Source organism: Manis javanica, chromosome 13 (genome assembly GCF_040802235.1).
Source record: "Manis javanica isolate MJ-LG chromosome 13, MJ_LKY, whole genome shotgun sequence".
Taxonomy (NCBI): domain Eukaryota; kingdom Metazoa; phylum Chordata; class Mammalia; order Pholidota; family Manidae; genus Manis; species Manis javanica.
This window is the reverse complement of record NC_133168.1, coordinates 51,577,649-51,866,006: the sequence shown is the minus strand read 5'-3', so window position 1 is coordinate 51,866,006 and position 288,358 is coordinate 51,577,649. Positions and strand designations below refer to the sequence as shown.

Here is a 288,358-nt window from a genome sequence, read left to right as displayed (position 1 = left end):
CTTGTTATTTGCACTGAAGCTGACATTTCTGTTCATCCATGGATGCCTCCATGCCTTTAGCTATTTGTTCTTACCCCTTCTATCTTGAACAATCCACTGTAATATGCCTTCTTCAAATGCAACCATTCTCTTGTAAGGAGACTTTATTCTTCAACTAGAGCATCATATGTCTGCCAAGTTACTGAATTCTTGGGAACAAAGGAGGGTCTGGGAAATATCAATATTTAGTAGAGTTTTTATTGGAAGGGATGGGAACAATAGTAGGCCTATACTTGGTATAGACTATTTGAATATGCCTTTGTTTAGGAAAACAGATGTGCAGCCAATTTCCTGGCTCCTGGTGACACGTGACAGTGAAGTACTGAAACCCTAAGTGCAACTCAGTGAGCCCAGAATATGATTCTGTCTCCATATCCTTCCTTACATTAAAATTTTATATTATAGTTATTATTTAATATATTTCATATTACTATTGCTTCATGGATTCAAAGGTAGTTCTTTTTTTTAAACTCAAAAATAGGTTCATATCATAAAATTTCATTGTTAACCAGCAGCAGAAAAGGATACAGAAATTCAAATGGTGATAAGCGTCTTTAACAACACCTATGCTGCTAAAGTACAAAATAGTATGTATTACATTATTTAATAGTTTGAAACAAATGTTTAATTACTTACATTCTTTCTAAAAACCTGTTGAATTAGAAAAAAGGGGAGCTAGGTGAAGGCTTTGTAAATACATCTGAGTAAAAGAAACAAAAAACATTCTTTTAAAAGATTTTCAGAGTTACCACAAGGTGGTGTGAAGATTCTAATCTAGCTTGGTTTTTCTGTAGCAAGGAGAGACCAAGGGAGTTAAAAAGGGACAGGGCGCCTCTCTCAGAGGCAGTAAAGCAGAGACACGGAGCAGTCAGCGTGGGAATGGGGGGAGATATTTGTACATTGAAAAATCTGGGACTTGCTGTATTATTTCACTCAGAGGCTGAGTTCCTCCCTATCCTCAAGACAGCAATGTTTGAACTCACATCTTCTAGTCCTTAACTGATATGAATCCCACTTTTTCTTTTTAAACTTAAAGATGATTTTTATCTTTAGAAGTAAGCACACAATACATATATGCTCGGGTATACAATTTCTCTTCCTTAGCTATAACACGTTTTTGAGTTAAGAGTCCATGGAAATTTTCCTAGGCCGTGAACTTCCTTAGGTACTGTAACCTATAACCAGTGATTCAAACAGCTGAGTTGTTGTTGCTTAAGTATTATACATTTTAATCCAGATTGCTGCCTTCGTAACTTGAGAGAATTCGAAGAGTATGAAAAAGAGTAGTTCTATCAAAGAGATATTCCCTAGGCTTCAGCTTGATGTAGCTGGAAGAGCACCCTTGTAAGTGTTTCAATATTTTCCATCTGGGCTGTCAACAGGCGTCGCCAGAGCAGAGCAACACTAGAGGAAATTAACTCAGAAAATCCCCCGCAAGGCACTGATCTTCCTCTTCCCAGAGAAAGGTCTGGGCATGAGAGGGAAGTCCTGCTGTTACTGAGAGTCACATTCTTTGGGGTGGGTTGGTTTTTCTACTGATTTGCAAAGCTGAGATTCAAGCAGTCCAAAAAGTCCTGGTAAACATCACTTACTCCCAGGGCAAGTTTTCCTCTGCAAGGCTACCATTCATCAGGGACGTGCTTCAAGAAATAATTTTTGTATAATCTTTGAGTGAAAGAGCTGTCTAAAAAATAAATGTGTGTCTCTTCTCAGTTCAAAACCAGTTTTTGATTGGTCTTAAGTGCTGGTGCTTTAGGTCACGGCAAGTAATACTATGACCCTTGCCCTCTACAAAGCTCTCTTCCGTGACTGCGATTGTCGGTTCAACAAGATAAGCACCAAAAGAAAAATAGATCAAAGTTCCTCTGATATTTTAAAAAGAGGGTCAGTGACATTTCAAAAAGGTCTTTTCCAGAAACAGAATTACAGATGGACCGTGGATAGTGACCACCTATAGTGATTCAGTGTACCACTGAGGGTCCACAATTCCAGGTTTGCAATAACAGCAGTTAACAAAAGCTAACGATCACTGAGTGTTTAGGATGTGCCAGGCATGGCGCCGTGGACTCTACATACTTAATCTTCACAATAGTCCTGTGAGTGAGGTACTATTATTATCTCTTGGCCAGAAAGGTTAAACAACATACCTGAAGTCAGCAGAGCTGCTGAATGTTTGCAAAAGGATTTGCAAGTAGCCAGACCAGCTTAAAGAACCCCAGTCTCTTAACCACTACACAATACAAACTCTGGAATGCTGCATATAAAAACATACATGTAAGTATAAAATAAATTACCTCATTGCTTCAGCATCCAGTCTATGAAGGAACTCATCTATTTGGCAACCTTATAAATTTGAAAACACAAATGCAATCCTGGATTTAAAAAGACAAAGCATCTGTGAGCCACTAAAAAGTACACATCAAATCAAGGCACAGATACAACATTCTTGGGAGGACACAGCTGTCTCTCATTTCAACTGTATTGATTGTTACTGCACATACTTACGCAGCTACGACTGATCACACAACTTTCTGTTGTTTTAGTAAATATAAATGTTCTCCATATCCAAAGCAATTCAGCTCAGCAGTCTCTGACATCTATGCTTACAGAGGGAGTGAGTATACAGAAAAAGATGGGAAAATGCTAAAAGGAAAAATAACCGATCTTCTAAGTTTATATAGGGTCATTTAGTGTGAAAGACCAAATCTTTGTCAATTTAATAAGCCTCAGAACCATCATAGCCTTGCGGCAGAGCTCACTGGGAAATGGTCATGCTGGTGACACTGAGGAAGAAAATCTCAAATATGAGATTATTGGTTCAGGAAGAAGAAAATATAAAATTCTATTTGGAAAGATTTTTATTCAAGTTAATTCCTTTTGAAATTGACATAGAGTACTTCAGGGAATAAACACCCTATTAGAACCAAAACTCATCTCTCCAGGGCAGCATTTGCCAAGAGGGCTATGTGGTTGCAATTGATTTATTTGTCACTTTTTTAAGAGACCGTGACTTTCTGAAATGATGGTCCTGAGCACCACGGCCCTGCACAGGTAGAGCTGGTACCAGCCAGGCACACGCTGCCATGTCAGAGGGTGTGCCTGCCAGAAAGAAGGGACCTTTCAGAGCGAGTCCAGCTGACAAGACCCAGTCAGGAATGAGAGCTGATGGGAGCTGGTGTTTCCATCTACAGAACCTCAAAATAGCCTGTTTTTACCATAATAGATGTTTAAAAATAAATACAATTCACATATTAACAAACAAAGATGCACAAATCATATTTTTGGTTAAGAGCTCAGGGTCCAGATCTGTCTTGCCATCACTTGATGAAGTTTATTGAAATGCTAACTGTTTTTTTTAATTAGGGTATCACTGATTTACAATCTTATGAAGGTTTCACATGAGCAACATTGTGGTTACTACATTCACCCATATATGAAGTCTCCCCACACCCCATTGCAGTCACTGTCCATCAGCATACTAAGATGCTATAGAGTCACTACTGTCTTCTCTGTGCTATACTGCCTTACCCATGACCCCCCTACATTATATGTGTTAATTATAATGCTTCTTAATCCCCTTCTTCCTCCCTTCCCACCCACTGTCCCCAACCACTTCCCTTTGGTAGCCACTAGTCCCTTCTTGGAGTCTGTGAGTCTGCTGCTGTTTTGTTCCTTCAGTTTTGCTTTGTTGTTATACTCCACAAATGAGGGAAATTATTTGGTACTTGACTTTCTCTGCCTGGCTTATTTCACTGAGCATAATACCCTTTAGCTCCATCCATGTTATTGCAAATGGTAGAATTTGTTGTCCTTTTATGGCTGAATAATATTCCACTACATATATGTACCACGTCTTCTTTATTGATTCATCTACTGATGGCCAGTTAGGTAGCTTCCATATCTTGGCTATTGTAAGTAGTGCTGCGACAAACATAGTGGTATTGATTCATCTACTGATGGATACTTAGGTAGCTTCCATATCTTGGCTATTGTAAATAGTGCTGTGATAAACATAGTGGTGAATATGTCTTTTTGAATCTGGGATCTTGTTTTCTTTGGGTAAGTTCCTAGGAGTGGAATTCCTGGGTCAAATGGTATTTCTTATTTTTAGTTTTTTGAGGAACCTCCATACTGTTTTCCACAATGGTTGAACTAATTTACATTCCCACCAGCAGTGTAGGAGGGTTCCCCTTTCTCTGCATCCTGACCAGTATTTGCTGTTCCTTGTGTTTTGGATGGTGGCCATCCTAACTGGTGTGAGGTGATACCTCATTGTGAAAATGCTAACTGTTTTAACAATGAACTAGATGTTCCTGCCTGAGAAACAAAAATACATAAATACCTTTCCCTTCATCATGTTAAAAACAGTCCTCCTAGCCTAGAACTGATGACTTTAATAGTGTGTCTACTGTTGCATAGAAAGCAAAAATGTGAAAGATACCCCCTTAGCATTTTGCTTTGTCTCACTTATTTACTCTGAACCCTCAGCTCTGGAAAATGAGCATTTCTTTATAAATAGTATCAACTGCATCAAAATATCAGTCAAAATCTGTTTTCTTCTGCTTTTTTTTTTCCTACCATAACTACCTAGCTTTAAAAAAAACAAACAAAAGAAAAACACCAGTTAAATGATTTCACCCTGGGAGCTTACGTGGTAAAACAAAAATTAGAAGGAAACTTTTTATTAATACATTTGTTTTTATAAGACAGCCAGGAAACATTGCTGTTAAACTCAATATTAAGCCTAGAATATATAGGAGGCCTTTCTTTTCTGGAGAGACAAACATGACAACAAATGCTGAGGACCTACTACAGATCCCACTGTCTGTGGATCCCTCTACCCTGCAGAGAGAATGCACCATTGAGGTGAAGAAGAAAGGTGTAGGTTCCCATAGGACTCAGAGTCTAATGGGGAGAGGGACATATATAAAACTGCCTAACAAACAACACAGGATGTACAACTCGAGTACACTAGCTCCAAGAAGGAAGGAGAGCAGGTGTGCTGGGGAAGCTCAAGTCCCTCTCTGGACTGGGAGTGGGGAGGGCAGGGAGAGAGGGGAGCAGTAAGAGCGGGTATAGAAATTAAGATTTCCAGCTCTGGAATCAGCCAACAGACCTGGACTGCAAACCTAGCCTCCTACTTAATAGTTAGTGAGCCTTGGGCAAATTGTCTGTCTTCTCTGTGCCTTTTCTGTGAAGTTGGAGAACTGAGATGACCTTCCTCCTTGGGTTGCTTTGAAGATGAAATGAAATCATGTGTGGAAAATTTTAGCTCAGTGTCAGCATATGATTGCCTTTAGAAAGTGTTAGTGAAAAGCAAAGAAAGAAAGAAAGAGGGCTCTTTCTATACAGGAAGAGACACGAGTTTGACTGAAGGATGGCCAGGTGGACAAAGGTGAAGACATTTCTGACAGAGGGAGCATGATGTCGGAAAGTACATGGGGCAGAACTGTTCAGGAAGAAAACCAAGTGTACGGACCATCTGGATTATAAAATACACAGGTGAGGAGTAATAGAGGTGAAGGAGTTACTACTACTAGTGGAAGGAAAGTTTGCTGTCTGGCCACCTGTACTCACAATTAACAGGGGAAAATAACAAGTAAAAGAGAGTGATTTACATGCTTGATAATGTGCCTGAGGGTCTAGCATTGTCTGGGCATAAAATAGATGAAGATATTAAATGTGGACTAACTTTATTCAAACGTAGCAGCTATAACATCAGGTTACCACTCAGGCCACATCTTATCCCCCTATCACCAGCATTTGATGTGAATGATCACTCTTTTTACACTTTCTTCACTTGGGTTCCAGAATCCACATGTTCTTGGTTTTCTTCCTCCTGCACTGTTAGCTGTGTCTGATTCCCTTTATATTCAACATGCCAGGGGCAAAACATTACTGGCAGTTAACCCTTTGAGAAGAATCTACCATATAGAACCCATGGAATTTGGACACTTTCTCCTCTTCTCTGCAGAACCCCTGTAATGAACTGCCGACACACAGCTTTCTCTAGTCCCCTTAGCTACTCTGCCATCCCTCCTACCGTCCACTCATTGCCTGTCTTTCTTGCCTCTTGTCCTCTATGCCCTGGACCATTATCTTCTTTCAATATCAGCTGCAGTCTTCTGAATGCCCAGCCTAGTCATATAAGATGTAATTTCATGAAAGCAAATGGATGAGAGGATGAAGACGTCCCATGGAGAATAGATGCAGAATGACTTCCCACGGTGTACGCGTCTTATGCTGGATGGAGGAGCGTGAGAAACTAGCGGGGGCTGTAGCAGGAAGCTAACCTCAGCAATCTGCCACAGTTCTGGCTGGTCTTCCTCTCCCACAGTGAAGTCGCTTCCTAGGATATCAGATTTATAAATTTATGTTTTTTTAAGCCACCCAGTCTGTGGTATGTTGTGATAGCAGCCTGGACTTCCATCTTCCATGTACATCACTCCAACGTTTGCGTCTGTCTCTTGTCTCTTCGACTTTGACCCTCTTGCCCTCTCTTATAAGGATTCTTGTGAGTACTCTGGGTCTGCCAGGATAATCTTCCCACCTCAAGATCCTTAGCTTAATTATATTTACCAAGTCCTTCTGTTCTGTATAAGGTAACATACTCACAAGTTATGGGGATTGGAACATAGACATCTTTAGGTGGGACATTATTTTATATACTACAGTGTCTTAGAGTGAAACAATTTAGCACTCAGTAGATCCATACTATCTAATTGAAACCACAGGAAGCTTCAGTTTTCCATAAACAACCTTTCACTGAGCAGCAACTATGTGCCAAGCTATGATTTGTTTGGAATTTAAAACAATAGCAACAATAAAACAATAATAATAACAAACTCCACAGCTATCCATATGTGAAATATTTTTATGTGCCAAGCAGTTGAGATAAATCATCTCTAAAGTTCACAAAAATCCTGAAATATTTTATCTCCATTTTAAAGTTGCAGAAACCAAGACTCAAAATGACTAAAACTGCAAGGACTGGAATTTGAACATAGGTATTCTTCAAAATGTATGCCTTTCCAACTAAAATACACTATACCTATCCCCATTTTTTCCCTCAGGATACCTGAGGGCTTTTCCTGTTAGTGGCAAAAAAGAACTACTTTTATTCATTCATTCAGCTACTGACTATGTATGGAGAGGTGGTTTCAATATGTCTTATGCTACCCTCAGGAAATTTATAATCTAGTCTAGACTGGATGTGAATTTTATTATATTAACATAACTCTTGTCTTCTTCCCCTCTCCTCAATTTACTAGAAGATGAAAACACAAATATTTCTTTTCTTTTCTTGGAAGATATGAATATTAAAGTCTTTCTGTCCTAAGGGAAAGGAGAACAAGGTTTCTAATTGCTATTGAGTCAGGCTCTGAGTGTACTATGACATAAAATCTATTGTTCAAATAAGATTTGAGGCCAGAGGCAGTGGTTTGGAAAAGAATGAGATAAGGAGGAATTTCCTTCTGAACTAGAAAGAGCTGTCCCTGGACAGATGAGATGGGCATAGTTCAGCAAGATGTGTCTGTGCTACAACAGTAGAATCCCACTGTAATGGAATTTTCTTCTGATCTAGCAGATGGAGATTCTGTAAGGGAATTCCCTTGATTTGTAGACAATAAAGACATGCATTATTCCTTGAGCCTAAGATTTATAACTGATAAATTTAAAGAAATTATTTTTTACTTGATGTTTGAAATTTTAGAAGGAAGTTGAAAGAGGTAATGCACCAAACTATGATTTCACTTCCATTGGAATTTTATTTGCATGTTCTAAAAAATTGTGCCTAAAGGTTTGTATTATAAGAATTGAGAGACAAATTGTTTTCCAGTCAACCAAGTTCACTGGAGTGTTATTTGTTTCTCATGCCTAATGCACGTCATTGAAAGAGTTGTAGGAGAAGAGAGCCAAAAGCATGAAAAAGGACCGACTGGCACAGTGGGTGGGAATTTGGGCATAATAGCCATTATGTGTTAAATTATGTCTTCTCAAAATTCTTATGTTCCCTCACTACCCCAGAATTTGACCTTATTTGGAGATAGAGTCTTTACAGAGATTAAATTAAAATGAAGTCGTGAGGATGGGTCCTGATTCAGCATGACTGATGTCCTCATAAAGCAGAGAACATCTGGAGACAGGTACACACAGGGAGAACACCCTGTGAATGTCAAGGCAGAGACGGAGGCTATGTGCCTACAAGCCACCAGACGAGGGGAGACACATAGAAGAGATTCTTCCTCACGGTCCTTGAAAGGAATCAGCCCAACTGTCTTAATTTTGGACCTCTAGCCTCCAAAACTGTGAGACAATAAATTTCTGTTTAAGTCATTCTTTTTGTGATACTTTCTACAGTTGAACTCTTTAAGGAAGAAGTGTTTGATTTAACAAAATCCTAATAAATCTCCATAACTCTGCTCCAAATCATCCTAATCAGGTATCTAGAAACTCTTTCCTCCTTTCCTATCAAATTTTATGATTATTATCCCACCCTCTGGCAAAGCTCTAACCTTTGAATTTTCAGAGCTAAGTCAATGGTGGTATGCAAAGCAACTGATTGTTCTCTGTGTAATACCAAAATCACTTTATAATGCTGTAATGGTTTTAGTGACATAAGCCTTATGGCCTGTGCAAACTATAGCAACTGCAAAATTTTAACATGTAATAGATTGTATCTTTACAAAGGCCATCGGTAAAACAAATACTAATTGGGCTGTTAAAATTCAGAGCAACTAAAATTTTATACTAATCTGTATATTAGTGTTGTGAAGTCACAATTTTCTTCACAAAGCAATTGAACAGCCAAAGCTGTTAATAACCTTAAGAAAGAAAATATAGATTCAAGAGACTCATTTTATTGGTGTGAGGGGATTATGTTCATTTAAGAATAAAATATTAATGACACATACATAAGGTTTTCTAAATCTTGCTTGTAGAAACTGCTGAGCCATTCTGTTTAATTTCTGAAGATAATTTGACTTTTTGGATGGAACCCAATATGTATGATATGGAGGATGTAAACTTCTTAAATGCAAGACTTAAACTTAAAATAAATTTTCTCATTTATATAACACAACCAAACTGAAGATAAGGTGTAGGAAAAATACAAAGATGTGGCACTTCCTAGTTTAAAAATTTATGGTATATTGGAAGAGATAAACAAATGTAACTAAAGGATTACAGTTTAGAGAACTCAGTGCTGTGGTGGGGCTCGCATAGATGAATGAGGGGCTCCCAAACTGCAGTTCAGTCCACAATAAATTCAGTGGAGTGGTCTTTCTTTTAGCTTGGTGGAGGCCTTGTGAATGATAACAGTCTTTTGACAACTGTTCCTATCCTTGGTCTGGAAAAAACTGAGAAGGATCTACAGTTGTCATAGAGCATGTTGAAGACTGAGTTAGGTATTTCCTGCTAATTCTGCTCTTGCAATGGTCGCTCTCAGTTTCACTGATTCTTCTTAGAAGGCCCCCAAGGAGAGCTATATCAATATATTCAAACTGGATATTGGTTCAAACTTGGTGACAGTTCTGAATTTTTTCCAGAAAGGACTATAGTGATTGAGGAGATTCATCACTAAAATATTCAGAAGAGAACTCTAAACTTGTGTCAACTTAAAGGTTAACTACTGTCATATGTGAGTTGATGTTTCTACCTTGTAATGCTGAAGAGTCATTTCAGCTGTGATACATCCATGAAAACAAACCCTCTCCTACAGTTCCTACTGCAGTCCCTTCACCTACTTGCTCATACCACAGAACTGGAAGGCATTCTAGTTTCTTCTTTTGTTTGGGTGTTTTCTGCTGTGAGGCAGTTTTCTGTGGGCATCTTCTATTTCTGCAAGTCTTGCAAGCAAGGCCCTGAGTGCCCATTGTTCCAGACTGTCTTTGCAAGGGTGTTTACACATCGAAGAGCCTTGGAAGATAGAAGTAGTGTCTCTCTCTGGAGCAAAGTGCAGATTTGCTTACAGTCTTGGAAGATACAGATATTGTCCCCTTACCTATAGGGTGAGCATGCTTAATTCTCATGAGAGAACTTTGGGTTCCCTACACTGGGGGTTCTTTTTCCATAACACAACCTATTATGTGTGTAGGTGTCACCTGGCCCTTCTTTGTGTCGCCCTGTGGACCTGGGGGCTAAGGGAACTGGTACAAAAATGCAGATAGTCTGGCTACTGCTTTGCTGTGGACAACCAACTCTCCTTTGTCTCTGATCCAGAAGACTAGTGTCTGCTTTCATCATCCATTTTACTATGACAGATTACATTGTTAGCTTGCAAGTGGGGTAAAAATCTCTGACCTTTCACAATTCTTGACATTTCTCTCACTCATATACCCAACCCTTCTCCCAAATTGGGCTCTGAACTTTATTATAGAGTAAATTTCTTCTTTTTCTTTGAAACCCAATTTCAAAGCTACTTAATAGTTTTCTTGAGTAGACTTGCCCCTCTCTTCTTCCTCCTCATTCCTCAATACTATTGCCAAAATGATCTTCCTGAAATAATAAATGTAGATCATTCTCCTGATAAAATCTTGCAGGGGTTTCCCCAGGAGGGTTATGATATCAGGATAATTACAAATTCCATGGAGTGGCATCAAAGTTTTTATGAGCCATTCCCTTACCTAATCCTTCCTCTGTAACTCCTGAGGTCCCCAGAGTGCATGCTATACTCCAAACTGAACGAATTATGGACTCTTCAAATTCCTAATGCTCTTCCATATTCATGCCTTGGTACATACTAGAACAAACTACCACACTCCCTACCCCATCCTGGCCTGGTAAATCTTGTTCATCAGTCAAGAGTCATCTAAAGGTCTCTTCTATAAAGTGTTCCCTGACACCCCACTTGCCAGTACAATGTAGGTATATACCTCTTGCTTATGGCATCTTAAGCACATCTCAAAAATTTTATTTATAGCATTGTCAAAATTGCTGGTTTGTTCACCTACATTATCTGATAAGGAAGAAAGCCATGTCTTGTATCCCCTGTGTATCACACAGTTCCAAGAAAATGTAGCTGCTCATTAATCTTTTGTTAATACATGATTGAGTTTACAATTCATGAGTGAAGCAGAATGTAGACTTGTTCTGCAGAGGCACATACCTTACTTATTAATATGAGAGTTATTGATGAAGTTGTCTTTGGTACATGCAGACTGTAGTTTGAACTTTTCACTGTTTATCATAATTACTGACACTATCTTTACAAGAGTTATAAATATCATCAATGAATTGGCCATTCAATAATTTCTTGGCCTCTGTTGACACAGCTGGTCTCGGTCTATGTTGTTAACTTTATGCCAGTCAGTTTGAAAACATTCAAAACAGTGATTGCAACAACTCTACATGAATGAATCCAAGTCTAATAGTAAAAACAGGATCTTCCTGGGTTGCACTGTGGGAAACCTGAGAAGTGCCTCTGGGAAATGTACGATAAAAACACCCAGATTCTGCTCCTGTTTTAGCTCAGAGGATGCCACCCATCAGAAAGAAGGAGCACTCTGTTCTTCCCACTGGATTTAAACACATCCCTTGGCTTCCTCCTCAAACTTGACCCTACATTTCCAATAAAGGCAAGTTAAATGAAGCAGGAGCTATCTTATTTGGGATGGGACTGCCAAGTACGGAAAGACAAGAATGAGACACCAGGGAAAATTCTGACTTCAGAGCCCAGTGGAACAATCTGTGACCTTCTTTTACCTGTCTCCTGTGTATATTTTCATAGCCTCTTGGATTCAGTTCACTGGCAGCCTTGGGAATGAATGCCCACGAGGAAGATGTGCTTGGGTGAAGAACTCTGAAAAGTGAAATGCCCTGAGCTCACTGTTTTAACCTACGAGGCAACTTCACTCACTTCCAAAGGCAGAATCATCTCAGACATCAGCCCACAGGCATGCACTGCAAAGGTACCCTCCAAACTTGGGCACCAGGAGGAACCTGTGATTAGCCAGTGTCACCTCATCAAAGTACCAATGAAAGGGGCTGGCAGGAGTCACTCAAAGGAGGACCATCCAAGTGAGATTCCTACCTCAAACTGAAAGCCCATTCGCTGGACAAGGGTGAATGAGGGGACAGATATTCCCCCTCTGAGACAGCTTTGAAGTCATCCCCTCAGTAAACAAGCCTCTCCTCTGAGCTGTGCACACACTGGGCTACTGTGCTACCACCCACACTTCTACCTCTACCACCCAGAAGAAACCCCGGAGGGAATGACTCCCTCATACAGAGGATGAAGGGGAGGACAGTGGGGATGACGTCCTGGTGTTAGGCACCGGGGACTGTGGTGCTGACTTCCCACTGCCACAGAGAGCTGGTGTTGGAAGGGTCTGAACCAAGGTTGAACCGGCATAAAGTTTTTTTTTAAAGGAAATATTTATGACAGGAAATCAGGTTAGACATTCCTGAAGCTAGCAAGAGCTTATGAACATACTGTCCTATCCTCCCTGGACATGTAAATGCAGTTAATTTTTTGAAGGAAGACTCCTCAAATACCTCATTCCTTTACATTTAACCTGAGCCACTGGAGGAATGCAAACATTGATTTGGAGCCCAGCCTCTGGCAATGGGTTACCATATGTGGGCCACACAAGGAATTCCTCCTCGCCACCAGAATTTATACTGCAGAGTGAGCTATGAATAGAAAGTTTGTGCTTGGTTATGAATATGGATAAAATACATCACTCATAGCCAGAGAATGACAAGCGAAATTGAAAACACATATTTTGGATCACATAATATTTTCAAAAACATATTTAAAAGAAAATAAACACAGATTGTGTGTGTTCATTTACCACTTGAAGTACCTTTGGGAAAAAGAGACATCAACAACTTTTTGTTCCAAACCATTCACTTTTCCTTGTGCTTTTTAGCATAGAGCTGGACCCTCTGGGAAGAAATAGGGGTCTTATAGAGTGCATGGTAAGAGTTCTACTGTCAGGCATTATATCCCCTTCCTGTAGAAGACAAGGAGTTGAGTCTTTGAGTATGTCCAGAAAGGTCTGTGTGGCTTGGGGAGATGTGTTCAGCTCCTTCCTATTAGTATTAGTTTACTCTCCTTCAGACTCGGAAGGATTTTGCTGGCTTCTGCATTTTGTGCTACATCTTTTTCCTTGCTATTTATTCATGAACATTAAGACCATATTTATGTTGTTAAGCATCCAGGTGAAAACTGAAAATTTGCCATTTCATGTCACCCTTAGAGGTCTGGCCTCTAGCAAAATTAAGAAAGAAGAAAAAGTGGTTTGTATATCTACCTCACTTTGACAATTACACTCCATTATAGCAAGCCTTTCCTCCTTCTAGCTACCCAGTGTCTTGATGTTATCTTTTTATGTGCAAAGAATCACACATTTACATACCACCCAAACATAAGCTCTCTGGATTGCATAACTTCCCCTTCTCTCATGTATCCTCCTTCTCTCCAACTAAATTTACCTGCTCTCTCACTATTTACAGTAGCCAAGATATGGAAGCAACCTAAGTGTCTATCAGTAGATGAATGGATAAAGAAGATGTGGTACATATACACAATGGAATATTATTCAGCCATAAGAAAGAAACAAATTCTACCACTTGCAACAACATAGATGGAACTAGAGGGTATTATGCTCAGTGAAATAAGTCAGACAGAGAAAGACAAATACCAAATGATTTCCCTCATTTGTGGAGCATAACAATGAAGCAAAACTGAAGGACCAACATAGCAGCAGACTCAGAGTCCAAGAAGGGGCTAGTGGTTACCAAAGGGGAGGGGTGTGGGAGAGCGGGTGGGGAGGGAGGGAGAAGGGGATTGTGGGGTACCTTGTGACATCATCCGATACAAAAAACCCTGCCTAAATAGTAATGTGTTGTGCCAATTTTATTATTGCTCAGGAATTTTAAAGAAGACCATCAATTATTATCATCTGAGTATGCAAGGTCATAGTGTGAGACATAGATTAGTGGTGTGAGTAGGAAGGTTTAGGGTGTTCCTAGTACTCTAGTTCACATGAGACCCAGCCATGTTTCATTTTCTGTATTTTATTTTCATGATGCTCTGCCCCACGCTGGAGCTTTCTTCACAAGCAAGACAACATTGACGAGAAAAATGAGAGTCTCCTGGATGTTGCCTTCACCCTGGGAAGGAGTCTGCCTTATCATGGCAACCGCTGGCTCTGCTGCAACAGAAAGTGTCAAGGATTCTCTCAGAGTTCTTAGACTAACTGAGTAGGTGGCAACTCCTGAGTGAAAGGAGTCTGTTCCTTTGTTGATGAAAAGCTGAAGTTAGTTTATGACTCATGGCCATAAACCATGACATGCTATCTCTGTATCATTTATTTTCCCTTCTATAAAGGTAAACCCCACATTTTATAATAGCAATTGTTGATTAGAAATTAGCTATGTATAACAATTAGATGTTCCCTTATTAACTTGTAACAACTTCATCTGCATCAGATAGCCTCCAGAATGCAGAGATACTATTTTTTTAAACTTGCTTTGTGTAGTATTTTACCTTATGGTTATTCTTACGAATGTTGAATAAAAGTAATTTTAAGGTAGTAATGCCATTGCTAATGTTGATGTGTATGATAATGATGTTGGTAAGCTTTACATTTAAGGCATGTCACATATGATCAGTAACTGATACACTATTATGTTATTTTCTGTCTCCCCTTCTAGAAAGTAAGATCCTTGGGGACAGAAACATTTTTGTTACTGCAATATCTCATAAGCCCAGAACAGTGTCTTTTTTCTTCTTTTAAATTTATTAGCAGCTTTATGGAGGAATCTAGATACAGAGAACTGTAAATAATAAATATAAGCAATTGACGAGATTGGGTATATGCAAACACCTGGGATACCATCACCATAATCAGGGGAATAGACATATCCAGCACCTCCCACAGTCTCCTTGCACCCCTTTGTTTTTGTGTTTTTTGTTTTCTTTTGTTTTTGTGTTAAAAACACTTAACCCAAGATCTACCCTCTTACATTTTGAAGTGCACACACTCTATTGTTAACTCTCAGCACCAGGTTGTGCAGTGGCTGTCAAGAACTCACTCATCTAGCGTACCGGAAACTTTACACCCATTGAACAACTCCCCATTTCCCCCACCTGCAAGCCTGGGTGTCCTTCATGCAGCAGACACTTCATAAATATTTGTTGAATGAATGAATGCTTAAAGATAAAAAAAATACTTGAAGAGGAAGCAATTTCCTCTTTTATATCCAAAGTTTCATGTTTGGTCTACTGCAAACAAAGTGCTTTTTTCTATGCTGTGCCAGACCTACTTTTTCTTGACATTAGTCTGTGACTCCTGTTACCCCAGACTTTAATGAATGCTTGACTGACTTGGTGCGATATTATTTTTTTTTATAATGTGGTTTTTTTGGAAGGTGTGCACCTGATAATATTTCTTATCCTTGACACTGATGTGGTAACTAAAAAAATACACTCCAAATATATGCTCTTGTTGCTAAGTAATTTGCCAGTGTTTGAATAGGAAGCAAAGAAGGATGTTTTTGTAGTATTTAGAAGTAGAGACAGCAAAATAAACTGTCCATTTTCCCCTCTCAGATCTGCCTTGTTCTTTTATATATAAATATTGTGTGTGTATATGTGCATATATATACATATATATACACTATATGTATATTTGTGTGTGCATAAATAGATAATTGAAAAAAAACTGTGGTATTTACCTCAGTTTAAGAAGGTTAACATTTCCACAAAACTTTTAGGAAAATTAATTATGGAAGAAATGTCTTCCAAATTGCTTCAAGGTTACTTGGAAAGTTCCTCTATATGAAAAATGGCTTAAATACTGAATTCAGGTCAATTTTCTATGAGTTTTATTTATACAGGAGAGAAAAACCAGGCTAGTGGTGATTTATAAAAAGATTTTTCATTCTGTTTTATTGTTGTTTTTACCTGAGGAAACATTTCTTGAGAACCACTCCAATTTCCAAAAGTGAGTAGACTTCACTTCTTTTGCAGCAATTCCAGAAAAGACATTAAGAGTAGATACATTTAGGATTTTTTACAATAGATCAATCTTATTGAATGTCATTGGTTCCTTACACTGTTTGGAAAAGCATTTGAGAGCAAGAGAAGCATTATTGTTTGTAACCAGGAAAAGAAGACTCATAAGCAAGTGAAAATTGTTTAAACTGTTACTTGTTTGTGCAACTAATGCACAGATGTTATGTGTCTCCTGCAAACATAACAATTCTGTAGTGTGCATTTTATCCTCTTTGGAGCTGTGAATATGTAGTCAACTGATGGCCCCCTCGCTGCTGCCTTTTGGCTTCACAGGATATAATTACTTCATGAACTGTGACAAATTCTTATTAAAAGTTATGTTTACTCTTTATAGATAAAAAATAAGATGTTCTCAAAAATTAAGGAAGCCAAACATCCAGTTTGAAATGTACATTATTCAAGAGACATAAGGTGCACTACTCTGCCATTGGATCCCTCTTATTTCATGCAATTGTTAGCATATGGAAAAAATGGCTGCCCAACAGATCACTTGTCATCATTTAGGTCTGTTTATGAATAAATTCATGATATTTTTCACGTTATTTTTCTTTTATTTTCTCTATTTTCTTTTCACGTATATTGTGGCCTATATTTGTACATGAATCCGATAATGACACTATCATTAAGAAATTATACATAGAAAGTTGTAAACGAATTCAACCTTTTACAAATTTTCAAGAGAATAATAAAGTCATCTTTTCTGGACTAAAATACAACAGAACCAAGCCTTCCTGTATAATCAGCAGACCGTAACTTCACAGTGGCAAGAACAATGGAAATCTTGCTTATCATGGAATACCAAGGGCCTAGCACGGCCCCTGGCATGCAAAACTTGTACAACAAATACTTGTCGACTCACCAAAACAGGAGGGATCTGTTACTGACGGAAAGAGCAGTGCAAGGATGTATCTTCAGCCAAGGGGAATGTCAGAAACCAGCCACATTAACTAGAGGTTCCCTTGACCAAAATGATCAAGAACACATATGTAATTCAGAGAAGTAAACACGTTCAAAAACTTTAGTAGGTATTTCTATGTCCAACACCATTTGAAGAATTTTACAAGTCAGAACTCAGGGGTTTGAATAAATGCGGAGGCCCAATAGCTCTTTCCAGTTTTTCAAATGTGCAAAACATTTTTTTCCTCTGTAGCTTCCAGGGCAAACCCGAAAAATCAGCATCATTTTAGGTACTGTTTTGATGGCCTTACTCTTAAGGAACAGGCAAAGGAGTGCCCACAAGCATGACGATAACAACAACAAAAGCCAGATACACAAACGGGGGCTTCAGACACGAAAGGCCCAGAGTTTATGGAAACCAGTCCAAAGTGGAAGTTTTTGGGCCACCAACTTCTAATCATAATTGGTAATTGGTAGGGATCTGTTTATTTTTATTTTTATTTTTATTTTTTTAACAATTAAAACATTGTCATATAATAAAAATCAGGTGTAGGATAAAAATGAAAGACAAACTTCTGAGATAGGCAGGGGCTGGAGTGACTGTTCGGACATCCTGAGAAGGTTAGGCTTCAACTTTAGGACAGTGGTGATCTCTGGGGTGGAAATGATAGATGTGTTTTGAGGCATCTGAGAAGAGACACAGGGAGAACACTCACAGGATTCCCCTCCTTCAGCTCAAAGACACACCATTTCCCAGGGCCTCAGAAGACCTCCGAAAGCCCATACAGGTACTAGCTCACCTCACTCCATCAACCGGAAGTAACTGCTGACCTGTGCTTGTGTCTGTTGTTATGTGAATCTGGGCAGGGGCATGTGAAGGCCCCAGGGAATGTAGCATGTGGAAACAATACAACCTGACTGTAGAGGTTGGTCATAAAAAAGCTATGGTGTCTGCTTGGCTTTTTCCCCCAGGACACTTGTCCTGAGAGCCCAGTTTTCATTCATGAAATAGCCAGGCCACATGGAGAGGCCTTGCATTGATGTTCTGGTTGACAGCTTCAGCTAAGCTACATTGGTCAGCATCAGCAGCGAGCACCTGGCATGAGTGAAAGAGGCTACAAATAATTCCACTCATAGTGTTTGGTCTTCTAGCCGTGGTTCCCAACATCATAGAATGAACACAAGCTCACCCAGAAAACTGTGAGAGGTAATAAATGATTATTGTTGTTTTAAGTCACATGTTTTGGGGTAATTTTCCACACACCACTGGAGAATGAATGCACCAGTATTCTATAGATTTGGTCTTTAGATCAGACAGATCCTCATAGATGCACACTCTTAGATTCTGTTCAACTCATATGCAAGATAAGTTAGAGGTTTCTTCTGAACCCTGAAACCATAGTTCACTCTTGAAAACACATTTGTTTTAATGACAAAAATCAATGAAAATGATTATTCATGTGTTTAAGTCAACATACATTTCAGAAAAATGTGTGTGTATAGATTTAGAAATAGATTTATATATGTGTGTGTATACTACAAATGGATATGTATTTATATTTATGTAGCTATACATTATATACATATATATATAAACATATTTGCTCTGGTTCAGACATAAATTATATGTCTTTTCATTTCATAAAAAGTGATAAATGAAATCTGCCTTTGAGGAAACTACTAATAGGATATATTAATACTAGTTTGAAAATTTGGGAGCTGAGCAGGGAGTGTGCCAACTTGTGACTCAGTGTGCACGGTATTTTATACTTTCATACAATGGGATGGCCAGTGTTTTCCCTTACACACTATGCCTTTTTGCTGAACAATCTTCAGTCAAGACCTTCTGTTCTATGAATTTGATTTTACTGCTAGGCTGAAGACCACACTAATGGAGTAAAACGAAAGATTTCCCTTTGTGACCATAGTCAAACTCCAATTCCATCTCTTGCATAAGATTTCCCCAATTACCCTTCATTTCCCTTCTCACCCAGATTCCCTGTTGCTAGCTTCCATGCTGTTTAGCACTCTATTAAATATCATTCTGGTCTCAGAATGGATACACTGCCTTGCCTTCACCTCTGCCAGCTTTCTGGGGGCAAGAACTGCCTCTTACTTCTTTCATATTTTTCAAGATACCAAGTTTAGGGCTTAGAACATATCAAACAGGCCATGAGAAAAATATTTACTTTTGACTTATTCATTTGAAAACATGATTAAATAAAAATGGAATGAAATGATTATAATAAAGAACTTATATTGCTGATTTTTAAAAATGCATTTTGCTTCCTCCAAATTTAAAGTATTTTCTCACTGGTCCCACAATATGTACACATCAGAATGAATTTCTGATTATAATTTTTAACAGGTTACTTGAGTCTATTGCTCTTTAAAAGAAATGTTTTCAAAAGAATGGGGGAATGGTAAGCAAATCTTTGAAAATATTCCAAAAATTTTGAATATTATCAAAATAGTAAGCATTTTGTTTAGTGGTTACAAATCATTGGTCCACAAGAAGGTATGTTTTATATGGAAAGAGGGGTTGGGGAAAGATCTCTAAGATCTTTTCCAGCTTTTAACATTCTGATACCTCTTATTGAATGGCAAGGGCAAATCTCAGATCTGCTAGTGAGTACCTTTAAGTTAAATATATTTGCATGTACATGTAAGTCTACAAAAAGCCTATGCTCAATAGCAAGGTGGCAGTTTAAATGCCAACCTTGCCAGCTTTACTGAACCAGTCCACAGGAGCACAGGCAGAGGAAGGCTCCAGTATGTCTTCATTTTTCACTGATGAAGGGCTGTCTGAAAAGTGGTGTTTACAAAAACATTCCTTTGCTGATTGTCTGCATCCCCTGCAGGGTTCAAGTGAGGGGTCTAAGAATTTGGGGAGGGCGAAGGCAGGGATGGGTGAATGAATCCTTTCTCACCATTCTAGAGGTCATCCTCAATAAGGCTACTCTTATGTGGGAGGTGGAAAGGAATCTGATGGTGCCTGTTTGTTTTGGCAGCCTGTGCCCTGAAGATGCACACATCCAGAGAATGACAGAGAGCCATTTTTCCAGGCCAAGGCTAACTTGTATTTCCATAACACCGAGGGAGCTGCAAATGCAAGCCACACAGGCCTGTCCCCAACCTATGAATAAACATCCCTCTGCTTCCAGAGATATCGTCCCGAAATTACCTTTCATCCATTGAAGATACATTTTAAAAATTAAGGAAATAAAAGGCTGAAGAGGTCTATTTTGTATCCAAATTATCAAGATTATGAAGGAGATAAAGACTTTCTTTGACATTATTTTCAGCAAGACATCCACAAGAGCAGAGGCAGCAAGGGACAACTCACATGAGAAAGCTCTAGTCTCTTCAAGAGATTCCTTGTGATCCTCAGGATGTTGATTCACTGCTGTTCTTGAGGCTCATGAACTTATTATTCTGAGAACCTGGATGAAAATGGCTCTCAAAATTAGTGCTTTACCGAACAAGGCGTATAAATATGCTTTGTTGACATAAGTCTCATGGTTTAAAATTCTGCACAAATCTGTTCAAACCCCCAGTTTTTGAGAATATAAGGTATCAGAATAGTTTAAATCTGGAAGAACATGAAGCAAAGAAGTTGAGAGTCTCTATGTTAAAGTGTTTAAAAGTCTTTTATCCAGAATATATAGCCGTCTACAAGCCATAAACACCTTAGCTCATGAGACAGCTACTCTGGAATATCATATGAACAATCTTGTATTAATTTCTTCCACCTATTTCTTTGTCTCTTTTTCATAGAATACTCTGAGTTTTCTTCTATATTACTATGACTACTTGATTTTGAATGCACATTGCATATGTAATCATTATTTTACTTTATTACTGAAATATATACATTATTAGTGGTTTACTAATGGACACTTGTAGCATTTTACTAACAAAAAATCTGTTCAGACTCCGGTGGTCTCGAATTAGTAAGTGGGTATGTCTCTTTGAGAAGGGCTTTTCTAGCCCTTCACAAAGACCTATACTAGCACAAGAAAAACATTTTTTTTCCAAATAGGGTACATAAAGTGTTTTCCATTATAATTATCTCTGTGGTTAGTATAAAGAGACTTTTGTTGTGATTTTTCTGGTGATCTGCTCTACAACTTTATATGCAAATAAATGACATACACATTTTGCATCTCTAAGAAGAATTTTGGTATAGGATATTATTTTCCTGGGGAGATAAAAAATATTTCAGTTCTACGAGGAATCTATAGGCTTGTCTTTACCTGATCAGTGACTTGAGTAATTAAAAAAACCTGTATGAGAACAATGTTGTTACCAATGTCCAATTTAGGAAGAATATCTTTCCCAGATGAGCATTTTTCCTTCAGGGAATAGTTTAGTGTCCCCTGGCTTTTGTGTCTCATACTAATTCATCATTAATTATTTTAAAAATGACTCACAGTCACTGCAAGCATTATTGTTCAATAATATGTTTTGCTTTCTACCTAACAAATACAAATTTATCACAAGATGCTTTCTCAAAAAATAGACCCCTGGTTCCAAAAGTTGAAAAGAATATTGCAGCAACTTTAATTGATGCTCTAACTTCTTTAAGTTTTTGATAGAATGCTATGCAGAGTCTGTATTTAGCTCATATGGTACATACTAATTCAGTTTTGGTTAAGCAAAGAAATATTACCTTAAGGGAATTATGTTTTTTTTGATGTATATTTTAAAGGACCATTTAAATGACTTATAAAAACTTTTCAATGATTTAAATTTTTTACTTTAATAAAGTAACTTTTTAGGATATTAAGTAGCTGAAGAATCCACCTAGGAAACTGAATTCTGGAATGCAGCAATGAGAAAAGACAGACAAGAGCCCGGCCCTCATGGAGTTTCCATTCCAGCAGGGGAAGGCAATAGCGCATTGAAATCATGAAAACTGTCATCCTGAGATTTAGTGTAACTATACTTACTTTTTCTCAAGGGTAACGAAGCATAGGAGAGGTATGATTTTAAATTACTTACAATTCTTTTTAGTCACTCCCAAATAACTTAGACAAAAAAAGTTTTTTTTCCAGTTGAAGATAAGAAATGAAAGAAAATTGTAACAATTGTCTTCCTATAATCTTTGACTCAATTCTTTGGCCCCACCACTACCCTGTTCTTTACCCTTGTTTGCCCTTTTATCAATTTCTAATCTTCACTGAAGATTCTCTGTTTTGATTGACTTAAATGCAGAATTACATTAAATTTTCAAGCAATTTATTACTTATTCCTTTTAAATTAAATTCCAATTTATTAGGTATTCCTGTTAAACCATTTTGACCTCTCTACGAACCAATTATTTACTTGCTCCTCCATCAGTCTGCCTTGATCAGAACACATTAATCTGGTTAGGAGTGTATATACCTTTGTTCACCTGAACTTGGAGGCATCGTGGTAAGTCTGTTCCTCAACAAACTTGAGCCATTGATTGCTACCCCATGTTTTGTCAGGAGTGAAAGACTATAGCTGAAGAGTTGGCTGACTATTAACAGTCCCAAACTTTGTTAGAGAAGTCAGTATTCAAACCAAATTGGGCCCCTCAGTATCACGGAACTGCATCTGGGAATCTCTCTTCTGTATGTGGAGTTAAGTTTGGTGTGTCATCACTCCAGCTGCTGAAAAGATAGGCTCCATGCTATGCAAAGGCTCCACTTGCTCATTTGTCCCCAGGGTTGGCCATAGGTTTAGATGGTTGTCTGATGTTCCCTCTTACTAGTTCTAGAATAAGTTATCCAGCACATTTATTCCCTCAGGCCTTAGAATAATCTAACTTTTATGCAAAAGCCAGAGAACTCTTATTGCCTTCCTGGGTGTACAGTTCCCTGCAGGAGGACCAGGGCCTAGCTGTCTGCCCTAAGGGATAATGCAGTTTAAAGGAGTGTTGAGGAGGCCATAAATATTCTAGAGCTATGGGGATCCTTTCATAACTATGGCAGGCTTTCCAAATATCCTCTGTGATCTGGAAAGTCTGGGGTCCATCACATATCCCCAGGTCTAGGAGATGACTGAAGACTCAGCCTTCTGTCTACGTGTTAATTTAGTGGCTAACAAAATGAGTTAGTCATGGGTTCATATCAAAGCTCTGGCACTAAATAGCTGTGTAAACTTCAGCAAGATATTTGCCCCTTCAGACCTCTTACCCATACAATGTTTGCATGGTTATGATGGACATTTGTAGGATAATGAATAAATGAAAGAAATGCTTAGCTCAGTATTCAGTAAGAGTTGGCTATTACAAATAGTGTTAGGTGCAATTTTATTCCATGCCAGCCTTTCAACTTCACAGTGAATTTTATCTAAAGCCACGTATTTCAAATTATTCATGATATAATTGATAGTAAAAATAAATAATTCACATCAGTAAAGTACAATGGAACATACTGAAAAATATACTATACAACACTGCCTTTAGTAAATGATACTGCATTGTACATTTAAAAATGTGCTAAGATTAAATCTCATGTTAAATGTTCTTCCTACAACAAAAAGAGAAAAAGATAAGAAAAAATAAAAAACACATTTGGTTCCTAGGAAAACAAAATAAGTATGAATATTCTTTCATGAAAATTCATTTCAGATCATGTATATGGGATGTGGTGTAAGATGTATTTCTTAAGGGGAGTCGCCCTCCAAAAGGCAAAATTAATTTTAGTCTGATAGACATGAACCTCTGTTTTGGTGGAAAGGGGGAAGTTCATTATACAAAATACCAAATGGCCTAGCAGTTTTCATTTTGCTATTGCTGAATGAAATTTGCCAGTAATTTAGTGATTTAAAAATGGAAGAAGCAATATGTAGGAATTAAATTGGGTGATTTAGCTTTATATGAGCTAATGGCTTCACAAGATTGGCCCAGGGTCTTCGAGTCATTGTGCAAAATCAAGTATTTTGTGCCAAATGTGTCTTTTCCAAGAAGAGAGCATTAAGAACATAAATCACACTGCATTGTTGATTCAATGAAGCTGTAGGCTGCCTTGTTGAAATGTGTGCTGATATACAGCTGGTGAAGAAAACACATTTTAAAAAGTAAACAAGAATAAACTGATTCCCTTCCTCTTCCGCATCTTCATCCTTAAGAATGTGCCGTGTATAATATAATAGTACTGCTTTTTAAAATTGGCTTCAACTGATTTGTGTTAACTGCATCAAACAGAGGAAGGGGATTCCTAATGACGTGGTTAAACCCAATTGCATAAACAGTTTTGGTACCTAACGAAAACAGTCCAAGAATATAGGGGCCTGATTCTTTCACCTTTCCCAGCTCCAGGGAATTAAAGTCTCACATAACATGGGCTTTGCTCAGTTTTCCACTCCAACAGAAGTTTTCTTTGTAAGACTCCTGCGAAGTAGCATACCAATGGGGCTAAAGGAATGACTTTTTAAAAATCTGTTCTGTTTTTTTCTCAGATTTTTCAAATATATTAACTTTGGTTTCAGCTCATCTTTCCCACAGAAAAAGTGGAGGGGTGGAGGGCGTGCTTGTTTTCATCTGGCCTGGCCTGTGATGTTTTCCTTCAGTACAGAGAAGTTAAGAGGGCATGTGTCTGGGTCACAAAGACAGATCTCAGCTGTGTTTTTCAATGTGCAGGTAGGTGGTCTCAGTCTTCTTGGCAGAACAGTAGTCATATAATAAAATGACTCCAGGGGCAAATTACCTTTGTCAACCTGCCATAGAAGACAGTAGTCCCTCCTCTCCTAATGTGAAAGGGTTGTTCTCTTCAATGTTGCAGACCTTCAGAAAAATCTCAAACCCTGCAGAGGAAAGAATTCCAAATGAGTCTCTCCTTGATGGAAAAATAAAAGCAACAAATGAAAAAACTCTTTAAGACATGTGCAGACCACATCAGTGATACATTAATTGCATCAGAGCTGCAGAAATATCATGTGAACAAGAATAAGAACCACATCAGTGACCTGTAGCTATGGCGTACTGTCTGTTGAGAGAATCACATGACAGCCACATAAAGTATATATAAAACATTAGAACTGCACAAGCTTGGTCATATTATGCAACTGATAAGGAGTAAAATTCTGCCAATCATCCTATTCATAGGAATGAAACCATGACAACCTTGTGATCAATTAAATTAGATATACTATACCCTTTTGCAGAAATCTTTTACATGCTCTATATCTTTAGAGATCTCTGATTATGCAAATTGTTGGTTTGGTGATGATACTTAGAAGCCTTAATTAGTTCTACATGGAATAACCAGTTTATTAGCATATTTATATGATAATGTTTCTTTCATCCTGTTTACTTCAACTCCATTTCCATGCTTTATATTAAATATGACAAAAAGAAGCAAGTTAGCCAGATACTGAAATCTTAGATGTTTAGGCATTGCATGCATAAATGCTCATTAAAGAACACAATAGAATTGAGTTGGAATCTGGGATGCAAATATAAAAAGAAATGGTCACTTCAAAGTCTAGGAGGGAAGACACATTGAAAGATGACACAAATACAAATAACATTTTTAAATGCTTATATAAAGAGATACCTAACTCATGTATTTCTTATGGAAGTTTCTGTAGCCTAATTAAAAGAAGCATTCAAGCAGAATAGAAGTTTCTGGGTTACATAGCTCCAAGAGTACAAAATTATCTACTGTTTTTAAGCATGAAGTCACTATTCAAATATAGTATCTTTATTGGACCTTACTATTATCTGTATCTTCACAGTCATATTTTCACTTGTACAACATATTGTGATTTTAATCATTTTATGACTAAACTTTGTCATAACAATTATTCAAATTTAAATACCAGCTGTCTTAAATACTGCTATTTGTGCTTACACGCTCCTTAAATGGCAATTCAGTTCCATAGTTCATGGCAGGATTAGAATGAAGTTAATGAAAAACAGCTTAGGAGTTTGGTCCCAGGCAATCTAATTAACTTTACTGTCTTCTAAGGCCACAGAAAGCAGCCTTGTTCCAGCAGCCCTCTCACAAATGTACACCCTTTGCCCTAGAGTAGATTGGGTAGGGAGTACAGAAAGAGTCCATCACCAATGTTGAGCACACCACTGGAATCCTAGGACCTAGAAACTGGGTTTTAAGTAAAAACATTTTCATTTTATTTCATTATCAACCACCTAAAGACTCAGAAACCCTAGACCAAAAACACAGAGGCAAGATATGCCTGCATAATTTACAACTGAAGACACAGCTTAAGATAACAGGCAAAAATGCAAGTACTAAGTGAATCTCTAAGAATCTTGGGATTTGGGGGTAAGATGGAGTTTTGCTCTGCTTACATGTTATATGTGATTGCTATTTTCACTGTCTAGTGCTTTATCTAGTATGTTTTTCAGAGGTTCCAGTGATAAACTTCACTTAATGGAGATCCCATGATCTGAGAGATCTCATCAATATAGGAAGTTCATCCGAGTGTGGTTCTCATGTTTTTAACCAGACATTTTTGAGGTCTTGATGGAGTCCAACTATTTCTACATGGACCACATAAATTTCATGGGAGTCATTCCATTTATTTTTATTCAGGGAGGAACCTGTCAGGAATTTCTTTTACCACAGAGCAGACACTTTTGTTATTATTATTTGTTCTCTGTAGAATACTGATGGAGCTTTTGATGTGTTAGAAATCCAACAGAGCTGAGAATTTAAAGGTCATGGAAGAAAATTTAAAGGTTTTATAAAAGAGAAAATAGTTTCTAGCTTGGCAGTTGACAAAATGAGAAGTGATAATTATGAGTCTGGGGCCACTGATTCATTGCTATTTACACAGGTACTTCATTCTAGCTCTATTGATTGGTAGGTTTGGTAAAAAATGAATCAATTCACTGAAAAATTATTCAGCTGGGGTTTAATCCATCAAAGATGAAACAGCCATTGATTGATGATTCTTTTTTCACTCTTCTATCATTTGTTTTAACATTTTGGAGATAAGAATTAACCTTGAGTGCTGAGGAAAAAACAAGTCTAATTGGAAAACATCCTATTGTATTTGACTATGTTATTGAACACAGAGGCTAAAATATAAAAATATTAGGGCAGGAAATAACATTGGTAGCTCTCTATATGGAAGCACTAGAATAATATAGAGGATGTTATATTACTCATATCATAATGGAAAAATAACAATGAGGAAAAGGAGAATTATTTTTAAAATTTATTTCATCATGATTTTCTCAGACCTCACATAACCTTTGCTCTTACCATATGAATCTCCTGACAGACCTGCAAATGTCCTGTTTATTTTGTTTATTTCTTAGGGTTTTTTATTATTCTTTTTTATTATCTGTCAAAAATGTTTCCCTTTTCCTCTCTGTTGATAAATACCTAACCCACTCTTCAAGCCCTCATCCTTCATACTACCTCCCCTGACTGTTCTCATGCATCCTGACCTCAGCCTTTCCTGTTATGAGCCAGAATTCCCCAAAATAGAATAATTCAAACATTCGTTTGTCTTAAAACTTCAAGTTTTAACTGCAAGTATTTTTGTAGACCAGGGCCTTTGTCATCGCACAATAAACTAGCTCATTACTAGGCATTCAAAAAACACTGAGATGATAAAAATGCAAGGGGAGATATAATAACAAGAAAAGACGAAGAGCAGAAAGGTGTCAGCCATGAATGAAGAAACTACACCTGTGAATCAAGCAGGAAAGTATGGTTTCAAAGGGGCAATAACACAGCATGTCCAGCAAACAAAAAACTGTGAGACATGCAAAGAAACTGGAAGATGCAACTGGAAATCTAAGAAAGCATCAGTCTACAAAAACGAGTCTATCACAGATACTGTCGGTGTCAGAATCATCAGACAAGGCTTTTAGAAAGGTAACCATGACAAATACGTTAAAGAGCTTTGTGTATAAACAACTTGTATGAATAATGAAACATTTCATCAGGAAAGTGGAAATGATAAGACAGAACTAAATGGAAATTATAGAACTGAAAATAAAATATGAAAAATGAATTCATTTGATGAGCATAAAAGTGAAAGGGTATCTCGCCCGCGACCCTCCTTACCCAGAACGACTCAGGAGACACGGGCCCACGCAAAAGACTTTATTATCTGAAAGAGAGTGGCTGCCCCAGAGGGAGGGGGGGTGGAGAAAGGGAGAGAGAGAGGGAGCAGCGGGACAGAGAGCAGAGAGCAGAGAGCAGAGAGAGACAGAGAGAGAGAGCAGCAGAGAGACACACAGAGAGACAGAGACAGAGAGAGAGGGCAGCAGCGTGGTGCCTTTTATTGTGGCGGAAGCTCAGCCGGTTGCTTTGGGGGAGGGTCGGGATGTAGAGATAAGGCGGAGTAAGCCCCAGGCAAGCCCAGGCATAATTCTCACCGGCCCATGTGCTTGGGACCATGGGGCAAATGGAGGATAGATTACTATATTCTTACAAACAGTAGACTGGATACTGCTGAAAAAGGATCAGTGAACTTGGACTTGCAGACTGATGAATAAAATTTATACATGCTGAAGCACAAAGCAAAATTTTAAAAAAAGGAAAGAAACAAAACCTAATCAGTGTCTGAGATCTGTAGTGCTTAACAGATTCAAGTTTAGTGAGCACCAAGCAAGCTAAATATAATGGAAACCAAAACTATGTACATTATAAGTCATTCTGCTGAATGCTAATGCTAAAACGATTTTGATAAGTCACATTCAAGGAAATACCAATAAGAATGAAGGCTTAATTTTCATTAGAAACAACAGGGGCCAGAATACAGAAAGACGACTTCAAAGGACTGAAAGGAGAAACAGATAGTACTATATTTAAGCTGACCAAAAAAAAAAAAAATCAAAACTGAGAGAATTCATTTTCCGCAAATCTGCACTGCAAGAAATGCTGAAAGTTCTTGAGGTGAACAGGAGAGACAGCCTGTGGAAATTTCAAATGACAGGAAAAGTAAGTTCCAGAAAGGATATCACCCAACACCAATCTCTGCCTTTAAGGTGGCTTTGAGACACCTTGAAAACCTCAAGGCACACAAAAAAGGACAGGCAGCCAAAACATCAAAAATGAAGGTCAAAAAGGTGGATGTGAAGAAGATGCAAGGAGAGAAATGACTGCAGAATTTGGCCAAAGCTGATAGAGTACACTTTTCCATGGTAAGTAGCACACAAGATAGTTTTCAAATGATAACCTCCTATTTACAGCTATGGGATTAGACTGCAGGGACTGCTAAGAAGAGTTTCCTTGGACTCCACTGGAGGCTAAGGTGTAAGAGCTGGGAAAGCTGAGATGAATGGGCCGTCACATAAATAAGCCACATTGATTATTTCGAACCCAGCCTCCCCATAAACCAATCTCAGCCTAGCAGACAGAATGATCCTTCAGTCTGATGGTTACCCAACTTCCACCTGTTTTTCCATACACTCATCTCAATATAGCTTCCAAAGAGGCCCTTTGAAAACTTAAATCAGATAGTGGTAATCCCATTAAAAATCCTGCCACTGATTTATCACCTCATTCAAACCCAAAGCCAAAGCCCAATGTGGGTAAAATTGTAGTATTTCCACAATCTCTCACTGGTGTTAGTGCATCTCCATATCAGTAGGTGTTTCCAAGGGGTGGAGGGAAGTACCATCTCCATATCAATAGGTGATTACAAGGTGGGTGGAGAGTGAACTTGCACCTGGACTGGAGAGGTTTGGTGGGGACTTCTGTGGCTTGGCCATGAGAGACACAGGCGGGTAGGAGTAGACTAGGGCTTGTAAGCAATAAAGAGGTTTCTCCCACTTTATCCCTCCCTTTGACTGATTTTGGCTTCAAAGGTTTATTTGCCCTGGGCTGGGAACGTATTATCCTCCCCCTCCCCACCCGGAATTACAAAGAGACACTGTATGCTGGCTGTCCCTTAAACACTCCAAGCACTCTCTTGCCTCAAGGAACTTGGTTCCAGCCGCTCTCTCTTACTGGAATTCTTTCTCCAGATAACAGTGCTGGTGACTTCCACAGTGTTGTCTTTTCTTAACTTCACCTTATCAATGAGGCCTTCTCTGACCAGTCTACTCCCCATGCATCCTGGAGCTCTATATTCCCTTTTCCTGCTTTTTTACTATGTAGCATTTCATACCATCTGATACAAATATATATTTAATTTATTTGTTTCTTTCCTGTCTCTCTTTATTACAATTATATTCCATGCTTACTCCTGTACCCTCAGTGCTTCGAATAGTACTTGGCACATAGTAGTTAACCCATAAATATTTATTGAATATATCAATAAAATAAGAGATTGTATAATTGTTGCATAGGGGAATGGACAGATTTGTGAGTGATTCAGCAGAAAAATATTCTGCTGGGGGAAAATGTTAAATAAAGTTTCTCCCCTGAAATGCTATAAAAACTTGTTCAGTCTCTAGTTTTCTGAGCCTCAAATTCTCTGTCTATAAATTGAAACTCATAAAATATGTGGGTCATGGAGATGTCGTGAAAACTGAGTAAAATAAAAGAGCACGAAATACCACATACAGTTCCTGGCATGTCTTCATGTAGGGAAGGGGGTTTTCAATGTACATTATTCCCTATACCACTTTTATGTCACCCAGGGAAGCCCTAAAATTGTCTTGAGAATCACACCTGGGATAATATTATTCTTCTAAGGGAGAAAAACAGCCCATCTTCCATAACCACCCACCAAACAAATAAAACAGTCATTAGTAAAAACAAAGTCTGCAGTTTCCTTTATGCTTACATTGTTTTGTTTTCTCATTTTGAAAAATCAGCTAATTTTATCAAAATTCTAAAAAAAAACATAAAATTATTTACATGTTGGCAACTTATGTGTAGATGTTTGCAATCCATTTCTACATATATGTAGCTATTCTCAGTTACGCATAGAGGTACTCATCCAAAAATCATTTGCTGAATTTCTTAAATGTGAAACACAAGTTGGTGACATCATTACCGAAGACTTTGTGAGATTTCACATTATTCTGAAAAGTGGTAATAACTGCAGAAAGAAAATGTAAATATTATGTCAACTATCCTAAGGGGTTTCTACAGGAATACTCAGATGGCAACACAGCATAGGTGAAGTGAGTTGGATTTTTAACATTCTTTCCCAGCCTCAATGAATTAATCCCTGATTCGGAAGATATGTGCTCTATTTACATGTACAGAAATATTTTTCATTCTTCAGGGTCCTCTGAACCCTGATATTTTCAGTCCCATGTTCTAGGGTTGGTCCTCAGAAGAGCTCTTTAACAAAATTATCATTTCTATGAAATATCAGAAATTCATTGTCACAAACTTTGGAGCAGATGTTAGTGGCTCTTCTCCAGCTCCATTAAGAATCCTAAACCAAGACAATGTTCAATACAGAAATATATGTATCTTTTCCCTCTTTTCTTACTTCACTGCTGAGAAGGAAACCAAGTTTCATGTGATTTTCCTTCTTTTCTGAGGATATGTTCTTTGATCAGTTTCTTTGAGTTTAGTAAGAACATCTCAATGGGTAGACTTGACAATGGGGTGCGAAGGAAGCCAGTGTGGGTCCCCAGCACATGGAGCATCTGGCCTGTCTGTGGACTTATTCTTGTTCCTCTGTCATAGTGCCTGCTGGCTGCCAGTTTGTTTGTCTGACATTCAAGTTCAGAAAGCCAATAGAAATGTTATATAGTTAGCACATAATGAACACACAGCAAACACAACCTTGAGAAAGGACTGCTGTTAATCTTCAGCATTAAAATTTTTTAAATTAATTTTATGCCTTACACAAGTCAGCTCTTGGCACTCTATCTCCTAATGGCCAAGGATTGACTGGACAGAGAACTGATCAGTGAAGCAAGGCAGGAGCAGGGAGATATGCTAAGTGAACTGTGCCAGGATTTTTCTTTGGTATAATTGTATTAAAAGAATTATTCGCCTGAAGCCTTAGAAAGCTCTTTTTCATTTCTTTTCCTTGTGTCTTCCCACATCAGCATTTTTCCTCCATATTTCTCCTGCTATCTGAGAGAATATTTTTTCTACTGGAAGAAAATGAGCAAATCTCTCCCAAATCAGTTCTCTTGGATCATTTTATTCCAGGTCCATTTTCTTTCCCTTGCAGAAAGTAGGAATATTGTATTTGACTGAGAGAGATACATATGGGAAAAAATCTGACCATTGTTGGTTGCTGTTATGTGGGAATGCTTATTTTTTTCTGTGTCACTTAGAGGGCAAATCAAATCTTCTAGGAAGTAGTATAACTCCTTTGGTTGTATTTAGTTATTTGAGACACAGAATTTATAAAGCATGCTGCCTCCTCTTCAAGGAAATTTTGCTTTCTCTGTGGTCAGAAGTTTGAATATTGAGGTCTCATTGGGAAATAAGTTCAATGTCAAACGAATGCCATAAGGACACTAGCAAGTAATTTCGGCTTTGCCACAAGCTCTGTGAATCTGAGCAATTTAGTTAAACTTTCTAGGCCTTGCCTTTAAAAAAAAGGATTTTGACTATGTCTAAATTCATGCTGAGATATAATTTATGTAATTTAGAATTCAGAGAGATAGGACAGTGTGGGAAAAGACAGCTTCAGTTTATTATGTGGTATTTTTGTAATGTATACTTTTCTAATTTGTGACATGTAACCTCTCAACTGAATCCCAATTTTTCCCATTGGGAAAAACTAGAATAATAATATTCATTTCAGAGGGGTTTCCCCTCCTATGTGCACTCTAAGATGATGTTTAAGTAATATAATATGCAACAGACAATCAAGGCCTAAAAGGCAAATAGAAAAATAAATTATGACATTAAAAAATGGCATATATTGCATTTTGTAGTAGATTTGGAAAAAATAAAAAAAAGAATTATGTCACATTGGTTCAGTGTTCTCAAACTGCCCTTTTCTTTTATAGGGGATTCTTGGTAAGGAATATATTGTAGAAAAACTGAGCCCTAACTGGGATGTCAGTAAACTGGAATTTCATTTCCTAAACAATACCACCAAGAAAGCAATGTGTGGGGGCAGCTGCTGCTGGCAGAATCTGTAATACCGTTTATCCCAGTGAGCCTTCTCAGGCTCAAGATGATAGGGAAACACTGAGGTAGGTCTTGTAAGACATAAACAACTGCCAAGAGTTAAGAAGGCTGGCCAAAGGCTTGAGACAGAGTCAAGCACCTGGGAATACTTCTGGCCTTTTTCTTGGTGATTCTTCAATCAGTCAGTTGCTGTGGAGATCCTTTCAGAGTTATGGCAGTTTCCAAAAATTCTCTGTGATGTTCCACTTTTCAGGTGACTCCAGGAACCCACCAAGTGATATAATAAGGTTATTTTACTGTGTGTGTGTGTATGTGTGTTTCACTCTCTCTGATTGCTCATCCATTTCATAAAAATTCCTGCCATTACATCTTTCGGGTCATTTGGCTCAACTTACCATCTTACATGACATCTGCATCTTGTAAAATTTTCCTAATTGTATATTTCCAGTTTAAATGTGTTCCTGACAGTTGAACTGTCACAAAATGAACTTGTTCCTGATAGCATTTGCCAATCCACAACTGTCTTATTTACAGGATACAAGGGGGTATTCTTCTTCATTTAGATGCACAGATCAGGAACCTTCACAATCTTAAACTGCTCCTTATCCATAAAAGATATGAGAAAAACACTGATCCAATATAAATCAACTTTTGATTGGTCAGAATCCAGAACTATGAAATTCAGTGAATATTTAAAAAAGAAATTCTCACTGCCCACATCTATTTCTTAATCTTCCATGTATTTTAAGAATTTAGGGAGTGGAATGATTTGTGCAAAGCGTGTTTCTCTGACACTTTGCTGAGATATATTTTGTGTGACTGCCTTTATTGGAAGCTGATTATCAAACAGGATAACAGACAAGGGGCTTCTTCCCAGTGAAGTAAGAAATCAATGCTTACTTGCACGTGAAATGCATTCATTAATTCAGGGGCCATGTTTGCTCATTGCCTACTATATTTACCGGCCACTGTTGCTTCTGGTGGTACAATGATGATCAGTCCAGACATGATCCTTGCTCTCACCAAACTCAAATGAGAATAAACAGACAATTTTAACACACTACATAAACTGCTGGGATGAGACAGTCCCTAGAAGGGATACCTAACCCAGGCTATGGGGTCAGAAAAGTTTCCCCTAAAGATGTGAAATCTATATTGAGACCTGGAAAGTGAATAAATGGAAACCAAGTGCTCTGGCTATCTACTTCTGCATAGCAACCAACCCCAAACTTAATGGCATAAAGCCACCATTTTATTGTATGTTACAGTAGTATGGGTTAGACTGGGAGATTCTTTTGCTCCATGTGGTATTCATACCGCTGTATGCTGTTCCAAGCCCGTCAACTGGCTCAAGGCTCACAAAGAATGTTCCAAGAGACTACGGTGGGAACCAGTAAGACCTTCTCCGGCCAAAGGTCATCACTTTTCAGCACCCGATCACTTCCACATGAGTCAGAGGGAAAGCCAGGTTGAAGGGGAAGAGACACACAAGGTCGTGAATAAAGGAGACAAGGTCTTTGGGGACTCATCTGTGGAGCCTAGCTACCTCAGCAGGAGGCAGGAAAAGGAGGGAAACTGACTGTTAGGCAAGGAGTCCATGGCTTTTTTGAGGAATTAGAGAGCTTAGCTGCTCTGCATTCTCTGGCAGGGAAATATGTGCTATTTGCTTCCTTTTCTCTTTATCCATTATGGGTCATATTTGTCCTTTAGGAGTTACTGTTAGTAAGATTTTTCTGATTATGCCTAACCATTTTTCTCCCAAGAAGACTCCGCAGCTTCCAATTTCTCAGAGGGAGGAAGAAACCACAGAAGTCATTGGCCATGATCTGTTCCCATCTGATCCCTCTGGCTCAGAAATCTTTTAACCATCCAAACACAGTATGATCAACCCAAGTTTAGCCTATAAAACAAACACTTCATTTTAAGATATGAAAGGACTGTATAGTCTGTATATGACACCGTTACCAACATAATGCGCTAACACTAACTGATCTCTATTAATCATTCCATACCGTTACCACTTCGTATCATCTGAACTCTTTTTCTTAATTTGAGGCAAGCCTCTAATCTTATCCATTTATTCTGTTGATTAATATCCTGTCTATTGCTCCTGGTGATCAGGGCCAAGGGAAAATTGGCCAAGATCTGAGGAGGCTAACAGGGAGATATTCTAAATATCATGATTTTTAAAAATAGGTCAAACCTAATCTGGAATAATTCATATGAGATCACCTATTTTTATGGCTAATGAAAGGGAAGAAATGCCTTCATTTCTAATATTTTTAACTTTTATTCTTGCTATAAAAATGCCCTTTGCCACAGATTTTAGGGCCTCGAGGCATGCAATTTCTAGGATGCAAAATAAAACTATATCCAGTTTTGATTGTGCCACAAATGGCCTAATCAAAAACAAAGACAGAATTTTTTTCCTGTTCTTGGTAGAACAGAGGTCTGTTCTGAGTTGCTTGCACATTAAATCCACACTTTATATAAGAAACTAACTTCTTGCCTGAAAGACAAAGCATTTGTCTGTTGGGTGATCTTTTACTAAACTTTTAAACAGAATGTAGGGTTTTAAGACCGAGAGGCCATCTTTACTCTCCCGTGCTTCTATTAGCCAGGGCAATATTCCTGGGACACTACATCTGAACATCAGTTTCTGTTCCTCTCTGTGAAGGAGAGCCTGCAATCCTTTCTAGGGAGGGCATCCTATTCGTCATAAGGCCTTCGGTGTGAGTCTAAGGAGCAGAAGGAGAGAAGGGCCATTGTAAGTTTCCCAGGGGAGAGACAGAAGGATATCTTTGGAACCCAGCCACCTAATGTTCAAGTTGAACTTCAGTGGATGCGATCTCCCTTTTCTTTCCATTTCTTCTAATCTTCAGCAACGTTTACTGCACTCAGAAGTGCCAGAGTTGAATGGATACTTTTTTAGAAATTAAGGATCTGGGTTTCATGGCTGGGTGCCATACTGCAGACCAGAGATGTATTGCATGAATGTAGGAGCCCAGGGATGGAGACGGCTTTGAATATGTGAGCCTTCCAGACATTTGCAGAAAACATGGGGGAGGAGCTTGTACTTCTAAAGGAATGAATTAATGTACAAGCCAATCTTACTAAGGTAAACTGACACCTTTGTTACATGAAAATGGAAATAATGATACAGACTATATGAAACCATTTAAGTGTGACATCCTACAAAAAAGAAAAGTATGTTGTTTTTAAAACACAATTTCAATAAATATGTAATATATCCTTTTCTCGAATCTCTTACCTTTAATAGGTTTACAAAAAAAAAAAAGATGAAAAAGGAAAGAAAAAAAGAAAGTCATTGTGAAGAAAAGCATGTTTTTACAAAGAAAATACTAGGTATGACAACAAAGAGACCCATCAGGAATTAGTCTCTTTATTGGGTGAGCAATATTTTAAATTTAATTAGATGCAAAATTCTTTCTGTTAGTTAAGAACAGCCCCAACCAATGTCAACAACCTTCAGTTAAGGTTATTGTTATATATATATATATATATATATATATATATATATATAATACATCCTTCAGTTAATGGATATTATTTTATAAGTAGGTGTGAAAACAAAATGGCTAATATAAATATAAAATCAAACCTTTTGATATATCTTTCTGTAACAATATAAGGTGCCTGGTCAAACTGTGAAGTTACACTTTATAGAAAGAAATCTTTTTTTTTTTTTTTTGGTAGCAGAGAAATAGTTTCATGGAGTTTTGGACATTATATTCACATTGTATATTTCAATGTATCTATTTTAAGACTATGTATCTTCCATCTGATTATTCATTTGTCAAGTTTGAAAGACATGATTAGAAAGTAACATAGTATCTTGGTTAGACTCATTTTTCACTATAGTTAGGAAAATAAAATATTTTGATTTTAGAATAATAGTATTAATACAATACACTGACCACTAGATGGAGACAAGCCCTCCTAGTTTCACCTTTGATAGTTTTTTTTTTTTTTTTTTAATTGTGAGAAGAAGCCTGCAACCAGAAGTTATGTTAACGTGGTGCTGGATGTTCAGAATCATAACAGACAGATATTTTTAGAAGGTGTCACTTACCTTCACCTCATAGGTCTCAGGAGCTGTTTAATCTGAAGAATGTGGCATGTGTTTACATAAAACTTTTCTATTATCATTGGGGGTAATTTTCAAACTAAATAATGATGACAATTATAAAGGCAAGTCTTTTTTTTGTTCCTATATAATTTATCAAAATCTTCAGAATTCACAGTGGTTTTTTTGGGGTTTTTTATTGGAGGCAGGGGTGGTTTGTAAAATTTTTTTGATCAAACATTAAAAAGAGTTGGCTATATCACTCTATCATTAGATATATGGTGTTCAAATTTCAAGCAAATTGTGTTGACATAATTATACAGCAAACATTTAGGAAAAACTAACATAAATTTCTACTCAGTAATATTTCATCATGTAACTCAAACAGATTTAAGAAAACTTGGATTCTAGGTGTTAGTTTATATATTAGCATTATTCTTTGCTCCCCAGTGATAAAAATTTGTGTGTTCTACTCAGTGGTCCCCTAACTCATTCACATGCTTTCATAAAACTCTCTCATATGAAGTGAGATTTCCAGTGTCTTGTAAAAAATGACATAAAATAAAAATTTAGGTTACTATGATATCACTTTTTAACTTTGAAGGTTATAGCCATATGATCCTCACCATCATCTTAAAAATGCATGATCAAACTTTTCATTTTAATGTTCCTTTTTTTCTCCTTAAACTCATGTTTTTCCCCCACAGAATATTATCCAAATACATTTTATACTTGAAAGTCTTATTAAGCACCTTATTGTATTTTTCTGGCATAAAAATATGTATCTCTGTCTTATATTTTATATGCATTTGTTTTTTGGGTTTTGTCTGCATTTCACCTACCAGAATGCAAACTCCATATGGATAGAAATTGCTTTTCTGTTTTGTCACTGATTTTTCTAGCTCTTGAGACAGGGCCTGATACAAAGTAGATGTTGACTAAATATTTTTTGAATGAATGAAAGTGAAATTTAAAAGATTTCAACTTTTCTATACCATAAGGCTCTATGCTTTAAATGTTTTGTTCAAGATTGAATTATCATGACAATTATTACTAAGAATTTTTTAAAAACACTATAAAATATATTAAAAGGGTGGTAATTATTAAAATATAAAGTAAAATGGTAGAAATGTAGTTCTCAATGACACAAATGGAGTTTTCCTTATTTTCATTAAGTCACATATCCCTAGGGGAATATTACCTAATGCTAAAAGAAGAGAGGGTTCAGTATCAATTCTGATTTTTAATTTTCATTTTTAATTTTCATAGATGTAAACACTAAAAAACTGAATCACAGCAATAAAAATGTGAAGGTGACTTTTATCACACTAACATTCACTTCCTTGAACCACTCTTTACTCAAGTGTCAAATACTCAAGTTATCTCTCATCAAAAGAATTTTAATGATCCATCATTAAATTAGTATTGATAGGTTCTTCTTCAGTTTTGCTGAAAACTGAGTATTAAAAGTGCCAGCCTGGCAATGTTATCTAGAGACACCATTGTTTCAAAGCCTTTTTGCATGACATCCTTGATGTATGTACCCCACTGGATGTGCGTTTTTTTAATTAAGTGAAAAGTGGGCAATCATAAACCAGAAGGGGGCAGTAGTGAGCAGACAGGAAGGTGTGTGCAGGTCCCACTTCTGTCACACACGCTTTCTTGGGTCCTCAGGAAAGGGTCCAAATGGATTTAAAGACCTAGAAGTGTACTGTCTTAAAAGCGTGACTTCTAGTATCAATTTTTTGTATACACCCAGGTTATTTAAGGGCCATAGTTCTAGGCTACCATTTAACTCTGTTGTGACAGCGTGACTCACACTACTCTGACCTGATGCAGCTCAAGCACGGTAATGTCTAACTGATAATAATGGAAACCACCAGCCTGAAATACCACACAATAATGATACACAGCAGTTCCTGCTGGGCCCATCAATGAACTGGCACATTAAACATTAAATAATGATGAACGGGGCTGGTCATCGGCCAGTTCAGAGACTGGGTTTGCCAACAGATATGTTAGTCATTTGAGCCAGAACAGGCTATCTGATTGTTTTAATTATTAAAACTATAATTTATTAAAAATCTCCATGATTGTGCAAGTCAATACATTATTTCTAGTTTTCATGACAATCTAACCTCATGAGATAGTTATTATCATCTCCATCTGCTAATGTAAAAAACAAGGATGAAAGCTGTTGATAACTTGCCTGAGGTCACATAGATAGTAGTTGTGGCACAACAGGCATATAAAGAACACATATAACAATGCATACTCCAAGTAATAACAACAACAACATTTACTGAGCAGTTACTGTTGTTAAACATATAACATTACAGCTGGTGAGCCTCAGGATGGTGTGGGTAAAACTGAAACATTTCCAGAATCTCTCGCCTGGTCTTAATGCTTCTGCATATCAGTAGGTGTTTCTAAGGGGTGGAGAAAAGTTATTCATCTCCATATCAATAGGTAATTACAAGGGGAAGCAAGGGCACATCTGGATCTGAGAGGTTGGGTGGGCTCCCTTTTTTGCAGTCGGTTTGTGAGAGACACAGGTGAGGAGAAGTAGATGACTGCTTGAAGTAATAAACTTCTGCAGAAGCAATAAAAGGGTTTCTCCCACTTTATTTCTCCCTTTGACTGATTTCAGTTTCAAAGGTATTTTGCCTTGGGCTGGGAAAGTATATTACAACTCCCCAGCCCCCCAAGTTACAGATGGAGTACCAAAAAACCATGTTCTTTAAATCATATCAGCAATAAGGACATAATACTCCATATCCTCTTGTTTAAAATCACACACCTTGAGAAACTTAGCTGCTTGAAATTATATCAAAACTATAAGATAAAAACAAGCCAATTTAACCTGGAACACATCAGAACACCAGGTATGTTAAAAGCAGTCCTGCTTGAACCTAGGAGCTAATCATAATTGTTACCATGTTTGATAGAATTCTTCAAAATCTTCTTTGTTTACCTCAAATTGTACATAAGATCTTTTCAGGTTTTGTTTGAAAAGGTTATGTTTTTGAACACAGATCTCCTTTGCTTGGCAAGTTTAATAAACTTGGCTTTGTATTTTAGATTCATATTACACTCTGAACCAAACATTGTCATGAGCATTTTAGATGTCTGCGCATTTAATCTTCATAACAACTGCATGAACCATTTTGATTTGCATCTTACAGTTGTGTAAATTGAGGCACAGAGCAGTTAATAAACTTATTTAAGGCCACACAGAGAACAGTAGAGTCAAAATTCAACCCAGGCAGCCTGAGTCCAGAGCCCACAGTCAATCACTGTCATATGGTATCCACAGTACAATCACTGTCATAAAAAAGAAAAAATGTTTAATTTATAACTCTACTAGAAAAAATGGAAAGGAAACATTTCAGTGAACAAAAACTATGAGGAATAACAGAAAGATGAAAAGTACATAAGAATGGAGCAGCATTAGCAGATAATGGGAGCAGAAGCTGGAAGGCGGTAAAAGGGGAGGAGACAGAAGCAAGGGTTAACTCTCCGGTAATTAATTGGATAGAGTAGCAAGAGCACCTAGGTCAAACTCCTGGTACATTACTTCTTGGCTAGTCAAGATGTCTATATCCTGAGGGCACCAGTATTTGTGAAGTGGGCTAGAGGAATGAAGGAGAACTCCAGGTGGTTGGCAAGACCTAGACAATGAGCTGTGTATTCACACCCAGAAGACCAACTGCTGTACTCAGTCCAGTGGCACATTCTGTCTCTTCCAGAACTTCTCTGCAAACAGACTGCTACACAAATTCCAGCAGCTCATTAAAACCCTTAGCCCCATCTGGGGTTGTGCAAACACATACAGTGGATAATGTAATCATAAATTATGGCTGGAAAATTGAGCACAATCAAGAATCACCAAACACTTAAGAATACAGTGAAAGGAGCCTACAAATTTGAGTAAATAAATATTTATACGTGGAAGCTCAAAATGTAACAAGTAAACATTTAATTCATAAAAAGTAATTAAACAGATCATGAACATGAAAAACTGATTATAGAAACTAAAATTTAAGGGGGTACTATAAAAGAAACAAAACTAGTCATGTGTTAATAATTATTAAAAATAATTTAATGAGATACAAGAGTTTCTTATATTTTCTTTTTTTAAATGTTTGAGATATTCCTGAAGAGAGTAAAACTCGTATCTTAAAAAAGGCTAAATAGAAAAATCAACACAATGAAAGATCAAGTCAAGAGATTCTTACAGAATATAACACAAAAGATAGACAATACAAATATGAAAGAAAAATTAAACAATGTGAGAAAAGGTAGATCTAGAAGTTGTGACATCATATAGAAGTTACAGAAGACTGAGGAGTCTTTACAGCATGCAAAGAAGTAAATACATGAAACTGGGCTGAAGAGACCAAGATAGATAATATTGTTAAAATCAACCACAAATGAAGACCCAACTTGAAAATTCCTGCACAGACAAAACCAATTACTTAAAAAACTTAATTTAGCCTGTTTTGTAAAACAAGTAAGGTTAACTTGATCAGGTCACTGCTTACTTATGCCTCAGAACATCATAAGCAAAACTTAAATTGTTTTCCTGAATTGATATGAGGTAGCCACCAACCAATTACCTTTCATTAAAAGAAAATTCTTAATATTGTAACCAATCACTGCAGAGAATAAACACTCACTATTTTTACACTATGTGATCTGCTGTATAACAATATACTGCTGAGCTTCATTCTATGTTTTAGTTTTGAGGGCTCCAGTTTGTCTTTTTGGTGTGTGCACAATAAACTTTACTAATTCATACTTAAGTGATTTGGTGGTTGTATCCGTATTTTTTAACGAATGTTGATGATAGATAGACAGATAGGTGATTGATAGCTTGCTCCATACAGGTAAGCTACCAGCAACACCAAAATGCCTTGTGTCGACATCACATGGTGAAATTTCTGAGTTCAAGTGGCAGAGGCAGCATTCAAAGGTGTGTCAGATTTCAGAAGTATTCTTCCCCTGCACCACAGAGAAAGCTGGGTTTGTGAATTTCTGTGTTAGTGTTTCTTCCTTGTAAGGCTATTGTAGGAATTTATACTGAAACATTGGTTCACAAGTTGGGGAAAGTGTCATAAAAAAATAAATAAAAGGGAATGTATAATGTTGGGGGGGGGGCATGGGGAGGGCTGTACAACACAGAGAAGACAAGTAGTGATTCTGTAACATCTTACTATGCCGATGGACAGTGACTGAAATGGGGATTGTGGGGGGGACTTGGTGAAGGGGGGAGCCTAGTAAACATAATGTTCTGCATGTAATTGTAGATTAATGATAGAAAAAAAACTAAATAAAAGGGATTAAAGTAATTTCAAGTTCAAGAACACTAAATACTAAAATTTCTATTGAAAGCAAAAACACTGCCCAGTTTTGAGCTTTTTGTATTGTTTTTAAATGCATTTTAAAATTAAAATATGCGCTGTTTTGGACATTTTTAATACAAATTTCTTTCCACACCCCCATTTCTCAGTTATGCTTATTCCTACTCTCTATATTTCTGTAGACTTCCTTTAGGTATATATAATCCACTGTTGTGTTTAAGTACATTGTTCCTAAAATAAGTTTCATGTCTTCATTCACATACATTTTGGTTTATAGATTTCTTTAGCTTAACTAGGTGGTGCATTCTTTTTTGTTAGAAGCCATGGCTTTTTCATTTTTTTATGGCACGTGTCCAAAGATAGTGCCTGATTATTTTTAACTGGCAATGGATTTGAGCTTTAGATTTTCTTTTCTCTGTCCTGTCATCCCATTCAAGTGGTTAATTATCAACAGATATGCACACAATATTGGAGAGGCATAACAGGAATCATTAGGACAAACATTTTATCATTTTGTATGAGTCATTGCCCAGCAAGTTCTTTGTCTTATATGTAAAGATTTTTGTATGTCAATTTTTCAGAAGACTGGAAATAAGTGATAATTTCCTTAACCTTTTGAATATTATTACTACTAATTTTATCACAAAGGTAAATATATGTGATTTAAAATTTGTATTATATTCTTAATTGTCTTTACAATGATGCTATCCTTAACCCCGGTGAAGGAAACTTAAAAAAAAAATGTCACCTGTCAAGCCAAAGCTTAGCATAAGATGCAATAGTGACAAGGTGAGAAGCAGAGAGGGAAAAAAAATCAAAACCCTTCCCTTAAAATGAGTTTGAATAAAAAGCTGCTAATGAGTGACTGACATTTAATGGGAAAGTTAGACTTTTAAATGCACTTTTGGAAAATAAGACTGCTTGGGAAATAAATGAGTATAGCTTTTAATTCAAATGGAAAAGCAGAAATAATAACTAAGAAAGAACATAAAGGATCAACAACTAAAATTTGGTTTTAAAGTGAACTAATAACATGGCAAATATTTTACATGACTGATAAAGTGAAATAAAATAAATAAAATAGTAACAGGATAGAACTACAGATCTAAAGCAAGTTTGAAAATCATTCTGAATGCTATTAACAATTTTTGTCCCATACACTTAAAGAATTAGATAAAATGCATAATTTATGAAAGAATTACTAGTAATTATGCTAAAAAATAGGAAAAAAACAATACTAAACCTTGGCACAATTAAGACTATTATTTCAGTGTTTTAGGGGTTTCCTACCCCTCTTTCCAAATAAAGGCTGGAGAGTTTTATGAGTGAGTTTTATAAAACCTTTAAAGAACAGATAAGCTCTACTACATGCAGATTGTAGATGGAATGAAAATTACCAACTGCTTCTGTTAGATTAACATATATTGATACAAAGCCAAACAATAACACAAGAAAGACAGACAAATTTATTGTGAATTTAGAGGTGAAAATTTAAATAAAGTACCAAGGAATTAAACATAACATTTATGAAGGACATCTCTTAGTTGGCTGAAAGAGGAAAATTACATAATCAAAACTGCTAAAAGAAAATTTAAGAGATTATCCTTATGACCTTAGGACAGAGAAAGATATCAGTATGGATTAATAAATTAGGGCATATTGGTTTTAAAAACTTCTATTCAGCCTGGAGAAGAGCACCCAGGAACAAAGTTTTGAAAAAATCTACAATTTGAAGCAGATATTTGTAACTCTGCTATCCAACATAGGATAATTATGCAGAAATAATGAATAACTCTTGCTGATATAGCAAACTGAGCAATGGATTAGAGCAGAAGTTGAAATCTAATAAACATTATAGAAAAGATGCTAGTAAAATGGGAAATTCAAATTTGAAAAACACACTTCAGATTAACAAAATTGTATCTACTGCTGGCAACATCTAGTGTTGGGTAAAATTTGGAGCCTAGTAGAAGTGTAAATTGCTACATCTATTGTCAAGAGTTGTTTGACAATATCAAATGAAGTTGAAAATGTAAGGAAACTGTTGCGTGTGCTCAAAGAGACATGTATGAAAATATTCATAGCATCTATGAGTAATACCAAAAATTGAAAACACTAGAGAAATAACCTGTGGTGTAATCTTGCAATAGATACAGTACACCATTGAAATGAAGGAGCAACAGTGCACATACCAACTTGATTAAACCTCAAGCGCAATATTAAATGAAGAAAGGACATTACTAAAAGATGCATACAGAATATTGCTTATGTAAAATCTGAAAACATGCCAAGAAACTCTGGATGTTGTGTTATAACAGTGTAAACATGCATGAAAACAACAACAAAATTCAGGCTGATAAATACCTCTGGGAAGACAGAGAGAGAGGAAGGAACTGCCATAAAATGTGAGGGAGTAGTCAGGGAAGGTCTACTGTATTTATAATCTGTTTCTTTAAAAAAAAAATTGAAAGTTGAAGCAACTGTTAGAACTTAGAGCTTGGTAGCTGGATCTTGGTTCTACACACTTGCTACGGTGGTACAGTCTAATTTTGTTATATATTTGAACTACTACATGATAAACAAAGTAAATGCATTAAAAATACAAGAGACCGGGAACCATTTTATCCACAAAAGGGCTTGGTTAAGGGCTGTATACAGGTTTAAAATATTTAGCTTCCTGCTCTAAAAATCTGAGACCCTCATTTTAAGGAAATCACAACCTTATCTTAACCTCAATATATTGGACAGAAGTTGAGGCCTATTTTCTTTGACTTTCTGAATTTTTCCAAATGAAATGTTTCAGCAGTAATGATTCAAGGGTCTATGGTAGCAGCCTTTAGACAATGTGAACATTAAGAGAAAGTCAAACTGAGAAGCCAGAAGAAAAGATGTCATAGGATTCAAATCAAAGTTTGGATATATATTAAAGAACTCACAAGCTATATACATTACATTTTGTGTGATTGGGGTGAAAAAGTTCGTATCACTTTTTATAGCAGTTTCTGGAAAATAATTTTAAAAAGACCTCTTTATAGTCTCTTTTGAGCATTTTGTTTTCTTCTTTTCTGGGCATGGGTAACAAATTAAAGAGCCTGTTTCCTCTCCACAGCTGTGCGTCATTGCCTTAGGGACTATTATGGAACAAATTCTAAAGGAGTTCAGTTCTGCTGTCCAGCAGAAGAAGCTCGTAACATAAACAAGCCTGTAACCTCCCCAAGGGTTGAGCAGATGTCTGTGATCATTCCTGCTGGCTTCCTGACTGTCCTGTGGGCTGACTAGTGTGCTTTCCCTGATAGCAGATCCCCGACCTATGAAGTAATGTTATCCTGAATATACTGGATGTGAAGACAGGCCTCAAGTAAAGTAATGAATTCGCTTCCCTATGTAGTTCTTCAGAGGTCATGGCTACAACACCTAGGAGCTATGGGAGATTGAGTTGTTCAAGCACTCTGATTTTAAGACTACAGATAATTGTTAATTTTTACTATTTTCATAAAAATGAGAAACTAAAACTAATGCCTTTTGGAAAATCAATATTTTCCAGTAGGAAAAAAAATACGTATTTTAAAGTTTTGAATTCTTAAAAAGCTAACAGAGGCATGTATTACCAAAGATCCATCCATGAAATGAGAATTTTATAAAGATTGTTTAAAGTTAACTGTGATAATGAAGCTGTTGTTTGCTTTGTTTATAATGTACTAAAGTGACTAGTTTGACTTCAAATACATGAATTAATTTTGTTGGCTTAACATCCTCACCTTATTAGAAAACAATTTACTTAACAACACTTCTTTGGAGAATTGAGCAAGTGAGATTTTGGGAAATGGGACAAGGTTAGGGGCAATATAATTTTCTAGAATATTAACATTTATCTCCTTAAAAGACAAAGGGAATTATATGGGCACTACAGTGATTCTGAGATGTTTCTATCTTGCTGAGAATAAACTTGATTGTGCACCAAAACAGTAAACCACAGTGACTCCTTCTAACCAGCTTCAAACAATAAAGGCATGTTAGTATACGATCATCTCAAACTGAGATCAATGATCTCATAGAGTTTTGGACTTTCAGAGCTGAAGAAGTTTTTAATATCAATAAGTAACTGTGGCTCAGGTAGGATAATGGATTTGGGCAGATCACAGATCATGGAGAGCTAAATGTAGATATAGATATAGATATGGGGTATCTGTATATATATATATATCCCATTATACTGGTATCGATAAAAATATATACTTAAAGCATACATATTTCAAAAAATTATTTTAGAACAATTTTTGGTTCACAGCAAAATTGAGAAAATGACACAGAGATTCCCATATATACTGTAACCCCACACATGCACAGCCTTCTCCATTATCAACATCCCCCACCAGAGTGATACATTTGTTGTAACTGACAGACCTACACCCATACATCATAATCATTCAAAGTCCATAGTTTATCTTAGAGTTCACTGTTGGTGTTGTACATTCAGTAGGTTTGGACTAATATGTAATGACAAGTATCTATCATTATGATATCATACAAAGTCGTTTTCACTGTCCTAAGACTCCATGTTGTGACTAATCATCTCTCCCAGCTCCTGGCAACCATGGATCCTTTTATTGTCTCCATAGTTTTGCCTTTTCCATATGCCAAATCATATAGTATGTAGGCTTTATATATTGGCTTCTTTCACTTAGTAATATGCATTTAACTTTCCTTCATGTCTTGTCATGGCTCAATAGCATGAAGTGCTGAAAGATACTACATTGTTGGGATGTTGTAGATGAGAACCATATTTTTGGTATGGAAATCTTCATATTTTTAGAAGTGTCTGTGCTCAGGAGATATTGGGGACTTGATTTTTTTTCCATTTCATGTTATTGTTTTAAAACAAGTTATTAAAGCTGAACTATAGAGGAATTACTGGTTAGTTGAGTCAACACTGTCATATGACATCCCAAGCTAAATTACTTGATATATATGAAGGAAGGGTTTTCTAATTAATGGCATCCTGACTTCAGCTTTGGTACTTTCCTTATATCTTGCCTGGCTTTGTAAACATTGTTACTTCCTACATTAAATATCTCATCCTACAAAAATATAGATCTAAATAGGCCTGGATACACATAATCTTTTTAGCTGTGTGTGGTTTTTGTGTGAGGATTTTTGTTTTTATTTTTGCGATTGTCTTAAGGCAGAAATCTGTCCCAAATTTAGATAGACTAATCATTTGAAGAATGGCCTTCTGCTTTCCAAAGATTTATTAAGCTTTGTAAAATTGCAATATCATTACCATTTCTGCTTTTTTCACTGTATAATCCATATTTTTCATATTAAATTTATAAAGTAGGAGGTTATGATGAACTATTAAAAAAGGAAAAAAAATCCAAAACCCAAGAATGTGATTATAACTTGGTCTAGCCATGAGAACTCATGCTTCCAACCCACACACAAGGCAAAATTTTATTAGTGTACAGTTTGTACTGTATGCTCTTACATTTCAGTCTGTCATGCCCTAAAAATGTGCTTTTTGACTTGAATAAGTAATAAAAGTCACCCAATGGCTAAGGCTGCCTTAAGTCCAATTTTCACTGTGTGGCTGTACAACTTTTGAGAATGTTTCATCAGTGCCAAACAAGGGCAGAAGTTTACCAATTATTACCGGTACTTGAGCAGGGTGTTTGGTATTTGCACTCTGTCTCCCCCTGAAAATTTCATCCTTTCATGGAGTGTCTATTTTTTATTTGACAAGACAAAGTAACAATTTTATTCTAGTCTACAGCACACCACTTTTTTTACATACATTTTAGTGGTTTTGACAGAGCTACTTTTGAGAAAAGTTTTAATGAACCCACAAAAAGTTAAATTAAAAATAAAATACACACAGTAAAGCAATGGGCATCTAGCTGTTCAGCATTGTGCATTTAGAGTTGATCTAGTTAATTTTATCACCGAGTAGCTCATCTACTTAAGAATTCACTGGTAGATAACAACTCTTCTGTTTTTTATGCCCATGTAATTCATGAAAATCAGTTCTAAACATACACAAACAAAATAAATTCTCTTTTAGAGCCACATCAGAACAAAAATTCAATTAGAAAGCCTAAATGTGTCATCAGACAATTGCCTTGATCAAGCTCATTACTAGAAAATACTTTCTTTCCATGTCTATTTTTAACATCCTAAAAATACTAATTCCTCTGAAAGAACTGAAGTATAATATCTTAGCATACGTAAAGAACAGGCAGGCTATAGGCCCTATATGCAACCGAGTAAACACCATCCAATCTTCAGGAGCTGCTGTGACACAGGGACTCCTAGCTGCAGGCTGTGAGCCTGGAATCTTCTTTTCCATGAATATTCTACTGTGCCAGGGCATAGCCAGCACATGCCAGTTGCTGAGTCAAGTCTGAGGCATACAGAGAAGGACATCTTTTCCAGTGCCAGTACCACGCAACCCCAACAAGAATGGAGCTGCCCTTTGGGCATCCAAACCTCTCAAGGTCATCCTCCTTCTCTACTTGGGATGGAAATAAATTTTGGAAAGCAGTTTGCCTGCTTTCAAGGATCTTTTTCCCCCAGCAAATAGATAGACTCTTTAAAAATAACATTACATTTCACTTCTTAAACACTCTCCTCTATTTATAAAATTCTAGGATTTGGAAATGAATTTAACTGGGGTTTTTCTAACTCCAGCAGTAGGCTTAAGAAAGAGTAAAAACGATCGCACATAAAGCTATGTATAATTGTGAACAAAAACTGAATGGATAATGATGACAAAGTTTATTAATGTATATTTACAAAGTTGATGGTGTTGATTAATTAACTACACAGTATTCAAAATTCAAAGAGAAGGTAATAAACTGTGACATAAATGCAAGTTATAGCAACTGGAAGGTTTTAGATTACTGTTAGCTTAATCAATGCCAGGTAGTCCTTGGTCAATAAGACTGATGTTCAGGAAAGAAAGGCATCAGAGTACTACTTCAGTAGTTGCACAGCCTGGACTAATAAGAATGTTGCCCAGTTTTAAGATAATTACCATCAATCTTTTAATGATCAGTGGCCACTGAAAATCTACAGTCCCCTGTAGTTCTTAACGCAGATGACCTTAGTTCTGCTAACTCTCCATCAGTAACTGACTGAGTCTCTGCATGCTTCTTCCCAAGAAAGAATCCAAATGGGTCATGAAAGACTAGCAAGGACAGAGAATTTCTAGTAGGTAGGGCTCTAGTATCGGGGCATGTCCTTGACCTCTGGAAAGCTCAGAGATAGCTGCTTTCAGGTCAGATCTCGGTGCTGAGTTGATTCAACTGGACCCAAGGAGAATGAGTCACTTGGGTCAGAGCCTGCTAGACTATGAGTAAGAAACCACTCATTGGGAGTATGCAGGCATGGCTGTGTCTCTGTGACTTTTTAAAATAATGGAGCATAACTGGTAGACTTCTTAGGAGCATGGAATGCCTGGTACAAGAGAAATATTTTATTATGTAGTTACCCATAAAGGCCATCACCATATATTTGTGGATAAAATACTTAGTGTCTAGTATAATAAATGTATATTACATATTATAATAATATATTACATATTATATATTACATATACATAATATAATAATATATTATATAGTATACATTACATATTTAATATAATTTTTATATGCATGTGATAAATATATAATAAATTTATATTTATCACATGCATATAAAAATTATATATCCATCCATTTAAGATTATGTAATAAGCATTTGCTATTCAGAACCAAAATTATCACTACTTCTCTCCTCAACAACTGGAACATAATAGATGATTCTTTACTCATTCAATGAGTACTTATTGAGTACTTGCTGCATGGCAGACAATGCTGGATATGGACGTAAAGCATAATATCTTGTGGTGGATGTAGAGGTGGAAATTGGCTAATCAAATCATATTATACAGGGTATGGCAGGGGAATTTAGGAATACCCTTGGCTCATGTAGGAGAGGCATTTAACTGGGCAATCTGGGAGGGCTGCCTGAAAAAAATAACCCATCAACCAAAGCACCTAAAATTAGAGTCTGAGGGACAAAAAAGTGCAGAATAATGTCCAAGTTCCCACCTTGAAGGACCAGATGATTGATGGTGCCATTCACTAGGAAGCAAAACAAAAACAAACAGACAGATGAGAGGAAAAACAAGATCGGAACAAAGATCATGCATTTAGTTTTGAGCCTGTTGAATATGACATACCAGGGAAATCTCCAGTGGAAAGGAACAGTAGGTAGATATACACTTCTGAATCTGAAGAGATAAATCTGTGTTGGAGAGGAAGCTCTGGGATTCATCAGATTATAAGAGATACTGGAAATCATGGGAGTGAATGAGATCACCCAAGGAGTGTGGGTAGAATGAGAAGAGATTCAAGAGGCTAAAGAATGTCCTTGTGCAAGGGTAACGAGAACGGAAACCCAAAGGGACAGAACAAGACTGGCCAGAGATGAGACGTCAGAAAACTAAGGGGCTGACATGGGCTGTTGAAGCCCTATTACAGTGATTTGAGAAGCGATTGGACAATGAGGAAGAGAGTCAATGTGTGTGGACACTTAATAAAAGTTGGCTGTCAGTGGAAGGAAAGAGACCGGGTAGTAACTAGGGAAGAGGATGGAGATTGAGAAAGGCTTTAAAAATAGAAGATATGAGAAAGGCCTTAAAAATGAAAGATGCGTGAAAATATTTAAAATGCTCAAGGGACGAAATCCAGCTGAGAGCAAGGAACTTTAGATACAGGAGAGGAGGTAAACAATCAATAGAGCAGAATCCTTGACAGCAAGGTGAGCTTAGAGGCCAGACAGCAAACTGAAGAATTAGCTTTAGAAGGAAGGAGAAGGCCTTTTTCCACAGTAAAAAAAAAAAAAAAAAAGATGGTAGGATGGTTTGTGAATGCAAGTATGCAAGTACATATGTAATTTTGATAGTGGGAGTTCTCATCTTACTAGCAATTTTGTTTTATGTCTATATTAGTTTTGTGTTTTTGTCTATATTTGTTTAAAAATCTATCTACAAAAAACATCTGTCGACAGCCGTGTCTCTATAAAATTGTTATTTATAAATCGTTTTACACCATTTTTATTTAGCATAATTCATGTAATTAGATGAATTTTCACTTTCTGTCTATAGCTTTTAGAATTTAGCATATTTAGAACATTGACTTGAAATATAAAGTATCCAGGTATACAAACACCTTAAATCACAGAGTTTCATTTTTATTTCTACCTTATGCAGTTTCTATCTGTATACTATACCATTAGTTTGACATTAGGACTTTCCTCTGATGGATGGGAAATAATTCTAAATTTTAAATTTTAGCTCTAGTTTTTAATTAGTTGGCAATCTATATATATATAGCTTAAGGAATGTAGCTTAAGTTTATTAATAGCTGAAGGAATAAAATCAGACGGGCAAAAGTGTTTACAAAAAAAGGTGTTTATTGCATCATTCATAAAAAATACATACAAAACTGGATACAATCTAAAATTCAGAGAATGGACAAATATATTATAACTAATAAAATACATACCCATTTATAATATTATTCACAAAGCATTTAAATAATATAAATAGATGTTTACATGACAGTGATTGATATGCAAAAACTATATCCAAAATTATAAATGTAGTATTTTATTTTGTTAATATAAACATGTATTGAAAAAATACAGAAGATTATTTGATAAAGTGATTGTTTTTTCTACTTAACTATGTTTTCTGATATAGAAATATAAGACATTCATAAGCAGAAAAAAATTATATTATATTTTGAGAAACATATTCTTAGATTGTTCAGTTATGAGGAACATATGTTTACAGTTCCTAATCCGTAAGCTTTTAGATGATATGATTATCTTGAAGTAAATCTATGGTTCCATCTGATATTTACCTAGATAACTTTTTCTTCTAAGTTTACCATTTCTCTTTTCCTCAGAGTTAAAACTTGTATGTAATAAAGGGAGGGTAAAGGCAAAAGCAATGAAAGGGGCAAATCCATTCAGTCTAAGCCTTGCTGCAGTTAACATGAATCATCCCTCTCTGCCTTTCCTCTAGGTCTGTCCAGCTGGAGCTCTCTACTTGGTCTGGGCCTTAAGTCAGAGGACGGTATGTACTCTACCTGTACTGGAGCATTTTATTATTTGTCAGAATTTTTCCTAGTGCTAGGTCATTTGGGGCAGGAAGTCACTGCCAATTAGAAAAGAGGCAGAAGGAAAAGCAAAAATAATGTGTCTTCTAAAAAGGACAGTATTGCAAGTTGCATACAACCAGGCTATTTCAACCAGCAAATGCTGGGTTTGGTGGTAGTAGTCACATATGCTCTGGAGTGTGTCGCTGAAGAGAGCCAGACATTACAGGAGCCACACGCAGACTGTACAATTAGGGCTAGGTGCAAGGGGCAGCTAATCCTGCAATAGCCACTGTTACATAATGCCCAGCTGCTCCCCAGGGACATGAGCAGTAACTGAATATTATAGCGGGAACTGTGAGTTTTGCCGCAGCCAAGGGTCACTTGTTTCCATTATAAACCTTGTTTTGTAGTTAGCTGGTTTATAACCCAGACTGTTTAATTCACATGATGCTGAAAACTGGCATTCAAATTAGAAAGCTGGAGGCACTTTTTTTTTTGGCAGTAATAAAATTTTGAGCTAGAAAGGACCAGAGAGACCATCTAGTCCAACTTTAAAGATCAGAAAATAGAGGCATGTGGAGGGAGTGAGATGTACGTGTCATACAGTTACCAAGAGGCAGGACCAGACACAGGACACAGACAGGCTTTTCTGCCTTGCCCATCAAAACAAAACCAAAAAAATACCCCAATAAACAAAACAAAACCAAAATAAATCTTTACTACCCTAGGTTAATAGAATGTCTTTTTAATGTAGAGTAGCCAGAGGAAACAGATGTTGACTGAGATTCACCAGGGATCCCTCTTGACATGCCGAAATGGCTAGCAAAGGGAACTAGCATGTTGAGCGGCAGTATAGGAAAGAACTCAGACCTGTTTTGTGACAACTTTGCATTTTTATATACCTTTTCCTCCAGTCTTATCAAGTGATATTCCATTGATTCATTCCATATCCCAAAAGAAATGATTGTTAAACCATTGGATAAATTAGGCACTAGTTCTACCTTCTCATGGCCATAAAATGAAGCTTGAATTGAATTGGAAAAGAAAGGATGAAGCCAGGATCATGTTTCTATAAAACCACAACTGGCTGAAAAGTGAGCTCACTCAGTCAGCTAAACAATCATTTTATCTCCATAATATCAAAAGAAAACTGTTGTGATGGGTTCTTTCTCTGATAAATTTTGGCAATTATTTTGTCAAGACTGGTGTCAGAAGATTTTACATAAATGGAGAAAATGACATTTTCTTGAACTATGTATACATTGGCAGGAGCTAGATATGCACATCCTGACTTCATGCTTAGCTGGATTTCCTGAAATCCAACCCAGAAGAATGTCTTAGGTCATAATACTATGGCTCAGTATTTAAACTCTATCATGGCAGTAGAGTGGGACTTTTATTTAAAAATCCGTGCCTTCAAATCAACTTTTGAATGTCAAAACCTATACCCATCATACCGTTAGTACACCCCACTCTCTCTACCTTCACATTTATACCCAATATTCCTGAAACTTTTTTTGAAGCATGTCATTTTTCTCTAGTAGATCCTAAGTTCCTTTTAATACAGGGACCATGCATTGTTTTCTATACTCACATTTCTTCTTCCAAATTTCATAACTGGCACTGAGCCATTGTGCTTTTCATCTGGCACATGAGCAATCAAAATTGTTACTATTTATGATGCTATTTACTTGGAGATAAACCTGTGCAGAGTATAGAATTCTTGTATTAACAGTTGTCATCTCCTCTAGAAGACAACAATGACAAATTAAGTTAAGCCCAATTTAAAAGAGAGGAAATAGGGACATGCCAAAGAGCCTTAGACTTTGACTTGTTTGCCAGAAGTCAGAAATGAGTTGGAAGTTGGAAGTTAGATTACCCAGAGTATAGTTTGATAAACTTAACCTAATCAAGAACCTTTGTCTCTTGTTCATTGTACATTTTTCAGTAATTTTTTGCTTTTCCACCTTTATTTCCCAAATTAAGATGCTGCATTGATGCATTTTGTTTGTACTTTCTGTCTGTGCTCATTATTATTTAACTTTGTGACATTGACAGCCTGAAATCCTATGAACTAGGAAAACCATTCTAAGGAAGTGAGTGGTAACTGGCAAAAGGAAAGCATAATATGGAGAGAATTAGTGGAAGGCTGTTGTAATAATTTGGCTAAGTTAGAGGATTCATTTGTTTTGCATTCTTGTCCAGTATATTGTAACATTATTGGAGATGACTTCATAGGTCAAGTGTCACTAAGAAACCTCACATTTTTATTTAGCATGAAGAGATCCAAACTTGCCAGAAAGTCAATATTTATCAGGGTCACTTCATTTAATATTTTTATTTTCCCCATAACCTAATCCCCATTTCTGGAGTTGACAACTTTAGCTAGTGGTTTAGGTATCCTCATTTTGTTGGAAATGGTGTATGCCACCAGCCTAACTTCTTGTTACTAAGAAGTGAGGCTAGGCTAATGGTGCTTTTTCACCAAAGAGCATGTCTCTGTGGTTTAGAAGCATGGGTATTAGTGGACTTCTTGGCATTGCTGTCAGCTTTCAGTGGTGTTTGCGGTCCTATTTTAGGCCTTTGGGGCCATTAGGTTGAGAATTTGTATCTTGTAGGAAGCACATGTCTTTATGAAAAACCCATGTGCAGACTCTGAGATTGCATAATAATAAACACATAAATGCTTTACAGGAAGTTGACATGCAAATGAAATTCTCTGTGCTATTTGGCTTCAAAATCACTAAAAGGAAAATATATTTGAGACAAAATGAAAACTATGCAGAATTCTTGTTGTAAATCTGAACTCAAGTCAACCCCCTGAAGAAACAGAAAAAACAGAACCATCTTCCTGAATAACCATTATTTGTCTCTTTTGAATACCCACCCAACATTGCTTTCCTATAAATCACACACGTATCAGAACATGCATGCAACTCTATGCTACCCACATTTCCAGCCTGTATGAAATCACTTGGAATTTCTAGGAACCTATGTGATTTCCACAATGCTGAGAAATAATTCCGTAATAAAATGTGTCTTCTGAAAGAGAAAGCAATTCAGTGGTATTACACAACATAACTGTTCAGTCAGATACACACCTATGGTATCCTCACATATTTACTTATTAGTTGAATATATTTGTCCCAGTTTCCTACCCTATATCAAAAGTCTTCCACTGTATGTTACAGTCTACTACCTATTACTAATGTAACCTTATATATGTGCAGTAGTGTAATACCCAAAACACTTACACTTCTATCATCTAATTTTTATCTCTTTGTCTTTTTGCTTCTCATTCTGGGAGATTTTCCTTGATATGACTAGATCTTTTAAGACTATTCTTTTATTTGAACTTTTTATGAATAATTTTATTTCCAGAATCACAGTTTTGAAATATTTTTTATTTCTAGAAGCACAGTTTTAAATTCCAGGAAACTTTCTGGTTCTCTGTTTTTTCCTTTTTCAAAGCAGTATATTTGTTTTATTGATATGATATTCTCTAGAATCTTTTTGAGGATGCTTGTTTTAAATTTTCTTCTTGTAAGAATTATATCTTTTCCCCAGAGTACTGGCTTCCTTCTTTATTCTTGTTCATTTTCCTCCAGACTTGATGAACTCTGTTTGTCTGTTTATATGTATGAATGCAAGACAAAGGGAGGGAAAAAGGAAGATAGGAAAATGGTATGTTAATTTCTCCACTGACTAAGTTAATTATTCTTCCTAGAATCTACATTGTGGTATTTTAATACCACAGTGTGTGGGAGAGGGAAAGTGGTGACTCAGATCTGTGAATGTAGTGTAGAGGTCAATTTGACCAACTAAATCTGAATACTTTGATTCAGCAGTTCTATTTCTAGAAATTTACACTAACAGAATAATCATGGTTAAATGAACAAAGAACTAGGCATAAGAATATTCATCAGAGTCACAAGATTGCAAGAATTAAAAATGCAATGTATGCAATGTCAGTATTAAAATTGTGCTGGATAAAGAGTTCTGTTGATTAAGATAATGGAAAATAATATACCCTAGAAGTTATCTCTTAAAGCACCAAGAAAAAAAGAAATGCTCACCATAATTAATGAAAAAAGAAAATGTCCAATCTAAACAATATGGTTGTATTTAGAAATATAATACAAAGGAAATATTTATGTGTGTGTGTGTGTGTGTGTGTACTAGAAGGAAATACACCAAAATATTAACCAAGGTTATCACTAATAAGAATATTGTTATTGTTGTGTCTTGTTTATTGTAATGATATTATTCCTCTTATTTATAATACATAACTTTTAAAATTTTTATTATATGTTTAATATGTATAATGTAAATAACATATGTAAATTCCAAAGCATAATAGTAAAATAAGTAACAATGAATCCATTCCCAGATTTATGAACTAAAGTATTACCAACAGCCTTGGAACTATCTAGGTATATTTGTGTATTTCTCTATATCTTATCTTCCTGTTCCCCCAAAATAACCACTTTTCTGAGTTTTGAGTCTATTCTCCATTTTTTTAAAGTTTTCCAAAATACCTTCCTTACCAGGGTATAGTTTAATTTTTCTTGTTTTTAAGTCTTCTAACACTGAATCACTTATGTAATGTTTTATCACTATTTTTCTAAATAGGTACTTCAAATTTTCATTGTTTTCACTCTTGTATAATATTTCATTGTGTCACTATATCTCTATTTATTTATAATATCGTCTGTTTATGGTCATTTAAGTTTTAAGTATTTTTTAATTAAATAAATAATACCATTAGAAAATTATTGTATCTGCCTCAAGATCCAGGGCATTCATGAAAAGATTTTTTTCTAGATAATAACGTGTGGAATAGCTGGGAATATTGACTTCTTCATAATAGGAAGTCTTTGAAGGTGGCAAAGTTTTAAATTTACTTAGGCCTTCTTTCATGTTTCCCCAAAATATTTAAAAGTCCTCTCCATGAAGTCCTGATACACTTTCATTAGGTATGGTTCTATGCATCTTATACTTTGTTTTGATATACCAAATGGCACCTATTTTTAAAATTACATTTTCTAGTGCTTTATTGCAACTAAATATGTATACAGCTTTCAATATATTAATTTTTTTCAATATTGTCTTATTCATTCTCTTGATTCTTTGGAGTTTTCCATCTGTGAATTATAAAGATTTTAGGTTCCCCCACTAAACTTTAGAACTTCTTTTTCTTTTTGGCTCACTGGACTGTCTGAGCCTTCTATGTTGAATAGGGGTGACCTGCTTATTTCTGATTTTTAGAGGAGCATTTTTAATATTTTGCTTCAAAAATAAATGTTTACTTTAGGTTTTCTGTTTATCTCTTTTATCAGGTTATGGAAATTCTCTTTTATTCCTAGTTTACTAAGGATTTTTCAGATCATAAATAACTGTTGAATTTTAGCAGTTGTTTTCTCTGTCTACTGAGATGAGAGATGACTATATAGTATATCTTTTTCTCTTAATATAGTGAATTACATTTATAGATTTTTCTAAGGCATTTAACAGTGTTGAATTTCTTGATCATAATATGATTACAGATTAAGATTCCCAAAGTATTCTTTTGTCAAAATATTGTGTGTATGTTCATGACCTCTAATAGTCCTTTTTTACATTTGCCTTTTGGGTGTGGTAGGCAGAATAATGGCCCCCCCAAAAGATGTCCACACCTGATCTCTGGAACCTGTAAACATTCTTTGTTACTTGGGAAGAGGGACTTTGCCAATGTGATTAATAGTAAGGATCTCGAGATGGGGGGTTTATCCTGGACTATCCAGGAGGACCCAATCTAATCAGTTCTTAAAAGCAGAGAACTTTGCCCACCTGTGGAGAACCAGAGAGAACTCAGCCTACCGTTCCTGGTTTGGAAGACGGAGGAGAGAAGCCATAAACTAAGAAATATAGGCAGCCTCTAAAAATGAAGTATCCCTAAGTCTTAGAAAGGGGCACAGATCCACCCACACCTTGCTCTTACTCTGGTGATCTGACCCCAGGACTCTAAGATAAATGTATGTTATCTCAACTACAAAACTTATAGTAATTCATTACAGCAGCAATAGAAAACTAATATATTTGGTATTGTTAAGATACTTGACTTATAAAATGTAATGGGGTTCTTTTCCCTGTATTTCTATTTTCTGGAAGAATCTGTACAAGGCTGGAATGATATTTTACAAGAAGCGTTAGTAAAATCTTTCCTTTAAAATTATGTGGGCATGCTACTGGCTCTGTAAAGGGCTTTTAAAAAAATACTGGCTCAACTTTAAACTGTCATAAGATTAGGAGGGGAGGAAGAGTTTTCCTCAACCCTCTTAGGGTTCCTGGCTGTGTCAGAAAATTTAACTGCCCAACGAGGATTAACAGGAGAAAAGCGTGGGTCTCTCACAGTTTGATACTTCTTGGGAACAGAGGCTGTCTTCCCACTGGGTTTCAGCCCGGGGAAGTTCACTATGGATTCGGTGAGACCAAGGAATGACAATGGAACGTTGTTGGGGTGAAAGGATTTTTTAGCTGGCTTGTTCTCCCAGCGATGTCAAGCACTAGAATTATGTCTGCAACCAAGAGTCTGTAAGTCTGTAATCCTCCTTCAACTCTGCCTCTGCCCAGAGCACTGGGCAGAGCTCTTTATTTAGTGACTCAGTCAATAATAGCTTATTGCCTACAGGTGTGGAAGCATCAGCCTAGCAGCAGGCCAGTTACATCATCAAGTAGTTTGGGTTCAGGTGAGGATCCTGGCCATAAGAACCTTCGCTTTATCCACAGAGGCACTGGCCTTTTTAAAATTCTGGACTTTTTCATGAAATTTTTATAGGTAACCCATTAACAACATGGGCCCACTTATATGTGGATTTTTTGCAATAAATATGTTGGAAATTTTTTTGGAGATTTACTACAATTTGAAGAAATATTTTCTTTCCTCCAGCTTATATTATAAGAATACAGTATACAATACATATAACACACAAAATATGTGTTCATCAACTGTTTAGGCTATTGTCAGGCTCTCAGTCAATAGTAGATTATTAGTAGTTAAGTTTTTGGGGAGTTGAATGTTATATGCAGATTTTCAACTACATGGGGGTCAGCACCCCTAACTTTGGCTTCGTTCAAGAGTCAGCTGTACAATAAATACCCTTGAATGATGGAGACAGTGTTTCCCCTGGGAACAAAAAGCAGGCATGCTTACTGTCCGCCGTAATAAAGATATTTCCCTCTGGAGTAAAGAGCAAACATGCTTTTGCTTGTTATAAAATACTGACTTTTTCTATGCTAAGGGCTCATCTCCTGAAATGCAAACCACTGCACATGTAGGCTTATTTACTATGCTGTGAGTAACACATTCTTTGTCTTTTACTTGTGAGTCCTCTGTTATCTCTCAGCATCCATAAGACTATGGCAGACTAACCTGTCAGCTTTCAGTTAGCTTGTTATCAGACCCTTCACAATTCTTCATAGTCTTGGTGACAAAGATGCGGTGCTGACTTATGGAACAGAAAGGACAAGGGTCCTACTGGCCAGGTCTGAGAATATGACAAAACTCACTCGGATCTGACAGCAAATGCTGGGCAAGGGGTAGGGGATGTAGTGAAGATTCCCTACAGTTCCTCAATGTTTAGACCAGTGAGAGGTAGGATTGAACCAAGCTGTCCCTTCAGTGCGCTAGGTATGCTCACTCTCCTCTGGGATGAGTGAATGTTACCATGACAGTGGGGACAGTAAGCCCTGCAGCCCCAGCCGAAAGATAAAGAGGCTGCAGTTAACGAACTAGAGTCCTCAAAGCTAAAATAACTGCTATTGGCAATGGGGATTTACCTTGTTATTCACCACAGAGCTTTGGGCAGACCAAAATCGTTAGAAATTCTTCTTGTTGAGAGGTATGCTAGCACCCTCTCCAGATGGGCTCAAATTGAATGCGATGCCTTGCTTATTGGCATGGAGCTACTATGTCCCTCAATGCCCTCAATTAGTCTTTTTCCCTCTACGCTCAACTCAACTGTTTTACAGAGAGGTCTCTCTGTCCCCCAAACAGACCAAAAGTCACACACACCAGCCACATTTTGTGGGGCAACTCTGTGGGATTCCTCTGCCCAGGTCACCATCTCACTGAGTCCTGGGGAAAGTGGGCACCCAGACTTGGTGAATGGAGTTTGGGTTCATAGGGAAGCTAATGTGACCTTGGCTGAGGGATTTGGGCCAGTTCAATGTGCTGTTATTGCTGCTTTTACAGCTGAGTGTACTTCCTCATCCCAGAGTGCCAAGGGGATTCTCCCAACCCCAGAAAGGCTGCATATAGAGAAGTGCCAACAGAAGGCACAACCCTAGTGATACCTTTGAACTCAAGGTTCATTGACAAGGTTCAGTCAACTGGGGTCTCTGGCAAAACAGGACAGGTTCTACCCCAAAGACACTCTGGGGTTTCCAACTCATTGCCTCTCTGGCATGGCTACCATGGTTTCTTTGAAACCAGTTAATAGCTTGCTCCTGGGTTCTTGGCAAAGCTAAGCACCTGATCCAGGAAGCCTTGTGACTTTCTGGAGTAGGTTGACTGGGACTCAATTATAAATGAGGAGGGAAAGTCTCAATAAGCCTACCTGTCAGGTAAAATGATATATTCAAAAGCACAGTCAGCCTGGCCTCAGCAGCACCTCAGCTTGACATGAGAGGTGGCAGCTGCCCTCTGGGGGCAACTGCATATCCCACTGTACTTCCTGAAGCAACACTATTGGTTCAAAGAGGTGCTCAATTTATAGAGGTTCTCCTAAGCACCTGTTGTGGTTCACTGATGGTGAACATCTATTCATATTATGTTTTGACCTCAGTAATTCAACTTCCAGTAATTTCAAATACAAGCCTATTGATTGGTCTGCACATAGTCATGTTTGCAAGGATGTTTACTGCAACATTATTTTTGATGGGAAATAACAAGGAGCTACTAAAAAGTCTCTCATTTAAGGACTGGACAGAGAAATTTGTTGTTCCAACCAAACCACACCAAATTATCTCAAAACATGACAAAACAAAAATAATGTTAACAATTTTTTGTTTTTATGGACACTATTTTCTCAGTGTTATATAAAAGGTGAATAAAAGCGTGTTTCATTACCTTTTGCATTTACTGACCAGCTGCATACAATCTAACAAATAATAGTATGCTTGTTTAGCAAAGGCAATTTTAAGGCAATCCCTCAAACTCCTAACTCTTTGGTCCCATACGAATATCATCCCTATGTTCCCCATACAAACTCTGGTTTCAAGATTTACTGTTATGGAAAAAGCCAAGAGCTTAAGAATGTAAAATGGATTATTTCCATGCAAAAATAGCATATATAAGGATGTCTGGATGGATGATGTGTGAAAGGAATCTTGGGAAAGATACTGGTGATAGGTTTGCCTCTGAGAAAAGAACACAGGAACCTCAAAAGTCTTTGGTGAAAATAAAACTTATTTTCATTGCTCTATATAAAGAATCAACCTTAAGAAGTATTATCCCTGGGTGGTAAAAATCCAAAGGACTATTTATTTGTTTACTGCTTCTTACTAATTTTATAGTATTTCTACAAAGAATTTGAATTTATTCTGAAGACAAAAAAATAAAAATCTAAAAATATCTTGAAAAGCATTATCCAGCAAGAAAAGAAAGGACATATCTATATTGTGGTAGCTGGGAGGGCAACAAAAATTGTTGTAATCTCTGTTGCTGAAAAGCAAAATGTAATCCTGGATGCTGACATTCGAATAAGGAAGAGGTAAATTGGACACACAACTAGAAAGGCAAATAAATAATTGGCAGAGAAAATAAATCTAGATACAAAATTACCAGGAGAAAATTTCTCAGAATACATAACCAAATGGAAATCCAAAGACATAAATTCAACAATATCTTGTTTTTATATATTTATTCTGATGTCTTAGAGACAAGGATATGACCAATCAGAGAAACAAACAGTATTGTAACAAGAAATTCTAGGTTGCATTCATTAGGCTTCAACAGCCGGGTTTCACCCAGCATCCTCTCTGGACCAGCCTTAGTGATTACCATACCACACAGACAGACACATCTCTCTGGGGTTTTGGCAGGAATTCTTTTATTCCCACAGCACTTTGAAGGATTTGAGATGGAGAACACTTTGCTATTGTCTTTACACATCTTCCAGACAGTGGAGAATGTGTTTGGGAGCAGCAGATTGAAGTTCATCTTCTGGGGGCCTGTGAAAATATCTTTTGCCTTTGTAGATTGGTTAACTAAAACAAAATACCTTTAGTCATTGACTGGTATTATATACTACCATACTCTTCCTATGTTAATAGTAACCCACATAAACCTATTTATAAAACTCCAAGAAGGTAAGGTAGATTCTTCATCTTTGAGGAAAACAGCATCTCTTAAGATAATTATTTTATTCCATCTTTGGGTTGTTGCTCATGGCAACACAGAGAATGCATTGGAGTGTCATAATAATCCTCCATTAAATTCCTAGTGTTTAAATTTTAATGCTATAATTCAAGAGCTGACAAAAGCCCATTGAGTGTGTCTCTAAGGAGGAAAACAGGCAGGCCCATTTTCTCAGGGGTGATGCTATAGCAACATGGAATGAATTTGGGGTCAGGGAACACGCAGTCTCCAAGGTTTGTTTGCATTTCCTGGCTAAAAGTAGAATCCAACATTATAAATTTTACCCAACTACGTAGTTATATTGAGCATCAGGAAGATAGCTCCCTTTGTACTGCTGTTTACACTGAAAACAGAGAGAAAGTAACAAAACCAGAACTGGAAGAAAGACATGTCGACAAATATATTAGGAAATGACTCTTTAAGTGACCGTGATAGAAACCCCACAGTCTCCGTTGGACACCCAACCCCTCTCCCTCAAAAACTGATGCTTTAGAACAGTGTGAGGTACAGTTCTCAACATGCCTTTTCAAAAGGAGACAAACACGGATCAGCAATCCCCGAATGTGACCCCTTACAGTCATGCAAGACATGGCAGAGTTCTGCTGATTATGTCTAGCTCTTTACAATGGTACTTTTGTTTTAGTAACAGGATTTTTTTTCTGCCAGAATAAACAAATACACCTGAATCACAAATGCCTATTGTACAGCACAAGGCAAAAAAAAAAAAAAAAAAAAAAAAAGTAAAAAACTCGGTACCTAATTCCCAGAAGTTTGTGCTGCCAACTTTTTCTTTCCCTAGGCATCTGTGTTTTTACTTTTGGTTTTAGTGTTGAACATTAGCATATTGAGTCAGTATTCAATAACAGAAAATACTACATTTGGGGTGTTTGTACAAAATAAGGTATATCTAGTTACAGTCTCTACTTATATGGCTCACAATGTACAAAAAGGAAGAATGTTAGGTTTTTCAAGTGGTAGGTCATAGATGAATAATCTGTAAATCATGTAGCCCAACAAAACTCAGAGCAGTTCCTTCTTTTCCATCCCTTTTTCAAACCCTCAGTGTCTCAGCACAATTAAAAATCCTTATTCTTCCAACATCTCATGACTTCTAGTACCTACCTTTTGCAATGCATCCAAATAGAATGGCAGTATTATAATCTTCCTAACACAATACTAAAATTTCTCCCTTATTTGAAAATCTTTGATGCCTAAAGAATAAAATTCATACTTCTAGAGTTTAATTCTGCTATTGGAAGTAAACCAAACTATATAGTTTACTGTTACATTTAACATATCTTGCTTATGCATTCCTCACAATATATTTAATGGATCTTGCCTAGAATGTTCCTATATTACTGTGTTCATCCTTCAAGCCTATTTAAATGTCACCTTTTCCAGGAAGTCTTTCAAGATCACTCTGTCTAAAAAAAATTTCCTTTTTTCCACCTGAGGTCACATGGCACAGGCAGAATTATCTTTGGGGATTTATTTAATTTCTTCTATTAAACTTTCTACTATACCCTAAGGACAGGGACTATATATTCCATTGTTTATTTTTTGCCCACGCTCAGAAAGAAATATTTTTTAAAGGAAATATTATCTAAGCTGTGTTGCTTACTTAGTTTTGCCTATTAGGTACACCAAGTATGATATTACCTATAAAAGGAAGCTATGGAATAAAAAATATTAATCAATGATACATTATGAGCAATTGTAAGTACCTCAAAATGAAAGAATGGTTTAGTATTAAGAGAAAAATAAAAGATAGATTAGGTTATTCTGTGTGAGTAAGCAATCCCAATATCTGAGTAGTTTATCATGGTAAAAATGAAGTCTTTCTCATGTGGCCCATCCAGTGAACACTGGCAAAAAGATTCTGCTCATCACAGTAATGAGGGATCCAGGCTGATGGATGCTCCTTCTTTATACACTTACATAATCACCGAGTCAGAAAAAGGGAACCTGGTAAGCCATACCACACTGGCTTTGAAAATTTCTTTCCAGAAGTGACACATCTCTTCTGCTCATACTTCATAAGCCAAAGCAAGTCACACGGCCAACCTGACTTTCAGGGGACAAAGAAGTATGATCCTACCTGTGTTCAGAAATGGAAAACTTTTGAAATGTTTAGAAAGTAGTAGTGGTGACTACTGGGCCATATTTCCCCAAGAATTGTAGGAAAACAAATAATAAATTTCAAAATTTACTTAAAAACAGCAAAATACTTAAAATTAGGAAACTCCCTAAGGTTGGTTGAAGATATCTTTCAATAAGCTTAGCAAATAGCTTTGCTATGGTGAAGTGTTAGATCTTTTTCCTTTAAGATTAGATTAAGGACAAAATGCTTATTATCATGAATACTGATCAGTACAAACTGCAAGACAATACCTAAAAAAGACAATGAAGTACAAGGTTTTGAAGAGAAGGAAAAAAAGCTGCCATTTCTAAAGGTAGGATGTGAATTCTTGATACTGCTTACCTCTTGATTTTTTTAACTTTCCTCAGAATTACTAATAATTATGAGTGAATTTGCTATAAAAACTGTATTAAAAATAAAAACAGAACATCAGTGGAATAATAGCAAATGAACTAAGATCTTGTACTTAGAGTCTCAGAGAGGAGGAGAGAGTATGGGGCAGAAAAATTATCTGAGGAAATACTGGTTAGCAAATTGCAAAACTTCATAAAAATACATCCCCCCATAATTACAGTTATCTAAGCAAACACCATTTTTTTTGAGAAAACCCCAGGTACATTATATTTAACTACAGAGAGCCAAAGTTAAACAGAACATTAAAAAAGCAAGAGAAAAATACCCATTAGATATAAGAAATCCACAATAAGGAGGTTGACTTCTCCTCAGACACAGTAAAAATCAAGAGACAGTGGGGCTTTTTAAAGAAAAATATAAAACCTGTCAACCTAAAAAAGTACTGGTCAGCAGATATGCACTACAAGAAATGCCAGAGGAAGTTCTCTTGGCTAAAAGTAAATGGTACCAGATGGAGATGTGATTATGCAAGGAAGAATGAAAAAGTATACATTGTGATAAACCTTATGAAAATAAACAAATAGACAAAAGAGATAAAATTTTGAGAAAAGCAGCAAACCAAACCAACACAAATGAAAGGAAAAATTTGAATAGTCCTATGAAGTAAATGAAATTCATAACTAAAAATGATAATTCAAAGGTACAAACTTTGTATAAAAAAAGTTAGTCCTGGGGATGTAAAGCACAGCATGGCTAGAGTTAATAATACTGTATTATATATTTGAAAGTTGCTGAGAATAGATCTTAGAACTTCTCATCACAGGAACCGTTTCTATGTGAGGCAATGGATGTTAACAAAACTTATTGTGGTGATCATTTCACAGTAGTTACATACATTGAATCATTATTGTTGTCCACCTGAAACTAATATACTGTTATATGTCAGTTATATATCAATGAACAAAAACCCTCCCTCAAGGAAAATGCTGTGCTCAGATGGTTTAACTGAAGAATTTTATCAAGCATTAAAGAAGAAATAATACCAGTTATACTTATTTTTTCTGAATTATTTTCCATTGGAGTTTTCACTTAAGGTACCACTCTGAGTTTATGTGGATAGAGATATTTAGATCTCAGGGTCTGGCCAATAAAAAATTTGACTATGATTTCAACTGGGTTATAATACTGTTAAGATTATCCATTGGTTGTCCAGTTAGTATTTGACATGCGCCTTTCACTTCAGCCAGTTTCTCCCCTACTGTAGGCTGACATGCAAGAGGAGAAATGAAAAACACAGAAAAGCCTGGCACTGCTAACAGACAAACAAATTAAAGCCAGACATTTCTTAAAAGTGATTATTATCAACATCAAGATAAACAGTGTGTTTGAAAGAACAAAGAGAAGGAGCACCTGCAACTCTGAGCCTAGATCAAGGTGAGTTTTGCATTTCATAAACAAACGCCTCAGGCCAAAAGTACTTGGTGGACTAAACCAATTGTAATTCCTTTCCATCTTTTTATCACAGGGTTCTTTCGCAGATAACAAGAAGAAAGGATAGCCTTTTACAGTGCTTTTCTTTCTAGTTCTAACAGTTGCTATTCTGGTTTCTAAGACAGAACTTTCCCAAACAGGACAGAGAACTGGCAAAAGTGAGGAAGGGAATGAAGAGTGTGTATCTGTGAACAGGCTTTTGAAGACAAGCTTGGAAGAAGGAAAGTTCTGTCCACTTTAAGCAAGATACTTTCACTAAATCTTTAAGTTCATGGATTGCAGTGGGGTATTAATATTACCGGTCAGGTTCCCCAGCAAGTTGACTCCATGATGGATTTTAGTACAAAGAAAGTCTGGGGAAATTGCTGTCAGGGCCAACACCTGTGCAGAATAGTAAGGAAGCAGCGTTTGGCCAAGTGAGATGTTGGGCTGCATGCAATGCAGTAACAATGACAAAGACAAGCCTGAGGGGACCCTGAGGCTGGAATGGCCCTTCAGATGTATCACAAGTTAGGGTAAGGGGACCAGGGCTTCATACCACACACCAACCGGTCATGGGATGCAATCTGCCCTCTGGAGGAGGAGTGACCTTGTGCAATGTGAGGAGAGCAAATGCCAGAGAGGACTGACTCTCTGAGAGCTACCAGGAACCAACACACTCAGGAGATGAGCTTATTAGTCCTTCCTTCCTGGAGGGGGAATCTGAGCAGCCCCTCACAGCACCCACTACAGTTCCCCCTGGCAGTCTTGAATCCCTTGCTTCATCTAAGACCCGGAAGTCATTCCTCCAGGACACTGGTGGGTCTCTTTCCAGAGTAAACTTATCAGAGAAAAGTTAATGGGGAAAACTGCAACTCTCACTGATGCTGGTGCATTTGAAGAAACGGCTGCAATAAGTCATTGTCTCTCCTCCACAATCTGCCCTAGATTCTCTTCTCCCAGAGCTGGCACCTAGGCTGGTCTTGGAGCAGATAATAAAAAAAGAAGAGAAATGAAGCAGCTGGGAAGAGACCCAAAGTCATCTGTCTGTCTAAATGCCTAGTTACAAAGTCCTTCTCAGACTGTGGCTACTGTATTTGTCCATTTACTATCAAAATTGGGCAAAGAAGATGAGATAACCAGGTGACAAACACTGCTCTCTGTACCCAGTGTGTGTCCTAATAATAGTCTTTGCCCTCATGGTCAGATGAAATGTGCTCTCCTTGCCCCCTGGCCCCTTGGCATGAAGAATGTGAAGTACAGAGGCAGAAATCATAGTTTATATTTCCCTGATGGATGTTTTCCACCTTAGGAACCAAGACCACTAAAAATAGAAGTCAGATTTTCAGAAGAAGAAAGTAGAAACACCCTGAGGATCATTCCTACTTTCATGCCTGGGAGTTCCTGGGCCATGTGTCCTAACTAATGGGGCACAGCACCAATGGCCATTGATTTGAGCATATGCTGCATGCTGGAAGATGACTCTCTACCTTTACATGGTACCAAATTTGAACTTATGCCTTACTGTGCCATCTGTATGCTACTCTATTGCTCTTTATGCCAGCAGTTTTTGGATGCTTGCGGTATGTGACAAGACCAGTGGATCACCTAATTGGGGCCCACAGTTGCACTTCCTTTGCTATAAAATGAGCCTTAGTCCAGGGTTTGTGAACAGTGGCATATTGACATTTTAGGCGAGATAATTCTGTTATGGAAAGCTGGTCTATACATTGTAGGATGTTAGTAGTAACCCTGGATTCTAGCCACTAGATGTCAGTAGCATCCTCCCAGTTATGGCAAACAAATGTGTCTCTCCAGACACTGCCCAAATCCCCTGGGGGGGAAAATTGCCCCTGGTTGAGAGCTATTGCCTTAGTCTGATGGAACGTTATATGGGACCCCATGCGGGTAGATTAAATTTTCTGCAATGCTATGGATAATGGCGCTTCTGAGGTTTCTCAGGAAAAGCAAATTGATAGATAGAATATGTATAGATTTAACAAGCAGTAATTCAAAGTGAATTGCTGTCTCTTCCAGGATGGAAGGAGTCCAATGTTTTCAGTGTGTCATTAGGTGGCTGTTGGCCTCCTGAAGGGATGATGCTGTATTTGAGGGTTAGAGTTGGTCTCTCTTGATGACTGTTGGTCATTCAGCAGTGGCAGAAATGGCCTTAGTAAATGGGAGTGTATGTGATTGGGTCCATGGACCAGCCCATTCCTGACATTACGGTCACTCTGTTCATTGTGCCCAGTGTTCAAACACTGAGGTCTCTGATGACAAAGAGATGGCTGACATGGACTGACTGACCTTTTGTCTGTTCTGAATACTTGGCTGTTTAATGCCTCTTCTAAGGTAGGTGCTCTCTGTTTGAAGTTAACATACAACACAAAGATCTTCACACTTTGTACCCACTCCCATTAGTCCATCCGCATACCACAACCATGACCCTCTAGTCCCTGATATTTCCATCTTTCTCCTTCCAAGCTATTTGCCACCCATGAATTTGCACATATTTTAATTTTTGTCATTCTCTCTCTACCAAAGTTGATCAGTTGTGCCCCCTGGAGCTCTGTTGGGAAGATTTCCCCCCACCACTGTCCTTCAAGGCCACTATGGAGAAGAGCTGCAGTGAAATCCCAATCCGTTTTTACCTACACACACATATTGAACTGACAGTGTATAAACCAGCTTTGCTCTTTTTCTTCTTTGTCCTTTGTCAGCTGTCAGAAGGCCTCCCCTATGCAGCCTAGGTAAATGCTGGTTAAGAGGTCTTGCTTGGTACAATTATGGTGGATGAAATGGAAGACTGGACCACACTGTGCTGCTCACCTAGGCCTTTTGGTGCTGCTCTGTGCCTAATCCTTGCATGTACCATTTTCATCTTAAGACTTGTAGATCTGATAAAATGTTTTATTTCATCAATTTGACTCATTTCTCCATCTCTAAAATTAGAGGCTTAATGAAATAAACTATACATCACTTCCAATTCCAGAATTTTATTGCAGGAAACATAATTTTATATAAAATATCAAAGAATGATAATAGACATTGTCTGTTACTGTATCCTTGTCTATGGCCATGGGTACACTACATGGTCTCATCTATGAATACCTCAGATGTTCTCTTTTATTACCATCCTGACCAATCAAATCCTTATTACTATAAAAAAACTATGTTTTCAAAACTAATGAAAATCCCTGTGCCCACAATCACAACATTGTTGCAGGTGTTCACCACTCAGTTTCTTGTGCCAACTTGAAAAATCATCTATATACCCAATTTATAGTAAATGTTATGTTTAGAATAGTAGAATACAGTATTTCCATTAGATAAATCCTAAAAATGGTTTTCTGTCTGAGCCCTCTGGCCACATACGGCCAAATTTGTCAGAGAAAATCTGTCTCAGGTACATTAGACCCAAATGGGACCCTTGTGGTCTTGAATATTTGGTCAGGCCTGAAAGAAAGAAGAAGATTCAAGAATGGATTCACTTACTCTGAAAAATCATTAAACAAAACTAAAAATCCATTCATGATAAAGAAAATCTCTCAACATAATAAAGGCCATATAAAACAAATTCACAGCTAACATCATACTCAATGGTGAAAAGCTGAAAGCTTTTCCTCTAAGATCAGGAACAAAACAAGGATGCACACTCTCACCACTTTTATTCAACACAGTAGTGGAAGTCTTAGCCACAGCAATCAGACAAAATAAAGAAGTAAAAGGCATCCAAATTGGCAAGGAAGAAGTTAAGCTGTCATTATTTGCAGATGACATGATACTATATATAGAAAACCCTAAGCACTCCAGACAAAAATTTTTTAGAACTAATAACTGGACTCCTCAAAGTTGCAGGATACAAAATCAAGATACAGGAATCTGTTGCATTCTTATATACTAACAACAAACTAGCAGAAAGAGAAATAAGGAAAACAATTCCATTTATAATTACATCAAAAAGAATAAAATACCTAGGAATAAATCTAACCAAGGAGGTGAAAGACCTATACTCTGAAAACTACAAGACACTAATGAAAGAAACTGAAGAAAACACAAATAAATGGAAATCTATCCCATGCTCATACATAGGAGGAATTAATATTGTCAAAATAGCCATCCTACCCAAAGCAATTTACAGATTCAGTGCAACCCCTATCAAATATCAATAACATTTTTCAATGAGTTTAGAGCAAATAATCCGAATCATTCATATGGAACAATAGCTAAAGCAATTTTGAGAAAGAACAAAGCAGGAGGTACTACACTCTCTGATTTCAAGCTATACTACAAAGCTACAGTAAGCAAAACAATATGGTAGAGGCACAAGAACAGACCTATAGATCAATGGAACAGCATAGAGACCCCAGATATAAACCCATGCATATATGGTCAATTAATACATGATAAGAAAGCTATGAATACACAATGGAGAAAAGACAGTCTCTTCAATAAATGGTGTTAGGAAAACTGGACAGCTACATGCAAGAGAGTGAAACTGGATTACTATCTAACTCCATACATGAAAGTAAACTCAAAATGGATTGAAGACCTAAATATAAAACATGAAACCATAAGACTCTCAGAAGAAAACATAGGCAAAAATCTCTTGAACGTAAGTAGGAGCAATTTTTTTCCAGATATGTCACCCCAGGCAAGGGAAACAAAATAAAAAATCGACAAGTGGGACTATATCAAACTAAAAAGCTTCTGTTCAGGAAAAGATACTATCAACAAAACAAAAAGGCAACCTACAGTATGGGAGGATATATTTGTAAATGATTTATCCAATAAGAGGTTAACACTCAAGATATATAAACAACTCATATGCCTCAACACCAGAAAAATAACCCAGTTAATAAATGGGCAGAAGACCTGAAGAGACATTTCTCTAAAGAAGAAATATGGATGGCCAACTGGCACATGAAAAGGTGCTCGATATCATCAGGGAAATGCAAATCACAAACACAGTGAGATATCACCTCACACCAGTTAGAATGGCTGATAGCCAAAAGACAAGAAATAACAAGTGTTGGAAAGGATGTGGAGAAAGGTAAATCCTCCTACACTGTTGGTGGGAATTTAAATTGGAGCAGTCACTATGGAAAGCAGTATGGAGGTGCCTCAAAAAACTAAAAATAGAAATATCATTTAGCCAAGAACTTCACTTCCAGGGATTTACCCAAAGAAAACAAAAACCCTAATTTAAAAAGATATGTGCACCCCTATGTTTATTGCCACATTATTTACAATAGTGAAGGTATGGAAGCAACCAAAGTATCCATCAGTAGATGAATGGCTAAAGAAGATGTGGTATGGAATATTATTCAGCCATTAAAAAGAAAGAAATCCTGCCATTTGCTACAACATGGATGGACCTAGAGGGTATTATGCTAAGTGAAATAAGCCAGGTGGAGAAAGACAAACACCATATGATTTCACTTATATTTGGAATATAAAAACAAAACAAAATGAACAAAACAGCTGTAGTCTCATAAACACTGAGAACTGACTGGTGGTTACCAAGGAGGAGGGGTTGGGGTGGGAGGATAAAGGGGGACAAAAATCTCAATCATAAATTGGTCAAGATGGAATTGCAGCATCGAGAATATAATCAATGGTTCTGGCATCTTTCTATGTGGAGAGATGGTAACTGCACTAGTTGGGGTGAGGATTTAATAATGTAATTGTTGAATCACTGTGCTGTATACTTGAAACTAATATAATATTGTATGTTGACTTCAATAAAAACAAAGATAAAAAGAATGATTTCACTAAACAATCAGTGAGATCCAACTAAGTCAGAGATACCTTGAGATGGAGAACTATGAGGCATCAGAATTGCTGCTTAATTTATTTGCAATGGGAAAACTATTTTGAAGCTAATTAAATGACCTATGAATAAATTAATATTATAATTAATCAGATTGACATTATTTAGGGCTCCCCAGAGACACAGAACCAATTACACATGTATATATACAAGCAGTTTTATTTTAAGGACTTGATTCATACAGTTATGGAGGCTGTCAAGTCCAAAGTCTTCAGGGTAGTCCAGCAGGCTGGGAGACTCAGAGAAGATCCAATGTTGTAGTTCAAGTTTGAAGGTCATCTGCTTCCCAAATTCTCTCTTGCTTAGGTAAAGTCACTCTTTTATGTTAGTCATGCCTTCAACTGATTAAATGAGGCCCACCCACATTATGAAGAGCCATCTGCTTTATTCAAAGTACACTGATTTAAATATTAATCTCATCTAAAGATACCCTCATATATTTGGGAACCATGGCCCAACCAAGCTGACACATAAAATTTACCATCACAGAAATTATTTAAAAAATGAGTTTTGGAAGTGTTTTCAAGAACAAATTTTGTCCAAGCCACAACATTATAGTTGGATACTGCAGTGTGTATCATTTATACAACTTTTGGAAGGTTGGCTAACATTTTGAAACCCTCAAGTGACAGCAAATGATTGAAGGGTTGCTTAAGTCCAATGATTTTTTACTGAATTTCCAGATCTTAAAAGATATAATTCCCATTGCTAAAAATATGCCCTGTGAATAATTTTTGTCTTGTATTTGATCATGTACAATAAGGTCAGTTGCCACTGATTTAGTGTACCCCTTCCCTTTTTCTAAGGTGAGAACACCGAGGCCCTGAGAAATCTAACATATTAGAGATTTGAATGTTAATCTTTGTAATACTAGTTTTTCTCTCCGAAGGATTAGTTAAATAAACAAGGTGAAAAATGAATCATGTTGTCCCTATTTAATTTATTTATTTAACCTAAGTATAGTGGGAACTTTTAATACCATTGCTAATGCAAGATGTATATTACATGTGGAAATTATTCAACGTCCAGTCCAACACCGACACATCCATTACTCATGTTCACCTGTTTCTGGTAATAGTACCTTTTCTTAGACATTTAGAAAATGAATAAGGTTTAGGTCTTAAGCTTTACTTGTCTGATATTTGATTAACTAAAGAAGAAAACCAGAGTGACAAAATGTACTTAGATACACTCTTAAATCCACTTAAACTTTCTGAAATCTTAAGCTGAGTGATACCTAAGTTTTACTCACACATTTTTGTCCTCATAATTGTGCTGCTAACAAATATTATTGTAAAAATTATTCTACAAGATTATTTTCCACAAAAATATACAATTCTTTCCATCATTTCCATAGTGGTAGTTTTACTTCAATGAGCATGATTTACCTACCATACTGCATTTATCTTTTAATTTACATTAAAAAATTATAGAAGTAGTATGTGTTTGTTCAAACAATATCAAATAACAGAGCAGCATAAGAAGTGAAAAAGGAAACAGCAATCCCCTCGGCCCTAAAATCAGGAATGAATATCGATCTGCCTCTTCTCTCATACTTTCTTTTATATACTATAAGCACTTACAACACTGTATTATTTTCTGACACAATACTGGAACTATACTACACATATTCCTTTGTAACCTGTTTTTCCTATTCAAAAAGATTATAAATGTCATAAATACTTATCCATATCCATACATTCATACAGTTTATTCTTCATAATGACTGTATAATCTGCCAGTGTGAATATAACATAATTTATCCAATCATTCCACTATTGATTACTTCTAGCTATTCATTATCATAAATGATGTTACTGTAAACAAATGTAAATACATATTTACATGTTTACACTTGTGTATTTACATGATTTTTCTTTAGATTAGAGAGGCACAACTGAGTCAAAAGGTATGAAAATTTCACATTTTGCCACTTATTATCAAATTTCTTTCCAAATAATCTGTAATGGTTAATACCCCTATCAATTTTGTATGAGTGCCCCTCTCAGACAATCTTGGAAATTATTAATCTTTTAGTGTAGTTAGAATATACAAAATATTGTTTCAAATTGAAATGTTAATGTTTGTTTTAATGTTGTATGACTCCACATTGTAATACTAATTATTTTTAAAATCCCAACTTTTTAAGAATTAATGGTAATCATTATTTCTGCTCTTTCATCACCCATGTTATTTTATTTCTATATAGGATCAATACATACTCATCCCATTCTATCAGACAATGCCTGTAGGACTCATAATTCCCAGTAATCAGGATTTATATGGCCTATCCTTACAACTGTCTTTTTGTAATTTGACTCTAGCATTACAATGCCAAGATAATAAACGGCTTTATCACTGGTAATCTCAGAATACACTAGAATTTTTCTTTTACAAAAAGCTCACCACATTACAAATGGTTTCTGCAAGAAACTACCAGAGATTATTCATTATGATTCCTGTCACATTACTTAATAGAGCATCATTTTATAGAATTGTAGCAACACTGCAAATACTTTCAAATATGGACAAAAAGATATGGATTCTAATATCCATAAGGGTATTTGCTACTGAAAAAAAATGACTTTCTCCTTGAAAAAATTCAACCAGAGAGATCGAGACAAATATCTTCCTAAAACAGCTAAGGCAGTTGGTCTGCCTTAAATGGCACAGACTGGAATTCCACAGACAAACCACTGTCAGAACTCACCACTGGATAATTTAAGCAGGTAGGCTGTTTCGTGAGACTTGCATATAGTGTGCACTATGTTGCAGGGGAATGTTTGTGGTCTCCTGTAGACTATTTTATAACATTTTCCAAAAAACTTCTAACAAATCATATCCACAGAAGATATTAGTTGAAGGTACCAGAAGGCACCAGTCTTTGGTTAGAGGGAAAAGAGCTTCTGGTGAAAGAGAGTAAGGAATAGAAAAACATGCAACTTCCAGTGGTTTAAAGGCATATTCTATAGTTCATAGTGAAAAATGTATTACGGCAGTTGAAAATCGAAATGAGGGTGCCCATTAGAGTTGAAAATACTGGAAATTTTTGTGGTTTTATTTACAAACTAAGTTGACTGAGTATGGGCATGTAAAAAGTTAAGTTGAGAGAATATGTTCTCAGTTGCTTGGTAAATAATTTCACATCAGGCATTTAATATGATTAATGCCCACCACAGCATGAGGATTTAAAGTAATAGCTAAAAGAAATGTTTCAATGCATGGAAGAACCTAACACCTAGAGAAACACAAAAGCAATGGTTCCTAATCCACCTTAGCTTTCATTGTTCTTTCAGTTCCACATATTGGTGCTTACTGTCCATGTGAGCAGAGTCCACACCTTAATCCCTGACCAATCCAGTCATTTTTGAGGTGATCAAGGCAAATGTATCGACCCAAAATATCACTTCAAAGTGAAATATGTCATTTGTGACATCTTGACAACACAAATACATTTCTAAATAGCTGTCCAGTTTGTGATGCAACATAAGGGGAATAGAAAAAAAGACATTTTCTATATCACCAGGATGAAGCATGAAATGAGATGCAGTCACAAGATACTAGTATTTTCTAGACCCTAAAGATTCCAGAATGAAGCACTTGTTAATAAATGGTAAAGAAAAGAATCAGAACTCAGATTCTACTTTAACACTCTGTCCCTTCAAAATAAATATATAATCCAATAAAAACCATAAAAATGCCCATATGCTTTAAGTTTTGAAGAGTGAAGTTCTTTTAAAAATCCCATACTCTCTAAACAAAAAGTTACTATTAAATTTGATGGTGCGTTTTTACCTGATTTATTTTTCTATTCTGGCTTTAAAAGAAATCATACTTGCCTTAATGCAGCATCATATAATTTTAGATCCTACTTTTCCACTTAATTTTATAATAAACACATACCATAGTTTCAAAACTTTTGTAAATATGCCTAGGTGGTGTTTCATGGAATTCAATGCTCCATAGTTTAGAAAATGGTTTCTATTTTTGGTCTAATTTCAGAAGGAAGTCTTCCAGCCTGAAGTATTTTGTACCAATGCCTGAAAATAAAATCATTTTGACTCACATCTCTTGTGACTTTAGGAGTGCAGTGTTCATTCTAGTTAAACCCAATCTCTCTCAAGAAGAATCTTGAGAAGAAATCCTCAGTGGCAAAGTGTGAACCAACTAAAGAAGTGCCAGCAATGGGGTAAAAGCTCCTCCTATGATGTTGCAATTCTCAGAGCCAAGGAATAAGTCTTGGATATTTTGGCATTGGTTTGTCCAAATATCAGATTTGAGGCAGTCTTCAGCTCCACATTTTTCCTGGATTAGCCAGTCTTTGACTCTTTATCCTTATATAGAAATGGCCGGACTGGTCATTTTTTAAAAAGAAGTGGAGGAAAGATTTTTTTCAGGCCAAATCAAATTTTGTTTCTGTTTCTCCCAAATTATTTTCAGATGCATGCAAAAGCAAACCACACAGAAGAGCTGCACACAGCAGTGAAGCTGGAATGCAAGTCTTCATCAGAAGGGAGGGCCCGAACACTGGGTAATTCAACCACAAAATATGTGAAGCACAAACAAGTGTAAACACACAGGTAGACAAAACACACACACAAGCATGCATGCACACACGCATGCCCTCGCACCCCACACCCCACAGGTCTGCCCTTTTCCCAAGAATTTTCAACAATATGCTTTATAAAAAAATAAAGATTATTAACATCCCAGTAAGAGCATGTAATGTCAAGTCACTTTCCATGTTTAAATACTTGCCTTTATGAATATTATTAATATTCTAAAAAACCAAAAAACCTAAAAATATAAAAAAACAAAAGTTACCATGGAGGTAACTTTTTAAATGATCAGGCCGTATACAGCTAATTAAAATTGAAAATAAATGTCTATGCATCAAATCTTCCTCTAGGGCCTAGCCCCAAAATCCTTCCTAAAATACAGGAATTTCCAGCATAAGTTGTCTTTTTTCCCTATATCATACAGGCTCATTTCAATAAAGGACAGAAAATTTCTGCCAACTATTGCAAAAGTAGGGGTAAAGACACTATCAGATTGTCTTTTTCTTGGGTACAAACAAGTCAAAGCTAGGCTTTTTAAGCATAGTGGTCTGACATCAAATTGTAGTCTCTCTGCCATTGCCATATAATTTAAAAAATTTCTAGTTATGCATAAATTACAGATATTTAGCAGTATTTTGACATTTATATTTTATTAGATAATAAAGAATTAAATGATTTAGGATTTCCTAGTATTGTTGTTAGATATCAATCTTTTGCTTCAGGGAGTCCAAATATAAATAGAGTAAAAAAAAGAAAAACAGCAAACCTAGATTCATTGAAATGAAACTGCATAACATCAGAGACAAAAAAGAAGATGTTAAAAGAGAGACAAGATAAAATACTTCAAACAAATGAAAATTAATCTGAAGCAGATTTCTCAATAACAACACTGGAAGCCAGAATAATATCTTCAAAGTTCAGAAAGAAAACAAATGTCAGCCTAGAATTTTATATTCAGTAAAACTATCTTTTGAAAATGAGGATGAAAGGAAGACATTTTTTTGTATCCCCAGGAAAAAACACTGGAAACACAGAATTCTAGAATTTGAGATATAACCCAAATTATAAAAATAACCTACACTCTGTTCTGCCTTATAATTTACAGCATACTTCCACATTTCTTTTTATCATTTAAGCCATATTAATGTGGGTACGCTATTGCCCCCCAAATAAGTTATGTTTTTCCAAAGTTAGAAAAACAAGTTCTATTAATTAATTGTTTAAAATGACAAAAATAGTATGTAATTAATCCAGTTAGTTGGAACACATTGAAAAGCATGTAGAGGGGAAGAAACCAAAATCATCTAATATCTTATTCCTCAAAGATAACCACTGCTAATATTTTGTTCCAAAATCTTTCAATTTTCCATGTGTATGTCTTTTTATAGTATACTTTCTCCCTTGAAAACAGATCATGAACATAAGCATAAGCATATTATCATGCCAATAATTTTTTCCTATTACAGTTCTTTTAATGGTTAGATAGCCTTTAATCATGTGAATTTTGCTTAATCATTAAATCATTTCCTACCTAGCTACTGTGATAGTTTGGATTACTATACAGCAAATATTTACTTCCTTCTCCCTACTGCACATGACTTTCTGAGTCTGTTAATGTCAAGCTTGGCTGTGGAACATATTTTGGCCAATGGGAGCTAATGAATTTTATGCAGAGTTGTTAACAGTGCTTGCCCAAATTAGTTTGTCTATAATGCTGTTCTGACTCATGATGGGCAACTGCTGTCCTTTCAGTTTGGTCCCCCCAAATAACCACACCTAGAACAAACCTGAACCCACACAGGACCTTTGAGCCAAGTAATGCCAGTGCAGAGCTGTACAATTAAGCCTAGTCTAAATGAGCCAATCTCAGTTGAGCTATAGACACATGAATATTAGAATAACTGCTGGCTCTTGCAGATAACTGAGCTTGGAGTTTTGTTTTTTTTTTTTTACATGCATTATTGTGGCAACAGCAAACAAATACAACTGGAATTGGACATTGAGGCTGTTTTTCTATTACAAGTTGTACATCACTGAGCATGTCACTACAGTTTTTTTTAAAGTATCATTCTCTTTTCACAGAGAAATCTGAGGTTTGGTTTATATTTGTCATCCAATGGTATGTAGCTATTAAGTAGTAAAACCATAATATGAATTTGGGTTTGTCTAATGTTGAAGCCCATGTTCTTTATAAGATTCTACATTGCCTGTCACTGAAATTTTTACTTCTTTGGGTAAACATGTATTAAGGGTGGTGTTCATAATGGCATAGAACAGCTTTGACTGGCAGTATAAATATTAACTGCTTCTTATCTCATTTTTCATTTAAAATTAAACATTGCACTGAATTCTCATTTCATGAAACACTAAATCTCTTTATTTATCATTTAAAGCAACCTTAGCTTGGTACAATGGTTTTTCCGAAAGCAGTCATTAAATCAGACAGTAACTCCTGAAGGAATGAGTGCCTTGTGTCATTTCTTGGTTCCCTTCCTTAAACAGGTATCTTGTTCATAACATCCTTCATTCATTCTTTCACAAACATACACAGTGAGATAATGCTTAAAAGTCTGTGGTAGCACTTTAGTACTCAGTACTTTTTATCAGGTGTCAGTGATGTTCGGATTATTCATGTGGGACAGGGTCATAAGGGAGTAATATATCGTGTGAACAGGCAGACATACAAATTAGTAGTTGCCCAAAGAACTCCATGTTCCACTTATGTTAGGAAAGTCAAACATGTTTGATGTTGAGATGGTCCATTTAGAACTAAGGACATGTCTACAAGTCAAAAGAACACCATTCATTTCTTCGTGTTCAGCAAATATCTAATTTGGTATCATGTAGCTCAAAAAGTGAAATGAATTTAGTGAAAATAATTTCAATCAGCCAAAAAAGCATCATCCTCATGAATCCTCTATACAGGAGATAGAAATCTCTTTGACTTGGAGGTGTTGGGATATTACTGCCAAAAGGAGGGATTACAACACTGGGGATCAGTTTGCAAATACAACCATTTCTGTAGACATCCTTACATTACCTCACTCTACATATATGCATGTAATATTCTGATTGATTGTGCTCAGTCACAAAAAGAGAGGTCAAGTTAACTAAACCAAGTGAAAAATACAGATCAGCTTTGTCTTTCACGAGTAACATTGCCTGCAGTAAAGCTAGACCACTTCCAATGTTTAACATATATTTAAATATCTTTGAGCATGTCCACAAATGATAAGGACACCAGACAGAATGGAATGTAGAATGAGAGAAGTGAAAACAAAGTCCTGGAAGCTAGCGAAGGATGGAGTCATTGCCTAGTTAGAGCTTTCAGAGAAACTCGCTATCGTTTAAGTTGTCTTAAAGGAGAAATACAGAGAGGTAGTGATCCTGGGTTGGGGCAGTAGTGGAAACAGAGAATAAAGGCATGATAGAAAGAAATAAGCCTAATTTAGATAACATCCAGAATCCTGAGAGAGTTACAAGTCAGTACAGGAAAGGTAGGTTGGGTGCCCATGATGGGTGATTTTATATGTATCTACACATCTGTATATGTATATGTATCTACTGAGCTGCAGCTGTATCTTTCCATATACAATGCTTAAAATATATAATCATGAAGGCTTATGCCTTCAGGAATAAAAATGCTCTGAACTTCTTTCTTTTTTTTTTTCTGAGCAAGGTTGTGCTCATGCCTCATGCATGCCTTACTAGGACAGGGCATTAATTGGCACCAGTGAAATGGGGCACTGGTGTCAGCATTCAGACTCCTCATACAAGCATTCTCAATTATAGTTCAGTTCAAGAGCATCTCCTGCCACATTACCTTTACTTGCTCTAGTGTATCAGGGACATGTGGGACCAGTTCAGGGTTTGCATACATATCCAACTCCTTCCCAGGAAAGCTCAGGCTGAAGGGTGTAGGCCTGGGTCATGACCAACTATTTCTAAGGCCCAAGGAACTGCTTAAAAAGGAGTTTACTCTCTAAGCATCGAAGCCCATGGATGTCTGTAGCATTTTCTTTTACCCAGGGATTCTCAGAGCTTCTTGCTCCACAAATTGTTTGTCCATAAAGTGATGTCATAATGAGTGCATTGATGAAGCACTGTCAGCTGATGCTCACAAAGACAGAACAAAAACACAGCACTCTCAACTGCTTCCCTGCATTCCCAGAATCATGTTGGAGAGTCTCTGCTAGCCAGATGTGAACTTAACCTACTGTAGTCAGCTAACTTCAGGATGACTCCACCCCCACATTGCTGACCATAATTATTTCCTGCTTTAACGATACTGCTCTCACTGTGTGTGAATCTTTCTTTGGCTTTCCTATATTGGCTACCATGTCAGGTTATGAAAGAGTTTTTCAAAGTATTAGAAGTATAAGATCCATATACATGTAAGATGTTCATTAGCAGCCCCAAAACCCTTGCTCCACTAACAATTATCTCGAGAAAGACTTATTTTTCAGTGCTTATAAAATGGCATTTAAGATCGCTGTTACAGACCAAAGAAGCTGGTTCCCATGGACAATCTAATTTAGCTAAAAACCACTCGACTAACCACATCCTACATCATTTAGCACATAAATGGAGGGCAAGTAAAGGCCTCTCACAATAATAAACACATAGTGCTCACCCACCCGGGTCTTCCCATCCCCACTTGAATGAAGACCTCCCCACTTCCTCTTTCTCCACTATCAAATGGTATTATTTGTATGTATGACAAGCAGAAGTTTCCCACTCAGCAGTCTTGGTGGCTCAAGTAGAATAAATTCTTTATCTTGCACAGAAATGTACATTAACTATGGTAAAACACCTTTTGACACTCTAGAGCTCTATCTAAAGATTTGTTGAACTTTCACTTTAGTGAAAGAATGTGGTGCGTCTTGTCATTACACATCTAGGTCAAAATGAAACATGATGTTGTCTACATTTGTGAAGGCCAGGGGCTACGTAAGCCATTTGGACTAAAACTGAATTCTTCTGTGTTGTTTCTTACTCCACGACTTCTCTTTTCAGTGACACATTAAGCAACAAATTTATGTACTCAATATTCTCTCATGGGCATATGTGGATTTTCATATCATCCACAGATTTTCTTTCATCAAGTACCCCAATGATTCGAATCTCCACAATTGCAGTTCCATCAGCAGCAGTAGCAGTCTCTCTGAGACCCTTGATTGTCAGAGGCTGTTGGTGATGAGCAATTTCTGAGCAGCTTCCTGCAACTCTATTCTTTCCTACAAAGCACATCAGAATACAAGAGCGAGATACTACCCACAAGAATAGACTTTAAAGCATTCTAATCTATGTCACAAAAATTAACATATCCACCAACTCAGTTCTCCACCACTTCTTTGCACCCAACTAATTTGTAGCAATTGATCTATACAACTTGGTGGCAGGACAGGAAGTTGAAAAGTGCTGCTCTAGAAGAGGACACCAACCTGTTCTTGGGCAACAGGTGTGGATTCTAGGGATGGTCGTGATGGGCTTGCAACTAGAATTCTGGTCACTGACAGGCTTGCAACTGGAATTCTGGTCACTGAGAGACCGTTGTGAAAATATTTGTCTCACTGCCACACTCCACTCAATCTCTACAGGAAACTCTCTACATGGGATGGAGAAGGAGAAGCTTGGGGATACAGGAGATATAATAGAATTCCACTCAGGTCTGCTAATGACATAAAATAGCTACAAGTTTATTAGAAACGGCAAAGATTGAGGGAAATTGGTAGTGATTCAGCTCAAAGTGAAAAGTGCCACACACAGCTTCTCAGCCAACTCCTCTTAAGCTTGGACATCGCAAAAGCCAGTGGAAAGCTGACAGGGTATGTTAGCTGTAGAAATAAATTTGTCATCAACCAGGAAGGTAAATGTTCGGTGGTCCCTGTGGACACACGAGCTCTGGGATTCCTAAGATTCTTTTGGCGTGAACATAATATTGGCTTGTGATATTTTGCCTGTGAGGATTTTTTCTTTTCTTTTTTTTTCTTGGCTTAAGCATGAAGAATGGTGAAGGTGGGAGGAAGAGGCAAAGGAGTGTGGGTAAAAAGAGGGAGAGCAGAGTGGGCTGACAGAGAGGAGGATGTCAGGGAAAAGGAACCTGGAATTAGGTTAGGGGAAAGAAGAGTTACCATTTATTGCAAATATTTCCTAAGCACTTGAATTGTATCCTTGTGATGAGTATCCATAATGTCTTCTGAAATACACGTTTGTTGTAGATGAGGAAACCCCGATAAGAGAACTATGTTGTCAAAGCCACCAAGCTTCTAAGCTGATAGACAAACCCTGGTTTCTCCTCTGGCAGAGCCCTGTGCTCCTGACAGATCCCCAGGCCCTCAGGTTCCTGGGCCTTTGGGAATGACCACGCTCTGCTTGAGGCTGGAGGGAGTGTTGGTGAGGGAGGCGGAGCTTGGCTCTGGGGAGCTCAGGGGTGAGACCCAGCGGAAAGCTGGGAACGACACCAGCCTGATATTTTGGGGGAAAGGAAGAGATGATGGTGGTTTGCAGTTCTCTGCATTTCCTCCCAGGTTGTCCTGAGGTTCACTAAGATGAGTAAGAAGACAAAGGTTGAGGAGGGCTCTATATGGGAAAAAAGATTTGCATTTGGCTGCCCTTGCCTAGGATGGCAGCCCTCAAGAACCCAAAGTGTTTTAATGTGGGAACCAAAGGGTTCAGAGTGCTCATGCTTTGAGAATTCTTGATTTAACTGCTCAGTCTCATTGTTCAGGTACTTTGAATGGGTCTGGTGAACATACATGTTTTCAATTGTATTCAGTCTGCAACTGGTTTGTAGTAACAGCACAACTGATGATCCCAGCAAGTAGGCACAACTCTTTAAAACTACTTATGTAGAGGATGTTACTTCTCTCTCTCCTCCCCTTTGTCCTTCTTTCTACCCATCTTGCTCCCTCTCTCCCTCCCTCCTCTTTTTATTCTCAAAGTATGAGAACTCTATCTTTCCCTCTTTTTCTTCTCTCTTTGTCCTCCTTTCTCTCTCTCAATAACTTCAGATCTAAAGATTCATTACATTTATGATTTTTGAGTGAACTAGTACCACTGTGGAATTAAATCATACAGACTGGCCTTTGCAAGCTACTTCTTTTTTATGGCTTCTGTAAAAAAGCTGATCAAAAGACTCTATGGACTCCAATGCATTGGACTCCAGTTCCAGGCATTTAATCACTTTAAGTATGAAGAAACTTCTCCACACCCTTTAATGACACCACAAAGGACACTTTCCGAGAAGTATTTACTCTGAGCAGCCCCAAGAACAGTTCTGCTACAACTGCATGATCAGTGAGGTCCTGAAATACATATAGTGTATTCAGTAATCTGGGAAATGGACCCCCTGAAAAAAATGAATGGATGGTATTTTTACTAATTGTTGAAACACCACAAATAGAGTCCCAGTTCTGTCTTACACTTAGAGCTACTAATAAATACTCCAGCAAACACTGTAGTACCCACAGAATTCTTTATATAGACACTTGATATAGACACTGCATAGATACACCCACTTACTTTCATTCTTAGACAATCAACGTAATCTAAACCTGTGCTTCCCAAGCCTTAATGCTCATGAGTCATCAGGTACTCTTGTTCAAGTGCAGATTTTGACCCAGTCAGTTCAAATGGAGGCTAAGATTATGCATTTCTAGCAAGCTCTCAGGAGAAGCTGCTTCTGCTCTGGGGCTCAGAGTTCTAGAGGATGGATGATGTGTGCTGCCAAGGTCACTCCTAGAATGCATGCTCATGGATTTTTAATGGTAGGCTCCTTCACAGTGGCCTTGTCCTGACATGTGAAGCAGGTGCTAGCAGCCTTTTAGGTTCGTTTAAAGTTTATAATTTCAATACTGTGCCTGGCAACCCAGATTTTTTGAGGAGATTAGTCTAGGGTGAAAAGTCAACTGGTTATTATCAGAGTTGCACATATTGTGCATTTTGTGGAGTCTATTTGAGGACTCTGACTACAAATAAGTTCTTAAAAATAATGTGCACAGTAGTGCATCCTGCTTGAATGAGAACACATTAAAAATGGCAGTCTGAAGATGTAATAATCTAGTCTTCATATCAATCTTTTCAAGACTCAAAACAAACATAAAAGAAAAGCCTTTTCCTGTCTTTAAGCCCACAAGTCTGATAAGCATCTGGGGCTATTAATACAATCTTCTTAAAACACATCCCATACCCCAAGATGCTTTCATGAAACCGTCCAAATAATTGCAACCATTTTCCTCCCAATGTCGTGCTGCTTAATATATACACACTCACACGCAGCCATGCACGCACACATCTGTACATCATCCAGAGGTATTTGTTAGGCAAACATCTCAATATCATCACTTTTCTTTATCTTGGAATCAGGCACACAACAGTTTTTAGACTTTTCAATAATATGCTGGAAGTGAGTTAAGCTTTTATATGATCTATGGATTCTGTTCTTCCAGAAACTGCCCATTTTACTCGAATATGATTCCAGTATGCCAAGAGAAAGTTGTTCCAACTAGAGTGTGCTGAAGGAATGAATGTGGCTTCCATGCAGGGCATATTTCAGGTTTTTTTTCCAAATAACATTCTTGTAGAGATTAGGGGATAATCTGGCTGCCAGACTCAGCCAATTAAAACAGTAATTGAAATGGTTGAAAATGTTTTCCTTGGCAAAATTTGGTTATTTTGCTTCATTTTGGGTTTTCTTGAATAACAAAAAAATAGGGTCAGTCTTAAGACTCTTAATTTATTTTCTTGGTTATCTTTTCTGATCAAATAAAAAAGGGCTGCTATGGGGCTTAAATGAAAAACTGAAAACTGTGGTATCAGGTGGTATGAAGGCAGGCATGAGGAGACATAAAATGCTTCTTAAGCTAACCCAAATAAATCACCTCTCAGCACAGAATATGTGAGAATTTCTGTTGTGGGAAGAAAGGGTAAAATGAGGTGGGGGATTCAAGAGGAAATAAAAAACAGAGGAAGCATTCTTGTATAAGATAGACTTAATTTTCCCCAGATTAATAGGTACTTAAAAAACTGAGACATAATTTTAAGACATCTGAAATGGAGAAGTAAAAAAATCAATGTGTGTGCCATAATTATTTTCTACTGAAATCAGTTTTGTGCCAGTAAATGCTTAATAATCAACTCTGGAGTGAAAGAGTATCTGATTTTTAGCATTTGCCAATTTCCATATCACAGCTAAATGTCTATCTGCCAATCTGACATTCCTTAATGTAGAGTTGGGAAGAGACATGACCTGTCAACTTTGGCAAGCCCCTGTGAGGTGCTCCAGTACATCACTGGACCGAGGTCACAGTTTCACAAAAGAAGACAGATACGAAAATGCAATCTAGATTAACATCAGGCAAAAATACTGATCTAGGAATCTAGCAGTCAAATATCACCTCACACATGAATTCACCTAACTCTTGTTAATTGAAATTGTAAAACCTGACAATACCCCAGTCACAGAATTAATTTTAAAAGAAAAACACTTTTGTATGTCAATCCATGATTCTTTCCTTTAAAGCCCTACTTTTAAGCTGAAATCCTCTGTGAACCTCCTTTAAAGAAGTCTGAAATTAGTCGCTAGACCCATTTTAGCATCCTGTTAGAATTAAGACAATTTCAAAGAACCATATTCTAATGGGTTTAATCCTACACATTAGAATCATATAGGGAGCTTTTATAAAGTACTAATTCCTTGATCCATCCAGGACCAACTAAATTAAAAGGCTTTAGGTGGGATTTAGCATTGTTACTTTTGAAAAGCTCCCCAAATGTTTTGCAACCAGGGTTGAAAATAACTACTCTCTATATATTTATTTGTCTCTATTTTCATAAGAGTGCTCTAAAAGATGTCTATATTCCATCTTATTAAATTATGAACTCTGGCTGAACCATACATATTAATTCTTTTTTTCTATCTTTATTCCTTCTCTCATCCCCATCTAATCAATTAAAAAATACTTTTGATTAAGTTTTGAATGGACTAGAAATATACCCTTCTATGGACTATAGATTGGGCTCACATTTATTCATGTTTCTTATTTTAGATTTCAAACCAAGCTCAGAAACTTTTGAGATGGATCACATTTACCAGCAGCATGAGATAATTTGTAATGATTTTCAATTATTTCAGGCAACACATGCAGAACAAATCTCCCTTTTACTTAGAAATGGAAACTAATTATAAATTCGATTTATTGAATGATTGACTCATGGCACTTATCTACATATATGCTGGTATGGATATTAGTATGCAAAGCAAAGAATAAATGTTCCCTACTTCTAAAAAATGTAAAAATATTAACAATATGGGTGAGACTTTCATTTTTCCTGGAAGGACAAACTATTTGATGCTATATCATAATTTTATGTGATGAATTCATTAGCACAATTCTTACTCTGAGAAAAAATATCAAAGTATCCACAGTGATCCTAGCCTATTTATCATCATTAGTGGCTGCACTGATCAAACTTCCATCTATGAATCTTGGAAAGACTTACTTCATGTGCAGAAATCTATGCCACCTCCAGGCATTGCAACAGAGCCAAAAACAGCAAGAAGCACAACAAATAGCAGCTGTGGCTCTTTGCATGTGTGGTACTGTTTAGGCTAATGCCCAGGATATCATACTATTTGTCCAAAGGGTACAGCTGCTCCAGCTGGCAGACTGTGGAAAGTGGCAAACACACAGAAGGCAGAACCTGGCACCAATTCTTACCTCTTCCCACACTCACTGAGTCCCTGCAGCACTGCTCCGGGCACTGTTCACAGAGAGCCAGGGCCAGCATTTGGGCAAGACATAATATAATTCTGCCGGAGAGTAGGTGTCACCACTTGGCCCTGTCACTGGTAGGACTTCCATGTAGGTACATCTAAGAGGAAATGTATTAGTTCACTACTGCTGCACACCAACCCCCGCCAAAACTCAGGGGCTCTAATTAGCAGTCATTTATTACTGCTTACCCCTGTGTGGGAAGGATGGGCTAAGGTGATCTAGGCGGAGCCTGGCTGCATGGCCCTTTTTCCTACAGCTATTCTGTGGGTTGACTGAGGCAGCTCTGGGCCCAGGCTGAAGGGACAGGAGCAACCTGGAAGGAAACTCTTCTCACAGCAAAGGCGGGAGTGTAAGGGTACAAGTGGAAGCACAGGGTCTTCAGTGCCTAAGCTTAGAACTGGCAAAATGTCACTTCTGCTCACCTGCTATTGACCAAAATAAGTCATATGGCCAAGTTCAAATTTAGGCAGGGAAGAACCAAATTCTGCACATGAAGAGACCATGGCAAAGGTGTAGATAGAGCAATGAAGAATTAAGTCCAACATAATGGTCCAATACATTAACCTGTCGATTTTTCTGGAAAAGAGTAGTGACAATGATACAATGATGGTGATGATGAAAATAACAGCTATCTTTTATTATGCATTGCAGTGGCCTGCGCATTGTTCCAAACTCTGTCTCATTAAATCTTCATAACAATTCTATGAAAGAAGTACTATCAAATTTTCATTTTACAGACAAGGTAACAATGGTAAGGAATGGATGTATAAGCAAATAATGAGTGATTATTAATTTAAAATAACAATGGTTGCTAATATTTTTAAACTGTTGTACAGGCCTATTATGTAGCTTATGTACAGTACTTTGGGATTTCCCATCTTGATATTTCCTGTCCTGACAGTAGATATAAACAGCATATACCATCATATTATCAATGAAGAGGGACAAGAATATGTTGTCTTCATCACTGGAGTTTACCTACAGAATGTAATATAGGTATATGGATAAAATGGGAGTTCCTGTGGCCAGGATTCTCACCTGGCCCTGGTTGACTAGCTCACTGCACACCTGTGAGCAATACATGGCTGTTGACTATATAAAAAGAGCTCTGCCCAGTGCTCTGTGCGAGACACGGTCGCAGGGCTGCAAGGCTGCAGGAGAGCAGAGCAGAGGCTGGAGTGGTGGCAGTGCTGAGGACAGAGGCCCAGAGGATGGCTGTGTGGGACAATTGTGCAGAGAGGCCCGGAGGACTGCTGTGCGGACAGAGGGGCCCAGAAGCAGAGACTGGCTTGCTGCACACAGACTCTCTCTGAGTGAACGGGATTCTAGTGACTGACCTGCCACCTGGAAATAAAGTTGGGTATAACCCTTTCACCCAAAGAACATTTTGCTGTCAATTTCTTTGGTCACACTGAATCCATAGCGAACTTGCCAGGGGCTGAAACCCATTGGCAAGACAAGGTAGAAGTTAGCAAATGACCCTACCCCCCCAAATAAACTAGCAAACACCCTCATCTCAAAAGCTAGAAAAGTTAGGATGGGCTTAAGAAGGATCAGGATGAAATTCTGATAAGGAATTCAATATGGTTTCCCTTTTCTTTCTACTTCTTTTAGGTTTGAGGCTTATGGACATCTATTTTTTGAGGGACCTTTAAGGGTTGATAACTGCAATCCTTTGCCCATTAACATCTCACAGCACAAAGGAAAAGATTAATTCCACAGAAAGGGGAGATGCAGCAGCCGTTATTGTTTCTCTAGCAGAGGTAAAGGTAGGACATGTGGGGACTGGAACCGACTGCATTCAAGGGTCTCACAGCAGTTCCTGGGAAATCTCTTGCAAATCACTTGCCCCAGTGCCGTCAGCTGCTGCAGAGAGCAAGGGCAACGGGATGGTTTCTTGCGATTCTTGCAACTTCCTGGTTGCCCCAGAGATAATAGAGGCTTGCTCTAGCCCTCAGGCCTCCAGTGGATCTTTTCAGTGCTTAATTCCCTACATTAAATCTTCTGGTTGAAATAACAACTTGACTAGTCTAGAGTTGACTGAGCCTGTCTATTCGAGGTGTTGAATGTTGAAAGCTTGTGAACATAGGTAAATCTAAACAATTATGGTAAATTTGCTCAAAAAAGAATGCTTGTGGTCAAAACATTCTCAGAAGGTAAAAATCTATAAACATGAAATAATATTTTAATAACAATAACTTATATTGTAAAGTACTGTTAACATAGATGAGGATAGTGTCTAGGCAAAAGTTGTGAAATAACAGAAGAAAAAGTATACTTTACCTTACAGTAATGAGAGTAGGTTATTTTTGAATTTATTTTCAAGATAAATTAACAGTTTAAATAATATTTTTGAAAAAATTAACAGTAACCATTAATAAAATTAAAAACTACGTGTGTCAGTCTCAAATCAATAATATTCAATCACGCTGAGGGGAAAAGGGAAATTCCTATGGCCAGGACCCTCACCTGACCCTAAACTACTTGATGATGTAATTGGCCTACTGCTAGGGTATTTCTTCCACACCGGTTAGGCAATAAGCTATTATTGACTGAGTCACTATGTAAAGAGCTCTGCCCAGTGCTCTGGGTGGAAGCAGAGACAAAGGAGGATTACAGACCTGCAGACTGTTGGATGTAGACTGGATTCTAGTGCTCAACCTATGCCTAGAGAATAAAGCCGGGTATAAGCCCTTTTACCCCAAGAACGTTCCATTGTCATTCCTCAATCTCACTGAATCCATAGTGAACTTGCCCGGGGCTGAAACCCTCAGGCAAGACACATGCATAATAAATTTGGAAAGCAAAACTCATTAATTTTCTCTCATACTTATTTAGCAACTTTTTCAGTACAACCTAAGATTGCCAGGCAGGATGCTGATGCTAGAAAAATGGCAGTGAACAAAATGGACAAATCCCAGCCCTCATGTCTGTTGTGATACAGACAATAAAGATGTTAAATAAATACATTGCAGTACTTTAAAAGTAGACAGTAACTATGGAAAATAAAGTGGATGAGGAATTCTGGGGGTATAAGCTCATAACTGTACAGGGTGGTCAAGGTAGGTCTATTGAGAAAGTGATATTTGAGTCAAGACTTAAAATAGGCAAGGAGTGAGCCACGCAGATTGGGAAGATGAGCATTCTCCAGGCTTTGGAAATAGTTTTTGCAAAGAACCAGAGGCAGGAATGTGCCTGGCATGTTTAAGGAAGAACAAAGAAGTCAGTGTTACTTAGGTACAGTTTCTCTGGGGGTGGGAGGGTAAAAAAAAGGAGGAAATAACTGATTTAAGAGTTAAACTGAGCAGTTAGCTAAACAGTAACGGAAGAATATCCCAGTGTTTCCAGTTACTTGGCTTTTCTTTTTATTATTATTATATTTTATTAATTTAGTTATGTAACTAATCAGAGAGGTAGGTAATTTTAAGGAGGTAATAATATATACATATATATACAGATGGGGTAAATTTTCAAATTTTCAATAGTATAAAGGAGTGTACACCGGAAGTATGCATGTGCCCTGTCCTTAACCAGAGTTCCTAGCTCCCCACCCCAGAGAAAGCAATGTTACCAGATCTTCCATGTTTCTTTCCAGAGACATTCTAGGACTCTTTCTACTCTACTCCCCCAATTAAGGTAATTGGAAAAGAACGTGCGTCTTTGAGAGAGATCTGCACAAAGGTTGCTTTCATAGATGCACCTTCATTTTTGTACTATAATTATAGGCCCCCAAATAGGATGGCAGCCTAAGTCCTGCTCACCCCAGAGGGATCGGGTAGGGCCTATCTTGGGAAAGCATTTTGCCTCATGAAGAAACTGCCTGTGTGTGGCCGTGATTTATTTTAAGAGCTATTTCTGCTCCCATAACCAGAGGAAGATTCCATGACTGTCAGTCTTGTCATTTTTCTCCAAAGGATAAATAATGATTTCACTTAGCACTTGAAAACAGGTGTAATGAAGTAAAAAAAAAAACAAACTGTAGGCAAGAAAAAATAAAATAAAATAATAAAGTGAAAAGTAGATGGAACATTTCTGTGCTTCACCAATGAATATAGGAAGGTTCTTTGATAAATATTGGAAAGCTCAGGTCAATCCAAGATTTTCCTCTAAGTGCAGCCAAATTATGTGTAAAATATACTTCAGGCTTTCAGATATTTCTCTTGCAGATTAACAAATAGCAAGGCATAAAATTTCTGTCCTGTGTATCTTTGCTATTACAGCCAGTCCGCTATTTTATCATGAGTCTCACTCATAGTCTGATTCTGCTCAGACGTACTGCATAATTTTCTAATAATAGTGTCAGGACGAGGGTCATATGATCATAGTCTCTTCTTCTCTAGTTTTAGCAGGATAAAGAAAAGGAGGCCTTATTCTTCAGAAAGATACATGATCCTAGCATTGCCATCAATGGCAACAGCCTAACTCTTGTTACAATTACTAGTTTTCACAGGGTTTCTCAGGCTAGGTATTCATGGGCAGGTGCTAAATTATCCTCATCATCATTATGACTATCATCTTGAGCATCGTCAGAGGTTGAGGGTAAAACTGTCACCAACTGAATTTAAGTTCAAGTATTTTTTTTGAGAAGTCTATAGCAACATGTCTCACACTTGGAAATGCTACTAGAATGTAAGCTCCCCATATAATAGCTATTTCCATAGTGTTAGACTGGTGCCTAGCACTTATGTGATAGCTAATTTTATGTGTCTACTTGGCTAGGTCGTGGTACTCTGATGTTTGGTCTAACATTATACTAGGTGTTTTGTGAAGATGCATAAAAAAATGAGATTAATGTTTAAGTCAGGAGTCTTTGAATACAGAAAATTATCCTTTGTAATGTGGGTGGACCTCATTCAGTCGATTGAAAGCCTTAATTGAGAAAGACTGAACTACCCAAGCAAGAGGTAAGTCAGTGACTGCCTTCAGACTCAAACTGTAACTCTTCCCTGGGTCTCTAGCCAGCAGGACTACCCTGCAGATTTTGGACATGCCACAATTCTGCAATCACATGAATCAATTCATCAAAATAAATCTCTCTCTTTATGTATTTATGTTACAAAATATACACACATCCTCGTAGCTCTGTTTCTCTGGAGAACCCTGACTAATAATATAATTTATTGTACCAGCATCATTATAAATTTGTTTGAATGAATGTATTTTTGTTTGAATTTGTTGAATGAATGAAGCACTAATTCATAAGCAATGTATACATGTTTCTTCAGTGGATGCTTTATTATATGTGTTCAGATTTTGATTTCAAAATAATCATTAAAACTATTATTGTACAAACCCTCTTATTTAGAAGTAAAACTTAACTGTTTGAACTCCTGTTACTATTTTCCTGATGACCTACAGAGATGGAATCCAGCTTTCTATACTGGTAAAGAAAAACAGTGGCAGCATTTTTCTGAACAACACCAACTGACCACTCTGTTCTTGATCCCACTCCACAGTGAAATTGCCAGGGTTTAACCAAATTCTGAATTTCAATCTCTAGAAAGATTTTGTCCTCCAAAGGAAACCTTCCTCGCAAAAATTACTTTCTGGAAAACAGTGGTTGCATATCACTAGAATTTCTCTGATCTGCTAGATATAAATGGCCAATTATAGCTGCCAATTATCATTTTTTATCAAGTGAACATCAGAAATGTAATGTAGAGGTCAGGGTTTATCTGTGTCTTCCAAAATCAACTTGAAGACACACACATACACACACACAAGAATAACAATGCTGATATACTGAAATACAATTTGTTGCTTTACCTGAGAAGAACAATGAAAGTAAGGCCACAGTGGTCTCATAATGGAACTGAGTTGAAACTTATGTTTTAAAAGGCCATCTCTGGAATTAAACTAAACATTTAGCTTATACCGGTATTTCCAATCCTTTCATTCCCCCAACTTATTTTTTTTCTTAACCTAAAAAATGACCTGAATTCCCTTTCCTTTTATATTCTATGCCTAGTTTGCCTCCCCTAATATGTGTAAACCACTGTAAAATATGATTACTAGCCCTCTTGTTTTGCCCTTTAAAATTTTTACTTACTCTAATGCACATATATGTATTCTAGAATGACTTTCTAGGTTTAGTAAACCATCAATTAATGACATAAACTTATACTTCTGACTCAATCTGAAGATTCAGATTGTTTAACAGCAGTGAAAACCTTTGAGAAAGAAGTTAATAAATGTATTAAGGATGCTTGAGATATGAGTAATATAAATATAACTCCCCAAAACAGGTGAAAAGAAAATCACGATTTGATTACCTATTTGTATTACTCTTACCTTAATCGGCTGCTGCTATTGTCCAACCTAGTCTTCCCTTTCTAGCATGATCAATCTAGACCATTTACGTTTACTGTCAAATTATAATTCTCCATTGTCCTATACTGAGATTCAAGATATAAAGCTAATGTGGTCATGGGTGCAATTGGGTTAATACTTTGACACTGCCAGATACTAACTGGCACAGTTTTTACATGACGATGTTTTAAGCTGAACAACAGAACCCATTAATTGGACTTTCTGGTGCTGATTGATCAACAGAAAGAAATATTTGGGATCTGAATAACCAACTAAGAAACTGCCTACTCAGACTGCATGGGGAGGCCACTGAAACTATGACTTTGTTAGATGTGCAACCAAGAATCTAAAAAGACCAAAATAGAGAAGAAGAGATACTGTTTTATAAATATCAGCTGTAGGTGAGAAGTTTATCACTTAATATCATTACTTTATTTCCCATATATTAAAAATGCGAGCTTCTAAAGTCATTCATAAGGCAATGATTGTGAGGCATGACTTTTGGTTGATAGGAGGCTTGAGAAAGCCTTTCAAATGCAACTCTGTGAAGAAAACATGAGGAACAACTTAAATGTATTCTAATGTGAAATGGATAGATTACCCTCCAGGATAAAAAAGGAAGGAAGGAAGAAAGAAAAAATTAAACGTAGGAATTAAATTGTGAATTTCTTCTAAGATCAGTCAGCTTTATCCATTCACAGGATTATAAAATAAGAGGTAAAATTAGGTAGAATTCTGCATGTACAGAGATGAAGTAGAACTTCTCGAAGGAGAGTTAATAAACTCAAGATTAGATATCAAAGAAATTCCTGAGGTTGAGGTGAAGAAATACATGAAACAGATTTGTTTGGGGAGTTGCTGTGTAAACTCTCTGATGTTGGGCTCAGTGAAGGGAAATGTTGGATCTCGAGTTTAATTTTTAAATTTTTTTCATGAGTAGAAATGAGCTCATCTACATAGCATTTCCTCTTTTGTACTTTGCCTAAACTATTCTTCTAAATTGCAATATTTAGCCAGACAAATTCCCAGAGATTCTCATGTTTCTGTCTCAGTACCGCTCATGAAATAAACAAAATTTTTGTAAAATGGGGCTACATCTTAAGTAGATTTATATTATTAGAAAAGACATGGTGTAGTAAAGTACACAGCACAGGGACCAAGGGGGTCTGCGTTCTAGGCCCAGCTTTTCTGCTGGCTACCGGACAATGACCTCTCTGTGCCTAGGTTTTCTGTCAGTGCAACAAGAGGGATGGGATAAATAACTCCCTGGTTGGTTATCTTCCAACCAGGAGACTCTGACTTTGTTATGTAAAAGTAGCCTCATCATGAATAACAATCTTAATAGCATTGAGTAATTCACGGAGTCACTTTTCAACAACTTTGAGAATCTTGTGTCTGGAAGAAAACCTTGGAAATCATATAACCTTGTTCCCCTTCTCCAGCTGGGACTGCATCTTAATCATTCAAATATGCTTTTCCAGGCAAACCTTAAACATGCTCCCCAGGAGGCAAACTTTACAACTTCTTCTGTACCCTTAATGTCAGAAGTTTGTCCTTATGTCTGGTCTGAGCAGCCCAAGGGATTTTCAACTTACTTTCATGTATTCTATCCTTCACACAACTGGGCAGACCATTCCAGGGCTATCTATTATTAATCTGAGCCATGGTAAATGTGTTTGTACTAGAGTTTCTGTGGACTTACGCTGCATTCCAGTGAAATGATAGAAACTGATCTGATGGAATGTTCTCTTTCAGGCCTAAAAGGACTGGCTGATAAAAGCTAACGGGTTGGCAGGAACACTGAGGAGTTCGTGAGAGTGGATGCAGGTGAGGGCGTTTCTCTTGCTGACCAGTCTCCTAACAGCCACTTAGTGCACAGCAGCTCTTGACCCAGAGCTCTCTGAAACTCTCAAATTTGGAAATAATAAGCGAATTCCTCCAAAATGAAATGTGGACTCATAAAGTTGTGTTTTAAAAATATGGCAAAAGGGGGCTCTTTCTAGGAGTAACCGGTACTTTAAAGAGATAGGGAAAATTGGTAAATGGGGGCATAATGATATTGACCAAGCTTCTGCTTTCTAAAAGGCAAGCTCTTATGATGCCCATTTTATAGACAAGGCCAATAAAATGGAACCTTAACCCTAGCAAAAATGAATGTCCTGGGACATAGACACTGCTAATAATATAAACTGTTTAGGAAGGAATGATACAGGATTTTGCAAACAAAATGAAAGTTTACTTTGCTGACAGTCAAAAAATAACCAGAAAGAGTTCCCTTGTTCAATTTCCCACCTCTTAGTTGTGTGGGTGTCCTGGGAGAGGAAAGAGGGTATTCCCCAAGGATGGCCTTTCCCGGCCTCCTCCAGAGAGGAGCAGTCCAGGTTTGTGAATCAATGCCGGGTGGGCTGGGCAGAGCCTCCCCTTTACCCACACAGACCATGATTAAGAAAGGATCTGCCAGTCAACAGAGGTTTTCAGGTATTTCCAGCCCAGCTTCCTCCCACCTGATTCATTCAGTGATGCCACAGTCCAATGTTTATGACCTAATAGCTGATCACCATGCAAGGAGCACAAAACTTAGACTGTTGAGGAACAAAACCAGAGCTGAGATGTTGGACAGTTTAGGATGAGCATAAAGACCCTTATTCATCAAGACCACATGTTAAGACTGAACACCCCATTCCTCATGTGGGCACTTCCGCTTGTTGCTAAAACTGATACTTGGATGTCTTTGTTCCTATTGGAGAACCCAAGTAAGGTCTTAGGGTGACCAAGTGCAAACAAATGTCACGGCATTTCGAAATTAAGAGCAAGAAGTAGAAGGGAAAATGCGTATTTAGCAATTTAATGAGGTTTGGATTACAACTCTGTTTCTTTACCTCTTTGCCAGCATGTGGCAATGTTCTTACAAGAGAAAGAAAATGGGCTAAATGCCATGAAAAGGCTACAAACAGTTCTGCTGGTATATTCACAAACTGGGAGTGTCAGGATAAGCTTTCTTGTTATTCTATACCCCCGTGAAAATAAAAGTCCAAATGAAAAAGAAAGCCAATGGAATGAAATAACCACTTGTTAGTAGAGATCATCCTATCAAACGTGAGTGGCAGGAGGTCTTGGCCAGATGTCATAAGCAGACGGGGACTGCAGGGTGGTCACGGTGAAGGGAGGCTGACTTCCTGGCCTGCCCTTCCCAGACGAATCAAAAGGAGTTGCTCTCCTCCAGCCCCAAACAGCCTGGGACGAACAGTGTTTCCCAGTGCTTGTGGCTTACAAGTAATGTGAGAAGCTTTTTATAACGGTTGAGGTTTAATTTAAAAGGAAGCTCAGAATCAGCGCTAAAGGGAGGCGAACGTTTGTGAACTACAGCCCATCTGAAATGAGGAAAATCATGAATGCCAGAGTGTCTGATTATTTGAGTGCCTCTTGAAGTCGAATAATGAACCTTCTTCATGTTCTGCTTCTCTGGACTTGGCTTCCTCTGATAAATTTGCAGGCATCAGGGTCTGTCTGGAATTCATTCCAAGTTGGAGGGATATTTTTTCCCTTGACATTTTGCAGCTGAGACAGCCCTGAGCAGGAAGCTGAGGAGCGTAACATTACCAAATATGTCCTTTCTCCTGCTCTTTTATTTTATTTCCACAGGAAAAGAAGGCAGATGCTGGCCAATGGGAGCGGGCCAACGTGAATGCAGCAATAGCAGGCGGCCTCTGCTGGCAGCAGGGAAATTGGTCAGATGCCATTTTTCACACAAAAAAGAAACTATTCTAGGTACCACAAGTTGAAATTTGTGCTACGCTGGAGGAAGAAGTCTGACAGTTTCCTACAAGTCACCCAGCTATTTCAGGGGAATTATTTATCACCACGTTGGTCGCATTTACTCAAGCAGGACTTCGTTACGAAAGTAGGCTGTGTGGCATCGTGGAAAGAGTACAGGAATGGGCGTTAGCGGGGAGTGGGCCTCTGTTACTAACATGCCTGTGCCTCTGGTAGGATCATTCCACCTCCAGGGACTTCAGATTCTTTATTTGTAAAATGAAGGTTCAGATATGATGATCTTTCAAATGTTTTTCAGGTTTTCAAGACTTAACCTCCAAACTAGTTAGGTCACATGGCTCAATCACTAAAATACATTGGAATAGCTGTCCAGGTGAGTGTATGTGTGTTTGTGTACACATATAGATATGCACTGCTTTATAACTATATCACAACCTTACAAAAATATATGAAATACAAATTAAAAAGAGATAAAATATGTAAATTCTAATTTTTTCTCTCCAAACCTCAGTAGTTTATCTTAAACAGTCCTTAGGCTAAGTTCATACCTCTTTGGGATCACTGCTCATTTCATAAAATCCATTTCAGCTCTCTGCTTTTCTTTACGGGTGTAACACATTAAACTGCCATTTTTTTACATGGACTAGGAAAGAATATAAGTCCATAGAGTGGCTGGAGATTGTATACCCTTTGTTTGCATATTAAATAAGATAAAAAATTTTTAATATATGATCTTCTTGGTTAATCTTGTTATTCTACTTTGAAAATAGAGCAGTTACAGAGAAATCCCTTTACTGAGAAAAACAGCAGTGTGACCTTGTTGTAAATGACAACTGACAATCTTGAGCCAGAGAAATACTTGGGAGCAGTAGAGACTGGGGTAATCTGGAGTGTGTATGTCTCATCCAAAGACAGAAGCTGATTTCAGCTCCAGAAGGTTTTTGCCATCCAGGAATAGAGGCCTAATGTCAAATGTGATTTTTCAAGAGAATCAGAAGGTCCAGATTTTAATGTGAAATTAAGTTAATTTCTCAAATTTATGTTGCTCAAAAATTATAGACCCAAGCATATGATGACTATGGGCTATACTCAGCTAATGGACAGGTCCCTGGTGATCTCTGATCTAATATTCAGCTGATTTAGCTCTGTAATTTTTTGTGATAATACTGGCAATGCAGTCAGATACCCATGCTCTGGGCAGAGTGATTACGTATATGTAAGACAGAAAAACATGAAATATCATTTCAGTAAGATGTTTTTCTATCACCAACTTTTCAAAAGGGGATACATCTTAAATCCTCTTAAAGCTGCACCATCAGACTAGTGATCTATGTTATTTAGTCGCAAAAATAGGAAAAATATTACATTGATCTTGAAATAACTGTCACTTTTACACATAGAAATCTCACAGAAAAATGTATTATTTAGACATAGTTTGATGTTTTACTAGACCGGAGACTGGCAATTTCTTCATAGACTTTTTTAGTAAATATTTAGGCTCTGTGGACCATATGGTTTTGGCTGCAACTACATAGTTATATGTGGCTGTACAAAACCAGCTATAGAAAATAGAGACAAATGAGTCGCTGAGTTCCAATAAAAATCTATTTACACTAATAAGCTATAGGCCAGATTTGGCCTGTGGGCTGTAGTTTATCAGCTCCAATATTAAATGATAAGCTCTTCTAAGGTGTAACCTGAGTCTGATTCAACTCTGTATTTTCAGTCCACATAATCCTGGCGGAGAGGAGACACTCCATGAACATTTGCTGAAATAAATCGAAGGTTGTGGAACTTAGCAGTTTATGTTAATAATAACTTCCTGTTTCCATGATAGAAAACCCATAGTAGGGTTTTGGGGTTGTGTTCACCCTGAGGCTTACATCAGCATATAAATTTCCTCTGGGCATTTGTGGCTCACCCAAATGTTCTGAACAAGGGAGGGAGATTGCTCAACCAGGCTGATGAAACAACCTGAGACCGCTTAGACCCCACACTTAGACTGACGGCCCAAGGAGCTAAAGCCACAAGAAGAGCCTCATAATTTTAGACAGGCTTCCTCCAAAAATTTCTTCAACTTTTCTTTTAACAACTTAGCTGACCAAATACCAAGCATCTATTGTGTCCTTACCCCATAGTGCAGTGGTTCACAAAGTTTTATGACCCAGTATGTACACACTGAAATGTTTCCCAAAACAATTCTTCTTTTTATCCCAATCTCTAAATTTATTTTATTTTTTTTTAATTGAGACATAATTGACATGTAACATTATATTGGTTTCAGGTATACTGTAAACATACTTCCATATTTGTAGATACTGTGAAATGATCACGATAGGTCTACTTAACATCTATCACCACACAGTTACAGAATTGTTTTCCTTTCTTGTAATAACTTTTAAAGTCTATTCTTTTAGCAACTTTCAAATATGCAATACAGTGTTATTAATTATAGTCACCATGCTATATTATTTTATACCTTAAATTTTGTACATTCCCCGTGTCTTATTTTATAACTGGAAGTGTGAACATTTTGAACCCTGCACCCATTTTGCTCACTATCCACAGGACCCCATTAGCAACCACGAATCTGTTCTCTGTGTCTAAGTGCTCAGTTTTTTGTTTTTTGTTTCTTTTAGGTCCCACATATAAGTGAGTACATGTGGTATTTGTCTTTCTCTATTCAGCTTATTTCACTTGGCATGATGCCCTCACGATCCCCCAATGTTTCCACAAATAGCAAGATTTCCTTTTCTCATGCATTGATTTTCTTTATTTATCCATTGGTGGACACTTTGGTTATTTCCACATCTTGACTAATTCTTACTCTGAGTAATTCAAGGAGATATTTTCTTTTTGCTTATATTTGATTTGTTTTAGTGCTGGTCACAACTCTCTCAATGGATTTATCACCCACGGAGTATGGCATGGGTTTGAGAAATCAAAGACACACATTCAGTTCTCATCCTGAAGGGATTTACAATCTGATTAGAGAGAAAAGACATGTATCCCCGGGCATCTGTGGGATAGTCTAACTGGAGACAAGTTACAGCATTTTCAACGTGTGGGGATTTTCACTGTTGAGAGCTGCAGTGTTGAAAACCTTAGACAAGTGGTGGCATTGCTCTGTCTGAAGACATGACACGTGGAAAATCTTCCTGAAAGGAGGGGTGGTGGCAAAATGAGTGAATTGGGGTAAGGCCCAACTTCAGGAAAAGAAAGAAATGTTCCAAATAAAAAAGCAGCACAGGGGAGATTTTTTCCTCTCAGTTCCACTCCCAGGGTGAAGGAGGAGAGCCCGAATTAAAATTCATCAGAGATCTCTTAACGGGAACAGTGTGAATGAGGACTGAAGGGGAATGAGAGGCCTAGATGACTGCATTTCCAAAAGCCAAATGGAGTTAGCGGAGGGAATGGTCTGAGAAGAGCTGAGTTTTTCTAAGTGAAGGTGACCCTTTGGAGAATGAGAAGCAAAATTTGAATATTGTTGAGGTCAATCTATATGTGAAATTATAAAAGAAATGAAAGTATTTTCTTTTTGGTTAATATGATTTTTAAGTTAGGGAAATATAGGAGCACAGTTTCCTTTGGCTGAGAGCTCCCAATTTGTCAAATCTGGCATGGTTTGGGGTGGATAATGTGGAAAAGAACCAAGCCAGAGACTTTTAGTAGTCAAATGATCAAGCAGATTAATTAGCTTTGATAATCATATTCAAGTTATGAGTAAAAATATATTGAGTGTAGGAGTGAAGAGGCAAGGAATGGAAGATGGAATTGGCAGAAGGGCCCAATCATCAAATATATAAGAGCAATCACATAGATTTTCACTAACAAAAAGAAAAGAGAAAGCAGAGGACCCTTATGGAAAAGCTCTGAAAGTGAGAACCAAGACATATTGAAAAAAAAAATAGCTTGGGACAGATAGATTAATGCTTAAGGAAGACATGTATATTAGAGAATAAGAAAACAAAGTACTGTATACAATGGATTAAAAGTCAAGGAGGCAGGACACATTGAACATGGAGACTTAGTATTGAAACCTGGGAAAGAAGGGAATAATGTGAATATACATTGTTTTTCATCATTAAGTATGATTCCAATTTTATAGAGAAAAAAATCATAACAACAACAAATATCTTATTTAAAGATGATTTTTCACTTTGACAGTTCTACGGTGGGGTTTTTCAGTCCAAAGGGCATTATGAAATAAATGAATAAAAGAAATAGGAAAACAACAAGGAAGCAGAGCCGATGACATTCTTTATTACACAAACGATGACATCCTGGAAATCAGCAGTCTGGCTTAAAGACACTTAAAGGGGGTTGTCTATAATTATCTCCCAATGATGTAAACTGCCAATTTTTTTTCAAAATGTAATTAATCTTTAACTACTTTTAAAAATCTTGTATGCAAATCTAGGAGTAAATCTAATGCTAAATCCATCAGAAACCAGGCTTCATTCATTACTCTAATGACAAAATAGGTTTCACACAACACTTTCAGGAAAAAAAGACATATTTTTAAAGCATGTTATATTCTCAAAGTTTAGATATTAGTCTCCAAGGGTTTATCTTACGTTTCCAAAGCATGTTAGGTATAAACAGAATCTTGAGCAGTGATATTCTCAAAGTTATGGTTTCAAGGGCAAGGCTTATTCAGTTTGGTTTCCAAGTGCTACTCAAGATTCCTTCACTTTTCTTCAGAAGAAAAGGCCTAAGTCTTTATCACAAGATGAGTTAAGAAGTGACTGAGACTAAAATCAAGCAGCAGGACAGGTCCAAACAGTTCTGGACTTGTAGGAAGAGAAGGGGAAAGCCGAGGCATGCATCCTGGAACCTGGAACTCGGCTAAGTCCCGGTTAGCCAAGGCATCCCTGTTGGATGGCTCATTCCAAAGATTGGATCATCTCATTAGTAAAATGAAAAAGAGTAGCAGGAGGCCCAGACTATCCATCTTATGGCTGTCTTAGCTTTTGGACTCTCCTTCTGGGTGGAGCCCCATCTTTGTCCCTGAGGACAAGCCACTATTTTCTCTCCACTCTGTGCATCTCGCCCTAATAAATGGCTTTTCCTTAGAATTATAAAATTTGTTTTCCTGAGCACTACATCAGCTCCAAAAATAGATCTAACATTTTTGTTACTTCCCTCCTCTCTATCTTAGTTTATTGACAGAGGTAAATTCACTATAAATGTATATATTATATGTTTGTGTATGGTGTGTGTGTACATATGCAAACAGACTAAATTACATCCTCATTTATTGTCCCCATAAACAATTCACAAAACAATATTTCTAGAGTCCTGCTAACTGAGGGGTGCAGTTATTACAAAATGTTGTGGATAGTAAGGAGTGACCTTTAAAAAGGGAGGATTTCCCTAAGTCTCTTTTCTACATAGGACCAGAATTCATTCTGCACATGTTCTATATTGTAACTTACTGTATGGAAATTTCAAAACTCTGAAAGAGGCGGAATATAAAAAGGACTGCTATTTCCAGGAAAAGAAAATCTTTAGAAAGGAAGCGACATCACCAGAATCCAAGGCATGTAACATTTTTTTTCTGAGTGAATTCGGAATTTTAGGTTGAGAGAATCACTAGCTTTCCTTGTTGAAATGTCACTATTGGTAAGCCAGGTCACCTGACTCTAGTTGCTTGGATACTGCTGGGTCAGTGTGGTCAGATAGGCAGAAGTAAGGATTGCAGGGCTCAAGTTAAATGTGAAATTGGAGGCCAACATATCATATCTTAATACTTAAGTTATAGATCAAGCTGACACACCATGAAAAAAATGTTTTATTTTCTTACCTTGACATCTGTAATTGTCATAATGATGAAACTGGAAAGATGTATAAGTCTGTGGTTTTGACAAGACTGTAAATTGGCAAATTATCAAAAACAAGCACATTAATTTTTATCAGGCATGTCTTGGTGTTCTGATGATGGTTCAGTGATATTTGGATGACTAAGAAAATCGATATAGACATTTAAGAGTGATATGAACTTTTTAATATTGTAAAATATTCCACAAAAACCACCATATACAATTGCTATGAATACCATGCTAGTTTGAGAGTATCCCTGGAACCATGAATTAGAACATGAAGAATAGCAAGAAAAATAGTTGCTCAGCACTAAGGGGATACACTTTGTTCTGAAAGAATGAATATGTGTTCATATTATCTGAGAGGAATGATTTGATCAATTATTTAATGTCTTTTCTTTTACCTAAGGGCTTCTGCTATTCAAATTCTGCTTCTAATCCAAAGCAGTTTCTCTCTTCAACAGCGACCCAGATATAATGGCTGTTTCTGGGACACAGGACACCAGATATGCACAAACATTCCCCTGGAGCCTGAACAATGTTGGTTACAAGTGTGAATGTTTAGGGTTACAGGGGGCGCTGCCTCAGTGCTGAGTACTGGATCCATAATAAGAGAACTCATGTTTCTTTATTAAATTTACTTACCATGTGTTTGCAATATATTTGAAATGGAGGGCCAAGGGCAGGAACCCTTTTACTTGCATGTAAATGCAGTACTAGATTCAGGTTATTCCTGAAGCACTTTCACAGATGTGCAGATTCCCAAAAACCTCAGGCAGGAACAAGCTTCCACAGAAAGATGTTATTATGGGGTTCCCTGGCAGACTAGAATGGTAATTCTTTGAATTATACTGCATTATCAAGGTGGCCATTGCCATACGGGAATAGGGTTGTAGATTCCTTATCGCAAAAGGGCTTTAGCAATTTTTTTTTCTTTTCATGGACATAGTCAAAGTCTATCCCAGGGGAAATCAGGTTTTCTTCAGTGTTTTGTTTTGTTTTCTTATGAGAATTTCTGATCCAGCTGAATTTGGCAACTCTTTGATCTTGACTCCCGTTTTGTTGCTCTCCTGCCACTGTATCTTTTCATCCAAAAAACTCTCTGTCACCACTGGTTTAATTTCAGTTTAATTACAAGCATTTTCAATTTCTGATCTGTCGAAAGTCTGGTCTTCCCTAAGCATGCATTTCCCACTCCAGTCTCATGACACTTTACAGGCTCTGAACAATGGCTGTCTGTTCCCTCCTGCTAGGTTTCCAGAAACAAGCTTTTAGAGAGCTGCCATGTGTTTATCTTTCTTAACACTCCAACAAGCACCCCTCCGTGACTCACACACACAGAAAGCCAAAAGCCCTGAATGGTTGTTTATTCTCACTAGCTAGATGACCCTGCACGTGGTTCTCAGCATGGGCAAGGATTAGAGAACCTTGGAAAGGTGCATCACATAGATTTCAGTACAAACAAAACTGCATCAATTTGCATTTTGCTTAGATCCTTTGAGGAAGTTCAGCTAATCAGGAAATTCAACTTACTTGTTGTCTTTGCCTTTCTCCATTTATGCTCAAATGGGAGAGGAAGGACCAAGTATGTTAGCCAGGGAAATGCAAATACAGTGGGGACTTGTCATTTTTCAAGAGCTTACAACACAATATTCAGTTTTCAACACTGATGCTCTATGGGTATACAGCACATGATTCTTGATGGCCTGAGTAGATCAACTTGCTATGCCTACTTCAGAGAAGTAAAGATGGACAGTCATTTACTCCAACCATGAATTGTATGTGAGCTCTAGGAATTGTTCGGTTTAGAGCATGCCTGCCATCTGGCTATTTTCTGCCCACTTTTCTGGAGCTTTATCCTATGCATGCACAGGTTAGTATTGAGCAACAGCCTCAAAAGACCCCAATGCAGAAAAGTGGGTTTTTTTCTATGCAGAGCATTCTCCTCAGTCACTAATGTCTGCTCTGCAAATTCTAGCTGTCTCTTCCTCCCTGAACTCCGGTCTCTACCTCCTCAAGTCAGTAAGAGGTAGAGTGTCTGTTCGGGTTCCTGCTACACGGACCAATGGTCAGCTAAGTATCTTCAGGTAGAAAACAAGGACATGCATTGGACTCACCTCATTTATTTCCCTTTTCTCTCACACAGTTCTGGCTTCTTATTGCCCATTTCCTGTCACCAATGTTACATGTTTTATCGCATTTTCTAGGTGTTTATGGAAAGAGGTTAAGTCTGCTACCAGGTGCTTCATTATAGATGGAGCAGAAGTCTCCAATCATGAATTATGGTTAAATAAGATTAAAACTGATATAAAGACAACTTAGGTGTCTACTATTTTCTCTTTTTCTAGACTTCACTTCCCATACTGGAACTATAGAGTAGGCACTCAGCTCTGGGGAGAAAAAGTTGCTTATATCTCAAAAAGAGTCACAGTTAAGAGGAACACTCTTTTTCTGTCCCTGGATACTGCCTTGAGGATGTGAAATCTGGAACTGAAATCAACTTAAAACTAGTGTACAGAAGAGGTATATATGCCATGGATGGCCATACAGAAAGATGAAAGTACCTAGGTCCTTGATAAGGATATTGAAATAGCGAGTTAACCAGCCCTGAAGTACCCTAACATTAGACTTCTTATTTGGTGAGGTCATACATTCCTCATGGTTAGAGCCAGCTGAGTCAAGGTTTTCCATTACTCACAGCCAAAAGCATTGTAATACGTACAATCCTTCTTGTGAGTAGGTGACGTTGAAGGCCCTTAACTGAAATGAGGAGAAAGGACAATTATAGATGTCTGGAGAGAAAGTGAGGAGTTTACTTCTGCATATGTTGAGTTTGACTTAAAGATCACCCAGTGGGATGTCCCATCGGCAACCTGGAAATGTGACCTGAGGATGAGAAATGTCATTGAGATTTGAGGGTCTTCAGTGTCTGGTCCTTGAAGCTATGGTTATGGGGAATTTTGTTCAGGAGAATAAGCAAGGGTGGAGATCACCAACATTCCTGGGGTAAATAGTAAAAAACAGCCAACAAAAGAGCCTAGGATGACACAGAGACGGGAAGGAGATGAGGAAGCTCCTGATCTCACAGATGTCACTTTGTTTATCGGAGATACCCATCCATGCTGGGCTTAAGGAGGGTGTACTGCTCTTATTGTAGAGGGCAACTTAATTTTATCCTGTCCTTTCATCTCAGACTCCGAAGAAGGATAGGATCAAAGATGAATCATGAGGCCTGGCCTAGGAAAAAACTCAGGAGCACCCACTGGATGAAAACAGAACTCGTGGAAGCAGTGCTGGATCTCAAAGATTTAATGCAGCCAGTCATGTTCATTCCTGTTAACTTGAGTAGGCAACACTGTTTATCTTTTTTTCAAAACAGTATATAAAGGAATCCAAACAAAGCCATAAAGATTACAGCTCTTTATAATAAAAAAATTTTGTAAATAGAAACCTATGTAGCTTATCAATAGAACTAAAAATTCTGATATGTACTCCTCTGAGCTTGAAAAGCTTATGTAATAAATCAAATGAGCAAGTTTTTTTCTCCTAGGAACTAAACCCCGAGGAAATAAACACCAAAACTTTCTAAAACTAGAGAAATATAACCTGAATTGCCATTGTAAGAATACTGATTTGATGATTCCTCAATGACTTTTCTTCACAGAATCACGAATGTCTTCAACACAGCCAGACTCAATACACCTTAATGCCATAGCACAAAACTCTTATAGTAACGAAGCTTGGGGTTGGGTTCAAATAGGTTCAGAAGCATGCTATTTTCCTAACCAAAACTAGTGAGAAAAATATCTCCTTTGACCATCAACCACAGACTAAAATCAGAAGTTTTGACATGTAAGTTAGCAACTGTAGATCAATGAAACCAGTCAAATTAAAGTCTAGAAAAATTCAATATTTATTAATTATCTTAAAATACATATATAAGGATAAGTGAAATTAGAAATAAATGCATTTGAATATGTAAGTTTGGGTATTATTTTTCTTTGGAAGTGAAGATTATGTGTAAGGTTGCAAAGATTTAATGAGAAAATGTGCATAAGTTACTTGCTCCAGGGCCTGGCACCTAGAAACACTCAAACCAGAGCTATCACTATGAAGACATCATCATTCCAGCGAGGCCTACCCCATTATGCTATCACTGTTACAAATACTATGAGATTTTATTTTTTACTTAAGATTTTACTTTTTGCTTAAAACTGGTACAGTGTATTTATTTGCCTATAAAGACAAATCTTTACTAGTAGTCTATTTAAGCTTACAAAGTGGTAGATGAAGTTTATCAAACAAAAAATCTCTCCCTCAACAGTCTCAGTATTGAGAAACGTTGAGCAAGGCTAAGGACTGAGGGAACCCTCTTTTAAGATGAACAGATTCCTCCTGTGAAGAGATTCCCAGTATGCTCTGCCTCGCATCTGCCAAGCCATCATGCTCATCCCATCCCTTTCTGGAGGCAAGGGGGAATCCTCCAAAGTGCTGGAGGAAGCCAGCTCTACTTGACGGCTCACAGCCACTCCCATCTAGCTGTCGCTTTTCAAAGAGTGTGAAATAATTTGTCATTTCTCAGGCTATTATCGTTCCCACTTTTGGACTCTTTGTCCTATGAGCCCTATAGCCCTGTCTTTATCCTTTCCCTGTTAATCTCAATTCTCAAGGAGCTGTTCTTCTTTGATGAAAGCCTGGAAATACTGAGATGGCTTCAGGATATTCATCAGTTTAGGTCACAGGGATCCTGTAATTACTGTTCTCCCTCAATTTAATTTTCAGGTTTTTCCCCCCCCCTTTGAAGTGTTTTCACAGGTTTGATAAAGGTTGAGTAATATTTAGTGATTTACCAATAAAATTTACTAAAAGAGTGTTGATTATGGTACCTCAGTCTCTGTGGCACTAATGTTTTTGAATTTCCATTAAACTTGGTGTTCTTCCAATCTCAGTTCTAGGCTTCCTCATCTTTTCCATTACATTATCTTCTGGACAATCTTATCCTTCCACATGTTTCAGTTAAGATGTCTATGCTGACAACTTCAATTATCTATTTTCAGTCCAGTCCTGTATCTAGAGCACAAAGTACCTAACTGCTCTTGGGTGTCCCACAGATATCTTGACCCTCAATCCATCATTTTCCCCCAAAAGCCTGATTCTCTCCCTTTCTTATATCTTCAGTGGAACAGTTGAAGTAATCCACCAATAGTCCAAACCAAAGAGAAAAATGTCACCTCCGTTTTCCCACACATATCCTGTGAGGTCCTACTGATTTTACCTCTTAAGTGTTTTCTTAGTCTCTCCACTTGTACACAACATCCTTGCCTTCCTGAGTCTTTCTTGGCCACTATGACCTCTAACCTAGATTCTTTGAAGAGTCTCAGAACTGGTCTCATTGCCTCTAGTTTTGCTCTTCTTCACTTTCTACACTCAAGTCAGGATGATCTTAACAAAAAAACACCATCTGTGATATATGATACCAGAAACGGAAGGATAAAAAAAAGTGATTAGTGCCTATTGAGAAGCAATAGTGAGGGGTTTATTAAAGGTTTTAAAATTCATCAGGTCATTTGGGGTCCAGGAGGAAAATTAGCTCAGCTTCGCAGAGAGCTCCTCTCATAACTGCTTGCAAAGTTGACAGACATAAAGATGACGATGAAGATGAAATAAAAGGTGACTTGTAGGTTATGAACTCATACAAATGGACCAATGGGGAAGTAAATAAATTGGGAAGGAATGGGATTAAGCTCACGGAAGCCAATCTATCTCCAGGGCTGCCCCCAGAATGTCTAGGGAGGCCAGAACAAACCTGTGCCCAAACATAAGAAACATTCAGGCAAATGTCAGGACTCCAGGAATCCTGACCTCCTGCTGGGTGACTGGAACAGCAGAGAGGCAAGCAGGCAGTGCACAGGAACAGGTGAGAACAGCATTCTTGTCCTGGATGCCTGATAGATTTGGAGAAGGTATTACCAGAGGGTGTTAGTAAGGTAGGTAGAAGCATCAGGGTCATAGCAAAGCAGGCTGAAATTTAAGGTGTAGCTAGAGAGTGCAACTACAATTTAATAGAATAGATTACAATTTAATATATTCTAGAGAACAGAACTATAATTTTAAAATGAATGCAAAGCTGAGCTGTGAATACTGAATGAATCTCTCTCTTCAGACACATTGGATACACTGAATGGAGAAAAAATAGGTCTGATCTAAAGGTAATAACCCTCAATGCCTGCAACTGGTTAGATATGGGTAAAACAGAGAATGATGGAGTAACACATCCACTCTTAAGTGCAGTAAATGTTTCTTTAAAGTCCACGCTATCAAAGACACTCTGGTGTCTTAACATGTGTCAGGTCCTGGAGTAGTACTTTACATATATCTTCTCATTAAATTCTTACAACCTTAAACATGACCTTTACTTCCACAGCTTTTTGAAGTTTTTCATCTGCAATGCAGTGGGAAATATTGATTTCCAGCAACATGGCAATAATAATCAATGTAGTCTGGCACCTAGAAAAATTGTTGGCAATAATGATGAGTGAAAGCGTCCTCTGAATAGCTGTTATATTGCTCAAAAGCCAGTGAAAGAGGAAGTAAAATGACAAAGTCACACCAAATGATATCTTCAGGCATCAGTTCTAAAAATATGGTTCTTGAACCCCTAAGCTTCTGGAGACCCTTTCAGGGGTCTGCAATATAAAAATTATTTTCATAATAAAATCGGTATCATTTGCTTTTTACATTGTGTTGACATGCTCATAGTGCTAAAACAACAGGGTTGAAATTGTGCTTTAGCATGAAAGTGCAGTAGCCTCAAGTTATACTACTGGTGATTGTATGCTCATAGCAATATACTTGCTATATTTTAAAAAATCCAGTTTTCCTTAAACAGTAAAAAGTATTAATGTTATTGAATCCCAACCTCTAGTACATATATTTTTTAAATTATGTGTGATGACAAAAAGACATCATATAGTATGGGAGAACATATTCATAAATGACATATCTGATAAGGGGTTGACATCCAAATTATATAAAGAGCTCACTCACCTCAACAAACAAAAAGCAAATAAGCCAATTAAAAAATGGGTAGAGGAGCTGAACAGACACATCTCCAAGGGAGAAATTCAGATGGCCAACAGGCACTTGAAAAGATGCTCCACATCGCTTGTCATCAGAGAAATGCAAATTAAAACCACAATGAGATATCACCTCACACCAATTAGGATGGCCAACATCCAAGAGACAAACAACAACAAATGTTGGCAAGGTTGTGGAGAAAGAGGAACCCTCCTACACTGCTGGTGGGAATGTAAATTAGCTCAGCCATTGTGGAAAGCAGTATGGAGGTTCCTCAAAAAACTCAAAATCGAAATACCATTTGACCCAGGAATTCCACTCCTAGGAATTTACCATAAGAATGCAGTTTCCCAGTTTCAAAAAGACATATGCACCCCTATGTTTATTGCAGCACTATTTACAGTAGCCAAGAAATGGAAGCAACCTAAGTGTCCATCAATAGATGAATGGATAAAGAAGATGTGGTACATATACACAATGGAATATTATTCAGCTATAAGAAGAAAACAAATCATACCATTTGCAACAACATGGATGGAACTAGAGGGTATTATGCTCAGTGAAATAAGCCAGCCAGAGAAAGACAAATACCAAATACCAAATGATTTCCCTCATCTGTGGAGGATAAGAACAAAGCAAAAACTGAAGGAACAAAACAGTAGCAGATGCACAGAACCCAAGAATGGACTAACAGTTACCAAAGGGAAAGGGACTGGGGAGGATGGGTGGGAAGGGAGGGAGGGATAAGGGGGAAAAAGGGGCATTACGATTAGCACACATAATGTAGCAGAGGGGGATCATGGAAAAGGCAGTATATACAGAGAAGACAAGTAATGATTCTATAGCATCTTACTATGCTAATGGACAGTGACTGTAATGGGGTATGTGGGGAAGACTTGATAATAGGGGGAGTCTAGTAACCATAATGTTGTTCAAGTAATTGTATATTAATGATATAAAAAAAAATTACGTGATGAAATGCATAAAAGTATTGTTATTAAATCTAAGTACATATCTTTTTATAATTTTATGTGATGAAATGGTAAATATGCATGAAGTACTTCTGCTAAAATATGATGGTTGTCTCAACAGAAAGCACTTTGTGATTTTTTGAGTTAGAACTGAATAAATTGCTTTTTTTCCCTGGAACATGATTTTAATTTTAAAAAATGACTAACAGACAACCCATAATTATTCAAATTTGGGTACTTCTCAAGACATTTTCTCAAAAATGGTGATCCTGTTACTTCAGGGAAAACAACTGATGGCTTTTGATACCAATAATAAATTAGAGTGAAAGTAAAAACTAGTATTTTGGTAAATTTAAATCTGTCACTTTGAATTTGACAGCTTTCCAGCACTTTAGAACTTCTGATGAAATGGGTAGTGATACTAACAAGTGTGAGATATAAACTATTTTAACATATAATATGTATGTCATATAAATTAAATAATGAAAAGTGTCAAAATTTGTAACATCTGCATATCTCAGTGAACTACTAATACTCTCCAAATGATATATGTGTGATTCTGAAAATAAAATAGTCAAAATACACTGGATTTTAAGGTCAGAGCATGAAAATTCATTGATATGGTTTAAGATTCCACATTGAAACTAACTTTAAGAAATTACCACTTCTTGCTTTTAATATCAGAGAACAACTATCTGAAAGAGCTATTAATACCCCTCCCTTTCCCAACTACATATTTGTGTGAGGATAGATTTTTTGCCTATGCTTTAATCAAAGCAACATATCACAATGGATTGAATGCAGATACAAATACAAGTATCCATCTATTGATCTAGACACTAAAGAGATTTTCAAAAATGTAAAACAATGTCATTCTTCTTAATTTTTTAGTTTGGAAAATATATTTTTCATAAAGATATTATTTCTATGTAATAGATTTCTGAAGGTTATTTTAAATCAGTAACTTTTTTTTCATTTCTTAGTTTTAATGTCTAATACCAATAGGTATAACCAACATATAGAAAAGCTCTTTGGGGTTCCCAATAACTTTTAAGATTATAAAGGGATATTGAGGTTAAAAATTTAAGAACTACCTTTAGGCAGTAAACTCATGAAGGCAGTCAACACAGCTGGTAACAAGCAGTGGAGTGACTCAGTGTGAACAACAGGAACCAATTTGAACAAAATGAAGGTAGAAGCCTGAAGAGTACTGTTGAAAAATCAACAACTGTCCTCAGAATTACACGATGTCAGTAGAAAATGCCTGATCATCTCATCCTGCTCATCCTTCTTTCCCTGCAGCCCGTCCTGGGAAGAAGAGCATCAGTATGGCACCATTTCTAAGAACAGAGACCGCAGATACATAAACAACCTTCCACCCCTTTCAGGGAAATCAGAGGATGTGCCAGGGTTCTCAGCTCTGTTTACATGGGGAGAAGTTACTCTGTCCCTTAAAGGTAAATGAACTTTGATTTTGCCAGTGCTGCCTGGAAGGAGGGAGAATGGAAGAGGTTTGTGAAATAATATGAGCACGTTTCTTTTCCAAAGCTACAGGACCAAGAGTGGCGTGAGAAAATGGGAAAAAGGCAAATGGAGGCAGCCATCCAAAGGGGTAATATTTCGAGCACAAAGATGTAACAATACTCTCTACGTTTAGTGATGCTGTGTAGTGCTCCATATTTTCAGTCTACAACTGCCTCGAATAAATTTTTAAATGTGCCAATTACCACACAGTTACCAAAATGAGTGAAGATGATCCTTTTATTTTTATTTCATTTACATTGTGTATATGAATTTTTCAGAAACTAGAGCAACTTCTCAAACCAGATAACAAATATTACTGCCGCCACTTTGATTTCATATATTTAAAGACTAGGTGCAGTGTTTGAGAGCATCTACAATAAAACTAAGAAAATAATTCAAGTTTATTAAAGGTCAGGCCAATTTATATGCTATTTGGCTGTCTTGTTTCTCAACGCATGAATATTAACAGGTATGATGTGAGTGTGATTACTAAGCACAACTTAAAACTTTGGATTTGTGGTCTGTGTGAACTAACAAACTTGCCAAAACTTGAACTGAGTGAAACTTTGAACTGTTCCTTTCTTTCTAAGCCTATCAAATAGTCCTGGGTATTTTGATGTCTCTACTTCCAAACTTCAGGAAAAATATTCTCGACTTATGAATAACTGTGCTTCCCATGCAAGAAAGTGAAAAGTAAGATTGCTTTCCTCATAATAGGAAACCTGTTATAATAACCCAGAGCCAGGAGATCAACAACCTGATGAGATAATTTATTTGGCCATCTCCTGTTAGGCACTCATATCACTAGAAGGACGATCTGAGCAGCTTATTCCCAAAGGCTCTTAGTTTTCCCATAGGGCATATTCTTCAAAAGTACTTGTGTTTTGTTCTGCTTTAGACTATTTTGCTTTGGGTTTTAACAAGACCCCCACCACCCCTGCCCCATGCTTACTTTCTATGGATCTTAGGTTCCAAAGCTCTTTTGGGTATCTGACCTAAATGGAATATTACATTTTAGAATCCAAAGAAACAAAGTTCTTACTCTTTTGCAGAATGATTACGAACAAAAGAAACAAACTTCCAGATCATTTAAATATATATACTTTCAGTATTATGTTCCCTCAGATAAGGCATTCTCATTTTTATTCATATTAATTTCTGAAACAGAGACTAAAATATCTCAAAAAGCTTTCCAAGAATGTTATCTTTTACACTCCACTCAAGCATTCCTTGCCAACTACAAAGCTTATTTATGAAAATAAGCTCTGAATGAATGAGACGTATGAATCAAAGCAATTATGTTTTGCTGAGCCACTTAGCCCACATGTGTATTTTTATTTTACCTGCTTTAAAACTCATTTTTATGCATCAAAACAAATCGATTGGTTGACCGTTATGATTCTGTCCAAATGATTCTCCAATCAGTAGCCTTCATTTATCTTCTATTTCTTCTCTGATTCACTCCCACAACTGTCGAACATTAGCAAAACTTTCTTCTCTAAACTATTCTTCAGTAAAACCTTCTTTGCACTCATATTTCATCAGATATGTCAGTTAGTCTCCTGAAGCTCCCAGAGGCTGTATCTATTAGCAAAAGTTATTTGTAAATCACTGACAACTTTCTCTTTCACCAGCTGAACAGCCTGAGGCAGAGGATGTGAGCCGTCATCCATGGCAACACGTTTATCTATGAGCTTTTGGCTTCAATGTCTTGGGGAATCCTGACAGGGGGAAATATTTCAAAGTTGTGTTGCCCTCTGGAAGGGAACCAGTTCTAGTTGTTTTCAAGGTATTCCCATTAGTTCTGTTATCAAACAATTATTGAGCGCCCTCCATAGTCCATCCAGGCTTTTGCCTGAACTCCAGAGATATAAATAAATAGATTCCCTGATCTCAAGATGCTCATAATCTAGTAAACAGAGGCATACTGAAAATAATCCACAAAAAGAGTGAATATTATTCATTTACTCACACATATTCAGACTCTCCTACACCAGGAGCCGTAGTGATCATGATGGCAGAAGTGATCTGAGAGGAAAGGCCCTTTGCCCAACTGGAGGCTTCAGGGGTTCTTGGAAGAAATAATATTTGAAATGTTGTTGTGCAAATGAAGATGGAACCAGGACATTCTGGGTAAGTAAAGGGCATAGTCAAAAGCAGAGTAGTGCGAAATGTCATAGACCATGCAGGATCTATGCTATGTGCCATTTTTAGAATATTAAATGCTTATTAGAGAAATGACAGATAAGATTGGAGTTCGGTGAAGGAGTAAGAACAGGATTGGAAATGATCAAAAAGCACCAATCTTCTCAAGGACCCATTGATTAGAAGGAACTTAGAAAGGCTAACATTATTCTCTCAGCAAAATATTATAAACTCATTAGACTAACAGTATAATTATTGTATAGAATTTGGGTTAGAGCTTGCTATAATATGGTATAGACAGAAAAAAAGGTTAGATTTACATTATGGAAATAGATAGGAAGGTTAGCTTTACTGAAAAACTGAATTCTTCACAAACATACAACACACACACACACATGTATAGCAATTTGTTTATATTAGTTTAATATGCAGTGTGTCTCAAGCCACTACCAAGGCCATGACTATCCTGAAAGTGAGAGAAAACAATCTAAGCAGTTTACACCAGATTCCTGCCCACTTTAGGCCCATATACTTTTCTTAGTCTCTGCAACTTCTAAGACTAGAGACACCCTTACTACATATTTCTGTGAGGAGCTAAAGGAGAAAACAGAGAAGTATTATCTCTATATCACCCACTTTTTCCTATCCCCTTTTTAGCTATCCTTCAAGGGGTTGGAAAAAATCTATTCTATGATGTGAATTGCATACAAACCATTCACAGTTGACCACATCCGCTGGGCAAGACTCACCAATCCCAGGAATGTACTAACTCAGGTTGCAAAACACAGACTGACTGATCAGTCTGGCTGACTAAATTGGGAACTAATTAAATGTTTTAACTGGAAGTCTCACTGCAGCAGAACAGTCATTTTGAAGCAAACATTTCAAAGAAACACTTCTTTGGGAGCATCCAGTTCAACTACAAGAAACAACTGCTTCTGGTTGGCAGTACAATCTATTCCTACTTGATTTGATTCCCTCCCCTCCTACCCAGGGCATACATGCAGGCTAAATATTACTTTTGCTAAGAAGTGTAACCACAGAGAAAGGATGACATTGTGTCTCATGGACGTCAACGTCATGACAAACATTTGTTCTTTCCCATGGTGGGTTTTGATCCAAACTACTGGGGCTAATGAAAGATTATATAAATTATTTGCATATAGGCGATTTTAGAGCTGGACTTAAACATATTGGGTATCATTTGAATGCAGTAAGAGTGGGAGGTTAAGTTATTCATTTCATTTGCATTAGTAATTAGAGGTTGGTTGAAGTACTTCTCCTACTTGGCAATCCCTTGAAGAGGTATAATGTTCTAAGGCAGGACAACTCTTATTCTCTAAGTGAGAAGTCCTGACTTGCACTTATAGCCCAAGCTTCTTTGGGAAATCAGGAGCCTTTAGCATCACAGAGCCTCATGTGTTATTATTTGGTATCATCCACTGAATGTTTTGGATGCAAAAATTAGTGTCAAACATGAAAAAATCTCCAACAAATACACAAATAAGACTTCAAGTCTTGTTCAGCAGCTGCTCTTAGGAAAGAACTATCTAGATTGGAGATTGGCATCAATGTTGAGTGACTTGATTACTTAGTATGAATCAGAAAATGTGTAAGGTGATGCTGCACACATATGAAAAAGACACAAAATAGGGCAGATACATAAAAAATAACTTCAATAAGACAGAGACAAGCACAGAGTAGCATAGAAGCCATCCTAAGGGTAGAGGTGCAGGGAAGAAATGATGAAAGGAAATCAGGCCTCAACTACAATTTTTACAATGTATAGGAGTTGGCCATTTTAATAAAGAATGGGACATGTATTCCAGTTAGAGAGAGCAGAATAACCAAAATAACATGTATATGGCTTTACTACAGGCAGTTTGATGTTACTAGACTAAAAACTGGGAAATGAGTTGGTAGGTAATAAGAAGAGAGAATTCAGTTAAGACAAATATCTGTGTTTACCGAGAAAAAGAACTCTGGCAAGTCAGAAAAGGCAAACAGTCCAGGTTTAAATATGGTCAAAAGATCTGAATAGGCACATTACAAAATGTGTGAATATGGGATTTATCCAAGAAACTTATGAATATGGGATTTCCCCATTAGTAATCATAGAAATGCAGAACTTTGATGTTATGATAAGGAGTTGGGACTTTATCCTCAGAGTAATGATAAGCCATTGAATAATTCTGACAGAAAACCAAGAAGAGAAAAAAATCAGACAATAGAAATTGATGCACAAAGGATCCAGAGATTGATACAGTAGTTTATATGGAAATGTAAAGGACCAACAATAGCCAGAATATTCTTGGAAAAGAAGAATAAAGTTGGAGGACTTAATTTGCTGTATCATAGGACTCATTATAAAGCAACAGTAATAAAGACAAAGTGTAATAATACACAGACAAATGGAAAAGACAAGAGGGTACAGAAATAAACACACATATAGGGACACTATAGTTTTGTAAGGGTGGCATTGCCAAACAGAGAGCAGTGTACCATCTCTCAGTAAATGGTGCTGGGTCATCTGGATATGCATAAAAGAAATAAAGAAAGATATGCAAAAAGAAAACAAAACTTGGCCCCTATCTCTCATCACCCACAAAGATCAATTCTAGGTATGCTGTAGAATATGAAGAGTAAAACAATAGATCTTCCAGAAAAAATTGGGAAAATATCCTCAAGATTTTTAAGCAAGCAAAAGTTTCCTCAACAGGACTCATAAAGCAGTAGTCTTAAAGGAAATACTTCATAAACTAAATTATATCAAGGTTAGAAACCTCTATTCATCAGAAGACTATTAAGAAACTGCAAGGGCAAATATATGTATATCTGCAGCTATATCAATATCTATCCCACAAAAACTTATATTCTGAACATGTAAAGAACTCTTACAAATAAGAACAAAAGGCAGTGAGCTCAATTTTTTTAAATGAATAGGTATATTTCAAAAATGGGTATCTGAATACCCAAGAAACATGTGAAGATTGATTGTCCTATTAGTAACCAGGAATAAGCAAAGTAAAACCACAGTGAGAGCATTAGACACCTACCAAACTAGGTAAATATAAAATGACTAATCATACCAAATGTAGGCAAGGCTACAGAGCAACTGGTGCTGTCAAACACTGATGGTAGAGGGCAGGTGGGATGGGTGAAATAGGTGAAGGTGATAAAACAGTACAGACCACAAGTTATAAAGTAAATTAGTCACAGGAATGGAAGTACAGCATAGAAACTATAACCAATAATACTGTAGTATCTTGGGATGATAACAGGGTGGCTACATTTACTGTGTTGAGCATTTAGAAAATAATATAATTATCAAGTCTCTAATTTGTACATCTGAAACCAATATAATATTGCATATCAACTATATTCCAATTTAAAAAAATGTTGATAGTAGGAATATAAATTAATGCAATCAATTTGGAGGACTCTGGTAACCAAGACTGGACAGAGTGACATAAACATTGATACCTGACAAGAAGACTGAAAATGTGCTCCCATTCATAGTTGTAAAATATCAGGCTGCTGCATTTTTCGGGAGGAACTTTCTGAGCTTGATGAGCCTTCTTTTGGAAATGTGCACAGAACAAACTTTCAAATGTAGGAATTTTTTCTAATTACAATCATCTTCAATACTCTCAATGTGCATTAGTTTATACCCAAACGATTCTGTTTTCTAGCTGAACTGCCAGTTGAGAATTAGCAGTGTGTATATGAGCAAAGTTACCAGTGCACCCTAGATAGTCTGCAACATAACTAAACCCTGGAATTCCAAAGCATTTATATTTTAGCCTGGTTTGGCTGATTTTTTTTTTTAACTAATGTTTTTGTTCTTATTGTGTGTTTGCTGTTATTCTTTGAGTTGCCCTGGTAATTTTCCCCCAACTAAGCATCTCCATCATGGATTGTTTCCTGTGAGGTTAGTTTATATGCTGCCATTGCTTTTCAGCAATCACAGCATGACTGCACCTTTCGCAACTATACCTCATATGACCACAGATGATTTTTTACTTTGCCTGCTTGTACATGTCCTCCTTCAGAGCATAATCACTAACCTACAGGTTTTTCATATATTCACCCTATAAGATAGAAGAACCCAGAGCAAAGATACAGTCTGGGACAATGCAGCCCAAGTGGAGAATGGAGGTCTCCTTATTTATTTTATCTATCTTTTGATAAAGCTCTTGCATAAAGCCTTCTTTTAAGTGTAGCAAACCAACAATTGCCCTGGGGCCATGCTCTGGAGACCTCACAGCTAGTTGCTTGTGTCTACTTATTCTCTCCTGCAGGAAGCCGCCCTCATAAGGACTGGAGGGCTGAGACACTAAAACCTTTCTCATCCAGTGTCTCATCCAGGGATAGCAGTGAAACAGTCATGTTCTGGAGGGGAGCTAGAGGCTGAATCTGAGGTGTCAAGGCTGAAAAATGTCATCAGTGTAAGTGACAAGACAGAGAGGAAGATGAACTATGTAAAGGAATCATAAAACAGGGAAGCCAGAGAAAAGGAGGGAAGTAGACAACTGGAGTGGCCTAAGTTGGTAGTTAGCAAACCTGCTTTATTTTAGGGTCACCAGGGAATTAATAAAACATTGATACCTGGCTCCGACCAAGATACAATGAATGAAAACCTTCAGAATGAGGCCCAAGCATCTGTCTTTTTTAATAAATCCCACATATTCCTGATTTCCAGTGTCAGCGGAACTGTGTTAGGGAGCTGCTGCTCTAGAGAAATCTGGAGACAGAAATGGGGTTCTCACTAGCTTTGTACAGAGCTCCAGCATAGATTCACTCAGGCATGCTGGAATTTTTGAAAGAGGCTGGAGTGAGGTGAATAGTTAGTCATTTAGGAAAATGGTGCCAGGGAACAATATTGGCTCCACAAACTAAAAAGGGACGCCATTTAGTTCAAATCTCCTGTTACGCGAATGAATCAAGAACGTTGCTTCCTATCGAAAATGATGGGAACCTTCTTAATAGTCTTTTTCTTTTCAGTGGAAAAGATGCTTCAGACTGCAGATGAAACATTTGGGGAGCAAAAGGTTAGGACAATACGCAATCCAACCATAAGCTGAATATTTGGTTCTCTTTGATTACCGTCAATGAGGATGGTGATCCTTGCATTTTCAAACTCAGGAGAGAGGGAATTACACTGGTGTCAGAGGCACTGAGCTTGGATTGCTCTATGCGAAGTTACAAAGGAAGCCCCATCAGGACCTCTGAAGGCCAAAGGAGGAAGTTGTTAAGTGTCTCATCCAGGGTCAGAAGAAAGCACCAAGACGTGGTTACCTAGTGATGGAGGGTTCAGCAAATCCCAAACACGTCTTGGGATGACCAGACAACACAAAGTGCCTGAAGCAGGACCCTGGGCTTGTTTGAAGAGCGTGTCTGCATGTCCTTTGCTCTCCCTCCTTCAAGGCTGGTGCTGCGTCTGCGCTATTGTCCGCTTCACTGGACCCAGAATTACGGGAGCTGAGGTAAGCCATTGACCAGAGTGTTTCCTCACCTCCTGAGGAATGTTTACTGAGGTGTGGTGTTTTCCAAAGCCTTTATTAAGAAGTACGCCATGTCCTCTGTACGTTTATTTTTCTAAATGTGTGGGGAGGACACACTGTTTCTGCTCCTTTGCCAGCATTCCAAAACATTCTTGTCGCTGTGAACTGCATGGCACCCTCTGGGGCTGGACAGCGTGGCCAGAGCTTTGTACTACAACATTACAGTCAAGTTTTCCAAATAAGAAAAACCTGACTCTATAGATAGCCCCAAACTAGGCCCATCAAAGGTATAAAATGGAAATGTTTTTGAAAAAAAGCAGTATGCATGGGAATAAAAGTAAAATTCATGTTTGCCTTCAGGTCTGTAAGACAGAAAGAGAAAACAAAAAGTTTTATTTGTATATTCTTCATGTCATGTTGATCCCTCCTGAAATTAGTTACAATAATTGAGCCAGGCCACAGAAGATTATATAAGAAAGTAAGCTTAGGTTTTACGATGTAAAAATTTGTTTTCCTAATGCATGCACTAAAACATTGCTGGGTTTACCATTCTGCATCAATCTCTATGACACAGAACATGTCCTTTCCCTGCAGAACCACCAGCCTGGCACAGAGCTTTTCTTTCTGCTGAATAAAACAATATGGAAGTACATTTCACCTCCATGACAATAAGTAGAATATGAGACAGAGTAGAGAAGAAAAAGCACTTCATTTTTGTCTCTGTCAGTTGAAAGATGGAGATTTACCCAGAATCCACAGGGTAGAAGTTTCTTAACTAACCTAACAGTTTGTAGACTCTATTAAAATCCTCCTCAATCCTGAGGTATGTGAGATATTCTGAATTCAGCAAACTCAAGGTACCCATGTTTTAAGAAGCACTCGTTTGTATCCTGATTTTGGATTCCTCTTCAGATCATCCCACAATTACATTCATGAATTATTTTCCAAAATGGGGCAGCATAGTGCATTTGTGGTTTACATGTCATTAAGAATTAATGTCTGGAGAAACATGAAGGTAAAGCTGGCATACACAAAGTTTCTACAGGTACTATAGACTTCGTCATCCAGAGAAATCTCTTTTTAAAAATCAAAGGTGGAGAGCTCTAATTTCTGAAAGGGACAATCCAACGGCTGCACTAGACATTAATGTTTCAGAGAATGAAAAATGAATTGCACATTATACAAACTGCCTTAACATAGAAGGACTAATTTTAAATCCTAAATATCAAAATGTGAAAATAGGAAAGAGAATCATCCTTTAAGAAGAAACATACTTTTTTTAATTAGAGAATTAAGATGGATATAACTCAGGAAGATAGCTTGCTGTATTATAAAAAAAAGCAATACTTACTAAAAAGGCAAAACATTATAAATGACTCTATTTTTAAAAGAAAGAGTTGTAAATATACTCCTCCATTAAATTAGCATCATCAAGGCCATATCATCCATCAGTCATTAGAGCCCAGTGCCAAAGGGCTGTGAGATTTTTAAAGGTCTACAAAAATGACTGAAACCTGAAAAAAAGTATTGGTTCCAAACTACAAAATGAAAGCTGCAAAATGGAAATTAATAAATACTTAATTAAATGTCTACAAAAAATAACATTACGTCAACTAGTCCACTGCAACTCCAAAACTGCACTATAAATTATATTTAATGTGGGATATGGGTGGATTTTAATTTGTTTGATATATTATGCATGCAGGGCAGCCAAAAGAAGAAAGGTTACAAGGCCCTCAAAACAGCCCTGAAGAATATCAATATGAGCAAAATGACAATCTGTTTTCCTAAAGACTTTGAAGGTTAAACAAGGGGAAAAAAAGAATTAGGAATGCCTATGTTAAATACCAAAAGAGTGGGCCATGGAAAGAAAATGCTACCCCTCTCAAGAGTAAACAGTACGGGCTGAAGTCCTCAATTTCATTCCCCTGAATTAATGCACTGCTGTAGAGCAGTATAATTTTTTTTTAATATGTATTTAAAGAGCAAGTTTTCCTTAGAAGAGGTAAGTATGCCATTTGTACCTCATTGTGTGCACCTTCCTCATAGAAGTTAAAAAACCAATTTGCTGTTATTCCCGATTATCTAGTGAATGCGTGGGCTGGTAGAAGTGCGGGGCAAATGTTAAAGGTGAAGGAAGACCTGGTTTTGAGCAAGGCATGCCTGGCTGAGACACAGAATTAGTGATGTCTGAGACACAAGAGACTGGGTGGAGCAACAGAACACCGACTGGCCCAGTAGCAGATATCCCAGCAATATAATCTATATCCTACGGACGTATTGGAGAAAGCCCAAAATGTTTTCCTTAAAAATTGCTTCTTTAAAGCCTTTGTGAAATACCTCTCTCTTTCCATCTCTCTGTCTCTCACACACATACACACACAAAAGGAATTATATAAAAAATCATGTAATGTTGCTGGATCAGGGGCTCTAAAGCTAAGCCAGGGAACCAAGATAAAGGGTCGTTCAGCTCACAACTGAGAATCCTGTGATTGGAGGAGTTCTGGTATTTTATGCAATGTTAAATCCTATGGACTATCACAGAATAAATAATTTTGGGGTTTTTATTAGTTATTCATGATGTTGCTTCTAGACCTTTTAAAGTAGGAAAGGCAAAAATAGAACCAGGTAAATTAGGAACCAGTGGAGCTGTGGCTCCAAAGCAGGCTGGGGGATATGGGGAAGGAAGTTACTCAATTAATTTAACAAAATTAATTTGATTTCCCAGTAACTCCTTGTGTTTGGTTTTTTACATAACCGTCCTCAACTTGGAACATTTCTGTTGATCTGGGGAGAAATCAGGATTGCGGTTCAGAGGTGACTTACATTTATTTTTCATTTTTACCTGTTTAAAAAGTTCATTACTTGGACAAGCTCTTTCCTATCACTAAATTTTTCAGGAGCAGCTCTTTAATTAAACTTTATTTTTAAGAAAACAAGACCTGTCATTTCCCTTGGATGAATGAAACCTTGTGATTTTCACTGAGAGAATATAGAGAAAACATTGTTTTCTTTATATATGCTTTTTGAAAATTTATTTGTTTAATAAAAATGAATACCTACCTGTTATAAAGTAGTTAAATGGCATAGAAGGGAAAAGCAAAAGTTCTCCTTTCCCAGTTTCCTCATTCTTTCTCATCCCATCCCCTGAATATACACAATTATTTCTTGTGTTCTATACGTTTATTCTGTTAAGGTGACAATGAAGACTTCTGCTTCTTATAAAGTGGCAATAAAGCCCTATCCTAGATAAATTAGAACAAACTATTTTCTCTCATACTTCACACTTTTCCTCTGAGTCGAGTTTTCTCAGGATGCTGAAGTAAATACATCCTATACCAGGCAGTGTTTGTAACCATCTCTTTGGCTTAGCAATTGCAAATCAGTCCCACAGAAATACTCATATCTGTGAGAAAGACATGTGCAAAGACAATCAGGCATTATTTGAAACACAGAAAACTTGGAAGCAATCTTAAATGTCCTATCAGTAGGGACAGGTACATCTCTACTAAGCAGTCATTAAAAGGATGAGATAAATTTATATGCTGATATGGAAATGTATTTTGTTTGATGAGAAAAGCAAAGAAAAAAACATAATCATTAAATACCAAAAGGGAATTATTGAGAATGGACTGCATGATTATACACATACACACAACACACATACAAAATGAATCTCTTTTAATATTGTTATTCCTAAACTTTGCTACACATTTACATACATGGGTAATATAAATGCAATATATATTATGAAATGAATACCAGAAAATGACTTAAAGGTGGCTAATCTAAGTACTAGAAAGAGTTGTTTCATATATGTATATTTTACCCTTTTGATGAACCTGAAATAGTGACTGTCTTTTATTCTCCAGGAGCCATGAGGGCAGAGATTTTGGTCTTCATTATTCACTGCCCATCTCTGCGCCTAGAACATGGCGTGTTCTCAACAAATACATGTAGAATGAAGGAACACATCTTCCTCCTCCTGTACTAGGAAAACTGCATGTGGTAAGTGATTAATGGAGTAGGCCCCAAGAAAAGAGGGAAAAGAAATGGGGCCATATTTAGTAAAAAGGAGTCTATAAAAAGAAATAGGAGGGGATCAGAATGATAAAGAGATGGAAGGGCCATTCTTCAGAAGAGGTAGAAGCAGGGAAACCCAGATGAGAGACCAGAGGTGGGAAGCAGAGAGCGGGACTGTACCACCCTTGGTCAAGGGGGAGACTTTGTGTTAATGGGCTTTGTGTTCAGACTCTTCCAAATACTCAGAACAGCGAAAAGGGAATGCAGCAATATCAGAGACTAGATTCAGAAGGACAATTTGGCATTGCAGAACAATTTCAATATTAGGAAAAAGTGGCCCAGGAAACCATGGTTTATATTTGTCTGAATATGGCCTTCAATTACAGTTGTGAACACAAATTATACACTTTCGTTCTGCCTTTTACAATGCTAGATGACTTTGTTTAGTTTTTGAATGAACTTATACTTGAATTATAATTGAAGAATTTAAAACTTAAATTGGTATAATTAAAGTATATTTAAAAGAGCAGACACAGATGTGAATGAAACTTACAATAATGCATTTCTGTTTTCTTTGATGGCTATCAATTTAAAGCTTAATCTGTTATTTATGAGAAGATTAGACTGTTTATACTTCATGAAGCACTTAGTTCCTTGTAGGCCACTTTCTCCTATGACTACCTAAACTTACTTTATAGAGTAGAAATCTGCATGTGTGGGCTCTCATAGAAATCTTTAGGATCATTTATTTCACAATCATTTACTCTAATTCTTTTTTCAAGTCATAAGTTTTTTTATTCCTGATAAGATGAAAGGTATGGGCTCAAACAACACCAAATATTCTCACAAAGATATGCAGTGTTGAAGTGTAAGAACTTAACACTTCATAAAAACTAGATACATTGCAGTTATATCTCGCTATTAAGATATATAAAAACTAAAGAAATAACATGTTAGACTTGGAAACACCATTCTCTAGACTACACTGACAAAATGTCCTATTTGCCTGGTTGTATTGGTATAATTATTAATAGGATCCTCTTTCAAATCTGTCCAGGTTTGAAGATAGATTACACAGTTACCCTACATGAAGAAAAAAAAATGGTTGGCCTTATCTCAAATTTCTGCCCTTACTCTCTTCTGCTCCATATCATATTTTCAGATGCAAAATTACAGGACGTATTGGTTAATGACTGACCAATAATGACATCTGAATCTCCCCCAGGATGTTGAGGAAGACCATTAAATTGAACAATGACAGGGTCCCAGTTGTGACATGGCAAACATTCAGAACAATTATTTCAGTTGAGTTTTTGGTAGGAAGAGAGTCGTTTGATGTTTGGCCTCCTTATTAAAATGAGACAGTCATGCATCTCCCTGTCTCTGCCTCCTGCAAATTCCCCTGATTAGGACAAACAGCACTATAACAAGGAGACTGCTGGTCTACTCCCCATAGATCATAATGGATAAACTAAAATTCCAAAGCAATGAAATAATTTGGGTTTTTTCTTGAGATAGATTTTGATCTGCACAACAAAATCAATTCAATTCAAAATCAACTTAGAGCCTTAACAGCTTAGGTCCTATGTAGGTTACGGAGCTTCTCACTGTAGTATTTCTTGTTCAGCCATTAAATGAGCTCATTTGTCTGATATTCTTAAGAAGCCCTTGACATTCCCAGGATTCCTTTTCTTCTGCTTCGTAATCACGTTCTAGCTCTAATCTTTACTTTGGATGCTAATTTAACTGACTGGGACACTTTAATTAGGTTGGAGGCATGTACATTAAAGGCAAGAAAGAAGTTAACTGAATTGGAATAAATCATAAAAGGCGGCTCTGCATTTTTTAAGAAATGGTGGCAGTAGTGATGGAGGTAACTTTTTATATTTTTTCATTTTATTTGTTTTTTTTGTGTGTGTGTTTAAGCTATTATTACTAGGGCTCAGATCTGATATTGTGTGCTGGAAAGCAACCTCCTCCTTTTCATAAGCATTCAGTAAGCAGTTGACATTCTTGTACAAACACTGAAAACTAAACATTCTTTGAATTAAAATGGCATTGTTATAGTAATATCCTTGTAGAATGTTTATTTTGGCATTTTAGATTCCAATCATGAATAGTCAAAAAATCATTAACTCCTACTTTGTTTCCCTTTCCAAATACGTTTTGCATTTTATTTGATAGTAAGTGTCTACGTATATAATTCTAACTTTGAATAGACCAAATTCTTTCCCTGCCCATGTTCTTACTGGCTACTGGAAGCATCTTGGCTTTGAGTCTTTGCAGGGTCATCTTTGAAAATTTTACATCTTCAGTAAGTCATCTGTGTCTGAGCTCCTGCATGTCTGTTTGCTTCCAGTCTCTTCCTTACATTTATGCCAAATTCACAGGTTAACAAGACCATTTGATGTCCTCTGTCAAATCTGCAATGGCAAGGTGCCCAAATATGATCCAGCAGGAGGAGACACCTTTTGTTAATGGGAGGTTTTCACCGAAAAGCCTCCCAAACTTCCTTGCACCATTTGGCCACACCACAAAAGCTGGCCTGAAAATGAGAGAGAGAGGGATGTTGGCAGCTGAGCAGCAACAGTCATAAGCCAGTTGAGCTGTTGTGTGGACCTCCCCTTCAGTCCAGATCCAGAGATGCGGGTCCCAGAAAACAATTTTGTCTTCATTCTAATTTTATGGACTTCTTTTTTCATCATTCTGTAATTGGAACTTAATCCATCACCACATCCCTAAATTCTACTTTGGACTGACTTCAAGTCTAAATACTGCATCCAGTCACCTCCTCACACTCAGAATCCTAAGAGTTGTCCATTTTGATCTAATATAACACATCTCTGATCTCCTTTCATATTCAAGACTCATACCAACAAAAATAACACTTGTTGTTTCTAGAACCCTCCATCAGCAGCAATCTCTAGCTTTATCTACTCAAGCCATTCATGACTGCTGAAACTCACAAACTCTCTCCTCCTATGTAGTCATCTCCCACAGTAATCACCAGTGTTTTCCTAAAACACAAATATGGGAAAAAATAGAAAACAAAAAATGTCCAGTTCTCACTGTTGATGTTCTCTGTTTACTATCTCCTGTGGTTTCCAATAAATGATAAGCAAATGGCTTGCTTTGGCAGATAAGATACCTTAAATCTTATTCCAAACAAAATTTCCAACTTCATCTTGAAAGATCATTAGTTTGTAACTATCCTTACATGCCCATATACCCTAAATCCTAATAAAGCAGGATAACCAACACTATTAAAATGTCTTCATGCAGTTACACTTTCTCTTTCATTGGTCTGGAAATTCTTTCACTCATCTTTTGCCTGTGAATTCTATCCATTCTCTATAGAACTAATGAATTGTAACTTCCTCTGGAAAGTCTTCCTCAATCCATCTAGAAGGTAAAAACTGCTAATATAACACCTACTACAGTACATTAGTTATTAGTATTCTTATAATTTCTCAAGCCATTGTTACTTGAGGGAAAAATACCATGACTAAAGAAGTATCTCTACTTGCCAAACTAGAAAGAACATGAGTTAGAAAAATACACTTTTAAGTCTGACCAGTTTGTGCTTCAACTATGATGTTAGCCTTTCACCAAGCCTGCTCTGAAAAATCCAAGATCCCAGACAGGGACATATCCTTACAGCACAGAAGAAGATGCCTTATTGAGACTAGCTGGACTCCTCAAGGGAACTAGCCTTCTTTTGAAGTCTGAATACCTACAGAATCCTGTATCCAAAAGTCTTTTTCTACTTTCACAAATAATGTAACTCCTATGAGATGAACAGCCATACCTCTACTCTGCATATCTACACATGTTCTGCAAATATGATTAACTATACCCTAGTGTCTGTCTGTTCATAGCCTGAGGAGTGGTTCCCAGTCTTCTATATAGTAATTCATTCATTCAGTGAAATTAGGTAGGTAATTGACCAACTGCTAGACATTAAATAAGACATATCTGGTCCTTGTCCACACGGAGTTTTAATTGTATATAGAAGAAAAATGTTAGCCAACCAATTCTTTTTAAATGTCAATTATCATAAGTACAGCAAAAACAGAAGCACAAGAAACTCTGGCTTTGTATACAACACCAAGATCTGATCTTATTTGAAGATTAGAAAAAAAGCTTCCCTGAGGGAGCTCAGATTTTTTTAATATTAGACTATTTTTGCTTCAGCTGAATCTTAGATCTTGGCCTGCATCTCCTGCTTGATATTTATTCTAAGTAATACCTCATCAGGCACAGAGGAAAATAATTTGCTGTCATTTGTAAAGATCAGTATAACTTGGTTTTGTTTCATTAGGTTCTTTCTACTTGGTCCATTATAAATTGCATCTTCCTCTTTCAAATTTTGTTGTATTTTTATTTCCTTAATCCCACACTAATAAACAAATAAATTAGAAAAGTCATTTAATTATGAGACATTTTTATAAGGAAATAAAGTACCAGGATAGAGCAGATACGGATGTTTATTTTCTGTATTTTGTGTTTAGTTTAGCTAGCAGTTCTAGGAAGAAACTCTCATTCTATCAACAGGATGAAATAGACAAGGTTAGGTTAATAGAAAACCTACTCTTTTTCTTGAGTGTTAAAGGGTATTTAATACTAATATTATTTTCATTAAAAATGCATAGGTTTTAATGAGAGAGAGTACTGAAACACAAATCATGTAGCCTAGAAAAGGAAGTTGTGACAAGTGAAGAGGTCATTGGTTGGGGTAGAAGAATTTTTACTGTAGCAAAGCTACAGTATTTAAACCATACAAAAGCTTAACTTCTTTAAAGTCCACCACAGTGAAAGCCAACACTCACTTCAGGGCAAACAATGGCTTTCTCCATCTGTGTCCTGGCCAGTTTTTCACCTTCCAATTAATGCTTGGGGGAATAAACAGAACAGTGGCTAAATTTACCCTCTGAGTATAGGAGAATAGGAACACTTACCCTCCTATTATAAGATGAGAAATGTGTATCCAGTTCCTCATAAATCTTTTATTTTGCTTTAATTGTTTTCTGTGAATTTGTTAGGAAGGTAATTTTTAATTTCTCTAGCTCACTTTTTCATATAAAAAGTATTTCTTAAAGAGCTTTTTGGCTAAGTGACCATACCTATTAGCTTAACTTCTATATTCTATAACTGAAACAGGTTTTTAGGAATTTACCAGGTTGTTCAGTTAAAAATAGCTTCTTTCTTTATCAGTCCTGATTAAGTTTACTCAGTTCCCTTACTATATTCTTTAACCTCAAATTGGAATAATCCTGAGTCAAAGAGAGGTAAAAATATTTTGGCAAGAAATGAGGAGGTGATACACTTACAAGGAGTTGTGTATGTCCCTAAAGCAATCTAGAAAATCCTTTGCAGTTGTTCTGTCTGAACTCCATCAGGAGACTGATCACTTCTAGACTGTGAAGTCCACCCTGCCTGACTTAAGGCCAGCAAATGACTAACCTAAAGTTTGACCTTTGTGTTAGTCACATGACTTCCAAAGATGTATGACTTAAAAGCCCTTTGTATAAATATGAGAGGCAACCATGTGCTTTTTGCATGTAAAATTGGACTTATTCCATTGGGAAAGGATATCACAACAGTAATCATGATTCACAGCCTCTATTTCACCTAAACAATATCCCCTTGTATTGCATTTTTCAGAGCTCTGGCATTTTCAAATGGACATTGTTCCGCCCCACAACAACACTATCTTAATTTTTCTCAGCTCTAAAAACCTGTTCAATTCATATATTTAATCTGTCCTTACTTTTTATCCACACTGATATCCTGGATGTTCTACACATGTTCTGCAAATATGATTAACTATACCCTAGATTGCTATAACTTCATTCTGGGAGTAACTAAACATAAGGAACAAAGGACTGAAAAGTTTGTTTTCTATGCCATCACCTCAACTAGGCATAAAAAAATGATTTTTTGCAATATACTTTTGGGGAGGAAGGAGTTTAAAAAGTCACACATTTTATTAGCTAACTATTATTGCATAAGAAAATAGTGTTTAAAACAAGGATATATTATTTTTCATAATTCTGAGGGTCAGCTTGGTCTTTCATCTGATTTGGCCTATAGCTACATTCAACTAGAGGATTGGTTGGGATTATCTCAGAGATGCTAGACCACAAGTCTTAATAACACAATGATTTCAGGGTTTTACTAAGCCCAGCCCTAATGCATTAAGGGCTCTTAATATATTATGTCTCTACTTACACCACATTTGCTGATATCCTATTAGATAAAGAAAGTCAAATGTCCAAGCTCAGAGTCAGTGTAGAAGGGACTATACAAGGCCATAGATACTGAGAATCATCATTCATTTGGGCCACTATTGTAACAACTGGCCACAAATGGTGGTAATGTGAGAACAAACTTTACTCTCACACTGAGATGGACCTTGAAAGAATAATGACTGTATTTTAAAATATAGCATAGTCATATACTTGAAGAGAATATAAACTAATCAATGGATTGTAAATATAAGAAAAGTATTACTAATTAAAGGATTACTGATGTAGAACTTACTAGATAAAAGATATGGGTTCTGATACTAAAAAATGTACACCAAGTAAAATGTAGAACAATAGATGTAAATTCACATATACATTATAAGGAAACTACATACAGTGCATAAAGGATAAATATAAACATCTTTTAATTTAAAAAAGGAAAGGAAAAAGATTAACTATGAGTGAACAACATTCAGAAAGACAGAACAAATCTTATCAGTAATAATAGATTATTTAACAGAGTGGAGTAGTATCTTCCAGTTAGTGAGATGAAATAAATGTCAATTAGAGTTCTATACTTAAACTATCATTCAAGAATAAGGGCAGTTTTAAAAATTTTTGACCAAAGAAAGCTTAAAAGTATTTTCTACTTTTAAAATGATAAAGTTCTATGTAATAATTGATAAGAATGATATAGGATTGATTATTGTGTGAATAGTTAAAGCATACTGAGACCTACAACATGCATAAGAGAAGTATGAACACTTTGAATACCTTTATACTTTGTTAGAAAAATGTATACTTAAATAACTAGCATAATTTGTTTAAATGATTTATTTGATAAGAGGTTTATATCCAAAATATATAAAGAAGTCATAAGACTCAACACCAAAAAGACCAAATAACCCAATTTAAAATTAGTGGAGGACTTGAATAGACATTTTTCCAAAGAAGAAACAGAGATAGCCAACAGGCACATAAAAAGATGCTCCACATCACTAGTCATCAGGGAAATGCAAATCAAAACCACAACAAGATATCAATTCACACCAGTCAGAATGGCCACTTATCCAAAAAACAAGAAGTAACAAGTGTTGGCAAGAATGTGGAGAAAAGAGAACCCTCCTACATTGTTGGTAGGAATGTAAATTGGTGCAGCCACTGTGGAAAGAAGTATGGAGGTGCCTTAAAAAACTAAAAATAGAAATACCATATGGGCTAGTAATTCTACTTCTAGGAATTTACCCAAAGAACACAAATTTCTGATTCAAAAAGATATATGCACCCCTGTATTTACTGCTGCATTATTTACAATAGCTAAGATATGGAAGCAACAAAAGTGTCCATCAGTAGATGAATGGCTAAAGAAGATGTGATATGATTACGTGATGGAATATTATTCAGCCGTCAAAAAGAAAGAGATCTTCCATTTGTGACAACATGGATAGACCTAGAGGGTGTTATGATAAGTGAAATAAACCAGGCAGAGAAAGATAAATATCATATGATTTCACTAATTTGTGGAATCTAAAACAAAACAAAACAAAATGAATAAAATATCAGTAGATTCATAGACACTGAGAAGTGATGGGTGGTTAACATGGGGGAAGGGTTGGAATGAGTGGATAGGGAGGGTGAGGGAGATAAAGGGCCACAAAAATTCTCAATCATAATATAAATTGGTCACAGGGATGGTAGTATAGCACGGAGAGTATAGCCAATGATTCTGTAACATCTTCCTATGTTGATAGAGAGTAACTTACACTACTTGGGGGAAAGATTTAAGAATATGGGTAACTTTTGAACCACTGAGTTATATGCTTGAAACCAATATAAGTTTGTATATCAACTATAATAAAGTAATAAAATAACTAGTATGAAACTTAATGTGTGTCCACTAAATAAAAAGGAGTATCATCTAAAGCTTCTGAATCAGAAAAAGAATAAAAGTAAGTTTTCCAGAAGTGTTTAATCAAATAAAATGCACAAAAAAGGAAATATAAACAAAATGTATGAAAAATAAAATTAAAGATGCTATAAATCAGTTAACATAAAAAAATACAAAGTATTAAACTAATATATTTAAAGAAGAAATAGATTGATTTTTTAGAAGTCTAGTCAACTCTGTTTTAAGAAACATACCTAAAACAAAAAACACAGAATTTGACAATAAAGGGACACAAAAATATATAACAGACAAATGAAGACAAAAAGCTAATTTAGCAACATTAATGTGAGATACATTAGAATTTAAGGTAAAAATTGATAGAAAAATCCACACAAAATAATCAATAATTAAATATGAATAAAGATATATATAAGAAAAAAGCTTCAGAAAAACAAGGAAAATTGACAAATCCATAATTAATGGGAAATTTTAACATATCTCTATAAGAAGTGTATAGAAATTGAGCAGGTAAAAGCAGATAAAATTAACATCTACATGGAAGATCTAAGTGACATAATTGATCATTATGATCAGTAGAACTCCTGAACTCAATCTATAGAGAACATACATTTCTTTCAAGTACAAAAGGGACAGTTGAAAAATCTGATCTTGTATTAAATGACAAGGCAATTCCAATAAATATTAAAGAATCTATATCATTTATTTCATTTTCTCTGACCAACTATATAGCAAATCAACATTCAAAAACTATTTTTAAAACAAATAGAAATGTTTAAAACACATTGTTTAGTTAATGGTTGAAATGGAATTCACAAATGAGTATTATAAAATATATAGAACTGAACAGTTGATGTTTTACATATCAAACTTGTGAGATGTATCACGTGATTTTTAAGAAACATTTATTTATAGTCCTCAATGATCGTATCAAGAAAGTAGAAAGATTAAGTATATATGAGGTAGACATTTGACTCACAAAGCTAGGCAATGCATAATAGAAAATACCAAAATAAAATAGAATACAGAAAATATTAAATAGCAAAACTGGTGAAACAGGCCTCTTTTATAGTTAAGAGTGACCATGTAAGTAAGTTATGGCCACGGGACTATCATAAAAAAAGGTATGTCCTTAGAAAATGTAGGCATCTCTTTCTCCTCCCCATAGTCTTTACAAATGGCTGGAAGGTGGATCTAAAAGCGGGAGTTAAAGAAGTCACGTTTGACAGTAAAGAGTGAAGGCCACAAAGCACAGAAAAAGAAGAAATCTGGGTCCATGATACTGTGGCATTCTTTTTTAGTCCTCTACCACCTATTTGGACTCACATAAGAAAGAAACATATACCTTTAAAACTACTGTATTACCCTCACAGAAAAATCTAATTCTAAAAAAAGAGTGATGATTTATCCCAAAATGCAGTGCAATGCAATGCAGTCCTTTAAGGATAATTAACATAGGATATTCCCAATAAGTGATGAAAATTAATTCAATACTTACTCATGTAGAAAAACAAAAACTTGATAAATAAGAATAGAAGAGCATGCTTAACCAAGCAAAGAATTTCCATTAAAATTCTCTAACAAATACCATACAAGGACACCTTCCACCATCTCTTTTATTCAGCAATACACTGAGAATGGTAGCCAGTTCAGTAACATAACAAAAATGAAATAAAGTGGTTTAGATCACAAAGATAAAAACAAAAATTTCTTTATTTGTAAATGGCATGGTTGTCTATATTAAAAATCCAAGAAAATCCACAAATTATTAGGCTTGGAAAGGGAGTCTATTAGGCTGAGAGAGAAGCCCGAGCATTTTCTGGAACAAAAATATGGTAAATTTTCCTACAGATAGAACCTCTTAATGTTTTGTGCAGTTCAGTATAAATGAAATTTTAAATGAATAACTTTGGCTACTTTACAAATCAAACTGGCCAATCCTGTTTACATTGTTATTAGCTATATAATAAGCATTCTAGTCAATCTGGGCTGCCATGATAAAATACCACAGACTGGGTGGCTTAAACAATAGAAAAAAATTCTCTCATAGTTCTGGAGGCTGGAAAGTCCAAGATCAAGGTCCAACAGGTTTTGATTTCTGATGAGAGCTCTCTTTATAGCTTATGGATGGATGCCTTCTCCCTAGAGAAAGAGAAGGACAGACAGACAGACAGACAGAGACAGACAGAGAGAGAGCTCTGGTGTCTCTTTTTATAAAGGCACTAATTTCATCATGAAAGTCCCATCTTCATGACTAAATCTAAAACTAATTATCTCCCAAAGCCCCCCACCTCCAAATCACATTGGGGATTAGGGTTTCAATATGTGGACTTGAGAGAGGCACACAATTCAGACCACAGCAACAAGTCTTCACACTCACATATTATGAAAATTTTCTTATATGACAAAGGTGATAAAGGAGGAAAAGGGTCTATCTGAAAACTTCACCTGTAACACAGGTGTGTTTGTGTTTTTTCCAGTTTCACTATTTTCACATGTGAAATAATTCCTCCTTGAATCACATTCATCTACAAGGGGAAAAATCAGTCTCCAATGTGTAAAGAAATTCACACCTTTAAAAAATGCTTGAGGGAGATGTAACAGGAAGTCCTTGAGGGAAAAGAAAATTGTTCAGAGATGTCTACAAAGGCGAGGTGTATGTTTCTGAGGTCTCATAATCTGCAGGTATTTGTAAGAGGAATGTTATTCTAACCTACTTGGGCAGGCATTTATGGAAGCCCTAATCCCCAATCCTTGCATCATTAGGATGATGATGTGACCCACCTGCCAGCAGCAGGAGCCTAAACAGGATGGCCAGAAATCCCAAGAAAATAATCAAGATAGAAGAAATATGCCATCGTCAGTTTCTGAATAAGAAACTGGTTCACAGTCATACAAAAGGCCATAGACTAAATATAAATTTTCCATCCTAAAAATGAAATGTGTACAGAATCCTTGGTAAGCAATATTCACTATGACAATACACAAAATATTATCATTATCTGCAAACCTACTCTGAGTTTTCTTAGTGGGAACAGCTTCCTTCATTAAGATATTCCTGCTAGGTGAAAAGGAGCGATCTCCAGAGATGGAATGTGACACCTTAGGTAAAGGTAATTTGCACAGCATTAATACTAGAATGTCTATTCACTTAGCTCAGCCACAAGATTCCCATTTTGCTAAAAGAATAAGGAATTTCCTAACTCAACTGGTTTTTATGTTAGCAAGAAATATCCTAAAACATTCTTAGCAGACTGGAAGTCTAAAGAGGTAGAAAACATCTAGTTGTTTTTGGGAAAATTTGTACATGTGTTTCTGTGTATATAGAAAATAAGGTATTTTTCACGTGTAAATTGGCCCTATTGACCCTTTTATTTTCTAGCAGTGATGATCTATTTATAATCTCAATTCTCTTGTGAATTGTAAGCAGAGGACTGGGCAAACTCAGTGTCTACAAACAAAAACATCTGCAATTGGTCCATGCAGTAACTGAACCCAGAAATGGAGGATAAGTTTCAAAGGCCATGTCTATACAAATCTCATTGTGTTAAACTAAAATACTTCCTAGTAAAGGGTGTGTTTTTGTTTGCTTGTTTTTTTATCATTGTGCACTGTAGTAACAATGTGTATGCCTAGACTCTAGTTTCAGTTCTAGGCTGTGATTAGATGACTAGGGATATAACTTACTCCCTTCCTGCTCAGTTTCTGTATCTTTAAGATAAAAAGGAGAATAATAGAAAAATGAAAAGAAGTTGCAGAATACGGAGTCAGAAGAATAGGGTCGAAGTTCAAAATGACTTGACTCTCCAGGCGGAACTCCTTCAGGGTAAGTACATACTGAATAATTTCCAGGGCTTCGGCTTTGCACTAAACCTGCCATACGGGGATCACTCTAAAAGAGGGATGCTCAAAAGCTCTAATCCCAAAAAGCACGCCATATCCACTTTCTCTATTTGGCAAGTCTCTCCATGCTGACAATTACCAGAGTGCCTCATATTACATATTACTATATTTTTACCTTATGTTTTACTTTAGGCATTTTACTATCTATTTGCTGGTACTGTTTTTCTGAGAAATAGGGTTTCAATAAAATACGGTACTCTTAATGTGTGAGCTAAATTATATAGTGACATCATTATTTTTTCCTGTGATTAAAACTATGTATTCCTTTTAAAAAAACAATGCCAGATCTTTAAGTGGAAGGTTCTTTAAGAGACTCAGAGAATTCCAGAGCTAGAAAGGAACTGTAGACAATGCATTCCAGTAATATTGTTTACAAAAATCTCAGAGCCAGGATATGGCAGTTTCCTGTCCTGGGCTCTTTGCCCAGCGCTCATCCTCTCACCAAAGACGAGAGTTTTTCACATGAATCACTGGTGCTTGCCAGTTGCTGACAGCCCACTTTGTCCTGATCTCTCCTTATAAAGAACATAGGATAGTGTAAGTCTATCCTAAGACTTTTCATTTAAAAAAAAAAAGGACTTAACCAAATAAAACCAATCCAAACTTGAAAAGCTCATAAAGTTACAAAGTTATCTACTAAGCAGAGTTATAAAGTTATCCACTAAGTATTTTTATGACACAATGAAAAGTATCACTTTACTTCAGCTTGTAAAACCTAGTAGTTAGAAGCATATTTATCATGGACTCATAAAAATCTGTGGTTCTACCATTTACTACTTGCATGAACTTCCATGGCCTTAATTTTCATGTTTAAAAATGGAAGCAATAATAATAGTTGCTCCTATAGGATTGAGCAGATCATGTGAGATAATCAATGCCCATACTCATCAGTGGCTAATGAAACACATGTGTCATTATTGTAGTTTCCTCCTGATAATATTTACCCCTTTATATATTTTAATACTATCAAATAAAACAAACTTTTTCAAGTTGATGCTTAAAGTCACCATAATAAGAGCTTTAATTTTTATGTATATTATTTCACTTGATCCACTCAAAAATCTGCTAAGATGAAACCCAGAATAACTAAAAGGTTGATGTAGATTTTCCTTTCTCCTTCATTTCTGAAGATGTTTGCTCTCTTAAGGCACTGACTGAGCAGAGCAGCTTAGGAAAGACTTTCAGACTTAAACCTCAGATTCGTAACACAAACTGATCTAGATTTAGTAATTGTTTTCTAGTGGCTTAGCAGCATTGAATTAGAAGAACTTTCTTCCTGTGGTGCCGTGGCATGAAGAAGAGATGCTGTCAATGGCAAAGATCATCCTCCATACCGATGTCTGGGAGGCTCTCAGCCTCCCAGACATGATTTTGTATCTGCAGAAGAGCTCAAAATATCAATTTAAATAAACACTCCTATAGGGGAAGAAGAATATTTCTTATGTACAATTTCAGCTACAACATTAGGTTTAACTATTAAGGCAGGTTTAAAAGAATGGGGTATATTAAACAGAACAATTCTCATAGTATTAAATGCCAAAACAATTCAAAAAGAACATTTTGAAACTTCATAAACAAAGCCAAAAAATGCAGAGAAAATTTTCTCCTCTGCTCAGCTGTTTTTCCTAACTACCTAAACCCATGTGTTGTCTATTTTTCATAACACTAGAACCATCCTCCCTTTATTAGAATGGCTAAATTTGAAAGGCTAAATATTCCTAAAAATACCAACTACTTTATTCTCCCTGGGGGTAACCAAATCAAATGAGCCTTAGTAGTTGTAACACCAAGATGCTGTGGCTTATTTCTGGCTGCTGCCCAGCTACCGAGGCCACAGACTCAGTATGTCTAGGCATAACACCTTATACACATGCTATCCATTTGTAATTTTTGCTACTGGTTCTCATTTCCCAGTGAAAGTCACCCTTGAACATGGAAACAGGAAGCCATGAGAAGTGATTCCAGTTCTGTTATAACTGGGGAGGTTATTTTAATTTTTGTTCTTAATTTTCTCCATCTAAAGAAAAGCTTAGATTAAGGCCTTTTCATGCCCAGTGCAGGTCAAACATTCTATAATTCTGTGCAGTTTATCATTAGTTATCAAATAATGTACAATGTGCTTGCCTGGGGGCTCTGTTATTGTTTTGCTCGTTTCCCTTGGTTTTGCTTCAGTGTTTTCATGTTCCACAATCCTGAGGAACACAGTAGTAGGTAGAAACATCTGCCATGTCTTTGAGTAAGCAGGGCAGTCTGGGTGCCCTCATAAAGGGATCGGACTCTACTACCCTGGAATAATGTTATCGAAAGTCAGAGTGAAAGCTAAAATATAATTGGCTGACTGATATTGCTGGGAAAATTCAGAGCCCTCTCACATACTTTCACCTTGAACTCCAGAGTGCCTCACATTCTATTTATTCTTCAAGCACTGAAATAGCCCCAGCACATTTCAGTAACAGCTCAATAGACAGCATCTTTTTTTACTTCACCATGTATGGTTTTGATCCAACAGTTTCCATTTTCAGGTCAGATGATGTTCCTGAGTTAGGTTCTCACAAAACTGACATACAGCCACATCTCCCCCATAAGGTCAAAGGATGATTGCTGGGAAGAGGCACATAGAAACTCCATCCAATCACTCGAAGCTTTTATTCCTAACCCAACACCGAATAGTTTAATAGCTCTTCTTGCCTGTTATAAATAGGTTCTGGTGCTTATCGCTCTAGCTCACTGGGAAAGAATGCAAACAGTCCCAGGAATGAAATACTCAGGAAGATTGTCCTGCTTGGTAAGAGCTATTTTATCTTAGGTGACAAAATATTCTTTCAGATGCAAAGAAAGCCTTACATTTCTAGCCTGTGAGTTTCTCATCTTTAGGAATGATGTGATATTTTATAGGAGAAAAGAGAGAGAGAGAGGGAGTTACATCAGTGGTAAAAATGTGCTGAGCAATACCTTTCTCCTTCAGTTGGCCTTTAAAGGAATGTTCATTATTTTGACCAAATCTGTGTGGTCATGCTGCATTCTCCAGGAACAAATACAGTTCATGTAAAAGGCCTGTTCAGAAGAACATCTAGAAGGCCAACAGCATGAAATGACAAGAAACACAAAACAGAATATACCAAGTCCATAGAATGGAACAAAGTTGAGTCCAAACTGAGGAGAAATTTTAAGAATATGGACTTGTTTTTTTTCCTCCCATACAGAGGTGAATGTGAGAAACACCCTATATTGTTATATAGATATCTTTTATTGAATAAAAATCAATCAATGTTGTATATAAGCAACAAATATGTTAAGACAGTTACAACTGTAATTTTTTTTGGTTTAATTATCAGTAAACTATCATATATGTAAAGAGGATTTTGAGGTTTCAATTTCTAAACTTAGAAATATTTCTCATTCCTGATATAAGAAAAGGAGAGGGCACATGATAAAAGTGCATGTCTCTTGATCAGGGTAACAAAACACAGTTTTAAAGGGTTTCCATGTCTTTTAAACCTAGAAAACTTGCCTTTTGCCAAGATCTCCACATGTCCAACTCAGCTGCACGTGATGGGGATCCCCAGGTTTTGTGTGGCTGCAGTACTTTGCTTGAGTTGAATCTCCTGGTCAGCAGCTGGGATATTGGATACTGTATGCTTTCTGAATACACAGTTTTAGTGATTCTGGATCATTTGAAGAGTCTTAGGATAAATAAGCTTTGCTCAAATCTGAAGGTATAACAATGATGTTATATGATGCTTCATTTTGAAAAGATTATAGGGAGTTCTGAATTCTAGTCTGGTCCATATTTATAGTACAAATCAGAGTTTTAGGGACACCAAATAAAAAAATAGCTTATGTCTATAATGTTGTTAAAGTATTTAAACAAGGAGACCATCAGGCTGAGATATCTCCAGTGTCTCAGTGGCCTGTATGAGTGAACCAAAATCTAAGCCAGACTCAGTGTCCTCAACTCCAAGAAAATGAAACTTAAGAAAAACCCATCTCAAACAGTGAAGGCGGCTTTCCCAAACAAAGCAGCAACTTAAGCTGTAACCAATCAACCGATTTCTTTGCTTCTGTTCAGTGTCTTCTTGTCCCTAGCTCCTGCTGGTGGTGGGGTACTACCATCTTTGTTTTGGTCACTGCCTGATTTTCATTAATGTTTATTCAGATAAGCTCTTGAAAGGAAATTTTTTTAATGTGCCTCAATTTACCTCTTAACCATGTAAGTAACCAATGATATTTTCTTGAAATCAGAAATAGGAAAATGATTAGAACAATTGTCGTAAGAGTTTTCTAGTTGAGTCTTGGTTCAGAAATATAAACCTATGCAAAATCAGTAAAACATAAATGTAGTAGTAGTAGTGTTGGAGTCATGAGACATTCCAAAGAAGAGTTTACTTCATTTTTTGCTAGCTCAAACCTCGTGTCAGTCAAACCCTAATGACTTACATACGAAAGGTTTTATTTCGGGCATTTGAAATTTTCCCATAAAGTTCATAGAGGGTCTAAAGAAAGTTGTTTTCAAATTGAATCTTTGAAACTGCTTTCACTTCAAAAAAATTCCTTCCCTTTCCCCTTTAATATTAGAAAGCCCGTGTTCATTCTCATTCTTACCAAATGAGTTTAGCACATCTCCAAAGGGGCTATTAAAATGTTTATGTAAACTGGCTCTGCCCCTGTAAGAAGCATATCCACATGATTGACTATATTTTTTCTAACTTAAATGTACTCTTCAAAGAATTTTTATTGAAGGGGACTCATTTCAGCTTCTTGGCACTTGGGGTGTTGCCCATGACACTATCATTTTGGCCCTAAGCCCATCTTTCTCTTGGCCAATTAATCATTCATGAAAGCTGTCTCATCTCCCACCAAAATCCCTCCATAAGATGGTAATTTAGTTAATTGCATAAAGCATAATGATGGTACTCATGTTGTTAACTCATGTACCTATAAGGTCTAAATCTAAAGAGTAAAACAAACATATATATATGTGTTTTGTAAAACACTTGTTTGTAAAAAATAATTGAAAGAAACAAGGAAACAAACATAAATAGAGGGAGAGGGAGGTGAGAGGGAGGAAAGGAGGAAGGAAGGAAAAAGCAAAAAATAATGAAGTAAGAAGTGCTAAGGCAGTTCAAAGAGCAGAATAGTTAGAAAATACAAAATGTGAAGACAAGGTTTCCTAGAACCATCTTTGAGGATGAGTCTACCTTTATGATTTCCATAATATAAGAAAAAATAGAAAGAGTGAAATCTTCAGTATATTTTCCCTTGTCAAAGTAGGCAGAGACCACTTAAAACCTGGACAATAATTGGTTTTAAATCAAGAAATGAGATCCTTCCATCACAGCTCCCTATAATGTGATACCATGCAGTATGACCAGTACAATAAGACATAGCCGAAAGTTCAGTGTATAAAGGTGCATGGAGACCTAAAAATATAGTGTCCGTTCTAATTAGTGCCACAGTAATCCAGCTGCTAAAACAAGCAGACTTCACTGCTAATAATCATATTACCAAGTTCAAAGAAAAGCAGTTAGACTACTTTTCATCCATATATAGACATTTCAAATCAATGTAACTGCAAACAGAGGCATGAGCCAGTAGGAAGTGGACAAAAATTGGAAAATTGTCTATTATTAAAAGTAGAGCAATTCCCAAAGCCTGCACTTACTTTATACTTTGAAATGATGGACTTTGATCTGAGTTTCAGTTAAAAAACCACCACCCCAGGTACTATTTCCTTTACTTTACAATTTAAACTTTTAAAAAACGATGTCAGCAATTTCACATCCTCTCCTGCACCTGGAAAAGTGCTGTTTCAGACTCACGGGTTTATCCTGCACTTCTCTTCTTACTTCACTTAGCACTAAGGGAGGAGTTGGGGAACATACACTCTCCACTAACAGTATCTTTGGTATATTCCTTGCTTATCCATTCTGCTGTGGCCCTATAGTTTCCTGGATTTAAGTCACTTCCAGATGTTAATATTGTGAAGATCTTTAAACTACACACTATGTTTGCTTGATGAGAAAGGAAACCGTACAAGGTATTTGCGAGCAACGCATTGTCATCTGGTGGGCAGACTGTAGAGTAAGGTTCCAAACAAGAAGATAAAGAGTTCCTTTCGGACAAGTTTTGGATTATCATTTGATTAAGATATACCATTCAGATAATACAGTTATAAAAAGGATTTTGACAAATGATTTTAATTTTTAAAGGTGAAATAAAAGAAAAGTGTAAGATACGTAAACTGCACATCATGATGATTTGACATACATTCACATTTTGAAAGGCTATCCCTATCTAGTTAATTAACACATCCATCACCTCACATATTTATATATATATTTTTTTGGTGAGAAGAGAATTTCAATTATGCAATACAATGTTATCAATTACAGTCACCATGTTATACATTAGATCCCCAGAACTTATTTATATTGTAGCTGACCATCCACCTTTTCATCAGCCTCTCTCTATTCCCTTCCCCCAACCCTTAATAACACTTTCCTACTCTCTGTTTCAATGAGTTTGACTTTTTAAAAAAGTTGCCACATATAAGTGATACCATGTAGTATTTTCCTTTCTCTGTCTGGCTTATTTCACTTAGCATAATGCTTTCAAGGTTCATCCATGTTTTCACAAATGACAGGATTCCCCTGTTTCTCATGGCTGATTACACAGTATACATATACCACATCTTCTTTATCTACTCATCCATCCATGGACACTTAGATTATTTCTGTATTGTGGTTACTGTGAATACTGTTGCAATGCATGTCAGAGTGCAGATATCTCTTCCATATTCTGTTTTATTTTCTTTGGATATATATCTAGAAGCAGTATTGCTGAATCATCAAGTAATTCTATTTTCAATTTTTTGAGGAACTTCTATGCCTTATTCCATACTGCCTGCACCAATTCACATTCCCCCTCACAGTACACAGGGACTCCCTTTACTCACATCCTCACCAACACTTATCTCATTTTTTTGATGATAGCCATTCTAACGGATGTGAAAGTGATATCTCACTGTGGTTGATTTTGATTTGCATTTCCCAAGTGATAAGTCAGGTTGAGCATCTTTTTATGAAACTTTTGACCATATGTATATTTTCTTTGGAAAACATGTACTCAGATCCTCTGCCCATTTATTAATCAGACTGTTTTTGGCTAAGATGTATGAATTCTTTACATATTTTAGATATTAACCCTTTATTAGATATATAATTTGTAAATATTTTCTCCCATTCCACAGGTTGCCATTTGATTTGGTTGATATTTCCTGTACTGTGTGGAAGCTTTTCCATTTGGTGAAGTCTCACTTGTTTATTTTTGCTTTGGTTGCCTTTGCTCAGATACACTTTTATGTGCCTAGCATTTTATTTGGTATTGTGGAGGATTCAGAGGTACCAATGCAATCATGGAAGAGTTTACATATGGGGAACATATAAGGAGCAAGTAGAAATAAAATAAGGTTGTAATGGTGACACTAACAACATGTATACTAGCAAATCATACAAATAAATAGAAAATCATTTGGTAAGAGTTGTCAGAGAACAATTTACCATGAGGAAGGACCCCACTGGACTCCAAAGATGGGGAGAAGCTGATAGAGTAGGACTGGGGAGGTTTGTTAAAAGGGGGATGAGTGGAATGAACAACGGCCATAAAAAGCCCAACCTATTGGATAATGACAGATTATTGAGGATTCTAGTTTTCATGGAGAAAGGCTACATGTGGGAGTGGAAGGGTATTAAATTGCAAGGGTGGAGTCGAGTTAGACATAGTCCAAAGAGGACTATAAACCTATGTGATAAGTAACAAAGGGCTTCTGTTCTTTTTTTAATACAATTTAAATGATAGATTTAAAAATCTGGTTAGTGATTTTGTGGGAATCTTAAAAATGTTCCTCAAATTGGAGCCTGCCTCAAAAATATTCTAAAATTATTACTTATTTATAACCTGTCTTAAATTTGTGTTAGTATATGAGATGATTTTTGCCTAGCACAGTATCTTATTCTAAGCATAAATTATGCTGCCTAATACTAAGCTGTTATTAAAATCTGATGGAGAATTATTCTGCATATACTCCTACAAAGTTAAAGTTGTATATAGGCTTTACACAAATTTATTTATTCACCCCCTCATTCGTTACTCCTTGATTCCACATTTACTGAGCATCCTCTCTGTTTAAAGTGCTCTACTAGGCACTGAGGATGCAAAGAGAAAAGAAACAATCCAAGACTTCAGTGAGTCCAGTGGAAGAGATAAACATATAAACATAAAAAACTGTGTGACAGAGGAAAATGTCCAACAGATGGTTTTATTTTCAGCAATTTCTTATCAGAGATCAAAGTAATACAAAAGGCATTCCAAGATGTCACAAGAGCAGTGTTTCTCTCACAGTTACTACTCAATGCTGATTACCAAAATGTCACATTAGAAGGCACAGGAGATTTTGAGAAGTCTGATCTTGAAGCCTCTGTACAGGCAGCAATGGTGGGCAGAGTATCTGGAAGGAATAGATGTGCCTTAGACACCTGATTCAATCTTGGAAAAAAATAGCCACAATGGGATACAAGCTCTTTTGCCCCCAGAAACTTCTGGAAAATGTCTGCTGCTGCAACTGATGGGTTGCTATTAGCCTGAGTTTCACCACATGAGGTATAAATAAGCAAAAAAACTATGTGGCACTGTTCCTTTAGGCCACCTTTACCCTCTCCCAGTCTCATAAAATGAAATAACTTAAGGAAATACAGAGGTAGCTCAAGGGCCTACCACCCTCAAGTTATCTTACCACATGGTTACCCAGGCTGGAATTTTAATGGACTAAAATCCTTCCACTAGAGATAAAACCAAAGGCATGAATGAAGATGCTTAGTTGAGATAATGCACATTACTGAAATTCATTCACACCCCTATAAAGTGGAATCCATCAACCCCACTATAGAGGCTGCTATCAAATTCTCTTCTGTTTACACACAAGGGGGGATGGTTAGAAAGCAGTTGGGGGTAGTGCCAAGAAAGGTCAAGAATGTGGAAGCTGAGGGTTGTGAAAAGGGAATATGAATTTCATCAACCTCATAGTTCGTCTTGGGATTGACCACGCAGCTCTGAGGGTGTGCAAGTGGATGCTGTTCACAGAAGCTGAGCACCGTGTGGTTGCATCCACCAGTTAAGTAAGGATCATGTCACCCTGCAGAAGTCAATCTTACTATCACAATTATAAAGATTTTATTTGCTCTTTTAAACAAAAAAGTAATGTAAACTCAAGATTATTTCCAGATAGAGAGAGTAAGGTTTAAAGGTGGGGCTTCCAAGGAGGACCACTTGGGTTCCAATCCTGGATCCTTCTCCTTCAGGATGTGTGATAGTGAGTGTGTGACTTGACTACTCTGTCCAGTTTCTCATGGGTAAAAAGGGATAAGAATAGTACCTAAGGCAGGAGGATTGCTGTGATGGCTAAAAGAGATAATACAGTAGGGGCTCTTAATACATAATAAGCTCTTAATTCATACTTATTATAATTAAATTCTCTACACGACTACAAAATCATTGAAAGTGACTGAATTGACTTACTTGAGACAAAATTAGGTATGCTCTGACAAAAAGGAAGTCTGGCAACAGTATGATAACTAGAAGTTTCCATTGCATTTTACAGGCTATTCTAGAATATTTTGTACTTTTACAAGAGCCATGAAGTATGATGTCATCTGTATCTGACCCTAGAAATCTCCAGAGAATATGCTAGCAACATAGAAATTTCCTGAACACTTCTAAAATGAGCTGCTCAAATACTTAAATCAAAGTATCTGAATAGGAGAGGTGAAGGAAGGTAGGTCGAGGTATAGCCTAATGGACACTGTGGCAGGTAGAAATTTCTTTTATGTCTCTTTGTGCACATTTTGTGCTAACACCCATATATATCTGCTTAAATGCAGAAAGACTTCACAAAACATTCTAAGATGGATGGTCCAGGAAGTTTCATCTTGTTCATCCTGGGGTATCACCCACTGGCAACCTGGCATGGGTTCCCAGAGACTCAGTCATTACAGTTTGAGAAGTGGGACAATAGGAGATATGAAGAGAATTCCACTTAGCACAATACCCCTGAAATAGGTTACACAAATAACTTCACATACAGTGATGTACTATGAGGTGAAGGGAAGATAAATTGTGACTATTCTGGCTCTGTGATCATTTTTATGTGTGTCAACAATTTGAAAAGAATTAAAATGTGATTGAGTGCACTTTTCATTTGCATAATTTTCTTTTTCTTTAAATCTACTCAGAACATATATTGATTCTTAATATAACTTAAAGTCATCTTATACTGATCCTCAACTGATGCCTCAGGCTACCAAAATTACTCTGTTAAAGTTTTTAGGGTTTTGGTATAAACAATATTTTATAATATGTGCTTTTTAAATATATGACAATTTGTTTCTTTAATATTTTTCAGATGACCACTGTTGGCCATGGAAAGGACGGGGAGATGGGGGAAATACCTAAAAGAAGTAAACCAATCCAGTTAAATTTTGACAATCTTCTACAAAACAGGAAAAAAAAAAGCAGTGACTAGCCAATAATGGCATATAACTCTGACTTATGCTCAAACAGAAAACCAAACTAATTAACAAAGTATTGATTTATGTATTTATCCAGGTCTTCTGATGAATCCTTTTCATATTTCTCAACAAGAGGTGTTAAATACCAGCTCTGATTAGTTGGACTTTTTGCAACTCCTTGTGGAATTATGCCTGGGATGTGCAGTTACTTTGAGCACATAGATATTCTTGCATGATTACCATCAGTCATTTTAAAAATACAAAAATGGACTAGTTTAATTACAGAGAAGTTAGTTAATAGATACCACTTAGGCAGTGGCATAAGGGTAAAAAATAATCTCTCTCCATGGAAACCAAATACAACAAGGAAATTCTAATTGAGGCACATGTGTTACAGGGACATGAGCCACATCGTTTTGGACATGGGCATTTATTTTCCATCATCTTATTAAAAATAAAGCATCATATTACAGTTAAATTCCAAAGGTGTTCCTTCCCTACAAATCAAAACTAAGTGTAATTAATTTATCAAAATAATAATATGGACTTCCGGATAAACATATTGAGTTAAACACACAGGTTTATCATTGCTTCAACCCAGAGTCCCATTAACCTTCGCTAAAGGAATATAAACAAGCATAAAGGTAATGAGAATATAAATAAGAGAGGAGAGGATTAAAATAGATGAGAGATGGTGTAGAAATGAACCATCCTGACAGCTGCTGAGACCAAAAACCTTAGCATTATCCCGGACTCCACTCCCTCGTTTGAATACTTATGTCCAATCCATCAGGAAATCCTGTTGGTTTGACCACCAAAATATATTCAGAATTTAATTATTTTGTACCACTCCACTGTTAACACAATAGTCAAGGCCACCATCATGTCATGCCTACATATTCCTTGCCCCACCTCACCTCCACAGTACACCACTGTCTATTCACAGCATAGCAGCTGGATTGCTTCTTAACAATGTCATATCTTTTAACAACATCAGTCACGTTTAAACACCCCTCTGCCCTCCTGCCTCATGGAGAGGAGAAGTCTAATTCTCACCATGGCCCAAGATACCCTACAGGGTCTGGCCCCCCTATCCCTGTTCTGACCCTGTCTCACCACACTTGCCCTTGCTAACCCACTTGAGCCACAGTGGCCTCCCATCTCAAACATTCTAGCTGCATCCATGTCTCTGGTTTCATGTTCTACTCCCTCTGCCTGTGATGCACTTCTCCCAGAATTTATACAATTCAAATGCTTGCTATAACTTCACTTTCTCACTAATACCTTTTCCAACATAGCTAACGTACAATCCCATTCTTTACATATCTGATGTCTGTTAGCCCACTTCATTTCTTTCCCATAGCATTTATCACTCTATAACTCACTATATAATTTACTTGTTATGTGTAATATTTGCCTCTCAGTAGAATGTAAGATCCTGAGAGCAGGGAGTTTTGAACATTTTTTTTATCTCTACCATATCACCTATATCTACTACGATACCTAACCCAGTATGTACTCATATAAAGTATGTAGTCATAATAAGTTTCCCAGGTAAAACACAGGATGGCCTGTTAACTTAGAATTTCAGATAATGAACAAATAATGTTTAGTTTAGGTATGTGCCATCTGTTGTTTACCCAGAATTCAAGTGTAACTGGGTGTCCTGTGGTTTTATTTGCTAAATCTGGCCATCCTAATTCAAACACATTTCTCAAATTAATGAATAAGAATTTTGGAGGCCAGAAAGCAAAGGGATAATGGTAAATAACTTAGCAAGTTACAAAAATTAATACTAAATGTCAACAGGGATAGAGTAAAGGAGGACAGGAATGAGAATCCAACAAGAAGGAGGGCTGATATGTAATACAAAACCCTGGACACTATAAGGAATTAAAAATATCAAGCGCTCCTGAAGTGGGGAGTACAAAAATGCATGGGGGTGGAGAGTGGCAAACTAAAAACAGGAGGATTAGATTGAAATCTTTAAAAGGAACAGCTAGACACTTAAAACAACCCACATACTCATTGGCTAGAGGACCATCTGTTTCACTCAAGTGCAGAACTAAAGTTTTACCTTTCAGAGTAAATGAATAATAAAGGCTCAGTAGACAATTAAACAGAAATTTTGATAAAATGTAACAGAAATTCATTATCAAAACTCTTAGCAAACTAGAAATAGACAGGGACTGCCTTAACCTGATAATGGACGTCTACAAAAGCCCACAGCAAACATACTTAATGGCAAAATATTGAAAGTTCACCCCAGAGTTTGGAAATAACACTAGTGTGTCTACTAAACCAATCTATTCACTATCCAGTTGAATAATGAAAGCAAAAAGGATAAAATGTATAAGAATTGGAAGGCCTGATTGTGACTGTAGAAAATCTAAATGTTCATTGATTAAACTGATAGAATTAAAAGTGAGTTTAACAAGGTTGCTGGATATAAAAGTCACTTGTAATTACATATGCTAGAAAAAACAGAAAAATGTTTTTTAAAAAATTGTAACATTTACAAGAATATAAAAAAATTGAATATGTAGGAATAAATCCAACAGAAGATGCATAAGACTTCTATATATCACTACAAAAGCATTACTGAGAGAAATTTAAAACAATTTAATAAATATTAATGGATTGGGAGGACCAATACTGTGAAACTATCAATATCCTCAAATTAACTTACAAGTTCAATAAATTCCAAATAAAATCACATTAGGTATTTCAACAGAAATTGAAAATCTGGTACTAAAATTTACATGAAAATACAACAGGTCAAGAACAGTAAAACTAGTCCTGAAGAATAATAAAGTTGGAGAACTCAACCACCATATTTTGGGGTTTATTGTGAGGTTACAGTAAGTAAGACAGTGTGGTATTGATGCAAGAACAAATAAACTAATGGGACACAAGAGAGTCTAGTAACAGTAGGTCCAGTGTATGGTCTCTTGATTTATGACAAACAAAAATCAGTTCCATGTGAACTGTGATGTGTAAATAGGAAAAGCAAAGCAGAAAAGATTCATGCAGATCACATGAAAAAATATCTTCATGAATCAAAGAGGGACAGATTTCTTAAGAGGGCCGAAAAAAGCATTCACCAGAAAACAATGAAAAATTGGACTTCATTAAAATTAAGTAACTTTACTCATCAAAACATTGAGACAGTGAAAAGTCGCAGAGTGGGAAAAGATATTGGCAATTTCTATATTTGATGAACGCCTCACGGCCAGAATAGAAAAAGAACTGAAAAATGAAGAAAGAGATAACTCAATTTTCTTCACTAGACCAATTTTCTCTACTAAAGAGGTCACCAAAATGGCTAATAAGCATGTAGGAAGATATTCAAAATAATTAACCAACAGGGGGATATCAATTCAAACAGTGAGTTAGTTCTGCTCACTCATCAGAATGTCCAATATTAAAACAGACAAATAAACAAACACACCTGACAATGCCAAGCATTGGGGAGGATGTGGAGCAACTGCAACTGCCCTGCATTGCTGATGGGAGTGTCCACTGGGGCATCCACTTTGGACAAGTGCCAAAGAACACATCCACAACCTAGCAATTCTACTCATAGCTACATACCAAATGGAAATGAATGCCTACGTTCACTAAAACACATTTACAACAATGCTCATCACAGCACTATTTATGATAGCCTCAATTTAGAAACAGCCCAACTATCCATCAATAAATAGAATGGATAAATTGGGGCATATTTATAAAATTTGAAAAAAAACTATACACCCAAAAACATGAATAAGACTCATAAATATGATGTCATAATGTCATACAAAAAAATTTCACAGACAAGAGTATATACTGTGGTATTCCATTTACCTAAAATTCAAAAAGAGGCAAAGCTAATTTATAAAATAAAAGTCAGGATAGAGGGTATCCTGGTGGAAGTGGGTAATGCCTTTTAGAGAAGATCTGAAGGGTGCCAGGACTCGGATGATATTCTTTGTCTTGATTTAGGTGGTAATTACATGCACATGTTTAATTTGTAACAACTTAACAAGCTGCACACTTATAATGTGTGTACTTTTCTGGATGTGTATCATATTTAAGTAAACATTTTCCAAGTGAAAAGCATTGCTGAACAGGAAAGAAGGAATCACCCTGCCTCCCATCCAATCAGGAAGAGAGAGCAGCGAATGGAGGGATAAATGAAGGCTGACATTAAATCTTCTCCTGAGGGCATTTGCTGATCCCAGAAACCTGGAGAGCAGAGTTTTAATTTGTACTCTTCCAAGGTGGTGAGTTTAAAATGTAGATCCTGGCCATAAAGTTGGACCTTTCAAGGCAGAAACATGAGAGAGTGTCCAGAAAATACTTATCTTCTGACAGAGAAGTGCCAACAAAATTTCTCAGCCTTTTGCTGGGTTTTGGGGGAAAATATTAAAAACTACAGGTTTGGGGTTCAAACTGAAGTCACCTGTGGGGTATAAGAAAGTTCAAGATGAGATATCAAAGTGTTACTAGGATAATAATGTTCTGGTATGAGTGGCTGCAGCAAACAATAGTCTATCTGAAGGAAGGGACACTCAGTTCAGGTGTTAAGAAGATTATCAGAGATTAATTTCAGACAATAAAGCTCAAAATTTTAAATTTAAAAAATCACATGAGAAAACCAGATATCATATTCTCTCAATGTCATTTTTCCACTTAGAATAAAGTATAAGTTAAGAAAATTTAAGTCTAAAATGTATAGGTTTATAAATACCGATTAAATACCAAATATTGATATACACACCTCTAATCAACATGTGACAGTTGTTGTATGCTGTGTTTTTAAGTAGTATATGGAAAACTGGTTCATTTCAGAGCTATAAATGAAAAAGATGAGTCAGGTTTACAGGAGATGGACACAAGTCATAACTGAAAAATTCTAATATATATCCTATTTATTAGCCATATAAAGCTTGGATGACTGATCTATTACAGATGAGAAGACAAATGTCTGGCCAAATAAAGAGGCAAATGCCCAGCCAGTAAATGGTAAAACCATATATTCTTGCTTCTCATACACATCTTTATGCTATAGAACATAATCCTTATAAGGACTTTTAAACTTAATAAGTAATTGTGAATGATTTTATCATATCTCCAGGCAACATACAAAGAAAGACACACGACGTGGCTACATGGTCCTTTTCTCCCCTTTCTGTGCAAACAGGCTTGCAAACATCTGAGCTAACAAAGAGACAAAAACAGAAATAGTACCAGTAAAGTTACTTAGATGCTATGGAATAAACATACATCAACTGTTCTCTGTTCAGCATGAATAACCACAGACATACACAGCACAACACAAAAAGCTAAAACTGTGCATTTAAAGATAGAAGGACTTCTGAAAAGTCCAAACAGCTGTGAAGTGCACTTGGCTGCTGGGTCAGGCTATTTTATACCATGAGGTCATCTTGTTTTTGTTCCACTGCTACCAATTCAAAATTGTACTTGCCTTACACCTATAATTTGCATTGTCTTAATGCAACTATGCTAAAAGTATTTTAATGATGTTAAAAGTAACATTATTCTAAATAAAGCACATGACTGCTTATTTTCCAAAGTTTGAAAATACGTCAATTCAAGAATATTGCAGGTTCCTCCCTAAACTCAAAATTATTCCTGAAAAATCGAATTACCTTTTGTTCTTGGTTTCAAAAAGTCCTTTCACTGTGTTTAACTCTGAACCAATGAATTTTTGTACATAGCAAAAGATACGATATTTAATGCAAAGTTAAAAGTTAACTAAATGAATTTCTCTGGAAATCCTAATTCTTAAAAATTAAAGCTGAAAGTTCATTAGAAAATCAGTTTTGAGAACTGTCAAACCCAGATCAAGTTCAAATAGTCTTGTGAATTCAAACTTCTGCGTTGACTCAATACTAGATTAAGATGATTACATTTAGAAATCAGATGGTGATTTCTTACCATTGCCTTACAAATTAATGTTAATCTTATAACTGTAGGACTGGAGAAGTGATATATAGTTCTACTCCTAGGAATTACTACAGCAGAACCTTGGGAATATCCACACTTTCACATAAAAAAGTTATTTATACTACTTTTTAAAATATATAGAGAGAGAGAAAGAGAGAGGAAGGAAGGGAGGGAGGGAGGGAGGAAGGAAGGAAGGAAAGAAGGAAGGAAAAAGCAAGCAACCACAAGTGCCTGCTATTATCTAGGTATATGGATATGACAAACAATGGATATAATATATGTGTGTGTGTGTGTGTGTATCTTTTATTTGTTCTGTGATTGGACCTGGACTCCGACATCTCTCAGCAATGCACAACAATCTCTGGCATTACTGTTCAGCCCAATAGCAGATCCCTGGCAGGTCTCATGGAATTCTTGCCTTACACATGCCTGGCTAACCCCCAGCCATAGATCCATGGTGAATCCTCACACAGATTCTTGGTGCTTACCCTGTATGGGTTTCCTCTTCTCTGTATCCTGTCTTCTAAATTCCAGTGGCTTCCAGCAGCCACAAACTCCAATCTCTAACTCCAAAGCTCAGCAAGACTGTGTATCTGCTTGGGCTCCCCACCCTGCACAGTGGCAATTATCTTTCCCAAGCAAAAAACAGGAGAATTAGTAGGGCTCATCTCATGTCTTTCCTTTATCTCAGTGACTATGGTCTTGTGATGCCTGTTCTTCAATGCTTAGAAACACTTGTCTCATGTATTTGCTTCTGTTTTAGAGTTGCTTTGAGTGAGTTACCAGTTGCTCTGTCATGGCCAGAGTGGCAGTCTCCTGTATTGAACTACTGATTTTATTTAATAGTTATAAGAATATTAATGTTTTCTGTATCTTCTTTAATCAATTATGTTTCTCCAGGAAATTGTCTATTTACATGTAACTTTTCACATTTCCTAGCAAAAACTTGCTCAAAATATCTTGTTTTCATTTCAATCTGTACAACATCCATTCATGGACTTCTCTCTTTTTCTTGGTGAATTTCATCAGAGGTTGTCAAATTTATTTGCCTGGCCAATGAATTTTGAAAAATAATCTTTTTTGCTATGTTGATCTTCTGTATTGAATGTTTCTCTATTATTTTGTGTGTATGTGCATGTGTGCTTTTATTTTTATTATTTGCTTCCTTCTATTCTCTTTGGGTTAGTTTTTCTGTTTTTCAAGACCGTGTATAATTCATTGGCAGTTTGGAGGGTCATTTCTTTAGTAGTTTCTGATTGTTCATGTGAATAGGGTATACTATCATGAGGGCAGAGACATCTGTTTATCATTGTATTTCCATAACTAACAAGTTTCTGGTACATAGTAGGCCCTCAACTAATTTATTTTAAGGATCTGGAAAAGTTATTGTAATACAATTAATTATTGGGAAAATACATTTGATCCATATCACAAAATTTACTTTCAATACACTCTTTAAGAAATTACTGGGGTTGTTCAAAGCTATGTAATGCAATTGAATATGGCATCAATTTTGGTTAACGCTTAAATCACATTATTGTCTATGTCACTGGACAGAAGTAACAGTGCTGAATTTTTTCACAATATCTCCAATTTTCTCTGAACTATCTCTCAAATTCTTAAAAGGTATAACATTTGAATAATGTGTTTTTAATTTATGGTTTCCTTCTAGACTTCTTTCTAATTTCATTTAGATTTTACTTAGATCCAGGGGCTGACAAATTGGCACCCACAAGGAACTTTGAATAACATTAAGAAATGAAATAGTTTATTTTATAAGTAGATCATTAAATAACCTGTGGTCATGCTCATTTATTAACTGTTACTAACAATCAGTTTTGATTTTTACAAGAAGACACCTGTAAGTTCACCCTGAGTGTTAGTACATGGTTAGATGAGTTACATGTATATCGTTCATATCAGCCTTACACCAAGCACAACATAAAAATTAACATTTGATATATAATTCACTTTTTAAATACTATAAAGGAAGGAGATTGAATACACAGCTCACAGACCCCAGCACTCAAATATCTTCTCTTGCTAATCTCACCTCCAGGTTTTTCCATTCTCTAGCTGTTAATGGGTTCTTAGGTATCCATGTGTGGACAGTAGTGATCAGAGCATTCAAAGTTCTGAGTGTTTTGAAAACTGTGAAGACCTAAGAAGCAAATATACTATTGTTTTCTTTTCTATACTGTTCAACATTAAACCTAATTGGTGGTTTTAGATCTCAATTTTACTTTCTACTTATATTTTGACTAGAATATTATTAAAATCAGTCTGTGGTCATTAAACAACAACATTTTGGGGGGACTTCTTTGGGAAAGTCTCTGTATAGACACACTTCCTTAAGCACCGGAATCACGCCTGGTGGCAGAGGCAAATCATCCCAGGATCTGTACACACTTAACACAGACTATCCACCAAGAATAGAGTGCAATACACACTTTGGAGCAAATACTCTACATGATTAAGGATGCCTGATTTCAGACTGAGTCAGGAAGGAAAGACTGTCAAATGTGAGTGAAGCATGATTGACTTGGTTCTCTTCTGAACCTTGTAATGAGGTTTGATTGATGCTGAAATACCTTTATAAATCTCAGGTTTCACTTAATACAGTTTTCTTGGAAAAGAACTGTAAAAATGCCACCTTCCAATCTTACATGCTTCTATTTAAATAACATGTTCTCCTAGTAGGTAATCAAACCTATACATAAAAGAAAGGAGACAAAAAACCACCCCAAAACAACTGAGTCCGAAATAGATAATTCCACATGAACTCTATCTAACTAGAAATAACCTAATGGTTTTGCTAAACAGCTGCCAAGGTAGCTCTGGTAGTGAACAAATTCCTTTCTGGGGCCCCTGATGCCTCATAGAAGGGGTCAAGAGAGAGCAGTTTAGTGAAGTGAATTGCTGAAATCTGAAGGTGTAACTGGATTGGTATTTTCTGATTCCTTTCTACAATTTAGTCAGACAAATTTTTCTATTCCAATTTATGAATGTGACACGAGACAAAGAAAAGCATAAAAACTCACAAATCCTTGTTCAAATAGTATCTCGTTTGACTTTATGATACTGTTTTTTAAGTGCATGACTAATATTTTAATAAATAGAAAGTATCTAATAAAATACTTCTAAAGCATAACTAGCTAATGTGGAAAAATAACATTTTACAGAGCAAAAGAGGCTTACAGTCAAAGAACCAAATTTCAAAAAGGAACACTAAAGGTATTATTTGATTTTTTAAAATCATTCTTCCCTAGATTTTTCACATCACATATTAGTAATATGTATAAATAATACTTAAAAGAACTATTTAACATGTTATCAAGCTCAATTTCCCTCTAAGTTCAGGAAGAAATATTCAACCTAACAGCAGTTCCACCAACCAGCTGCTTTCATTTTGGCAATCCAACCACTTCACATCACAACGCTTATACAACTGGAACGTGTTGCCCCACTCCAGCGCCTGTGCGTGTTCTGTTTTCTACAATAAGATTAGTCTTCCTTTCTTTCAAGGCCCATCTCAGAGTTGACATCTCAGGGAGTTCGTACTTGGTCTCTGTTCCCCACTCTTCAAAACCAAGTCTGAAGTCATTTTCCCATCTCAAAACTCCTGTGGCCTTTGTTCTCACTTCTCATCTAGTTGTGTTGTGCTTGGTTTTAATATTTCAAATTAAGACTTTATGTTTTAGGGCAGTTTAGAATTATAGCAAAATTGAGTGGAAGATACAGAGATTCTCACAGACCCCTTGCCTTACCCAGGCACAGCCTCCCCCAGTATCAGCATCCCCCACCAGAGGGGTGCATTTGTTACAGCTGATGAGTCCACACTGACACAGCCTTATTGCTCCAAGTTCATGGTTTATGTTACAGTTGTTGTATATTCTTGGTGTTGCATATTCTAAGGGTTTGGACAAATGAACTCGATCAATCATTTGTGCTTTGTTTTTAAGTGGGCAGAGGATAAATTTGAGCAGGAAACACAGGAACTCTAAAGGGTGAGCAAGAACACAGGAAGTCAAGTATCTATGAATAAAGGTTTGGTTTCTACTCTCTGTTAGTCTTCAGATAATTAAAGACTTGAAATGATAGGTTGGTACATGAATACCCCCCTATCCATGATTTCACTTTTCTGTAATTTCAGTTACCTACTGTCAACCACCATCCAGAAGCAGGTGAGTCTCCCTCTGACATATTGTCAAAAGATTAATAGTAGCCTATGCTACAACCCAGTCCCTACATCGTTCAGTTTTCATCTCATCACACAGACATTTAATCATCTCACATCATCACAAGAAGAAGGGAGAGTACAGTACAATAATATATTTTGAGAAAGAGACCACATTCACCTAACTTGTAGTACAGTATGTTATTATAATTGTTCTATTTTATTAGTAGTTACTGTTGCTAATCTCTTATATGCCCAATTTATAAAATTGAACTTTATCATAGGTATGTATATATAAGGAAAAACAATATAGGGTTTGGTACTGTCTGCAGTGTCAGGCATCCACTGGGGGTCTTGGAACATATCCTCCATGGATAAGGAAGTCTGTCAGCGTTGCTGCAATAATCAACTAAGTGCTAACTACCATTTTCAACTAAACTTCACCACAGCAATAGCAGTACTATTAAAACCTTACTTCTAAAAAGAGTAATTTCTAGACGAAAATAAGAGTGGAAAAAGGAGGCCTTCTGCCATTATTTTTGTGTGTCTCCTTCCTCCATTCAACCCTTCAGCACAGTCATACCACAATGAGGGACCTCCCCTGGGTGCCTCCTTAGGGTCATCATACCTAAGCAGGAACCCACATCCCCAAACCTTTCCTATGTCTTCCTGACACTCTCTGCACTTCCTGAAATACACCAAATGGGCAACTTACTTGCTCATTTGATAAATGTACTTCAAATGAATGTTTATACGTGATAACCTCAGTGTTTTATCTATTCATGGTAATATACTATACTTATTCCTAGGATATCATCTAGATGAATGACTCCCTTTATGTGTGTTTCAAATTATGATAAGAATATAAGGTTTTATGTTTCTATGACAATTTAAAGTCTGTAGTATTTTTACCTATATTTTGTGTACTTCAGTCCTTTTAAGCAAAAGAACCCAAAAGCCACTACTGTTCCCTCTCCCTGCCCCCAAAGAGCAGGGGTATATCATATAAAAGGGAGACCTGATTAGGGTCCACCTTCTCAGTATGTGGGATGAAGTCTAGACCCAAGCAGAGTGGCTACACATTTTGCTAACAGTTGAGGAAATTAACCAAATGATAATATAAGTGCAAAAAACGTTAAATGCCAAGTCAGTAGGGGCCAAAAGCTTTAAAATAAGCTTGCAAAATGAGTTTGCAAGACATACGACTCAAGAAAGGATCTGTTTCTGAAGATTTCCAGAACAATTGAGGATGGTCAGGAAAATGATTGTCTATTCAAGCAACATTTTAACACCAATAAATTTAGGTTGTTTTAGCAGTGGATACCTTCTAGAATATTATGAACTGTGATTTTTAAATAAACACACATATATACCATTTTTATTGCTGTTCCCACAAACATCTATTCAAGTCCTCAGTTTTGCCTTCCGTAGTTTTACATACCTTGGTGTGTGCTGTCACAAGCATAGCACACAAGACTAATGAAGGATTACTTTATTTCCAAGCAAACCCCTGGCCTGCCTACATGAAGTTTTGCCCTGCTTCTAAGAGGCAGTTGAAAAAATTGCTCTCAGTCAGCATATTATAATTAAACTCACCATCCTCCTTTCTGGCTTCTGAAAAAAAAATCCCTTCACCAACTGTGTACTATTCCCCACTTTAATATTTTGTTTTCGATCAGCAGGAGTAAGACAGGGCAGAGATATGGGACAATTATCATGATCAATTTTCCTAAAAATGCAGAGATATAAATAGCATGGTAAGAACAGGAGGGACCCCATCTTATGGCTAAGATTCCATTTCAAAAGCAGAAAGTTAGGAGGTAAGATTCCTAACACATTCTTTGGTGATCAGCCAACAACCTCTCTAAAGGCAAAACAAGTAGTCTTTATGTTCTCAGTGCTTGAGAGTAACCTCTATCTTGGAGAGGAACAGGATCAATGAATTCCTTATGTTAAGTTTATCTTACAGAATTATCTGGAGGACTGACTATGGATGATGACACAGTGTCTCTTACCAGAGACAGACATCGTGAGACCATGACAAGCCTACACACTCCTTTATCCCACTCTTGAAAATCCTTAAAAGATATGAATCCCCAGCTTTTAAGCATGCCTCCTCTCTGAGTGTGTACTGTCTTATAGCAAATAAACTTTCTTGTTGCATAAGCTGATTGCTCATCTCTGAACACTTTTCCATGAAAAAGACAAGAACTCTCCAACCTCTGTCTCCAGTGGTGAATGTCTTTGTTATTTTGCTATTTCATTCAGTTTTCTAGACCTAAGCACAAGTCTTTACTGGCTCTATTCTATTCCAGACAGGTAGGTAGGGGCTACTGAGATCTCTGATTTGGGCTTGCAAGTTTCCATTGCCTGGGTGACCTCAACAGGACTGCAGCTGTATGATCATGCTCTTTAGTAGCCTGCCTGAAAGTCTCCTTTCTTTGCTTTTGGAAAGTTCTCAGAACATAATCTCACTCCATCCAGTGCTTTGTGGCTCCCCCGAATCCTGGAGTGGTTGGGACTTAATTCCCATGCCATCCAGATTCAAGTGGACACTGGATGCCAGGTAACATTGGCTTTAGAAGTTGGCAAGAGATTTGCCCTATGCTGAGCAGGAGTTCAGTGAGCTTCCCTTTCCTCCTTGTGCTCTTCTTTGCCCTCTGCTGCCTGCAAACCTGCTGATATTCACTGCTGCTCTCTAATGAATTCCTGCCTTACCTACACTCCTCCATACTGTTCGTGAATTCTTTCTCCATCAGTCAAGAACCTCATCCCAGGATGAGGTCTCACCAAGCACACAGGGGGATCTTCTCGGATTGGACTGCCTGACAACAGGAGGGGAATACAACCTGTCTTTAATAATTAATGTGGGTATTTTGCTATTATTATTTTCAAGTGATATATAAGCATTATGCCATTTGATATTCTAAATAATAATATTAAAGTAGTTATTATTTCTATTTTATAAGTGACCCTTGCAACACACAGGTAGAATTGACATTAAGAACCAGGTCTTTGGATTCCAAACTCAATGCTTTTTCCATTATACTCTTTTGCTCTACTTTACTTAAGTATTTGCTGTTATCTACATGTTTCTCTAGATTAATTTGGATTATACCACCTGGATAGTAGAAGAAAACCCTGTTTCTTTTTGTATGGCTAATAGTTTTAACTAACATATTAAAATAAAGTGTGCATCTGATAGAATCAGTGACAGTGCATTTCTTTAGTGGGTTATTATATTTTCCAGGTGAGAAATATGAGCCTCAAAGAGGTTAAGTATCTTACTTGATTCACATAGTCCATGGTAGAGACAAGATTTAAACCAAATTCTGACTCCAGATCCCATGTTCTTCCCACTAACTCATCACATTTTCCCCCAGGGTGGACTCTCTGGAAAATCCTACCAGAAACAAATTTACTTTGTATAAAAAAACTCAATCTAAGCCAGTCTTGATTAAAAGGTCATGTCTATCCATGTCCACCAGTAAATCTGAGGCAACGTGCACATTTGCTTAGCACTAACTACATGTTTCCTTCTGGAGATTCACTAAATAACAAGCATTCCTTTGGGAAGAGTCCAATTCTTTAGCTTCCCTGCCCGTTGTGGGATGACTCAGGTCAGATGAGAGCAGTTCCGAACGATCCCCTCTAAACAAGACCTTAGGAATGGCAATGACTCAGGTATCATTGTTCCCAGATGACCTTGTATGGGGGCCATGACCATTCACAAATATTAAAAAAATAAGTGATGCAAGATGGAGTAAGTTAAGTTGAGAGGTTCCTCTGCTTTCAGTATCAAAAAACTTTTTAATGAACCAACTGTCTACAGCACAGCCTGATAGATGGTAGTCTTTCCTTAAATTAAATCTTATTTTTTCCTCTTTTGATTGAAGGAAAAATGCAAGATAAGACCTAAGAGTAGGTACCCTCTGAAGCCCTCCAGGAGATGTTTATTTTGTCTTATGAATAAAACCATAATTAGTATCCAAAAGAACCTGATGTCCCTGTTAAGAAAGAAAGGGCCATGGTAAACAGCTGGAGGGGCTGATAGCATGCAGCTCCCCTGTGTATTCTTTGATGGCCCCTTGAATTGCTTGTTTGAAAATGAAGGAAAACATTTCCTGCCTTAGTGCATAACAGAGAACGTCAAATGATCTGGAATGACCTCAGAAGACTTAACAGTTTTCCAAAGAAAGGGAGTTTTCAACAGAGTTTGCTCAAAGCTTCAATTAACTGGACATCTGCCAAACCACTTGGAAAATTTCTGTATTCAGGAAGATCCTCATCATGAGAAAGGTCCTCCATAATAAATCATTACAACCACTGTAAATATTTCTATCATTAATTGCATGAGTGATTATATCAGAATTTTTGTTGTGCTTCTTAAATTCCTCTCATTCCTATTCAACCATAAATTTTTAATAGAGAGCCTGTGATTTACTAAATTGTGTAATCCTTGCAGAATTTAGCATATTCATTCAACAACACAATGACATTTTATCCATAGATATTTCTGAGTATTGTCTATGTTTCTGGTACTCAGCTAGAAAATGGGGTATGATGGTAAACCTGACAGTCAACTGCCCTATCTTCATGGAGCTTTTGGCTTAGTGCAGTGAACCAGAATCACCAAGGAGCTTCTAAAATGGACCACTGACAAGACCACCTAAAGCCAATGAAATCGGTCACTGGTTTGGAGGTAGAGGGGACAATAAAACAGGATTATAGTAGAATAAATGACTGAGAAAAATAAGGGATACTTGGAGATAACATAGAAAGTTCACACAACCCAGATTCAGGGCTGAGTAGCATGTATTAAATGATGATTTGCCAGCTAGCCTAGGACATAAAGGGAGTAGGATCTTTCTGCACAAAAGAAGGAAATTCAAAGGCAGAGAGGCACATTTCTGATGTAGCACAGCATATTCTTATTTTTTATGAGTATGGTGTGTGAAGCCTAAAGTTCAAAGAGAAAAAGACAACCACAGGAACTGAATAAGTAGTTAGATGCCAGAGCAAAAAAAATCCCAGATCCCCATTCTGAGGATTTGGGAATTTATTGCCAAAATAATTGGAGCTTTGGAAGAAATATGAACAGGAACCTAATGTGATTACTGCCCATTTTTTTTACTTTCTTTATTCCCAGGACCTGGATACAAATTTGCAGGTTTTGAAGCAACAAAACAGTAACCCCAGATTGTGTCATCTCTTACTGGAGGAAATCAGCACTTGATCTTCTAAAGCCATATGTCATTATGCTATTGTAATATGTGTCCAGCTTTTACTAGTTCCGTTCCAGCACAACCAGTCATTTGTCTTGATCTTCAGACTTGCCCAAGCCCAAGCCCTGAGTGACGCTGAGGACTCTCAAGGCCCTGTTCCCAGGAAGGGGAGACCTCACTGGGGTGTGGAGGGGATGATTTGCGCTTGATGCACAGGCCTCCCACAGAAAGGGAAACTAAGTATTCTAAAACTGTTTTTAAAGCCGTCAGCCTGCTTATCGGATAAGGCAAGAAGGTGAATTATTTATTTTCTTAGGCAATGATGGTAATTTAAACTTTTATTTCCAGACTGCCCAATAATTGCCTCTATGGGTTTCATGGAGTCCAACACATGTTTTCATTATTTACAATCCCTTATTTTTCCCCACTATTCATAACATGATGAAAAGCAGTTCTTACAAATAAGGGAAAATTCAAGTACAGTACCCACTTGTTTGACTCAATATTTTGATTTGATTTGAAAATCAATAATGTATTTTAACTAAATGACATTTTATTCCCATGTACAAAGAACTAAGAAATTCCACCCTCCCTCCCACATCCCGTTTGGTCACAAGAGATAATGGCTGCATTGACAAGATCTATTTCTAGTTCCTGTCAAGGGTCGTTTCAGAAAGAAAACTGAAGCAAAGGCCCCACACTATTATTTTTATTTTAAAACATTTAAAAATAAATATATTCTTATTGGCCTCAAGGGTCTTCTTGTTTCTATAAACGAAAACCTTAGGAGGAAGTAGTTTTATGCTGGTGAAGCACCAGGTTGGCCAGCTTAAAATGGACTAAAGACAACATCCCAAACCTAAATACCAGCCCTCTGCAGCTACAGGTCAGACACATCCTTTCTCACATTCAGCTCTGCTAAGTGACTTTCTGGGGTCAATCATGGAAAACCAAACCTTGACAGATTTGGGTATTGGTTTCCTTTTGAGAAGTCAGATAACAGAATTCCACATCCTATGACATATGACATACATAGTCACAGCAACTACCATTTGATGTCTTACTCTGTTCTAGGCACCACGCCAAGTGTTCCATATATTTCCATTCATTTAACTTATACAACAGCCCTGCCCTAAAATTCTTGCATGTACTGTACTACTTGGAAAAGAGACACAGCTAATAAGTGGGACAGGAAGGGTTTGAGCTCATTCTTGTAACACAGAATTGAGAGCTCAAGAACCACTACACATGTCTGTTTCTCCATCACTAAGCAGATTCCATGCAAATCATTGCTGTCCAGTATCCATATGATACACAGTTGAGAAAGGCACCAAGAAATGGACTGCTCTGTAACTCACTATGCACACATTTGTGCTCTTCAGGTATATGTCATGAAACTGTGCAGACTAACGGTATTTACATCACCAGTGAGGTTCCAGCACTTCACCATGAACCGACTGCGGGTTACCTGGACTTGAAAAACTATTCAACATCTTAGGCTCACGCAGCTCTTTCCAGCCCTGCAGCCAGGAAAAGGAAATGGAAGATTGTCAATGTTGCTTTTGTTTTAAATGTTAGCCTTGAGCTAGACTAACTGTCTGCTGAAATATTTACTCTTTTTTTCCCTAGTGATGTCATTCCCAGACCTTGATAAGGCCAGCAGATTACCACTTAAAACTACTTTTATTCTGAATTCTTTCTTCTGCCTTTCTAATGTGGTGATTTTAAAAAACAAAACTGTTGTGTTTCTCATTCTATCATCCATTCTCTGACCTTTCTAGTTCAAATCAATGTAACAATCATCCTCAGTCACCTCAGTGATAACCCTTAGTCAAGTCTGTATTTGAGAAGGCAAAGTGTGGCATCTGGGAACAGTCTGGGTCTTGTAGTAACTCTGGTTTAAACCTTGGCATCTAGGCTTTTAAGTTACTTAACCACTATGGCCTTGAGATTTTCATTTTTTAAAGTGGGATATTAATGCCTACTATACAGAGTAGGTAAAGGATTAAATGTAAGACATATGTAGACCAAGTATTTTGCATTTTCAAAATAAAGGGTAGATAGTTTATAAAGGACAATTATACATGGTCTTATCCTTAAAGGCTGTTTTAACTTTTTTCTTTTAAGAAACATATTTTAAAAATTAAACAATATCAAACATATGGGCATTAATATGGTCCCTTTTCAGAGAGACCTTAGCACGGCAATGGTAGTACAACATGGAGGATATAGCCAGTGATTCTGTAACATCTTCCTATGTGGACAGATAGTAACTGCACTAACGGAGTGTGATTGAATAATATGGCTACCTGTTGAACCACTGTGTTGTATATTTGAAGCCAGTATAAGATGTATACATCAACGACACTTCAATTAAAAAAAAGAGAGAGAGAGACATCTTAAGCGGTATATTTACCTCTGCTATACTTTTCCAGTTCAGTCCTGATTAAACAGCACAAGAAGCAGGTGTAGAGCTTTTAAAATATAATTAGGAGCCTCCATCTATGTAATGTTTTGGTGACTATGAATTTCATAAAGATATTTTTTAAAACTTCAGTTTTGAAAGGCTTTATTTTTTCTTTCATCATTTCTGACAATTGTGTGTAAAATCCTCCCACATCATAATAAAGGGAGGGTAAATGTCCATGAACATTACACTGGATTAGACTATTAACTCCTACTGAGTGAAGAGGCATAGGAGTTGAGTGGTCATGAGACATGCTTTGGAATCACACTTCAGTTTGAAACCCAGCTCTGTCATATAAAGTAGCTTGATCTCCCTTAACTACTTCCTTACCCATACACTGCAAACGTAACACCTATGGTTACCAGTGTTAAATACAACAATGGTAATGGAAGTGCATACACTGTAGGTGCTCGAATGTGTTTCCTCCTCCCAACTCCCTGGTCATCTTCATCTACCTAGTGTTTGTACTTACTAGGTTAATTAAATGGAATCAATATTGTCTTAATATGTACAGTAAAAACACTTCAAAGCCCCACTAAGCACATTGACCTTTTTCTGTAAGTAGGAAACTATGTCTCTTCTGACTTCCTTCTCCAACAGGCTGCTGATCACACATTTGCACATGTGCACACACACATAGCATATGTGTGTGGACATGCAAGTTGCTCACTCTGGTCCCAATTAGTAACAAGAAGCACAGCCAGGCAGCACCCCTAGAAGCAGTATGGTTTAGAGTTCCCCAGTGCCCAGCTAAGCTGAAATGTTTTATGTCTTAATTGCTGGGGGACAGCAAAGCCATGTTCAGTGTTAGAATGTCAACTACGCAGTTTTTCAGTAACTCACCATATCAGAAAGTAAGAAGCCCTTATCTAATCTGCAACTCAGAAGACATTGTCACATCCTCCTGGGGCCAGTATCTGGTTACATGCCTCCCAACAGCAACATAAAAATAATGAAACTAATAAGCAGATAAATGTCAGTATTTAATCCAGTGTACAAGAGGCTCAGATTTCACAGGTCACTCCAGATCCATGCTCTCTATGTGGAAAAAAATAGGAAACAAAGTAAATTATTTTATACCCTTCTTAGAAGATTTCATGGTGACAAAGTTCAAAACAGTCCTAAGAAAGGAAAAGCAAAACAAACAAACAAAAAAGAAATTGCAATGATGCAACTTATTGATTTATTCTTAAATATATTTCACTGATCTACTTGTTATCCTGGGAATTATTAGGAGATGGCTTAAGTTTCCAAGCTTTCAAACATGTGAATTTTGTGAAGTTGCCAAAGAACTTTGTTTTTTGACTTTCCAGTTTCAGGATCTTTAGTAATAAATTTGGCTCCTAATGAAGAATCCCTCACCACAGACACAAACACACACACATCTGGTGGAACTTTTACAAGTGAGGCTGTAGTAGGCAGATGGGTCCCGTTTCATGACACTGCCACCAAATGGATGAGGTCGACCCCACTGCTCTTTCATAGTATGCTAGTAAATACTTGAAATGGAAATCTTGGGATCATAGATCAAACATTATGAAGTGAAAAACATTACAAGGTGAAAAACTTCATATGCCTTAATTAGAAATTATTCTGCTGGGTGCATATTTTCCAGTTGAAACTTTTTTTTAAAGTGCCAGTGACTCTGAGGTCTCTGTTAGGAGACTAAAATGTTATGACTATCAGAAAGGGACTTTTGACTTTTTTTTTCTTTCTGTTTCACAGTTGAAACAGAGAATATGCATTGTTAGGCATATCAGGGCCTTCCCCTGAGGTAAACAAAACCTGATTTCTCCAAAAGCTGATTGTGCAATCTGTACCACAAAGTACACACCAAAAGTAACTTACTACATGTTGAATCCTCTTACAAGAGAACTCACAGTATAATTAAAACATCTCGAGAGGTTGTTAAAAAATATTTATCCACTATTGGAAACTTGGCCCAGGCCACAAGTCATTATTATTTCAAACAGCAAGGACCTGAAGATTAAGCCTCCCTTTTGTTGATAAGAGCAGAGATGAGAATATTGGTAGAGAAGCACAGGTAAATGACTTTCTATGCTGAAAACAATTCACTAGAGAGACAGGGTTTTCCCCAAGAATATCGCCATGACCTTAAAAAAGAGTAAAAATTGTTAGTAAAACAGTTAAACAAATATGGAGTGCTTCAAATTATCAGGATTGCTGGAAAAATTTGATTTCAGAGTATTTTACATGAACATAAAAGTCAGTTAGCATTTGTTGGGCGTTTTCCAAGACAGTATCAGTTTTCTTTTGTTGCACAACAAACCACCCAACTTTTGATAAAGGTGCTCAACCAACCTTTATTTAATTCATCTTTCTGTAGGTCAGCAGTGTGGCACGGGCTCAGCTGGACAGGTCTGGTCACAGCCAAACCCATGCATGCATCTCTAGTCAGCTCCCAGGGTTAGTTAAATGCTGGCTGGTCAAGGATGGTGGCATGGCAGAATAAAGACGTCCCCCCACTGCACCCCACAAAGATATGTCCATATCCTCATCTCTGTAACTTGTGCACATGTTACTGATAAGGCAAAGGAAGATTAAGACTGCAGGTGAAATAAAAGGTTTATCAGTTCATCTTAAAACAAGGAGATTATCCTGGATTATTTGGTCACCCCAATATAATAACCAAGTCCTTAAAAGTGTCAGAGGGAGTCACAAGAAGAGGTCAGGGTGATGTGAGGTCAAAAAGCCTCCGAACCCAGTAGCTGGCATTGCACATAAAAAAAAGGGGGGCTATAAGCCAAGGAATTTGGGCAGCCTCTAGAAGCCAGAGATAAGGAAAAGGATTCTCCCCTGGAACTTCCAGAAAAGAATACACCCTTGGTGATTATCTTGATTTTAGCCCAGTGAGACCTGTGTTAGAAGCCTTGCAGAACTGAAAAATAATAAACTGGTATTGTTTCAAGTCATTAAATTTGTGTTGTTGCAGTAGCCATAGAAAACTACACGGACAGTGCCGCCAGGGGGACAATTTGCCTCTGTTCCACATGGCCTCTCATCCTCCAGCAGCCTATTTCAGGGTCTGTTCACATGAAAGGTGGGCAGGATTCCAGGAGAGTGACTAGAAAGAGTACAAGGCCTGCTGAGACTAAACCCAGCGTCAGTGCACTATCATTCTGCCATACTCTGTTGTCTGAAGCATCTCACAAGGACGCTTTTGTGACTGGGGATTTAAGGAGTAGGGAAATAGACCCCACTTCCTACTGAGAGAAGCTAACAGTAGCTCAAAAAAAAGGAGGGAGAAATTGAGTCCAGTTTTGCAAACAATCTGCCACAAAGACTAAAACTCTCACATCTCACTATTGCAATTTTTTAGGATTGGGTTTAAAATTTGAACAATGGCTTTATCTTGAAGATAAAAATAGTATGTTGTGTGTTTTAAAAACCGTATTCATTTTGAATTGCAGTATTTTTTCAAAAAGGGTAATCCTATTTTTTTTCATTTAAATGAACATTCAGGGTGACCAGATTACCTGAACTCCTAAAGCAGTGTCATCCAAGAGCAACATAATAAGAATTACATATATAATTTCAAATTTTTAGTAGCCATATTTTGAAAAAGTAAAAAGATGGTGAAGTGAATTTTAATAGTATATTTTATTTAACCCAATATATCTAAATATTATCATTCACCATGTAATCAATATAAAAACATTAATAAGATATTTGCATTTAATAAAAATATTAATAAGATATTTGCATTATTATTCAAATAAATATTTGAATGTCTTCAAAATACAGTATGCATTTTGTACTTCTAGCACATCTCAGTTTGCATAAGCCTAATTTCAACTGTCCAGTAGTCCTATATATCTAGTGACTACTATACTAAATAGAGCATATCCAGTGGATTCAAGGAAAGCCCCAGGCATTAGAAGGTGCCAGAAGTTTGTCCTTAATGCTTCCCTTCTCTCTTTTCTCCACTGAGACACTTCCTGCTTCCCCCTTCAGAGCCCCAGTATTCTGCTGTCCACATGTTCTGCCCCACTAGAAAACAAGAGAGCATAGGACATAGAAATACACTGTGATTCAAACAGCCCTGGATTTGAAACCTGAAATGCTATTTTCTAGATCTTATAACCTAATTTGAGCTTCAGATTCCTCATCAGTATTTATCTCACCACTCTTCCTACAGTTTTTACAAAGTTCAAGTGCAATGATGTATGTAAGGGCACATTTAGCACAATGCTTGGCACAGTAAAGGTATTAATAAAGAAGCTACCATTAGTTTTGCTTTTAAATCATGTCTGCCAGGAGAAGGCAATGCTTAATATTAAAAAGTGGATTGCTGTTAGACTTTCAGGCACCAATCACATAGGCTGTACAGAGTATTCCTTCAGGGGGAAAGAATAAATCAGGGATATAAACATGTGGTTTATAAACAAAGGGGGAGAGCAAGTTATCTTGTGAGATTCCTGATACTTCTAGACTCTTCCTTCTGTTATTATAAAGGAAAACTTACAGTTTAAGAACTCATATTTCAAATCTTCATGCAACATAAGATAATTTCCAGTTATTTTCATCATGAAGTCTTATTTTTTTATCAGAGCATGGAGCAAACTATATATTTGTTTTACTTTTTTAAGCCAAGAAGCATTTTGATTTTCCAAAATTGGACAAGCTACAATCTGACTAAATATGGCAATGAAAATCAGGACAAAAGGACAAATTCACCGATAATGTATAGTTGTTTAAACCTCACAGCTTTTCCTACAAGGAAGACACATCTAAATACTGCTACATGATACTAGCATAGCTTATGCTGTCTTAGTGAATCATGACTCTTTCAAAATGAACAAAAATATACAATTATTAGCTTCCCAGAAAGTGAATATAACATTGGCAAATTCAATAATATTTATGAGTCAGTCAGACAGTTCTTTGATATTTCCAAGACAAGCAGTCTCAATTGCAAACATAATATCTTTGGTCTTCAGTCCATGTGATTGAGCACCAAGTAGTTATCTGACAAATGTGACAGGGGGCAAAATTATAAGTAGGTGACATGTGCTCATGAACTAGCTGAGCATCTGGCCAGACACTGGAATGTCTTTGTAAATTACTCGGTGCATTAGTTCCAAGGGCAACTATAATGAAGTACCAGAAATTTGGTGGCTTAAAACAACAGACAGGTGTTATCTCAGAGCTCTGGAGACTAGAAGTTCAAAATTAGGGTTTCAGCAGGCTATATGCTCCCTCTGAAAACTGTAAGGGAATCCTTTCTTTGCTGTTCCTAGCCTCTGGTGGTTTGCTGGCAATCGCTGGCACTCCTTGGCTTGTGGCTGCAAAACTGCACTGTGTCTTCATCATCACATGGTGCTTTCCTCATGTGTCTGTGTCCTTCCACGGCCACTTCTCATAAGGACAGTGGTCATATTGGATTAGGAATCCACCATACTTGAGTATGACTACTTCTTAACTAATTGCATCTGCAATGGCCCTCTTTCCAAATCAGGTCACATTATAAAGTACTGGAGGTTAGACTTCAACAGACCTTTTGGAGGACACAATATGATCCCTAATACTTGATTCCATTGGGATTTGAATAAAATGGTTAAGACAATGTAGTGTAGTGACATGGACTCTTGTACCCTTACCAGTCTGAATGAATGCAGGTGACCTCAAATCCTAAACTTTGTTGCCTAGTGTATGATCTCAAGCAAGTTACTGAACTCCAGGTGTCTCAACGTTGTCTACCTACCTGAGAGTAATCACAGTAGTAGGTAACTCACAAGGCTGTCTTACTACTGAGTTAGCACATAAAATCCCCAAATAGTGCCTACCATACAGGAATACTGTAAAAGTAGTTACTATGTATTGTTTTTGGTTGTTGTGTTTTACAGCTCAGCTCTTCACAGCTATTCTTACCAAATTCAAAATTCTATTCCTCACAGAGGCAGCTGTGCTGTTTTGTTTTGTTTTGACTTTTTAGGGGGTAGTTCCTTTTCTTTCAAAATTAAATGCGTTTCCTGTCACTTATGGTTATGGCATATAAACAAACTTTCTGGAGAGGAATTTGGCCACCCATATCACAAGCCCTAAAACATGTTTATAACATTTAAAGCAAGCATTTTAGTTCTAAGAATTTATTCTAAATAAATAATTTAAGGTGAGTGCAAAAATTCTGCTACAAGGCATTTTTCTATATAAACAATAGCCATGTGTATAACAACAAAAAGTTACACAAAAGCTGTTTTTGTAATGTTTAACTTTTACAAATCATGGTGTATTAATGTAATCAAATACTATCCAATAATTAAAAATTGAATTAGCAATCATTTCTGACAGAAAACATACTATATATTGTTGAGGGAAATAAGGACAAAACACTACCAATAGCAGCACTATTCAGTCAACTTACTGTTGACTGTTCAGTAGTGACAAGAACTCTGTACGGATGTTATCCAACATGGTTGCCATTAGCCACACATAGTAACCACACATTTGCAACGTACCTAATGCAACCAAACAACTTGATTTTTAATTCTAATCAATTTAAGCTTTAATAGTCCAATATGGGTCACAGCTACCATAATGAACAGTAAAAGTCTACAGTATCTTTTTGTTTGTGGATACCTTGCCTCTTCTTTCTTCACCTTCCTTGGAGCCTCTCTCAATCTCCGTCCCGCCCTCCCATCTCTAATGCACAGGTGATCATCACACTTTTCCCTCCATTTTTTTATTCAGTATCATCTGCTCTCAGCAGGTAATCTAATAAATGAATCTTGTTCAAGGCATAATGAGACTCGATAGTCTACTAGTTTTATAAGTATTTGGAATTTAACCAAAATTTAATCTAATGACAAAGTACTCTCATGAGAATTTAACACATAAACCTGCATTATGGGGGCAGTAAGTACAGTCATTTTTCACCATACAATAAGGGACCTTCCATATTCACTTTTTTCATATTCCTTTTTAAAAGCATTAAATGTTGCTCTTGAGGATAAGCTGCTATTAGACTTAATGAGGATACTAAAGTGCTAAACTATAACCAAAAATGAGCAAATGTAACTTTGCTGACTTTATTAGCTCTAGTAGTTTTCTCGTGGATTCTTTAGGATTTTCTACATAAAGCATCATGCCATCTGTGAATAGAGAGAGTTTTACTTTTGCCTTTCTAATTTGCATTCTTTCATTTATTTTTCTTGTCTAATTGCTCTAACTAGAACTTCCAGAAAAAATTTTGAATAGCAGTGGTAAAAGTGGGATCTTTGTCCTGTTCCTGTTCTGGATTTTATGGGGGAAGCTTTTAGTCTTTCACCATTTAATATGATGTTAGCTGTGGGTTTGTTTGTTTGTTTGTTTGTTCAGTAAATGCCCTTTTATTATGTTTTAGAAGTTCCCTTACAGACCTAGTTTTCTAAGTTTTTATAATAAAAGGGTGTTAGACTTTGTCAAGGTGAATTATGTCCAAGCTATTAACATCCTGTAAACAGCACCTAGCATTGTGCTTTGCTCAGTCAACAATTTAACAAGTGTTTGCTGAGTTAACCGATTTGAAAACAGCAAACACCAAAAACCTAGAGTCACATGTCAAGAGGCATTCTTTGAATAAATTATCCTTAGAGATTCATTTGGAAAGATTGGCTTTCCTATATACACAGAACACACACAAGCCAGGCAACTCCCATAGAAGTTAAAAAATAATCACCTCTTACACTAAATAAATTTTAAAATATGGAAAGGGTTAACTCGGACAACTAATACCATAGTAAATAGAGTCCTCTAAGAACACTCCTGAATTTAAACAGGCTCAGTAAATGGAGAAGTAGGAAAACAAAGCCACAGTCTGCGTCTTCGGCAGAGAGCATTTGCAGGCTCAGTAGCCTATGCCAAACAGAAAAGTTTCCTCGACAGCTTGATGTCTAATTTGACTATCTGAGAGCTTCCTCTAATTAGATCATATGACATACACTTTTAAAGTCTATCAACATCAGTGTAACATTTTACTGGAGGAACTCTATGGCTTCCACCAAAAGTCTAAATTTTTTCCTTCTGGGTACATCTGTGGCCATTTCTTGCTAGGTATGATGGCCCCAGGTATGTTTTTTCCCTTTTGGGCATCCTAATTAGACCCTGCTGATGAAGAAATAAAAAAATCCACAAGGAACATGCAGTACAAAATAATATTTGCCACTGATGTGGTAGAAATAGAAAATCACACAAACAATTTGGGAATTATAGGTTCATCACCACTGGGGTGAAAAGTTATAGACCATTTCTCACCCTCAATTATCCATTGGTTCCTTGTTGTGCTTGAGCCAAACACTTGGTTTCTCTGCATGCTCTTCTAACTTCTGCTCACCAAGACCTAACACGCACAAATGCCAGCCGGGAGGGACAGTGGCCAGGTTCTTGGTGAATACCTTCAAGGGCAATAGTATATGTTTACATGTAATCCATAATTAATAACTAAACTTCCTTTTGGAAAAAAAACACATTTGGGGGGCATATTTTACTGTCTGGGGGGGCAAGAAATGACAGGATGGGAAGAGAGGAGAAACAAGTAAGGGGGGGATGATTGAAAACATTTGACTTGGCTTGAAATAAAAGTACATATTTCACACATATTTTTAACCAACCCCAAAAGACAGCCTGACTTCGAACATGCTGAACAGGAAGCCATTTACCGTTGGAATGCTTGCCTAGCCCATCCAAAACACACACACTCCTAATACCCCTGGGCTATCTAAAAAGGGTTGGGGTGAAAATATTTAATTTATATGTGCAATCCTGCTTCCTATTTTATTTTTTTCCTCTTTGCCAAACTCTTTTTCAAACTTGGTGAAAAATGATAGGAAATCTATTTCATTTTTCCTCCCCACCCTTTATTGACCCAGCTGTACATTCTACCTCAATTTATAGTTCACACCTGGCTTGAAGACCAAAGAGAGAAAGGTAAAGACGGATGTTAAACTCTCATGGTTACTGTGGCTAAAAAGGAATCTGGGTGGAGAAGGTTGCTGTGGTGTCCATGTCAAGGACAGGAGGGTGTGGAATAGGGGGACTGCCCTGGCTTTCAAAATGTGTACATTCAGGATTATGCGTTCAAAAAGAGTAAAAGGAAAGATATAAAGAGGAAGGAAAGAAATGAAATTTCCACACATTAGATGTGTGACTGGGGACACCTGAATCCTATTAAATTGCAAAGAAATTGTCCTGGTTATCAAGATGAACTTTAAAATATTTCCCAGAAGAAAATAGAAAGACCCAAATAATTCAGGATCAAAATTCAAGCCAAAGATTTCCCAAAACTTCCTTTAACTATAGTGGAGTGCTTTATATTTGGTTTAATGGTGAAGATATGCTCTTTTAGAATAAAATAAGTTCCAGATGGGTGTATTTCACACAGTATATCTGTTAGCCTTGTTACCATATTTGGATTTCTTGAGAATGCTGAGTCAGTGTGCAATAAAACATTTGAAAGAAAATCTGAAGCCAAATGGAAATCCAGCAAGTTTGAAGTTCGGATTTCAAAATTCTTGAACTCAATGTAATTTTCCCAGAAAGCTGACCACACTCTATAGAAATCCCGTCATTGGAAGAGTTTTTATAATTGACAAGTTTGTTTTAAATACTTCAAAAGAGATGGGAAACCTGTGAATACCTGAACTCAAATAAGTATTTCAAAACTGCCTCTTAAAACTATGTTTCAATTTTAATTTTATATCAGACTAACACTCTAAGTGGAACACCATCCTGGGAAATTCTACTTGTCACCATGAGCTTTGCATGACTTTAATGTCTGGGTAACTGGTTTGCCTTACTTTTTTGACTTGAAGTTGATAAAGGGAAGGTGGCAAATAACTTTTAAATTGTGGGACTATTCAAGTGTATGGTAATGTAGTTCCTGAAGCTTTTTGTTAAGCCAGCTTTCAAAGTTTATAAGCAAGAAATATGATAACATCAATTTGACTTTTGAATTTGAAAAGAAATCAGACTTTCTATTAACCTAAAAATGCTGTGTGGCCACAGATGCACACTGTGGTTAACACCATGCCATTCTAGCTAAGATTATATTACAATTCTTATTTTTGCCCATGGCTTATTTCAAGGAAGGCAAGGTGACAGTAGGTTTCCTATATATTTTCAAGGTGAACTAGGGTGGGTTGTAACTCTTGCTGCAGTCATAGCTGTGACAGCCCCTGAAATGATCATTAAGATTGCTGTTATAAAACTCCCAGGAGCAATTTGCACATAAAATTCTATCTCCTGGAATTAGGTACAATGCTGTATCATATTGTCACCTGTGAATAGTGCCAACCACAGGTGTGCTGGTAAATATTTTTTGCTGACTACAATGCAGATATTTTATGGTATAAATATTCCTATCATGATCAGTTTCAAGATACCACCTTTATATCACTAAATACAGGTATAAGCTAGTTCTAGTACATCACTCACACCAACACCCCTTAGCCCCCAAACTAACAGAATGTGTCAGAAGGGGATATACTTCCCTCCTAAGTGCTCTAGACACCTTCATGCACTACACCCAGTGACCAAGAAGCCAAAGAATTAAAAAGCATGAGACACCAGGATCAACTTCAGATAGGTAAGCTCTCCAGGCTCTACCCTGGAGGGTCCAGTCTACCTCTCTGACCTGCTCTGTTCCCGTTTCTCCCACTCCGGACCTCCTCTGTGCCCTGACTCTGGCATCCAGTCGGCACTCTGCAGTGTCCTGCACAGATGGCAGATTAGGGCCTCCTTTCTTTTTTTCATTTTCCCTCAACTCTTGCTTCCAAGAGTTAAAATCTAACTCCAATTCTCCTAATCTTAAGTCAAACCACCTTCCTCAGTTAACAACTCAAATGCACTTGTCTTAAGGCTACTGCAAAAGCCCCCCAAACCTGGCCCCAGCTCTTCTCCCCAGATGAGGCCTTCTAACCCAGGGGTGGGTGAGTGCCTAGATCAGCCTGCACTTTTGGTGCACTGCCTGAACTGTGATTCTAGACGGCATGCAGTCTCTTTGTTCAGGTGGAAGGTTCCACTGCGTGTCCTGTCTCCATGAATTCCCTCTGTTGGGCTTAGTCCCTTTGGACTCTTCCCCATTTCCACACTGCAGTGACCCTCCTGGAAGCCATTCCTGATAGGCACTGAGTAGGACTAAATATTCTTCTCCATCTAACATATTCACTCCCAGTATTTTCAAACAAAGGTCACTTTAAGGCCAAGAAATTACTTAAAACCATACATGTGTAACTATGATTTTAATACTTTTTTTTTTCAGTTGGGTGATACCAACTACCATGATTAGGAGAATTTTCAATCTAATTTGTATTTTTGAATCACAATAGACCCTTATACATAGTACATATATGATCAATTAGACAATGAATCTAATTAAATTGAGTCATGCTGAGCATGGTACCTTAAGATAATAGTACAAAAGAAATGTTAGCTATGATTATTGTTATTGATGTGTTCTTACTCCAAATACATTACTTCACAACCATATTGCAAAACAATCTCCTTGCCTCCAATATTGCTCTTCTACAAAGCACACGGCAGAAGTGATCACTCTCAAACCTGAATTTGATCCGGTCAAATTGAATCTTTCCAATGTTTCCAACCAAACCAAGAATAAAATACCAACTATTTGCCTAAGCCTGAAAGGCCCTTCATGATCTGGCTGCTGGATAACTTTCTAGTTTTCTTTCTTGTACTCAGATCAAGCTTCTGGCCTCCATGGGACCACTGACCTTACTGTGTTCCACCTGGCATACTCTTCCTCCAGATGTATGGCGTCAGCAGGGTTCCTCGCGCTCTTGTTAACGACTGCATTTTTGCAGCATCTAACTTGTAAAACATTTACTTTATTCTGCCTACAAACAATACATGCAGTATGACCCATCTATGACCTACTACATTAAATGACAGCTCCTCTGAAGTCAAGAAATCATAATTCTCAATCCAACTATTTGAAATTGAACACAATAGTATCTACATTCCAAACCTTGCTAGTTAGTTCCTATGACAAGGCTGGCCAAAGTAGACAGTCATTTGATCTGCCTTCCCCCAGGACCCTACCTTGACATCACAAGGAATTAAGTGCCTCATTATGTACCTGAGAAGATACATGTACCATAAAACCTGGTTCTCTAAACTCTGGAATTTTAGCATCTTAAATATCCACATCACAGTAAGTAGACTAATTCACCTCTAGTTACTACAGTAAGAAAGAATGGGATACGAGGGAGACTGAAAGTCACTTTGTAGAAGCAGAGCCTCCTGGGTAATGGTGGACAGTCAGTCTCCCAGGGAACCCTCCGCCTAGTTGAGTTGGGATTGAAGTTGTGGAAGTTCTTGCGCAAAGCATTATACAGCAAGTGTTTCTGCTGAAACTACTTTCACGTAGGAGGCGAATTACTCTCCCTGTATAATTACCAGAGAAAACTAATTTTAAGAACAAAGCATATTATTCATACAATGATACAATGTATTGCCTAACAAACATGAGTTACCAACTGAAGACTGATTGTTTCAGACATATAGACAGGGAATTTGGCAATAGTGACTGCCAAAGAGTGACAACAGAGACTAAAATTCCGGCAATAGTGACTAATCCAATATGAACTGACAAGGAACGGAGAAAAATTAGATACTTGGACAGTGCATTTCTGATTGTCACAGAAACATGAAATCACCTGTAACTTTACTCATATGTTGTTCATGGTTGTTATACATGTGGAATAACTAATATGGTATGATAAATTTGTTAGAGAACCAACTAGTTATTTTGTTCTTGGTAAATACTAAAGAACATATCTTTTGTAATTATTGAGAGGTGTGATTTGTCACATGGATACAGTCCACATTTTTAGTCATTCATCCAGTGAAAGTAAAATAGTTGACAATCCCTATAAAGCCTACAATAGCAGGCTTCCTTAAAATGCTGCACCCCATTAAGAGGTGTTCCTCATAAAAAGAAAAGGAGGGAATGGCTTTGTTGGTCATATTGATTTTGAGAATACTGGATTAAACAGCGTTAAGATGTTTATATTCAGATTTTTCAAAAAGCTAATATGCAAGATGCATCTCCAAGAGTATAAGATGACACTTCTTCAAGTGGATCTTCAAGGATCATGGGCTCCTTTCTTCAAGAAATACTTATTAACATCATAGGAAGCTTATAAGTAAAATGGTACAGAAAGTCCCATCTAAAAAGGTCTCCTATTTGTTATAGCTCTTTTAGGAGAAAAAAATGACCACAGGATTCTTAGTCTTCCACCTCTGGAAGATTATAACAAAACAAAACAATGATGTCCCAAGCTTTTCCAAAAAATCCCCTACAGACTTCAGCTCATAGCTCATTAGCTTGAACTTGGGTTCATGACCAGACACAGGTGTGAAGGATGCTGGAAAAGTGACATTTAGATTTTCCAGGATGCATGTGCGAGGAAGATACAGGAAAGGAGGTTGGGAATAGATCTGGGACTTCACAGTTATAGTCTGTAACACAAAAGGGGAAGTATCTGACTTGCACAGATATTATAATGCACTATGCACAGTTACAGCATTAAAATAGTATGGTACAAAAGCAAAATAAACATTCCAGAAACAGACATGATACATAGTTTAGTAATTATATTTAGAATATTATACAGGTGACTTAGCATATTACAGAGATGATTTTCTAAGTCTATAAGGAAAGGAAGGTTATTCAATAAATAATTCTGTGTAAAATGGTTAGCTATTTGGAGAACACATACCTCTTACCCCAAATCATAGTCAATATTTGTTCCAGATGGGCTTAAGAGTTTAATGTTTTAAAAAAACAGTCTAGAAGAAAGATGAGTATCACAATCTTGTGATTTTATATTTACTAAACATAAAATGCTAAAATATAAAACAAGAACAAAGATAAAAGGTCAGCAAATCTGTCTTTAAAAAATAAAAATGTATGGTTCACAGAAAACATCCAAACAAAATTTCAAAACAAAAACTTGGGAAAAACAGTGCCAAAAATAATGACAAATCACAAATTGATATATTAATATACTTAGAATTTCTATAGACAGGAAAAAGGAAACAGTATAACCTATAAGGGAAAAGTGCATAATAAAAAATATTTTTTTAAAACCTCTAAAATGGTAGTCCAAGAAATACAAATATAAACTGAGTTGTTATAATATTAGCATAAAATATTTTTAAAAATACTCCTTAGTATTGTCATCAGTGTGGTGAAATAGACAAGCTCATAAATTGGAAGTGTGAGAGTAAAGTCTTACAATCTTTTTAGTTACATATTTTATGCTTTTGGCTCTGTAATTCCTAGGGAAATAATTAGATGGGAAAAAGAGTCATTTGTAAGAGTTTTTATCATGGCTTAATTTTTAGTAATAAAAATGAGAAGTAGCCTATCTAACATTATATTAATCATGCTATTTTGATAACAGTGGCTTGTTTGTTACTATTTAATAATGATGATGAGCTACTACTACTACTAATTAATTATTTATTATTAATAATTTGTAATGGCTTACTTTATTTATTGTTACAACGATAGTGTTTACTTTGTGCCAGGAATAATTCTAAAGGTTTTGAAGAAAAAAGATTAATCCATTTAATCCTTATAATAACCCAGTGAACTTTGTACTATCATTTTTATCTACTATTTTACAGATGAAGAAACTGAGATACTGACAGATTAAGAAATTTATGCAAAGGCACCCAGCTGGCATATGGCAGAGCTGGGATCCAAACTCTCGTAGTCTTGCCTCCAGAATCTAGGCATGGTCTTAACTCCTACACATATTACTTCACACATCCATCCATAAATGAAACATGAGATCGTCATTACTGTTTTTAAAGGCTATTAAATGATGTGGGAATATGCTTGTATTATCAGTAGGGAAAAAAGTTATTATTCAGAAATATTTGTGGCTTTATCCAAGTTTGCTAACATGCAAAATACATATGACTAGAGAAAGTTATAAGGAAATATATGCAAAGATCTAAGTAATTATCCCTTTCTGATAAGGAAGTTGTGAGTCATTTTCATTTTCTTCTTTATGCTTTCATGTGTTTATAAAGTTATAATGAAAAACATGTTACTTTTATAATCAGAGAATACAGATCATTTTTTAAATGATAATTTTAAAATATTAATGCACCACTAGAATAATTTATATCCTCCTGCCTTATTTGCCTTACTAGTTGCATTCCCAGGGTAGTACTAAATGGCCTTAGCTAGGCTTACAGAAATGTGGGGCTGTAGCTATGCCTTGAAGGCTGCCACAGTTAAAGAATTCCTCCCCTAGTTATGTGTGTATCTGAAATGTTGCTTTTAGTACATTCTTCACTGTAAGACATCCCCCAAAGGTGCCATAATGCCATTGCCAAAAAAAAAGAAAATTCCAGAGATTTAAAGCTTCTAATTCCACCGAGAGACACATTTATAAAGAGAAAATGAACCTCCTTCCTTCCTCCCTCCCTCCCTTCCTTCCTTCTCCAAGGACATTACAGCATTCCAATCTATGGCCACTGCTGAGCTTCTTTCAACCATGACTTATTACCATCTTAAAAAAAAAAAGAGCCACTTCAGTTTGCTCCACGGAATTCAGATACAGCTTGGGCTTCTAAATCAATTGAAAAATCTTACTGGGTAGAACCTGCTTTTCGTTGAAGCCCTATACTACTAAAGACAGAAGAAACACACACACATATACATATAAACCATCTTCCACCATATAAAAACTGAAAACACTTTTACATATATTCACTTTATTCTCACAACATACCTTTCAGGTAATAAAGATGCGAATCCTTAGGCCATGGGACACTTTCAAGATAAAGGTAAATTAAGACCTACTTAAAAAAAACCTGAAATATTAAAGCTATTCACATATCACAGTTTCAAAGTCTAAAAGCTGACCACAAGTAATTAAATGCAATGCACAAGTAAATGAATGCAGGAATTATGGTTAAGGAAGATTGCTATTTGGGGTCTGGCTAAAAGATCTGCAATAAAGGACTGGCAATACTAGAATGATTTTCCCATCCCAGCAGGGGCATTTTTAAAATACATCCTGAATGCAAATTATTTGTTTATTTTTCTCAGGAGCTCTTCTTGTCCCTTTCCTTGTCAAACCTCATTTCCTTTAAAATCTACCTTCCAGCCCCTTGATCACTGGACAAGAGTTTTTAAATCTATCAAGTAGCTAAACACAAGAGTGGTTTCTGGAACCCCAGATGTGACTATACCACCAAGGGAGGGTAGGTGTATCAATAACTCAGCCTTCAGTTTGCCCAGAAGCGCAACAGACATAACAGTGCTATTTTAACTTCACACCTGATAGGGAATACAGTGACTTAAAGTTTCTCTCCCCTCACACCTAAAGAGGAAGAACTAGCTAGGCAAGTCAGGAAAATATGACACAAGTAGAATTTCAGTCCAATCTTACTGGGAACATAGATCTAATTCAGCCACTTGCACCCCCACCAAAATTTCAATGGTTTCCCTATCCCATAGGGAATAAAATCCAGACCTCCTGACCTTTCCTGATCACCACAATCTGACCTTTTGTTTCTATCCCAAATCAATCTACCCACCCTAGTGTAGTTTATCCACAATTCCCAGAATTTATCCTGCCCTGTCTCGCCTTTGCTCATGGTGCCCTTCTCCCAGGTGCATCCTTTCCCACCCCCTCCACTGGTCCAATTAAACAAAAGATTTGTGACAATCTGAAAAACATTTTATTTTCTCTAGCTTACTATATTGTAAGAGTACAGGACCTAATACATATATGTACAAAAAAAATGTGTCAATTGGCTGTTCATGTTATTGGTAAGGCTTCCAGTAAACAGCAGGGTATTAGTAGTGAAGGTTTGGGGGAATCAAAAGTTATACTCATATTTTCAACTCTACAGGGGTCAGAGCCCCTAACTCCCACCGTTTTTAAGTCAGTTGTAATTAACAATATGGTATAATATAAGTACAACCCACATAAACAAAAACTCACAAATGCCCAGTTTCACAAATACTTTCACAGCCTTCTGACTTCTGAGACATTTCCATTGAGAGCCACAGGTTGTTTTCCCCTAATGTCAATTAAAGAAATATTTCCTCCCAAGTTTTCAATTAGATATACTGTCTATAAAACTCTGCAACAAGGCTGAAGTGACCAGGTTGACACAGTAGCAAAGTGGCTTCCCTACATGCCAGTCTCCTTTCAGATTGGTGTTTCAGCAAAATTACAGATTAGTTCACATCATGAACCTTCAATCAAAGCAACTTACATGTCTTAGTTTCTCTTGCTGATACAGAGAAAACAGTATTTTTATCTTTTTTGTATCTTCACACGGTCTTCAGTACTGCACTTCACATACAATAAGTGCCAAATAAATGTTCATTAATGTTTGATTAAAAGATAAATTAATTTGAATTGTCATAAAATATTTTTAAAATACATATTTTCTAATGAGTAATTAACATGTTAATTACAAGACTTTCATTTCTCTTCATTCTGCTATTTGTCTTTTACAGTTAGGAATTTGAAAGTAATATAATTCCAGTTTACTTAAGCAATTCTGTAATTCAGACATCATGATAATTATATACTGGACTTGTCCAAAATAGTAATAATTGTTAAATTACATTGAAATATACTAAAACAAAACAGAAAATACTATAGAAATAGTACTGTACCAAGCCCTGCAATGTCCCTGAAAGAGCAAAATTATTCTTCTGAAGTAGATGAAGTAAATATCAGGTGATACATACTTGAGAACCATTTGAGATAAATATTAAAAATTAGGATGCTTATCTGAGCCTCTTGAGTGGTCTAAATTGGTCTGAACATGTCCTAAAATATTTCCTTCTAATCCAGCCAGAATCCCCATGAGAACAGGCCAGCTAATGTGAATTGGTTCTTCTTAGTCTGATACCAAAGAATAAAGCTAAATGGAACGAAGATTCTAATGATACAATAAGCATCCTGAACTTGACCCACTTTAAATGTGGTTATTTTCCCCAATAAACTTACATATCTTTGGTTATTATCAAGGCATATGGAACTATGAGTAGTTTCCTATAGGAAGTTTTACATGAACCAATTAAAAGGATATACTGTGAATAATTAATCCCATATTTCATTAGGCAACCCCATTACTTTGATTACTGTTTTATTTCCTGTATGTTGAACAAGGGAAGGTTTTTTTTTTAATTTTAAAAATTTTAGATTTAATCACCTGCTTCCCTTTGCAGCATGAATTTGCCTGAGGTCCCAGTTTATATCCCTCTTCCTTCCTGAAATTTTGAGTGGCTGTCTTCCCCATAAACTCAAGTGATCTCTTTGGGCTCAAAGCCCAGGAGGCAGGCCCTTCATGCTTGACCAATAGAATGTCCTTTCTTTGCAGTGAGAATAACAAGGTCGCAGTGGTGACATGTCCAAGGTTTCACAACCAGACACAACCAGGGTCAAAATACTACAATGCTGATGCTTAATTCTCTTCTCCCATGGTTTATTATTCAGTTTCATGACTGTGCATTTTGTTTCTCCATGAAATTTTTAATCTCTTCAAGAGCAAGGGCCATAGCCTCAATATATCCTAGCCTTGAGAGTATGGTTGATACTGATTAATTGCTATTGGTTTAAATCCAATCAGAAAAAAAAATATTTTTAAAACGCATTTTCAAATAGAGAGGACAGCAGCTAAGATAGTGGTAGATCCTGGCAATGACTATTAAATAAACTGAAAGCCAAGGAAGCAGAGAGAACACAGCTTTGAGTTTGTGGATTTCCTTTCAGTTTGTGAATTTCCTTGCTCTTTTGATTGGAGTAAAGAAGTGTGACATCATTCTTAAAACAGAATTTGAGAGTCCTTGCTTAAAAAAAGAGAACAGAACACAAACTATTTCCACTATCAATCAAATGTTCACCTATTCCACAAGATCTTTTCTGGCATAAAGAGCCTTTACTTTTCAGCATTCAGAGATCTTTTTATGGCTTTTGATACATGTTCCAACATGGATGAACCTTGAAGACATGTTATGTGAAATAAGTTAGACACAAAAGGACAATCACTGTATGATTCCATTTATATGAGGCACCTAAAATAAGTCAAATACATAGGGACTTAAAGTAGGACAGTGGTTTCCAAAGACTGGGGGGAGCGCGGAATGGGGAATTATTGTTCAATGGCCATGGGATTTCAGTATGGGTTGTTTAGAAAGTCCCGGAGGTAGATAGTGGTGACGGTGCACAATAATACGAATGTATGCAATACTATTGAACTGTACACTTAAAAACAGTAAAAATGGTAAATTTTGTAATTATATATATTTTGCCACAATAAAAAAATTAGATGATGGCCAATGTGATGATGAAAACAAGAGAGATAAAGCATATATTTTAGCCATTTGGGAGCAACCTTTCTGTTCTCATTCCATTGTTTATCATCATGCAGACACAGTCTCTTAGAGTATATTATTGATGAGCATGGCAAACAGAGAGGGACATAGGCTTGGGTTTTCCTGGAAACTAAAGAAAAACAAAAGCTCAATTTTCTCAGGAGTTCTGAAAAAAATTTTGCTCATCAACATACATTAACCTATTTTTATTATGATAGTGTCTACTTCTGTAGTAATTTAAAATAATGGTAATAAATGGAATTTTAGGACTAGCAATTGTTATTAACATTGATACAATGTACACTAGTCTCTTTTTAAAGTGATGATGACAATCATGATGGCACAGTCTCTTCAATTTACAGATGACCATAAGTGACCTAGTGCCATATAACAGCATCCCACTTTCATATCCTGCAGACCACACAGGCCTCTAATGGGGGCCTTAAACCTATATGAATAAAGAAAGAATCTCTTGGCCAAAATTTGGTAGTTCTTGTACCTAATTTTAAGTGGAACAGAAAAGCATTATATTTGAAAGAATAGTAGGCCAATGCCTTTAGAATGAAAATGAGGAAAGAAAAGAATATCTCAGTATGTAAGTGTCAGAATAGAGGGTAGAAGTAGGCAGGATTGCTGGCAAGGGAGAAATACATTCCTCTGTTGGACAGTCCACACTCAGAATAGGATAGTGGAAAGCCTAGCAAGAAAAATCCATCAGTAGAATATGAAGTACAATCCATTTTAGCATCAGCATATTAGGGTTAACTAATTTTTATATCTGTAAGTCACCCACTCTGTGGGTGAGGGTAACCAAATCAGACTACGTATTGCTTAATGCCAGCGTACTAATTCTACCACCTGATACAGAGTAAAGGACAGCTATCAAGAGAAATATTAAACATTATTTTGTTACATGCTATCTAATATGATGACTTTATTAATGAGGGATTCTCTAAAGCTAAGGAGAAATTTCTTCTATATATGAAATGGAATCTAGACCAATTTTTTAATGTGCATTTTTAATTGGATCAACTAATATAATACAGATATAAACTAATTGAGGGAACTTGCCCAAACATGCTAACAGTTTTTTATTATTGTTAATCAGTAGTATTTAAAGATCATTTAAATAAGACTAAAGGTTCTATACATTGTTACTCTGTACTCAGGAGTCCAAGCCACTTCTGACAGGGAATGGACCATTTCAGTAATTAGGATAAAAATTAGCTTTCCCTATTTGTTTATGTGGTTTTTAATTTTTATGTAACTGAGGGGAATACTTTCAGATTTGATGTAAATAAACTCACACTTAAAAGATGAGTTTTCAAAAAGACTGTTTTATGCTGTTTTTCATGATTAGCACTGTTACAGACAGAAGTGTGAAGGAGATTGATTTTCATGCCCCATCATTACGCCCCCGCATCATTAAACCTTAATAAAAAAATGGATTTCTAAAAATAAACTACCAAGCAATTATATTTGGAACTAAGGGGACTCTTCTGGTACCCTTCATTCAGGTAAGGAACATACTGGTATCTAGTTTGACTTCTGGATTATAGACACTAGGAGTATTTTTCCATGATATTTATTGGGATCAGAGAGAAAATTTGGAGATACTCATTTATTTATTTAGATCATAGAGAGACCCAAGTCTAGGCTCTTCGTTTTATTGCTAAAATCTATGGATTGTATGAATCATGACTTATTTGTTTTACTTGAAAGGTAGCTTAGTTTTGACAAAGAAAATGAGTTAATATTTGGTAAGTCTTTTTATATTGAGTAATCCCTTTTTATACCATTTTTTTAATTGGAGTAGTTGATATACAATATTATATTGGTTTCAGATGTACAACATAGTGACTCAATAACTGTATACATTACTAGATGCTTGCCACAGTAAGTGTGGTTACCCCCATTATCATACCAAGATAATACAATATTACTGGTTATGTCCTCTGTGGGGTACTTCCATTCCTGTGTCTAACATTTGGCAATTTGCAGTTTATACCTGTTTATCCTCTTCACTCATTTCACCCATCTGCCCACCGCCCTCCATATGGTAACCATCAGTCTGTTGTCTATATTTGTTGGTCTTTTTCTTTATTGTTTGTTGTTTCTTTTTTTGGATTCCACATATAAGTGAAATCATATGGTATTTATCTTTCTCTGCCTGGTTTATTTCATGTAGCATAATACCTTCTAAGCCTATCCATTTCACAAATGGCAAGACTTCTTTTTTATGTCTGAGTAATATTCCATTGTGTATATGTCACATCTTCATCCATTCATCCATCAGTGGGTGCTTGGGTTGCTTCCATATCTTTGCTATTGTAAATAATGCTGCAATAAACATAGGTGTGTTTGTGTAATCCTAGAATAAATGTAAGTAATTTGAAAAGGTTCTCTCTGGTCAGTTTGTACTCATTAAGTGGAAATCAGTGAAATAAATGCAATGTGATTCATGGTAAATCTAAGGCTCCTGTTGCTCTGAAAAGCCTTGAGGCATTTCAACCTGACTTGCCCAATATGCACAGCAGAACACACACTTAAAGCCTCCCAATTTGGGAGGGTCTCTCTCTACTTCATCACCTGCATCCTATAAAAATATTTCCTTACTGCTAAGACTAAATTATATAAATTAAAAACACATAATTTTTATTGGAATTCAGTGAGTGAAAATATTTTCTAGAAGACAAAAACTGAGGGCTTTTCTAGGATTCTTTGATTATGGTATCCACATTTTATTTATCATATCATATAAGAAGCTTCCACTAAAATATGAAAATAAAATAAAATTTTTAATTACTTTTCACAGATCTAACTACTTTTCAGTGGTGAAAAGTAGTGAGCTGAAATAGTGAAAAATATTAATATTGCCTTACATAAAACCATATATCCCTGATTCTAAGTTACATTTTAATGTCTTGAAATCAGAATGTGCCTTAAAAATCAGTGTGTTCACTGTCATGCACAAAAACATACTTAAATCAATGATAGATCTTACAATCATTGTAAGACAATAATCTGCTAAACTATTAAACTTGAACCCAACCATAAGACAAATGAAGCCTCATATCTGAGTTCCTGGTAAAGTCCATGAAATCAAGGTTTTTTTTTTTTATCCTAAAGCTACAGATATGGAGGTTAAATTTCTTATTTTTCTTTTTATTTATCATTATTCAAACAGGCAATGTCCTCCCTTGTCAATAAAGGAAGTTGAGAGTCATTGTAGAATATGTATCACATATGTTTCTCCACTGCAGTCTTTTTTTTTTCCTTTCCAGTCATAATTCTAATGTTGATTTATAATATTATAGAAAATGTCCCTCAGGGTCCCACTGAAGAGAGCTTACTGATTTTATTCCTCAGCATGTTCTGGCCTCATCCCCTTTTAGAGTTCAAAGCTAGCCTGGCCCGTAGACATACTCAGACATCACTTAATACTAGTGATGTTAAAGGCTTTAACCTTTCTAGACCCTAGTGTTTAGTCCTTGTTAATGTACCCTGGATTCATCTTAAATTCTCTACCTCCTTTGGCAACACACTATATAAAATAATATTCATAAAGTATTAAAGACCACTGTATTTTGTGGCTTCTTGGCAAGTTGGGTTTGGACTCTCATTTCCAAATATCACCTCCCTATTAGCTGACAATGATTACAAAAAGAGGAAAAACTACCTCTCCAGCCACAGACACTCAAGTCCCCTTTCCTCACTAAAATAGTCTCCAGTGCTTTTCTGCTATCCCAACCCCTTCTTTCCAAAATTCTCCCAAGCTAGGGAGTATATCCTAACATTTCTTTTTACCTTTTCTTCATCTCTCTCTCCCAAGTGGAATAAATATATGTGACAAGTCTAATGACAATGTGAAATGAAAAAATGGAGAAAGCAAAGAAATGTGAGCTCAGATGAATCATTTCTTGACTCTTCCCTGCTCACCTCACTGCCCTTTTTCCAGGGCTGCGATCTGGTCTACCCAGCTGTGCCCCAGACCAGTCCTTCCTCAGCCTACTCTGCCTCTGAAATGAAGAGTCTGGCACCTCTGAGTCTACTTTCCCACTCTAATCCTTTATGCATCCCAAATGTTATTAATAGACAATTTCATCTCCCTCTCAGGGTCTAAAAATAAATACAAAAAAAAAGATCAAAGCAGGAATGGAAGGAAGATACAGAAGAAACTTTTTCATGCCCTTTGTCTTTCATACTGTTCAATTAAAAGAAAATAAAATACAAAAAAAACAAACAAGAACTCTCACTGGGGCTGAAAACCTGAGAACATTTACAGTCTTAAACATGAGGAAAGATTGTATAACTCAATTAGTAGAAGGCTCCATTTGATCTACTTGAAATCTTAATCTATTTGAAAGGCCCTTCTGAATGAGGTTGAGGATCTAATTTAAAAACTCAGTCTTCACTACATTGCTACATAGCACATGGTACACATGTAACACATACTTCTTTTCTTGTTATAATATAAAGTATTATTTCTATATACACTGCAAATTTCCAGACATCCTTGTGAACTGGAATCTGTACACAAGTTGAGGACTCCTGTTAATTTGTTTGACAGGAAAGTTTAGGAATATGTTCAATTTCTATGAGTAGAATGATAGATTGTTCTCTCTATGCACAGCTATTAAAGAGTAAGAAGTAAATTTAATTTTAAAGGCTATAATTTTAATTTCACTCAAGACATATCTGGGGGCCAAACATGGAATGAACTTTCAGGGGATTTTGTGTAGTATCTCCCTCTGAAACAATTAAGAAAGGGAAAATGAATTCTCTTTTCTAGATGACTTAAATATTCACTGGCTTAAAAGCAGACTATTAAACAAATGAATTTTATAAGGTTCTTTTAAGCCCTATCATTCCATTTTTATACAGGTTTTAGTGAACAGGCTCTTAAAAGAACGCCTCTATAAGCTTCCCTGTTTGAGGCTGTACGAAGGCTTTATTCCAGTTCACCCTCCCTTTCTCCACCCACTGCGATTTTTCAGGGAATGGCTAGCATCTCAAAATTGGAAATGACTTGATGGTTTCCAGGCCCTCTTGTGGTTAACACACCCTCTTGCCAAGGTGGGCCAGGCCCAGGTTTACTGTAGCGAGATGATGGAGTGAGAAGGAGACTACAGTAGCATGTTAACTAGCGCACAGCAAGCAATCCCTCACATAGCAGTAGATTGTGTGAGTGCTAAGAGGTCCATCTACCAGACTGTTGGTACAAAAGGTAGGAATTTGCATTAACCCCATTCAAAGAGGTTAATGAAAAAGAGGCAGTTTCATTGCCTTTGTGACCTACTGGGTCCCTGTCAAGGCTGCACTGACCCCTCCACTGACCCTCTGCTATGTCACATCAGGGAGTGTTAAAGAACCAGTCTATTCATTTGCATCTCTTTCTATTAAATATCCAATACCCTGCTTGGCTTGACAGTTAACCAAAGAGAAAGAGCTTGAAGAAATGGAAGTTCTTTTGACCTAGACCAACCCTTTGTTAGCCTGTCCTAGTTCACTTACCACTTGGTGTTCAGAATGGATTTGACATTATGCCAATCCAACCAGATACATACATTATGCTCTGTTTGGATTTAGAAAGTAACATTTATGCCAGTCCCTATCCTCTCCCCAATGTTATTCCAATAATACCTGAACAGTATTAACAAGATGTTAGTTATAAAAAGCAAGCTATTACGCTTCTACAATCTAGACGACTACTGTGATGTGTAGGAACCCTTCTTTTTCTCCACTAACACCAAGATGCAAACTGAGCTTTCAGAAACCATGCTCCTCTTTTAATGTGAGAACTTCTCTCATTTTAAAGCTGTTTTGCCCCTCCATAGAAAAAGCCTCCTCTCCCCTCAGCCCTTAATATATTATGTAATAAGTAGTAACAATGTGCCAAATTCTATGAAGGACATAACATCCCAGTATTACCTACTGGGTTCACAATCTATGCTACAGCAGGCTGCAAGAGCTGGAAACTGTCACCCAAGATTTTTCAGACCTGGATATAGTCCAGTGAAAACATCCTTCCTAGCAGGATTGTTAAATTTGTGCCAACAATATCTCCTTGAGAACACTTGTTCAGGTGACATTTTATCATTCCAATGACAAAATTATGGGGTAATAGTACAGAAAAAAAAATCACTCCTAAAAATGCCACAAATTCCAAGAGAATCAGAGTGCCTCCCGATTCACCACCTGACAATCACTCAGAGAGTGTCCCTTCGGTCATGCCTTGGACCATCAGTCGCCTATGTCCCTGAATTTAACCTATGAATGGGGCATTATGCTCGAATGCACAGGGCAGATGGGTTTCCCTATGGAGACCCAAAGTGGAAAGTTCTAAACCCCTCCTCTTCCCCCGACATTTTCCCCCTTTTAAATTGCCAGAACAACAACAAAAAGTGCTTTTCTTGGTATTATTTCATGTTGTCTCTCTGCTCTTCTCCCTCCTCCACCTCTCTGCCAAGTCTAAAACACTAGGGATCTCTGGCCTCAAGGGTGCTAGTCGTTACCTTAGAGACTGTTTCTTTACAAGGCAACAGAGTGGCAGAGGGCATGCCTTCACTGCTTTCCTTGGCAGCCAGGAACTGCTGAATGCTGCTCTCATGAATGCAAGTCATTCACTGCCATCTGGACATGCCCACAGGTATAAACACTTTTTCATGAAAGGACTGGGGGATACATATTGCATCAATAAATCTCTTGAATGACAAACACAGCCATCCATATGCTGGAACAGCTATATCCCATTGAAATTGATGTAATGTAAATCTCTAGTGGCATTGCTTCCAGACAAGGTCAAATAAAATGTTCCATTCATACATCCTTCAGCCTTATCAGGCAAAGAGCACAAGTCAGGTTAGGTAATGAGGTAGAAAGGGGCTGTCACTGTAAAGTGGAAGACCACTGAGTTTGACCCAAGAATAAATATACTACCTTCAAGAGTCTAGGAGAGGCTATTCATTTTTCACTAGCATTTCTCTAGATGGAAACCCAACAGTAGGTATTTTTTTCCCTTGGCTTGGTAAAATAAGTCTGGCACTTACCCCGTTCAAAGGCATTTTTATGTTCTTCATAGACAAACATTACAAATGAAATTTTTAACATATTTATAAGAACACAGACTTTGCACTTGGTTGGGGGTAGTTGGGGAAGAGGATGGAACACGGGCTGTATTATGTTTTCCTGTAAACTAAGTTGCTATGAACCTTGGGATTCAGTCATACACAGCTTTAAACTTAATTCTTCCATGTCTACTTTTTTATTTGGACATTGTTATACTTCGGTGTTAAAATTTTTAATAATTTACTAGTTTCTCAAGTATGAGGTCTTTTACATATCTATATCATGCTCATCATACACACATACAAACAGAAGCAAAATATATATGTGTGTGTGTATGTATATATATATATATATATATATATGTTCCAGCCAAGCTCATGCTTATATAACCAAAACAAAATTTCTCCCATGAACCAAAACTTCCCACAGAAAGAAATGAGAGAAGAGAAATCTTGGGAAAAAGGTAGCCGGCAAGACTCCTCATGTGACAAAAAAGGGCAATGTGAAGATAAAGCAAAGACCTGTGGGCAGGGGACAAGCAGGTGTCAAGAGTTTTCCTAGCTTTACCACTTGTGAAGAAGACAAATCTTCTAAAAAGCTCTAAGAACTGATGAAAGAGTGCAGAGATGGCCAGGCAAATTTCAACAAATGCTCCACGACTCCTAATGCCCTTACCATAAACACCGATGAATCTGGTTTGGTCTCAAATGTGCCTGAGGATGGAATTGGGAAGTTCGGAACAACATATTCTCTCACGATAACAAGAAGTGATACTTCCTTCCTTGGTGATAAGGCTTTCACCAGTTTAATAAAAATCTTTATGTACCAGATATAAGTATGTTCATTTTCAAGCTGTTAAATTGACCTTGGGCTTTTTCTCTGCCCACCCCCTCCACCTTTTGCCTTTAAAAGTTAAGGATGTCTCAAACAGTAACTGTTACATTCTGTCTAGCAAGGCTGGTCTGTGGACAGTGATCTAACCTCCTGGAAAAAACATGGAGTTCACCCAAAAACTGAGAGAGACATTCTCTCGCCCTGACCGCCAGCTCATAGGTTTCAAAGCTCTGGGACAAACCTCATGAACAGCTTGGGGCTCTAGCATGAAAGCTGGCAGTGCCAACCCAAACACAGAAGGCACTTCAGCAGGTATAAACAGCAGCCACACACAGGCCAGGCCCCAGAAGGCAGGCAGCGAGGGGGGAGAAACCAGGCCGCAGGCCCCTGCCTGCGTCACTGCTTCAGGCCTCCCCTGTGTCTGGGACACATGGAAAAAAGAGAAACTTCCCAGTTGGACTGCCAGTTGAGAAAATCAGAGTCTCACAATAAATTAATATAGAAATACTTTTCCTCTTGGAAAGAGGAAGATCTTGCTGGTGTACACATGCATACCATCTTTGCAGCAAGCAGTAAGTCACCGAAAATCATTTTGATTTGCTTGAAAGCAACAAAGTTAGCCTTTGATAGGATATGGACAAAACAAAGCCATTTATTTCTCCTCTGGGGATTGTGCTCATTTGTGTTAAGAGTATTCTCAGCATCCACACTTCAAGGATCCACCACACTCCTTTAAAACATACTTAGCTTTCAATATATTAACATCTATTGCTGGCCTCAGGCTTTCAATACTGACACAGCCACCAATCTCAGTGGTTCCAGATGAGAATGTATGACTGTGCATTTGGAGAACAGAAAAGAATTCACCCACTACTCAAAGAGACAGTCATCCAGCTTTTGAGACATAAAGATACTGAACTTCCCTGGGAGCATTCTCTCTGCCCATTGAATCTTTAAAGCTGCACTAGCAACCATTATAGATGATACTCATTTACATAACAATTTTCATACAAGATGTAAGTGCATTCCATTCCCCTAAGACTGTTTATTAGCTAATATGTCTTCTTATAAAGGAAACTGTTTATTTTTAAGTTTAAATTTTCTTATACTTTTACTGAATTTCAAAATTCTATATTTAATTATTGCAGTTCCCTCAATAAACTTTATTTTCAAAATCATCATATTGTTTTTCACTCACTCACTCAAATAGCACTTGTTGCTATTACAGGTATGAGAGATTTACATAGCATAGACTCTCTTTGGAAAAACAGACTTCAAAATTACACATTATGAAATTTGCCCTTCAAAATTTTAAATGACTCAAATATTATTTTCATTACCTGCCATTAAAATAACTATGGAAGCACATATTGTGTTCTGAATTTAATAGGGGTACAAGTGACAGAAAACATGGTCCATGCTACAAAAGGACTCACAACCTACCTGGGTAGATTAAAATACTTTTCACTTGTTTCATGCTTTATATTTGGAAGTTGAGACTTAGATGAAAAAAAAACTTAATCTATGCACTCACAGTATCATAGAATGTATATAACTAACAATAACTTATGAGGTATGTGTGTAGATATTGATTCAAATTACAAATGACAGGATGAGACCCACCCAAATTTGAAAAAAATTGACCATTTAAACCATTTCAATTGTTAGCTCTGTCTGGACCTACATAGAAGAAATAAACTTGTCCAAGTGGGGACTGGCCTTTTCTTTTCTAAGTTATCAAAATCGGAACGTGTGTAAAGTACATCATAATAGGTTCACTGGTTTCTATTTTAATTCTATTTATTAATTTGGCAGTAACTTCACCTTCACAACACTAAAAAAAAACCTTCTCTATAATACAATGACATTTACATTGGTTTTGCACACTCCTGAATGGCTTCTCAAATCTAGATGAAGCCATTTGGACCTTAAAATCAAAAGATTTAGTGTAATGAGAATTTTCTTCTTCTGTTTATAGATACATAAAACTAATCAATTTTATAAAGTGCTGGAAGACTTTTTCTCTTTGGTTTATTTTTAAATTGAGAAAATTTCACTCTTAACAGTCATAAGGAAAAATTCTGAAATATCCTAAATTAAGTAATATAAGGGCCAGAAAACAAGGGAGAGAGACAAAGGAAGGTAATCAGTCAATAGCCACAGTCAATAGAGCTAACCAGAAACTCCTCCATCCTGGATGAAGTCGTTTCAGCAATCACCTTGGGTCCCAGAACCACCTCATCCCCTTCATGTGACCAGTATTCTGACTGTCACCAACAACCAATTCACGAGCCTTCTCTATGGACTAACCACCCATCCCTGGAATTCCCAGGCTTTGTATTAGCCCACTTTCCTTGTCTACAACCAATGTGAATTTAAATAACTTCCTTTTCCTGAGAACCCTCATTAATGTGGCCCATTCTGGGGGTCTAGAGGAGAAGTTGTTTCTGTTAATTGGCCTTGCTGCTGGCGAAGCAGAAACTTCCTGTCCCAGGACTCAGTCCTTACTCTGGCTAGCACCTGTAATAGCTCACTAAGTCCTTTTATTACAGGGACCTTTCAGTCTCTAGAGTTTTTGATTTGTCAGTAGGTTCACTCATTTTTTGTATCATTGATTTAGTTATAATGTGGATCCAGTCTTAAAGATTCCATACATGTCATTTTAGTGAAATTAAATGCACAATACAAACTAAATGTTATGTTATTAGATCATGCACTCTCAACTAAGAGTGAGAGGACAGGAGGAATACAATGAATGGTGTCCTGGTATTTTTACTTCGCTTTCTCTCTTGCCCAAGTCCTCTGGGATCCCAGTGGGAACCTCGATTTATTGAGTTCAATCTGCATCTAGCATTTTGTGAACCTGTTGACATATATGATTTTTCTTATGCTCATAACAATGCTATCCCTATATATTGTTATAATCCTATTTTTGATGTAGAAACAGATCCATAGACTAAAGTATCATTCTCAATGTCATTCTGTTAGTAAGTGATAAAGCCAAGGTCACAATCTGACTTTTTGAAGAACTGAGGTCTTTCCAATACACTGTGCTCAATTCTTTAGTCAAGACCTTAATATGCCCAAATATACCATGTCTGTGTTATATCATATATAATTTGTACATGTATGTAGTATAAGAATTCTTTATCAGCCACCAACAAAAAAGAAAAAACACCACATTCAGGAAGAAGTACTAAAGGCATTCCCATTAAAGACAGGAAAAAGACACAGACATTTATTATCAACATGGTTATTCACATTATTCAGGAGATTCTGGCTAGTGCAAAAAGACCTCAGTGAAAGAAGTACACATACACTGGAAAGAAAGAGACAAGTCACTTTTGCAGAAATCATTATTAAACATCAAGAAAATTCATAAGAATCAAATAAATCATTTCAGTAAGCTATTCATGTTTAAGACAAATATTTTTAATGGTTAACATTTTTCTCTTTATAATAAAAAGGAAATAACTGGTTACTGGAATAATTGGAAATTTTCCATTCACACTAGTAAAAATAATTTAAATGACTACAAATAAGCCTAGCCTGATTGGGGTAAAACTGATATTAAACAAAAGAACTATAAAACATCAATGACTCACACAAAAAGACCTGAATAAATGGAGATACCACATTCCTGGATAAAAAGTCTCAGTATTATAAAGATGTAAATTGTCTCCAAATTAATCTATAAATGCAATGCACCCTCAATCAGACTGCAGAACATTGACGTATTGATTCTAAGCTTCATATGAAATAAAATGCCTAAGAAATGTGGAGGTAATTTTTTAAAGAAAAAATATTATTTTTAAAACAGTAAATGAAAGTGTGATATTAGCACAGAAGTAGTCAAGTAAGTCGAGAATATATACAAGTAGAGCCAGGACTAAAATACAATCTGGTATATGATAAAGATTGGCTCAATGAGGAAAGGGTGGAATTAGATATTCCAACAATATTTAGGGACAGAATACAGCCTTCACTAGCCCAACAGAAAAATAAGTGAGACGTCCAACCAGATAATTCACAGACATAGTAATACAAATGGGGAAAAAGGAAGCAAGTTCGATAGTAACCTCATTACATGCACACACAAAAAAACAAATTTTGGATGTCCAAGAACTTTACTTAAAATAAAAAGTATAAAGTGGATAGGAGAAAATGAAGGAAAATATATTTGTAACCTTAGGGGATGGAAGCCTCCTTATATAAACTATTTATTAAAAAGGAATAAAGGAAAAGACTTGTCAATTTGACTATATCAACTACAAAACTTCTATAGGGCCAAAGATATATACAATGTTAAATGACAATTGATAGCATAAAAGAAAATATTTTAATTATATATTATAGACAAAATATTAATACTGAGAATATATAATGAAAATCAACTGAACCAAATGAATGAGAAAAAACAAATAACTAAACAATGACAAAAATAGAAAAATGGGCAAAGGTTACAAAGTAGCTTTTTACAGACATGGAAATGCAAATGACCCAGTGAATAAGTACAGCTATTTAGAAATACTGTAATCATTAAAATAAAACTAAAAGCAACCATCACATTATTTTTCCTTAGTTCCAAAGGGACAGAAATTTTAATGATAATCCTCTTGAGTTTATAAGGAGGTAGGAATAAATCTATTATTGGTTCTTAGTAGTATAAATTGGTACAGACCTTCTCAAGGATCATTTAATAATAGCTTTAAAAGTCAAATGTGCCTATCCTTAAACCCAGAACCTGAGCTTCTGAGAGAAATGTGAACCAAAAAAGTATGTTTCAAGAGTTTCATGGAAATTTCATTGTAATAGTGAAAAATGGCAATATCCTAATGGTCCCTCAATGGGAAAATCATTAGATAAATAAAGTATACCTATACTGTGGAACCCCCTGCAGCAAATAAAAAGAATGAAGAAGTATATATTTGTATGGACATAGTTAGATCTCAAAATAGAGACATTAAAGAAAAAACATTTAAAGAAAATTACATACCACATACATGTCATCTGAGTTTTTAAAACAAGAAGTAAAAAATAAAAGCAAATTAGATGAGTAGTATAAAGAAGGCTATACATCTGTGAAATAAGAGGAAATATCTATGTATGTATATTGGTCTCTGCTTCTGGTTCCTGATAGAGGGCGCCTAAGTCCCTTGGGATTTCCTGGGTGATAGGAGTCTCTGTCGTCTTAATAAGGCACCTCTTGGTGGGTTCCTGGATGGGGACTGGTCACCAGGAAGATCAGGCATGACTAGAGGCTTGATACTTCAGCCCCCCCCCCATCCTCCAGGAAGAAGAGTGTGGAGTTTGAGTTAATGATTGGTCCTGCCGACCCGATGAAACCTCTGCAAAAGTCTCTAAAGTACAGGGTTTGGAGATCTTCCAGGATGGTGACCATATCCACATGTGGTGAGAGTAGCACAGCCTCAACTCCACAGGGACAGAAATTCTGACCCTTCTGGGCCCCACTCTATATTACCTCTGATTGTTCATCCATATCCTGTCGCGTGCCCTGTCCTCGCCGGCAAGAACAGCATGCAACAACAGCAGGATTCTTCTGCAGAAAGCTTTATTCTTCAGCTCTTTGTGAAACAAATGAGTTGGGCAGGACCCAGAGGGGAAGGAGAGGCTTGCTTATATAGTTCTCATGCTCTGACCTGGTTGGTGCGGCTCCATATGCCTTATTAGCATAACCATTTGGTGGGTCTCATTGGTCCTTATGCCAAGGCGCAATTAGCATGTAGTTTAGTGGTGTGGGATGATTTGTCATTAGGAAGTTCGGGGCCTTCCGGCTGCCCTGCATGGGGCGCTATTTTCTGAGCGCGGCTGCCAACATCTCCCCCTTTTTTGTCTAACAGAAGCTCAAGGCGGAACTTGCCAGCAGAGGCGGAGACAGAGGCCTGACCTCCATCATACTTCCTGATGCCCCCTTTTTGGAGAGGGGTTCTGGGCATCTACCCCTATGCAGTCAGGCATGCCTCTCAGAGGGGTCCAAGACCTCTTGCAGTGCTTTGCCTCGCATCCTCTGGCTGGCGTTGGGACCGCTTGGTACAAAGGGTTTGGACCCTTTTTCTCAACCCTCTTGCACCATGAGCTTCTTAAAGAAAGCTGTGATTAAGCATTGAGGTACTCGGGCTTGGTGCAGTGCCACATGGGCTCAGGGTGCAAGAGCTACCTCAAGCTAAAGCCGAGCTTCCTTCTTAAGCATGTTGAGCCACACTTGGGGAGAGGCGCCAACGTCTATCGCCATTAGGGCTTGAGCAAGGATCACCTTGTCCTGCTTATGTTGGTTGCGGAGTCTGCATAACAACCAGAGTAAGAGCATGAGACCTCCAAGCAGGAACACGCCCATCCCAGCCATGCCCGCCCACTCCTTGACGTGGGAGAGAGCTCTGAGGAACCAGGAAGAGAGTCCTTCCGCTACGGAGATATCTAGACGGGTGGAGTTGATGTGGATAATTTCTCGCCACAGCTCTTCTAGTGTCCCATCGAAGTCTTGGGACCAGTTTCCTGAAAGATACTGGGACAGGTCTCGTGACAGATTAGCTGCCCGTGTAAAATTTTCATATTGAATGCTAGTGATGCAGAGGGCACGATATTTACGCTCACATCCCAACTGGGCCATTTGCCAGAGCACCTCCATTTGTTCCTCCACGAGATCTATGCGTTGATTGAGGATCATTATTCCTCCTTTCAGTTTGCCATCAAGTGTGGACTGTTGGTCCAGGGCAGAAGCTACTGAGGCTGCAAGGTTATTGAGCTCTGTAGCCGATTTGATGGAGGTGTCTAAAGCTATACCAGCGGCGGTGGCTGCGACCGCGGTCGCGGAGATCAGGAGCACTATGGCGGCTGTAACACCGAAATCGCGCCTTTCTCGAAACAGAGTCATGGTGTTAGGGGCGTCTACGGGAACAGGGACCCAACGGGGGATGCGGACTACCAAAGCATTGGTAAAGTTACGCGCATCCCAACACTGAGACAGAAAGCAGGTTTCATTGGAGCAGGAGTCAAAGCTACTATTGGATAAGATAAACAGAAATGGGGGGTATACGCATACTGGAGAAGGTGGAAAAAGGGAATTAGGTGACTCTGGACCTGATTTTGCTGAACACGTGTAGTTCTCGTTGTTACGGGTCATGATCATGTTCCAGTGTGCGCGCATGTGGTTATTCTCGCACCAAAAGGTGATATTTTTTACACCGATTCCCCCACCCTGGAGGGCGGGAAAGGGGGAGAGGTCAGTACACGAGCCATTGAAGGGGTTCATGCTCAGCTGCTGACGAAACTCGCCTTCGAGCACCTTTACTGGCCACCAAGCCTCATTGGCTGGCCGTCCCTCCATATCTGGGGAGATGGTAAACTCCTGCCTCTCAGTTGCCCACGTTACTACAGTTGACTGACAGTCAGTCTAGGGCCACAGCTCTCCCTCATAGTCGCCCACACAATGGGAGGCATATTTGGGTTGACGAGGCCTGTCGGTGGAATTGTTCCTGGGAGAGTGTACAAATGTGCCATTGATCCAGAGAACCATCTGGTGGATAGTCATGTTCTTATAGGACGGGCTCCCTTCCTTATTAGGCCCTTCAAATTTAGCTGACATAACGGGGAGGCTACTGGCCTCTAGAATTATGTCACTGAACCATCCGTATTTCCTCCGTTTCAGGGAGATACAGCCAGCTAGATTCTGAGTGGTGAAGCATAATGACCCATTAGTTACGAAGGATCGGTTTTCTCCCAGGGGAGCTACTAGGGTGTCTTTAACTAAGTAGGGCAAGTTCATACTAGCATTGGTAGTGAAAAAGCGCGGAAAAACGGCTGCATTGAAACGGACAGGCATAGGCTTAGGAAAGGCAGACAGGATTCCCCATCTCAATACTCCCTGAGTCGGGGTCTCCAGTGTCAGGAGCAGGGTCAGGAGGTATAGCGAAGTCATCTCCTTTGTTTAGGACTTTCCTCGTTAGGCGCTCCGGGATCCAGAAGGGATTTTCTTCACCCTGGGGGAAAACACACACAGCTCCCCTGGATCTGATTATGATTGGATCCGGGCCCTTCCATTGGTTAGATAACACGTCCTTCCATTTTACTAGTTCTTGTGGGTCTTTTGGCCACTGATTATGGCGATCCGCTGCTGTATGGCCTTGAGCATCCAGATTCAAAAAATTTATAGTGAAAAGTGCTAGGGCTATGGCAGTTTTTGGTGTGGGGGGTATATCTTCAATTCCCCCTTTTTGTTTAAGTAAATAGGATTTGAGCGTGCGGTTCGCACGTTCCACAATCCCTTGACCCTGTGGGTTGTAGGGAAGGCCAGTGATATGTTTTATCCCCATGTGATGACAAAATTGAGCAAATTTTGTAGAGGTATAGGCTGGGCCATTGTCTGTTTTCAGAATCTGTGGTAACCCCCATGCGCTCCAAGCCTCAAGGCAGTGCTGGATGACATGGGAAGCTTTCTCTCCTGACAATGGGGAGGCAAAGATGACTCCTGAACAAGTATCCACGGATACATGTACATATTTCAGTTTCCCAAAAGACGAAATATGCGTCACATCCATTTGCCAAACTTGTAAAGGCCTAATACCTCTGGGGTTGATCCCAACATAAGGTGTGGGAAGGAAGCTGCAGCAATGTTGGCAGCTAAGGACAATGTTCCTAGCTTCAGCCCTGGTTATGCTAAACCGCTTGCGCAGTGTTTCGGCAGTGACATGAAATTGTGTATGGAATTTTGAAGCTGTGGTGATAGGGTCTAGCAGGGGAAAAGCTATATTTCTGGTTGCGAGGTCTGCCAGGTGGTTGCCTTGGGTCATAGGCCCGGGAAGGCCTGAATGTGCTCTGATATGAGTTATATACAAAGGAGATTGCCTATGAAGTAGTGCTGATTGTATCTGTTTGAACAAAGTGGCTACTGGGCTGGACGCTTTGATTAGCCCGGCCACTTCTAGAGATTTGACTGCATTAACTACATAACAGGAGTCAGACACAATATTTAAAGGTTCAGGAAAGATTTGTAGGACCTCTAAGACTATGCGACATTCCACTATTTGTGGAGTGTCAGGCGTGTAGCCTTTTGTCACAACTTTGCCATCATGGACATAGGCACCTGTGCCTGTCTTAGACCCGTCCGTGTAAACTGTTTTTCCATGAGGCAGCGGGGTTAGGCTAGTGACCCGAGGAAATACTAGGAGATGATTTTTGGCGAAGTTGATGAGGGGATGTTTAGGGAAATGATTATCAAAGTTTCCTGAGAAACTGTAAGCAAGTATGGCCCAATCATCGTTCATAGCACATAATACTTGTATCTGTTCTACGCTGTAAGGGGTTATAATTTTAGCTGGAGCCTCTCCGAAATGTGTCATGGAGGTTTTTACTCCTCTCAAAGCAAGTTTGGCCACGGCTGCCGGATAGTACTCTATTGTCCTAGCCTGAGAGGCTTGGGGATGGATCCAGATCAGTGGGCCGTGCTGCCATAAAACTGCTGTTGGCAGCTCCGGGGTGGGAAGCACACACAACTCAAAGGGTTCATTCGATTGCACTCTATTTAATTGTGCTGTCATCAAAGCCTGTTCTACTTTGCGAATGGCTTGTAATGCCTCAGGTGTGAGGGAGCGCGGTGACGTTAGTTGTGGGTCTCCTTCTAGGGTTTTAAATAGTGGAGTCAATTCAGTGGTGGGTATCTTTAAGTATGGGCGCAACCAATTAATATCCCCTAGGAGTTTTTGGAAGTCATTCAAATTTCGCAATTGATTATGTCTTATCTCAAGCTTTTGGGGGCAAATTACATCTGTGTAAATGGTTGCTCCTAGGAATTTGCTAACACTAGATTTTTGGACCTTCTCGCTTGCTATATTCAGTCTCCAATTTTCTAGGGACCTAGTGAGATCTATATATGCTTCTTCTATTTCCGCTGGTTGTGGGGAGCAAAGAAGGATGTCATCCATGTAATGGATGATCTTTAGCGTGGGATAGGTCTTACGAATTGGGTCTAGCGCTCGCTGAACGTACAGTTGACATATGGTGGGGCTATTTGCCATTCCTTGAGGGAGGACCTTCCACTGAAATCTGGCATCGGGTTGTTCATGGTTAATAGCTGGCAAAGTAAAAGCAAATCTTTCCCTGTCCTTGGAGCTTAGAGGTATAGAAAAGAAACAATCTTTAATATCTATTATGAGCACTTTCCATTCTTTGGGTAAGGCAGAGAGGAGTGGCAGTCCCCGTTGTACGGGTCCAAGCATTCTCATTTGAGCATTTACTGCTCTCAGATCATGAAGCAACCTCCATGATCCTGACCTTTTCCTGATTACAAATATGGGTGTGTTCCATGGGGACACAGAGGGTTCTAGGTGTCCCACTTGGAGCTGCTCTTGCACTAAGCAATGAGCTGCTTCTAATTTTTCAGAGGATAGGGGCCACTGAGGAACCCATACGGCCTCCTCTGTGAGCCAAGGTATGGGCATGGCATCTTCAATGGCCCCTATGAAAAACCCAGGCCGTGACGGTCATTCTTTACTTTGGGCAGGATGGGCTCTATGTGTCCCTGTTGGTGTTTCCCCAGCCCCTTGCCAGGGATGTATCCCATGTCCATCATCATGCCTTGGGCGGGGGTGGAGTATTCATTAATGAGTTTGAGGCCTAAGTCTCTCATGACATCCCTCCCCCATAAATTGACCAGTAGAGGGAGTACATAAGGGGTGACTATACCCTCTTGTCCTTCAGGGGCTCGCCATTTCAATGGTTTGGCACTAATTGAAGGGCTTGACTCATATTCTAAACCTTGTAATGAATGTGAGGATTGGGTCACAGGCCACTTGGAGGGCCACCAGGTTGCAGAGATAATACTTTTATCTGCTCCAGTGTCTAGGATTCCCCCAAAGCTCTTTCCCTCTATTTGAAGAGTTAATTTTGGTCTGTCTGCTAAATCTAATACTATGAAGGCTGAATCCCAGTCAGAGGAGCCGAAGCCCCTTTCTCCCCTCTCCGTGTTGGTAGCAGGATAATTGGCGTGGAGACTAGGTAAAACTAAGAGCTGGGCTATGCGGTCTCCCGGAGATATAGGGTAGATTCCTCTAGGGGCCGAACACATGATTTTTACCTGTCCTTCATAATCTTGATCTATGACTCCGGGATGAACTACCAGGCCTTTCAATGCAGCAGAAGAGCGCCCTAGGAGTAACCCAATGGTATTTGGTGGTAGGGGGCCTTTAAAGTCTGAAGGGATAGGCTGAACTCCCATCTGTGGAGTCAACACTATTCTGGTGGTGGCACGGATGTCCAATCCCGCGGAACCTGAAGTGGCTCTCCTTGGGGGGCCTGGTTGTTCCCGAATGACACTTGCGTGCTGGTTGCCCCATATATTTGCGGGCCCTGGTGACGGGGGCCCCTCTGGGCGTTTTTTGGCAACTCTAAGGGTTTCCCTTCTATATCTTTAATAGACCGGCACTCATTAGCCCAATGCCTGCCTTTCTTACACTTAGGGCACAACTCAGGGGTCTTTTGGGTTGTTTGTTCTGAAGCTGGGCTCCTACACTCTCTCTTTATATGTCCTAATTTCCCGCATTGAAAGCATTTGATACTTCTGTTAGTGATCCTGGCTTGTTTGTGGCTCTGTAATATGGCCGCGGCTAGGCCCGCATTGGTGAGTGGCCCTCCTATTTCTCTACAGGCTTTCAACCAGGCATGTATCCCTTTTTGTTTCCAGGGTGTTATCGCCTGTCTGCATTCTTTGGTACATTGTTCAAACACTAATTGCTCCACTAGGGGCATTGCTTGTTCCTGATCTCCAAATATTCTGCCTGCGGCCTCTATCATACGAGCGACAAAGTCAGAAAATGGCTCGCTCAGCCCCTGAATAATTTTTGTCAAATTGCCTGATACTTCTCCTTTGTTGGTGAGGGCTTTCCATGCCTTGGCGGCGCACGTGTTTATTTGTGCATATACCTGTAAGGGGAAGGCGGTCTGGTCGGCTACCCACTGTCCTTGGCCCGTCAGCATATCATATGACCATGCAGGCTGTCCTTCGGCCGCGTTTGCGCGTGCCTGGGTCATGCTGATATCATGCCACAATGCCTTCCATTCTATGTATTGCCCCATACTAGAAAGGCATGCCTTAGTTACATATTGCCAGTCTGCGGGTGTCATAGCTGTCTCTGTTAATCTCTCAACTTGTGCTATGGTATAGTTAGCACTGACTCCATAAGCCCGAACGGATTCTGCTAACTCCTTAACTTGTTTATGGCTCAGGGGCTGGTGAGAGCGTACACCGTTATCCTCAAATACAGGAAACATTTGTCTAATTGCCTGAAGAGTATCTGGGTGGCAAAAGGAGAGTGCGCCACTCACATAAGGTGGCGGGGCAAAGGGCGTCGGGGGACACCCTGCTTTCATTTTTTCCTTGGTCCGCTTTTCAACTTTGCTGGTTCCCTTACTTCTACACTCTGCGGTTTTATTTTCTTCCCCTTCCTCTGCGGACGTTAATTCCTCCTCAGATTCCCTATTGGAGAGTTGGAGGTCCCTCAACTCTTTCCAGGGGTATTTACTATTTTCTCCGAGGTGATCGTCACTCACTTCTCGGGGCTCTTTCGCTTTTGCCCTAGGCGGGCTTTCTCCCTCACTCTGAGGTTTCTTTACCTTCGTTTTTGTGGCCTTTTTTCGGCCGCGCGCGCTCTCTGTTTCCCGTTCCGTTTCTGACATGCTCTCTTGGATATCTGTCAATGCTCTCTGACCTTCTTTTATTACCTTTTCACATCTCTCATCTTGCAGACAAGCTCTAATCAGTTTCCAGAGGGGCCTGGTGCCTCCCCTCAGGCTACCCTCCTCCTCCTCTCTATCAAGATCTTTCCCCAGTTTGTCCCAGCTCGGGATTGAGAGGGACCCTGAACAAATGAACCAGGGGGCCACACGGTCTATCTCCTTCACAAAAGATCCTAAGACTTTGCTGGAGACCTTCAAGTTTCGCTCTTTGAGAGCTGTCTGCAGCGCCGTGACTAATGACGGTGCATTCCCCATGGTGCCTCCTTATTTACAGAGAACCATCAACCATCATCCTAAAAAGCAGGGGCCTCTCGGAACTTACCCCTCCGGGCTTTCTTCTGACCTGCAGTTCTGAATCCTCTCCAGATGTCTGAAGGGTCCTCCCTGTGCCGGTGATGTTCTGGTTCCCGGGTTTCGGCACCACTTGTCGCGTGCCCTGTCCTCGCCGGCAAGAACAGCATGCAACAACAGCAGGATTCTTCTGCAGAAAGCTTTATTCTTCAGCTCTTTGTGAAACAAATGAGTTGGGCAGGACCCAGAGGGGAAGGAGAGGCTTGCTTATATAGTTCTCATGCTCTGACCTGGTTGGTGCGGCTCCATATGCCTTATTAGCATAACCATTTGGTGGGTCTCATTGGTCCTTATGCCAAGGCGCAATTAGCATGTAGTTTAGTGGTGTGGGATGATTTGTCATTAGGAAGTTCGGGGCCTTCCGGCTGCCCTGCATGGGGCGCTATTTTCTGAGCGCGGCTGCCAACAATATCCTCTACTATATCCTTTTTAATAAACTAGTAAACCTAAGTAAATGTTACCCCGAGTTCTGTGAGCTATTCTAATAAATTATCAAACCCAAGCCATTCCAACAAATTACCAAATCCTAGTTTATAGCTGGTCAGTCAGAAGCGCTGGTGACAGCCTGGACTTGTAATTAGAATCTGACGTCGGGGTAGGCAGTTTTGTGGAACAGATCCTTTAACCTGTGGGATCTGCACTAACTCTGCTTAGTGTTAGAATTTAATTGAAATATAGGACACCCAGTTGGTGTTGCAGAATTGCTTTGTGTGGAAAAATCCTCACACATTTGGTGGCCATTAGTACAGTATTCTGTGAGAAAAGGAAAGAAGAGAGTTTTTCCTAGACAACATCAAACTGGGAAAAAGACTGAGACATTTGGAAAAAGGGGACCCAAATTACTATTACTTGGCTCCTCTACAAAAGAATATGTAACATATATAACTTTCAAAAGGTTTAATGTTAATTCTCCCAAAATTAATTAAAAATGCAATGTAATACCAAACAAAATTCCTTTTGTTTTCTTTTTAGAACTTGACAATTGATCTTCTGGGGAAAAAATGCTGAAAATCCAGCCAACACATTTTTTTGTAAAAGAGTAATGTGGGAAAATTCATTTACTAGACCTCAAAAATGTACTATGAAGTTAAAATAATTAAGACAGTGTGGTATTGATTCAGAAAAAGACTGGTGGATCAAAGGAATAGAATAGGATGTCTGGAAACAGATTCATTGCATATTAGTTGGTACCTTTTTGGTTCTAAGTAGTACTTTAACTCATTCGCTTAATAAGCAAAACAAAAAATATAAAAACCAAACCATTTACATCCATGATCACAGCAGCATTATTTACAATAGCCAAAATGTGGAAGCAACCCACGTGTTGCCCAACAACACATGAATGGATAAAAAATAAAATGCATTGTATACACATACAATGGAACATTACTCAGCCGTAAGAAGAAAATTCTGACACATGCTACAACATGGATGAGCCTTGAATACACTATGCAAAGTGAAATAAGCCAGTCTCAAAAGAACAAATATTGTATGATTCCACTTTATGTACCTAGAATAGTCAAATTTGTAGACATGGAGAGCAGAATGGTGGTCACCAGGGGTTGTGGTGAGGGGAGAACAGGACTTGTCATTTAATGGTCATAAAGTTTCAGTTTGGGAAGATAAAAAAGTTCCAGAAATGGATGGTGGTAATGCTTGCACAACATGTGAGTGTACTTAATCCTACTGAACTGTATACTTAAAAATGGTTTAAATGGTTAAAAATGGTAAATTTTATGTTATGTATATTTTACCACAATAAAAATTCTATAGGAAAAATAGAGATGCACCTGGGATTACCAAATAACTAGAACCAAGAACTCCAACATAGCCCAGTCTCTCATTCCGTGTCTTTTCATTGCATTTCCCTGCATACTGATTTTATTTATTTTTACTATAAAATGTATTTCCCACATGGTGGAAAGCACAGATATCAAGTAGCCCAACTTTTATATAAACATAGGGGGTGATGGATGTGTTAATTAACTAGATGTGTGTGGAACTGATTTCACAATGTACACATATATCAAATAACCATAATGTGCATTTTGAATATCTTAAAATTTCACTTGTTAATCATACCTCAATAAAGATGAAATTTTAAAAAATAAATTTATAAAACATAAAATTTAAAGAAAATTTAAACAATGTTGAATATCTAAGAATAAATAAAATGAAATATATCTAAAACCTCTGCTTCTACTACTGAGGGACCTAAATAGACGTGGGGTTATACCATATTATGGATTAGAGGACTCACTCCTATAAAACTGTAAATTCTCCCTAAGTTAGTATACAGATTCAATGCAATTTCAATCAAAATCCAAGAAGGATTGGTTGTGGAAATTGTTAAGCATAATTTAAATTGCACATGGAAATGCAAAGGGCCAGGTATAGCAAAGACAATCCTGTGGAAGAACAAAGTAGAGGATTTGCACTTGCAGATATTAAGAATTTACAAGCATGTCGTTTTGACAAAAAGATAAATAGACCAGTAAAACAGCACAGTCCAGAAAAATGGACACTATGGCCTATGATTTAGTGTCAGTGTAGTACTTTTCAATAAACGGTGTAGTCAGTTGGCTAACTATATGGAAGAAATACGAATATCTACTACTTTCTTACATCACATAAAATCAATTTACAATGGGTCACAGATCTAACAAAGAAAGTAAGACAGCAAAGCTTCTAGTAAAAACAGAGATGCCTGCATGGCTTTTACAGACCAAGATTTCTTAAGCAAATCACAAAAGGTACTATTTACAAAGGAGACGGTTGAAAAGGCAGACTTCATTAAAATGAAGAACTTGTTTATTTAAAGTCATGATTAGGAGAAGAACATCTCATTGTATATACTAAGAGATATCATTGATATATCAAGGAACACAAATCCAGAAAAAGAAAGAACTACTAAAATAAATAAGAAAAAGACAAGCCAGTTTTTAAAATATGCACAAGACTTGAAAAGGTGCTTCACAAAAGAGGATTTCCATATGACTAAAAATCATAGGAAAAGGGACTAAACTTTATTAGTTATCAGGAAAATACAATTAAAACTATGGTGATATAATACTATAGAACCATGTGAATGACCAAAATCTTAAAAATAAAAATAAATAATACCAAAAATTGGTCAGGATATACAGCTGGTACTAGCTTACATTGCTGTCATTGTGATAAATTGGCACAAATTGGAAAACTTTTAAAGGTAACGTCACACTTATCCTATTAACTAGCAATTTTACTCAGGGGTAATGGTCAACAGAAATGTGTGTGTGTATATAATACATTATGTATAAATGGCATATATTAATATATATAAATTCTGTGTAATTTATTACACACACAACACCAAAAAACATGTACAAGAATCAAAACAGTGTTATTTGTAACACATAAAACACATAAAATGTGCATTAGCAGTACAGTGGATAACTTACCATATATTCCTAGAATAGAACACCATAGAGCTGAATCAACTATTGGTAACTGTAGTAGCATGGATGTTCATAATCATCTAGTACAAACTTAATGTTGAGTGAAAGAAGCTAGACAGTGAAAGAAGCTAGCTACTCAAGAAAGAAGTAGAGTACAAACTAATTCACAGTAACAGTATTTACACAGGATATTCCTTAACTCTGGAGTGAGAAGAGCAGATAATGAGTGGGTGGGGACAATAGAGGCTTCTTGGATGGAAACATACTCTGTCTAAAGCTGGATGTTGGTTACTCATATGGATTCACTTCATTCAGTGAATACTTAAAATGCACATTTATTTTTCTATATGTATATTATGCTTCTATTGAAAAGTTTGAATAGTTTGGGAAAAAAACAAGTATTCTTTATTCACTGATGAAGGGAGTATAACTTGGTAGAATCTTGTTTGAAAGCAATTTGGTAATATTTATCAAATGAATAATTTCATTTCTAGAAGTTTGTCCTATGGATATGTTCACTAGTAATAAAGAAAAGAAAGAGAATAATAAAAAGAAAGTAACTATGTGAAGCACTTACGCACCATGTACTCTTTTAGACACTTCAAATGTATTAGTGTATTTATTAATTCCAATAAACCTGTGAGATAGGTGATGTTATCCATTGTATCAAGGTATGAATAGCAACATTTCTTAGAATAGCAAAAATTAGAAATGTAAATAATCCTCAATGGTGAAATAAATAAATATTGGCTCATTTACACAATCAAATGAATGAGGTAAAGATAGATGGAAATAGGTTCATAATTTAGTACAAAATTAACACAGAGGTTAAAATGATTATATAAGAGCTCATTTTGTTTTAAAATCTAAAGGAACACACATACACACATGTAGAAATAAATCCAGAAGGACACAAATTAAACTTCTAAATTTGTTATCTTTGGGAGATAGGGTTGTGGGAAGGACTTTACTTTGTAGTTTAGATATTTCACCATTGGTAGAATGTTTTACAATAGCATGGATTATATCCATGTTTAGGAAAAGTCTTTTTCCAATTAAAAGTAATAATAATAATAAATTTTCATTTTTTTTCCATTCTTGAACTCAGTCAAACCTCAAGGCAATATGAATAAATTCAAGAAAAGAGTTCAACTTAAAATATCTATATATCTCAACACCCCTGCATCTAAATTGCTTCACATTTATTTCAGCCAAATACTAAGAGTAACCTTTAAATACTTTTCCTCTTAACACTAGCCAACACCAGAGAAACTGTATGTTAATGAATCTTTTTACATGCTCTTTATGGGAAAACTATGTCTACATTTTTCGCCTCTTTTTTGGTGATTCTGAATGGAAACTTTAATCCACAAAATTTAAAAAGTAGATTTCATGAAACAACACAAGTGTAAAAACCATTAGTGGCAACAGCATTTGCTAAATACTGACATCTCACTGTGTGATAGATCAAATTTAGCAGGGGTATCTAATTCTAAAAATGAAGGTATATGGAACAAAAATAAGAAGTCCTTGGCACCTAGGTCAAAAGAATTTCTTCTGAGAACACTGTTTTTTTTTCCAGCCTTACCTAACTAAAAAGGAATGTTTTGAAGAGTTGGATTTCAAAATAAGTGGGCCAAACTACAAGACATAAACAGTGCATTTATATGTACACAAAGTATTTAGGTAACCCTGTACCAGGAGAAATGTGTTTTAAAACAAAATGTTTAAAATCTCTCTCTCCCTCCTTCACTTTCTCTTTCATTAAGTCCTTCTGATTAAACAATTTATCAAGAAGATAGATTGCAAGTTCTGTAGTATTCGTGCCTAAAAGGTCAGAAAACTCTGGCAAGAAGGAGAAGAAAAAGAACAAGGAAAAAGAAAGAAATGAAAACAAGCAAGGGCCTTGAAGGAACCGTGAACATCCAAATCCTGGCATTAGATTTGGCAACAGGTGGATTTTCTTTGGAGGGTATTAATTTTGTAAATCAAAGCTATTAACACTGACTTCCTGGTTCAGGTCTGGAAGGCAGAATGCACAGGTCTCTTGCTCCAGCCCTCCCTCGGGGCTGTATTTCATCCAACTAGTCCCACTCCCTTCACTGGCACGTATTTTAAGTGCAAGGTCTACTGGCCAAGACCATTCATTTAGTCTTGACACACACTGCGCGGGAGTGTGTGTCAATGTTAATCAGGCCTTCCCAGAGAAGCATACAGGACTCTACCAAATGCACAAACCTGCGGTTTCCAAAAATGTCGTATGATAATTTTTAAATCTCAGGGAAATGTTTAATACCCTTTTTGCCTTACAACTCAGTTGGAAACAGACTGATTGCCATTCATTTATAAGACAGTTATTAACCGTTCTTTATTTTCATCTTACTCTTTCAAGATGTCTAACTCCAATAATCCTTGGACCACAATGGAATCGATTCATCATATTTAATATGTAGATTCTCCTACCCTCTTTCTCTGAGGACTGTTTCAGACCTTCTCCATTTTTCTAAAGCCTTTTTGATCCTCTGCCATCAGTCTAAGGCCCTGGATGATGCCAACCCTTCTACATCTCCCATCTACTTTGGCCCAGGTCTCCTTTCTCTCTCCATCATTCATTTTCTCCCCCATTCTAGGCACCATTGTTCAAAAACAAGCTAATTCTCTCATCTTTCAAAATCCTTTCTCAATATCTCCTACCCCTCCAGGTACTACCTATTTCTCTTTCCTCTTTCACAAAACTCTCCCAAGAGTTGTCTATCCTCACTGCACCAGCCCCCCATTCCCCTTCTCTCAACCTCCCTTCAAAGAGCTCCCACCACCTCCACCACTCCGAAAAGCTGCCTGGGTCCTGAGCACCAAGAATGTCTACACTGTTAAATCTGATAGACGTTCATCAATCCTCATTTAATTGGTTTGACACAACGTTTGACACAATCACTGTCTCCTTCTGGAAACACTTTTTGCACTCGACATCAAAGACAGGGCTACTCTTCTGGTTTCCCTCCTACCTCCCTGTCCACTTCTCAGTCTCCTTTTCGGGCTCCATCATTTCTCCCAGTAAGCTGGGTCTTTGCTCCGCCTCTCCGTATTTACTTACCTAGGTAATCTCTTGGCTCATGGCTTTAATATCCTCTATTTACTGAGTGCTCATATTTCTATTTCCTGACCTTGACCTCCAGACTTAAATATCCAGCTGCATACTTGACACCTCCAGTGGGTATCTAACAGACATTATAAATATAACAGGTCTATATGGAGCTCCTCCCCACCCTGCCGAAACCTGCTCACAGTACTTCCCACCTCAGCAAATGGCAACTCCATCTACCTACTGAATGAAATTTAATTTAGGGATATCCAAATGGGAAATATTGACTTATAGAGAAACCATAATGCTGTTGGAGGCCATTAAATCCTGGAGTCTTCCTTAGTTTCTCTTTTCCTTTCCCTGCACCCTTGTCCCCATGTTTGAACCTATCAGAAAACCGTGTTGGCTCTAGTTTCAAAATATATACAGAATCAGACCAGCAGTTTACCACCTTTGCTACTATGACCCTGGTTCACAGCACTATCAATTTCACTTGGCTTCCTGGCCTTCCTATTTTCACTCTTGTACTTCACTCACCATACTCTCATCAGAGCTAACAGACTGATCTTTTAAAACTTGTAGGGTCCTGCTATGCCTCAGCTCAAAACTTCCTTATGAATTGGCTCCTATGTCACTCAAAATGAACATAAGGAAAATCCTTACAATTTCCAAAAGCTTCTCTATTGGGTGCCCTTCAAAATCCAAGCTTCCTATCTGATCTCCTCTGTTTTTGTGTCAACCTTGTTTGACTCTGTTCCAGATAAAAAGGCCTACTTAGAGTTTTTATAACAAAGTTCATTCTAAGCTCAGGGCCTTTGCACAAGCTATTACCTATTGCCAGGAATACACTTTTTAATCTATAGATACATGTCTCACTACCTCTCCTCCTTCAAGTCTTCACTTGGTGAGACTATCCCTGAATCCCTTAGTTAAAAATTCAACCCTCCACATGCTTCGATCTCCTCTCCTCAACATCTATCATCAACATTTTCTACAACACTTACCATCATAGAACATTTTTTATAGTTTATGTTCAATGCTAAGTTCCATGAAAACAGGGATATCTGTCTGTTTTTGTAATTGCTGCACTTGAAATAGTGCCTGGGACACAATGTTTAATAAAAGAATTAAATGAATAAATATGGTCAGCTTAACTAACTGCCAGGAAATGTACTAGTTGCTAGGCACAGTACTGTTTTACTCCTCCAAAAGCATTATGTTTTCTCTATAAGTCAAAATTTCCCATTTGGATATCCCTAAATTAATTTTCATTCAGAAAACACACCAAGCCTTTTTCATTATCAAACTTAATGTCTCAGACTTTCCAGAATAAGGACCCTTGTTACTGAGACCCTCATAAATCTGCCTGACCACATAAAGCAAGGCATCTTTTTGTTTTCTCTTTTTTTCCTTTATTTTATTTTTTTTACTGAGATAAAATCAGCATATAACATATTAGTTTCAGGTGAACACATAATGATTTGATATGCATTTATACAGTGAAATAATCACCACAGTAAGTCTAGTTCACATCCATCACCAGACATAGTTATACATTTGTTCTTTCTTGTGATGAGAACTTTTCAAATAGATAATATGGTATTTTTAACTATAATAACCATGCTGTATATTATATCCCTATATTTTACAACTGGAAGCTTGTACATTTTGACCACCTTCATTCATTTTGCCTACCACCCCAACCTCTCCTCTAGTAACCACCAGTCTGTTCTCTGTATTCACTATGAGGTCAGGTTTTTGTGTTGTGTATTTGTCTTACTGTGTGTGTGTGTGTGTGTGTGTGTGTGTGTGTGTGTGTGTGTGTGTGTTTAAGATTCCATATATAACTGAGCTCATATGGTATTTGTCTTTCTCTATCTTATTTCACTTACCATAATGCCTTCAAGGTTCATCCATGTTGTCAAAAATGGCAAGATTTCATTCTTTTTTATGGCTAGATAACATTCTATTATATATGTAAATATCACCTCTTCTTTATTCATCCATCAATGGACACTTAGGCTGTTTCCATGTTTTTCTTGGTTATTGTAAATAATGCTGTAGTGAACATGGAATTCATATATCTCATTGAGTAAGTGTTTTCAATTCCTCTAGATAAATATACAGAAGTGGAATCGTTGTATCACATGGTTGCTCTATATTTAATTTTGAGGAAGCTCCCTACTCTTTTTCATAGTGGCTGCACCACTTAACATTCCTACCAACAGTGCATGAGGTGTTGCACATCCTCACCAACACTTGTTATTTCTTGTCTTTATGATAATAGCCATTCCAACAGGTGTGAGGTGATTGCTCATTGTGATTTTAATTTCCATTTCCCTCATGATTAGTGATGTTGAATACCTTTTCATATACCAATTGGCCATCTGTATATTTTCTTTGGAGATTATCTATTCAGAGTCTCTGCCCACTTTTTAATTGGATTGTTTGTTTTGCTACTGAATTGTGAGTTCTTCATATATTTTGTATATTAACTCCTTATTAGACATAGGATTTGCAAATATTTTCTCTCATTTGGTAGGTTGCCCAGAGCATCTTTTCTTAAAAGCATATCTACTAAGAAAACTCTACAGAAGAAGGTGAGAACAAACCCTCTACCTTCTTTAGAATTGAGTCTCAGAAGAACTAGATAAACAAACTGAATAACAATGCTATTGCCTTAATTTTCAATATGTGTAACTTGGGTTTTTATCTGATTTTTGGCACCAGGATTCCTATATTCTGTGACCTTCTTAGCAAAAACTACATGGCATTTTTCTTTAGGGAGGGTTCACTACATCTCTAGACTAGTTTTGAGTCACTTTTCAAAATCTGAAGGAAAAGTCTATGTAACAAAGTAGAAGAAACTACAGAGAACCCAATGCAAAGATTTAATGAGATACTCCTTTTTCTTTTTTCCTGATTCTGAAATCTCAATCCTGTGAGTAAAGCACTGTAAAAGCTAACTGTTGTTGAAACAATGGGCTTTGGTGGTGGCTTACAGACCACCTCGTGGCTGCAGCTGCTCTGTGTTCACCAAAACTCTTTTCTTCTACTTCCTGAGCACGCAGCTAGATGACACGTCCATTCCTCTTGCACTTGAAGGCATGACTGTGTGACTGGGCCCTCATGCATGATTCTATCCCATAGTTCAGGCTGAAGCATTAAGAAACTTCCCATAAGCTCCTCTCTGTTACCCACTTTCTGGCCATTAGAAGACTGTGAGCTCCTAAAAGGGAGTGGAGGAAAACTCAGTCCCTGAATGACCATGAGATAGACGGCTTGCTGATCCGTGAGCAAAAAATAACACTTCTACTGTGTTAAGTCATTGGGACTTGAGAGAGTTTATTACAGTAATCACTGTTACTTATCTCAATTAAAATACTATTAGAAACTGTGCTCCCTGGAGATGACTGGCACATAGCTCTATGAAAGGCATATCCTGCAGATATCTGGCAAGAGTACATGTAAAATAAACACACACAGCATCAAGAAAAGCTGCCTTTCCTCTGTTTTACTCAATGACTACCACAGCATGGCAGAGGTAAGACTTCTACATATTAAGATTTCCCAGAATTAAGGAATTTATTCTTAATGATAAGTTGAAATGACTTGGAATGCAGTTATTTAGTGAATAAGAACCTTTCTTCATTTTTCTAAGTCAAATTTAAGCTTCATTGTGTGCCCCTTTTATTCTCAACAGTAATGAATCTAAAAAGTGTTTATGAATCTTTCTTCAGTGGTCAGAGAGATATCCCAAAAATTTCTCTGAACATCACTACCATACTATGACATATTTCCTCTTAAAACTATAACATAAATTCATTCACAGATATTTTTTTAATGTTTGTTACATCTAAAGTGCTGAAATAATCCTGGGGAGCAAGAAAGAAGAAAAATGGAATTTGCTCCTACACTTGAAGTTAACTTTGAAACCCCTCCATAATTCAGTGTTTTTTATGTTGTAATGTATGTTCCTATGGTGATCAAGAAAGGTGATCTAGAATTACACCGGGAAGTAGGAGAAGAGAGATGAGACAAAAACGAATGATGAAAGGGTGGGAACAGAAAAGGGCTCACAAAGAGGTGAGGTAGGATCAGCTATTAACAAATGAAGGCATTAACAAGATATTCTGCTATCAGCAAGATATCTGGCTATTAACAAAATAGTGTCAGTTGTAGAGGCTTCCCCACATCATACAGGTGTTGTCCAGCTCTGATGTTTCTAGACAGGTATTGTCTAGCTCCATGGCTGTTGAACTATACTTCAGCCCTGGAGTCTCTGGACCAAGACTGATGATCCTGGGAACTGGCCTACATCCTGCACCAGGGCTTAGAAAGGGCCTAAGTTAAGCTATAGCCTGTGAAGGAGCCCAGGCCCAGATGTTCTTGAGAGACAGGGCGGCTGGAGTCCAGCTTCTGATTCCTTACAACCCCCAGTGGCACTAAATAGATTGAGGTTTGTATCCTTGTTCTACTGCTTATGAGCTGATGATGTTATTTATTTAAGTAACTTCACTGCTCTGAATCTCTAGTCTCCTAAGCTGTAAAAGGGATAATCAAAGCATATCTCACAGTTATTACAAGAATTAAATGAGATGATATGTCTAAAAGACGCAGCACAGCGCTTGGCATACAGTAAGCACTCACAGATGATAGTTGTTTTATTATTTCAGTGCCTCATATATGTAAGAGCCAAGGTCCTAAGAGATAAATCTTTTATCCTTTCCACCAACCAGAAAATTAAAAAACAAAACAAAATAAAACAGAAAACGCCTCCATTATCTGTATGACCTGGTCACGAATTCATCTAAAGAATGTTCTGCAAATATTTTTGAATACATGAGATGCTTTAAAGACTTAACAAAAGGCCTTCATAAGTGAAGAAATATTTTTCCCTCTACTTTACAGTTATTACCAAATAACCGGACTCACTGACTCACCGAAACAACATATTCTGGAGATCGCCTTTGCTAACCTGAAATAACTTTGTTGAAAAGTCACATCATTGTGGCTAGAAATTAATTTTCAGTATCCAGTCAACAAAGAGAAGATGTTAACTCTTCAGCTGCTTCAATGTCAGGAAGTCTGTGTATGTGGAAGCAGTGGAGCAGCCGGGGTGGTGAGTGGGCTGTGGGGGGTGAGGCACCCAGAAGGCTCCAAGTGTTGGCTAATGATCAGTCAGCAGTCAGCGAGGGAATACTTTGTTTTGACCAGCCTGACGGGCTCTTCTAGTGCTTTTTAACTAGTTCTGCCTTCCTTTTCTTACCTCATATCCCACAAGGAATGGCTGATAATGAAGGGAAATGAATTTAGAACTCTTAGTACTTACCTCCCATTTGCAACCTAATCCTGACCTTCCCTTCTGCTCTTTCTTAGAGATCCTTACATTATAAAGCCTATGCCACATTCCCACTGCCACAGAAGTACAGTGCATTTATAAAAAGGAAGAGAAGTTTAAAATGACTTCTCTTAATTATTCATGTACAAAACCAGTTCTTTGTGAGTTACACCTGTCAGATCATTACCCTGAGATAAAAGCCTTTCTGTGTTCAGTAGATGTCAGTTTTCTCTACTCTACACAAGCGAACATTTCTCAGAGAAAACAGTCCCCAATCATTTGGCTCTAAATAAAATAAAAAAAATAGACCCCTGTCAAAAATCTCCCTAAAACATATTAGCTATTTGACGTTGGATGACACATTTGGGTTCCCTGGGGCTCAGTTTCCTCCTCTGAAAAGTGAGCAGGCAGAACCAGATGATTTCTGAAGCTCTTTCCAGACATAATATTCTGAGATTCTTCTCTTCAAGCGGTATCGTTCATTAGCAGGGAACCATGGGGACCCCCCAGGTAACCAGGAACCCCCACTATAACATCTGTTTGGTCATCTCCACTGACAGGAAATCTGTTGTCTCCTGAGACCATCCAATCAAACTTCCCAGTTATTTTCCTCTGAAGGTTTTCCCTTCTATTAAGTTGAAATCTATTCCTCATAAATTTATGCATATAGATCATGAAAACTGGATATTCTATGTAATTATACCTCTCTATCAGGGTTACTATGTTGGATTTAACTGCTCCCTTATCAACCCTTAAAGTATATATATAAATATAACCTTTATGTATTGCTATAGCTGAAGACTAGGGTCATTATTGCTTGAGATAGGTGGTTTTGAACTACATTCTCTGTACTTATATATTCAACTTTCCACATTGGGCTTCATTCAATAAGCATAACAACAATCATCTAGATGTTCTGAAACATATTCCTGTTTACTACAATATAGGTTAAACATCCATATAAATACCTGTATTTTCATGTGGGTTTTGTGTAGATATGCTTTAAGAATAAGTAAATAAGAAGTAAATGGTATATGGCATATTATACATTTATGAAGGATGATATTCAAATATTTAGAGAGCACTGTCAGATTGATTCAAACACTATTATCACAAGCACTTAGTAATAATATCTTTGAAATTAGCACATTAAAATGAGAGCACTCTTACAAAACCAGGTTTAAAGCTAATAAGTTCTATTCAGTTAAACTCAGTGAATAATAATGTATTCAATTTTGTTTTCATTTATTTACCACAGCTATAGGTATCCACAGCACCCCTATACATGCTGGAATCCAAATCCTTTCTCATTTTAATCATAAACGAATCATTTTTCTAGAAATCTGGATTTGTCTGATTGCTTCTGTACCTTCAAATCAACATTAAATTGTAATTTGTTATAAAGTCATAAACAGTAGAAAAACTTACTGAATGTCTTGATTCTAGGAAAGTACAGACTGAGCGCAGCAACATACATAGTTAAGCATTTAATATATCTTTCTTTAAGATTATTCATAAAATGAGGAGTTGCATTCTTACTCACAAATGGTACTGAGAACAGACCTCAGCACTTCTGTGTTTCAAAATAACCTTGATTTACAATAGATAGAGAAATTTAAAAGTATTGTATGAGTGTCTATGAAGTAAAAGGTACTGCCTACACAAAGTAACAAAATAACTTTGGCTATGACGTTGTGTCCAGTCTTCTCATGTATAAAATGGAAGTACCATGACCAAACTCTTCGGCCTGATAAGGCGTCTGCAGCTACCACAGGAGGAACATATCAAACAATACTGAAAACCCTAGAAAGTAACCATACAGACAATAAAAGAATAGTTTCAACTACTGTTATCATCCACATGACTATGATTCTTATTAGAATATTAACCTAAATATCTGAATCCCATATTTTAAAAAAGTTTAATCAAGAATTTTCTTGAGGACAAACTTTCTCAAGACATTTTAGAATTTCCTGCTTATTTTATTTCTAGCCAAAAGTACTGCAAAAACAGCCACTCTCACAATGCTTTCACACCTCTGTTTCCAATCCTGGCTAGACTCTCAAATACGAAAAAGATGTGTTAAGACAGTCAGGGGAAAAGTTCAATGGATGCTACTGAACCTCTAAAACAAACTTTGCAACAAAAGTGATGGTAGTTATTTTTTGGTAATCAGTTTGGGGTCATTTCCGCTATTGAGATGGTCAATCTGCCCTAATTTCTAGAGTTTGGGTGATTAAACATTTTTATTGCCTGTCATGTTTCCTTACATTTGTAATCCCAATTCCCAAAACTGAAATCCCCTATCTGCCTAAGGCACTGGACCATACAGAAGCATTCAAACCCTGGCACACTTGAAAACAGGTTCAAGGCTACATATCTAACATTCAGTAACTATAGTCATAGAAGCACTTGATGATAAATTATGTTTTATTTATTTTCTCTAATACCTACTATAATAAGAATTCATGAGAGACTCAAGAGAGTGTAGAAAGGAAATAAGGCCCATCCTGTCATAATGGAATAATCTCAAAGTTCAGGGATTTCCCTCTAGTTGGCACTAAGTTCTTGGAGTGGTAAAGGAGCTTATGTCAATCTTCTAGCTAAAGAGAAAAGAGCTTTAGAACATAGACAAAGGATAGGATGGAGACTAACACCAAGAAAAAGATAGAATTCCTGATGGTGAAAAATCCCCTCAGACAAAATGGAAACTAATATTCAGGTAGATTAATTTTAGGTATTTTGATGGTGTCATTATTTTAAGGGCCATTAGAAGTCAGTGAGTTATTTAAAGAGAAAGGTTAGAAGAGTTTAGGGAACCAAAAACTCACAATTTCCGGGAAACATAAAGCATGTGTCGACCCTAGTATGCCTTTAAGTGTATAATTATAAGAAGAAGGCTTTAATGCTTCTCTAGTCATGACAGCCAGGACCCTGTGTTTTTTTTACCTGAAAGAAGAAAAACAACAGTGAAATTAAAACCATCAAGTTCAATGCCATGGGCCAAATCCTAAGAATAGGTCAAACTCAGCTTTCTTACGGAAAGAAATCCAAAGTAAAAAAGAAAAAACAGAAATCTGAACTACTTTTCACAGTCTTCTGTATTTAATGCCAAGTCCACAAGGCAGCTTGGTTTTTAGGGGTTTCTTGTGAGCTGTGTTGAGCTCTACAGTCATCAGTGACCAAGCTGAAGACATGAGAAAAAAAGGGGGGGTGCAGAGGATTATTAAAAACCATACCTACTTAGTTCTTTATACTAATGTTTAAATAAACAAGTTTAGTCATGACAAAAACTTCATAGATGTAGTTTAGAGCCTTATATATTAGTTCTTCATAAACTCACATGTAAAATGCTGGGATTAAACAAAAAAGTTCATACTAAGCAATTTGAATATTGCCTTCAGTATGTCTTTCTGCATGTATCAGAAGGGCCATGGTTTAAAATTAGTGAATTTATTTTATTTTTGTATGCCATACAGACATATATAATAGGAAATACTTTAGGATTATGATTCAGAATATTTCTTCATTATCACACCATCATTCATAAATACACTTTTTCCTTCAGTATATACTCCAAAATAGAGATTTATAATGGTGTAGTTTTCCTAATGGATCAACTCAACCATCATTTTCTTAAAGATGATACATCTATTGGGATCAAGAGAGAAGGCTGTGGGTAAAATTGTAATGTTTCCAGAATATCTCGCCTGGCTTTAGTGCACCTGCACATCAACATGTGTTCCTCAGGGGTGGAGAATGGTCATCTCCATTTCAGTGGGTTATTACCTGCACAACCAAGGGCTTATCTGAACCTGAGAGGTTAGGGGGAGGTTTTGCTTGCCTCTGCCAGAGCAGGAAAGAGACGGCCCTGGACTGCAGTTTGTAAGCAATAAACAGGTTTTAAATTTTATTTTTCTCTTTGACTGATTTTGACTTCAGAGGTATTTTACCACAGGATTTCCTACCCCAGAGTTACAAAGGCTTAGAAATCTCATGTTCTACATATATTGGCCTTGTAGATTCACCTTTCAGTAGGCACTTATTATATCTACTGCCACGTACTATGCTGGACACAAAGATAAACAAGAAAATCAGCATGCATTAGCGGAAAGAGCTTAAAATAATTTATGTAGCATGCTGAGCTCATTGCCTGGCACAGAATAAGCCATCAATGAGAGTTAGCTACTGTAATGACAACAGTGCCAATGAAGACCCTTCTACATATGAAAACATCCCAAAATTTCTCTACTTTTGGTTTTTACCAATATACTGTGCTATTAATTTCACTTTTAATAACAACAAGCTTTCTTCCTGCCAGGCAAAAAGGGTCAGAGAAATGTACAAAATAACACAATACAATGTATGTTGTGATAAGAGAGGTAAAAACAAAGTATTAAGATCACTCAATAGTGGGTGTGGGCATGAGGAAAGGCTGCCTTCTTGTGGGAGTTAATATTTGATCTGGGTTTTAAAAGATAGGAAGTAGTTCAATAAAAGAGGTCAGCCAGATTACAGAATACTGAAAGGGAGTTGTCAGGAGATAGAGTGGCTAATCTTGAATGCCAGACTAAGAGCTTATTTTAGATGTTATTCACCAAGGAATTGGGAGCCAGTGAAAGTATTTAAACTGGGGAGTAAAATATACATATACAGTCTATACACATGCATGCATATATATGGGTGTGTGTGTGCATATGCATACACACACATATACATATGTACACACAGATATATATATCTCTGAGGTTGGGCACTAATGTCCTAACTAAAGTCACACAGAGCCATGAGTGTTCAAGATTCCAGGAGGTGGGAACAGAAAGCTCCACCAGTGCCTGGAAAAAACAGCCTCCAAACCCCCAATATTCCTGACCTCCCCACTACAAATTTTCCAAGAGTCCCAGCTCAGAAAGAAGGAAGCCATGTTTAGAAGCGATGATCCAGTTTAAGTGATGAAAGCTTTAGGACAACCCCACCCTGTTTTACAGCCCTGTTTACCTCAATCCCCTCAGGTTCACTTGCACGCCACCTGTCATAGCTCAGACTCAGTCAAACAGTTCTCAGAAGCTTCTGTGGGTATACATACACCAGAGCCCTGCACACCTTATGATGCTTACCTGCAAGGGGGAATGTGGGTAAGCTGTTTGTCCTGACATAGCCAAAACGAATGCACCAGGAAGAAGTGTTAGGACCATTACAGACCTGTGCAGAAATGAAAATGTTGGCAGATTTCTCCTTTATTCTTTTAACACAAAATCTAAAAAAGGGCAGCAATAGCTTTACATTTTTCTCTAACTAAAAAAAAAAAAAAGCCACTATGGTTTTACTGCTGCTTTTTAGCTGCCACCTCAGACTCAGTCAGAATTGCAGCATGTGAGACATAAAGGTTAGAATTCTGCAGTTACAGACTCTATTCTTAGGATGTGCCTCCATTTACACTGGCCTAGGATGATGACTAATGACAGTTGATGCAATTTACCACACTTGTAATAAATTCTTTATTAGCTAAAGTAAATACATTGTAATAAACTTTTTGTTTAGTAACCTGCAAGAATGACTTACTTCAAGTCTGCTTGCCTTACTAAATGCTAAACTCCATGACTATTGGACCTCTATCTACCCAATTCACTTCTATATCCCCAGTATGGTACTCATTCTATTGTAGTTCAATAAATATTTGGGAAATGATTATAGGCCAAAAGAGCTATCCTTATACGGAAATGGAAAGGAAGAAACAATGAGTCATTCTGCAGTTATGGACCTTGTCATTAAATAATATGAATCAGTCTCAGGATTATTGAGCTGGAAAATTGTTGACTTCAAAAATGGACAGGCACAGAGTTGACCTGATCTGTATCCCACACAAAACCAAGGCACCACATCCAATGATAAGCACTAATTTTTAGAATATATGTAGCTAAAGTCTTGCTAATAGTTTAACTTCAAACCCAAAGTTTTTAAAAAAATGCAATAAAATCTATATTCACATGAGTGTACACAAAGTTCCCAGTTAATTAAAGGAACTAATTAAAAGTATTACAAATGAACCCAATTTGTGACAGCCCAGCATTTGTATGCAGTTGTAAAGCATTGATGTGATTTTATTTTTACTTTTGTATTTTTCCTTTACTTGCTAGTCTGTGTCTTAAAATACATTGCCACACCTTCTAGTTCAGGGGTCTACAGACAGTATGGACATACTCATTTTTCATAGTTTTTATTCATTAAAATTAGTATATGTGCTTTCTCTGCACAATTCTTTCAGCTTTCATGTGTGCTTGAAAATATTCACATACCATTTTGAGTAAATACTTAAATTATAAAAGAAGAAGATGGGTGTGGGTCACTTATTGTCACTATTTGAAAAGAGAAGAAATTTAGTAAAAATTTTGTATATTAATGAAATGATTTGTATGTACTTTTTAAAAACTGTATCTTTAATGTTTATCAGCTTGCTCCACCACTTAATAGCTCTGTAAACCTTGGGCAAAAAATTTATTTGAGTGCCTTCTATACTATAAAAATATGTTACATGCCTGAAGGCAATAGGTTGGGTCAGATGATATCTTGATATGACTTGCTATCATTTCCTGATTTATGCTAATAGATAGAGGTGGAGTATAAAACTTCAACTGCCTTAATATATATTAGCAGATATAAGTGTGTGTGTATTGAACTATCGGAAATTGCTATTTTTGTACTCAGAAATCATCAAATAAATTCAGAAGTTTTCTGTAGTCCAACCTAATACATGCGGATACATATAATACAACTTCTACCAGATATTCTATTTATTCAACATACACTTACTTGGCACCCACTTTGTGTCAGGCACAAAGTCAGTTTTTAAGATACAAAGAGGAACAGTCCCTGCACTAGAGGAGCATATGGAACAGTCTCTTTCTCCCAGGCTGGGTGCAATAACAGCAATGTTTATTTATCATGCATCATGGAGACACAGAGGAGGGATTACTGGCTTTGATAGATTGAGGAGGACTTCACAGCAGACAGGACAGGGAAAGAGAGTTAAGGGCACTAAGGCAGCACAGTGGAGGGCATGGAGGTAGAAAAGGATTTGTTAGGGAATGATGAGAAGCTCAGAGTGACAAGCATATTATATGGAGGGTGTATTAGGGGTCCTCAGCAGGAGAGAAGATTGGGTTGTATTGTGAAGGCCCTACTAAGAAGTTTAGGATGTATATTTTTATAATGTAATCATCAGTTTTGATTTTGAAAAAGATGGATTTTAGATAGATAACCCTAGTGACAATGTGGACAATAGACTAAACTGGGAGAATCAGGTCTCTAGCAACAAGGTAGGAGGTTGTTACAATAGTGCAAACAAAAGACAGTAAGAGGCTGGAAAAGAGAGGGTGGATTTACAGAGATTTCTGGCACTAGAACTGACAGGATTTAGTAACAATACCAAATACATCAAATTTGGAAACTCTTAGGCAATTATTTCCTCAAAGCTTTTGTCTGCATTGTTTTCTCTCTACCTCCTTTTCAGACTCCATTTAAAAACATGTTAGACTTTCTAATACTGTCCTACAAGTGTCAGTCTCTGTTCATTTTTATTTTAAATTTTTTTTCTTTTTGCTACTCAGATTGAATAATTGCTATTATCTGTCTTCAAGTTCATTGGCTCTTTCTTCTGCCATTTTCAATCTGCTCTTAAGCTCTTTCAGTGATTTTTTTTCATCTATTGTATTTTTCAGTTCTAAAATTCCCATTTGATTCATTTTTAGAGTTTCTATTTCTCCATTGAAATTCCTTCTACTGACTTACTGTGATCATACTATACTTTGAATTATTATACGGTGATAACACTTGCTTTAAAATCTTGTCTACTAATTCCAGTTTCTCAGAGTAAGTCTCATTGATTACATTTTCTCTTTAGTTTGGGTGTCACTTCCCTGTTTTCTTCATATATTTGGTCATTTGTTTTGCCATCTGAATCTTGCAGAGAATATGTTACATTTTTCTGAAGAGTACTGATGCTTGGTTTATTTGTTTTAGCAGTAAGATACCTTGGCAACCTTAACCTCCAAACTCTGTTTGCCCCATGGTGGTCAGCAGCTGAACTCTGTTTAATCCTTTCCATCTGAGGTGACTCCTCCGTACCACACATGAATGCCTCGGAGGCCAACCAGATATTTGGACAGCGTCAACATGCACAACTTGGGGCTCTCCTTCAGCAACTCTCTTCTTTCTGGGATTTTTACCCTCTTTCCCCAGTCCCTACAGTAACCCTGAGTACAGTGCTGACTGGAGCTTCCCTCCGATAAAAAGTCTTAAATATGAGAAAAAGTATTAAACATGGGAAACTCATATGGCTATTTGGTAAAACTATTTTTTCTAAGAGCATGATTAATGAAAACTTTGGTATTCAACTCAGATTACCTCTGAGGAGGAAACAGGAGGTGGATAAGTATAGAATAAAAAGATACTGGTATTGTTCTAATTCTTCAGGTGATAGGATACAGGTATTCCTTTTCAAATATGCTTTATAAATTATTCATATTGACATATAATCTTTTGTATGTAAAGATTAACATATTAAAGTGTAGAAAAGGTATAAAATGGAGAGAGTATGGAAAAGATGAATAATAGCCTAACAGCAGAAAGGATATTTTGCTGCTATATTTTCAGCTGAATAAATACTACTAGGCAAGTTTATTTTTTTTTAATCCCAACTAGAATGATATTTAACCGATTAAGTAATCAGATGTCTTTTAGAATTGGTATGTTTTTTGGCATAATAAGAACTTTGAAAAGTTTTATTTGTGCTAAAAATGATATTCTGAGTAGTCATAAACTAGTAATTTGTATAAAACACATTTTTGATGAAATAATTTTGACCTCAATTTTACGTATGAATATCCTGGCACTTGAAACTTAGTAACTAAGCTTATTATTTAAATGGGCCCTCCCCTTTGGTTTGCAACTAGTTTGATAGACCAACTATATATTGTTATTGAAATAGAAAATATTAAAATCAATTATTCCCAGATGAGATTTCTGAGTTAAACCCTTTATTTCCTCAGTATGTTGTCTAAACTGATCATGTGATTTTTCTTTTCAAAATGTGTGCCGTTTTGAAAGACATGCTTTCCTAAGAAAACCATATAAGATTACTGCTAACTTGAAAAGTTACCCTAAATTTCTGTGTTCTTCTGAACATCACATGTTGAAAAAAAAAGCTATTTGGAGTCGTACTATAGGTTTCCCAAAAAATCTACAGAGCCTTTTTTCTAGTAATGTTACAGAGCTCATCGTAAAAGCAGCTGCAAATATTTAGGGAAATAGTCACAATTTAGGATGTAATTAGATTCTTAGTCAACAGGGTCAAGAACATACCAGACAATAATCAATATGCCAGGATTTCTTAGACCAAGGACAGAAAGTGAATTGTAAACCTAGAAAAGATTTCCAGAGGGGAAAAAAATTTTGTTTCTTCTACTTACCAAGCTTGTAAGGCCTAATGGGTCAGTTTCTCCAATCTGATGATACTGAAACACTAAAAAATAAGAATATTAGTGATTAAGAGCAGGAAAAAATGCCTATGTGGAGTAAAGTTGAAATCCTTCCTATTCAAGTGTTATGTGTGAACCAGATGGCAGCTTGGCAGAAATGTAAAATCATAAGCCCACCTACACTCACACAGTCAGCATCTTCATTTCCACAAGACCCCCATGATTTATGTGCACATTAAACTGAGGCACTCACTGGTATATATTAGGTAATTTCCAGTAAAGTTACGTAAAAATCATATGCTTTCTTCACGTTATAAAATTCTACAGAAATGCATATATGAATAATAAGGAAAGCCTAGAGAGAGCTGTTGCGATTATCTTTTAATTTGTCTTATTACTAAAAAAAAAAAAGACAGAGAGATTATTACATCTCCATTTTCTGGACACTTGTTTTTGTGAACTGGGAAACCAGAAAGGCAGGTGTTTCCCTTAGGATGAAGGACACATACAAGATCTTCAAGGGCAAACACTAAACTGGAATTATTGTTGTTAAAAATCCTTTCCTGTTGTAACTTTTTCTTAATTAAAAAAAAACAGTTATCCCAGTAGCTATTAACTACTTAATGTATGAAGATTGAGAAAAGTTGGAAGTACCCAGTTAAGTTAGAGTTTACAGGGAGCATGAAACTACTTAGAAAGCAACCTTTTCCTAATTTCCATATGTAACCCCTCAGCAAGTCCTAGCTGTCAGTTCTAGCCCCACTGTATTATCTCCAGTGGTACTCCATTTTCTCTGACACCTTTCTCATCCAAACCATCTTCTCTCTCCTGGACCAAAGCACTAGCCTCCTAACGGGCTCCCTGCATCCTCTCTTGCCTCTCCCCAGTCCTTCTCAGACGGCAGTCAGAGGGTCCTTTGAAAGCATAAATAAGACCATCATCTTCCTGGCTTAAAGCCTTCCGCTAGCTCCTGCACAATGGTCAGAGGGGCCCTGAATGAAAAGCTTCCTGCTTCCCTCTCCATAAGATATCACCCTGCTCCCCCATGTGCACATGTCAGCCTCAAGCCCCCATTTCTGCCCTTTCCTGCCACTAGGGCTTTGCACCCGTTTCTCTCACCTCACACCAACACATACACTCCAGCTTTTTCAAGCCTGGCTCATTCTCATTCTTCGACTCACAGGCTGCCTCTGTAGAAAGTCTTTTTCTGGCCTAGCCGCCTTACCTGAAAGAGCACCTGGCCCCTCACATCCTAGTCTCTGGATCACATCAGTCTGTTTCTTTCCTAGCGTTCCATAGTATAATCTGTAATAATCTTGTTGATTGGTTTACTCCCTGTCTGGTTTATTGCCCATCTCCGCAACTAGACTGTGATCTGTGCAAATAGGAACTGGCCTATCTTTTCACTTCTCTACCCATAGCACCCAGCAGAAGGCCTGACACACAGCTGTTCAATAAACATTTGATGAATGAATGAATGACTAAAATGAAAGGAATGAACACTATCAAGATACGGTTCTTAGATGGTTATTAAATATATATTAAACATGTCTTTGTAACTTTACTCAATATTTTAAAAAAAACCTTAAAACACATCTGGTAATACTACTGAACTGCAAATCATCATTAATATCACCTTCATGTTTTTGGTGTCATGTAAACCACCCAGCCCAAATCACCTTTTTTATATTGCCCACAGGTATTTTCCTAAGAATCATATCTAAAGTCACACCCATGGTAAACACAGCTAGTTGTCTACCCAATCCATTCTTCCTTCTCCCCTCCTCATAGAACCTTTATTATTTTTGGAACATAAACGTGCCCAGAGAGCATTTTTCAGCCTTCCTTACATTCAAGTAGGTGCCAAGAAACACAGTTCTGGCCAAAGAGACAGAGACTTAAATCTTAGAGGAACTTTTGCATTCTTTGATAAAGTTTCACTAACTGCTCAGGGATGTTTCCTTTTGTTATCAACCTGGGATCTGAACATGGGGGCTTGAGCTGTAGCAGCCACCACCCAACCATGAGGAAAATAGGAACAGAATCTCAGACAGAGACTTTGCCCCGATAACTTTGAGACATTGAACCCAAACCAGCAACTGCTTGCCTTCTTATTTCTTGATGAAAAAACAAACCTGAGTTTGTTTAAGCCATTGTTTTACCACGTTTTCTCATACATCTGCTATTTTAAAACCAGTAGTGAGTCTTGACTGACTCCAAGCCCAGACCTCTTCTTACAGAACCCAGCAGCTTTCCCAATCTTCCTCAAGCCTATTCTACCATCTCAGCTCATCCCTCAACCATGTCTCCTTATACCACGACTATCAACCACCACCAGTGCTTTCTAGATTTCAAATGACCCTGAACAGCTCACCTTTTCCCACTATATGACACACTTCCAAAGTTCTGTATGTGCTATTCCCCTTATTCTCTCCATGGGAAAGTCATCTTTTAAGAACCATTTCAAGCATCCTCTCCTCCACCTGCCTTCCACATCTCTCCAAGGCAGTTTCCTCGCTCATTCTTCTATACCTCTCAGTGTCATGACAACACTTAAGACATTGCGTTGTAAGTGTCCTGTTATGCATCTGTTCCCTCTAGTCTGTGAGGTGTAGGCCTGGTCTTGCATCTTAAACACCTAACACTCCACTGGTTACCATAATTCCCAAAAATCATTCACTAAATAAATGAATTAATGTCCCTCAGCTCATAGTTATGGTTTTGAAATCATTATATCTCATTGTGTCTTTCCATGTATAATTCATTTTTTTGATCATTTTATGTTCCAGACTTTACACTAAGCATAAAAGATAAAGTTTTTAACAGAACAGACATGTTCTCCCTACGTAGATATTCCTCTATTGAAAAATTTATTTAAATCAAGTATAAATCAATTAAAGGGTATTACACTAAATCAAACCTGAGCAGTAACAGGTAGTGAAGGAAGAATTGATAAATTATATATACCAAGGTACTAATGTAATGCAAAAAAGTATCATTCTGAATAAAAGATAATTCTAAGGCTGCTTCACTAGAATGTCAAGAATAAAATGAGCAGTAATTTGTTTCCCATTATTTTTGCTGGATCTAGTTATTATTAAAGAATAAAAAAGTAAAATTAAACAGAAACACTTTTATGTATACATTCACATAGATGAGCAATAATGTTTCTTACATTATTGTTTATACAGTCAAAATTTGGAAACAATCTATTCCTCAACATGACATCCATTAAATAAAATATGATAATATCATACCATGGAATACTGCATAGCCATTAAAAAGTTTGGAAGCTCTATCACTATATACAACAACAATAAAACAAACTTCAAGATATATTACCAAATAAGAAAGCAAGCCACAGAATAACAGATACCATTTATTTCTTAAAGGTATATGTATGTGAAAAATGTATTTTCTAAACAGCAAAGAGAATAGAGGGAGGGAGGAAGGAAGGAAGGAAAACAGGAAGGGAAGGAGGGAGGGAAAAAACTAGGGAAAAAAATCATACAAGAAAAAAATATAAATCTGAATAGTATTGTATCTATGAGAGAAATTAAATTTGCAATTTCTTTCTCAGGAAAAGAACCAGCCTGGGTTTTATCATGATTCCCACAAAACCTTTGAGGAACAAACAATACCAATTTTACATGTCTTTCAGAGGAAAAAAAAATCAGGAAATACTTCCAAACTCATTGTATGAGGACAGCACATTGATATCAAAATCTGACAAGAATTTTATAAGAAATACAACAAGAACAAGCCAATCTCTCCTGTGAATACAGATGTAAAAATCATACACAAGATAGGAATAAATGAAATCCAGTTGTGTATAAAAAGAATAGATGCCACAACCCAGATGGGCTCCCTCCAGAAATGCACAGGTGACTTAACAGTTGAGGCCTACTATTAAAATTCAACAAATTTACAGAAAAAAGAAAAGAGAGAGAGAGAAAGCTCATATAGGCATCTCAAAAGATCTAGGAAAAAAAAATCATTTGATAAAATTCAACATTGATTCATGGTAGAAAAAACACAACAAATTAGGAATATAGAGGAACTTCTTTAATCTGATAAAAGATAGCTGCAAAAACAAAACAGAAAAAACCCTACAGCAGCATCATAATTTATGTTGAAACAGAAGAAGCCCAACCCACTTCCCACCCTCACTGCCTTGAATATAATAGATGATAAAAATATTTGCTGTTATATTAATAAACAAAATGAAAGACAGTTGAAAAGTAACAATACAGATGTTGTAATATAAATGGTTGATGTGTATAGGGTAATGACTAACTTAATAGGTGCTCCAAAATTATTTGCTGCATTATTTAATTAAAAATATTTCAGAATCACAATCATTCTCAGAAATCAGGGCTGTTCAATTTAAATCTATCCCCAGAAATTAAAAGCAAAATTTGAAGCAGCACAGTAACAACTATTTCCTATAGATTCATTACTTGCAATTTGTATTCTTTTTCCCCTTCTCTTGAATTTCTACTCTTAGATACATCTGACTAAGATTTTAATTCTTTATTCTTGGTTATATTTCACCCCTGACTTCTTTTATTTGTTTTCCTTATAAGTTACTTAAGGTCAATAGCAAAAGTGGTTAGTTAAATACTCAGCTAACGAAGTCGTTCTTTCAAAGGCTCAATTTTTCTTGAGAAAAAAATTACCTAAGTGGCAGAAGTCTAAAACATATTGTTCTTCACCATTTCAAAAAAACTGTCTTTGTTTTTAAAAGCAATTCAAAAAGGCTCTCTCAAAATGTAGATATTTGAAGTATAGCTTTTCATTGGCAGATGTGGTAGAGAAGAGTGGAGATTATTTGTGAGCAAAAATTACTTTCTAAAGAAATACGACAGTTATTAACACGGGACATTATCTTTCTGTATTAAGTCTTTGGAGGTTCTGCGTTATTGAAATTGTGATGAATTTTTTCCCTGCAACTTAAACTTTGAAGTCCACATTAATAATAGGTAAAGATGGTATGTTGCATTCTAACATCAGATTCTAAAATACAAGAACAAAAGGTGCCCACTCACCTCAGCCTTTACAGTGCCTTTTCTTCTAACAGCTACATAATTCCCAACACACAAATACATCAACTATACTCACACAAATACATCAACTATACTCTGAGTTCCTTGAGGGAAGGAGCTGGCTTAGTCAACTAGCACACAGTAGGTACCCAATAGTTATTGAATGAGTGAATCAGGTTGAATTCAAATTACTCTAAAAGAGAAACTCTAAAACATGCTGGTTACAAAATAAAATTATCTTAGTAATATAGTAATGCTAGAAAATATTTCCAAATTGTCTGTTAGGAACAAATAGAACATTGGATGACGGCACCAATTGTTGAAAATTTACCATGATCCAGTCACTTTACATTTGTTACCTTATTTAATCCTTAAAAAAGCCCTACAAGGCAGATACTGTTAGTATTTTACAGATTTTTACATTTTACAAATGCGAGAACTAAGGCTTTGAGTTACAAAACTTGCCTGAATCACAAAGCTACTAGATGGTAGAGCAAGGATTTGACCGTGAAAATTCTCTCTCAGATTTACCCTTTTAACCATTGTTACCCTATCTTTATTTTAAACCTCATTTCATTTACAGTATGTAGTCTTTGAAAGCCAATAAGAAAAAAGAAGAAAAGGGGGGCAAAAAGCAATGGACAAACTCTTACTTCCTAAAAGGAGATATGAGACATGATCAATGGCACATATTGGAGCTGAAATGGTAGTTTTTAATAAAATTGAGAAAGGGTGGATTGCTTTCCCTCAGAAACTGTGGAAACACAAAAGCTGCCCAACCTTAGAAATATAAAATTTTTCATGTTTTTGATCTCTGGACCAAAGGAATAACTACAAATTCCACTGTTTGGAACATTTAATGGAAGAGTTTTAAAGGAAACCATTATTATAATCATGGTACCACCAGCACCTTAAGAATCCAAGCTCTGTCAACATTCTCTTTATAAATTCACTATTAGGACTTTCTAACTCATCCAGTATTATTGAGCTAGAGCTTATAAATCTGAAATGTAAGATCTTGAATTGAGAGTGATATTATTCCAAGAATTAAGGAGGAAAATAGATATCATGTGATAGAGACAATAGAAAAATTTTTGGCTTATGCAGCATTTTAAGAGGTATTAACTGTCTTCTACTTTGTTTTTCTTGCCTTGGAAAAAGGTTTAGGGGTGCAGGGGTTGATCTGGAATGGAAGGCTGTGTTGTCGACTGGCCAGAGCAAAATTTTAAAAGTTCAGTAGAATATACACAGTTTGATAAACTCTTAAAAAAATCCTAGATGCTGTCTCCACTTTCTGAGTCTGCACAAAGGCTTGGAATCTCATAAAGGAAGATTACTTTTAAGAACTCTGGCACTTTTCTTTTAGTCTAAACCATAAAAAAATGAAACAGTCATTTCTAATCCTGTCTAGTGCATTCCAGCTAAATAGAAGCAAAAAGACATAGAAAAAAGGAACTATTCAGTCACTTCAGAACTTCAAATATTGAGTTACATTCCTTTCTCAATAAGGGTTAAAGCCAAAGGGATCTGCTTCCTCTGAGCATGCCTCTCTTCTCTCTGCACTTCATATTCCTGGACACTGTGTTTTTCACCTTCCTTCCTTGAGATGACCTGCTACTAACACAAAATCAAAGGTGAAAAAAAAGGCAAACCATATCTTACAAAGGCAGTAAAACAAATATATTTAATGACTTAATCTGGAACCATACTTCATGTCACCACTCAACATACTTAAACGCATTATAAATGGTTTTTAGGGTCACATTAGAGGGCTAAATCAGAAGAGAACCAATGAAACAACACAATACATTCGATTCTTTATTGCCGATCTACACAGGCACAAAATATGGAAGAGACCAAGAAAGATTTGCTCCCTCACTGATGCCGGAGAAACACACAATCAATTGCCCAATGCCACCCTATGTCTGGAATTACATAAATGTAACCCTATCGGCTTTTTTCACTATCTATCCAATTAGGTTTTTACTTTACAAATATTAAAAAAGATATAGTCTACATGAAGATCCACCTCTAAACTCCTTCTATCTCATAGGACTACTTAAAGTCACTTAGTCGATTATTAGAATGCGAAATGCCTTAGATTTATTCTGTGGTAGGTTCTGGTATTCCTTACCAAAAGAATCAACATACTATTTTACCTAGCCCAGAAATTTTGCTTCTGGATTTATTTAGTATAGTAAGTTTCTGCATCAAATATTCACTTAATGAGTGAAGCCTTATAACATTATTTAAAATATAATAACTTTAAATAAACTGTCCCGTAAGAAAAGTGTTGATATTATGAAAATTATGGTTCTTTCTATTATTATGATTTAAATCTTATGAGTCATTCAATTTTCTTACATACATTTTTTAGCTAAAGTATATCCTAATAAACAAAAATGGTTTAAAACTAAACTGATTCATATGTCAAGCATAACCTAAATATGGAAGGCACCATCTTATAGGTAGAAATGGTGCTCAAATTCTGAAATTAGAAAGTTTACTGTAAGAAGCCAAAAGTTCAGACACTCAACCAAAATTGATCCAAACCTCTTGGTTTGGAAAAATCACAAAAGTGGGCTTTTCCACAAAATGGCCTGTATTTCCTGTTTTTAGCTAAGCTGGAAGTGCAATAGGAACAATACTTATTATGGCATGTTATTGCTTCTACTTTTGGTCTGAAAACACCAGAGACTATAAGTGTGACTAATCGGAGGGAAAAAAATTGAGTGGAGAGGTGTTCTGGGCTAAGAGAGAGAGAGTTCATGAGAACAAAATTTCCCAACTTAACCACCAGTTAACCATAGCTTGGACACCCAAAGTGCTATGAGTCACTAGCAACTTGCTCCAAAACAAGAACATCTTGGGCTAGATCATTATTGGAGTATATTGTTAATAGTATTTCCAGAAAAAAAAAGCAAGCAGAAACAGTTATTCAGTGAGCAAAATGATACTCACATAAATTCCTTTTTACAGAATAATCTGGGAATGAGATAGCACAAACAACCTGCTAGACAGTCTGATAACGTTATTCGCCACATTCCTTTGGAAATTTTAGAAAATCACAGCTCCCATCGATAAGGTTGCTTGATAATAACTCTTAACAGGAAGAGTGTGGAATTGTTAAAAACAGAACACAAGTTGAATTTTCAAAAGCAAAGGCTCCAAAGTCTTATGGATTGTGAATATAGAGATAAATTTTGCATTTTCCAAAAGTCCACTTAATAGTGCTGTCCCTAACTTAACTTCTTAGAGTCTTTAAAACTAAAACTTCTTAACTGGTTAACTCAAATCACTAATATTAAACCACTTAGTTATATGCTTATAGGATCTATACAATATTAAATGTGCATAGTCAGTTAAGAAAGCAAATTTGGGGAGCTGTTACTTCTTCTGTTTGATTGCTCCATGATAAACAGCAGGGTGTTATGTTGGATGGGCCATTAAGTGATACAATATCAAACTGATCTATTCTATAACCTGGAAGTATTACTTGCCCTCTAATAAATCAATTCCCAAAAATGAAGTACAAAAAATGTATAATAATAAAACAGGAGAAAAAGAAAACATGTGTTTAAGATTTGCAGCCAGCATAAAAGCCTTAATAATATAATATATTGACACTGATCTCTGAAGGAAGTTTGTGAGTCCCTGCAAAGAAGAGTGAAAAGTAAGGAAAGAATAAAAAGAGGCAGCAGAACTGAGACACGGCCTCCCCATCTTCCTTTGGGGAAGTTGTATTAATCCGAGCAAAAGGAGCAGGCCAAGGAGCCTGGGGATCAGAGCAGTGTTGTAGGCCTTTGGCACTTGTTGGTGCAGCGACCTACCCAGGTCACCGAAGGGAGGAGGATGCACTGCTTAGAACTAGCCCCAGTGCAAGTTCTCCAAGATGGGGGTATCAAGCCAGGCAGGGCAAGAGGCATACATTCTAGAATAGGGAGCTACGTCAGCACCAGAGGCAGAGAGATGATGAGAGGGCCTGGACGTTCGTGAGGAGTAAGGATGACAGGCCTAGAATACACTCTTGGTGGGCACAGTGAATGAGGACCTGCCCACCAGTCTGGGGCAAAAATCTGGCACTGGTGTGTGCTGACTTGTTTTGCTCTGTTTCTGTGGTTTGGGCAATCTCCACTTTGCCACAGTCCCTGCCTCTCCCCTCTGCTCACACCCTTCATACTTCACAGGGGCTTGTGTGTCCGAGAGCTGCTAATCCAGATTTAAGTAACAGTTAACATGAAAGCAGATTAATCAAGTACACACATAGTATGTTTACCATTCGTCTTTACACTGGTCTAATAAACTAGTAATTTTAGTTAATGATTAAAAAAAGAAAGAGATAAAGTAATAAAGGGGCTCCTGCTTGGTGGCAGTCAGGCTTCCTTCCTGAAGCCATGCTGTTGGCAGGCTGTGAAACACGCAGGAACTCCTTTGCGGGAACACGTTGAGTTGATGGTACAGCCTAGAACAGCGTTACTAGACTTTAATCTAGCAGACTGCATATTAATTTGTTCAACTTTGATGCCATGACAAAAAAAAACTTTGATTTCCTGAGCAGGACTCACCTACCTAAAATAATCCTGACACAAAGGAAATGCAAACTACATAAAAGCAAAACAAAATACATACAGAGCGTCTCTCCTCATTTATAAATAACAAGACAATAAAACCCTTATAGTGAATTATTTACTAAGCCAAGGAGCACGTCTCGATCATTTTTTTAAAAATTTTCCAGCATCTAAGCATAGTGCCTGGCATATGGCAGGTGTTCTACAAACGTTCAGTGAACTGAACTGAACCGCGCTGTTTCATATGTTTCATATCCCTTGGGCTGGTCTCCTGCCCGCCCCCGTTAACAGTGGCGTTTACCATGGCTCAGCCATCACTTCCTCAGAAACCCTCCCTGGTTTACCTGACTTGATTAATCCCTCCTAATATTTTCATGTATACTATTATGCACTCTCCTTTGTACCACCTATCACAGCTACAATTTTACATTTACTTACAAGGCTCTTTGATATAAACGATGCAAACCATAAACTTGGAATAAATTCCAAAGAGGCAAGGGCTGTGTCTTTTTGTTTTTCGCTCATGAAACAATTATTGTTTTTGTTGGCACTCAGGAAATATTTGTTAAAATAGCGAACCAAGAACCCATAATTTTCATGGTTTCCTTTCATTCTAATAATACACATCAGACCTCAAATAATATGAAATAAATTATCCAGTATACAGTCACATAATAGAGTGGGGAAAGCAAGTTTGTGATATCAGACATCCAGTTAAGAAGAATTCTGGTAAGGCAAAGGGAAAATACAAATGTCTTTCACTACAGCTAGAAGTTCAGGGTCCATCTTGGAGTGTACCACAGACATGTTTGTGGAGAAATGTTTATTCTTTTATAGGCATCTCAGTTGTTCAACCTTTTTAAAAAGGATAACCCTTACATTTAATCACTAAAGGTCAAAACCAGCAAATGTCAATTTTACATAACTTTCTCTGCAGACCACAACCAATGATTAAACTACATATATGTGTGTACATAGTTTACTTTAGTCCTATGGAAGCAGTTTTCCCACAGTATTGCTCTCTGTTCCTCCAGAGTAAAGAAAGGAATAGTCTGATCCAAAACACAGTACTAAAGCATATGAGATCTGCTAAATGTCAAGGTTATTTTCTGGTGAAAGAGAAAGAGTGGAAACTGAAATTTAATCATGTTTAATCTGATACCTGAACATTTATAATAAACCAATACATCCAGTTAGTGCAGTCAACAATTTAATAAGTAAAATTCCAAGAGAAGAGTTCAGGCAAAAAAGAACATCCAAGAGGACTGTTGCTTCACTTCAACTGGACCATAACATGAAGCCACTGCTGTGTGCCTGGCAGCATATTCCGTTCGAAGATGCAGCAGTGGAACACAGACATAGTTCCTGCCCTCGGGGACTCACAGTCAGTGAGAATCCCCAGTCTTATCACACCCTTCACAGCTCCTCAGCCTTCCTCCCTTCCCCTGGGGTGAACTCCTGGCCTCAGGCAGATCTACGAGGGAAGCTCTCTTTCCCCCAGAGGGAATTACTTCTCTTCACTTGGCCAGAATTTTTGGGGGGACAGTATTATTGTACCAATCAGGTAGCAATAATTATTTTTAGAATAAATGAAAGAAAAATTAACTAATTACCCAACTGACATGAGACGGAGAGCTGTAAATTAGAAGTACAGCTTGCTTTTAACAAAGGCCAGGTTTTTCTGGCTTGGTTCAGATCTTCTAAGATTGCAAGTGTATTTCTTGATGACTCATCTATAACCTGGGATAAAGAGATTTTTATGGCTAACTGAAGTCAGTCTTACCCAAAAGTAAGAGTTTTATTTTCTTCTTTAACCATGTAATATGTGCAGATATACCCTTGGCTCTTAGAAATTCTGTCAGCTGTGTGACTTTGGGGAAATCAAAAAATTTCTCTGTGCCCATTTTTTTAATCTATAAAATTGTGGTAATAATACAGTAGTTTTGTGAGGACTAATTGAGACAATAAAGCACCTGACATAGCATCTAGTATATAGTCAGCACTCAGCCAATATTGGTATTATGATTAATATCTTTGTGTCACTTGTAGCATTATTATTATTCCTCTTTCCATGTATTTCTATTGGAAAAATTTATAAAGGAAATTAAAGGTCCTAGTTAGATAGCAGAACTCTGGTAAGAAACTAAAAAGAAAGACCTGGTACCTTCATTCAATCATTCTACAGGTATTTATTAAGCTTTTGCCTGGTATATGGGTTGACTAGCTCCCAGATTCAACTGCATTACTTACTGGAGTGGAACAGGTAGAATTTTAGAAGAATAAGTGAAGCCTAAGTAAATGGCATCAAACTAAGGTCCAAACCCTGATGACAATCAGCATTTAAAAAAGGAGTCAGATACAGCCTTCCTCCCAGTAAACATCAAGGTCATTGTGCAACATTAAGTCTTAGAAAATTGCATTTAACCTTGAACTAGAGAAGAGCCCAAGTTTGGAGAAATTTCTAACATGACTGAACCCTACTTAACCTGAAATGTGAAAGAGAAGTTCCCTGTCTTAAATGAGCATAAATCTCATCAGACAAGGTTTTTTTGGGTTGTTGTTCATCATAATAAAAAAAACAAGAAATAGTTTAGTTGACCATTGAACAACAGAAGGGTTAGGAACACCAATCCCCTACATAGCTGAAAATTTGCATATAATGTTTGAGTCCCTGAAAACTTAACTACTCATAGCCTATTGCTGACCACAGGCCTTAGCAATAACATAAACAATCAATTAACACATATTTTGTATGTTATATGTATCTCATATTCTTACAATAAGGCAAGCTAGGGAAAAGAAACTGGTTTTCAAATTGCTGCAAATTCCCAAGAGATTTTTCAGTATATTTATTTTTAAAAATATGTGTATAAGTGGACCCATGCAGTTCAAACCTGAGTTGTTCAAGGGTCAATTATACATGGATACCTTGGAAAGAATTATCATCCAAAAATGAGCTGGAGGTCCACTCAGAAATTGAAGTCTGGCATTGAGTGAAGGACAAAAATCCAGCCTAGTGAGGAACTATGAGGATAATTTCCAAATGTGCTGATAAAATGAGAAGTAAAAGCATTAAATACCCTAGATTGTTCAAAGCTGGTCTTAAAGGGACTGAAGTCAGTGGTGAAGAGGCAGTAGTGAATTATCTGAAAGTCCCCAGATTCTTTGTACTATCATATTTTGTCTGCTTTCCACCAATTACATATCTGGTTTCCACAGACAATCCTTCATTGTGAAATGCCAGCATTATTCTGCTAGAAATACACTAAACCCAGGAAACTGCATATGCACAGACTCTAAATGTTCTGTGCTTCTATTATATAAATATTTTTTTTCACCAGGACAGAAAGAGATGGTTGGAGAGGGGCAGAAAGGTACCTTGTGTCCTGTCAGAAATGCGAAGGCTATTTGCAAGCTAACACTTAGCCTGTCATATTTTATGGATTCTGGAAGAAGACATGACATACCTGGGTGAGGGACAATTGACTTTCTTACTCTCACCAGAATATGTGTATTTTCTTCTACTGGTTCCCAGATGACTAAATCCCACAGGGCAACACAAAGAGGGTCCGGTGATCCCTGCACATACACTAAGCATTATCGGAGAAGGACCCTGGGCTTAGGGAACCTGAATCTTTTGTAATGGACTGTAAGCATGCCTGCCCTTCGCTCTGGGGGAGGCACTATCTCCATTTTCCAAAGCTGTTCACTGTACAAACATTCTTGAAATGATAGAATGGAATAATGTCAGTCATTCCTCTGCTTACAAGACATGTAGAAATGTGACACCCTTTTCGAGAAGTGTCTCCCAACATGGTGTGGACACTAAGAGCAATCATGCAGAAAATGCTTACGTGCTTGATTATCTTGTTGGTGAAACAGTTTAAAGACTATGGATCTTCAAAACCCTTTCCAATTCAGGATGTCCTCTAATCTGAACAAATCATGATTGCACATTCCTGGAAACATTTTCCTGAGCTTGTCAAACCACCTGTAGGTATCTATTTCCTCTTTGTTAAAGTCAGCACAAATTTCTAAAACTGTGGTCTTTTACCATTTCCCAGAAGGATTTAGGGATTCACAGCTCCTGTAACCTAGAATGTCCTCATCCGTTAGCATGAGAACAGTACTATACTGTCTTGCCTGTTATGGGTTTAAGGTAGGCATAGTCCTATTGTATCCTATGAAAGCATTTCAATAACAATGCTCCCTGTGTGCACCTACCACTCCATCCAAGCCCCCTAAGGATGTCAACACTGAAGAGTAACAGAGGCCTGGATCCTGGCTTTAATGCTTACTCGCTGTTGCCTTGGTGAGTCACTTCTCCTTCCTCTATCTTAGTCTCCTCATTGTGCAACAAGGCTAATGATACTCCTCCTACTGCACACAACTTCAGAAAGTCAAATGGCAACCTGTGCGAAAGCATTTCATAATCAAGAAAAAACCTTTCAAGTGTTTATAATGCTATAAGTAGTATTCCCTATAGCATGCTGTTCCTTCAGAGATGCTTTCAGTGCAGACATATATTAACCAAGCCTAGTCTTTTCTTACCCTCAGAAATTAGATCATCACAATGTATCAGGCTGAGTTGTGGGGCAAATCAGTAATTTGCAATTGGATTCATGCATTACTTGGTGTTCAGGGGATACCTCCTGACCATCAAAGATTTGAGGAGAGGTTGAAAAGGGTAGGGGGAAGGAAGGAAAACATTCTATTTCTAGGTCAGAAGCCATTTCCAGATATATAAAATAGCCAAGGTTCTATGATACCAAATATTGGCTCTTGGTAAATTTTTATTTCAGAATCAGTGAATAGGAAAGAGATACTACTGACTTTCGTTAAAGTCTTCATATATGTCTTCCATATTTTTATCTTTTGCTAAGGCATCAATAAGACTATTGTAAGATTATATTATTTTTCCCCAACAGTACCAGGGTGAGTCTAACAGCAACACAAACAAGTCTCAAGAAAACTAATTTAAAATTCATAAAAAATGTATTACAGCTAGTGAAACAGTCCTCACGCTGCAGATTACAAAAACTTGGATCAAAAATTCTGCTCTCTGCTAACTTCCCAGAAATGGAAAATCATTAAGACTTTTGGTACAGTACAAAAAGCAGGAAGTACAAACACTGACAGATCAAAAGTGGGAAGCAAAGGGAATAGTAGAAAGTAAAGGGGGCAGGGCTCTGCTACTGATCCAAATACTTTTGAAATGAAAACCAGAATAAAAATTAAAAAGAACTAAAACATGAAATTATTAATATGTCCTTATGACACTGTATTTTTCCTTTACAAAGAAAACTTGTTCCAGATTATCCCCAACCCCCAGAATCTTGTACCCTGTTCTCTTTTCAGAATTTGTCAAATTTTGGCAAAAGCAACCACTTAAAAGAAGCAATTTTCCATTAAAATTAAATTTAACAAAATTATCTCTAAATTCCCTTGAAATTTCAAATGCTTTGAATCAGCAATAGTATTAGATATGTCTAAGTATGTTTCTAGTAGCACCCAAAAGTCTAGGAAGAGGCAATCTCTAGAGCTCCTAAGTATGAAGCCTCTTTCTAGAGAAGAGTTGAGTTCAGAAGCCCATTTGTTTGCCATGTATCATTTATGCTTTATTCTGTTTTTCCACTCTTTTTCTCTCTTAGCTTATTTGACCTGGTCTTCCAGTTTCTTAATCCTGTGTTCTGATGTGTTCACCCATCTGTTCAAAACATCCAAAGTTCTTAAGTGTTAAATATTATATTGTTTAGGTCAAGAATGTCCATTTGATTAATTTACATAGATTCCAATTCTCTGTTGAAGTTATCCAAGGCATTCACTGCCAGAGGGCTTGGCCATTTCAAGTGACTCCATCATGAAAACTAAAGTCTTTAATACAAACCCTGTTACACAGAATGCTTACAAAGTGAGGTGAACTTTCAGGTCGAAGCAAGCACGCATATATGGATGATGAAATGGGCGTCACAAGAGAGCCAGACATCAGTAAAAGAGTAAACACGGTTTGACATAGTAAAATAAGGCTAGTCAAGGTTCGCTGCATGGTGGGAAGACTGTTACGAGAGCAGGCAATATAATCAGCCCGATTTACTGTACAAACAAAGATAGTCACAGTTCAACGTCAAAGTGGCAGAATCAGGGGAACTGTCATACCAGGGGATGAGGTGACCCTCAGAATCCTGAACTCCAATACGAGAAAGGTGTCAAGAAGGCAAATAATCCTGAAGTGAGGCCTACCATAGTTGCCTGGGCTTCTGGTGCTCCAATTAATTTTCTCTGCCCAAGGAAGTCTTTTATTTGATCTAGGTCATGTGTGTGAATCAACACAACCTAATCACTGAGAGGCAAAACTCTAGGCTTAAAGCAACTTTGACTGGTAAACAGTGACTTTGACCATCAGTAATTACATAAGATATAGTTTTATAAGATCTGTAATTCACTACCATCCCTACAGATTCCACTGCATTGGACCCAAGAGAGATCTCTCTATCCTCACCATTATTCAACCTCACCAGTGACCTAGCAATCCAGCAGACATCATGGGGTCTCTAACCCATGGGAATTGTGCCTCACAGCAACAACTAAATAACTTATTTAATAAAAAATCATCTACAAGAAAACAATTTTTTTTTTGCTTTAAAGAAAGTCCAAATAAAAGTACAAAATTACTCAATTCTCCTACCTTTCTGGTATATATATTATATTTACTATGAACAGAGCATTATTCAATAATTAATATTTAATGTTTAAAGAATCAACATTTTAACACAGTTTTTACTTTCTAGCTAAGCAGTTGCAAGAGATACAGTATTTTTTATGTGTTTATCTCTATATTCCTCTTATGCTAATGAGGGACAAGATGAAGTATTCATCATCTTGATACCCTCAGGGCTTACCCATGAAACCTAGCACATAGTAGGTGATCAATAGGTGAATACTGAATTAAATCAATTAAACACTGGGATGGATTTGCACTAATCCAAGGACATGCCCATCATGCTGATATCAAGCTAAATGGACTTCCCTGTCAGATACAACTCTAACAAAACTGGGGAAGAGAATAGCATCTCAATTGTTGAGGGCTCAAAGGTATACATTCTTTACAACGATGGATATAGAGTGCAATCAAAAAAGCAGAAGAGAGCTGGCTGTGCCACTGTCTGCCTGGAAGTGTATCTTGGAGCAAGCACACATTGCCTAAGAAGTCGGTTTCCTCACCTGTGAAAGGAGAGGTATGCCCATTTGCCCCGCAGAGCCTGGTTTCTGCAGAGGTCATGAGCTCAGCTCCAATGCCCTTCCTTGCAACAACCTCAGCAGCTCTTCTTGGTTTTGTAGGTTACATTTATGTAAAAGGCTCCACAGTTAAAAGTTTGAAAAGTGTAAAACCACACAATCCTAAAGATTTTTTTTCAAACTCCACATGTCCCTTATTCTATGTATATGTTTAAACTAGTTAAGAAAAAAAAAAGAAGCTGTCAACTTTTTATATATCAGAACCAAAAATAAAACTATTTTCATGGTGCTTAATAGTTCTTAGCAGATCTTCTAAGAAAAATTCCCAAGACTTCCATAATTTTTAAGCTCACACACTTAATATTTAATCCACGTCTTAAACTCATTTACCCCATACTTATTTTCTGAGAACTAATGCCACATCTAAAAGGACTTCTTAGTTTGTTGTTCTACCATAAAGCCTGAGTTTCAAAGCAAAGTAATATAATTTAGTAACTAAGTTGCTGATTGACCTGGTTTATGAAGTTTTCACTAATTGAAAACATTATTTTCCTGCTTCTCCTTTACTGATGAGTTAACAATGCTTATTGCAAGAGAGATCACTGGAGTAGTGAGAAGCTCTTCTCCACAAAGTGAATTTGCTCTTGATCCCCAATTCTTTTTAGGATTTTAATGTGGGATAGTAAGTCTTTCATCCTCCCTGATAATATTAACTATTAAATCAATATAGTAATATGTAATACTTGGAGGCACTTAGTATATATATCATCACTATTCTGAACACTTTAGGTAAACTACATTTCACTGAGTTCTCACAACTGCAAAACGTAGTGTCACTACAGTCCCCATTTTCCACAGGGGCAGCTGAGACACAAGCTCTCACATTAGTGAGGGGCAGAACCAGTCTGACCCAAGAGGGCTGACTCCTGACCCCACCATGCCACACTGCTGCACATCCACACCCACAGCAGGACATTACTATGTGGAAATGAAATAAACCAGGGTGCTGAAAATTGCTAAAAACAACAACAGTAAGTTAGAATTCATTTTACTCTTTTCCATTAATTTTATTTTCCTCAGAATGTACTTCCCCATGGTAAATCAAATAAGAGAGGGTGAGGTAATGAGGGGGAAAAAAAAGGGCAATAAGTCAGGAAACCTGCACTTAGTCCCAGTTCTGTCACTGTCTATGTGGCTTTGGGCAAGTCTTAATATATATATATTACAAGGCTTAAGGGGAAAAAAAACAATTCTAATTTCACCTACATCAAAATTCCTCAGTGTTTTAGGGAGCTATGTTAATAGTATTAATCGCCAAAACTGGTGTGATAATTATTATTATTATTAGAGTAACTGCAAATAATAGTCATGCTTTCCTTTCTATTCTACTGTTCTAAACTGAGCTTAAAGAAATTATTCCAAGGTAGTTGAAAAATGGTTTCCTTTGTTACATGGGACTGTTCCTATAAATAGGAGTAAAACTGTCAGTATTTCCTGTAAGCCTTCTTTATTATTCTGCAACTTCCTGAAGACAAACCACATTAAATCAACTTTAGTAAGGCCATATTTAGAAGATACAGTAATTAGCAAACACTGCTTAAAGTCATTCATCTTGTAGGATAGATACTTTGCCTTTGTTTTTAAGAAAAAAGAAACCGAAGTTCAAAGCATATACATTTGCTATATTTATGTCAAATAAAAATCTAGCTTACAAATGGAAATACTACATAGTAAGAGTTGGTCAGTATGTGATCATTTGTTTGAATTTCCACAGGGATTGGTCGTTTCGTTCATACCTCGTCTTATCCATGGTAGGAGTCAGGCTCTGTCAGTCACTTCTTCCTCCTGCTACCTGAAAACAAAGGACATGGTGTTATTCTCACCACAAGCTAAAAAGAAAACTCCTACTCCTAAAATTTGCTACTTGTATGTTCGAAGTGGAAATTACATCTCACTTCTATTCAGGATTTGCACATGTAACAATATCTGCTAACATCTATATAAGCAGAACTTTTATAACCACTTAGTCAGCTCAGCTTCAAGAAGTCAACCCAGTAAAATGAGTGTACCTTCATCCATATGTAAAAACACCACATTAAAGACAGGCATTAAAGAGTAGTATAGCTCAAAGTTTATATTAAAGACAAACACCACATTAAAGACATACATTAAAGAGTAGTGTAGCTCAAAGTTTATATTTAGGCACAACAGCTGATCCTCCAATCCAGGATGAAGGGAAAGAAATATGACAAGGTTGGCTTATTAAGTTTGTAATGATCTTTTTTAATGCCTAGCCATTTTCCACTCATTGTGACTATCTGAGAAAATTTCCAAGAGCTGAATAGAATAGGTAGCTCCACACATTAGTTAAGGAAAAGGAATGCTCTGTCTCCATGCCTTTGGAAGCCAGTTGACTTGAGGGTAGTCTGATCCAACCAAGCTAAATTTAACTCAAGTCAATTCATACTTACTAACATGCAAAGCACTAGCTAGAGGTATGGAGAAATTTAAGACAGGCACAAGCTGGGCCTAAGGAGCTTCTGGGAAAATAATACACTTCATCACATTTCCTTGAGAGACAAAAATCTGTTTATGCTAAAATACTAGACTTCCTTCTCGTTCTGCAATTCTTTTAACTTCTCTGCCAAATAGGTTCTGAGAACAGAATGACATCAGTGCTGTCACCCAATCCAAAACACATGTGCTGTCTCTAGCCTCCAACTGTATTATAATGGCACATGTCTCCGTATAAAGTAAATAATTACATTTATCATTTAAATATATTCTATTTATTCTTAAGGAGTTTGGGAGGGGGCCTAAAAACTAAACATCAAATAAATATGGATATTATAGTATATTTCATTGTATTTGTTACAAACAACATTGCCAAATTTTGAAAAATATTTTTAAACTAATCAGTGTCCATTTCTAACCTAAAGATAATAATTGTTAATTATTTGGTTCTGAGAGCGTCAAAACCATATTTTTTTGTATTATTTAGGTTAGGTATTTAACTAAACAGTTCTTTATTAACTTAAACTCTGAATAACACCATGCCTTCACTAATAATTATATTTTAATTAGTCTTTAAATTTAGAAAAAAATAACTCAATATGAAAATAATGAAGTGATAGCCATTTATGCTGGTTTAAAGGAAAATATTTGGTACATTACACAACTTCCATAATTTCTTCCATGTACACTTTACTAAGAAAAGTTGTTTACTTTATCATACAACCAAAGTTCTCCCCCAAGAAAAATGTATGCTCTACTAATGCAATAGTAACTAAAGAATTTAAAATAAAAAGTTCCTGAATTTAGCTTTCCTGCTTCATATTTTCATGAAAAGTCTAACTTATTGTAATGAACTTAAACTATGTTGTAAAAGGTGAGTTATTTCTTTCTTTAAGAATCATATTCTCACTCACATAGTCATGTATCTAATAACAGGTAGATATATAAACTCTACAGAAAGCATTATGTTTTATTATTCTTGATACATTTTACCTGACAAATATAAATGTATCCTCTTTACTTTATAAAAGGTGACATGGTATCTGGGAAAAACACACTTAGAGAAGTCTGATAGGAATCTTGGCTTTGCCACTATTGGCTCCATGACATGAACATGATAAACAGTCTTCCCCCAACACCCATTCCCCTTATCTGTAAAAAGGGAGTAAAGGTTATGAACTTGCAGTTTGTTTGAGAACTTGATTTAACCTATGTAATCAGTCTAGCACAATTCCTCAATGAATGGCAGTCACTATCATTATTATCATTAATATGCCAAGGGTCACCCTTGCAGACTGTGGGGAGACCTGTATTGTGGCATCTCCCCCTCCTCCTGAGCATGTGGATGTTCACAGGAAGGCACTGTTATGAAGAGGGGGAACACCCAGCATTCACTGAGATCCCACAGCTGTTTCTTGAACTGTACATGTGGCGGGGGAGGGGATCACTGGAAAAGTATGATGGTGTGTTGGAAAGACTGGGGGTGACAGGGTTAGAGGGGGGCCCCTCTGCCCACTGTGGTATAGATAAGACTGTATCACAGAAATGTGCCTGCCTTTGTGCACTCCCAAATCTGGTTTTATGTCTTTAGTTGACCAGTAGTATCTGGACTGAATGATATCTAAGGTCCCAGCTGCTCCCTTGCTGTTCTCACACTCAGTGTGTATGGAAGGGTTGCCTGAAAGTCTTGATAAAAACACTAGATGCACAGTAAAAGTTTGCCACCATAAAAAAACACAAGAACGCACACAATATGATTGTTTGTTAATGGTAATATACATTTGATATTATATTTTATATTGCATTTTTATAACTTTTCAGTTGTTCTTTCTTGTTAGCTCATCTTTTATCTCCAAGCTGTTATCATTCTGGTATTTTATTTTTTGATCTGAACACCCCATTTAAAAGACAAACTGCCCATTCAAAGCCAGATATCTGACAACACAGTCATTAAAGATTATATTTGTTCCACAAACAGTCAACAAACTCTTACCCAGTCACATGTATAAACAAGCTTTGGGGCATAAGTAAATGGGACATCAGAGAATGATTCACTTCTGCTCCTGTGAAGCTCCATCTATTGAGGGCTACAGGACAACCACCATACGATTAGAGAGAGGCTATGAAGGAAAAGCACCTAACCCAGTCTAGAAGGCCAAAAAAGAAAGCAATGTGTGAGCTGAGAGTGGAAGAAGAATAAGAGTTAACCACTTGTTAAAATCATCATTAGACTAATCATCTCACATTAGCACAATGTCTGGTAAACACAGCCATTACTGAATGAACAGATACATGATGGAATTTGTGAAAACAGCTCCCCTAAGGAATATTTACGTAGTAATATTCAATAATATAAACTTTTCTGATACTTTATAGTTACTGGCTGCCCCTGTGTGCAAAACATTCCTAGTAGGAGTCAGGGAGAATCATAAAAAGAAGAAAAAATATAATCTTTTCCCTTAAGAAATATACATTAATTCAAGAATATTTATTGGGCTTTGTGTGTTTTCTATATGCTGAGCACTTTGAAGATTGTGGAAGGAAAAAACAGTAGATGCTATTTATTAATGCAAGAGGAGGAACAGAAGCATAACAATAATATAGCATTAATAAACTCTTAGTTTTGAGGCTTTCCTAACTTTATCCTATAGATCTGCAAATGTCTTAACATTCTCTAAGCCCTGAAAACTATTATAAAAGTAAGTGATATATATTGTATGTCCCAAAAAACTAAAGGATTAAAAATAAAAGTGATGCAATCAACAGTGGAGTAAATAAATTAGGATTCTGGTTCCTACACTGCAGTCCCTTCCTTAAGCTCTGCAATTCATCCCCACGTTGTCTCAAGTCAAAACAACCCCATCTGTTCTCTCCTATATATGAATTCATAGAGTCAAGACTGCTCACACCATCCCTAAGATTTGGAATGCTCCCACTGTTCCTCTCTTCCTTGTCCTTTAACCCAGCTTATGTCCAGTAAAAAAGTCACATCAGTTATTTCCAGGTCTTATCTCTCCTTCCTCTTCACTCATAGAACATTTGTGTGCTACCCCTCTATCACCACTTAATGACTTGCCACTGACTCACTGACACTTGAGCATGACCTTTCTAGCCTTCCTTATAGCATATGGCTCCATTAAATATCATATTAAATCTATGTCTCAAAGCACCTCAAAAGCTCTAACTTCAGGGTCATGAACTATTATATCACACCAATTCTCCAGAGTTTTCAATGGTTCTCATGTCATAGAACTGTGAGGAGCATTGGTTTAATGCTTAGTCCATGACCGATCTGCTTCTGCAAATAAATAATAACTTCCTTGTACATAGAGCTAGGTATCTTTTAATATCCCACTCTGTTTAAAACAAGGTTAGAAATATACAAAATGCTCAAAATATGTGTAAATTATTTACTTCATTGAGAGGGAAACACCAATAAATGGCTAATTGACTTTTAATTTGGGGCATTTGAATAGATTTATTAGTCTGGAAGAGCTTCTCACTAAGATCTTCTTATGCCGTAGGTTAAGCAACTTTGACAACTGCATTAATTTTTTTAATTACCTCAACCAGTCAGTCAGTCAGAACTTTTCCTAAATACTTACTAATTTTATGATTTAATATTCTAGAGAACTATTTACTTTAATAAATTTTGGCTTGAATAAAATAAACACTGTATTCCCCTAGTATCCTGAAAAACATAAACTTAAAAGGTTTGAATACATGAGTCTCAAAAATTTCATTTATATAATAAATACAAAATGTTTACCTATCAACTGATATAAATATGCTACAATAAAAATTATCATAGTTCCTAAGATCTTAGTAATTATACAATTTTGGCTAAATATGGAATATTTATAGAATGTTTTAAAGTTCAAGCTATTTCCCAAAGTTTACATAAGAAATTCATTCAATGGTGGATTTGTTTGTACTTGATGCTGTGTGAGAGCTTATTCACAAATACTCAGAAGTCAACTTCCAAGAAATAACTTAAATTACCTAGTGACTTAAAAAAAATAAAAAAGATAGCAATTTTCCAGTAAGCTCTCCTATGATCTTTGATATCTTCAAACCAAAGAACTGTCTTTACTGTTCCAAAATTCTGGAACATTTAGAAAACTTTTGCCCCCAAATGCCATAAGAATGTCATCATTTTCTATGTATTCTATAGTGTTTTTTTTCTTTTAAATAAGACAGGAAAGCACTGCTAGATCTTAATATTGTGATAGAATTAGAAAATATAATAAGTTATCATGTTAGAAAATATAAATGTGAAAGAACTCTATCTCTTTCACATTGATGAAGTCTGTATCACTTAAGACATTTTGTAATGCAATATCCAGAAACCATAAAAAACAAAAATGGGACATACTGGATCATGAAACTGATAAGCTTGATTTAGCATCAAAAAGCCAAGGTTTCCCTGTGTCTCTACTCTATATACTCTATATTTCAATTGAACCCCACACATTGGTCTCCCAGTAATTACAGGTGGTTTCTTGGTGGTCCACAAATGTCCACTGTATCCTCACACCTCATTTCCTCACAAGACCTCCCACCTCCCTCCACTGCTTTTACAGATAGCCTATCCTGATCACCTGTGATTCAAAAAAATTATATGTGTGTGCGTGTGTGTGTGTGTGTGTATATATATATATATATACATATACACATATATGTATGTAATTTCCAATGTGTGGGCTCAATTACATAGTAAGAAAAGATCAGAGGTCAAGGCCAGCATTTTAAAAAAATGGAATGAAATTGATTTGTAAATACCAAAGTTATCACATATAGTGATGATAATATTCTTCTATAACATTTTTGTTTCCTTTTGCATGTGTATGTGTGAGTGTATATGTACTAGGTTGAATATAAAATGAGCTCCTACTAGTCAAAAGTTTATTTGGTGTAAACACACCTTACGGCTCCTCTAAGTGCTGGATGAGCAATACAAGCAAATTATAATGTCATGAAATAGCGTGGTAACATTCTAAGTTATTGAAACTGAAGCAAAATAGGGACTAGGGCAGTGATGATGGGTAGTAAGAGATAAATAAGAATGGGAAGATAGGGGCTAAAGTACCTTATCTTAGAGGCCATGGGAACCATGTGAAGAGTTTAAGCAGGTAAGCACTTTGCATTGATAGATTCTTCAGGCAGCACGGGAGGGAATAAATTGAAAAAGGCAAGTAATATAAGTCAAAAGACCCAGTTAATAACAGATAACCTAATGCAGTGATTCAGACAAAAGATGGTGGTGGCATGATATGTTGGGAAGATATAATGAGAAGGCAGTGTCCTACAGATTTGTGACTGATTAAATATAGGAGGTGACAGAGAAAAGAGAATATTGAACAACATACACGCTTCAATATGGGGTGATATGGTTCCAATCACTAAGACTGGGAACACATTAGAGGAAACAGATTAGGGGGTGGGGGAGTGTGGTTTTGAATATGCTTACTTTAAGATCTGGGTAGGACATTCAGATTAATGTCCTATACACAGATGAACTCAGAACAGAGTTTCTGGTCAAGATCCAGAAAGAAGGGACTATCAACAATGTGGCAGTTGAAGAATATGTAAGTAAGAAGACGACTAGGGACAAAAACTATGGGTCATTCACATTAAAGGTGTAGGCAGAAAGAAATAAGACTTCAAGGGAGACCAAAGGACAAGGTCATAGAACTGGAGAGAGAATGGGACTCAACTACAACGCCCACAGAGAGATCCAGTTATCTGAGAACTGAAAAGAATCCACTGGTTGTGGCAATGAAGGTATTGTTTGGTGGAAACTTGCAGTGCTAAAGTCAGGAGTCTTACTGCAGTGGGTTGAATGGTAATTTAAGGATAAATATTTGGAGGCAGTAAATACAGAGGATCTGTACATATGTTTATGTGTATGTGTGTTTGTATTGTGTGTGAGCATGTGTTTGCTTAAGAGTTTCAGAGTAAAAAACAAAAAAGCGGTATATAGGGGAATGTGTAGGACATAGGGAAAGTTGTTTTATTTTGTTGGCTTGGGGATTTTTCTTTTTATGTAAGAGAAGTGTGTACATCTTTAAAGGCTGAGAAGAAGCTACTAGAAAAAAAGAAATTAAAGGACAAAAGAAAGTGAAAAGAGAGAATACAACTCCTTAGAAAACAAGAAGTTAGACCAAAAGTCTGTCTGAAACAATGTTGTCCAATCGAACTTTCTGCAGTGATATTAAGGTTTGCCACACCACCCACACAGCAGCCACTACCCTTATGTGGTTACTGGACACTTGAAATGCAACTACTACAACTGAGGAACTGGATCTTAAATTTCAATTAATCTAAATTTAAATAGCCCGTGGCTGCAGAATTGAACACCGCAGCAATAAAGGAGTGAGTACGGATCTAAGGACCCATCAGTCCTGGCAAGGAAAGCTTGAGCTGTTCATGCCTGATGGTTGCATACAGAAAGGAAGGCTGATCTGCTGAGAGTCAGGAGGGGGTAGGAACCCTGAGGGGAGCAGTAAGGTTTGGAAGGGACACAGGAAGGCAGGAAAGAGCTGACCAAAACAACTAAGAGCACAACAGAGCAGCACCGAGGGCCCTGTTGAGACAGGAGTCCACACGTGCATGGCAGGCAGTATAAGGACAATGAAGGCAGGAGGTTGGCTTGAAAAGAGTTTGGGAAGCAAACTGCCAGAAGCACTACCAAGAGACCGTTGATGTAAAACATGCAGCCATGGAAGGAAGGCAACAAAGCTCTGTGTTCCGAAGAAAAGAAAGGGGGCAACTGATGTAAAGAAAAAGAATTGGTGTAAAGGGAGAGAAAGGAGAGGAGAGAATGGATGGTTAGGACCTGAGATGAGGGAGTAGTTCGAGGTAATGGCAAGGCTTGGGGCAAGCCCTACTTGGCTTTTAAAAAAGCAGGCAACAAGAATTTAGAAGTTTGGATGGTTCTTCTGGTGAATATAGGGGTAACCCGTGATGGTGGGATGACTGGGGTGCAACAGAAGAGTACAAGTCACGTACAAAGCACTCAACATGTCAGGAAATGAGTAAACATGCTGTAATGACACACATGAAGAAATCCCACAAGAATAGGAATCTTTAGGACAGCATTTCTTCCGAGCACTCCAGCACACTGGAGAGGGGGGAAAGGGAGCAGTGTAGGCTAAGTAGTCTCAACTGCAGCGTATCAGGAAGTCCTGAAGAACTCCGGGGAGCAGCAGAGAGAAAGAAAGAAGGCTGACCAATCGTCCATGAAGATGATTATCTCCCACCAGGGAAGGTCACATAATCAACCTGCCCAACTTTAAGATTCTCTATTCAACTTCCCTAGGACATTTTTTGTGGCTCACTTTTCTCCAAAGAAGCAGAGGAAATAACTACATGTTTGGCTATTATTGTCATTCAATTAGGTTACAGGTTTTGCAGGTATTAAGTGCAATTGTACTAATCAAAGGCATATTTCCTTTTCTACCTGCACAGTTCCATTTTGGAATTGCCTCACCCAGCTATTGAATTTCATAAGGTTAAACTTCTCCATATTTACATGGTGGATTCGGTATTATGCACATCGTGAGGCTGTGTCACATTATCTCACTCTTCGTCTCAGGACTTTAATGGCAAAAGCTAGAAACTTAAAATTTCTCCTTTCTTATGTTGCCAATATTGCCCATGTGCATACACACAACACACAAACACACACACACACACACAAACACAACACACATTCACCTTTCTATGTCACAGAGACATTTTATAGGCACTGTTTTTGCAAATATCACAAAATTATTAAATCCAAGTTTGAACAGTGGCCTGATTTATTATCTTATCATAAATATTTCTATTTTCTCATGGGTATTAATATAATCTGTTTAGATGTTTTAGATATGGACAGTCTTAATAATAACTGGTATCAAATTCCTTAAACTGTATTCTTTGCTTCTCTCAAGAACTTATACTCCCTCCCGTGGCAATTTGATCGCAAAAAAAACTCAGAAAGCAGGATCCCATGGACAGAGTCACAATTCATAAATCATTCACAAGTGACATAACAATGGTATATATCATGCTAGAAAAAGGCTGTCAACAGATACTACCACAACATTCTTGTCTTTCTTTGTAATCTGCATAATGCATGACCCTGAAACCTACTGAGTTAAGGGCTAATTTTTGGTAAATGTGCTAAAGCAGAAACTTAGTATCTGAAAACATTTAGATCTGAACTAAAAGGAAAGTTTTATTTTACTTTAATGAACATTCATTGAGTTTTTACTCTGTAACAAGCATTATGCTTAGGGTTTTACAAGGTGTTGGTATTTAATCCTCACAAATTGTAACAACAGTCTTATGAAGTGAGTACTCTCAGTATCTCCAAGTTAAGAAGAGCCAATTGAGGATTAGATAGTTCAAGTAGTTTGCCTAATGTCACACATTTTAATAGAACAGCCAAATAATCAAAGAAGAAAAAGAAATATACATCTGTCCTGGAAATAGTCAAAAAAGAGAAATGCAAAGTCCAGCAAATTCTATATTCAAGTCAATTCTGTCACCTCCATTAATAAAACATTTGAAATCAAGATAAAAAGTTGGCCTCGCTAAATTCAAAACGGTGGCTCGTTTTATGAAATGCTTTAAACTATACTGTTAACTTATTTTAAATACTAAAATTATATAGTAGAATTGTTGAAAATGTTGTTTAATTAAACACGAATCAAGTTTATTTTATCAGGGCCTATTCTTGAGATCTTTAAACTGTAAACACCAAAGTGTTACTTATTTTTTAATGACTTACTAGTGCCCTTTTTTTTTTTTTTGCTCTGCTCTTCTAGACCTAGCCTGATTGAATACAGAGCTGCCTGAAATAGTTAAACAGTAGTATTTCCCTACAGCAATCACTGCCTGGAAAAATAAGAAATCCAAAGCAAAAGGACCCTCAGCTGGGCTTCCCTGAAGGATGCCAGGTGACACACCTGTCATGGCATTTGGTGCACTGGTGCTGATGTGGGTCATCTGCCCTCACGTACACAGAGTCTAAGAATTTCCTCAGTCTTTGGTACTTACTGTAGACAAAATGGATTCCAGATTGCCAGTTCTGCTCAACATAAGGTCATTTTCCCTTCTTGAAAAGTTGGATGTGAAGTACAAAAAATAGAGGAGTTTGGTTCTAAGCACACTTTAGATTAAGATCAGGCTTTAGTTGAGAAGATGAGAACATCAGGAGGCAAAGAGGTATCCCACCCCCCGACCGCCGCACACTGGCAGCTTCTTCAGAAGCTGGCCAGGAAAATCTGCTTAACTGGTAGGAAGGGGCCTGCCTGAAAAGTGGTCAAAGCCAGCAGGGGATACATTTGCCTGTGGCAATCCCCAGCCCCACCGTAAAGTAAAATTCGTTCAGAGCGGAAGTTTGCTTGCTCCCCTACAGAGCTGAAAGCAAGCAGTTTCAGGAATCAGCCATATATGGGAATGGCAAGGCAAAACACAGGAGCAAGAACAATCAACAGAGAGCAGTCAGAAATGATGAAAAGACCACAAAAGATTCATTGAACAAAATTAGCTTTCATCATCTACTTGTGAGAAATCGCTTAGTGGTGAAATATTTCCAGACATTAGTGAGTCTATGGTTACATGAAACTGAAACTCTATTCTATAGTTGTTAACTTCCACACACATGCATAGGTCAATAAGAAAATCTCTTCATTATAAACCTGGCATTCCTAGACAGCACTCTTAATCTGTGCCATGTGTAGTTATGACATAGATCTCAGTCCATTAAGAACATGAAACTAGCCGTGATTCAAATCAAATCATCCCGTGGCAAAAAGAGAGAGGGAAAAGCTGTAAGCTGAAATGCAAACTGTATTCAGTTTAAGGAAAGTACATTTTCACTGAAGATGAAGTTAATAAAATAAGCACTATGTCATTAACACACTGGGACATGTCTATTAAGGGATACTTGTGGAAAAAATTTGTTTATAGTAGATATTGCTCCAATGCCAATGGCCTGTCTGCGACTCTAGCATGGCCTTTATTCATAAGGGTAGCTTATCAGTGAATGATGCAATTATTCAAGAAGACTTTTATGATGCCTGTGGTTGGTCTGAGTCTCAGCATAAACAAGACTGTACTGAGTTGGAGACTGAGCATTTACAGTGTGGGCTGAAGCTCATGTCACAGTAGCACACACCCTGATACTAAGCCTCCCAAAGCATACCCACCATCTTGCTTCATTTTCCCTTCTTTTTAGCTACATCAATTCATTAGTGGATAAGAAGCAACACATCTGTCTACATACCAAAATCACAAATACATTAATTGTCAAAAAAAAAATTGTCTAAGCCCAAGGTTCTTTCCTAACACAAATGAATCAACATTATCTTTCTACCTCATGCTTATCTCTGACCACAGCATAATACTGACTGCCAATTAGCCCACAGTGTTTTATATGCTTTCTAGGGTGTGTGTTTTAAGAGTTTAAGATCCAGGATAAGTATCTTAAGAACATACAGTGTTCAGAGATCACTGTATATAGAGTGTGAAGAAAAGAAGCAATAGAGTTCAGAAAAAGAGGCAAGGGTGCTCCCTTTAGAACAAAATTCAGATTAATATGCTCCATGTCTAACCAGGCTTGCCTTCTATTACTTAGCTTTCTTGGACCTCAATTTTCTCACCTGCAAAATGGGAAGACTGAAAGCTCACAGGGTTGTTGTGAAGCTGAAATGAGATAGTGTATGTGAAAGGACTTGGTAAATTTAAAATTTCTACATAAATGGAAGGTGATACAGGCAGATAGGACCTCCATTTCAGGCACTCAGACAGAGGTCCAAGAAGCATTCTTGTTAAATTGATCTGACATAATCGGCATTGTGTGTGTATTCTAATGTCAAACTAAACAATGCATTAGTTTACTTTTACTTCAAACCTGATGTCAACAGTTTAAATAGGGTGTTTTTCTTCTTCACATATGGTATAAGCTTTGACCTAGAAGGTAAGACACCTTCTCAAAATGCCTTATCCGTGTGTTCAGGTTTTAGTATATGATTCCCATAGGCAAAGTTATTTAAACACTCACACACTGAAAAATATTTAAAACTCTTTAGACAATTTGAACAACTTCGTTTTCAGCATTCTAGGATGTACTGGCTTCTGGTTTCTGTTTAATTTGAAAACTTGCTCATCACTCTCATGGTAACACAGTTCATATAACAAAATAAAAGAAAAAATGTCAACTCATAGACATGTAGAGTGTAAAATGTCTGTGACATTATGTTAGGCAAAAGAATACCATCTTGGTTTCTGAGAAATAAATAACCTAAAGAAAACATCATGGACACAGGTAATAATAAATTTTAGTTGTTTCTTTAACATTTATATACCATATTGTTACTTAAGGATTAGCTGTAGCTTATATGCTTTTCACTGAAGAAGGGAGCCTTTGAATCCCCTCCTACCTCCCCATCCCCCAAAAATGGAATGAAATCTATAAAACGCAAATGAAGAGAGCAAATGCTATCATGTGACTAAAATAAGCTGGGTATACATTCTCTTTTTATGTATCCTGAAAACTATGATTCAAAGAGAAATATATTGTCATATTTCTTTCATACAGATGACATGTAATGGATGTAAGAGAAGACAAAAAAGTTTCATTTGTAAAATGTCTCTCTCAATTCTGAGCATCTAATCTACCACATGAAGTAGAATTTTGTTTTCTCAAAGCTCACAGAATTTTAACACTCCAAAATCCCTGAAAATCTGAATGGTGTTATAAAGTCAGACTGTAATGGGTTTTCAAATCAAGGCTGAGTTGGACTTAGTTCTAAGGGCAAGGAAGAGCCATTGAAGAACAGAAGAAATGGTTTAATTTAAAATCCTAATACATTATACAACAGTACTTTCATAAATACTTTTCATAAAAAAATAAATATCACTTAAAGTATCACCAAGGAGACTTGTCCCACTTTGATAAAACAAAGGGCAGAAAGATTCCTGGTTGCTAAATTGTAATAAATTGAAGTCACTAATCTGTCAGGAAAATTATTAGAGACACATCTCCATCCACGTGGCACTCACGTTCTCCAGGACCATCTCAGATTAATGCCAGCACACTAAAGGCAACACAGGATTCTGAGTAAACTTATAAAATCAGTGAGGCAACTAGTCAACTGAAGGAAATACTGTATTTTAAAAATTCCTTTCCTTTCTCACTCCTCTAACCCCCAACTCCATCCACAAGCAAGCAAATGAACAGGCAAGCATAAAACACAGACCACATGGAACAGCCTTGACTACCTTCTGCAAATACCTTTGCATCAGAAAACTTCCTAAGAAAGTCAGGGAACTAATTATAAGGATGAAAAGCATGAAGGAAATGAATGTAATTTAGATAGTAAACATCCGTACTTCTTTCCCACCTTGAACTCCCAGGGAGTATGCTCCCTCTTTAACCTTCATCTTAAGCAAATATATAAGGCCGTGCAAACCAAACCAGGGTCCCTGAAGATTTTAGGATAATATTTATTACCGGCTTTCAAAAAGCCTTCTGGCACATCAATTTTTACTGGAATTCATTTACATGATTGAGTTTGAGGCATGCTAGAAACATCGGAAGCCCACTCTCAACCCACCATAACAACAAATTGTTCACTGTCCAGATGCCCTTATACGGCCAGACTTCCTATAAATCTGACAGCTCAGTTTATGCATTGCGTATGGGTCTTGGCTCTGAGTCACATTCCTCCAGTATGTTTCCCTGGGAGCTTTGATTTCCGCTTTGAGGGCTGGCACAGTCCTACTTGCTCTTATAAGAAAATGTCTACGACGGGTAGTTGAAAATATGCAAGATTCCTTCTTTAAGTACACAAACCCTCCATGTCTCGCCACTTCCTTGTAGTTTTGCCAGGTTTTCTCTATGTCTGATACCTGATTAAGTAACCTTTTTGGGGGGGTGGGGAAGAGATGGGGGGGCAACAAAAAAACATGAGAGAAGGAATGTAGCATATCCAACAGCTGAACATCTTGCAAGACTTAACCAAATGACCTGTACAAATGATGCCTGCATAGCACCCACATACCTTATATAGCTCTGTAAACAGGACTCAGTGGCCAGCTTAGTGAATTCTTCATTTTACCAGGAGAAAAAAAACCTCTCTAAAAAGCATTAGCCACATAAACACTTGCATACAAGACAAAATTAGTGCATCTTAACCATTTTGCACACAAATTCAAAGACCTTTTTCTCCCACTTCTGACCTGTTGTCAATCAAAAGGGTTGGGATAAGTCAGAGTTGGACAAAATTATAAGAATCCACTATTTCTACTTCACCTCCCAGGTGCACACAAACATTTGCTGAGTCATTTATAATTGGGCAAGAATTCAGATCCCATGGCATGAGTTTAGGGCAGAGTGTCAGCCCTTCCCTTTGAATTTCCTGGCACTTAATGGTCTGTATCACAATATAAACATACCTTTCAGTCTGTGAATACCTTGGGGTGTCTTTTCTCACCCTCTTTCTCTTGCTCTCTGTCTCTCTCTTAGCAATGATCTTTTATTCTAAATTCCTCAAAAGAGTTTTCACCATAAAGCCTCAACCTAACTTTATAATGCACAGTGTATTTTTCTACCCTGAGAGTCCATGTTCTGTATTTTTCAGTATGGTTATTTTCTCTCAGCCAATATTAAAACCATCCATTTGGAGCTAACTTTGGACTTTCTGAGACTTCGAGGAACCACATGAATTTTATAGTAAAACCAAGTTCTTTCTATAATATGTCTTGATATTTTTAACAACCCAGCAAATGGTCATATACCTATGTTTGTGGTAAAAAAGAAAATTAAGAAAGATCGAAAAAAAAAAAAGCACCAATTCCCTGAGAATTTTAATCCCGTTAGTCATCACTAAACCATCTGAAACAAAACACTGTCATTAATATCATCGTTTTATAAATGAAAACGTGGAAATATGGCTCTTACTTGTGACTTCCCTAAGATTTGTGAATGGCAGTTCCAAGAATACAAACCAGGTCACTCAACTTTAACCCAGTCCAGCAATTTATCCCTTCCATGAATGAGAGTCTCCTCTCTGCTGTACATGAGGCTGCTTGATGGTGGTTCTCAGATACTTCAGAAGATCCAAAAATTTCCAACTGTTCTCTCATCTACCTCACCCCACCAGCCACAAGAACTCACCACCGAGCCCACATCCCACCCTCGGTGAGGTTCCAGCTTCACATCCCTACCCTTCCCCATCTACCACACCTTTCCAACCATTAGTGGTAGATGTAATTGGGGGTTTAGGTCTTGAAAGATTTCACTGTGGCTTCCCACATATTTTGGACATTTAAAATCATCCACAAGGGAAGAAAAAGTTGGGGGCCAAGTTGTCTTTAACACACATGTGGCTATTAACATAACTTGGAATGTTCCTTCTTTAAATAGGAACTTTCAGGCCTCTTTGAGACATGCTTGGAAGAAACATTAAGTAACAATGATGAAAATTCTTCCTGAGCTTCAGAGGCCTCCCTTGCTGACCGACCATTCACACTATTGATATGCAACTACAGTGTACAACATATGAATTGCCTAACGAAGTAATTGTACACAGATGATGTGGTCTATGCTGAAGCTGTAGTGGTTATTTTTTTCTTGGCTATTTTTCAGTAGGTTTAATTGAAACATCTTTAAAAATGGGGCCAGTTTAAACAGGCTGTTTTCAAATTATAAATCTATAGTATTGTTTCTGAAATCTTGCCTTTGCATCAGAAACAGGCATGTTTACCTTAAATCTGTACGCTGAAGCATGAACAACTGAAGTGACCTTATTCACTGGTACCAGCAGCGTCAAATAATGTGGCATTACAATGAATAAAAGAGGCATGGCCCTGGAATCACCCTCTTTACATAAAATGGTAACTGGAGTTATTAACAAAAAAGCAACTAAACCTTAGATTGTAAATAAAAGCACAATTAACTGAGTCCTTGGTGAAGCTAACTAGCAATATTAAGAAATGGGCAGAGTACTTAGACTTTATTGACCATGTCTGACATCTGCACACAAGCAGAGAAAATAAAACCTGTTTCTTTCTTGACCTGATCTTACTCCATTGCGCTGCAGGCTCCCTGAGCAATAAGAAGTCACAATCCCTATTCATAGATGTGTGGAGAGTGACTAAAATACATTACTCACTGGCACTTTTAATTTACAACCAGAAATAACGGGGTGCACTGTTCTTGTTACATATCAGATTTTTTTACTGCAAGACAAATCAAGTCTAATCCACATTTGAAGGTTATAGGTTTTAGGATTAGAAAAATGACTCATTTCTCAAAGATCCAAACTGTGTCTAAAACACCCTAGTAAACAAACCCCCAGCTTCTTGCTGGCCCCCTCCTACCTGGTTCCCCTCTCTTCCCACCCTGTGTCCTTGTCCCAGAGCCTCTACCTATCCAACACATACTCATTTGCTCTGACATAACAAGCCCATTTTTTCTGAAAACACTGATGCCCACTCACCTCCTTTCCCTCCTTATAACCCCAACAGTAAATCTGCAGCATATAAACAAAGTAAGAAGACTGGATATCACCCCCAGAAAACCGTATTTACACTCGGACCCCCAGCTTTGTTTCCTTTTTTGTCTGGCAATGGGCATCCCAACTCTTTTATCTAAAATGATGATCCAATTCCTATACCTCCAATACGGAGTTAGGGGTTGTGCAAGCAGGCTTCTTGAAGATTTCAGCTGGTTAGAAGCAACTCCTTTTCTATTCTCTGAAGAGTTTCAAAGGCAGACAGCCTCTAAAATTAAAATCATTACAAATAATAAAAAGGAAACCTTTTCGAATTTTTTAGAAACCCCTGCTGTTAGCCTCTTCAGTTAACTCCCTCATAAAGAATTAATGTCACTGGGTAGAACAGGGCCAGCTATTAGATACAGAAGTGAGGGGCATAAAAGAAATAAATAACTGCCGATGTGTTTTTAAATGATATAAATCAGCAGTGGTGCGAAGAAGCAAAGGAAAAAAAATCCTATTTGGTGCTGGAAATACTGAGCCTCTTTTTTTTTTTTTTTTTTTTTTTTTTTTTCGGTGAGCTGGAGTGTGCCAGCTTTTTCAGACGGAGGAATGCTGAGTGTCAAGGGGTCAGGATCAATCCGGTGCGAGTTGATGAGGCAGGAAGGCGGGCAGGAACGCGAGGAATGTCCCTGTTTGTGTGGGACTCCATTCAGCTCATTGGCGAGCCGGAGCCGCCCGGAGCGTATAAAAGCCTGGGGCCGCCCGCCCCAGCCTCACACAACAACTCTTCCTGCAGAGAGAAGGCAGCCAGTGCAACTCTAAACGCAGGAGACCGACCGCCTCCAGCCCGACGGCAGCCGCCCCAGCCGACAGCGCCAGAACACAGCCCGCCGCGTCCAGGCCCCAGTCGGCCCGAGCCCGCGTCTCAGCGCCCGGCCGTCCGCGCCCCACCCGCCGCCCGCAGCGCCCCGACCATGTCCGCCGTCCGCTTCTCCTTCGTGCTCCTGCTCGCCCTCTGCAGCCGGGTAAGCGTGCGGAGACCCCCGCGGCTGCCGGCGCTCGGGGAGCGCCGAGGGACTCGGGTAGGGAGGGACTCGGGTAGGGAGGGACTCGGCGGGAAGGGGAGGGCCCGGCGGCGCCGAGGGGCGTGCGACCGGCTGACCGCCGCCTCCTTCCGCAGCCCTCCTCCGGCCAGGACTGCAGCGGCCGATGCCAGTGCGCGGCCGCGCCGGCGCCGCGGTGCCCGGCCGGCGTCAGCCTCGTGCTGGACGGCTGCGGCTGCTGCCGGGTGTGCGCCAAGCAGCTGGGCGAGCTGTGCACCGAGCGCGACCCCTGCGATCCGCACAAGGGCCTCTTCTGCGACTTCGGCTCTCCAGCCAACCGCAAGATCGGCGTGTGCACCGGTAAGACCTCGCCCCGCGCCGCCGCCTCTGCCTCCGCCTCCACCACCCCTGGGTGACCGGCCACCTCCTCCCTCACTCCCACTCGCCCTCCAGGAAATCAGCCGCTGCAGTTGAGTTCTTTAAAGCTCCGCTGTGTCCAGCCCGCCCCCTGGAGTCCTGCTTCCAACTCGCATCCCCGACTGTTAGAGGGCCGGAGACCGCTGCCTCACCCTTGCGTTAAACCCCTTTTCCCTTCCTCTCCTTCAGCCAAAGATGGTGCCCCCTGCGTCTTCGGAGGGACGGTGTACCGGAGCGGAGAGTCCTTCCAGAGCAGCTGCAAATACCAATGCACTTGCCTGGACGGGGCAGTGGGCTGCGTGCCCCTGTGCAGCATGGATGTTCGCCTGCCCAGCCCTGACTGCCCCTTCCCTCGGAGGGTCAAGCTGCCCGGGAAATGCTGTGAGGAGTGGGTGTGCGATAAGCCCAAGGACCACACTGTGGTTGGCCCTGCCCTCGCAGGTGAGTTGAGCCTCCCTCTAAGTGAGCTTTGCCTTGGGAAGGGGGGAAATATCTCAGCCTTGCGTCTTACTTTGTGTTTGTGTGCTCTGCTTTCACAGCATACCGGCTGGAAGACACGTTTGGCCCAGACCCAACTATGATTCGGGCCAACTGCCTGGTCCAGACCACAGAGTGGAGTGCCTGTTCCAAGACCTGTGGGATGGGCATCTCCACCCGGGTGACCAATGACAACGCCTTCTGCAGGCTGGAGAAGCAGAGCCGCCTGTGCATGGTCAGGCCTTGCGAAGCTGACCTGGAGGAGAACATCAAGGTACATGTTATGCTCCTAGTACCTAATTTTCATGGAATGATAGTGGATAGGACCAAAGTTAGGTCTCACAGCCCTAGTTCTTAAAGACCCTTTATCTCCAGAAATATCTGACCATTGACCTGTTTTGCTGGAATGAGGTGTTGTGTAATATGACCCACCAGCTTTCCACTACAAAACCCTCCACAGTGCTAGTTAATTCAAGACATCCCAAGAGAGGCTGTCTGTTTTTGGTAAACTGGCAAATGAGACTCAAACTTCCTCTCCTTAAAATTAAACAGAAGTCAGATAGCCTCAGACTAGAACACACAGTTTGAAGAAAGCCACTCCCCTTGTAGAGTCATTGATTTTTCTCTTCTCCCCTGTCTTCCTTAGAAAGGTAAAAAGTGCATCCGTACCCCTAAAATCTCCAAGCCTGTCAAGTTTCAGCTTTCTGGCTGCACCAGTGTCAAGACTTACCGTGCCAAGTTCTGCGGGGTGTGCACAGATGGCCGGTGCTGCACCCCCCACAGAACCACCACTCTCCCTGTGGAGTTCAAATGCCCTGATGGTGAGGTCATGAAGAAGAGCATGATGTTCATCAAGACCTGTGCCTGCCATTACAACTGTCCTGGAGACAATGATATCTTTGAGTCACTGTACTACAAGAAGATGTATGGAGACATGGCATAAAGCCAGAGAGTGAGAGCCATTAACTCCTTAGGCTGTAACTTGGTGATTCACATCTCATTTTTGTGTAAACATGATTGGAGTAGTACAAGATATTTGAATTTGTTTTTCTAACTGGGGAAAAAGAACAATTGTCACCAAATTCAAAATACTGTGCCATGTGACATTCAAACTAATAGTGATTAACCCCAGACACTGGTTTAAAGAAAGACTTGACCATGGGACTCTTATTAGTGCATAGCACCAGAATGTATACTAAGGTGTGGCTTTAGGAGCAGTGGGAGGGTACCAGTAGAAAGGCTTGCCACCTTAAAGTAGTGATGTGCCTGCTATTTGGAGTGTAATTGAGAAAGAAAATTTTAGCATGCTCACTGACCTGCCTGTATCTCCAGCAACAGCTAGGATGTGCATTCTCTAGCCATCGTGAGGCTGAATCAGGTTCTATACGTCAGAACAGCAGATTCAGCTCTGACATTCTGATTCAAATGGCACTGTTCAGGAATCAGAATCCTATTAGACTGGACAGCTTGTGGCAAGCTAATATGCCTGTAACAAGCCAGTTTTTTTTTATTGATAATGTAAATATTATGTGTATATATATATATATATTTGTACAGTTATCTAAGTTAATTTAAAGTTGTTTGTGCCTTTATGTTTTTTAATGCTTTGATATTTCAAATGTTAGCCTCAATTTCAAACACCATAGGTAAGACCTAAAGCTTGTCTGATAATTCAAAGCATGAAGTGGATATTCAAATGGAAATTCTGCTCAGAGTGGCACTCCCTCAAAAAAGACTGTTTGCTGAAAGCAAGGCAGCAGTTTTCTTGGAAGTCTGATTTGTAGGCTGGAAATGTGATAGCCTCATTTTTAATGAACAAATGGCCTTTATTAAAAAATGAGTGACTCTAAATAGCTGATTGGTTTTTCCACCTGGAAACATTTGTTTCTACTTTGACTATGACTGTTTTTTGGACAGTTTATTTGTTGAGAATGTGACCAAAAGTTACATGTTTGCACCTTTCTGGTTGAAAATAAAGTATATATTTTTTCTATAAAGGGCCTGGTTATTCATTTATTCTTCTCAACATCTGAGTTTTCTTGAGTATAAATGGGAAGCTTCTGTTTGTCTTAAATCAATTCACCTATAATTTGCTAAATATCTTTTGTTATATATACTACTAACCTGGCTAATCACTTCAATAGAATTTTTACATAAACATTTCACACTGAATCAAGGGTCACTAACCTGAAGGCATACAGACATTGTTATCTTTGAGCACTTTATAAAACACTATTTCAATTCTCTCCAGGTTATTTTTGTCTCCCCTAATCCTTATTCTATTACACTTGATCCTGTTTACATTTAATAAACCTCTCTGGCCATTGTAGGCATTTAATTCCAACTCTTCACTTCACAAACTAGTCTCTGGGCCTTGCATGTAGAAAATGTTTTAACTTTTTTAATTTGTAAGCTCTACTATAGATCTATTTCTGAACTTTGGTATCTTACTGTTAAATCTGCATTAAAATGGAGTCATTTAATAAGTCTTATTTTGTATAATTATGTTTTCAGTTGCCATAACCAATCACAAATAGACGGCATAAGTAGAAAAAGGACAATAGACAAATCTTTCATTCATTAACATTAATGGAAATTTGTCTTAAGTTAAAAGCAACTCCTTCATTGTCCCAAGTTTTTGAGTTTACCAGATCTCAAAATCAACAGTTTACCACATGGTTTGTAAGTAACAAAATGAATGTTCAAGAAGCCTGATGTGGAAATGATATTGGATCTATCCAAGCCTCCACTGAAAAATGAACTGAAGTAAGTAGCAAGCAAAAGAAATAGACAACTAGAAGCCCAATTTTTTCCAGATCAGAATAGCCATGGATTCTAGGGGAAAAAAATAGTTGTGGACAGACTAACCCATCACAGGGTAATTAGCAATATTGTAGTGCCAGTGTGATTCTGAGAGACAAAAGTACATCTGAAAGTAAAGACAAGTTCTACAAATAGTGCCCATGCCACAAACCAGAGGGAAAACTTCCCATGTTCAAAATGTGAAAAGTACCTCTGGTCAAAATGGAACCTTTAGGATACACACACATATGTATATAACACTGTCAGCAGCTGCACTCTACTTCCCCAATTAAAACCACTTGCACACATACACAAACATACACACAGAGTACCTTGTCTACTCCACATTTCCTTTCTGTCAGTTTACTCCTAGCTGCAAAGATGAAGGGCCATGGTAAAAGAGCCTGACTGCATAAAATGAATTTGAAAATTTGGGGAAAACAGAAATGGTAATAGAAGTATAGACTTTAGATTTTCCAAATCTCCACATGAAAACAAAACAAAAAAGATTACAAAATCAAAACCCCATCAGCAATATTTATAACAAAATCAGGTCACAAGGCATCCCTTGAAGCCCAAAATAAGAAGAGGGGGATATCATCAATCACCACAAGACCGGCACTATGTCAGCATATGTGTGGTAAAACTCAAAGGGATGCAATGGGATATTTGATACTTCTGAGAAGAGGAGAGCTCCAAAACAACCAACACTGAAACACAGGACACCAATCTGAGAACAGCTACTAAAATGTAGGGGTTTTGCACACTCCAACAAAACTCACAAAACAGGGTTCTCTCCCAAGGGAGGACTCCATAGTCTTGGGAGTAGAATCAAAATTGAGCAGGTCAGAGACAACAAAAACATTAAGAGAGAAGGTCTAGATGAAAATGAGGAGAGAAACAAAGGTTTGAAATCTCAGAAAGCAAACTGCCATACTAAAATACTGCATGAAAATGATAAAAGAGGTAGTCTGTGAAGTTAGAAAAGCTATCTGAGCCAAGCATCCTTCCCGAACAAAGTTCAGGAAAACTGATGTCATGTAAAAAATAGGAAAACAAAAGTATCAAAACCAAATGCCATACAAAGTTACTATCTGAAAAAAAATAATAAAGGGCAGAATAACATCCCTACAGATAATAAAAGCATGTCAGTAATACATGCCCAGAAAAAAAATTATAACTACTATTTCAAAAGAACATTAAGGAAATGATATGAGACATAAATGATAAAAAGGAAAGAACTAATGACACAAAATAGCAACACAAATCAGAGCTGGTAAAACTTAGAAATGTGATAAAACTCAAGAGGGAATTAGAAATAAAAGAAATAAATGTCAAACTATAAGGAACAGAAGAGTGAATAAACACAAAACATAATTCCTTAAGAAGAATAAATGGTAGAAAGAGGGAACATTCATAAATAAAGAAAATGTTTCAAGACAAAGTGACAAGATAGGCAATGAAGATCCAACATGTGGATAATAGAAGTTCCTAAAGAAGAAAAAAGACAAAAACTATAAATCAAAAAAAATTTGCTGTAATAAAAAGGGATTTGAAGGCATATATTGAAAGAGCATGTCAGGTACCTAATAGAATCAGCCAACACTAAAATATGTTCTAGTAAAATTGCTGTAATACAAAGAAAAAAGAAAAACCATCAGGACATCTAGGCAAAAAGAACACAAACCTTATAAGCAAAAGAAAATTAACTCATCACCAGACTTCTTGACAGCAACACATTCTACCAGAAAAATTGGAATAACTATATAAGATTCTCAAGGAAAGAATATGTTAGCCATAGAATTTTTATCCTCTAAGGCCTCAAGATGAAAGGACACAAAAATCTGTCAAAAACAAACAAGAACTTAGGGCAGATGTTCTTTGTTCCTTTGAGCCATTCCTGAGAAAAAGCTCAGGAAACAAAAATATCTGAGGGACATTAACATAAGGACTGGTGATGAGCACTAAATATAGCTTATCTTTAAAACTAAAACTAAATGAAAGAGGAGAAAGTACAGTATACAGTGGCTATACAGGTATACCTCCAAGATACTGTGGGTTCAGTTCCAGACCACTGTAATAAAGCAAATAGTGTGATAAACTGAGTTGAATGAATTTTTTTTATTTCCCAGTGCATATAATAGTTACGTGTATACTATACTGTGGTCTATTAAAGATGCATTGTCTAAAATAATTTACATATCTTAATTTAAAAATACCTTATTACCTAAAAATTGCTCTCATCTGAGCTTTCAGCAAGTCATGATCACTGATAACAGACGATAATAAATATAATAATAATGAAAAAGTTTGAAATATTGCTATAGTTACCAAAATGTGACACACAGACACTAAGCAAGCAATTGCTGTTGGAAAAATGGCATCAATAGACTTGCTTGACATATGGTTGCCACAAACTTTCAATTTGTAAAAAACACTGTATCTGTGAAGGGCAATAAGGAAAAGAACTATAAAACAAGGTATACATATATTCTCTGACAGTGTAGAGTGCAAACATAAAAAGTGGGGAAGAGAATGGAGATAGCATATGCCTTCCCCTTAATATTTAACTGTTTTTATTGGTAGTGATGATGGTATTGTTATTCTGAGACTACTGGGGTGTGTGATGAGGGATAACACATAAGGACTTTATGGATATTTTAATTGCATCACTGTCAATGATTACTGAGATTCTTAGTGAGGAAGTCAGGAAATACAGAAGTAATATAAAAGTAGTGTAGTTAAGCCAGAGATGGGTAAGATTCCTCAAGGGAGGAACTACCTAAGACAGGCACAGTCGCAGGGGGGCCATCAGGTGAGAAATTGGGGATCAACAGAGGTGAGGCTTAGAACCTCACCCCCACTGTTTTGAGAGAAATCTTCTGCATCCATGGATGTTTTGTTGCCCTTGTCTAGTAACAGACCTGATCATCTACATTTGCCCTCTTACAGCACTAAATAATGTTTTGTACCTTTATCTTGCATCTACCTACCACTTCAGTATTTTATTAAAATAATAATAATAATAATAATAATAAGGGAGAAATGTGGGATTCACATATAAATCAAGTACAAAAATCAAACGAATAATCATATCTGACTTGATTGTTTATAGTTCATGATGCATGATCAAAACCGAAAGTTTCTGTGATATGACTGCCCTTGCACTGTTCACCATGTAAGAACTTATTCACTATCTAAGAACTTGTTCACCATGTAAGAACTTGTTCGTTATGTTTCAGAAGATTGGAGACTGTTGAGAATTAGGCTTGGGGTGGATTAATGACTGTGCATTGAGTCCCCTATACAGAATTTTATTGTTGTTAACAACCATTTGATCAATAAATATGAGAGATGCCCTCTCAAAAAAAAAAAAAAGTAGTGTAGTTAAACTGTAGTTCTGAATTTGAGTTAGAAATATCAACATAAACTTATGATGCATTTTATCTTTTAAAACACAGACATGTTTTTTTTCCCCTATATTTGCTAATGAAAAGGCTTAGATACAATGACAACTCAAGAGCAATGAGCATCCCTAGGCCCTGCTTGTGCTCTTGAAATGTTATTTTCTGCTAAAAGAAACTAGGGCTTCTTGGAGAAAGCTGATTCCAGGTCTAGTGCAAGAAATGTGTAATATATTCAGGGAACATATTTTCACATTGGATAATAATGAATTTAACAAGGACCATGAAAATCATATCAAAAAGATTTAGGATGCAAACTGAAGAGAATCCTACTATGGGTGGGGCAACTTGAGCTTTTAACTGTGTAAGACCTGCAAAACATTAAACTTATCAACTATCCTTAAATTCTTAGCTCATTACGATAGTAAAAGAAGAAAACCTAGCTGGTCACCTGAGAATGATAGGAACCTATTCGTTATACACAAAATGTACTCTTTCTATGATTACCTTAGTATCATATTTTTGGCATTCTATCCATCTCACAGGGCCTCAGAAAAGATTGGCTCAATCTGTACCAACCCCAGGCATAATCCAGAGATAACTTTTGAAAGAAAGAAATCTCTTAGTCAATAGTGTTCATCTTACACTGGTTAGTTTAATCTTGTATTCTTTTAAAATAATTTTCTGTATGTTTTCAATTTTTTCAGAAGTGAACAGGCATCATTTTATAAGTAGGAAGGGATTTTTTAAATAAATCTTTCACCTTTTCATTTAAAAATAGCCAAGAGTTTGCCAAAAAATATTAAAGAGTTTTTCATGATTTTGGATTTAGGTACACAGTTCACACTACATAGATAAACAAATGGTTTAACTATTCAAAGCACTATTCTTTAATTGGCTTTGTACCTAGAAGCACATGCAACACACAAATAACCTTCAGGGAATTCACATATTCATATATATTCAGTGTATTTTATTACCTCATTTTCCCATGCCATAAATAAAGTCGTGGGAGATTTTCCTCTGTAAGTTTATAGTAACTAGTCTTTACCTCATGAATCATACTGATTTATATAGACTGTTGCTAAGGCTAAGAATAAACAATGTAAAATATATCCTCAAAATACTAAGTTAGATTCCAAATCTAAATATAAGATACAAAGCAATAGACATGAAGATCCACCTTCTACATTAGATATTTAAAAGGTAGTCAAAGAACAATTAGTAAGAAATGTAGGGTGTCAATGATTAATTAGCATTTGTATCTCAAGCACAGAAGACATTGACTTGCATTAGAACAACAAATTTTAACGCAAAAAAATTTTTGTTAGAACAGTTAATATATGTAATTTAGATAACCACAATAACTTTGGAAAACTGTATGTCAGTATATACTAAAGCTAAGTATATCACTGCTATGATACAGTAAACTTTTACTCCTAGATATAGATCCAAGAGAAATGAACAAAATACACACACAAAATTCTCAAACCATCTGAAAACAACCAAATATATATAACCAGGAGAATGGATAGAATGTATTCATCAATGGAATAATAGACATCAATAAAAAGAACTACTGACATTATGCTGAATGAAAGAAACAAATACCAAGGCATAAACACTGTATGATTTCATCTATATGACACTGAAGAATAAGTAAAATTAATCAACAGTTATAGAATTCAGAATAGTGACTATTTCCTAGAGGTGGGGGGGTGACATGAGACAACTTACCAGACATTTATTAAATGTATACTACATTTCAGTCAAAAAGTTTAAAAATTAAATAAGTTGATTTAAGCACTTTTAAGACAGAATTTTGCCAAAACATTGAAAAGGATTATCTGGGGGTTATTTTCTCCATCTTCATAATATTTCAGATTTTCCAAATCATTTACAAAGAAGAGTTATTATATCAACAGAAAAAAAATGACTTATTTTTAGCATTTCAGATGATGAGCTCTGAAAGGTAAGACCTAGTGCATATACCAAGTTTCATTGCACAGTGAAACTACAGCAGTGCCAGAATTTAATGGGGGTAGAAACTCAAAGCTAGAAATATGTACAAAAAGAAAGTCCTCCAAACATGCAAATTTCCTAGGGAGGCATTGGGTTTCCCTCTAAACAGAGTTGGACTCACAGAAATTTTTTGTTTAAATCTCAAAGGACATGTTGACCTCTTCCAACATTTATTTTTTTATTAGCTTATCCACAGGCTCATTCATTGAAACATAATTCCAATTCCAAAACCATGAAACTATATATTTGATGTATATTTAATGGGATTCAATAAACATCATTTAATTATAAAGCACAACAATATTCTAGGGTATTTAGAGTTCCGTGTGGAAAATAACATTTCACCATGTAAGTTCCACTTTAGCAATAAGAGTTATCAACACATTATGTGAATGTGCATTTCAGCAGAATACAGGCAGGCAGATGGATAGAAAATACTACTTTTAAGAAAGACAAAAACTTCTTTTATTCACATTGTCTTTACCTAATTAAAACAAACAAGCAAACAAACAAAACTGAAAAACTGGTGATGCCAGTTCATGAAGCATCCTGGTGCGGAGTGGGAGAAGCCAAGAGAAGGGAGGAGGAGTAATACTTCGAGTAACTTTTATGTATATGTGGATAAATAAAACCTGCAAACTGAGCCCAGCTGTCTGATTAAAAAAAAAAAAGTCTGTACAGACTCACTTTCCTACAAGAAACTAGGCTCTATGAATATCACTTGGGGCATCTGTGTCCTTTCACTGAACAGGCTGGACTATAAATAAACATAATAGTGATTATATTTTTAGTCCAAGATATAATAAAGACAAATGGAATAAAAAGGCCCATGAATCTAAGTAGTTGAGGAACATCTTGTAGTGACTACCTTTTATTTTCAGGTGCCCTGCAGTCTATCATCATTATTATAAAAATGATGCACACAGCCAGGCAGAAAGACAAATACCATATGATTTCACTTATTTGTGGAATATAAAAACAAAGGAAAACGGAAAGAACAAAACAGCAATAGACACTAAGAAGTGACTAGTGGTTACTAAGGCGGAGGGGTTGGGGTGGGTTGTGAGGGATGGTGAGGGGGATTAAGGGGCACAATAATTTGCTCACAATATAAGTTGGTCTTACAGTAGTATAGCTGGGAAAATAGAGTCAGTGATTCTGTAACATCTTTCTACATTAATAGACAGTAACCACACTAGAGGGGTGACAATTTAATACTATGGGTAACTGTTGAACCACTGTGTTGCACATTTGAAACCAATATAAGATTGTATATGAATGATACTTCAATAAAAAAAATGATGCACATAAAGTAGTCAATCTAACTGCTGATGTGATGGGTGCTTACAAAAAAGTCAGAATTTAGGAAATACAGACAGATTTAACACAAACCATATGTAACCCAAGATGCAGGAGAGCAATTTGAATTGGGAAATTGAGACCAAAATTTTGGATCTATACATCTTCATTTCTGTTAATAATGTTGACTGTCATCCAGTTTTCAATCTAATTTATACTGGCTTATTCTGTTTGGGTTTGAAGTGATTTAAAATTGAAACACTTAGCATTAAAAAAATAAAAGGTATACTTTTAATCTTTTTTCAAATGTTCTTTTTTACCATTCCAGAAGAATTTTTTTAAATGAGAATAAATCCAACTCCTTCTTTTTCTCCCCAGTCCAAATTCTTCTTTAGCTGAATTCTTTCGGATCTGTGGTCAATATTTGTTATACCCTCTCTAGTGAGGTATTATGAGGTACTGAAAATGAATAAAACCCAAGGATTTAGGAAATATTTTCTAAAACATGAGTGTTTTTTTCATTGTACTTATTTGTTGGTTTTTAAACTTTAACCATAATTTGGGCTGATAAATCCCAGTGTAGAAATTATTTCATGTCATTCATACTTTTTAACTCAGAGTTATAAGGCAAGTTTGTATATTTATATTAAGAAGCTCTGAGAGGTCTGGGGCAATTCTCAGGACTCCGTTTACATAGATGCCTCAATATAGAGATGTGATGAGAGAAGAGATGCATGTGGGTCATGAGCCAAACACTATAGTTCCCTAGACTTTGGGAGGAAATTGTAGGCTTTATGGTCTGATCTTTGAGAGAGAGCCTTCTAGGGAAGGCAGGAACTCTGCTCAAGTTCTGGGAAAGTCAATTCATGGGTTCTGCCTGGTGAATAGCAAAAGAAAGTGAGAAAAGCCACAGAAATGGAGACCTGGGTAATATTGCACACATTCTTAGTTCACTCATACAATATTAGGTGACTTTCATTCTCTTTGGTTATGAGTCTTTGCCAATTTTCTACTATCTGTTGTGGTAGTCTTTGTGTTGCACCATTTCAAACATGGTTGTCTAGTGATGTCTTACACACAAGATTACTCAGCTACCTAGAGTACATAAAGGACCCCACAATGAGAGAACATTCATCAGTGTTTCAAGCCAGAAGCCCAGAATATCTGCCTATGACACTCTTCTAGCAGATATACATAGAGTTGTCAGTGGAAATATAAAGGATTTTGAAAGAACAGCATAGCACTGTAAACTGCCATAAGGGCTTAATAGGAAGCCTACTGAGAGTTGGCCTTGAGGACTGGGGCTGGAAGTCTCATGCTCGCATTAACCACTGAGGGAAAACAGAAACTTTTTTGAGATGTGAGGGATTGAGGTCCTTTAAAATTTAACCTTTTGGAACTGCAATGTGATTCCAAGGAAATACAAATCAGAAGCAATCACTTGGAGCAGTGCTCACCAGCATGAAGATCTGCTGGGAGGTGTTGCTGCTAGTTAGGACCTGTGATAATATGGGTGGCCACTGGAAGCTGCTGCCATGGAAACTCAGGGTAACCACTACTGGAAATAGTGGCCAGTGGAAGCTCTCATTGCCAAGAACAACAGCCAAGAGGCTCTACTGGCAGATGTTGACTGGAAGCATCATTGGGTGTATCTAATAAAGAGCTGGGCCTGAGGATCATTTACTTGGGGAGCTTTTTGAAGAGGAGGTTGTTGATTTTGTTTAAACATGCTTGGGTGAATCATCCTTAATGTTAGGGAAAAAGAGAAATGCTATTGGTCTTATTATGCTCCACACTCAGAGAATGTCATAATTCCCTTCAAAAACAGTTTCTTCATGTGTTCCTGCATTTCTATTAATAGCACTATTAATCTACTTGCTACCCAGATGGAAACACTCCACTATCATGGAATCCTCCACTTCCCTTTCCCCAAACTCAAATATTTTAACTCCTACTTAGAAATTCATTTATAGAGAAAGTAGTCCCAGACCCAGTCATAAGGGGGCCCAAGCTTTTGTGAGTTTTATCTGCAGGAGGTCTGTGAATATTGCAGGAAAATCCCCTTTTGGTTCATGCAAGAGAAAAGGAAAAGTAACCATTTTAAAAGACACCAGAGCACTCTATTCCTAACAAGGCCAGCCCTCCGGAGAAATTATTTTACCAGAGCCTAGCCTATGATTTAGTTAGAGCTTAATAGATGTGGGGGAAGGGTAGTACCTAACTCCAGCTCCATCTAGCTTTGCGGTCACACCTAAAGGCAGGGGCAGGGTGGAGGGGTGGGGAGGGAGTAGAATGGAGAAGTACTGGTGAAGTTCACAGGGGCACAGGTTCACAAAGACTGAGACCTAATCATAGGACTATAGAATGCTTTCTCTCCTCCACACCTTACTCCTATATTATTTAAGACCTATTTACTGCAGTTCCTTTTATTCAGTACATCATGTTTACCTTTCAACAAAAAATTACAAAGCATACTAAAAGGCAAAAAAACAAAGTTTGAAAAGACTGAACAAGCATCAGAACCAGACTCAGGTATGGTAGGAATATTGAAATTATCAGACTAAGATTTTTTTTAAACTATAATTAATATGTTAAGGAGTTTAATGGAAAAAGTAGGCGACATGCAATAACAGATGAATAATGTGAACAGAGAGAGTGAAATTCTAATCAAAAATCAAAAATAAATGCTAGAGATAAAAAATAACAGGAAAGAAGAATGCCTTCAATGGGCTCATTAGTAAACTGGCCATATCCAGGAAAAAAATCTCCGAGCTTGATATGACAATAGATTGATAGGACCTGATACGACTTCCAAAACTGAAAGGCAAAGGGAAAAGGGACTGAAAAAGTAAAAAAGAACAGAATATCCAAGGACTGTGGGACAACTACAGTAGGTATAACATACACCTAATGGAAATACCAGAAGGAGAATAAAGAGAGAAAGGAACAAGAGTAATATTTGAAGGAATAATGATTGAGATTTTCCCCTAAATTAATGTCAGACATCAAACAAACCATAGATCCAGGAAGCTCAGAGAACTTCAAGCTACAAAAAACTACACCTAGGTATATCATATTCAAACTTCAGAAAACCAAAGATAAAGAAAAATTCTTGGAAAAAGCCAGAGGTGGGGGTGTTGGGGGAAACCTTGCCTAGAGAGGAGCAGAGATAAGAATTACATTGACTTCCCCTCAGAAGCCATGCAAGCAAGAAGAGAGTGGGGAGAAATAATGTGTGGAGAGAGAAAAAAACCATCAACCTAGAATTCTGTACCTTGTAAAAGTATCTACATAAAGAAAGAAAAAGCATTGGGGAAGGAATAAGTGAAGGTAAAATAAAACTTACTTTTCTTGCTTTAGTTGTTCTATAAATAAAAATGTGTTCAAAATAATAGCAGCAATATATTTAATTATGTATGCTTGCATATAAGTGAAATGATTGATAACAATAATACAAGAGACTGGAAGGAGGCATTAGGATTGTTTGGTATTGTACCCATCAAATGAGATAGTGTCATTTGAAAGTGTACTTGGATTCATTGTAGATGTACCATGCAGACTCTAGAGAAACGACTAGAGATGTTAAAAAAGAATTATAACTGATATGCTAAAGAAAGATAAAAAATGCAATCATATAAGACTGTTAATTCAATTATATTAATAATCACTTTAAATATCAATGTTCTAAATACACCAATTAAAAGATAAGAGATTGTCTAAATTGATTAAAAAAATAAGACCCAACTATACATTGTCCACAATAATACCACTTCAAATATAAAGAGACACACAGATTAAAAGTAAAGTGGAGAAAGCTATACCATACTAATACTATTTAAAAGAAAGCAAGTGTAGCTACATTAAGTTCAGACAGAGCAGACTTCCGAGCAAAGAAAGTTAGGAATACAGAGAGGCACTGTATGGTAAATGGGTCAATATTCCAAGAAGGTATCCTTAATGTGTATGTACCTACCTAACAAGACAGCATCAAAATAGGTGAGACAAAAAATGATCGAACTACAAGAAAGATAGGTGAATCCACTATTATACTAGGAAGCCTTGATTCCTCTCTCTTAGAAATGGACAGATCCAGCAGGCAAACAATGAGTAAGGACATTGTTGAACTCAATAGCACCATCAGTCAATCGGCTATAATTGACATCTATAGATCATTTTATCCAACTACAGCAGATTACACATTCTTGTCACACTCACATGGAACATTCACCAAGATATACTACATTCTGGGCCATAAAATACACCTTAACAAGTTTGAAATAATAGAAATCATACAGTGTCTCTTCTCAGACTACATGAAGTTAAACTAGAAATTAATAACAGAAAGCCAGCTAGTAAATCCCCAAATACTGAAGATTAAACAACAGACCTCTTAGTAACACACAGATCAAGGAAGAAATGTGAAAATATTTTGAACTAAATGAGTCTCTTAAGTAGGACTTCTTAAGGGGCCCAAGCAGTCACTGGGTATTCCACTGCTCTACCCCTTCTCTAACGTCTCAGATGCCTCCATAAGCAGTGGAAGCTGCTGCACTCTTCTTTCCTTCCCCTCTGAAGACTTCATAAACTGATACTGGGCTGGAGTTTCCTCTTACTCCCAGATGCTAAAGACCCTTCTTACCTTGATGGCGAAAGCTACTACTGCAAACTACCCTATCGTCACAAATCTCTAGACAAAAAATAGGTACCAATCTATTCCCATGCCTCCAAATTCAGAAAATTCCAAACCATCTCCAACTTTCCATTTTCATCACTCTTGTTACAGATCTCACTGTTTTTGCCAGCAATATTTGTATGAGTCTGCTAATTAGTCTTCCTGTTCTGCAGTTCTCCTTCTTAATTGCTGCCTTGCCTCCAGATTAGTATTTCTGGTCACATAAATTTGATGCTCCAAAAAAAGAAACAAAAATTACAATCAAGATAAATACTAGCTTTTCAACCTGGTATTCAAGATCATCTACAAAATGGCATCAAAGGGCCCACTCAGAATAACCTCATATTACTCTTGTACATACTTTTATTGCCAAAACCAAAACTGGACTTACTCATATTTCCCAAATAGTTTCCACATTTTGCCTTCTCTTAAACTAGTCCCTCTGCTTGAAAAATTCCTCTCCTGCTCCATTCATAGTATGTGTGTATATATATATATATATATATATATATACAGAGATACACACATTTATGTATAAATCAATCCTACCCATCTTTTAAGGCCCTTCCTAGAAATGGAAGTTTGACTTCCATGAATCCTTTCCTGCATTCTTTAATCTAAAACTGGCCTCTTCCCTTTAAAATGCTCTAGCAGACACTCGGTTCATAACTGTATTGTCTCACATGTGTCAGTTTTACTCAGATGGTAGCCAATAGACAAATGTGGCTATTAAATTTGAATAAATTAAAATTAAATAAAATCTAAAATTCAGCTTCTCTGTCCCACCGGCAGCATTTCTGAGTATTTTTAGTGGCTTCCATATTGGACAACATAGATATAGAACATTTTCATCATCACAGAAAGTTATTGAAAATGCTGTTCTAGTTGTTTATAGATTTACTTTATCTCTCCCCCAACAACGCAAAAGTTCTTGAGCTGAGAAATTCATTGTGGACATGTGAAATTCTCAATAAATATGGGTTAAATTAAATAGGTTATCTTATCATACTATTAAAGGAATAAGTGGCTCATATCTAAAAATAAATTAACCCATCAGGTCTAATATTTATTTAGTAGATCATTTAAAGAATTTAAATATCTTTTTAAAGAGTTGATATTTTGCATTTAAATTTCAAAGCCAGAAATGTAAGACAAAACAATCTGGCATAGAATATGTAAATAGCTTATGGAATTTGGACTGAATTCAGCAGAACACTCTTAGAAAATAGTTTCATTTCTCATCCACCCCCAGCCGTTACCCATAAACATATGTTGATCCTATTTGTTTACAACATTTTGGGTAGGTCCCTGAGTTTCTGGGTTAGTTTTGGCTATTATATAATTTTTATATTCAGGTACTTAAAAAATCTATTTCAGTCTAAATCAAATCTTTCATCTGGCATCTAATTTAAATATTGTCTCCCTCCAGTTCAAGGAAGTAGGAAAGGAAGGTTGCAGGGGTGGTGGGAAGGGGGCAGAACTAGTCTTCTCTTCCACTCAACTTGCTCTATGTCATTTTGCCTCATCTTTAATTTATAGCTTCAAACTAAACTGCTGCCAAGGCACACTCAGTGATTTTCTTTCATCTTTTTAGTCTTAACTATGTTGTGCTAAATACTAAGGGAGGTGTGTAAAGGTGAGATGTGGTTTCTGCTCTCACAGACTTTAGAACATACAGAGTAAAAATAGCTCCCCTCAAATAACCATGAAATAAAGTAGAACATGTTAAATAACCCAAGAAGTACATGATAAAGAAATCCTATAGGAAAATAAAGGAATGAAAATTCACTGTCACCTGAGACGTCATGGCAAAAGGAACCAGTTGAGCTGGTTTTAGAGGAAAAATAGAAGGTTGAAATGTATACATTGTGTGGATGAAATGAGAGTTCCTGCGGCCAGGATTCTCACCTGGCCCTGGGTGGCTAGCTCACTACACACGTGTGGGCAATACGTTGCTATGGACTCTATGTATAGAGCTCCGCCCAGTGCTCTGGGCGACACAGTGGCAGGGCTGCAAGGCTGCAGGAGAGCAGAGCAGAGGCTGGAGTGGTGGCAGCGCCGAGCACAGAGGCCCAGAGGCAGAGACCCGCTTGCTGCGTGCAGACTCGCTCTGAGTGGACGGGATTTTAGTGACTGACCTGCCACTGTGCGAATAAAGTTGGGTATAAATCTTTTCACCCCAGGAACATTCTATTGTGATTTTTTTGGTCCAACAGAATCCCCCGGGGCAAGTTCACTATGGATTCAGTGTGACCAGAGAAATGACAGTAGAATGTTCTTGGGTGAAAGGGTTATACCCAACTTTATTCGCACAGTGGCAGGTCAGTCACTAAAATCCCGTCCACTCAGAGCGAGTCTGCACGCAGCAAGCGGGTCTCTGCCTCTGGGCCTCTGTGCTCGGCGCTGCCACCACTCCAGCCTCTGCTCTGCTCTCCTGCAGCCTTGCAGCCCTGCCACTGTGTCGCCCAGAGCACTGGGCGGAGCTCTATACATAGAGTCCATAGCAACGTATTGCCCACACGTGTGTAGTGAGCTAGCCACCCAGGGCCAGGTGAGAATCCTGGCCGCAGAAACCTTCATTTTATCCATGCAAGACAATTTCTTAATTTCTTCTCAATTTCAAACAGATCATGTACATTTTGACCCAGCAATGTATCCACTTATATCCCTTAGGTTTCTTTCAGTTGCAAATGAAAAAACAATATTTTTCAATCTAACATGGTTTAAACCAAAAGAAAATTTATTGGCAAAAAGTAATTTAACAGGAAAGTCGTTGATACTCAGGCTTTAGAAAGGACTTGATAAAAAAAAAAACTCAAAATGCATCACCAGGATTTAGTCTTCTGTCTTTCCCTGCAGAACTCTCCTGTAAACTTCAAGCTCCAACGAGCTGTCCCAAGGTAGCTACCAGCCCTCCGAGGGTTACATCCTTCTGGACTCACAACCAGCACAAATTCTGAGTCTTTGCCCCAGAATTCCAGGCAGAAATCTGAGTTTCCATGAGTTAGATAAGCTGGGATAAACACTCACCCCAGCCCAGTCACCCATGCCGGTGGGAGGGACTATGGATACCGGTTTAGCCCAGGTGGACCTTGGAGTCCCTGGGCCAGTCAGCTTTACCCAAAGCACCTGGGCTGACAGCCAGGGGATGATATGCCGCCAATGCAGGGATCAACAAAGTGTTTCAGTAAAAGGCCTGATAATAAATATTTTAGCTTTTGTGAACTATACAAGTCTGTGTCTATTCATCTCTGCCTTTGGAGCTCAAAAGCAGCCATGGGCATTACATCAACAAATGAGGATGGCTGTGTACTAATAATACGTTATTTACAAAATCAGGAGGCAGGCCAGATTTTGCCTACAGGCCGCCGTTTGTCAACTCCTGCACTAGAGAGAAACTGACAGTGGATGTCTACTACATGCAGAGTGCAGTATAGACATGCCTGCTTCTCTGGGTCTTTAGCCCTTCTCCCTCTTGATAATGAGAATCTTACTGAGGACTTTTAGGAGGCTGCTTTTCTTCCAAGTTCACTTTGCTTCAAATTAAAATGGTCTAACTGAGTGTCCAGGTGGCTCTTGTGCGCACTTGGAACTGAGGAGGAAAGGTGACAACCTTGATGGTTAACAAGCCTGTGGGCAGAAGCAGCTCCAGCAAGAGATCATTTGCCTTTAAATATAACATTTTCCCATGCCAAAATATATCATCTTTCCTCCTCACACCCCCCAAAATAATCTGCTGTTTCCTCAAAATTTCCCATGCCAGGTAATGGTACTGCCTTGTACCCAATCGTTCAGGCCAAAAGCTGAGATGTCATCCTTGATTTTTTACTGCTCACACTTCCATAGCCAACCAGTCAGCAAGTTCTGTATCCAAAATACATACTGGATCTGACCACTTCTTCCCACTGGCACTGCCTCAACTTCAGGCCCTCTCGCTGTTGTCCCTTTCCTGGACTTCCCCAAGTTTTCCTACAGATCACCCTCTTTCCACTTGCTCTGCTACTAAACTTTCTCTATTCAGCAGCCAGAGTGACCTTTGTGAAATATAAATCCCCCCCCAGCTTCCCGTTATGCTTAGAAAAAAATCTAAACAGCTTAGCATACTTCACAAGGCCCCCAGGATCTAGACTTTCTCACCCCTCCCAGACTCATCTCCTAACACTCCTACTACACCCTTTTATTTTTAGCTCCATTCCAGCAGTCTTGTCTTCTGGCCTTTCCTTACATGCTCTAAGCTCAGCCCTGCCTTAGGGCTTTTGGACTTTCTATTCCTTTCACCAAAGCAGATGTTTTCCTAAGAATTCCTAACATGTTAAATCCAATAGAGTAAGGTGTTGTTTCTCTTGTAGCACAGGGATTAGCTTTACTGTTAACTTTCTAATTCTGTTAAAGTGTTAATTACTATAACCTATACACAACACTATTCTGGGGAGAGTGGAACATGCTGGTTTTCTTTATTATTGGTTAATGCAAAAATCCTTTTATTTCAAATAGGTCAGTGAAAGAACAATGAGAATAACCCTTTCACCTGGGGGAGCTCTCCTGAACACCTATATTAACCAGCTTTCCTGTGATGATAAACCAGTCCCAAGTCTCAATGGCTTGTAATAGCAAATGTTTATTTCTTGCACAATTCTATGTTAGTAGCTATACCTCGGCTACATGGCTTTTCTCCATGTGCCTTCTCATGCCAGGAATCAGGCTGAAAGAGCAGCCCTGTTTAAACACAGCATTATTATTGAAACCGAGGGGAAAAGGCAAGAAGCAGAGCCAAAATCACACAACTGCCCTTAAAGCTACTGCTTGGATGTGGCATTTACACTTCCATTGGCTGAATCAAGTCACATGGCCATTCTGACATGGTGCAGGAAGTGTATTCTGCCCATAGGGTGGCTCCCAAGTCACATGGCAATGGGTGGGAATGAGTAGTTATCCTATAGGGAAAGGAATGAGTTGGCGGGAAGGAAACTGCAACCTACTACCAAAGCCAATTAACACAATCATAAATAATCCTTCCCCAATAGACTGTGCTGAATTTTATAAGGTTTGAGCTTCTGAAGCCTCCTGAAGTTTTTAACTCCTTAAGTCCTTGATTCCAAGTTTGGTTCAGTTCCTCTGTTCAATTCTGTTGTTGAATGGGGCACATCTTTCCTCTTTTCTAGGCTAGTCTACCAACCAACTAGGCACTGAATCCATTGGTCATCTTATTTAATCCTCCCAGGAATCTCTGAATATTCAAATAAATGGAAAGTCTGAGAGGCTAATGAAGTCAACAAATTTCTCACCATTAGCCATTGGTATGTCCAAGATGGGAATTTGCCTGACATTCTGAAGTATCACCCTGCCTACTATAGGGAGACTTGCCTTATTCAGGAACAGGAAAGGCCAAATATGGGGTGGGTGGAGAGAGATTTTCAGTGTCATTTTAAGGCCTTGGTGGGTCCTGAGTTCTTTTACTATGGAGGTTCCATGCTGCTTCATATCAAACATAAAGAAACCCTCATCCTATACTAAATATAACTTTTGGCTATAAATTTTTTTGAAAGGATGCTTATAATTTTACCTCTCAAGTTATTTGGCTATAGTTAGCATTTGATTTATTATGGTTGGCTGTGGTTTGTCAGCTATCACCATATACACTTAGGAAGTGTTTCAAAGTAAGAAATTCCAACTTCCAAAATGACATTTAAAGCAATGGAATTTATGTTAATACTAAAACTGACATATGTGATATCTGTAGATTTTAACTAAACACTTATTACTTTTAATTTTCCCATTTTTATATCACTTGGAGCCCTATATATTTTTTCAGCACTCACACATTTCTGTGGACCTCTTAAAAGTTCACAGATTCCAGGATTTGTGCCTATGCTGTCCAACGGATTAAATAGCCCTGAGGATGATTCATCCCAGAACTATTCCAGATGAGTAGCAACACATCTCTACAACATGGAGCCCAGAGACAGAACCTTGAGAAGAAACTAAAATAAAAAGGCAAGTATTATCCAAAGGTCAAAGCACAGAATCAAAGAATGAGACAGCAGGATGAAATGAGAAATTTGAGATTAAGCCTAAGGAACAGGAGGGATGGGAGGCAGGGTGGACAGGAATGCTTAAGCAGGAAGATGAGGCTAGGCATTGGTACCCCTGCAGCCCCTGTGGAGGTGGGAGTTGCTGAGAAGTTGGGTTTTTTTTATTAGTTTTATTTTGGTATCATTAATCTACAATTACATGAAGGACATTATGTTTACTAGGCTTCCCCCTTCACCAAGTCCCCCCCACATACCCGTTCATAGTCACTGTCCATCAACATAGAAAGATGCTGTAAAATCACTACTTGTCTTCTCTGTGTTGCACAGCTCTCCCCATGCCCCCCCACACTATACATGTTAATCATAATGCCCCCTTTCTTTTTTCCCGCCCTTATCCCTCCCTTCCCACCCGTCCTCCCCAGTCTCTTTCCCTTTGGTAACTGTTAGTCCATTCTTGGGTTCTGTGCTTCTGCTGCTATTTTGTTCCTTCAGTTTTCTTTTGTTCTTATACTCCACATATGAGTGAAATCATTTGGTACTTGTCTTTCTCCGCCTGGCTTATTTCACTGAGCATAATACCCTCTAGCTCCATCCATGTTGTTGCAAATGGTAGGATCTGTTTTTTGCTTATAGTTGAGTAATATTTCATTGTGTATATGTACCACATCTTCTTTATCCATTCATCTACTGATGGACATTTAGGTTGCTTCCATATCTTGGCTATGGTAAATAGTGCAGTGATAAACATAGGGGTGCATCTGTCTTTTTCAACTGGAGTGCTGCATTCTTGCGGTAAATTCCTAGAAGTGGAATTCCTGGGTCTATTTTGAGCATTTTGAGGAACCTCCATACTGCTTTCCACAATGGCTGAACTAATTTACATTCCCACTAGCAGTGTAGGAGGGTTCCCCTTTCTCCACAACCTCGCCAACATTTGTTGTTGTTTGTCGTTTGGATGGTAGCCATCCTTACTGGTGTGAGATGATATCCCATTGTGGTTTTAATTTGCATTTCTCCAATGACAAGCGATGTGGAGCATCTTTTCATGTGTCTGTTGGCCATCTGTATTTCTTCTTCGGAGAACTGTCTATTCAGCTCCTCTGCCCATTTTTTAATTGGATTATTTGCTTTTTGTTTGTTGAGGTGTGTGAGCTCTTTATATATTTTGGATGTCAACTCTTTATCAGATCTGTCATTTATGAATATATTCTCCCATACTGTAGGATACCTTTTTGTTCTACTGATGGTGTCCTTTGCTGTACAAAAGCTTTTCAAATTGATATAGTCCCATTTGTTCATTTTTGCTTTTGTTTCCCTTGCCCAGGGAGATATGTTCAAGAAGAGGTCACTCATGTTTATGTCTAGGAGATTTTTGCCTATGTTTTTTCTAAGAGTTTTATGGTTTCATGACTTACATTCAAATCTTTGATCCATTTCAAATTTACTTTTGTGTATGGGGTTAGACAGTGATCCAGTTTCATTCTCTTACATGTAGCTGTCCAGTTTTGCCAGCACCATCTGTTGAAGAGACTGTCATTTCCCCATTGTATGTCCATGGCCCCTTTATCGAATATTAGTTGACCATATATGTTTGGGTTAATGTTGGGAGTCTCTATTCTATTCCATTGGTCTGTGGCTCTGTTCTTGTGCCAGTACCAAATTGTCTTGATTACTGTGGCTTTGTAGTAGAGCTTGAAGTTGGGGAGTGAGATCCCCCCAACTTTATTCTTCCTTCTCAGGATTGCTTTTCAGGGTCTTTGGTGTTTCCATATGAATTTTTGAACTATTTGTTCCAGTTCATTGAAGAATGCAGTTGGTAGTTTGATAGGGATTGCATCGAATCTGTGAATTGCTTTGGGCAGGATGGCCATTTTGACTATATTATTTCTTCCTAGCCAGGAGCATGGGATGAGTTTCCATTTGTTAGTGACCTCTTTAATTTCTCTTAAGAGTGTTTTATAGTTTTCAGGGTATAGGTCTTTCACTTCCTTGGTTAGGTTTATTCCTAGGTAGTTTATTCATTTTGATGCTATTGTGAATGGAATTGTCTTCCTGATTTCTCTTTCTATTAGTTTATTGTTAGTGTATAGGAAAGCCACATATTTCTGTGTGTTAATTTTGTATCCTGCAACTTTGCTGAATTCTGATATTAGCTCTAGTAGTTTTGGAGTGTAGCCTTTAGGGTTTTTTATATACAATATCATGTCATCTGCAAATAGTGACAGTTTAACTTCTTCTTTACCAATCTGGATTCCTTGTATTTCTTTGTTTTGTCTAATTGCCTTGGCTAGGACCTCCAGTACTATGTTGAATAACAGTGGGGAGAGTGGGCATCCCTGTCTTGTTTCCGATCGCAGAGGAAAAGCTTTCAGCTTCTCGCTGTTCAGTATGATGTTGGCTGTGGGTTTATCATATATGGCCTTTATTATGTTGAGGTACTTGCCCTCTATAACCATTTTGTTGAGAGTTTTTATCATGAATGGATGTTGAATTTTGTCGAATGCTTTTTCAGCATCTATGGAGATGATCATGTGGTTTTTGTCTTTCTTTTTGTTGATGTGGTGGATGATTTTGATGGATTTTCGAATGTTGTACCATCCTTGCATCCCTGGGATGAATCCCACTTGGTCATGGTGTACGATCCTTTTGATGTATTTTTGAATTCGGTTTGCTAATATTTTGTTGAGTATTTTTGCATCTACATTCATCAGGGATATTGGTCTGTAGTTTTCTTTTTTGGTGGGGTCTTTGCCTGGTTTTGGTATTAGGGTGATGTTGGCTTCATAGAATGAGTCTGGGAGTATTCCCTCCTCTTCTATTTTTTGGAAAACTTTAAGGAGAATGGGTATTATGTCTTCTCTGATAAAATTCTGAGGTAAATCCATCTGGCCCAGGGGTTTTGTTCTTTGGTAGTTTTTTTATTACTGCTTCAATTTCGTTGCTGGTAATTGGTCTGTTTAGATTTTCTGTTTCTTTCTGGGTCAGTCTTGGAAAGTTGTATTTTTCTAGGAAGTTATCCATTTCTCCTAGGTTTCCCAGGTTGTTAGCATATAGGTTTTCATAGTACTCTCTAATAATTCTTTGTATTTCTGTGGGGTCCGTCGTGATTTTTCCTTTCTCGTTTCTGATTCTGTTGATGTGTGTTGACTCTCTTTTCCTCTTAATAAGTCTGGTTAGAGGCTCAACTATTTTGTTTATTTTCTCGAAGAACCAGTTCTTGGTTTCATTGATTTTTGCTATTGTTTTATTCTTCTCAATTTTGTTTATATCTTCTCTGATCTTTATTATGTCCCTCCTTCTGCTGACCTTAGGCCTCATTTGTTCTTCTTTTTCCAATTTCGATAATTGTGACATTAGACCATTCATTTGGGATTGTTCTTCCTTCTTCAAGTGTGCCTGGATTGCTATATACTTTCCTCTTAAGACTGCTTTTGCTGTATCCCACAGTAGTTGGGGCTTTGTGTTGTTGTTGTCGTTTGTTTCCATATATTGCTGGATCTCCATTTTAATTTGGTCATTGATCCACTGATTATTTAGGAGCATGTTGTTAAGCCTCCATGTGTTTGTGAGCCTTTTTGCTTTCTTGGTAGAGTTTATTTCTAGTTTTATACCTTTGTGGTCTGAAAAGTTGGTTGGTAGGATTTCAATCTTTTAAAATTTACTGAGGCACTTTTTGTGGCCTAGTATGTGGTCTATTCTGGAGAATGTTCCATGTGCACTTGAGAAGAATGTGTATCCTGTTGCTTTTGGGTGTAGAGTTCTGTAGATGTCTATTAGGTCCATCTGTTCTAGTGTGTTTTTCAGTGCCTCTGTGTCCTTACTTATTTTCTGTCTGGTGGATCTGTCCTTTGGAGTGAGTGGTGTGTTGAAGTCTCCCAAAATGAATGCATTGCATTCTATTTCCTCATTTAATTCTGTTAGTATTTGTTTCACATATGTTGGTGCTCCTGTATTGGGTGCATATATATTCA

The 288,358-nt window shown here is 37.3% G+C and overlaps 1 protein-coding gene and 3 long non-coding RNA genes across 8 annotated transcripts; 2 read left to right on the top strand and 2 right to left on the bottom strand.

Annotated features, from left to right (window-relative positions):
- Positions 1-96,975: 96,975 nt before the first annotated feature.
- On the top strand, positions 96,976-107,275 carry LOC140845823 (uncharacterized). Its single transcript, XR_012124723.1, has 3 exons — positions 96,976-97,112; positions 98,002-98,506; positions 107,149-107,275. It is a non-coding gene; the product is annotated as an uncharacterized lncRNA (long non-coding RNA).
- A 13,045-nt stretch (positions 107,276-120,320) lies between these two features.
- On the bottom strand, positions 120,321-124,659 carry LOC118967584 (uncharacterized). Its single transcript, XR_005054757.2, has 2 exons — positions 124,457-124,659; positions 120,321-121,538 (listed from the first exon to the last, which is right to left on the bottom strand). It is a non-coding gene; the product is annotated as an uncharacterized lncRNA (long non-coding RNA).
- Positions 124,660-124,944: 285 nt separating this feature from the next.
- Positions 124,945-262,853, bottom strand: LOC108398557 (uncharacterized). Of its 5 annotated transcripts, none has more exons than XR_001853450.3 (6): positions 262,397-262,853; positions 246,005-246,060; positions 227,351-227,403; positions 223,001-223,085; positions 220,715-220,832; positions 212,276-219,686 (listed from the first exon to the last, which is right to left on the bottom strand). It is a non-coding gene; the product is annotated as an uncharacterized lncRNA (long non-coding RNA). The 5 variants fall into 5 exon arrangements; XR_001853452.3 differs by lacking the exon at positions 262,397-262,853 and adding an exon at positions 248,716-256,066; XR_012124234.1 differs by lacking the exons at positions 212,276-219,686; positions 262,397-262,853 and adding an exon at positions 124,945-127,744 and having other exon boundaries at positions 246,005-256,066.
- A 4-nt stretch (positions 262,854-262,857) lies between these two features.
- On the top strand, positions 262,858-266,153 carry CCN2 (cellular communication network factor 2). Its single transcript, XM_036994164.2, has 5 exons — positions 262,858-263,244; positions 263,400-263,622; positions 263,869-264,120; positions 264,219-264,430; positions 264,803-266,153. The coding sequence occupies exons 1-5, from the start codon at positions 262,903-262,905 to the stop codon at positions 265,097-265,099; spliced, it is 1,326 nt and encodes a 441-aa protein (XP_036850059.2). The 5' UTR covers positions 262,858-262,902; the 3' UTR covers positions 265,100-266,153.
- The last annotated feature ends 22,205 nt before the right edge of the window (positions 266,154-288,358 follow it).

Bases quoted from the DNA above. Each gene is read 5' to 3' on its own strand.
- CCN2 (XM_036994164.2), top strand. From the start codon at position 262,903: ATGTCCCTGTTTGTGTGGGACTCCATTCAGCTCATTGGCGAGCCGGAG. The intron at 263,245-263,399 runs GTAAGCGTGCGG...CTCCTTCCGCAG, and splicing joins TGCTCGCCCTCTGCAGCCGG to CCCTCCTCCGGCCAGGACTG. The intron at 263,623-263,868 runs GTAAGACCTCGC...CCTCTCCTTCAG, and splicing joins CAAGATCGGCGTGTGCACCG to CCAAAGATGGTGCCCCCTGC.